Raw genomic sequence first — 247,519 nt, 5'->3', positions numbered from 1 at the left:
ACGAAGGGCCTGATTTAGTCTGTCACGCAAAAACATATGAAAAACAGATGTGAACGAGGCTTACAAGCTCTTCAATGAAAGCCAGTAAAGTATATTACATTATTCAACTTTATGCCATCAGGTAGCAATAAAACACACCATTATTGAAAGAGTCTGAATATAGCCTTATAAGTCGGGATTGGAAAAATAAAGGTTGTAATGGAAATGTGGCCTCTGCTGGGTAAAAAGACATTGACGAAGGCCCAGCCATATAGGCCCATCCAGTGGAGTTTTCCTCAAGATAGTAAAGGGGGGGGGGGTTGATTCTATGGACCTGGCCAATGTTTTTTGCTCCGATCTATGTTTGGTTTGATATATAGATTGAGTGGTTGTCAACGGCCATGAGAAGAATAAAGGTTACATTTTACATCAATCGGGCGCTGGATTTTTCTACGTTTTTCAACGGCCATGAGAAGTCTTATAAAAAAATTTACCACCTTGCTTTAAATGTTTGGAGGCAGCAGAACTTTATGTTTGTCTTTGTCTCTAGTTTCAATTGTGAGTCTTAAAAATCTTGTTACTTCTTAATAAATTGGATTAGTGAGGAAATCCACCTAAAGTCATCTCCATGCACGGCCTTTTCTTAAAGATGGATGGAATGTACAAGACGTCTTTGTCAAAAAGACAAGTAAAGGAATGATACATTTATTGGAAATCTAGAAACATTGTATTTGCAATCTAGGAAAATATTTGCAGGCTTTTTAAACACAGAGACCTCTTCGTCAGGCGAGTAGACATAAGAAACTCATTCTTCTGTAAACTTGCCAATGAAAGCTCCTCTGTTCTCCGAAAGCTTGAAAATATCATTTGTATAGCTTGTAGATAAGATGATCGCTCATAGGATATTTGCATTTTTTTTTTTTTTTTTTTTTTTTTTTTTTAAACAAGAAGTATTTTACAGAATACTATAATCCATTACATATTTACAACACATCAGTTGAGGGTGTGTGAGATTTGAGGAGGTGCTAGAACCGAGAACGCCATGTTGTACGGTTCCAGAGAATAATAGAGACTGGACGCTACAGAGTGTCAGAGTCCATTACTTGGTCCTGGGGATTGACGATGATTGAGTTAGGGATTCCAGCAAGGTCATGATCTTACGACTAGAGCAGCGTATACCCCCCCTGGTCACTCCACCCCTTGATCTCACAGTTAAAGGGGTTGTCCAGGAGATTTTTTTTTTTTTTTTTTTTTTTTATTTATTTGGCAGGGGGGAGAAAAAAACTAAAAGAACAAAGCAAAAACAGACCAAACATCAAACCCTCACCTGTCCCTGGTGCCTCCCAGTGTGGTTTGGTCCTGCTCCAATGTTTTCCCTGCCGCACTACCTGTGACGTCCCTGGGTCTCTTTCCATAGGCCATCACAGCTAGCAAGGACCTCAACTGCAAGAAACCATTGGAGCAGCAGGACCGGACCGCGCTGCAAGGCACTGGAGTATGCAGGGACAGGTGAGTAAAGGTTGTTTGGGTTTTTTTTTTTTAATTAAAAAACAAACAAAAAACACTGGGGTTGACATTAGTATAGTCTGCCAGCCCCAGTAACACATGTGGGTCTGCTGATACCGATTGCTCAGAAATGGTGTGTGTGGTGGTGGGGGCTAGAGAAAATATTGCAACAGCACCAGAATCAGTGGAGATCTATTGTCTGTTAAAAAATGCAAAAAGATGGAAATGGTGAAGGTGATGAAAGGTCTTCCTTAAGGGTGGTCCAGGAAATGAAAATTTTCATTACAATGCTGAAAATAGCAATGTGAAAAATAAAACAAGTCACTCTCACATCACTGAATACCCTTCTGCTCTCGTTCTGACTACCTGGGTGTCTACGGACAGGAAATACAAGGTAAACCCCTGTTGTAGCCAATGACATACTTTATGTTGAAATTTGCTTTTGCTACTACTGCTTTTACATACTACCTGATATAAGCACCTACTGTCAGTGACTCCATAAACTTCTCTGTCTATTAAGATGGAGCTTGGTCCACACTCCGCTCCATTATCCTCAGCTATAAGAATTGTACATGGCGTGTAGTACATGTGCCATGAGCAAGAACCATTGTTACGGTTCAAAATGCGTGGACAGCCTTTGTTAAAAGTTTTATGCTAATAAAAAATAATTGATAGCGTATCATTAACCACTTCAGGACAGACTATTTTCCCTGGTCGTCATGCGGACACGTTTTCGGGTTTTTTTAATACATGTGGCTAACACTTTTTCCCGTTGGGTTATACAAATAATTTTTGCGTATTTTTTCAGGGCTTTATTTTTATTGTGTGTATTGTATTGTTGTGTCTATTTTTCCATACATAGGCATGTTACAAAATTTTATATATATATACCAGCTCCCATTGACTTGAATGGGTGCCGACAAACGCGCGTATCACTTTGAAAGCAATAGGAAAAAAAGCCTCCCATTGCTTTCAATGGGGAGTGCTCGTATGCCGGCACCCATTCAAGTCAATGGGAGCTGGTTTTTAAGTGCTCATTCTGAACGAGTTTTGCATTCAGAATGAGCGGAGCGTATACTCCGTGTGAAGGCTCCCTTACAGCTGCACGATTTCTTTTTTTTTTTTAATGTAGATTGTGAGCCCATATAGGTAGAAAGAGAGGAAATCCATGCAAACACAGGGAGAACATACAAATTCCTTGCAGATGTTGTTCCTGGCAGGATTCGAACCCAGGACTCCAGCACTGCAAGGCTGCAGTGCTAACCACTGAGCCACAGTGTTGCCCCTGCTGCACGATTTCTGCACCCATGTCGTTTTAGGGTTAAAGGGGCTATCTTGATGGCCTGTCCTTCAGATAGGCCATCAATATTAACTCTGCGGTGGTCCAAAACCAAGGATCCCCACACCATGGTATCGAGACAGAGGCAAACTTTTGTAGGAGTGCTGCTTTAAGAATTGGTATAAAAAAAATAATAAAATAGATGGCTCACTAAGCAGCAATTATTAATATGAATTTTAATGCTCAGACTTGGTAGCGCATGATGAAATATTTCAGCTGCTGAAGGACTGATACGGTGACCTTTCTATCTTTACCCCTTGTGTCAATTATTCCTCACATGCGAGAAAAACAGACTAATTGGGGCAAGTTGTCAAAAACCAGACAATTAATGTGCCTTGCAAAATCTTTATAGACAAGTTATAATTCTAATAAGACGCTGAAATGACAAATCTGGTATGCCCACGAGATTTAGTTTTTGGGCTAATTACTGGGCTTTTAGACCTTTCACACATATATGCCCCATAGGAAAAAAAATACTGAATTTTCTGGAATATGACTGGTAGGTCTAATTGCTAGGTTGCACATAAAGCTTAAGAACGTGACCTGTATTAAGCAATCATAACCATAAAATGGGATTAAAAGTTGAATTTGGGGTCACCTGTCTATACTGTAAAAGCTGAATATAACTGGAGTAGAAATGAAGTGTATAAGCCGCTATTGTCTGGATACCGATTTTACCACCAACTCCTCACTTACATAGTGTCAGAAACATTTGTCTGGAAGAATAGATCAAAAACTGAGGTCCATACGCCTAAATATGATTGCCTAGATACTTTAAGAAGTAAAAATCTGCAAATCTGTACATACTCGAGTATAAGCACAGTTTTTGTGCTGAAAAAGCCCCCCTGATTATGTACATGGGAATACCCCTTTAAAGAGGACCTTTCACCACTTTTGGGCACAGGCAGTGTTATATACTGCTGGAAAGCTGACAGTGCGCTGAATTCAGCGCACTGTCGGCTTTCCCGATCTGTGCCCGCTGTAAAGAGCTTACGGTGCCGCTACCGTAGTGCTCTATGGTCAGAAGGGCGTTTCTGACAATTAGCCAGAGACGTCCTTCTGCCTCGCGGCGCCTATCGCGCTGTGCTGTGGAGCGGGGAGGAACTCCCCCCCCCCCCCGCTCCTGATAATACTCGTCTATGGACGAGCTGTGTGAGCAGAGGGAGGGGGCGTTCCTCCCGGCTCCACAGCACAGCGTGATTGGCGCCACGAGGCAGAAGGACGTCTCTGGCTAATGGTCAGAAATGCCCTTCTGACCATAGAGCACTACGGTACCGGGACCTTAAGCTCTTTACACCGGGCACAGATCGGGAAAGCCGACAATGCGCTGAATTCAGCGCACTGTCAGCTTTCCAGCAGTATATAACACTGCTTGTGCCCAAAAGTGGTGAAAGGTCCTCTTTAAGTGTAGAAAGAACAAAGACAAATGAAATACATCGTTATATCACATTGTTCCTACAAATCTATATATCAAACTGCTCATCTCCTCTGCGGCCTGCAGATTTACCACTTTTTCATGGTTTAAACATTACTAAGAATAAGGGCATTTCCAAGGACAGGTTCATTTACATTTTAGCGCCCTTGTGTAGAATTGCACACACTAAATTACACCTCCTTGCCAAGAAATGTGCTACTTGTCCTCTCACTTCTTTGAGCCCTCTTGAGTCAATAGTGGCCACTTAACCTCACACACAGTGATAAGTGCTAGGAATTACAGGTTTGCAGCCTTACAGGAAGGTTCAGCTTTGCAGCATCTACAGGCAGTTGGAACGGCCAGGAAAAGTTGTGTTTCCATAACGCCTTGAACACCACCTTCTCCAGGTACTGAAGCTGGTTGGTGAGACGCCCGGTTTTCTTGCGATTAATGTATTCTGGTGGAGGCGGATTCACAATAGGTAAGTGCAGTTGTCTGCTTGACATGGTGTATCAATCCGGATTGCTTCTTCGATATATATCCTTAAAAGAAAGAGACATCAAGTGTTAATGGAAATATAGGGCGCATTATGGTTCTGCAAGATCAAGTAGAAGTGTCTGGTATAAATGTACCGCATTTACAATCTAATGGGTCTTCCTTAAAGCTCTATGTAGTGAGCTGCAGCAAAAAAAAGACCACAGCAGTATTTCTTGTGATTCCCATGCCCACTTTGCAGTAAAAACCGCAGCGCAGACACGCTGCGATTTCCAAAACCGGCGCAGTTTTGGAAATTGCAGCATGTCAATTATACAGCAGACACCAGCGGCTTCCCCATAGATATAATTGTAACAAAGTCCGCAGAGGAAAACTGTCTAAAGCACTGTGGGAAGAACTTCGATGCGTTCCTGCTACGGTTTTCCTGCAGCGCTTTAGAGCTACAGATTGTCCCGTGGGAGGGGGCCACACGGTGGCTCAGTGGTTAGCACTGCAGCCTTGCAGCGCTGGAGTCCTGGTGTTCAAATCCCGCCAAGGGCAAAAAAAAAAAAAAAAAAAAACATCTGCAAGGAGTTTGTATGTTCTCCCCGTGTTTGCATGGATTTTCATCCCATATTCCAAAAAAGACATACTGATAGGGAAAAATGTACATTGTGAGCTCAATGTGGGGCTCACAATCTACATAAAAAAAAAAAAAAAAAAGATTGTCCCGTGGGGCCTTAGCTTAAGGTGGACATACACCTTAGCTGTCAGTCGAGCAAGTATTTGGCTGAAGTTATTTCTTACAACTTCCGCATATACATGCACACTCGGCTTGGTCAAGTATGCACATGTTCTCAGTGAGGAAGTAACTTGTCTCCCAGAATAGGGTAAGCTATTCTGCACTGCAAATTTTGAAAACTTTGGTCTCTGGCTGTGTGTGTGCATCTATCCATCATTTCAGACAAATATACAGCGGTTTCTGTGTGGCCCATAAACTATGCATGCAGTGACAGGGTGTATGTATAATTTATGCCCATAATATCCCTTTATAGATGACCTTTTGCCATCCCCACATCTGTAAATAGGTGACGCTGCACAGATTCCAGTACAGTTGTAATTTTTTCTCTAGCCCCTCCCTGTTCCTGAGAAGTCAATGCTGTTATTTTTTAGCTTGCGTACTGTCAGGTAGGCGGTGTCAGGCAGGAGCAGGAAAGGTGTGTGATTCTGAGCTCCAGAGTCAGCCATTGTCAGAGCTCAGACTCACAGCCCTTGCCTGCTCCTGCCTGAGGCCAGGTTCACACAGGGTTTTTTGGGCCAGATTTTGATGCAGAATCCGCGTCAGAATCTGGCTCAAAAAGCCACCTCCCATTGAAATTGAGCTGTTCATTTCTTTTTTCCGCGAGCGGTTTGTTCCCGCTCATGAAAAAAAAAAAAAAAAAAAAAAGTGATGTCCTTTTTTCAGGCGGATTCCACGGATTCGCCTCAAAATCCGCCTCCATACAATGTTGGTCTATGGAGACCACTAGCGGTCTTTTTCTTCAGGCGGATTCTGCAGCTCGCTGAGCTGCGGCTTCCACCTGGCGGCAGCAAACTCCAGAGTCGGCCCATTCATTTGAGCTGACTCGAGGGGGAAGCCGCGTCCGCGTAGTCGTGGCAGGCTGGTTTTGACCAGAGAGTGACGCGGCTCCCCGCGTCACTCTCTGTGCCAAAATCCGCCCCCGTGTGAATAAGCCCTTAGGAAGCGTTTTTTCCAGGACCAAAATAAGCGTGTGAACTAGCCCGAGTCACAGTGGCTGATGTTGTATGATAAATGTATCGCCTCTTTAGAGCCCTTGCACACAACCAGTCCCATCTGTGCAAAAACGGTCCACGTATGGGCTGTAGTATCTGGACTGATAACCTCATGTCAGTCCATTACTGTAACAATCAGGTCAGTCGGGAGTTCATTGCATCATAACCGACTGCCATGCAGTGACCTCTATGCACATGGTCAGGTTCAGTCCGGATAGTACGGCCTACACATATGGAAAGGACTCATATGCAAGAGCCTTTAGACTGTCTAGTTGAAGTTGTTACTATCTTTGAGTTGGCTCACTGAGCCAGAATTTTGGCATATCTTGGTGCATTTAAGCCACGCTCACATCTAGCGATTATCTTAAAATAAATTTTAGCTCAGACTGGTCAGATTTAGGCCACAATAGAGAGCCTGTGCGAGTCCACATATCGTCATACAATAAAAAAAACTAAAAAGCTAATAAACAAAGTTACAGAATAGACAGGATCTAAGGCCGGGTTCACATCTGCGTTCAGTATTCCGTTCGAGTGACCCCTGAATGGAATATCGATCGCATTAAAAAGCGGTGAGCAATAAAAGCAACTTTGCTGGTAAAAACCTGTGGCCATTACCCATCACTTTACAAGCCAACGCCACCATATTTGGATAAGTTTTTTAGCCACCGGAACATGCATCCCACCATATAAACACCAAAAAACCCGGGAGGATTTTATCCACTGCAGTCTGAGGCCAAATAACTCTCAATACCATGTTACACTGTGCCATAGCTGTCTATGAAGATTATTAAAAAAAATATTAAAATAAAACAACATATTATTAGGAAATGCATAAAACAATATCCATCTGTAACCCTGTCAGTCATATAAACTCCTGGCATAAGTTCACCCTATAGAAATGTTATCATATACAAGTCTAATACCCACGTACACAACTGAAAGCTGCATGTATGGGTTAGTGAAATGCACGGAGGACACAGGGATACAAGCGCTGTATACGCATCATGGCGGTGTGCACGAGGACCACGTTTCACAGAAGAAACTCATGTGCCCTTTGTGGAAATCCAAATGCAATGCAATCCAAATGCAATGGAAATTTTCTGCAAAATCCTTTGTGCATATCAATTCAATTTCTTTCACAGCATACGGATCAGATTTGGTAAAATCTCTTCCACTTTGCTGCTATTGGAGTAGCCACGTGTGGCCATACATAGACTTCTATGGTGATCTACGTGTGGTGCATCTATATAGCCACTTACCCTAAGGCAGCGCTTATATGGCAATATTGTACAGCGGTATTTGTAATTCAGAAACAGGAGTGGGGAAAAATAAATAAGTAAATAAATAAAATGCTATATGAGAACACCATGTGAATGCAGCCTTATAACTGCCTGCAGCCAGCCCTTTTCTGCAAGTCCCAGCTTAATTGTGCTAACCTGATGCAATTGGCCAGGTGATCCCTACACCCACCTGGGCTAGCAGAACAGCAAAATGGCCAGGCTGAATCTTGTGTCGTAGGATCAGCCCAGCAACAGGAAATTATACCTCAGTGTTACTTATAATGCTATGTGTACAGTCAATAGATGTGGGTATAACACTATATATACACTGAATTATTAATATCTAAATATATATATATAATCATTTATAGGTGTATATATTACCTATAAGGTATATTTAGCCACGGAGTGAGAGAGAGAGTTGTGAACGATCATTCAAAGGTGTATATACTACCTACACTATATATAATATACACTATGTGATCAAAAGTATCCAGACACCCCCCAAAACATAAGTTTTTCATGTTAGGTGCATTGTGCAGCCACCTACTGCCAGGTACTCCATATCAGCGACCTCAGTAGACATTAGACATCGTGAGAGAGAAGAATGGGGCGCTCCGCGGAACTCACAGACTTTGAACATCACACAGGTCAATGCCAAACGATGCTTCGCTTGGTGTAAGGAGCGTAAACATTGGACGATTGAACAGTGGAAAAACATTGTGTGGAGTGACGAATCACGGTACACAATGTGGCGATCCAATGGCAGGGTGTGGGTATGGCGAATGCCCGGTGAACGTCATCTGCCAGCATGTGTAGTGCTAACAGTAAAATTCGGAGGCGGTGGTGTTATGGTGTTTTTCATGGAGGGGGCTTGAACCCCTTGTTGTTTTGCGTGGCACTATCACAGCACAGGCCTACATTGATGTTTTAAACACCTTCTTTCTTCCCACTGTTGCAGAGCAATTCGGGGATGGCGATTGCATCTTACAACACGATGGAGCACCTGTTCATACTGCACAGCGTGTGGCGGAGTGGTTACACCACAATAACATCTCTGTAATGGACTGGCCTGCACACAGTACTGACTTGAATCCTATACAACACCTTTGGGATGTTTTGGAACGCCGACTTCATGCCAGGCCTCACCGACCTACATCGATACCTCTCCTCAGTGCAGCACTCCGGGAAGAATGGGCCGCCATTCCCCAAGAAACCTTCCAGCACCTGATTGAACGTCTGCCTGCGAGAGTGGAAGCTGTCATCAAGGCTAAGGGTGGGCCAACACCATATTGTATCCAGCATTACCGATGGAGGGCGCCACCAACTTGTAAGTCATTTTCAGCCAGGTGTCCGCATACTTTTGATCACATAGTATATATATATATATATATATATATATATATATATATATATATATGTAGTGCATTTATAGATACACATATGGATGACTGTATATATAGATGTGTATAATAAATAAATGACTGGCATAGTATTAGATATGAGGACAACCTCTTATTACTTGGTATTACATATGAGTTTAGCTGCTTATTTTGGGGTCACATAGTATTGTACCTATGAGGGGGCAGCCACTTATTACACAGGGGCACTGTCACATAGTATTACACCTATGAGGGCAGCCGGTTATTACATGGTATTTAATAAGGCTGCCCCCCTCATTGAGGCAATACTATGTGACAGTGACCCATGTAATACGTGGCTGCCCTCATATGTAACACCATGTAATAAGGGCCTGCCTTCATAGGTATAATACTAAGAGACCCCATGTAATAAACAGCTGCCCCCCTCATAATAAGTGGCTGCCCTCATATGTAACACCATGTAATAAGCGGCTGTCCTTATATGTAAACTATTACATATGAGTACAGCCGCTTATTACATGGTGTTACATATTATGAGGGGGGCAGCTGCTTATTACATGGGGTCTCTTAGTATTATACCTATGAAGGCAGCCATTTATTACATGGTGTTACATATGAAGGCAGCCATTTATTACATGGTGTTACATATGAAGGCAGCCATTTATTACATGGTGTTACATATGAGGGCAGCCATTTATTACATGGGGTCCCATGGCATTCTACCTATGCGGGGAGCAGCCGCTTATAACATGGTATTATGCCTATGAGGGGGCAGCCGCTTATCCCATAGTATTACACCTATGAGGGGGCAGCCGCTTATCACACGGTCTCTCCGGCGCCGCCGCTCACAGACTTCCTCCCTTCACTTTACCTGTCGCTCACAGTTGGGCGGTGCCGGGCGCTCGGTGCACGCTGCGCATCCATGGTGAGGACACGCCCACTTCGTACAGCGCTGCCTCACAGCGCAAGTATCCTAATCCTCCACAATTACCTCAGAAACTGCTGAGGGCGACCCCGATGACGTCATCGTTCATGTGGAAAGACTGATGAGGTGACATTTTGGCCAGTGATGGCTCCACAGCTATGGGCACGGGATTGTATTTATAACAGCACCAAGCATTGTATGCAGTGAGAGGAGACTTAGTGATAAACTTACCATAAGATCCCCTCTGCCCCGTCACCATAACTGACCCTCCCCATGTAAATAGACCCTCATGTTTTATCCAATATAATATGTTACAGTGACATCAGCGGTATCATGTACTACAGTCACATGACCTGGCCGCGCCATAGTCCACTGTGGTGTAATAATATTATATTCCTGGTCACGTGATCTCAGGACATTACACTTGATGGCATTGACATGGTCACATCCAATAAACTGCTTCCAATGGATGTGTGGGTGTGGATGTGTAGGAAAACCTCATTATTATAAATCGCATGTGATAAGTGGCGGACCCATTGCAAATTTTGCATTTGGCCTTAGAAGCTTCAGGTTACGCCTCTGGGTGGCCCATAAGGTGTCTTCGTAGTATCAGGAGCCCTGCCTAGTACATTCTAGTTGGACCCAGGAGCCCTGAGCAATAGTTCAACTCGCACAGAATGGGGGCTCAGGACCCTCATTATACTGTTTTTTTGGAGCTCCCAGTGGTAAGACCCTCAGTCATCACAATTCGTTCCTGTGAATAGGTGATAAATGTTTTGTGCATTGCTTGTTTCCTTCTCCTTTCATTCATGCATATAGCTCTTGTGGTTTCGACTGACCCAACCACAGGCGATGACCCTGGGCCCATGACGTGACAGAGGAGTTCCAGATATCGCCAGGAGAGTGTAAGACGCTGCTAGGAGGCCCAAAAGGAGTAAGAGGTAAATATGAATGTTTTTTTTAATTTTTTTTCACCTCTCCTGGGGTTCCATCTATTATACTCTGGGTCCCGAAACAAATCTCCATTTATTTGGTTTTGTAAAAAAAAAAAACATTTGGCATATTCGGGTTGAATCTGGTTTGTTACTCGCCCATCTCTACTTATAACCAATAAAGGACTAGATCCTAGAACTGATATCTAGTTTATTTTGGTTTTCTTTCAAGGGTGTTCTGGGACGTTAAAATTGATGACCTATCCTTACGATATATTATCAGCTGAAGATCTGTGGGGGCCTGACACCTGAGACCCCTTAAAAGAGCTGTTTGAAGTGACAGTGGTGCCACCGGAAATCCGCTACCAGTTCACAGCCCATGTGATGTCATGTTTATTAGTCACATGACCTGATTGCAGTTTAGCCCTGCAATCATGAGCTGCAATACTAGACACAGCCGCTGCACATATGCACAGTTCTGTGCTTGGTAACTACCAAAGAAACTGCAGCACTCACACATGTTCAACTGATCTGCCAGGTCCCGGTTGTTGGACCCCTGCTGATCTTTAGGATAGGTTTTCAATTAATAAATCCCGGTAAAACCCATTTAAGGCCATATAGTGGCTGTGCATTTTCTGTGCAGAATCTGCAAAATAAAAAAATGCAACAAAGTTTTCCTTTGTGAATAAAGTGGTAAGTTGCTGCTCCATTCATTCTCTATGGGTCTGCCATATGTTGCCTAGTATAAAACTTTACTATCTCTGGTACTTCCATATAGAATTAATGAAGAGACAGCACACATGCTTTCCAGAAACGTAACGTTACTACTACTCCCCACCCTCATCCACTCTATTATACTTACCTCTCTTCCTTCCAGGCTTCCTTCTGCGGAACAGCTCCTCCTTGTTTTCTGACTGGCGGTGCGTGCAATAGTCCCAGCGCTTCTCTGTGCTCTGCAGCCGACAATCCACCTCTACTGTGCAGCTCCCACGTCTGCGCAGTAGAGGTGGATCGTTGGCTACAGAGCAGCACTGGGACTATTGCGTGCGCTGGCAGAATCAGAAAAGAGGGAGGAGCTGTCCCGCCGGAGGAACACTGGAAGGAAGACATATAAGTATGATGGGTTCGGGGGTGGGCTGAGTTAGTTGGGAATGGCTAGTAGTGAGCACGATAGCTAGAGAGACGGGGAGGGGGTGTGAGAGGGAGGGGGAGGGAGTTAGTGTGAGTTAACCTACAAGTACCATGATGCATTAGCTAAGATAGCAGGAAGCTACACCAAGTAAACAAATGCAGAAGATGCCAGGAGCTCCCAGAGACACCCAGATATCACTCCAAACACTGCTAAAGGTATTTGGTTCGACTTATTAACTCATTAATAGCACTAACAGAGCCTTTTTTTGCATGTAAAACCCCTTTAAGCCGAGTTCAGATGTAGCAGAGACTTTCTGCCATGTGTATTATTCTATAAAGCTATTCAGTACTAGAATCCGCACGAAAATCTGCACCATTATACAATATGAACATGTCCTTCCATGAGTTCCATATGCTGAAAGGGTTGAGAACCAGTGTTATATAACTATATTTTAGGTCGGTTTATGACATGTACGGTATGTTTTGATCCAGATTAAGTGGCGCAGGATTTCCTTGAGTCTTGCAGATATACTGTATATGTTGATTTAGTCTCCTTTATTTTACAGCTCTGTTATTGAATTTGCAGACACCTTTGCAGCTGGAAAACGGGAAGAATTTGATGTCATCTGCAGACCTGGAGTGAAAGTTCTCAAGGTCCTGGTCACGTGCCAGTATGTGCTTAGAATAAGTGATACCTGGAACATGAATTAAAACCTATTCATTAACCTGCGTGTAAAAATAATAATTTATCTCGTTGCTATTGCTCAGAATGTGAAACTTAGCAGTGCAGGGTCTTATCTGTATCTCTCTATATACATATATTCCTATACATATACATATAAGAGATATGTTTCTTGCCGTCACCTTATTTGGCTTACCCTGACAATAGTTTTTCCATTCTTGTTCGGTGACCCCAGAGTCAGGCTCCATTACACGGTTCAGTTCTAGTGGCTGTTTTGACATCCTGCCACGTTTAACAAGTTTTATTAAAAGCAGATGTGTTTCCTTACTTTTGTGGAATATTCATTCCTAAATATTCAGAACAGACCTATAAGAAGGTCTTAATTATGAAGGTTAGACCCTTTATTTATACAGGGTGTTTTTTTTTTTGGTCATTCCTGCCCCTTTCTTTTCTTTATTATTAGTTTTTTTAATGCAGAATCCAGTTTGTACAGTTTTAGGGAATCAGAGTTTATGGCTTATAATATGTGCTACGTCCCCAGCCTTACAGAGGGCATTACACCACACCTGGCGTTTCTGTTTTATTTAATACTTGTATTCTCCAAAAAGTTATTATTCAGGATGTACATACACGTACACAATGATGAAGTAGGGGCTGTCTGCTCCACCTTTTACCTCCTTGTTTCTACTGGCTACTTGGATGCAGGGTGGTGTGACGTCATACCTCCCAACTTTTAAAGGACAGAAAGAGGGACAAAATGTGGGAGGGCTGCAGCAAATTTAGCTCCACCCACTTCTAAATTTACTCTGCCCATTCCCATCCATTTTTCATTGGGTACACCCTGCACTTCACATCTCTCCCCCCAAAGTACACCCAAGCACCCCGCATCTCTCCCCTCCACAGTACACCCTGCACCCCACACCTCCCACCACAATACACCCATGCACCCCACATTACACCCATGGACCCCACATTTCACACACCCATGTACCCCACACCTTTCCCCATGCAGTACACTCATGCACCCCACATATCTACCCCACACAGTCCACCCTGCATTCCTCTTCTCTCCCCCCTCCACAGTACCTTACACCCCTCATCTCTTCCCCTCAGTCCACCCTACACTCCACATTTCTTCCTCCACAGTCCACACTGCACCCTAGATTTCTCCCCCCACACAGTCCACCCTGCACCCCACATCTCTCCTCCCACACAGTCCACCCTGCACCCCACATCTACAACCCCCCAGTACCTTACACCCCACATCTCTCCATCTTCCTGCACAGGATACAACTTTTCATCTTGCACTCAAAGACATGCCCACCCAGTCACGTGACTGTCTGATATCAGACAGGTCTTTCTGAATACCGCATTCTGCCTTTTAACTGAGATAGGAGCGGGTGGTGATCGGAGAAAAGCTTGTTAACAAGCAAAACACTTCAGGGACATAGCGGGACATGAGGTAAGCCATCTGGGACTGTGGGACAGCAGTCTAAAATCAGGACTGTCCCGAGGGATCTGGGATGGTTGGAGGCTCTGGTGACCTTAGTGACATCATTGCACCTATTGCTCCAAGCTTCTACATCAAAAGGAGGGTGGAGATGTACTCTAATGTAACACCAAGGTTTGTATTATTATCATTTTACTGTGTGGGGGCACAAAGGGGGCATAATACTATGTGTGTGGGTCCACTAGGGGGTCATTATATTGTGTTTTTGGGGGCCACAAGGGGGAATTATACTAAGTGGGAGACACAAGGAGTGTTAACCCTGTGTATGGGAGGCACAAGGCAGCGTTATATTGTATGTAAAGGCGACAGGTAGGGCTTTATACTGTGTATTTAGTGCATTATATTATGCCACAAGCCTGTTACACTGTGGTTTGGGCCACAAGTGACTATACAGCGTGCTTTCATAAGGAACATTATACTGTGGGGTCAGTAAGGGGACATTATACTGTGTGGGCCCACTAATGGGGCTTTATACTGTGTGGAGGCTACTAAGAGGGTATTATACAGTGTGCTGGCTCAATTGTGCTGGATGCGGCCATACTGGACATGGACAGGGTTAGATGCTCATGAATATATTTGCCCAAGAATAAAATATTGAGGTAGCGCATCTTAGCCTGACATTTTAAAGGACACAATACAGCATGCTGCACAATGTTGTCCATATCTTTAATATCTGTAAGTTGGGGCGTTACATGCAAACGGAGCATACAAAAAATATTTTCTTGCTCTCAATGTACCACTGGACCATTTCTTCCTGGAAATATTTCCAAAAGTTGTCAGGAATGGTATACGGGCATGTTAGTGCCGCAGCCAAATAAGCAAAGCCCATTCTGGAAAAGCAAAATGCCGGCACAGGAAGCTTCTGCAATATCTATGCATCTCATTTTTCTAAATGTGTGCCCATAATATTTGGCATTTCCACCCATTTGTCAGGTTTACTCAATGATGAATTTTGCAGATCTCCCAGAGATAATTCTGGGCCTTTTTCTGCTGGGCAAGCGTCTTGTTTCCACAATACCAGGGATCGAATTTGGAGTTGCTACAATATTTCAGCGGCTCAGATTGAACGTTGTTAGAAGTTTGGCAGATGATAATATCTTTACTAGAGATACAAATTACAAATGTTCTGCTTCTTCACCAGGAGAAAAACCAGTATCACAGCTGCTTAGATATTTAACTTTTTTCATCTTTATAAAAATGGAGAAGTTTACCAAGAGAGGTGTTATATAGCTGCTGGTAAGCGGCCATAAAAATATAACGTCAAATGGGTCAACCATAACTATTCTTCTGGCTCAGGGACGTCCGCACCTGCAAAGGAGATTCTGAACACTGCAGTTTAACCTAAAGTAGAAAGTAGACGTTGTCAGTCTGTATGGAAGGAACTGAGATTAATAGAACGCCCTGACTAGCCAGCAAGCTCTCATAGTGTCAGATATGGAACATTTAGTCTGGAGGGGCTGTTACTGATCACATCATGTGGCGTGCGAGACAATGATCACATACAATTGCTACAAATCACAATAGCTACAAATTGATTTAGACATAAGGGAGCGCTTGAAGATAAGACGACAATGTGACCTTTTCCAAAATAAAAAATAATTCCGTTTGTGCGCATTGTGATATAATAGTCCTTCTGTTCATTATGTAAAATGTCAATTGAGATTAGCAGAAAGTGTGACTGTCTATTTCTTGTGGAACTAAAGATCACACCATATTTATCTCGTGTTAGGAAACAGTTCGAGGTAAGAAACTGCTCTCTACTTTAAGATTAAATATACACAGGGATAGAATACATAGTATATATAATGCACAGTGATTTCACAGTACTAGAATAATGCAGATAGTGATGTCACAGTACAGAGATAATACACACCGTGATGTAGCAGGAAAGAAATAATATACATCGTGATGTCACAGTACAGGGATAATACACACAGTGATGTCACAGTACAGGGATAATACACACAGTGATGGCACAGTACAGAGATAATACAGACAGTGATGTCATAGTACAGAGATAATGCGCATAATGATGTCACAGTACAGGGATAATACACACAGTGATGTCACAGTACAGGGATAATAAACACAGTGATGTCACAGTACAGGGATAATATTCATGGTGAAGTCACAGTACAGGGATAATTCACACAGTGATGTCACAGTACAGAGATAATACACACAGTGATGTCACAGTACAGGGATAATGCACACAGTGATGTCACAGTACAGGGATAATATACACAGTGATGTCACAGTACAGGGATAATAAACACTGTGATGTCACAGTACAGGGATAATACACACAGTGATGTCACAGTACAGGGATAATACACACAGTGATGTCACAGTACAGGGATAATACACACAGTGATGTCACAGTACAGGGATAATACAGTGATGTCACAGTACAGGATAATACACACAGTGATGTCACAGTACAGGGATAATACACACAGTGATGGCACAGTACAGGATAATACACACAGTGATGGCACAGTACAGAGATAATACAGACAGTGATGTCACAGTACAGGGATAATAAACACAGTGATGTCACAGTACAGGGATAATATTCATGGTGAAGTCACAGTACAGGGATAATACACACAGTGATGTCACAGTACAGAGATAATACACACAGTGATGTCACAGTACAGGGATAATACACACAGTGATGTCACAGTACAGGGATAATACACACAGTGATGTCACAGTACAGGGATAATATTCATGGTGATGTCACAGTACAGGGATAATACACACAGTGATGTCACAGTACAGGGATAATATACACTGTGATGTCACAGTACAGGGATAATACACACAGTGATGTCACAGTACAGGAATAATAAACACAGTGATGTCACAGTACAGGGATAATACAGACAGTAATGTCACAGTACAGAGATAATACACACAGTGATGTCACAGTACAGAGATAATGCGCATAATGATGTCACAGTACAGGGATAATACATACAGATGATATCAGTACAGGGATAATAAACACAGTGATGTCACAGTACAGGGATAATACACACAGTGATGTCACAGTACAGGGATAATATTCATGGTGATGTCACAGTACAGGGATAATACACACAGTGATGTCACAGTACAGGGATAATATACACTGTGATGTCACAGTACAGGGATAATACACACAGTGATGTCACAGTACAGGAATAATAAACACAGTGATGTCACAGTACAGGGATAATACAGACAGTAATGTCACAGTACAGAGATAATACACACAGTGATGTCACAGTACTGAGATAATGCGCATAATGATGTCACAGTACAGGGATAATACATACAGATGATATCAGTACAGGGATAATAAACACAGTAATATCACAGCAGAGAGATAATGTACACAATGATGTTACACAGAGTTCCAGGATAATGCATTCAGTGATGCTAGAGTATAATATACACAGTGGTGTCACAATACAGGGATATGCCGCTATATCATAGCATAGGGATAATGCACACACAAAGAGATCACTGTGTACACCAGAAATCATCTAGTAATATTCTTTTGGAACCAAAGATCTTAGGTTAGGTTCACATCTGCGATCGGGTTTCCATTCGGTTCCCCCGAATAGAAACTTAATCCTTTTAAAAAAATAAACAGTTATCTGCGGACCCTATAGACTATAATGGGGTCTCCTCCCCCCCAACGGGAGAAAATATACTCGTCTGTGTTGAACTGATTAATTTCCTTAAAATTCATGTTTGGCTATAGAGTGGAAGATTCTCATTATTTAGAAGTAAAGGAACTGTATTCCAAGGTGCTTCCTTATTAAGTGAAGTGTCATGAAGCATTACATCCTCTTTGTCACCTTTCGGGTTAGTTTTACACTTTCTTTTAATGTAATTATTATTATCCATTAAGTTTATGTGAACATTGATCCTTTATCCTTGAAAGTCTAATCCCAGTGGCTGTTTTTCACCAGGGTGAGTCATTATCCCCTCTCCTTACCTCACACTACCCCAGTTTTGGTGTTAAGTTGCAAATGTCAGGATATCTCTGGGCAAGGTTATCCTGCATTTTACTCCGAACTTTGATTTCCAGGAATAAGCCTTGTCCTTCACTGTCATGTATTAAAAGCTGCCAGTTGCTAGACAGGTAAGAGTATTTATTGATCTTCTAATAACAGATAATCTTAAAGGGGAACTACTGCAATATTATTATTACTATTACTAATAATACATTTTTATTTAGATAGCGCCAATATATTCTGCAGCACTTTACAAATCATAGGGTTCAAGTACAGACAATATAAGATATTGCAGAGTAATAGATCATTTCATACCATAGGAATAAGGGCCCTGCTCAAAAGAGCTTACAATCTGGGAGGTAGATGCGGTTGACGCAAGAGGTAGCCTTGCTTATACAGTGGACCGGCCATTTTTATGAAACAGGTTAATATGACGACAAAAATAAAGCTTTATGGGCTGTCACCAGCCAATGTCCTTTTATGTGCAGTTCCAAGTTGCTGGTTAGGACTTTTGCCTTGCAATGCTGTGGTCCTGGATTCAAAGGCAACATCTGCATGGAGTTTGTATGCTATCACTGAGTTTGCGTGGGTTTCCTCTGGATATTCCTGTTCCCTTCAAAATGTCAAAAATATACTGATAAGTAAGTTGGCGTCTCATAAAATAACTGGCCTTTGTCAGTGTATGGCAGCCCCAACATGAATAACATTATCTCTGTGACACCAGCATTCAGTATTGCCAGGCATACCCCATTCCCAGCAGCCCGAGCTGCATGGTTACCTCTGTGTGTGTCTCTTTATGAATTAGTGTTCTTACCGGTAAACTTTCTCCTGCCTATCCCTGTGTTTCTGAAAATATTTAAGTCTGTTTCCTTAGTCTCACTTGTTCACTTTCAGCAGAATGCTTATTGCATGTATGCATTCTGCTGGATTATACCAGAGCGTGTCTGTTATTCCTGTTTTACACCTGGCTTCTAATATCTGTATATGTGTAAGGGAGTTGCTAGAGGAGCAATTCCCCAGTAGCTGCTGGTGAACAACAATACAGTGAGCCCTATGCTGACCCCCCCCCCCCCCAACTGTCCCTTCCTGCTTGCCTGTCCTGTCCTAAGCGACAGGTGACAACTGGGTGGCAAAACCCTAACTAGATATAGGTGATGACACAGAACGCAGACAAGACAAACAACAAAAGGAAGGTCAGCTAACCAAGGATTCGGTAACAGTTGAGCAATGCAGTACAGAAATGAGATCCAAGAGAATAATCAAAAATAAGGCCAGAGGTCAATAATATGAGTACAGGTAGCAAATCAGAAAGAGTAACAGCCAGCAAGCACAAGGCAATAGCAAGCACCAATGTGGATGTGAGCCAGGAATAAATAGGAAGGAAGAACCAGCCCCTGACCTAATAGGAAGGTAGACTGTCAATTACACAGGCAAGTCTAAAATTAATTATTAGAGGGGCAGAGGGAAATAAAGGTGAGGGAATAGGACAGTGTTCTCACAAAGCAGCAAAAAACTCTAAGCAAAGAATCCAACTGAACACGCCTTCTGCGCCGGAGAGACCTGTACAGGCAGAGACATTGCAATATGGGCCTGAACAGGACCTGTGACCAATGGACATGATGTCACCTCCTGAGAAGAAGAAGTGGAGCTCAGTATTATAGTCCTGGACAATCCCAATAACACAGTGGCCGTAGGTCTGTGCAATCTGCGTCTCCATTCAGACAAGGGAAAAGAACCCCCATTCTCATGACTGGTGGACATCTCAGCAGTCAGAGCCCACCAATAAGATGGTTATTCCTTATTCTCTGTATAGAGGATAACGCTTAGATTTGGCACAACCAGTTTAATATCAGAATTCTGGCGATGAACAGCAATGAAATCTTAATAAATTTGATGGAGCTGAAATAAATATATGTCATGTTTCTTGTCTTGTGTTGTCTATTACCCTTTCAGAAAGTGATCCTAAGCATCAGACTTGTGCGAGCAATTTCACATAATGGCAGGGTATCGGTTTGTGCCTCATCTTTACTCATGTCTGAAAATAAACTATGTTCTATTGACCCTTTGAAAAACGGAATTTTTTCGACATTTCATTTTAAAATGCAATTTTTTTCTCGATTTCAGCAAAGTCCTTAATCATAGACTGGACAGTCATTGCCAATAGATTTTGTAATTCTTCTGAAAGCCAGTACATTGTATATTAGCCAAAGTTCAAGGTAACAACACAGGAATTATTAGACTTGTTATTCCAAAGAGACCATATTACAGCCGTACACATAAAATCCACTGCGGCCAATGAGCTTTCACCCATCCAGGTTTCTTAATTTATTGCATTTTTTTTTTATTCTCGAAGGACTTGTTTTGGAGTTATATATGATCGAAACCTCTGCATGTAAAAAATGTAAAATCAATAACATGTTGTTTCCAAGCCACGAGTTAGTCGTCACCTTTCTAGCTAGTTCTAGTTATATTTCGTACAGCGATGTACATGATTCAGATTATAGGTATAGTCTGAAAAACACGTGTATTCCTATCAGTAGTGTAACTAGGAATGGTCAAAAGTTTGCCTCAGAGCCCCCCCTTCCTGGCCGACACCCCTGCCTCTCTATTATGTCCCATAGTGGCCCCTGCACATGGTATTATGCCCCATAGTGGCCCCAGTACACAGTAGTAGGTCCCATTGTGGCCCCAGTACACAGTATTATCCCCCATAGTGGCCCCTGCACATGGTATTATGCCCCATAGTGGCCCCTGCACATGGTATTATGTCCCATCAGGGTCGGACTGGCCCGCCGGAGCACCGGGGAATCCCCCGGTGGGCCCCAGGCCCCGACTATATAGAAGCACTGGTCAGGGGCCCGATCGGGATGTCAGGGGCTGGTTCGGGCCCCTGTCCAGTGCATTTGCATTGATAAACTGAGCGATGCTGCTAGTGGCAGGGGCTGGAACAGTAAGTTCGGGGCCCCAGGCTGCAGGCAGCGCTGTAATGAATAAAGAAGCACGGCTGCTGCAGTTTCCCAGGGCCCCGACACTTACACTGAGGGGCCTCCTGCCAGTGCAATCTCTAGAAGCGATCTCTCTGCAAGCCGGGACTTTCCCCCCTCCCAGCAGTGAGTCATCGTTTACATCGGCCCGTGTGGGGACAGAGGAGTCTGCTGCTGCTTCACAAATGTGAGTATATGTTTTTCTTTTTTTTGGTAAAATGTAATATTTAATATGTATATGTGTACATTTGTTTAACCCTTAAGTCCTATCATGGTGTCTATCATACACCACTACCATACACATATCATTATGACAGACACCATGATAGTACTTAAGGGTTAAAGCATGTGTCTTGTATACTGTGTGAGGACTGTATGTTTGTATACAGGTATGTGTGTGTATATACAGCATTCTATAATAATGCGTGAGTGTATGTATATATGTTAGTATATATGGTATATATGGTATATGAATGTATATAAATGTGTATATGCTAGATATATATATCTATATATAGATAGATATCTATATATATTTATATATATATATATATGTGTGTGTGTGTGTGTGTGTGTGTGTGAGTATATATGAATGTATATGTATGAGTTTGTAGGTAACTGTTGCAGTTTTTGGAAATTGCAGCACTTATACCTACGGAAACACCTATAGTGTCCCTATAGGTATAATGGAAGCAGAAAGTCCTCAGAGCAAACCTCTGTGGAGTTTCTGCAAAAAGCGCTGCAGGAAAACTGACATGATGCCGCCGGGGGTTTTCCCACAGCGCTTTTTGGCTGTGGGACGCTGTGTTAGGTCTTATCCTTATAGTGTGATGTACAGTATATTGAGATGTTAAGGAGGAGCTCTTACCACCTGGGGCACACGCGGTTTTATATACCGCTAGAAAGCCGACAGTGCGCTGAATTCAGTGCAGCTTTCCCATTCTGTGCCCCCGGTGAAGAGCTATCGGTCCCGGTACCGTAGCTCTTCACTGTCAGAAGGGCGTGTCTTACAGTCAGTCAGGAACGTCCTTCTTCCCAGCAGCGCCTATTGTGCTGTACTGTGAGATCGGGGAGGAACGCCCCCTCCCCTCCTGATAATGCTCGTCCATAGACGTGTACTGGGGGGAGGTAGTGTTCCTCACCACTCAACGTCATCACTAGGCGGTAAGCAAAGCCCCCTCACACAGTACAGCGCAATAGACACTACTGTGAGGAAGGGCGTTACTGATTGACTGTTAGAAACGCCCTTCTGACAGTGAAGAGCTATGGTACCGGCACCGATAGCTCTTCACCCGGAGCACAGAACGTGAAAGCTGCACTGAATTCAGCACACTGTCGGCTTTCTAGCGGTGTATTAAACCGCATGTGCCCCAAATGGTGAAAGGTCCTCTTTATGAATTAGGCACAACAGTGAGACGCAGTGTTTTTCATTGAGCTTTTTGTCCCCAGCGCCCCGTTATCCTCCTGCCTGTGTCTGTTCAGTCTCATGGCCTTATTTCTGGAAATTCTGTATCTAATTGGTTTCAGTGGTCCCATGAGGTGCAGGACTCCCAGCAAGGAGGTGCCGGCACGAGACTAAATGGACACTGGCAGTGAACAATGGAGCAATGGGGACAGGTGAAGGCACTTTTTATTTTTTTATTTTACACCTCCCGCCAGGCAAATGGGTTGATCCAGTTCATGGACAAATCTTTAAAGGATTTATCCAACTTTATAATATTGATGGTCTGTCCTTAGGATAGGCCGTCAATATTACATCTGTGATAATACAACAGCCAGGACCTCTGCAGATCAGCTATTCCAGGACAGTGCGGCTATAGGTAATGATAACATTTCTAGGAGCCATGCTGATCACTTTCCATACAGAGTGTAGCAGTAGGTTTAGGTAGTGTGTTGTTGCACATTGTATGGCAGGTGAGCAGCATGGCTCCCGAGATGGTATTACCTTTAGCTGCCCTGTCTCGGCATCGCTGGTCTGCAGGGTCCTGGTGGTGGGCCCCTAGAAACAATTCCACTGGTGGGCCCTAGACACCCCAGTCCGACCCTGTGTCCCATTGTGGCCCCAGTACACAGTAGTATGTCCCATAGTGGCCCCTGCACACAGTATTATCCCCCATAGTGGCCCCTGCACATGGTATTATGCCCCATAGTGGCCCCAGTACACAGTAGTATGTCCCATTGTGGCCCCAGTACATAGTAGTATGTCCCATAGTGGCCCCTGCACACAGTATTATACCACATAGTGGCCCTTGCACATACTTATGTCCCATTGTGGCCCCTGTTCACTGTATTATGCCCCATAATGAACACCCATGAACAATTATAATAATTGTATAATAATCGTAACACTGTTACTTACCTATCTCCGGCTCCGCTGCAGTTTTAGGTGGTGTCGGCCCTCTTTAATGACGTACTGACCTCACATGACCGGGAACGCAGGCCCCGGTCATGTGACGTCAGTGACATCACACAAGTAGACCCTAAGCCTGCCAGGAGCGTGGAAAGGTAAGTAACGTTTATTATGTTCCTTTACCTTTCCGAGGCCTCCGATCATTATACTCGGGAGTCTGAAAAGACCCCCGAGTATAATACTAGTGTTTGTGGAGCCTGAAGGGTCACTTACTGATCCCGGCCCCTGCCAGGATTGGTAAGTAAATAGGGATCGTTACCAGCTGCAGTAACTCCAGACGCTAATGGCCTATTAAGAAAATAAAAAAATCTCAGCAGTAGTGGCTGTCACCGGGCCCCTAATGTCCCGGGCCCTGTGGCAGCCGCTACCCCGGTAGTTACGCCCCTGATTCCTATCAATCCATGTTTGATATGTACTAAGAGATCTATCAGATCGAAACGAAAATACACTCTTTGTCTGAACATGACCTAATATTTTACCCCTTTCTTCTTATTTACATCCTATGGGCTTTTTTTGTTGAGGTTTCAGACCTAGTTTTACACAATGTCGGAAAGATTAGCCAAAGTCCAAGGAAGCAACACAGGCATTATTAGACTTGCTATTCCAAAACGACTATATTACAACCTTACGCATAAAATCCACGTTGGCCAATAAGCTTCCACAATCCAGTTTTCTTAATTTATTATATATATTTTTTAAATTCTTGTTTTAAAGTAATATGTGATCTAAACCTCTGCATGTAAAAATGTAAAGCCAATAACATGTTGTTCCAAAGCCAAGAGTTAGGGGAGCTGTATACTAGACCCGCACTTCTATAATATGTCATAATTTGGTGGTCTTTAGACCTTAAAGGGATTTTTTAAAATCTTTTCTTTATATGTAGATTGTGAGCCCCATATAGGGATCACAATGTAATTTTTTTTTTTTTTGTCATTTAAGTATGTCTTTTGTAGAATGGGAGGAAATCCAAGCAAACCCAGGGAGAACATACAAACTCCTTGCAGATGTTGATCCTGGCGGGATTTGAACCCAGGACTCCAGTGCTGCAAGGCGGCAGTGCTAACCACTGAGCCACCATGTTGCCCCTACAAAAAAACCATTTATACTCACCTTCTATTACCTATTTTGGGCCTCCTCGCAGCCGCTGGCTATCTCCTGTTGACATCATGCGTCCAGGGCCACCTCTGAGGTCTGTGATTGGGCCACCAGCAGTCACATGACTTTCAGCTGTGTGTGTCCCTGGGGAGGCAGAGAAAGAGCAACGGATGTTGCGAGGAGGCCCAAAAGAAGTAGCGCAAAGTGAGTATGAATGGTTTTAACTTTTTACACCTCCCTTGGGCCTCCACCTATTATACTTTGGGGTCTGGGAAAAAATGGAGATGTTAAGAGCAATGGAGCCAAGTACAGCAAGTATTCCTGTTCTCAGGCCTCGTTCACATTTGCATCAGTAATCCGTTCATGGGAACCCCCCTTCCCCCCCCCCAAACGCACTACCGAACGCATTGGCAAGCGGTGTGCAGTGAAAGCACACAGACCACATAGACTATAATGGGGTCCATGTGCTTTCTGCACGAGTCATGTGGACACGAAAGTAGGTCGTGAACTAATTTCCTATCCGCATGTTCTGTGCGGAAAGCACACAAACGCCATTCCAGTCTATGAGGTCCATGGGCTTTCACTGTTTACCGCTTGTCAATGCATATGGTAGTCCGTTCGGGGAGGGTCTCCATGCGGACTCCCCCGAACGGATTACCGACGCAGATGTGAACGAGGCCTCAGTATCACGGGGATCCCAGCACTGAGACTATCACCAATTATGAAGTAATTCCCTGTCCTATTGAAAGCTCAAAACTTGGTATGATATGCGACACTATGGGTTTAGATGACAGACTTATATTTTGGTCATGCACTTTACTTATAAATTAGTGAATTCACTGTAGACCATGTCACTTTTCCAAGCTTCAAGTTATGGAAGAAAAAGAGGGAAGAGTTCAATACGCAACAGAGAACGGAAAAATAATTGTTTAGCTGCTGTCAAAACAAGTGGCAAAACTATTTACTGACATGGAACTCCAAAATGTGGATCACAGGAAATATTTATCATACGCAGGAATGCAAAAAATGGCAAACTGCAGTACCAGACGTGCAATGGAAAATCCATTATTTTTGATATCATTGAAACATCTGCCATAGTCTGTTTGCACGCTCCTTCAAGTCCATGTCATAGTTCTATATATTAGAAAATATTCTGACAGTTAAAAATTTTGTGGTATAAAAATAAAATATAAAAATATTTGGTATTAAACGGGATTTCTATGACTTACTAACGGATGACCTACAATACGTCAACAATTAAAGATCAACAGGGTTGGGACACCTGCGCTTCCCCTTCCGTGAATGCAGCTGCGAGCAGGAGCGGGGATCGATAAGTGAGGCTGTGGGCCCATGAACCCCACAAACAATGCTATCATTATGCACCGGGGTCTGAAAAATATAATGATCGTTGGGCCAGGGGTGGTGAAACAACATAAAAAACACAGTTACTTACCTCTCCTGCATCCCGGCAGGCTTTGGGCCTCTTTTGTGACGTCACAGATGTCATGTGGCTCAGACAAGGTTCATTATGAACCAACATTGAGGAGATCTGCCGGAGCCCGGGAGAAGTAAGTAACATCGTTTTTTATGTTTGTGTCCTCTCCTGGGTCTCCAATCATTATACTCTGGGGTGCAGGGGCCACTATTGCCTCAAAAAACCTCAGCAAAATCTGCAACAAAAAGCAGCTTTTTGCAAAGTGTGGCCTCAGCCTAAATGGGTTTTCCAGGCTAAAAATATTAATGACTTCTCCTAATGATTAATCATTAATATTGGATCACTGTTGATCCAAAACTCAGTACCCCACCAATCTGCTGATACACAGAGAATGGAGCAGACAGCTCTCTACTCTGTGTAGTGGCTGAACCATGTCACTGCACCTTAGGACCATTCAAGTAATTCCAGCCGACCGCAGGCATCTTCCAAGCGTAAACAATAGACACAAAAGGATACCTTAGAAAATAGTCTGCAGGTTTTTCCATTACAAATAGTTAACTATTCAAAGTGCAAAGGTACTTGAGTAGAGGATTCTTGAAAATACAGACAAAAAAGAGTGAAATAGCAAAGGTTGCAGCTTGGAGCTTCTGTATCAGGCTGCCACTTACACTGTGCCATCTTGGATAATCCAGTAGATGCAATGTCACATATAGCTAGGAGTTTTAGAGAGTAGGGAGATGGCAGGGATGGGAGTTCTGGTGGGTTTCCTTTTATAATGTGAACTAGTCACTGATTATTTTTTTTATTACAAACTGGAAACTCTACCACCTTAAATGTGGTTAACTTATGGTATTTCCTAACTTCCATTTCTTTGTTACTTCTGGGCCATTCTTAGTTATGTCAGCACCTCTTGCATGCTATATCAGTTCCATATACTCATATGACCTGTTACACCCTCAGATATTGCAGTGTGATGAGCGAAGCACTCGCCCACCTTTTACGTACATTATCGCCAGATGTTATGTGGTTGAACTTCTGAAATAATTCACCTTGGTGCTTTGCCTTTATAAATATTGCTTGTCATAATACACCTCTCCCTGCCTTGTCATAAGAAAGTATAACCAACCCCGGCTCAATGAGCTAATCTCTTCTGAGAAATGACCGCATAGGATGAATAACAATTTATGCTACAATGTTACAGATACAATAAGAACTATTACATACGAAGGCTGAAAACAGACAGAACTCTGTCTAATAAACCTATTAGTGAGCCTTCTATTCCTAAAGTAAATACGGAATGTTTGGATTGGATTGGGATTAGGGATTTGCAGATGCGTAAGAAAATATAAGACATCTTGATCTTGGTGACCTGCTTCGGTGTGGTCCGGTCTTGGAGAAGATGCTAACCATTGACGTTCTAGCTTCAGCAAACAAGATGCCGACTGGGGTATTACCTGTAACCTATTATGTTAACCTACAGGACATTACAGTGCTTTTAGGGTGACAGGTGCATGCTCAATGTGCATACGCTATGTTTTGTAAAGATAAGAAGTTCATATATACCTTTAAGGAGCATAGGGGTTCTTATAATTTTTGCTTGCTATGTTCTCCCACCTAATATTTTATCTTCTCCGGTTTCCATTTGCACAAACTAATCCGATCCTTACTGCAACCTAATCCAAATATTAAAAGGTTAATCCGGGGGAATTCTTATATGACATATCTGTAGGATCGTTGGGTGTTCCCCCTAAACTCGCCTTCTTCAGAAATTAGACTTGTGATGCTGTCAAGTATCACACGGTCTTTGTAGTCCTCCAAACCCTGTGCATGCTGCAAGTTCTGGACACTCCTGGAACATGGCCAATCGAGACACGTCCATCTGAATTATTCTTTGACGCTGGTGGGCCGGGGCATGTTCTCCTTCCAGTTAGTGCTTCTTAGGCTACACTCATATGACAATGTAAAAAATGTCCATGAAAAACGCATGTATGATCCATTTATTCATGGACATCTTGTATCTGTAAGGTATCTGGTTTGAGTCTAAGAGGGCTCTGTGAAAAATTACCATATAGAATGTCTTATTTTTTTTTTTAAATGTACTGTCATCAAAACATACAGGTGACTAGATACAATTAATTTTTTTGCAACACTTTGTTCTATTTAAAAACATTAACAATGTGAAAACCAGACACAATTATGTTACTCTATTGTCTAGAGAGTCTCATATCTTAAAAAAAGGAAAGACATGCAAAAATAAATCCCTATGGAATAATGCACAAAAGAAAAAAATATTTTAACAGCAGTAAAAAAATTTTTTGATCTATCCATCAAAAACAGCATAAATATTAAAATCCGAACCAGGGACAAGGGCCTGGTCCTGAAAGGGTTAAGTATGATAGTCGATTGTTTCCATAGATATAATTGACATGCTGCGATTTCCAAAGCCGCGGCATGTCCGCTCCACGGTTTTTACTGCAAAGTGAGCACGGGATTCACTTGAATCCCATCCACTTTGCCTGTACTGTAAAATACCGTGATTTTTCCCACCGTGTTTACACTAAGGTCAAATTCCGGCATTTCCGGCCCGTGTTCCCTGACGTAAGAGGTGGTTTTTTACATGATGCGTTTTTTTCTGCTCCAGCAAAGTGTATGGACCTGAAACTTCTCTTTAAAAAAACACAAGCAGTTTTTGCATTTTTGCGTCGCGTTTCTTCTGCCTCCCATTGATTTCAATGGCTCCTTCCAGGCGGAATTTGACTGAAGAGAGGTCATGTGGCTTTTCCGCTAGCTGAAAGAAATTGCTAGTGACTGCCATTGAAATAAATGGGAGGCGTTTTTTTTCCAGGCGGATTCCGAGTCAAAATATGCCTGCAAAAAACTCAGTGTGAACAGACCCTTAAATCCACTAAGTTGTAGGTAAAGAAATAAAAGTGGAGCCTATTTCTGGTAAATATCATACAATATGATTGTTGCAGTGGGTTCAGCCAACCTGTCCTATATTATTGTAATATTATATGTCATGTATATATATATATATATATATATATATATATATATATATATATATATGATAATAATAATTATTGTCCATGAACCTAACAAGTAATCGCACATAAGATCGCAGCTCCTGCCCATCTGTAGTGCATACAGTGCACGTTGCTTACTGGCCACCAGATGGCGCTAGTAGCCCTGCAGCCATCACTATGACAGGCTCCACACAAACAGCAGCTGCAGCAGTACAGGACAGTGCTAGTGCCAGGCCACGCCCCGGGGAGTACAGGAGCTCCGCCCCCTTCTTTTCCTCTCCGCAGCTTGGAGTGTCCCAGAGCCGGAGATGCCTGAAACTTCAGCCCAGTGGGAAGTGACAGCGGGCAGAAGAAGCTGGACAGCCTGTGCCTGAGAGCTGAGGGTGAGTGTGCCCCTGGCAATGCCACTGCTGTCATATTAGTGATCCCTGCCTGCCTGTCAGGGCTGGCTGCTGCAGCTCACTCATCTGCTGCATGGATCTTATTCATGGCTTCTGATGTTTTGCAATCTGTTGCATCCTCTGCACACTCCCCAATCTGCAAACTGTATGTAATTCAGGGCTCATGCCATGGGTGTCTAGTGTGTGCTCCTGTAAACTCTGCTATTGCGCTGTGTCCTGTAGGAGCTGGGGGTGGGAGATGTCAGCAGGATGTTCTCATCAACTACAGATTCAAGTTTTCTTCTCTTTCCTTCCCAGGCTGCAGAAGGCTCTGGCGTAGAAAAATAAGATAACAAACTGGGGGAACTTATCAGTGGACTGCGGCGGATTGTATAGAATATTCCTCCAAGACAAGATGAGGACTCTGGGCTTCCTAAGTGTATGTCTTCTCTGCTGGAGCTGGTCGTCTGCAGGTATAGCAATGAATAATATAATAATAATAATACATTTTATTTATATAGCGCCAACAGATTCCGCAGCGCTGTACAATTTGTAGGGTTCAAATACAGACAGAAAGATGCATGACAAAGAAAGTCATTTCACACAATGGGACTATATAAATGTAAACCATATATTGTCTATGGGACGGTGGAGAACTACAAGTCCCTGCATGACGGCCGGAGATGTCACACACAGGCCTTGTTCCGTCCTCAGTGATTTTAGAGCTTGTACCCTGTCATGTGATGACATAACCATATCTGACATATACATAAATAAATTCATGCGAATACTTCCATTCGCTGCCGTGTTTTACTGTGGTGTGAATAAGTCCCGATTGTTTACGTACACATATCCCACGCGAAAGAGAGCCATATGGTAACCATTATGTATTATTGCGTCCAAATCTGTGTGCGATAAGTGAGAATCGCAACTTTCCTGCTGTCGCTGCTACTGAGATTCGTGCTTAATATGTTATTTTTGGTGCATTATTCTATACATCTTGTTTGCGAAAGACTGCAATGTCTAATGTTGCATTGTTAGAGTATATTCACACTTGATTTGGTTGCAGAAATTTCTACTAGTGTCCCATTTATCGGTATGGGGCTTGCAGCCAAAACAATCCCATTCAGATAAATGCAACTTGAGTCACAGAAATTTGTACAACAAATCTTCTGCATGTGAATAAGTCCGTGTTCTCACCTGGTGCAGCAGAAGTGATACCCAGCCAGGTAACATTATGCTTGTCTTATGCGCCACAGACTGGTCATCTCCGGTACTGCTACATTATTGGACGGCTTGTATGCTACATAATTGACTTGTGCACTGGCAGTTCTCATGACAGGGCATGCTGAAACTAGTGGTGCTGTGACTAGTGGTGCTGTGACTAGTGGTGCTGTGACTAGTGGTTCTGCAACGTTTGTGGTGTAAGACAAGTTTAGTGATACCTAACTATCACTGTGCGCAGTATAGAAATAGTTAATCTGCCCATATGGTGTGATGTAACGCAGGCGGCTTAGTTTATGTTAATTACTGTACACCGCAATCCATATAAACTGCACAATAACATCCCGATGGGAGTGCTTGTGTGTTTGTGTTGCCTCGCAGTCTAACACTTGGGACAGTCCTCTCCTGTACAGCTTTATCCCAAAAAATTGTGACATTGGATAGGAATCTATATATGGTGTCTCTAAATCATTTCCAATTGAATAAATCCTTCTCCGTGTTTCACCTGTTTCGTATAAAACGTCTGTGTGTTCCTGCTCAGTGTAACAGGCGCCCGCACCATCACAGCTGTTCTTCATAGCATCTCCCAGAGCATCACTTCTGCCCTGTATCTCATTGAATTACAATGCATGGATTTCCTTTCTGTGATGGGTTCCCTAGAGATGTTCTGAACACTGATCTGCAAATTATTCTAAATTTTCTTGTGGTATGTTAAGCATTGATGCAATTGGTGGGCTACATGTGATCCGCTAGTAACCCTGCACACCTAAACCTGGTAAAGAGAATCAGGACACGGTTATTCCAGAGATAACATTGTTTTCGTCTCATATATATATTCTGACTATTCTGACTATAGGATTGGTAACACTTGTATCAATGTAACAAAGTGTATATTTGTATTATTACTGTTACACTTGTATCAATGTTACAATGTATATATTTGTATTACTACTATTGATGTGCTGCAAAGACTGAACCCGCACCAGTACTTGCAACATTTTGGAGTTCTGAGTGATACCTGCGAGATCCCAATAGATAATCCATCAGTCTTTATTGGCAAGATTTATATTATTACAATGTGGATCAGTTTTTACTGTTTTAGTTTATTATTTAGTTTAGTAATGTCTTTGATGACTTTATACAATGATCTTGCCGTCTCTTGTTATAAATGCAGATGCTCAGCTACTAAATGCAGATTTTGCTGCGTTTATCTGAATTATCCATATAAAAGGTCACTTTATAGCAATGTAATAGGACGTCTGTCAGACTCTGCACAGTGCAGCATGTCTCTGTACACAGCGGAGTTGCAATGTTTTTAAGCTGGTATAAAAAGCCCCTGACTTTTACTGCATGCTAGCAAAGACAAGTGGCATGTGGAAGTCACAGGACTAGGCGTAGATCCTTTTCTGCTCATTAGGGTAGCTGTTTATTGGGTTGGTGACCTCTGGTCCTAATGGGTGTCATTAATCTTATTGGGATGTCACGCACATTAGTGCAGCTATAATATGTTTTCGTTTTGTTTCAGCATTTATTTGTTAAGTCATTAGCAATGTCTTAAGGTGATCTGTCATCGGTGTTAGTGAAAGTGACCTCTATGCAGCAATTGATCTTTAAAGGGGTTATACTATAAAGAATATGTGAGATAATTGCCAGATTGTAGGGGGTCGGACTGTTGAGACCCCCAGCACAACCAAGAATGGGTTCTGATTTCCCTCTGTTGTGCATTCAGTCTGACCACAACCAGTTCGAATGTAGGTGTGCCAGCGCTCCCATTCATTTGGCTGGCTATCTGCAATGGTCCCATTGAAAGGAATGGGGGCTCAAGTTTGCCTGCCCACCAGCTTGCCCACCTGTTTTCAGGAATGGTAGGGGGTCTCAGCAGTCATTCCCCCCCCCACACTGATCAGGTGTTTATCCTCTCTCCGATGGATGATGGCAAAATACGTTTTCTGGCATAATCCCTGTAAGGGTTAATTCACACATAGCATTTTTGTAGTAGAAACCTCTTGAACATTCAAATGACTGGAACTGATTTTCAGGCTCAGAAATTTCTGCAGCAAATCTGTAGCATGTGAATTGACTCTTGGAATACCGTACTATTCCCAATAGACAAACATAGTTCAGTGTAAGTCATATGATATTGTATTACATGGTTTTGCATTACCGTATATACTCGAGTATAAGCCGACCCGAATATAAGCTGAGGCCCCTAATTTTACCACAAAAAACTGGGAAAACTTATTGACTCGAGTATAAGCCGAGGGGGGAAATACAGCAGCTACTGGAAAATTTCAAAAATTAAAATGGTCGGAGTTTTTGGGTGCAGTAGGTGCTGGGGAAGGGGAGGGGGTGTTTTGGTTGTCTGTCTGCCCCTTCCCTGAGCTTGAGGACTGTTTTTTTTCCCCCACTTGGAATTCAGCCTGGCTGACTATAGGGTATCTGCAGTGCTCCTATTAACCCCTTCCCGACGGAACAGGAGGACTGCAGATCCCCTATATTCAGTAGACCGGGCACTGCCAGACACAGGGATACCTAATGTGTTTGTGTTTCACGGTCATTTTCTACTTTTATATGTATTCTAGGGAAAGCAGTGATATAAATATTTTTAATTTTTTTTTGCTTGACTCGAGTATAAGCCGAGGGGGGCTTTTCCAGCACAAAAACTGTGCTGAAAAACTCGGCTTATACTCGAGTATATACGGTATATTTAATAGGTTACATTGTGCTCTAATTTGTCTTTTGGGGCTAGAATATGTCCGTGAATTATTATGGCTGCTCACTTATAAACTAATATTTAAGCCGCATGCACATGACCGTGTTCTTTCTACTGTCCGGTAAAAAGTAGATCTGCGTCCTGAAAAAAATGTGGCAAATTGCATCCGTATGTCACCAGTAATCATAGATCTGTATGAATAGGATCTGCTCTACATTTAGCAGATAGTTCCTATGGCCTGGACATTGATCTAAAAAACTGTTTTTGTGTATGGAGCTATAGAAATGAATGGATCTGTATACCTAATTACATATGATATATAGGTATTATATATGGAGTAATACCTACTGTATTGCATATGAATGGCAGAGATATCAGATGTGATGTCATGGCGCTTCCTGCCGTGTGCTCAGTTCGCCTGTGTGCAGACTGGACTGCAGCCACTTATCTTGTTGACTTCTCGGTCTTGTGACAGTGACATAGTATGTGTGTAAAATCTGATTACATTGTAATAGACAAAGTCATTGAAAAACACATCTTCATGAATGCAATGACATTTTCCGTCATGGGTAAAATGAATCTTTTTCATTGCACAAATTCCATGGTTTTGCACCTTTGGCAGAATGTTCTATGTAACGTTACGTATCCACAGTATAGTTGTAAAGTTTTGCTTTCATGTAAAAAGTTGGCTTGACAGATGCCTCCAGAGCAGTCGTGTCAGTCCCCTGAAGGAAGATAGAGTGATTTTATCAGATGTTTGTCCTTTCAACGCAGCAGTTGCTCCAGGCCGTAGAAAATCTCACTGATTCATATAGAGTAGTGTTGTAAATGTATTGGGAAAGGACCAATTCAATATGGAAGAGGAAAGATGGCAGCTGGTCTTTGCTCTATCCTGGGACATAGAGAGAAGATGATCTGCTGCATAGACACAGACAGAACTGGCCGATTCCCAGAGGTCAGGTACCAGTGTGGCTAACAATTTATACTGGTGGCTACATTTCCAAGTTATATTCATATATCTATTTATCTATCTATCTATCTATCTATCTATCTATCTATCTATCTATCACAGGTAGAGTGCTGGAGTCCCACTATAGCAGCCCTAGGTTTCTGACTTATGTGTGGTCCAGGGCGAGTCTGTAGTAAGCTTCAGCCCAGGTGCGGGTCCTAGGCCTGTTTCTGTCCTATAAAAGGCACTTCAGGGCAGATCCATGGAGTGAGAGGAGACGTCTGGGTCTGTCCTGTTACTCTGAGTCCTGTGAGACTGTATCGTGCTTATTGGTTTGTCCATGTGGCTGGTAGTAAGCCACATGTATAGTTAGGTTAACATTTCTGTTTAGTTAGTTGCTCAGACGAGCAGGATTTTGTTTCTTATTGTTTTGCCTGAAATTAAGGCTGTATTTTATTTTGCTCATTTTTGGCCTGAAGTCAAGGTTTATTTATTTCTAAATAAATCAGTTTGCTGCACACTTTGTGTCCCTGTTTCTGACAGCACTGTATCTATCTATCTATCTATCTATCTATCTATCCTTATTTTTCCCAATAAATCATAGTATGTAAACAGAGACATAAGGCTTATGCACGTCTTATCCCATCCTCCTGGATTATGATACAGTATATATATAGGAACGCTGCTGTACGATTATATACTGTCAATTTCATATAGAACGTAACAAGAAATAAGAGTGGCAAGCTTCATCAGATATTGTATTATGATGGTATCCTCTCATAGAAGTCAAGCAGAATACCTCCATATTATGAGGACCCAAGGAGGTAGAATACAGTGTCACACATTTGTAGCCCCATATAGATTTCCACCTCTTCCTCTAATTTGCAGGGTATGGAGAGCTTCGGATAATTTTATGATCCCCAACCCAACATACCATTTCCAAACATTTGGCCGCACAGCTATTGAAGCTTTATGGCCACCACTGGAAGTTAGTCCGTCATGTCTGGCTGGGCATGGTAATCCTGATATAAAGGGATCAGGAAATGTTGTTCCATGACTGTTTACAGACTGTATTACATGTGGCACACCATTGGGCAGCTGATGTCTGATCATATCCTCAGACGGCGGGAACATCTTTGTAAATTTCATGCCTGGTTCTCAATCCATCAGTGGACTACTGTATTCTGCAAGGTGGCAGACAGTGTGTATGTGTGTAAATAGACTTTTTAAGAGTTTCCCTCTTCTCTACTGTGCCTGCCAATGCTTACGCTCTATTTCAGGCAGCTGGCATCGCTACCCTGTCGAAGTAAAGCATTTCCAGGCAGGACTTATTTGTGTCTGTAATTTATCTTTTCGGTAAAAAAGGATTCTTTATATCTAGACGTAATCTCCGTACAGCACAACAAAGATATTGTTTTGGTTACTTTGCTTGCGAGTGGATATACTAGCTGTCACGTATAGATCTAGCACCTGTGGTTCTTACGGATGACAGGTTGAAGTGAGACAGAAATTACGCAATAGACAACATGCATTCCGGGCATCATGTACTGGAGTGAGTCACACCGGAGCATGGGCCAAAGGTGCAGGAACCGAGGCTGCCAGACAAAAGGTCTGACGGCAGATAATAACCAAATGCCCATTTATTAAGCTACTTCTGAAAGAAAGACGCAGACGTAGACGCAATGTTTTATGTGACATGTCACCTGCGCCTCTCCACAGCTTCTACCCTTCTGTTCTAAACTATTGCACAATACTTGGCTGTTTTATAAAACGTGAAGTGCTTGGCACCATGCGCTTACTAAAACATTACGCTTCCCAAACAAGTCACATTTAGTACCTATTATAATGGCCATGCTGTTTTATTCACTTAAGGATATGACTTTATGTTTTGCACTGTGCTAAGTAGACATGGTCTTGGTGCATGCGTGTCCTTATAGAGATTGTGACAAGGAGACAGGCAGAGTGCTGGGGTCCCGCTATATCAGCCCCAGGTTTCTGACATACGTGTGGTCCAGGGTGGGTCTGGATCAGGCCTCAGCTCCAGCTGTGAGTACTGGGCTCATTACTGGGGTCATAAAAGGCTGCAGATCCTGCACGTCAGGGCAGATCCATGGGGTGAGAGGAGGCGTTCGGGTCTGTCCTGATACTCTGAGTCTGGTGAATGCATTGTGCTAATTTGTTTGTTCATGTGGCTGTTAGTAAGCTACCTGTATAATTTAGATTATTGTTACTGTTTAGTTAAGGGCTCGTTCACATGGGGGTGGATTTTGACACAGAGAGTGACGCGGAAATCGCGTTACTCTCGGGTCAAAACCCGCCTGTCACAACCATCGCGGTCACGGCTTTCTCCTCTGTAGCTGGCTCAAATGAATGAGCCGATGGCGGAGCGTGCTGCCGCTAGGCGGAAGCCGCGGCTTAGCGTGCTGCGGCTTCCGCCTGAAGAAAAGTCATGTCGCTTCTTTTTTTCTGCTAGCAGAAAAAAAATGCAATCTACATAGACCACTATTGTAAAGGGGCAGATTTTGAAACGAAATCCGCTGTAAAAATCCGCCCCTTTGTTCACCTGTGAACTAGCCCTAAGAGCTCGGACGAGCAGGATTTTGTTTCACATTGTTTTTTTTGTTTTTTTTAATACTGTATTTATTTTGCTCATTTTGTGACTGAAGTCAAGATGTATTTATTTTCCTTTTTTTTCTAAATAGACCAGTTTCCTGCATATTTTATGTCCCTCTCTTTGACTGGTCTAGTGAGCTACCTCCCCCACAAGATGTTTAGTGTAACTTATTCATGCAATGTTACATGTACAGGAAAGTATACGGTGAACATATAGACCATCTATCCACCAGTATACTTAAACAGTCGTGTATATCTGTCATAGACTGCCAGTAATAACAAAATAATAATAATAGTAATAATGACATGTCAAAATCCTATTAAAAGAGCAGCTTAAGAAATCCTGCCCTCTGCTGCAAGATCCAGATAATATACATCCCTTGTGATTCCTCATTGCTCCCTGTGTACTGCAGCCTCCCTGTCCCAATAGAATTCCTATTATCCATGGAAATGTCTCCCTGGAGTTCATTGTGACATTGTCCCAAGTACAAGGACAGGGCAGGGGGTGTGTTTAAGAAAAGGTGGATTTTGCTATACTTTCCCAGCTGGATTTAGATATTTTTCCATTGCAAATGAAGTGCTCAGTTTTACATGTTGACCCTTTATTTCTTTAAATAGAAGCGCCAAATATATCTTAAGCATCAGAGTGACCCAGTCCTGCTTTTATGACCGTCATCCTGTGCTGAACATTGAGAGAACATCATAGATGACTTTGCAGGATAATAGGTTGACTTTTATAACATTGATGCAAGATTTGGAAGAAGTTTGTAAAAGCTGCAGGTGCCTATATACAGTGTGTGTGTGTGTGTGTGTGTGTGTGTGTGTGTGTGTGTGTGTGTATGTGTATATGTATATATATATATATATATATATATATATATATATATATATATATATATAGTAAAACTTGCCTGAACCTGACAACTACCACGAGATTGATTTCTGATCCAATGTGTAAGGTGGTGTCAGGACTGTCTCCCACCTGCACGTAGGGAAAAGCGATGTTCATTGTTTCTGTTAAGCATGCACTTATGGCCAAGCATGCACATTTATGGTAGATACTGGAGGAATAGCTGGTGTAAGAATTTAAGGGTTAATGTTTGACATGCTTGTCTTGATGGTGATATTGCAGGGTTTATTGCAACTTATTGGCTCATCACTTGAGGATTGATGCTCTTATAGGGGGTGGAGGATGTGTGTCTACCTTAAAGGGGTATTCCCATGATCCTTGTTCACTAACCTGCAGGCTGTTGTGCTCTCTTCACTTCCTGCTTTTCTCGGCACATTGGTGGGCGGGGTTTCACTTGCACGGGATTGGTTGTAAATGAATTACCACAGTGTGAAGCTGATGTAGCAGAGCTGGATTTGAGTCAGCTTGCATTACATACAGAGGTAATGGACTCCCTATCTCTGCCCATATCAGCCAAATTCAATTAAACCGACTGATAAGAGCTCAGAAATCCCAGAGCTCTCACCTCCCCTATCTGAGAAGCTCGCTACTTATCAGACACAAACAGCTCAGAGCTGCTCCCAGCCCCTCCCTCCCCCCTGAGAGCAGGCAGCTACATCACTTGACAAATAATCCCATGCGCCATAGAAACGGAGTGTAAACAATGAAGTGAATAAATTAAGATAGCGGCCAAACAAAGCAGTTTTGATAAAGCAATGCATTTAGGAAAAGTCTTAAATCCACATAAACAAGCAGTAGAGATGGGATCCTTGTGATGGGACAACCCCTTTAAACAGAGTCTGTCACTAGACCTTGTGAATGGGTGCCTTCTTTGCCCAGATATCATCTTTTCGATCTTTTGATCTCACAGGAGATGTCACTACCAAAGGTGATTGGCAGGGGCTTACTCTACTCTCAGCATTGAAAACGCATGCACACTTAGATGAACCGAGTATGCATGTGTATGGGGAAGTGCCCATTTTTTGGGCACTCAAACGTTTGCCATATACCACAGATGCTCATACATTATCATACAGGGACTTGGTGGTAATTTTTACCAAACACATGGAGAACTAAGGTGCCGCCACATTGTTTCTCCAGAGTTAATGATTGACCAATGTCTGGTATAACACACAGTGAGCTGCCTGCAGAATTCACTTTGTTTAACCAACCAATTCACCCTCCTAAACTATCAGCCTCCAGATCTATGAGAACCTATGAGAACCTATGAGAACCCAGCATCAAAGGGCGTTATCAAAGCTAAGTGTTAACCATTAGAGTGTGAAAGCTATGTTTACTTGTCAGAGGAGAAGGTTAGACATGGTGATGAATGGGCAGCTCCATCAATGGCCAGTTTTGTGGCTTGAAGTCTCAAACATCTGGGCAGTGGTGAGATTGTTTGAAGAATCTGGAGCAGCTAGCACCCGTGAAGAGGGAAACAGTCAGCATTTGTATTGCTTGTACACTGCAGGCTCCTTATTTATTACTGTAGAGCCTTATATGTTACATCCACCCTATAGTGGTAAACGCATGAATCCACAGCAGAGACCATGCAAAGCTAAAAAATAGAAGTGTCTTGCTCTGACTCATGTCCTTGGGCCATAGATTTGGAGGTGTCTTCTGAAGATCTGTGTTTCTAATCTTCTGCAGTCGGATCTGTTGTGAGCACTTAGTGCTAAGTGAATACACATGGATGTGAGGAAAGGGAAGCAGCTGGATATCTTCAGGTGGTATAACAGAGGTGGGTGGTGGGAGGAAGTCTTCTCTGCCAGTTGCCATGTGTGAGTTTCGGTGAAAACACGACATAAACAAACATTGTAGGAGATACATGATACTTAAGGGTAATCTTTGTTGAGTTTGGTCAATGGGCCGAGTCATTGATACGATTGATTGTAGGGTATAAAATCCCTCTTGTTGCACCAATTACCCTCTTCTCTTAAAGGGAGCCTGTAAGGTCCAAAATGACTTCCAAATCAATAATCATGGCATTTAGGGACCTGTAATAGGAGCATAAACACACCTTTATGGCCACCATACAAAGAAGTAATGCAGAGATATATTTTTATGGATATGCAAATTAGCCTGCAAGTGCAATGGGGGCGGGGCCTGATTTACCAGATTTGCCTTCAGACAAATATTGTGCAGACCAAGACTGAAAATGGCATTCACATCTGTAAGGGGGAGACATTGGGCACAGATTCTAGCGGAGGCAGAGCCTGTGCAACTGTCTGTAGGCAACTCTGATGCACTTGCAGATTTGGAATCTTCCCCATAAAACCATCTCTAATCTGCGTCCTAATGTTTTCAATGTATCTTTTGATGGATATGCAAATCAGCCTGCAAGTGCATTGGGGGTGGGGCCCTATTAACCAGACTTGCCTTCAGACAACTATAATGCAGACCAAGATTGAATATAGCAGTGATGGATGCTTCTTTTTTCCTGGTGCAGATAAAAAACGGGTCCTGCATGATCTTACTGTGGCTTCTGCAACATAATGCCCACAGGACCTGTGGTGCATGGTCTTACACCCCCCTGTGTTATGAGGATAATCACACATGCAACCCCTTGCCAGAAACCCGAGTCTCAGCTTTGGGTTTCTGCCACAGATTCCAGGGGGTTTTCTTGGACTAGATTATTAATGCTGAAGACCACATCAAAATCCTCTCCAAATTTGCAGATGTGCAATTCAGTAATCTTTGAAAGTTGGGTGAAAACCACTGAAAAATATATATAGTAAACCTGTAAATAGAATGTAATAATATGTGATAAATGGTTATTTAGTTGCTCTTTTTTCTAGGTCAGTACTACGGTGAGTTTGTTCTTTGCTTTTGCTGACTTTGCTCGCCCCCAGCCTCTTACAGGCCTTTAGGAATATATGGCATTTATCCACGGGAGGAAAAAATAAACCCAGTTGCCAAAATAATTCCGTACATAGGAAGCTGCAAGGTTTGGTACTAAAATGCAGAATACAGGAAATCCTGAGACAACACAGGGATTTCAGCCGGAAATGTGTGCCTCTCTGAAGGGTAAACTCAAGTGTAAGTGTGATCAGCGGTAAACAGATCGCTCTGCTTTCCTAAAGTCCCATCATATCGCTGAATCTTTACTCTCAGTAAGTGAGTACGGTATTATTCTGAAAACTACAGCGCAAAAGGAAACAACACCGTATAGCAAAAGGTCACTCGCCATCAAAAGTGACCGCGATCTGTGGTGTATTTTCTAACCACAACAGTCAAATGTTACACAGCAGGGAATGGAAATTCTGCACTATGGTGTTGTCCCTCAATGATAAAAACCCCACCCACCACCATTTTTTTCCTATCATGCCAGTTTCAGTAACTACTTATATCCACTATGAAATATCAATTCTGAACTTTGTTTTGAGCTATCCCTCTGTTATACTTCCTGGAAATGTAGGTGTAAATATCAGCACTGGCTGGGCAAGGTCAACGCTTGTATGAACTTGTCCTTTGCACAGAGGAATGGTAATGCCCAGTTGTCAATTCATTCAATCATCTATTTCCAGGAGGAATAACAGAGGGATGTAGACAAATTTGGTAACATTGATGTTTTTTTGGGGAATGCAAGTATTTACTACTACAGACATGTCAGGAGAGGTGACAGGTTCTCTTTAAGATTATAATACAGAAAAATAAATTTGGAAAAAGATGTTAAAAGCCACCAAACTATCGATAAACACGGTGTCCCTTTTAATGTGGTGACCTTACATTATTTTTAAAGAAGTTGGCTGCAAGGTAGTATCCTATGGATGACCTATCCTTAGTATATGCCATCAGTGTCTGATCGGCGGGGTCCAATCCCCAGTACTTGCGCTGATCAGCTATAGGTTTCTGAAAACTTAAAAGGGGTCTGAATCGCCAATGCTGTGGTTTTCTGTTTTTTGTTTTTTTTCACTTCCTTTTCCAGTAACTATTAATAGAGAAGGCAAAAACTAAATTGAATCCTTTGCCCCCACAAATACTCACCGTGCGGCATTTCTGACATTTTGTGGCAGATCATTGTCTCTGTAGGAACAAATGACGTTGTCTGATTTCGTCAGGAAGTGGCGCCACCTAGTGTTTCTGGCGACGTATTGTGTGCGTTTTGCGTGCTTTTGAAGTTGTGCCACAAAACTAGTTTCTGAAGAATATCCAAAAACATTACATAAATTATCAAATTTGGAAACCTTTGCTCTCATTATACCTATAGGGAACCTGTCAGAGTTTTTGTAGGTACAGCTGACTTGCTGCGATTTACAAATCCGTAACGGTTTACCACGTGAGGGCCTACAGAGTCTTTATAGATGTTATATGGTTAAATAGTTATTGTACAATTTTGCCTTATTAATTGGTTTTCCAGGACTTTTTAATACTTAGGATAGGTCACCAATTGAAGATCTGTAGTGGTCTGACACTTAGGACCCCCACAGATCAGCTGTCTGATGTAGCAGCAGTGCTCCAAGTCATGTGACATTACATTCATTGATCACATGGCCATATCGTAGCTCAGTCCCACTCGAGAGAATGGCTTTACGTCCGATACCAAGCACTGATGCTGTATAAATGTATGTGCTTGTGCCTGAAATTTCCCCATTGTGGGACTATTAAAGGATTATCTTATCTTATCTTAATGCATACTGAAGAGATTGCAGTGCTTACCCAACTCTGCAAACAACTGATCAGCTGGGATTGCGGACATTGGAGTAGGGTATGTAATAGGGACAGAAAGTCCGCAGAGGAAACTATACTGAAAAAATTGCGGTTCCGCCTTGATCTTTTCCGTAGTTAAAGGGGTTATCCAGGATTAGATAACACACAGCACTACATCTTCCTATAAAATAACATATAATTAAAGGGTTTATCCAGGATTACAAAACATGTGTCGTCCTATAAATGACATATAATTAAAGGGGTTATCCAGGATTAGAAAACATGGCTGCTTTCTTTCGCAAACAATTGCACTTTTTCTTCTTAGGCCATGAGATCACGGCCCTTCTGCAGGTCAGTTCCACTTATTTGGATGGGACTGAGCCGTGACATGAGCATGTGACCATATAGAGTTTATTCCCTACCTTAAAATCATAAATGTCATGATAATAAATTACAAAGCCCCACTATGCCTCCCTCTATACTCAGCCAATAGGAAAGTGTCAGTATATTCTGAGAGTTGTGGTTAAGCAACAGCTGCCGTGTGGGCGGACGCCCTCCCCAGTCTGCAGACTCTGCCTTACGTGATCTGGACTGGAGGAATTGTCCCAAGAAAGGATTTAGCGGCCATTAAATTCATGTATCTTCTGAAATCAGGCAGATCGTAATTAGTTTTTGACAGGAAAAAATGTTTAATGATGTTTTCTTCATGCGCTCTGCGCGGCGGTATTTATCAGCTTGTAAAGTAAAAATAATCATGGATGATCTCATTATGGACGGCACTTTCTCTGTAGTAAACCTTTCCACTGATGGATAGGATGTTCAGCCAGCGCCGTTGTCTGTGTAAAACTCATCTGCAAAGTACATTAATAATGATCACTTTTATAGGGCGCACAGAAAATCATATTGCCTCATGTCTGCGACTTAGAGATTGTATCACTCTCCATAGTAAGGAAGGTACTGATTGTCCTTATGGAGATCCAACTGATTAGTTTTAGGGCAATGCTCTTGGGGAAAAGATTTTCAGATGAACCAACCCTGTTTAAAGGAAGAATAGGGGAGAGTCTCTTATCTTGTGTATTTTCATTATTTAGTACTCCCTTAAAGAGGACCTTTCGCTACCTCCAATCAATTAATAGGCGCTGCTTCGCAGATTCTGGCACAGTTGGAATTTTTTTTCTAGTCCCCACCATCCCTGAGCAATCAATGTTGCTAGTTTTGGTGCCTGATATGCTAATTAGTCTCTGTACTGTCAGATGGGCGGTGTCAGGCAGGAGCAGACAAGGGGTGTGATTCTGAGCTCTGACACTGGCTGCCTCTTTGGAGCTCTGAATCACACACCGTTCCTGACACCACCCTCTGACATTACAGAGCTTCAGGCACTGCTCTACTGATTCTAATACTGTTAGTTTTGGTGCCTAGTATGCTATGTAGTCTCTGTACTGTCAGGAGGGCGGTGTCAGGCAAGAGCAGACAAGGGGTGTGATTCTGATCTCTGACCCTGGCTGTCTCTGATTGGAGCTCTGAATCACACCCCCTGCCTGACTCCACCCTTCTGACATTACAGAGCTTCAGGCACTGCTCTACTGATTCTAATGCTGTTAGTTTTGGTGCCTAGTATGCTATGTAGTCTCTGTACTATCAGGAGGTCGGTGTCAGGCAGAAGCAGACAAGGGGTGTGATTCTGAGCTCTGACACTGCCTGTCTCTGATTGGAGCTCTGAATCACACACCCCGCCTGACACCACCCTTCTGACATTACTGAGGTTAAATAGCACATCAGGTACCAAAACTACCTGCACTTGTTGCTCGGAAACTGTGGGGTGTAGAGAGAAATTTCCAAGTGCACTGGAATCAGTGGAGCGGTGCCTATTAACATATACTGAGAACTTAAATTGGTGGAGGCGGAGAATGTTCATAAACCCCTAACAGGACTTGTACCTTTGGAATGGCTGAATACATTTGGATAAACAAAATAAACCTGGTGACAAGTCCTCTTTAAAGGAATGATTGTCCATCTTACAGGTATCAGGGTGACCTTTAGAGACTAATGGTTGATAGGCAAATTCAGAAACCCTTGCCTTGGCCACTAGGTCTGGCCTCTAGCTAGCTATTATGTAATAAGATGTGCACCAGTTACCCAGTCTACGTTGCGTTGTGAGGAGGATCAACAACAGCTGCACAGAGCTCTGTAATGGAGCTCAATACAGCCAGTTCTCCCTGTCAATCCTGATTTACCGTGATTGTAAAAAGTACAAAATTTCTCTGTCCTATTATATGCCCGATGTTCTAGAGCCAGCCAGATTCCTTATACAGAGAGAAGGAACAAAGCACCAGATTGGAGAAAGTGTAAGGGAATAAACCTGGGAACGGGAGACTCTCCAAAGCAATTTTTGGACAGCGCTCCAGGTACTGCTGTTCAGTTACTTACTAGTTATTACACGCTACGCTTCCAATTCTTCTGTAAAAGCCTGAAATTAACATTTTTTTCCATTTCACCTCTGTTCACCTCTTAATGTACATTGCTGGTGTGGTAAGCGTTTCGTTATATCCATTTTCTATTATTTATTTGCTTACTTGTATAGCGCCATCATATGCCGCAGCGCAACACTGTCGGTCACTGTCCCATATAGGGCTCACTATCTAAATTCCCTATCAAGATGTCTTTGAAGAGTGGGAGGAAACCCACGCAAACACAGGAAGAACATACATACTCCTTGTAGATGTTGTCCTTGGCTGGATTTGAACCCAGGGCTCCAGTGCTGCTTCACATCTGTGTCAGTAATCCGTTCGGGGGAGTCCACATGGGGACCCCTGAATGGAATAGCAAACGCACTGGAAAGTGGTGTGCCAGTAAAAGCACACGGACCCCTAGACTATAATGGGGACCGTGTGCTTGCCACGAGATCTCTACAGGGAACATAGGGACAGGAAAGTAGTTCACAATATACTTTTCTGTCCGCATGTTCCGTGCGGAAATCTTGCACCAAGCATACGGACTTCATTATAGTCTATGGGGTCCGTGTGCTTTCACTGCACACAACTCACAAATACATTCAGGGTCCCCATGCGGACTCCCCAAATGGATTACCAAATGCAGATATGAACCAAGGGTCATATCTTATAATAATTGTCCCATCAGTAATATCAAGGGTTAATTGCTTCTGAAGAACTTTCACTTCCCAACTCATTTCATATGCAACAAGTACCATCACATTCTTCTACCATCAATGGGGGGGGGGGGGGGGAGATCTAGAAGTAATAGAAATGTAGTATCCCCTATAACCCTGTTCTGCAATTTGGGAATGGTATTTTTCATGATACAACAGGGGTCAGCAACCTTTGGCGCTCCGTCTGTTAGGATACTACACCTCCTAGCATGCTCCAGGCACTGCTATAGGAGTTCCAAGAACAGACAAGTGAGTGTGCATGCTGGGAGTTGTAGTTCTGTAACACCTGGAGTGCCGAAGATTTCTTATCCTTGCAATACAACTTACTAATATCCACGTACATCCTAAAGCTGGTACGTGTGGATCAGACCTAGTCGTTCTCCCAGTTTTATAAGCACACGGTACATCCCCAGGCACAAGATATTTGACCACATATTGTACCTAGGATCTCGCGCCTTGCCTACAGGTATTACTCTCCAGTGAATATACTATAAGGCATGAGACAGATCAGTGTGAGTGCATTTGCTGCCTTAGGGGCTGACTTGCAGTTAGACAGCTTTTTATATCCCGAAGGCCTGCAAAGCATTTCATGGCTTCTGCCCTTGCTGGCACTTAGGATTTAAGTATATCCCTGCAACAACCTTTAGTGTCAAAGTGAGTTATTTCCTGTTCCCCTCTTGGTCTTGCTATTGACAGCTTGGTTTTCGTAGGCATTACCACTGTACATCCCCCTTCCGCAAGGTGAGCTGTCATTCATAGCATTCTATTTAAGGCAGCGGATAATGTTAGATGGGGGTAGTTGTGTTGATTTTCGCTCTCACTTGAAACTCTAAGAGCCCTTACACGGTTAATTACTTTTCCATCCTGTAGTTTTTATCTTGTTTTAGATCTTTCAACTCAAAAAAAAAAAAATAATGTCCTGTTGCCATCTTCCACCAGCCAGCATTGTGGGTGGTTTAACAGCTGCAACCCAGCTTTCCCATGCTCTTGAACAGCAACATTCCTTATTAGGCAAGGATGCAACCCTACTGATACATAGCGTTGCATAATAAATCTGCACGTGTTGTTTGAGTATAACAATGGGTATTGGTGCACGTCAGTCAAACACTGCCCTAAAGGTAATGTACTGGTTCTTGCTATCCACTCATTTTAAGTAGGTGGTTACTCTGCCGGGGGGGTGTTCTGCCAACTCTATAGCTGTTGGATCTTCCATTGCACAGGATGTATCAAGACGGGTGCACCCCAGTGCTTGCAAGGACCTACCACATGTTTTGTTACTGTATCAACATCTCTTACTTATGAAATTTGCACCACGAAAATTAGAAAGACTAGAGATCCCTAGTGGCTTGCACTTTTAAAAACAGGGATATCTCATCAACGGAGGCACCAATTCTCAAGGGAAAACCATTGCGTGATTGGGGTGACCCTAACTTATCTATGTGCAGGGCTGGGTTGATAGGTAGAGAAAAAAATATTGAAATCATTGAGGTCAATTTATCAAGTCTTGTACAAAAGACATGGCAAAGGACATAACCATATTTGTGGCCAAAATTTCAACCTTTTTCCCACAATTGCCACTTGAAAGTGGGTGTAAATAGTGGGTACACTGGCCCCAAGTTGACATATGTTAAAGTTATTGTCACACAGGCGGTTAATATTATAGGAGCCTCTCATCCCAGTAAAGTCTAAACATACCATACGCCATGGTTTATAAACTGGCCCAATTTTTGGAAGTCTACTGATGATTCGCCCCTGCCTTTCCGTGGGTTCCCCCCACCATGAGTTGATGGCTGCTGGTGTATATATCCCTATACATATGGACATACACCTATACATGGACATATACCTATACATATGGACATCCTCCTATCATTGGTGGGGGAATGAGAAGAACACCAGGCTCACGAATGCAGAACTCTTCTGTCTTCTTCCTTTTGGGATGTAATAAGAATATAGCAGAACATTTTCAAAAATCTAAAAACTCTTCATCCCCTTTAAGCACATCCATTGCGTAGCTGAATTTACGCAGAAGATCACTAGCATCGGTTTCATTTGTTGTTTATTTTAAGGGGTTAATTAAGTTGTAACCAGAGTCAACAATTAAATCCCGTCCTGCCAAAAGCGCCGTGCCAGGAGGAGAAATTAAATTGAGCCTTAAATCGCTTGAGTGTAAAGCTGAACAGCTGAAGTATTGTGTTTTTGAGTGAATTGTCAGGAGGTCTGCACAGTGACTTGGAGGGGAGCCAGTAAGAGCCTTGTTTTCTATCTGTGCCTATGGCCATATTGTGCAAACCTCCTTCCATAACTTCAGGCTCTGCTGTTTGATCTGTAGGATACACAGCATCTCTTCTTGTTTCCACCAGCTACAATATGTTCTCCTTAAATTATTTCGTTTGCCTTGACTATTTATAATCTTCTACTACTTTAAAATAAAAAGTACCAGAAACAGAATGAAACCTGGAGTGCCCAGTTATGATAATCAAAAAGTTCTGTCATAGTCCATGTGACCGATAATATTTCTGCGCAGCATGCTGAAGATATATGTGCATGTAGCTATTTGGTTTTTAGAATTCAACTCTGTGGTCACCACTGCGGTTTGACATAGTTGGAACTTCTTATATTTCTCTTTGCCATACGATTAAGTTAAATGGAATCTACGTTTTTAGATGAATATTGTATTATTGTTAAAAAATGTTTCCTTGCAGAAATATCCCATTTATCTGCTTGTAATAGCACCCTACTAGTGCTCAAAATGTCTAAATCTGTGCATATCATTGTAGAAATGTTCTTGTTAGTTGCACATGGCCAGTAGAATACAGTACAGCTTCTGCTGTATCCTTGCAGAAATATCCCAATTATCTGCTTGTAATAGCACCCTCCTAGTGTTCAAAATGTCTATATTTGTGTATATCACTGTAGAGACGCTCTGTTAGTTGTGTGTGTCCAGTAGAATACAGTACAGCTTCTGCTGTATCCTCAGTGAAGGAATATATGCTTTTCCCTTATTTCTTGGAGTCTATATTAGGGTGTATTCTTTTTATTGTTATAAATGCTGCTTTTCTTGCTGGGCTTCTTTCTCAGAAGCATAAATAAAGCCTATATACAAGTAAATCATATCCCTTCTTCATTCATTGAGCCTACAGCAGAAGCTGTACTGGACATGCATGACTAACAGAACCTCACTAGTATGCCATGCACAGACCTAAACATTTTGGAATAGACTTATGCTGGTTGATTCTTTCTTTATCTTACATGTGTTGCTTAGACCAGGAGTCTCCAACCTGTGGGTATCCCACTGTTACAGAACTACAAATCCAAGTATGGGCCTGGTGGGGGAATGCTGGAAGTTGTAGTATTACAATAGCTCAAGATTGAATCAGGTATGGAGACTTAAAAAACCTACTAGTACGAAAGATGTCTTATATCCAGGGTTTTTATATTGACTGCCAGATTGGAGGCGGGAAGGATTTTTTTCCCCCCTGAAATGGGGCAATTGGCATGAGCCTCATGTTTTTTTTTTTGCCTTCCTCTGAATCAACACTGTAGGGGATTGTAGGGTTATAGGTTGGACTTGGACTGATGTCTTCTTCCAACCTCATCTACTATGTAACTATATATTGAAGATTGTATATGTATTTTAATATGCCAATGTTGGGAGAACATGGACCTGGCAGTTTTGTTTCCAGTGTGACCCTTTCTTTCTCCTAGAGATACTTGGCTACTTTATACCTTATCATGTCACCTTAATAAAGAATGGTCATATCTTTGATAAAGCCTTTAAAGGGGAACCCTTGTGTTATATCAGACAGCAGAGCAATCATTCACTTCAGCTATGTGTAATATCATTTTTGAGGATCTATAGACTACAAATCATCATGCAAGGCTCAGTCTAATTTGATTGCCAAATGTCTAGTCTGTGTACCAACCAATGTCTGTCTGGTCAGTCTTGACACAGATCCAGTTGTTTGACAATCAAGGTCTGGGGCTGAGTTGATGTCCATAAAAAGAAAAACATTACCAGTAGTTTTCCACCTGCCAAATTTTAGGATTGCAAAATCAAGACAAATTCAAACCCTCCAACACGTGCGTGATTCCTTTCAACTTTCCCCTGAATTGTGCCTAAACATCACTTATTTTACTCTACATGGATTTCTAAACTTTTTTTTTTGTTTTACATCAGGGTTCTTTTATGGTAGATAGACTTCGGGTCGGGTTCACATTTACACTAATCATTTGCACTTTTCTGTTCTGTCATAGGAACAGAAATGCAAATATATGGCAGCTTGGTGGCTCAGTGTTTTGCCTTGCAGTGCTGGAGTCCTTGCAAGGGCAACATTTGCAAGGAGTTTGTATGTTCTCCCTGTGTTTGTGTGGGTTTCCTCCCATACTCCAAAAACATACTGATAGGGAAAAACAAAAATATGACCCGAGTACTGCCCATATCCTGCAGTTTTTGCTCTGGCCTCTAAGACTTGATGCACATGACCAAGTGTGCTGCACAATTGTGTTCTGTTGCTCCGTTCCATTATGTATAAAACAGGTCCTGTAAAATATCGAAACGAGGCAGCGGAAGACTCTTGGGCTGCACACTTGGTCGCGTATCTGAAGCCTTAGTGTGACAACTAACAATTCCGTACGGGGATTTATTTGTGGTGGTCACCTTACTTACATCACAGAATCTTCAAAAGACAGGGTTACAATGTAAGATAACAACTCAATATATATTACCACTTACCTTTCATTGCATCCACAAGCGACAATAGATGACATCACAGCTTGTCTACTCCTCCTCCCTGCCGTGCCTAAAAAAGTCTCCGATAGACCTCCATGAGTCTGCTCCAAACTATTGCTGCCTATTGCCTTGACTGTGCTGTAAAGTATATCACCAATTGCTGTTAACATAGCAGAGGGAAACTCAGGCAAGATGGCCGCCCTATAATCTTATACAGAAAATAAAATAAAAAAAAATGTACTATAAGAAAATAAAATACAGGTTCGAGAAAAGTGATCAATTTTTACCGGTCCATTCACAGCATGTCGCGGTCCACTAATGTAGGTGGGAATAGTCCCAACTACTTGTCTGTAGCCTTATGGTCCCAAAGGAACTGTTTTCCCATAATGGTAGCACATTGTGTAATTGTTATATAAGCGATTGTTTGATATATTCCCATCGCTTCACTCTTCGTCTTACTTGCATGCCTACGGTTGTTTACATATCTGTTCTCAAGGAAGTCCTTATGTGTGAGGAGACCAGAATGAGAACAAAGACACGGACACATAGTAAATGAATTTTGTCCGTGAGTACAATAAAGTTGCCTGCGCTGAGCGGTCACTTCAATGGTTGTTGCGTGTCTACAGTACAGTATCAGACGGACATGTCAACAGTTGTATGAATGGGACCGTTCCATCTCGGTTCCAGCTTTACTACACGTTGCTTTTTATATGTTTGATAGAGATGAGCGAACAGTGTTCTATCGAACACATGTTCGATCGGATATCAGGGTGTTCGCCATGTTCGAATCGAATCGAACACCACGTGGTAAAGTGCGCCAAAATTCGATTCCCCTCCCACCTTCCCTGGCGCCTTTTTTGCACCAATAACAGCGCAGGGGAGGTGGGACAGGAACTACGACACTGGGGGCATTGAAAAAAATTGGAAAAAGTCATTGGCTGCCGAAATCAGGTGACCTCCATTTTAGACGAATAGTGGATTTCAAATCCGGGTCATATGAGAATGTGAACTTTGTGACTATGAGACAGGGATAGCTGTACAGGCAGGGATAGCTAGGGATAACCTTTATTTAGGGGGGAATGTTATTAAAAATAACTTTTTGGGGCTCTATCGGGTGTGTAATTGTGATTTTTGTGAGATAAACTTTTTCCCATAGGGATGCATTGGCCAGCGCTGATTGGCCGAATTCCGTACTCTGGCCAATCAGTGCTGGCCAATGCATTCTATTAGCTTGATGAAGCAGAGTGTGCACAAGGGTTCAAGCGCACCCTCGGCTCTGATGTAGCAGAGCCGAGGCTGCACAAGGGTTCAAGCGCACCCTCGGCTCTGATGTAGGAGAGCCGAGGGTGCACTTGAACCCTTGTGCACCCTCAGCTCTGCTACATCAGAGCCGAGGGTGCGCTTGAACCCTTGTGCACACTCTGCTTCATCAAGCTAATAGAATGCATTGGCCAGCGCTGATTGGCCAATGTATTCTATTAGCCTGATGAAGTAGAGCTGAATGTGTGTGCTAAGCACACACATTCAGCTCTACTTCATCGGGCTAATAGAATGCATTGGCCAGCGCTGATTGGCCAGAGTACGGAACTCGACCAATCAGCGCTGGCTCTGCTGGAGGAGGCGGAGTCTAAGGTCGGACCTGAATGGAGACTGGTGTGGAGCGATCTTAGACTCCGCCTCCTCCAGCAGAGCCAGCGCTGATTGGTCGAGTTCCGTACTCTGGCCAATCAGCGCTGGCCAATGCATTCTATTAGCCCGATGAAGTAGAGCTGAATGTGTGTGCTTAGCACACACATTCAGCTCTACTTCATCAGGCTAATAGAATACATTGGCCAATCAGCGCTGGCCAATGCATTCTATTAGCTTGATGAAGCAGAGTGTGCACAAGGGTTCAAGCGCACCCTCGGCTCTGATGTAGCAGAGCCGAGGCTGCACAAGGGTTCAAGTGCACCCTCGGCTCTCCTACATCAGAGCCGAGGGTGCGCTTGAACCCTTGTGCAGCCTCGGCTCTGCTACATCAGAGCCGAGGGTGCGCTTGAACCCTTGTGCACACTCTGCTTCATCAAGCTAATAGAATGCATTGGCCAGCACTGATTGGCCAGAGTACGGAATTCGGCCAATCAGCGCTGGCCAATGCATTCTATTAGCCCGATGAAGTAGAGCTGAATGTGTGTGCTAAGCACACACATTCAGCACTGCTTCATCACGCCAATACAATGCATTAGCCAGTGCTGATTGGCCAGAGTACGGAATTCGGCCAATCAGCGCTGGCTCTGCTGGAGGAGGCGGAGTCTAAGATCGCTCCACACCAGTCTCCATTCAGGTCCGACCTTAGACTCCGCCTCCTCCAGCAGAGCCAGCGCTGATTGGCCGAATTCCGTACTCTGGCCAATCAGCACTGGCTAATGCATTGTATTGGCTTGATGAAGCAGTGCTGAATGTGTGTGCTTAGCACACACATTCAGCTCTACTTCATCGGGCTAATAGAATGCATTGGCCAATCAGCGCTGGCCAATGCATTCTATTAGCGTGAACTGAGTTTGCACAGGGGTTCTAGTGCACCCTCGGCTCTGCTACATCAGATTGCTACATCTGATGTAGCAGTGCCGAGTGTGCATCAGATGTGTAGTTGAGCAAAACTGACTCAGCACTACTAAGTCTGCATTCGCATAGGAATGCATTGGCCAGCCTTCGGCCAATCAGCGCTGGCTCTGCCGGAGGAGGCGGAGTCTAAGGTCGGACCTGAATGGAGACTGGTGTGGAGCGATCTTAGACTCCGCCTCCTCCAGCAGAGCCAGCGCTGATTGGCCGAATTCCGTACTCTGGCCAATCAGCACTGGCTAATGCATTGTATTGGCTTGATGAAGCAGTGCTGAATGTGTGTGCTTAGCACACACATTCAGCTCTACTTCATCGGGCTAATAGAATGCATTGGCCAGCGCTGATTGGCCAGAGTACGGAATTCGGCCAATCAGCACTGGCTAATGCATTGTATTGGCTTGATGAAGCAGTGCTGAATGTGTGTGCTTAGCACACACATTCAGCTCTACTTCATCGGGCTAATAGAATGCATTGGCCAATCAGCGCTGGCCAATGCATTCTATTAGCGTGAACTGAGTTTGCACAGGGGTTCTAGTGCACCCTCGGCTCTGCTACATCAGATTGCTACATCTGATGTAGCAGTGCCGAGTGTGCATCAGATGTGTAGTTGAGCAAAACTGACTCAGCACTGCTAAGTCTGCATTCGCATAGGAATGCATTGGCCAGCCTTCGGCCAATCAGCGCTGGCTCTGCCAGAGGAGGCGGAGTCTAAGGTCGGACCTGAATGGAGACTGGTGTGGAGCTATCTTAGACTCCGCCTCCTCCAGCAGAGCCAGCGCTGATTGGTCGAGTTCCGTACTCTGGCCAATCAGCACTGGCCAATGCATTTCTATGGGGAAAAGTTAGCTTGCGAAAATCGCAAACTGACAGGGATTTCCATGAAATAAAGTGACTTTTATGCCCCCAGACATGCTTCCCCTGCTGTCCCAGTGTCATTCCAGGGTGTTGGTATCATTTCCTGGGGTGTCATAGTGGACTTGGTGACCCTCCAGACACGAATTTGGGTTTCCCCCTTAACGAGTTTATGTTCCCCATAGACTATAATGGGGTTCGAAACCCATTCGAACACTCGAACAGTGAGCGGCTGTTCGAATCGAATTTCGAACCTCGAACATTTTAGTGTTCGCTCATCTCTAATGTTTGATATTGTGTGTAGATCATTTTTGACATACTACGCATTTGCCTTGCATCTGTCTGGAGTGAGCCTGGAACTTGGATGTGTTGTGCGAGCGCGGCGTTGCGTAGGTGATTCAGAAGAAAGGAATTATAATGAAGCTGTTTTGAGTGTTGGCCTTCTCCTTGTTAAATATTTATGTGTATTGGAAGAACAGAACAGAATGAGTAAGAAATGAGTGCTTTTTTGTTTTTCTGTCAAAACGTGACCATTTTGGGGTCTTGGAAGGAGATTCATATCCTTTACAATTTCCACGTGCCTTGGCTTTTTGAATGAAGCATCGGTAACTCGGTCTGTTGTTATGACTTAACGGAAAAGATGAGTTTATAGGGGTTCTCTGGTTGAAGAATTAGTTATCTGAGTTTGTCGTTAATGGGAGCAGCTAGTAAGAATATCACCTATGCTAAAGGTACCAGAATCTCAGTGCATTACAAAGAGAGCCCATCGGTCTCAGTCCTATTTGTTTTCCTCGGTATGGGGCAACACAGAGAACTTGAATTACTGCAGAGTTCCCCCATGGAGTAAAACTTGAATATAAGAAACTTTGTGATGTAAATATGATTTCTTCTCAACTTATCAGGTCTTACGTTTTACATATTGGCCAATGGGGAGGGGAGGAGGAGGCTGCAGTAATTAAAGGGAATTTACCATTAAAATCATTTTTTTTTCTCGTTGACACGTAGGAATAGCCTTAAGAAAGGCTATTCTTCTCCTACCTTTAGATGTCTTCTCCGCGCCGCCGTTAGGTAGAAATCCCGGTTTTCGTCTGTATGCAAATGAGTTCTCTTGCAGCAATGAGGGCGAGCCCCATCGCTCAAACAGCACTGGGGGCATCCCCAATGTTGCGAGAGAATTCTCCAGCGCCGCCTCTATCTTCTTCAGGAATGGCCTCTTCACGCTTCTTCTTCCGGCGCGGGCGGTCAAACTTCTAGGCTTCGGGCCTAGGGTAGAGCCGACTGCGCATGCCCACAGGCCACAAGAAAAAGGCCGCTTACTTACTGTGTAAGCGGCCATTTTTCTCAGCCAATAAAAGATCATTACTCTACTTCTGTTACTGTGTTATGAGGTGTGCGCCACCGGGTTTTTTTCTCTCACTGGTCCGCAGTTTATATGCCATTTATCTATGTCGACTTCACGGCCGTGGTTGCCAGTCGGCCAACCAGAGTGTGTTGCGACCCTCACTATACTATTGTGTTGCCATGTGTTGTTCATCCCTGAAATTTGGGAGTGGGCAGACTGTTCCAGCTCAGATTGGACTATCCGGTTGACATACTGCTCAACATATCATAATTATAATTGTGCCTGAGAGGAGCGCATTAGCCTGTGTTTTTTCCTCCTTTCTGTTCTTAGTATGTTTTTTGGAGTATGGGATGACATCCACGCAAACATGGGGAGAATGTACAAACTCCTTGCAGATGTTGTCCTTGGCAGGATTCGAACCCAGGACTCCAGTGCTGCAAGGCTGCAGTGCTAACCACTGAGCCACCATGTTGCTCCCTGGTTTAGGATTTCTCCTAAGCAGTTTTCCTATTTTGAGGCAGTCCTTCCTAAGGTCCATTTGTGGTGTCTAAATTGTAATATACTATTCTTTCTGACCACCCCACACATATGTATGCTTGGAATGGCCAAGCTTAGAGTTTTGGATGGACAGACATGGGAGTAAGTTTCAGCCAGGTGCCTATGGCTTACATCAACTGGGCATGTTGGAAGACCACATCCATCTGCTTTGAGTTTTCTTAAAATCCACTGGTTCCACCATCATGAATAAACTTAATTGATATTTCGCATAGATTTTTTATTCCTAAAAAACACGTCTAACCATGTGTCTTTAAAAATTCTGAGCCAAGTTTCTTTATATTTTTTATTCTGGTAACCTCTATCCAGTTTTTCTTCCCACTTCATTATTTGTAGATAAAGATGTTGTGTTAGATCCTCAGGATGTTTCTCCATGTGGCATTGTCAGAACTTATCCGGTGACTAATTTCAAAATTCCTTCCTTAGTTGACGCCTATAGAAATCTGGCTGAAAGGCTTTTTATTTTTTTTTTCTCCCCTTCCAGTGAAAGTTCATACATGACAGCCTTACAATTGCAACACTTTTGTGGTGTCTGATGGTGGCACACTTCCATCTCTTATTTCGGGAAGAATAAATCCTCCTGAAGCTGGCTTGAAGTTTTCAACCCTTGGGGTGAGCGTTGTATGTCTGAGAATCTTGTTGCTTACAACAACAGACAGTACAAGGCAAACTTAGAAGTACGAAGCCAACTGGTGATGATGAATTTATTTTTTTATCACGTTGGGTGAAACAGGTTGAGAAAATTTGTCCCAGAGCTGAAGAAAGTTGGCCTTGAGACTGCATGTAATTAACTGTCTGCATATTAAAACCTAAAAATTGGCAAAAAGAGAAAAAGAGATCACACTGTGTACTCTGCTGTCACACCAGACATGAACCAATCTTGTCTATAGTTTCAAGTAAAAGTATAAAAAAGGCAATAGTGAGTAATACAAATGTGTGTCATGCCGAACATCTGCTAGCTCCACACCAGCGGTTATGTCTCTGTATTCGTAGTAACAATGTATCTAGGCGGGGGCCTAGAGAGAATTCTGATAGACAACTGATTATCCTTACCTTTTCTCAAAGGTAACGGACCTCGAAGGAGATGGCGAATTGTATTACGTGTGTATCAAGTATTGTTTTACAAATTCATTTGCACATTGGCCGGGAAAGTCCTGAAGGGTCACTGCCAAAAACTGTTTCCTATATTCAGTCCCATGTCCTGAACTAATGTCCTTAACTTCTTACCGACATGGAAATTCCACGGAAGAAGCGCTGCCAGTTGTAGATGATGTGGTCATACATTTATAGAAACGTCCAACCCATCGGTAGAGCCAAGCTATAAGACACAGGTCAATATAAGAGCTGGTTCTATAGTTTATGTATCTAGAGTTTTAGATGTTCCCACTGTTCTTAAGCACTTGTTTTACATTTATGTTTTAGGAAATTATTTTATGTGTTAAAATGGGGGGTCATGAGCCCACGGGGAAGGTAGACGACTGCCAAGGGCATCATCTTTTCACTTGTCAAGAGGGCTTCCATCACTATTGATTGCTTACTGGGGAGGGGAGCGAGCGGTGACTATGGTTCTTCTTAGTATTTACCGCTTTTAGGTTCTTGGTAATATAAATGAATGCACACTTAAGATGAAGTGGGTGAAGTGTGCATTCATTCATATTACCAAGAACCTAAAAGCGGTAAGTACTGAGAAGAACCATAGTAAGCATGCACTCCCCATAACCAATAAAAACCGAGTTCAGTGAGGAGATGCACAAGAGTCAGTTGAGTAAGAAGTTGGTTTTTATTTTCTTTAACTTTTGGCCACCAACAGCATTAGCATGGGGGTGTTTAGGACACTAAACCACCAATGCTTAAAGACCTTGGGGTGGTTTAGGGCACCAAATGGAAATGACAGGTTTCCTTTAATTGATTTGCTTTTGGTGCAAAATAGAAGAGTAGAATAGGAATGTATTTTTTGAATGGGGATTTTCTTAAAGTGTTGTAGTGGGGGTCCCAAAGATGAGTTGCACCCAAGAGCGGCTCCTGCCTTTAACAAGTCTTAGAACAAGTCTTAGAACCACTGATACTGGTAACCATTAGATAATGTTGCCCCCATTGTTGATCAGTCTCCATTGCTTTCTGCATGTTCCTGAAACAAACAACCTTGTACAAATCCTAAACCGTGAGCTCGATTTTTCTGTTTTCTTCCATCATATTCCTTTAAGAAGAGCCACAACCTTGCCTTAAAATATATGATGTTAGAATTACTGCTCCTCCAGATCTCATTCAGTACTTTAGAGACTGTAGACTTCCTTTAAGGAAAAATCAAATTGTCTGATATTATGACTAATACAGCGCCTCCTGTTCACTGATATCCATCCCCTTGATGGAACCTTGCCAACAATCCAGCAGTGGAGGAAACATCCTTCTAGATCAAGAGATAGAAGCTCCTGATTTACTTAGAAATATCATTTTTTGTTTAAGAATTTTAGAAACTTTTTGTGAGATTAAGCAGAGTTCTAGAAAAGGGGAAGGAATTGAATCACAAAGTATATCAAAAAGTTGTAGGACATTTCAGTTTTACACAGGTAAGTTTACAAATGATATGAGACGAAGAGCGAATTCTAGGTGAGAGGTTAGTAAATAACAGCTAGTAAGTGACGTCGTCATAAATACCAAAATCAAGTCAACTTAAATATAAAATGTCACTTTATAAAACGTTTGACATGTCATAGTAACGTATGAGAAGTTCTAATCAGTAGGAGCACAGGGACCATAACTGGTCACAATAACTAAGGGGAAGAACTGATCGCCTGAATAGTGTTGATGGTATGTTTGTGACCGAACCTTCTCAGAGAGCCAAATGTGTGGTGTATGGATCCATAGAAGGTCTTGGAGAGCTGAGTGTACAGTGTATGGATCTACAGAGGGTTTTGGAGAGCTGAGCGTGTGGTGTATGAATCTATAGAAGGTTTTGGGGAGATGAGTGTACAGCATATTGATTTACAGACGGTCTTGGAGAGCTGAGCATGTGGTGTATGGATCTATAGATGGTCTTGGAGAGCTGAATGTACGGTATATGGATCCACAGACGGTCTTGGAGAGCTGAGCATGGGATGTATGGATCTATAGATGGTCTTGGAGAGCTGAGTGTACGGTGTATGGATCTATAGATGGTCTTGGAGAGCTGAGTGTATGGTGTATGGATCTATAGATGGTCTTGGAGAGCTGAGCGTGTGGTGTATGGATCTATAGATGGTCTTGGAGAGCTGAATGTACGGTATATGGATCCACAGACGGTCTTGGAGAGCTGAGCGTGTGGTGTATGGATCTATAGATGGTCTTGGAGAGCTGAATGTACGGTATATGGATCCACAGACGGTCTTGGAGAGCTGAGCATGGGATGTATGGATCTATAGATGGTCTTGGAGAGCTGAGTGTACGGTGTATGGATCTATAGATGGTCTTGGAGAGCTGAGTGTATGGTGTATGGATCTATAGATGGTCTTGGAGAGATGAGCAAATGGTGTATGGCTCCATAAAAAGTCACGGTGAGCTGAGCGTATGGTGTATGGATCCATAGAAAGTTCTGGACAGTTGAGCGTACAGTGTATAGAGTCATTGCAAGTCTTGGTGAGCTGAGCATATTGTGTATGAATCCATAGAAAACCTTGGAGAGCCAAACATGCAGTGTATGGATCTAAAGAAAGTCTTGGAGATCTAAGCATGTGGTGTATGAATCCATAGAAAGCCTATGAGTCTATAGACCACTTGTTCAACTCTGCATGGAAAGACAATCAGAAATGGAGGGGGTGCAATGCTCAGCTAAGCTCTTCTGTCCTTTTACTGAAGGTCCCTGGTCACTTATTTATCAAAAATTCCAACAAGTCATCGTGAAATGATAAAGACCTTCTTAAAAGATAATTTCCTTTTAATCCAGGGATGCTTGTCTTCTATAAGTATGATATCGCTCTTTTTAACTGAGAACAATGAGCATCATATTGTTTTATGGGCAAACTGCTTTTAATACTGTGTATATTTTACAGGCCTCCGCCTTCGGAAATATAAAATATTATAGATTTTTATGAGTACAGTCACTCATTTCATGTCCATTTTTGGTATTGTCTTTTTATGATGTGTTGCTAGTATTTGCAATCTTGGCTTTAGCAGTGCAAAGAAGGAATTGTATAGACAAAAAGTCCATTATCAGACCCACTTTTACGGCCGCCGGTTATAGCAGTTTCATATGTTTGCATTACATCACTCACAATTGTCTATTGAGTCCATGCCGTTTCTGTGTCATTGGGCTTGACCTTTGTCTTCCATGCTTCGTTTGTGGCCATTGTCACTTTTTTTTTTGCATTTTCTGCCTTCCTTTATGCCTGAGATGATGCAAAAATTTCAATCCTAAGGCAATGTTCCAGCATCACACAAAGACATTTGCTGTTGTTCGGAGATGTATTTGCATTTGATGAATCCGTGAAAAGATCTTTTGTCTATAATATATTGTAGTGGAAAAGGAAATAATTGTTTTCTTGGGATTTACAAGCAGGTTCTTTCCATTTTGGCTTTGCTTGTTTCATACGGAAACCCTTCCAGTGAAGGTATTAAGCTTAGATATCATGACTATCATACCTGCTCAAGATATAAAATAACCTGGATATCTCAGTATATGGAGTGTAATCCATGGTTTTCAAGTGTTTGATGGGAAGGTCTTGTCTCTCCTCCTACCCCTCCTCATTTTAGGGGCAAAAATCCTGACGAAACACTCCCTACTGGCCGTTCTTGACCACAGAAGACGACCAAACTGATCTACATGAAAGTGTAGATACTTAGTGCGGTCATTGTGGTCACCTTGTTTGGAACCAACCCTACCCTCGCGGACGTTATTGGTCATGACCTATAGAGAATTTCTCAAGAAGTAGTAACAATAAGTGGCCAATTTTTCTAGCATTAAGCTGAAATTGATGGTTTTTGTGTTCCTCTTGCATATCTGGACAACAATGTGGATAACACTTATTGAGAACATTGGCAGGCTGTGATATAATCTCTGTGTTATGTCCATAGCTTACAATGTGTGTTGAATTATTTCATTGTGAACTGTGTAAATGTTCTACCCAATGTCATATCTAGTTTATATGATGACGCCCTCAGACATAGAATAAATGCCCCCCTATTTGTATTTGCTTTTGTAACTTGAGTCTGTATGCCAGACCCTGGAGAAAAGTAAATGCCACACAATGGAGTACAACATATTGTATTCATTAGACGCGAACTAAGCCGCACTTCTTACTGATGACAGAACGATACAGTCGCTCTATGGTTTCAGATGTCTTGGTGGGAATGTGCTTTCAATTATAGGTCTGTCATACACTTATTTGTGATATCACCTTGGACGAAAAAGGTGGTGGGGACAGGGTATTGAGGTCTACATGGTGGACATAGCCCCAGGTCCTTCAACATCATGGATGATGGTTTACCCTTCATACAGCTATGGGATAAAGGTGCAACGTCTTGTGTGCTCTATCAACATATGGTATGTATTTGTTCCAAAGGCTGCCGTGTAGACATTCTGTGAGGCTCAGACTATTGGTCATCGAATCCTAGTCTTAAGGTGGCCATATACTAGCAACAGCTGTTGGCTGAATGGGTTACGACTCCCGATCTCCCACGCACGTTATATAGGGTTGAATAAAGACGCAGGTCCATTACGTTCAATCTGTATTCCTACAGTGCTGACCCAGAGGAATGCAAAAACCCCTATGAGACACCAGTTACACCATATTAGAGAAAAATTTGGTTTGGTCAAATGTCTACGTGTTCTAAATGGGAATTAAAGAGTAATCCACGGCCAAACCTCTCTGGTGGTAGTTTATCTTCCTTGAGAACAAAGAAGGATCGAGCATGTTCAAATTCAGCATATCCCATCCTTTTCTCCTGACGTAGGCTGAACAAATGTTGGTTGAATAGCAAATACATATCAGATTATCCATTGGTTCCATTAAAATCAGTGGGTTCACCTGACCTTCGTCTACTCAGTAATGGCCACCTTATGTGACTATTTCAATGTGATTTTCTCCTTCGTGACCATGTTTTTCTTACACTTCTTAGCGGGGAAAAGTTTCCAAGTTCGTTCAATGAAATGTAATGTCTTTTCCAGCAGTTACTTTGCCCTCACCGGTCGGTGGAATGGCCGTGTCCTGACTTCGAGCTATATTATTAAAGTTGACATTTACTGCCATGTGATAATGACTTACCGGCTGGACATGTTTCCCTCTCGGCATTGGATAAAACGCTTTCCTTGACTTGTATTGGTCCTCAAACAATCCCGCTGTTTTTGTCTGCTGGAGTCTACGGTACTTTTACAGTTACCTATGGAATTTGGCTTTTATTTTTCTCGCAGGGCTCATAGTCTGTCTGACAAGCTTGTTCCCTCCGACCTATCATTCCTGATTACTGACCCTCTTCAGACACAAAATCTTGAACGTCTTCAACTATCTTCTGGGCCGAGAGATTCCTTTGCATAATCAGACATTTTTGTGATACGATAATTCATTCAATGAGCAGCGTGTCACTGTGTATTAGATAAAGCAAAGCCTAGATATCTCCTCAACATTAGTAAAACCTGAATATTCCTTTTTAGGTCTTAAAATACACAATTGAAGAACTATTTTGCAGTTTGTAGAGGAGGCCAAGATATGTTCTTCTTCAGCCAAATTTGTGCAACGAATGGGGAGAGAAGATATTTTGGACTAGATGATGTCAACCAAACCAGAAAAGAGACCCATCTTCTTTTGGGAGGAGTCTCTGGTTTGGCCGGCCTGAGCTAATTTGGATACTTTTTTCCCCATGGAGCATTGCCTGTAAATAAGTCTCCATCCACCCACTAAATGGGAACCAGTCCCCCCTCACTTGATGTAAGAATATTATTTTTGACAATGTCTTGAATTCACTCTTGGTTATTGAGCTTGACATTGCCCTGTTGGACGGAATAGAGTAGAAGTAGTCAAGCCCAAGATGCCATGGAACCAGCATTTATACATTTTTGTTACCAGTTCTTACATTTTTTAGACTAGTTACTTTTTTATTGCTGGACATCTATGGCTGGTTCCTGACATGATCTCGCCAGCTTCTAATGTCCACAGTATTCTGTCCATATAGCAGTGCGAAAGATTTTGGGCATGTGTGAAAAAAATACAGTTTTAAAGGAACTTGAGGAGAGGTTGTTCCAAACATCTCGGAGAACTAAGCACAGATCTTCTGTGGATGTAGTCTTGCCCAAATCTGTTTGTGTCCATGTCATCTCAGGCGGACTGTTGAGCTTCATGTCATCCCAGGCGGACTGTTGAGCTTCATGTCATCCCAGGCGGACTGTTGAGCTTCAGGTCATCCCAGGCAGATGATGTTGAAATCAGGGCTCTCTGGGGGCCATATCACTCCTCCGCGAAAGGGTGATCACACCAAATATTGATGGGATTTAAATTTCTCTCTTATTCATTCACGTTGCATTTTGTTAATTGATAAAAATAAACTACTAACAATTCTATTTTTGAAAGCATTCTTACATAAAGCATTTTTAACCCCACTCATGCCTAAGACTTTTGCAAGGTACTGTACATTCGGGTTTTACATTTGGTCAACACCATGATTTATGGTTCATGTAAAAGTGAAAGAACTCGATAATGCGACTGGATATTATCTTGTCTGACAATGTTGTATCTTAGTAGATATGGTAACAATCATGTATCAGACCATATTTTGAAGATATTTAGGTACGTGTGGAGAATTCAGATGACAACCAATTTATACATCTACTGTATGTTATTTAACAAGAATTGATGATGTTGGTGGAAGAAATCCCTTGTGTCCTTGGGGTGGAAAGATATATAATGTGCATTTCTTTGAGAGTCTTGGGTCTGCATGTGGTTAACATATGCACATAACCTACCACGTCAAGGTCATGGACATGGAGCTGAATAATTTATTTGCTCCAGACTAGAAATTATAAACAAATGTGAAAAGTCTTCGTTTTGCTTTAGAGACTTGATGAAAAGTCAAGAAACCTTGGTGCCTATCTTTCCATAGACAATGGGGGAATTGATTAATAGCTTGCGCCACTTTTCTGGTTTAAAGTTATCCTAATACACAGTGGCGTAACTAGGAATGGCGCTGCCCCGTTGCAAACTTTTGACTTGGTTCCCCCCCAACTGCCAAGGGTTTGAAAAGACCCCCGAGTATAATGATAGCGATATTTGTGGGGATCGCAGACCCACAGCGTTACTTACCGATCCCGGCTCAGGATCACAGCTGCATCTGCAGAAGGGGAAGTGCTGGCCGCCATGAGCAGAAGCCAGGATTGGTAAGTAAATAGGGTAACCCCAGCTGATAACAGTCTATTAAAAAAAAATCCGCAGTGGTAGTGGCTGCCACGTAATGTCCCAGGCCCTACCGCTACTACCCCGATAGTTACGCCAGAACCCTCCATATCACCCCAGCACTGCAGATAGACTACGGTCTTGTTCTTGTTCCTCCAAAGAGTACATTCGCATATTGACCAAAAAAGTGACATCTCTGCAACCGAGGAACTGATTCATAAGGAAAAAGATTATTTGATTCAGGTGACCCTAACCTATCTACTGCATATGGGGTTGGGGTGATCCGAAGGGTTCTTGAGTTTTTCTTTTTTAAGTTTGAGGTCGATAGGTAGGGGATCTCCTCGTCTGAGTGTTGTTTATAGGAGACCTCATAACATCTAGTCTCCATCCACTGTAAGCCCAACTATTAAAAAAAAAAAGGTCTGTAGAAGGGGAAAAATAGAGCTCATGTACCCGCCTATGACAAAATTCACCCAAAATTATGGCAAGATATAAAGCTTCAAGCTTTGCCTTACAAGTCCAGTATATATTGCATTTGTGGTCTAGGAAACTTACAAGAAATCCCTTTGTTAAATAGTTACTGTAAGTGAAGCTCTTGCTTGTCCATGCTAACATACTGGCAGATAGTATATAGAATACAGCTGGTGATCATTACGTTAAATATACAAAATTGTTTCAGTGCCCGCCGAATAGGTACTTGGAACATTTGGGTATTCTCCAAGAATTAAAAGTGCATTTAAAAAAAAAAAAAGTTCAAGATTTATCACTTGGGGATATGCGTATGCGCTGCCGAGTGCAGAATGTAGGATTTTCGACAACCCCCACCCTCAGCCATTCCAGTTTCTCTCCTGCGGAATCTTTTGTTTATTACATTTGAGAGGCCTCTTCTCTGACTGCGAGCTGGAAAAACAGAGGTTTGATTAATGGGAACCGCCTGCAAGTATAGGAGATGACAGACTGCAAGCGCTGATGTCACTCTACCCAAACAATTGTGTGCGCCGTCACCCACAACCAAATTGTTACATACCTGTTATTGTTTATTTGTTGTAATCATAAAATCATATGTGATTCTGAGATGTGAGCTACACTTCATGTCTTCAAGTGATCTTTCAAGTGTTTTATAGTCTTAAGGAGGAGGAGCCCCATGTGGCGGAAACACCCCGATCCACCGCGGGAAAAATTGTGGCGTTTTACAGCCAGGGCAAAGCGGATAGGATTCTAGCGAATAGGTACTCTAGCAAATTCCATGCCCACTTTGCAGTAAAAACCGCAGTGAGCATACGCCGCGATTTCCAACACCAGAAATCGCAACAGTCAATTATACCTACGGAAATGTCGGCGTTTTCCCCATAGGTATGATTGAAACAGAAAGTCCGCAGAGGACTCCTCTGTGAACCTGCTGTCTAATGAGGCTACATTGCCTCCACGGTTTTTCCGGCGGTGCTTTTTTGCTGTGGGATGCCTCGTGGGGTCTTAGCCTTAAAGGGATAATATCATCTCGCCATATTGCTTATGGGACCTATAAAGAATTTGTTGCTGCAAGAGAGGTGCTGTGTGTGGGAGAAACCGACCCCTTTAAAGACAATTGGGCTGATTTGTCAAGACCATCGTCCCCCCCCCCCCCCTCATATTCTTACCTGTCTGATATGAAGATGCTGTGTTGCAAATTTTTGTGAAATCCGCCCCAATGGGTATCATTAATTTGGCACTGATAGGGGCCTTTAAAATATGGTGCAGGACAGTGGCTGTTGCATTGGTAAGTCACCCCTCTCGTGTGACCCAAATTGAGCATATGGATTTTTTTGTTGAGTACCATATGTACTTTTTTTTCTTTCCCTATCAGTATGTCTTTGTAGAATGGGAGGAAATCCACGCAAACACGGGGAGAACATACAAACTCCTTGCAGATGTTGTTCCTGGCAGGATTCGAAACCAGGACTCCAGCGCTGCAGTGCTAACCACTGAGCCACCGTGTTGCCCTGAGCATATGGATTCTTATACCTGAACTATAAGATTTCCTAACCTAGAATTTACAAATCATTAACGGCGAAAAATCAAAAAGTGCAGAATAAGCAAAGTCAAATTATTAAAAGCTCATTGCCTTGGCTTGTAATTCAATTCTTCCTTGCTGTAAAGCAAACAAAACTCTTATTAGTTTGGCAGGGACGTTTGTGCTTGAAACCAGAGCTTTCTTTAGGGGCCGACGTACACATTATTCTGTAACTAGACGCTTTGCGTGTTTTCTTACTTAGAGTGTTTCTGGTGGTGACACTTGCAATAATATAGACACTCAGTTTTTGTTTTTAGATCCATGTGCGGAATTTGTGGTGCCGATGGGTTTAATCAGACCTCATGATGGAGTGACATGTACGTCTAAGACACCCTCTACTTTAGTGAAGTGTCTGTCAAGTATTCTTTAACGTAAATGACATCTGCACTTACACACATTGGCACTTACTCAGTGGTGTATCGATGGTCACGTTCCATGGGTGAGTGCCACCAGCTCACTTAGAAAATTAGTAAAAGTTTATAAATACCTCTTGAAGATAAATCCGTGAGAGTATTATACCGTGTCGGAGACTCTTGATCAGTAGTATGATGTTTATAGTGTACCAATACAGAGTATTATAATAAATCTTTCATCTATAGTATATCTGTCAAACATCTTCATTTCTCGGGACTAAGTGAAGTCATGAAGATCACCTCTCCAATGGATTGTCTCCTTTTTAAATACCACTTTATTGCTTACTTACCTTACCCTTCACTTATTAGTAAAGTTCAGAGTCTTATCCATTATGGATCCCAGCCTTGAAGAGATCCATGAACCTAGAAACTTTGCTCACCACTGCCCGGTCCTCCGTTTTCAATGGCGGCAGGTCTGGTTTTGCAGGAGTCATGGGACGTCACTTCCATGACCTGGTCACCGAGCACAACTGGGACGTCAGTTGGGGCCCGGGGAGGACCTGTAAAGGAGAAACCGTATCTACTTCTTCAGTAAAGTTTTTATGTCCATGTCCCCGTCAATAATACTGTTAAATTACCGTAAAAGATGCTTGCTGACCCCTTTAAAGGCAGAAATGTGATGCATTGTATAGAGTAGATATCCATTTGCCTGGTCTTCCACTATGGTGTGTACACCCTTGCCTATCACTGATGTGCAACACTGGGTTCCCATAATAGTCAGTGGAAATGGACACCATTATACTGCAGTGGCTGGGAGTTGCCATTGATAACCATAAGAAAATCATGTTGTTGGAAAAATCGAGCCAACTTTTACACTGTCAGTCTTCACACCATTCAATTATTTAGCTCAGTTTCCATAAAAAAAATGTGCCATAGTGTTGATACATAATGTTGCTTATTAAGTGCCTCCTCTTTCATCATAAGCCCCACCCACTTGTCTGATCGTTGTAAACTGTCTCACTTAAGTAATTTGAACAACTGAATTAGAGGGACAGAAGGGTGGCTCAGTGGTTAGCATTGTGGCGCTGGAGCCCTGGATTCAACTCCAACCAAGGACAACATCTGCAAGGAGTTTGTATGTTCTTCATGGGTTTACTCCCACACTCCAACAACCTACTCATGGGGAATATGATATTGGAGCAACTTTTCAAATAAAATTTTTTGACAACCTATGCTTAGAAAAGGTCCTTTATATCAGATTGGTGGAGGTCTACTAATCAGTGCACAGAGCTGGAAACAAACAGCGCCATCCACTGTATAGTGGCAAATAGTGCTTACTGCAGCTCAGGACCCATTCAAATCAATAGAAGATGAGCTGCAGTACTCACTAACTACCACTACACAGTGGATGGCGCTGTCTACTTACTGCTCTGTACACTGTGTTTTAACAGCACTCCAGCACCAAAGCTGTTGTGTCAGACCCAACAAATCTTATCATGATAACCTAGCCTGAGGACAGGTAATTAGAAATTAGTTAACTTTAGCATTGGAATTATCTGTAGATCTCTCTTGTTGAGTGCATTCACCACTCGCTTATTTCCGCCTGGACTATTTCATGTTGTACAGATTTTTGTTCGATAAATGGAAATAATGCTTCCAGAGAAATGTAGTTTGGTTCTACTCGGTTTCCTTCAGGACATATCGTAATAAAACCCTTGATGGACTAAAGTCAAACAACATGTCACCTAACACATTTGTTATTATAACTGATGAACCTGGACTCTGCTCTCCATATGGTACAAGCAAGCTGAGCTATTCCCTGTGATACCAATGCTGATTATAATGCCGCCCTAAGCTACATTACTCATACCGTAACTATACAGTTACTCAATATTCGCTTGGCGTATATTTAAGTAAGAATTTTGGCAAAGAAAAAAACTAAATTGAAAAGAATGAAATGTTGTTTCAGACACAAGTTTTTGGATGCACGATATAATTAATCACTTTATGGGGATATAACGGGGAAATCCATTCATTTGTGTTGTCAAGGGGTTGTCTGGCTTAGAGTTTAGGAGTTAATAGAGGGGTTGATATATGTCGGCAATTAAAATTGCCCCTGGAGGACCCAGCTTATGTAACGCTTTGTTTTGCCTGCGGGGGCGCTGCAGAAAAATTTAATATATGGATTACAACTGCTCACTACTGGCCCTGTTGTCAGTTTGTCATTATAAGGTATCTGTATGGTCTAGTGGAGTGACATTATCGTGTGCTTATCAATATCATTGAGGCCATCTTGTGCTTTGTTTTATCAGCGCGGTTACTCAAATAGTGTGTTCAATTTTCTGACATCTGGTGACAGGTTTTGTTAGAAAACAGGAGACAGACTTGTTTTTATACAAAATGTTTTGCAGTGAGCGCTGTCGACTCACAAAAATAAAACAAGCCTCGTACCAAGAACGGAGAGTTGTAGTTTACTTTGGGCTTGGTACAGGTACTCTATCAGTACAACAGATCGCTGCTTAATGTGAAATAGACTTTATAAATAGGCTTTTTGTTTGCTCTTTGATAAACTCGCACTTGCAGTTATTGGCTTCGTCACTGGCTTCAGATAACTGTCATTACACATGATGGCGACTCTCTTACACATAGGATATTCGTTGGGCATCGGATGAAATTTTGGCTAAATTCAAAGTTTGAAAGTTTCTATAGTTATATCTAACCAATGGCGTAGGGGGTCATGTGGCGGCCTAATAGGTGCCCCTTGGAGTCAGAGTAGTGATCAGGCACCTATAGTATGTGGGGATGGTGTGTGGCAGCTAGCAATATGTAATTGCTTATGTGCCAAATTATGTGGTGTACCCTGCTGGGCACCCTACATATTGCTAACCACCACATGCTATGACATTGCTATTACAACTCAGATATGACTCCGATTTTGGTTCAGTTGTTTTGGTGTTGAGTCCCAACTTCTTAAAGGAGTTGTCAGGGACTGTGATATTCATTACTGTGGCCTCTTCACTACTTACCAAGCACAGCGCCATACAATGTACAATGGCTGTACTTGGTATTACAGCTCAACCCCATTCATTTGAATTGGACTGAACTGCAGCATGGACGTGTGGCCAATAGACTGTGGGAAGGTGACAGGCAGAGTGCTGGAGTTCAGATATATCAGCCCCAGGTTTCTGACATATGTGTGGTCCAGGGTGGATCTGGAGTAGGCCTCAGCCCAGGTGTAGATCCTTGGCTCATTACTGGGCCAGAAAAGGCTGCAGTCCAGTGCAGTTCCATGGAGTGAAAGGAGGTGTATAGTTCTGTCCTGTAACCCTGAGTCCAGTCAGACTATATTACGCTTGTTTTTTTTTCACGTGGCTGAGAGTAAGCCGCATGTATAGTCAGGCTATCAGTTCTATTTACTTAGTTGCTCTAACGAGCAGGTTTTTTTTTTTTTTTTTTGGTTTTATTCATTTTGTTCCTGAAGTCCAGGTTTATTTATTTTCCTTTTTTTTTTTTAAATAAACCAGTTTGCTGCATTTTTTGTGTCCCTGTCTTGACTGTTCGGCTCCGCACCATTGCTTCTACAAGCTAACTTCCCCATAAGACGTAATGGCCTGAGAAGAGGAAATGGAACTTAGTATCATAGTCTTGGACTTCTACCCCTTTAATATACAGTGATGCACTAATGTGTTGTTGGGAATTTGGCTGAGATCAAAGAATATGATGGCTGTAAAGCGTTAACTTAAGATGCTTACAAGAAAGTGGGGACCATTTTGTGCTGTGTGTTCCACTTTTTTGAATTATACAGTACTTTTTTGTATTTTTTATACTGTTGTAGAATTTTCTACATTGGATCTTCTTGTATTTACATTCCACTACCCAAAAGTTGCCATGAAACATCTTTCAATTTGAACCAGACCTGAAGATAAAAGTGTATATATTATAATGTTAACTTGGATATTTTGTACATTATATTACGGTGCATTATATTGGGGTACATTGTATTACGGTACATTATATTACAGTGCATTATATTACGGTACATTATATTGGGGTACATTGTATTACGGTACATTATATTACGGTGCATTATATTACGGTACATTATATTACGGTGCATTATATTATGGTACATTATATTGGGGTACATTGTATTACGGTACATTATATTACGGTACATTATATTACGGTACATTATATTACGGTGCATTATATTACGGTACATTATATTGGGGTACATTATATTACAGTGCATTATATTACGGTACATTATATTACGGTGAATTATATTACGGTACATTATATTACGGTGCATTATATTATGGTACATTATATTGGGGTACATTGTATTACGGTACATTATATTACGGTGCATTATATTACGGTGCATTATATTACAGTGCATTATATTACGGTACATTATATTACAGTGCATTATATTACGGTACATTATATTACGGTGAATTATATTACGGTGCATTATATTACGGTACATTATATTACGGTGCATTATATTACGGTACATTATATTGGGATACATTGTATTACGGTACATTATATTACGGTACATTGTATTACGGTGCATTATATTACGGTACATTATATTACGGTGCATTATATTACGGTACATTATATTGGGGTACATTGTATTACGGTGCATTATATTACGGTGCATTATATTACGGTGCATTATATTGGGGTACATTATATTACGGTACATTATATTACGGTACATTATATTACAATACATTGGTTTGTCATATGGTGGGTTAGGTGGATTCAACCTTTTACCTACATATCTGCTAATATTTTTAAGGCTTATTTACATGAAGTATAAATTGTGAAATCCTCGATCATGTGGTTTTTCATTCCCTCGTACAGCTTGGTTTTACATTAGGACGCCACTGAACCTTGATTGACCATCGTTTACCATTGTGTCTAGAGCCTAAAAACTTTCCATTTCTTTTTGTTTCGCATAAATTTCATTTTCACATAAAATAAATTTTAAAAATTTGATTCATATTTTTTCTAAGACTGCAAAATATAGGACTTGTCAATACGAATCTAAAGAGTTTCAGAAAACTTTGTACGGTTTCTTTTTTTTTTTGCATACATTTCCTGTAATTTTCCCAGAATATGTCTGTAGGGTCTTGTGATTTATCCGTCAAGGAGCAGTGGTAGAAGGGAACTGAAATATCCCCTATAGATTTTCGCTTACACATACATCAGTCTTGTCCACATCTTTTCCTGTAATTTAGAGGCATTTGGAGTCACTGATGGATCTCGGCATGAGACCCATTTCTTCTCAAAACCATACGACATATTTTCCCAGATTACTGTTTAAAGAATACGAGACGACTAATAGTCTAAGAGATCTATGCTTAGCGAATACTATAGCTAGAAACATTACATATTCATGTGGATTTTTATTTTATTTTTTACCATATGTGCCTGCTGTATTATAGCATATATGTCGTGAAAATTGTCTCTGCTTCGATAATACAAACACAATGGATGTGACATCGGTAGCAAAACTTTTATTGAAGGCATCATGTGGCGGTCCGATTCTATGTATGTACACTGAGATACACTGTCTACCAATAAGTATTTGGACAACAGGTCTTCATCTCCAATAGTTGGTAGACCCCAGCAGATGCTTCCTTATGGATGGTATGGATGGACACAATACTCCCGGATGCCTGGTGTGACTCCTGGTGTATGTGAGCCATCGGTTGAGTGCGGTTTCTCTGGCCAGCACTCGTCGGTCTCTATCTCCCAGTTTCGGGGGTCTGCCAACTCGGGGCACATTCTGACAATCACCGTTCTCCTTCCACTTCGTAATCACATAGGCCACTGTCGATTTTGGGTAATTCGGTTCACTTGCTATGTCCCTTGACCATTTCTGTACCCCACAATTACCCCTTTCTCGAAATCGGACAACTCTGCACTTCATGGCATCTTGCATGCGACTAATGCCAATGCTGTTTCCTATTTAACGGCGGAAGGCGTGACGTACATCACGACCGCAGATATCTTCATTTGCATGGGAGTCCAAATACTTATTGGTAGACAGTGTATAATGCTAGGAGTCCAAGTATAGGCCAGTAAATATGGCTCACATATGGACTGAGTTTCATGGAACTCGTGAATTTGAGATCAGGCAGACCTAGTTAAAAGATCTGATTTTCCGCCATCAGGGTACAAGGTTTGGTTTTGGCACATTAGCAAATTTGGCTTATGATCGAGAACTTCACCAGTCCCAAGTCTTGTCTAGTTTTAGCATAAACTATTGCACCTATAAATCATAAAGCGATCTCTCGTATTGTACTATAGTACTCACATTGTGCTTAATGTTTCCTCTTTCTGTATAATAGGTCCTCTCCCTAAATCTACATGTCTGCTGTCACCTGTTACTGAAGATCACCCTGTCCAAGCGTTTCTGGAAAGCTACCATATTTTATCTGGCTGCGCAAGTAAAGGAACAATAAGTCAACCCCAAGAGGTTCATATCATAAATCTGAAATGTGTGGAGGAAGACCCCTGTCAAAGTGTACATGAGGTGTGTATGATTTACAGTATGGTGTCATCTGCCCGCCAGGGTTTCCTGGAATCACAGTATTATATGCTTGTCTATTGTGTTAGTATGCCATTACTATTACTGCTGCCGATCCTGCATGGTTTACAGAGCCAATCTCTATATAGAACAGCTTAGATGGAATAGGCATTTGCCATATTACTACATGGCATCAGTATTTTGTTTTTTCTGGATGGATGGATGGATAGATAGATAGATAGATAGATAGATAGATAGATAGATAGAGGCATGCTCTACACAGAACAGTCTAGATGAAGTAGAGTTGTATGCAAGGGCAGTTCAGGAAATGTAAGTGGCCCTGGAAAAATATCCAAAAGTTGAGGTTATGGTAAGTAGAGGGGTCATTCTGGATGGTTTAGGCTTTACCATTGACATTACACGTTAAATAGCCACCATTTTTGGAAGTTTTGCTGAAACTAGTTTCATAGGTTTCCGATTTGGTAGAAAAAATTTGGTCAAATCTCATTTGATCCAAACCAATCTAGACAATGACCCTTGGCCTTAAAATATAGAGTGGGTTCTCAGAACTATCAGGATTTTCCTAATCTGTATCTACTGTATACGTATTTAGAAAGACTGGTGATTGTGCATGATTCTTAGTAAGAAGCACGCTGGGGTGAAATGTCTAAATTTATTAAGAGGCCTGTTAAGAAATTTGACACATCTCTGGGCCAGTCTTACGCCAGAAACTAAATTTATATTCCTAGCTGGCATAGATTTCAGCCATAACTTTTTGACATCAATGGTCATAAATTTGGATGAACACAATGACACAGTCCCCTCCCTCCAATGCCATGCCCAGATTTTACAAATGATGATGAACCTTTAGGCTAAAGTCCCATGTAGAAAAAAAAAAAAAACTCTGCTGAAAAAAATGCAGCACTTTATTCCATAGTGTTTTTCATTGCGTTTTCAGAGATCTTTTCTGCCGACTTTCTGACCTTGTTATACTTATACGGAAAACGCCCTTGTTTCCGCAAGTATAATTGACATCCTGAGATTTACAAAAATGGCGGTGTTTTTGAAAATACTGATTTTTTTTTCTGCAATGAGTGGATAGGATTAGCCAAATCCCATTCACTTTGCAGTTAATGTAAACCACAGAATTTTTAAAATCCAAAATGCTTGACAACCAGTTATTAGTTTCCAGCACAGAACTGTGATAATATGGTAAATTTCACCAGACCAGAAGCCAGAGATTAAGTCTGATTAGGAAAAATTTTTAATTAAAAGGAACAACGTTCTAATTGCAGAATTACTGTATTTTGAGCTTTCTGTCTGAAGGTTCCCTGACAAGCGAATATACAGATGTGAAACCAATTCAACGCAAAATCACATCCTGCTAACAAAAGCCTTGAAAGGCTACAATACACCGAACCCCTTACCGGGTGGTCACATATACATTGACACAAATACTATCGTTATTACATCCTAATTTATCACTAAATAATTTTGTTTTTAGGAAAGTTGCTTAAAACGTTTTCCTTGTCCAATATTATTATCTGTGTTTGTTATTAACAGACTCCAAAAACTGAAAACTTTCTAATGTACTTGCAGTTTTGAGTCTGCACCAATTGCAGCACGATCACGTGACCGCACCAAGATAGCATTTCTGTACTTCCCGTGATATAACATCTATCGGAGTTCCACCACTCCCTACTCTGCAAGCGGACAGTCAAGTCATAGATGATATCGGGAAGCTGGGTGGGTGGATTAGACCAAAAGTGATAGTCAGTCCCTCCTTGCAGCTGGTCACATGACATCTGATGAGTATGGAGAGAGGTGGAGTGGAAGAGACCAGAAGTGATAGACCTTCCCTCCTTGTGAGCAGTCACATGACTTTGGGAAGCCGAATAGGGTGGACAGGATCAGAAGTGAGGGGACAGTGGGTGTAGCTAAGAGAAAACGCTTGGGGGTATTCAGAGAGGGGTCCTCAGCTTTTGGACTGAGAAGGTAATGATAGGAAACGTAGGCAAAGTAAAGGAAATGCTGCTGACTGGAAGGGCCCAGTGTAAACAATAAACGTTAAATGGGGGAGCCTTTACTAAAAACTGTTTTGATGCCAGAAAACCCTTTTAACTTGTGATGCACATACAGAAGTGTCCTTCCTTCTTTAAAGGTGTTGAATTGATTTAAAGGGGTTGTCCCATAACAAGGATCCTATCTATACGGGTAGTTTATGTGGATATAACACTTTTCGTAAATACATTGCTTTATCAAAACTGCTTTGTTTGGCTGCTATCTTAATTTATTCACTTCATTGTTGACACTGGCCCTTGGGATTATCTGCTCATTTGTCAAGTGAAGTAGCTGCCTGCTCTCACGGGGGGAGGGAGGGGCTGACAAGCAACGGAGCTCCTCATATAGGGGAGGGGGAGATGAGAGCTCCAGGATTACTGTGCTGTCTATCTTCAGCTTTTCCACTTATCAGCCGGTTTAATTGAATTTAGCTGATAAGGGCTGATATTAGGAGTCCGTTACCTCTGTTTGTAATGCAAGCTGACTCAAATCCAGCTCTGCTACATCAGTTTCCACATCAGCATCATACTGTGGATCATAGCAGATAGCAGAGCAAGTGAAACCCTGCCCACCAATGTGCGAGAAATCCAGGAAGTGAAGAGAGTACAGAGCCTTCAGGTTGCAGAACAAGAGTTATGGAAATACCCCTTTAATGAAGGATTGAAGTTATTAAGCAAATTGTAGTCCAGTTTAGTATGGACAAGTATGGCAAGTGTCCATTATTTTTTTAACGTTGAAGTCTATGGCAATGGACTTATAATGGAATTATATGTGTCCATTTTTTTATGCGCATGCTCAGAAAGCAGAAACAAAATAAACAAAAAACGGACACTAACTGACAGTAACTGACACTAATGATGTTAGTGTTTCTGTTTTTTTTTTTATTTTTAATTGATCCATTAAATGGATCAGTTAAAAAAACCAGACACATTAACATCATTAGTGTCCATTATTGTCTGTTATGATAGGTATCCGTTTTATGTTTTTTGTTTTTTTAACGGACACGGTCATAACAGAATTCAACGATAGTATGAACCCTGCCTAACGCTACGTTAAAAACCTTTTTTCTGCACTTCTTTATTTTGGGTGTCGGTCCCCTTTAAGAGGCCGTGCTCACGTTGGAGTAAATGTGTTGCAGATTATGGTTTAATGCTCCAGGCTACATGCCATGATTGCTATAAACAAATATTTAAGTTCAGATTCTTTCACCCTTGTGCAGCGCAGTTACTTCCATCTTCTGGAGATTGCATTTTTGTCTCTGGTTCTCTTGCTGACTGCAGCGTTTTGTATGTAGAGAATAATTGCTCATTTAAACAGGGTTCACGGAGGGAGGGCAGTAAAGAATTTTATTATGACGGCCGCAGACTGTTGACTTGTAATTCTCCTCTTTCCCCTTTTAATCTTAATTATCATTACAAATTGCAGGAAAAGTCTGAATAACACTGTAAATCAGTTTAATATGTGTGAAATACTGCACAGAAATGATCACTGTTGCTATAACCTTCATATAGGTGAGACCTCAATAGTATGCTGTGCTAGCATGTGGGATCCTTTTACTATATTATTCATCTAATTGTCCATATGTTCCCTTAAAGGGGCTGTCATAGGACACAAATTAATGGGATATCGGTCGTAAAGCACTGTGCCTCTTCTTCCCGTATTAGTTCTCGGGGCCACAAGGTTGACGCAAGCATTTCTCAAGATATCTTGCTTAGTTTCTAAGGAGATGGGCTACATTACTCATTAAGAAATTATATAATTTACTCCTTTATCACAAATGCAAGCAATGGGTATATAGGCATAGAAGTTGTGTAGGTTACATATGTGTAGAATAATAGTCAAAGCGGAGAGGATAGTAGAAGATCGAGATGTGTTCTTCAGTCTTTGCCTCTTGGCTGTGTGCCATGGGATGACCAGCTTTTCAAAAAAACACTATGTCTGTCCTATGTATCAGTATGTGTGGTTACCCTGTGGTTGTTTTGTCTGGCATGTTGTAGTATTGCATTAAATAAGTTACATAATAACTTGTAGTCTGTAACAAAAATCGAGCTAGGTTAAGGGTGGACTTCTGATCAGTAAGGTCCAACTTATAAGACTGAAAGGGTTTGATAGAGAACCTTCATTATCCAGCATATAAGACGTGTCCATAAGGACAAGAAGTCCCAGAACCCAAGTCAACAGGGTCCATCAGGAACCATTGGTGTACTCATGTTCTGGATTTTGTTCTCCATCATTTTGAGTTTGCGGCTCCTGTGACGGAGAAACGTTTGAGCGCCCAGAGAATCCACATTATAAGAAATAATCCACCTCACTAGGTCCAAATGGGTTTTAGTCTATAAATATAAGCAGTGAAGATTTCTAGTTGCTGACAGCATCTTAGAACTTGATACGCAATTGAAGTTGCAGAACTTTTCATCACGTATGACCGGACAATCGCTTTGAGTCAATCTATCAGCCAGCTGTTTCTTCTCTCTGCTTTTCAATATGTTAATAGATTCTTCCGGTTGTACATTTCTAGACTATCCTTAGGTGAGGCCATTAAAGGGGTTTACCAAAACTTTTGCATCATTGATCTATCCTTCATCAATTGAAGATCTGTGGGAGTCCAACAGTTGGAATCCTATTTGAAGTGGCAACAGCAATCCCTGAGCCCTGGTTCTGCTTTGCAGGACATATGCTTTTGCGTTCATTGGTTACTTGGCCTTGATTCCCTTTAAGTCCTGGGCCATCCTCCCTGCATACAATCGCTTTATTACTGGAAACCACTTTTGCAGGAGCCCCTTTAATTTTCAGCGGAGGAGTGTAGTTTATAAACCCGAGAAGGCTTTTGTTTTCCTATGCACTGCTTATATTGAACTCTCTCATCTGTCATTACACTCTCCCATTTCCTCTCCAACAATATACCTTTCCAGAAAGACCTTACAAGAATAGACTTTTGTTGTAAGACGCTCGTGTCCAGAATTACCTCTTCCTGCGTTCATCTCTTTCTGCTGTATAGAAGCATTCATTAAACACCATAAACCCCCAACCTCTTCCCTTTCCTTGTAATACAATACCCTGAAAAAGATTGCTAAATAGTCCAGGAAGCCCCAGAGATCTACTGGCGGCAGCAATGAAAAATAAGATGATAAACAACCAGAGCAGGACCACAACTGTACTTTGGGGATAAAGCATTTTAAAGCAGAGCTAATGTTATCTTTCTGATCCTTGCAAAAGTTAGTGACCTCCGTGACCTTTTGGCTTGGACAGATATCAATCCCACTTCATGTTGAAAACAGATAAGTGGTTTCCTGATGTCTGCTGGCTCTAGTAACCCTGGACGTGCATGTGTTTACAACAGAATACCTTGATCTGTTTGTAGACTGAAAATAGACTCGGTGTGTTCTGGTCACAGGATGTTTTGCTGGTTTGCAAGGTGCCCGTTGACATAAAATCTGATATTTTTTGAAACAAGATAAACAATTGTAATTCTTTGAAATGCTTTTTTGTATGCAGTTACTTTGTCTTATTCATCTTTGTAACAAATAGGTCATCGCAATCTACAAAGAAATAAAACACAGTAGGAAAAAAATTCCATCGAGCAGATACATTGGATTTGGCTTTGCTCGAAGTTGGTCTGTTATTGGGGGAAAAGTAGTGTTTGGATAAAATCAATTTGGTCTTAATCTGTATATATTTGAGCCCCTTAATGTGTATGCTGGGATATATGGAAGATCTACAGTACCTATAGGTATTTATACAAAAAAAAGGATAGTACAGGGGTCTGGAATTTAATAGTCCAGCACTGGTTGGATGAGACTGCCTAGACCAGTGATGGCGAACCTTTTAGAGACCGAGTGCCCAAACCGCCACCCAAAACCCAATAATTTATCACAAAGTGCCAACACGGCAATTTAACCTTAATACTGTGCAGATCCACAATTGTGGACAGTTACGGACGGTCTGTAATAATATCACTTGTCTGCTATGAAACAGATACAAAGTGATAAAAATAGTGAAGGACCCCCACACACAGTACAATCTGCTCCACAGTGGCCAATACACAGTACAATTTGCTCCACGGTGAGCCCCACACAGTGTAATCTGCTGCAAACTGGTCACACAGTATAATCTGTTCCACAGATGGATATCCACAGAGAGGGCTCTGAGTGCCACCTATTGCACGCATGCCATAGGTTCGCCATCATGGTCCTAGACATAGAATACCTGATGGTAAGTTTAGTTGCCTAATTTCTATAAAGAAAGGAATATGTACTAATAGTGATCAGTTATACCAATAGGCAGGAGTGGATTGGGCACTACTGGAAGAAATCACAGTAGGTCAGTTGGCTCCCGACATCATGAGGCTTAGGAGCAGTGGCCTAAATACCTCCATAGCAGCCATAGTATCTACTATCGGACCAGATATAGGACTACCTGGTCCTGTGGCCCTTTGTGAGCACCATTTTCAACTTTATCTACATCCTTAGGACAGAGATACAAGCAGGGCTGTGGAGTCAGTAACTCCTAACTCCTTTTCCTTGGATTCCACTTGGTGAAGCCATCCAGTATCACTCATATTTTCCTTTACCTTCCTTTCACTAAATGTTCTTTTGGCACATGACTATAACACTCCAGGGTTCCAGACACTTCCAAGAAGTTTTGGTTTAGATTATTGCTATTGTTTAAACTAGTACAATGCCATTATTATTCCAGCACAGCAGGACTCTATAAGTTGTTATTTTAGGTGTTATTGAAATTCTTAGATAATCGACGCGAGAAGAAAACATAGACTTTTAAAATACAAATAACATGTTTTTCGGGCTGTTTTTATCTGTTTTAACCATGGATATATTATAGTATTTTAATGTAGAAAGAGGTATATTCAGATATGGCTGAATTGTTCACGTGCATTGTATTATGATTTGTTCAAGATTTTTGCTGTAGAGAATAATAATAAAAAAAAATCTGCAGTAAATCCACTGCATTTAAACATAGCCTACAGAACATACCTTAAAGGTGATAGTGAACCCTGGGAGGAGGGGAGCGTCAAGACAGTGAGCCCTGAGCTGAACCCTCCCCTGTCCCTGTCTGTTTGCCTCAACTATCCTAGGAGACAGAGGACAACTGGGCGACAGCCCCTTCTTAGATATGTGATGACACAGAATGCAGACAAGACAACAACAAAAGGGAGGTCAGCAAGCCAAAGGGTCAATACCAGTTGAGCAGCTCAGTACAGAATCAAAATCCGAGAGAGTAGTCAAAAATAAAGCCAGAGATCAGGAGTATGTATAGTGATAACAAACAGCAAAGAGTAAATATCCAGCACACACAAGCGCCAAGGTGAATGTGAGCAAACAATAAATAGGAAGGACCCGCCCCAGACTTGATAGGCATATAGTCTGTCAATCACACTGGTAAGGCTAAGATTAACTTAGGGAAAACCACGGTGAAGGAGATCGGTGAGTTGGAAAATCAATTACAGAAGTGAGGGAATAGGACAGAGTCCAGACAATACAAGAAGAACCCAAATCTAGGAATCCCAGCCGGACACTCCTGCACGGCAGAATGTGATCGGAGGATGGCGCTGAAGCCCGGACGGACAGGGTTGTTACACAAACTTCCTATGAAAATGGTGTAAAATTACCCGAGCAGCAAGCTGCCTCCCAGCTAAACGTGAGGTACTTCCTTTAACAAAAAAGTCTTATTAACATTTTTGACCGCTGAATTCAGTAAAAGGATCGAAGAAAAAATATTTAAGGAAAATTATGTATAGTTTGGACGAGCAAAACATTTAATGCTGCCATTTTTTAAGATTTTTCATATCAAATTTTATTTCCAAATAAATCTACTTTTCTTCACTGATACGGAAAATATAAATGAATGAAATTTGGTAAATTTCGAGTTACCCAGTTGACCTCATGGTGGTCACACAACTTCATAGGTGTCTTTGACTTTAACTGGAGTTGCCAGAAACCTTATCATGGATGTCTTTATGATCTATCATTGCCTTCCAGAGTCTGTTATAAAGAATCTCTCTGTTCCTAGTTGACTTGCTCTCCTGAAGGACCTTCCCAGATGCTCTGGAATAAATTAATTGTCCCATTATCACTCGGTGTAGAAAATTGTTTTCGAACTGCATCATGAACTCAATCAACTACTTGTTCTGTTTTTAATTACGCCATAAAGCGTGCAATAGGCGGCCGCTTTGCATCTACGGAGAATTCCATCTGGTTTACATTGTCTTCATTTCAGATACTTAATACAAAGTACCATTCCATATGGAACCCCTTGGATCGCCAGATCATTGTTAGGGTAAGGACACACGCTCACGTTTTTTCTAGCAAAACCCAAGAGGGGATTGAAAAAAAAAATCATTTTAGGTTTTCACCTTTTAAGATTCACACCTGGTTTTGGCTCCATAAATTCCATCAACAATCCGGAATGTGTGTCCTTGCCCATGTAAAAGTATAGTTACACCGTTTCAATTTCCCTTCATTGCAATAGGTATTAGGTAATGGGTAAAAAGTATTTTTTTACTCTTCTTCACAGATAGGTATGTGGTTATAGAGAACAATACCGGCCCGATCACAAAAGCGTTATTGTAATCTTTGAAGTTGCGAAAGAGACGTTGGAGAAGTTCAGCCATATATAACTATGTGGAATGTTCAGACATCCCCGATACTTGCTACTGGGGACAGCTGATACAAGCTGTCTCCGAATAATGAAACTTTAGACCTGTACAGAGCAGCATGTTTGCAGTCAGAACTACTAGGTCTTGTCTTAAATCAAGTCAGAACAATTCCCTGATTATAGGGGACAGTTCTGGAATTTTTGTCCTGTCCGATCTTGAATAAATCCCTTTTCATTTGTTCACCCTTCAGCGTTTTTTTTGAACCTGTATCTACCAGGTATTGACTTAACAACTTGGTTCAAGTCAAGGTGCTTATCTTCAGAAACTAGACTCTGAATGAGATGACCAGATAGGATTTTCCTGGGAAAAAAATGTGTTTTTTTGGCGTCAGACTGTTAATGTCTATTGTCCATGTCCATGTCCTTTAAAGGGATTCCATCATTAGAATACCTTTTTAACAAATACCAAGTAGGAATAGCCTTAAGAAAGGTTATTCTTCCCCTACCTTTAGAATTCTTCTTCACGCCGCCGTTCCGTAGATATCCCGGTTTTTCTTGGTGTGCTAATAAGGGGGCATCCATTGTGCTGCTTGAAAACTCCAACACCGTCTCCATCTTCTACAGCCACACTTCTCCGCCACATCCTCTGCTTTGTCTTCTTCCGCGAAGCCTGTCTTCTGGATGTAAATCTGGCGCATGTGCAATTGGTTCTGCCATCGGGCTTTGGGCATGTCTGTTCAGCCATTTTACTGTAGCCAAGCGTACTGTTCCTGTAAGCGGTCAAAGTAAAATGGCTGAACAGACATGCACAGTTGGCTATGCCCGAAGCCCGATGGCAGAGCCAACTGCGCATGCGCCGGATTTACATCCCGAAGACAGGATCACCAGACGAGGACAATGCAGAGGGCGTGGTAGAGAGGCGCTAGAGAGTTTTCAAGCAGCACAGAGGACACCCCCAGTGCTGTTTGAAGACTCATCTGCATAATGAGAAAAACTTGGATATCTACAGAACGGCGGCGCGAGGAAGAATTCTAAATGTAGGGGAAGAACTGCCTTTCTTAAGGCTATTCCTACGTGGCATTAGTTTAAAAAAGGATTCTAATGATAGAACCCCTTTAAATTGTTACAAGAAACCATTGCTACCATTTCATTTAATGGTTTTCTAAAATGTTGGCCTTGACTTATGCTTAAGAAGGAGCGAGCCATGAGTCCTTTAAAAGAATAAGCCGTAATTACATAAAACTAAAATCGTTTGTCAAGTTCTGTCTAAGTAAAGTCACTTAACAAATGAAATGGATATGATGACATCAGACACTACATAAACATACTTTGTTCTCGCGTTAAAATTTTTATTTGCCTTTTTACATTGCTCACAGCTGCAAAGCGTCCCAAGTGTCAATAATGTTGGGGAAAGTTAATCACGGCACCAACTATGATTTAACGATGCGCTCCTTATTTGGAAACACGAGCGGGAAAGGTTTTCTATAGGGAATTGACTCTCAAAATGGTAGACCTTGAAAGCATTTGGAAAATGACGTCTTGCTTGGGGCCTCTGCACAACCCAGACTGCAAAGGTTGTGTTTCCTTGAAGCGGTGCAGCTGCTCGTGCAGTGCAGGGATAAAAGTCATTGTAGCAACGCTTCTCCTACTAAGGTTCTTGGATTTTGGTTGAAGTTACGGTTAATTGTGAAAGTCTGATCAAGTTCAGAAACTATGACATTTTCCTAAACGACGATGATGTCTTGACAAGGTCATTTGTCTCACTTTAATCTTTTCGCTCATACCATGAAGGATGAAACAAGGATCAATAAACATAATGACATATGAAGTGCAAAGTTTTTAAAGTACGTAATGCAATGCAGATCTATAGCATTAAAGGGGTTTCACATGAAGACGAACCTTATTTAAATTGAATCCCTGCTTTCTTGCACCCTCAGGGGATCCCTTTTACAAGACAACTGGTAGTAAATTAAAACATTCCTCCAGTTATAAACAGTACTGGTGTATAAATGAAAAATTGTAATATATCTTACTAAAGAAATACATTTACTTCTCCATTTTTCAGGCAGAGTTCCTTTCTACATATTAGTCTATGAAGACTGGAGGGGGATAGAAAAGACACCCAATATAATTGCTGTTCCTATGTGCACGTTTAACACTGCTATGTTTGTAGATGAGAGGCTGTAAGTGCACAGAGTGAGGCAGAAGTCTGAAGCTAACTTCACCCCTCCCTTCTCCATAGAGCTCTATGTGTGAAGCTGAAATATGGAGACTAATATAATGGAAATAAGCAGTCTGATTGAAGATAAGGATTAGGAGAAGAGCTTAATTAGTGGTGAAGGAAACAGATCTCCTTAATAAGATGTTCTACAAAATTTCTTATTTTCACCTGCACTGTTAATTTATGAAACAATTTTTATAACTGGAGGTTTATTTTTCAGAATGTAAATGAAAAATTATGGATGCGGTAATTGTTTTGTAGGCCTCTGTAGAATTAAATTAAACATATTTTAAAGACATTTTAGTGAATTTAAAAAAAAAAAAAAATATTATTTATATTTTCACCCCCCCCCACCACCAAAAAAACAAAAAACAAAAACAAACAAACAAAAAAAAAAATAATAAAGATCCTGCAGTTCTGACTCTGGCTACTAAGCCAAATAATATACTGACATTGCTGTAGGAAATTTACGACCTCACTTATTAGCACATTGATTATCACAGCTGTCATGTAGCTGTAGAAGAGATACAGAATTCACAAGGTGCAATAGGTAATTCCACGGTTTATCCACCAGTGTGTCCATAATCCATGGTTCAGGAAACAAGAAATGAATGACTATTTTAGGTTTAGTGGTAAGAGTGGGAATTGCAGGATTTTTTTTTTTTTTTATATATATATACAGTTAACCACCTATGTATAACATGTATAACGTATAAACATGATGGCACATTCCTTTTAAAGAAACTTGACCCAGATAATTCTAAACTGGTCCAAACCCAGGTCAAGGAGCGATCGCAGGTACTACATCCTCCGAATGAACCTTGGAAGCTGAACTCTAAAATCTGGAGTGTTATAGGGTTGTTGTGGGCTGTGAGCAGACAGTGTGTCTCAGCCAGTTGGAACGCAACTTCAACAGTTTTATATGTTCTTCCAGAAAATGAAAAATAATTATGTGCAGGCGGGGTCTCGTCCTGTCTGTGATACTCAGAAATGTTCTAATAAAAAAAAAAAAATGGAGATGGAATAAATTGCTTTCCAATTCTTCCTGCATAATTCACTTTACACACATTGCATTTTAGGAATTGTACTCTATTTTATATGTCAGCTCGGGACATGTAACAGCTCTGCGAGGGAACCCTTGTACGCCTGTGTGATGCCTGAAACAAACTCCAGACATGGGGCCCGGGATGTTTTTATTGATAACATATTACGGAAATTTTACACTTACCGCCAAGTATAGTAACGTTTCTGCTCCGTGACATCAATTTTATTTAGAATTGCATATAACATATTAGAGATGTCTCCAACTAACAGAGTCATGTTACGTGCAATGGGAACTTACGGTAATTTCTCCCCAGTATATCTCATTGTCCCCAGTTGCAATGTGCTAAATGGCTTTAGAAACGCTCTCCTCCTTATTAGGGAATTCAGCGTTAACAGAGATGGGACCCCCAATCATCTATTATCCTATGTAAAAAACAGTTACGTAGAGAGTCTCTAGCATACATTGTACATTCAGACAATTAAAGGGGTTTTATAGGCTAAAAATATTGATGACTTATCCTAAGAATTGGATATCAGTATGAGATCTGTGGGGTCCTGACCCCTGGCACCTTCATTAATCATCCGTTCGTAATAACTGATAAGCAAAGAATGGAGCAGGAAGCAGACAGCGCTGTTCTCTGAGTAGTGGCCAGAACAGGTACTGCAGATCAGTTTCCAGTCATTTGAATGGGGCCTAAGCAGCAATGACTCAGTAAGGCTAAGTTCAGATGGGGTTTTTTGGACCGGAACCTGAAGCAGAGACTGCCTCAGGTTCTGGTCTAAAAGACGGGTAGCTGCGACTGAAAGCCGGTGCACTGCACTGGCAACCAGTTGTGCACTTCGCTCCGGATTAAGCCTAATGAATGGGCCTAGTCCGGAGGATGATGTGTCTTCAGGCCGAATCGCGAAGAGAAACCGGTACCTCACTTCTTTTTCCGGGAGCCGGCTTGTTCCTGAGCGGCATCCATTGATTTCAATGGGAGCCATCTTTTTGGTCAGGATTTTGAGGCTATATGTTGGAATACCCAGACTTTGACCACAAAATATCCCCCATACATGCAAAGATCATAGAAGAGTAATGCTGTATGTTATATGACATGGAACAGATATCCCAACATCCGTGTATTTTTTTACAACAGCTGCATCATAAAGAACCAACCCATAACTTTTAGCAGACATTTGAGATCCCCGGTTCTCTGGAGTCTCCAGATCCTGTGTCACATCTATATTTTGTTAAGAGTGGCCTTCATGTCATGCATAGAGATGATTTCCATGGGTTATTAAAGACTTAGAAGTGCTCTGAGATTTGTGTAAGAGACAAGTCACTACATTGAGTTAAACACTTAGTGAAGTGCAACAATTTATCCCATTACTTGCATGTTCTTGCGCTCCATGTGTGCAGTGGATTACTATAGACATTTTATTCCCACGGACCCATACAATCTGGAAAGAGAACTGAAAACATTTAGAAATGCCTCATAATTCTGCCTTGTAGATTTAGGGAAATTTCCACTTGGTTTGCTGAGATGGGATGTAAAGTTACCTATACCCCAGAAGTTTGTCTTATACGATAATGCTGTATGGGCCAGACAGAAGGTGTGGTATGCAAAAAAACAATAAAAAAACATTGCCAAATATCTCATATCTGTTTCTCACACCCATAATGTTAGGTCTTGGGGAAGGAACTAAGAGGCTCTGGTGTTGGCTTAATGTCAATGGGAACAGAGGATTGGGCATGTTGAACTCTACCTGCCTGATCTTTCTTTTCTCTCTGCCATCTGGGAGAATCAGAAACTCCTGTACACATTAGATGTTTGTTAGTTCAACCTAAATCGGTGGATTTGGAAGATATTTATATAATGTATATGGTCACACTAAGGCCGGGGCCGCATGTGGTGTAAACTCTACGGAAACAATGCAGTTTTTTACAGTCATTGCAAGCGAATCCCATCCACACCTTGTGGAAGAATATGAGCAGCGGACACGCTGTGATTTCCAAAACTGTAGCATGTCAATTGTAGCTACGGAAATGCCAGGGGGTCTATACGTATAATGGAAGCAGAAAGTCCACACCGAAAGCTCTGTGGGGAAAAAACACAATATGCTACCGTTGAGGTTTTTGCGGCAGCCCTCTGCGTGGGACCCTTGCCTAAAGAAGTTCTCCAGGCTAAAAATAGTAATGCCATTTCCTAATCATAGGTCATCATTACTAGATTGGGAAGGGCGCAGCACCCGTCAGCCCCAACAATGATGCACAGAAAATGGAGCAGGATGCAGACAAGTAATTTTTATGTGCAGCGTCCAGACCAGATTACTGCAGATCGGCTTTTAATCACTTTAATGGGAACTAGGCTGCAGTTACTCAGTTCAGCCACCACACAGAGATTGGCGCTGTCTGCTTCCTGCTCCATTCTCTGCATATCAGCTGCTGAGCACAATACATTGGTAGGGAGGCTGATCAGGCCCCCACAGATCTGATATCACTAACCTATAGGCTGTCACTAATTCTAGCCCAGAAAACCTTTAAGGCTAAGGTCCCACGTTGCGGGAATGCAGCTTTTTTTGTTGCAGTTTTTTGAACCAAAGCCAGGAGTGGATTGTGCAGAAGGTAGAAGTATAAGAACTTCTGATATATTTCCGATTGCATTTGTAGCTGTTCTTGGCTTTGGCTCAAAAAACCGCAACAAAATCTGCAACAAAAGAAGTTGCGTTTCTGCAACGTGGGGCCTTGGTCTAAGAGTTAGGAGTTAACCTATCCCTGTTAGAGCCATCTTATTCTTTTATCGTTCGTTATTAATCGTCTCTTCACAAAGCTATGTAATACACTAGAATTGTAATCTAGTCTGTGTTACTACTCTGTCCTCGGGCGTTGATGTTGGATAGCACAGCTGCGTGGAAGCAATGGCGGTGGGATTGAGGGTGGTCATTGCTCGTCCGATGCTTGCTTTTCATTGAAACTATTATTCCATATGAAATAAATTACTGTCTTCTTTGTCGGATAATACACTCTGGCATAGGATCAAGTCCTATGGTCGTACTGGATGTCTTATGTCTCCCGTGGTGCTACATTATAACTTTGGCTTCGGTGGTTGGTATATAGTAAACTATAGGATTGAAATTCCTGGGGAAACTAACAAAAGGGTCACCTCTGTCCTGGAAACTTGGAAAGTTCATCTGATAAACCGGTATCCTGAAAAGCATGGAAACAAAAGGGATTCAGGATCAGTTCTCAGACCCTAAACAATTCTGAGTGAAGACCCTTTCCTGCGAAACCACAACACAAGCCGGAAGTCCTTTAATCAGCCCTCAAAGGGTGTCATAGGCGGAAAGCAACAAGCGGAGTCTGAACACATAAATGCACGGAATCTGCATGGGTTACATCTTCATAGTCTCTCATCTTGGAAGTTTTAAAGATGTCAAGCAAGTAATGGCTGTATTAATCTTAAAGGAGTAGCTATTAGATATGCAGAGAATGCAGAATATCAGCAGACTACCAGGCTGTAAACATATATATATATACAGGACTAGATAGTGGAAAGTCTAATGAAAAATATATGTACACTGTGTGTGATATATGAGACGTTTACTAAGGCATCCACCTTTGGGGTCACTTGTAAGATTATATTAAGGAATGGCAGTCCATTGATAAGCTGTAGACTGTAGTCTGCTGACAGGGCTTGTTTGCCGCGAGAGAATTTCACATATTTTGCATCCTTGCAAGTTATTGGAATATTTATGGACCTAAATAGATCATTCTGGACAGTAACATTCTGTTAGGGAATTGGAAATGGTGCACTTTTTTGATACAATTTTCGATGATGACTATTCACTTGGGGTAAAATCCCTATGGGGCTAGGGCCACATATTGTGGAGAAGCTGCACAGATTTTGCTGTGTGTTCTTTGAGCCAAAGACAGGAGTGAATTAGGTTAGGGTCACACCTGCTTTTGGGTTTCCATTCTTCCCAAAAAAACGGAAACCTAATCCTCTTAAAAAGCGATTACCCTGGAAAAATGCGGAAATAAAAATCCTACTTGCAGGACTTTTTGCTTTTTTTCCCCCCAAACGGATTCGGGGACAGAAATCCCATGCGGGATCCATGCACCTTGTCTTTTAAGTGGTCTGGGCTAGGCAGAAAAGTTTGTGTTTTCCACCCATAAAGGGGCATGGTTTAAAGGGGTTGTCCCATCACAAGGATCCTATCTATACTGCTTGTTAATGTGGATGTAAAACTTTTCCTAAATACGCTGCTTCAGCAAAACTGCTTTGTTTGTCGACTATCTTACTTTATTCAATTCATTGTTGACACAGCCCTTGACTTATCTGCTCAAAAGTCAAGTGATGTAGCTGCCTGCTGTCAGGGGGGAGGGAGGAGGGGCTAAGTGCACGGGAGCGAGCCTTTGTTTCTAGCTATTCCTATGTCTGCACCACGTGACCTAGGTCCTGCACTCAGATAGGGGAGAGGAGCTGCTTTCATTTCTGAACTCGTCTTCTGTTCTCCCAGTTATCAGGCTAGCTAATACAGTTGTGTTCATTATGGCAGAGACAGGCAGTCTCTGTATGTAACACAGAATGGAGTTGCTCCTGCCTGTACTTCATAGTCCAATATTGTGCATATAGTGTTGTTTGAGGACCTTTGATGACATCACAGGCCCTTCAGCCACCCCATAGGATTACGCTATGCGATGGGCGGAGCTACACACTATTTTTGGGGCGGAGCTAAACGGCAGATTGCATATGAAACCCCACCCACCAAATGATGCAAGAAACCAGGAAGAAAGAAGATTTTACAGCAGTGAAGACTGGTGAGTATGCGACGTGGGAATACCCCTTTAAGATATCACACCATGTCAAAAAAAATGCATCAAAATTTTGGCATATTTTTTGGTGGAAACTAATTTGGCTAATAGGTGGTGTAAAGTTAAACCAGACAGATTTATGATTCAGCTTTAACCACTGTGACAAAACGGGTTCATTTTAGAGCTGTCTAGTCTAAGTTTACACTGTCAAAGTAACAAGGCAATATCTTTATATTTTAATGTTTATTATGTTGTATAAATATATATTAGATTATTTTAATTTTGATTCTTTATTTTCTTTCATTTATATTTATTAAAGAAAGTCTGACAGTCCTGCCTGTTTGTAATTGATTTCCATTGAGACTTAAGTCTTTCCTTGAGGTCTCAGAGCCCTGACTGTTTGGATGTGGTAGACTTCGCTTCCTCACACTCGGCGATTCAGCAGATCCTTGGCCTTTAATGTACTGTAGCTCTTCCTGTATGGACACGTGTGTGCAATCACTGTCCTGTAGTGGAGGTCTTGGAGATTCTAACTAAGGGAAACGCTCACATGTTCACACTCTGGATTATCCAGTCTTATATATAAAGCTGCTTTATGTTCATGGCCCCCAGTTACTGTATAGACTGGGACGTATACGAGTGTGACAGAGCTGATCTGAATTTCTGCAGATAGTTAGACTGGTGCAGCGTGACATCTTAGGCTATGGTTACACCTGCGTTGGGTGACCATATGGGGATTCCGACTCCCATTCTGCATAAAAAATGCAGTTTTCAGGCGAAAATCTGGCGGACCCCATTATAGACTGTAGGTGTACGCAGGTAGCCACGTTTTAAACAGATTGGGTTTCTGTTTGTCAGATCCGGTGAAACCCCAATATGTGATAACTTATTACACTGCGCAGTTTAACCAGTATGTAGAATGGGAGGAAATCCACACAAACCTAGATTCAAACCTAGATTCAAACCCAGGACTCCAGCGCTTCAAGGCTGCAGTGCTAACCACTGAGCCACCGTGTTGCCCTGAAAAATCAGGTTAATTTTGTTGCTTCTGTATGTGAAACAGATTGGATAGATGTGAAATTCTTCAACCATTCCAGAAAGTCTTTGGGGCGTTCACACTTATGCCCCTATCTGTCCACCGTGTTTCCTTTCTAATCCCTGAAGAAACTGGACAGGGGACGGCTTGCCAGCGGTCAGTTTCAAACCCATTCATTTGAATGGGTTTTTAAAGCAAACCACCGATGTCCATAGGAAATCTCACCCCCTGGAAACTGTTTTTTTGGGGGGTTTTGGACAGACTCAAAATCCTGCATGTCCGACTTTGTGTTCAGTTTCACAGTATAGAGGCTTCACATGGATACCGGTGGTTTGCTTTAAAAATCCATTCAAATAAATGGGCTTTAAAACTGACCGCCGGCAAGTCGTCCCCTATGCAGTTTGTCCGGGGATTAGGACGGAAACACGGTAGATGGACAGGGGCGCAAGTGTGAACGCCCCCTTAGTCAGTGAATGTAAACCATTATTGTATAAATTGAGAGCTAGATAACCTGACTACTCACAGCTGAAGGTTTGTTACAATATTTGAGGTGTTGGTCATCTTTTGTAAGCTGAACACATGAGCTGTTCTGAGGGTTCGCTACTATGTATCAGTACATGTTAGAGCTGTAACTGTGTAATATAAAGTCTTTTTAGGATCTCATCCTTTTTTCTATTCTCCTTGACTCTCTATTCCAAATATATAGTCTGGGGTTTTATTTTTCTTGCATTTGCAGGTTTATATAGTGGTCCATGAAGAAAACAACATTTCTTTCAGTAACATTTCATGTCTGCTGTAAGTTTCTTCTATTCCCCACAGACAGATCTTTGGTTTTCCTAGAAGTGCTGTGAACAGCTGCCTCATTCTGTGCGGCGTTCTCCAGTGTCACATCTTGTTTTCTCGCTGCTCAGATGTAATACGTGGACATATCTGAACACCTCCACACAGCCAATGCCAATCCCACAGGGGAAAACTTTCTTTCCTCTATTTGCTTTGCCCCAATGAAATTACTGTAAATGACACAAAAACTCAGTTGTTGCATATTCATAATCTATCTGTATGATATTTCTCACATAGGAATTATATCTATCCATTCTTAATAGGAGTAGAAAACATGAACTTGTAAGAATTTGTTCATGCACAACATTTAAGAATATGAATCCTTGCAAAACTACACTATGTACTAGTATAGATATAAGGCACAGAGTCATCTTTGTTAGGATTGGCTCAGTATATGTTTGTTCCATTTGGTAAAGGGGACCTATCACTGGGTCTTAAAAGCCCAAAGATGTCCCTCATCAGCGCGGTCACCCGGAAAAATTTGGTACTTTGTTTATTGCAACCTGTTCAGTTATTCTAAAGATATAAGCCCTTTTAGTACTGATGCAAATTAGACTAGTGGTATATCTGTAGGTGGGGTCTCTGTATACTATATGTCATGTAGTGTTACCGCCCACTTGACTAGTAGACCCTGATTAGCATCAACACTAAAAGGGCTTATATCTTTAGAATAACCGAACAGATTTGGATAAACAAAACACCAAAATTCTCAGACGTATTTCCTGATGTAGACCTGCAATATATCAATATAACCCCATTTTTCCAGCATACCCAAAAAGTATGCTTCTGACATACTGTACTTTTGGATGGTAGACATAAGCTTGCCTTGTTACTATATAAAAAACCATAGGGGCTGATTTATCAATACTGAAGTTTTTCATGCCAGCCGGGGCCATTCACATGGAAGAGTTTGGCACTGATTCTGGCGAGGAATCCGCGTCAGAATCAGCGCTGAAAAAAAGACTCCCATTGATTTCAATGGGTTCTGCATGGAAAACGGAACCCATTGAAGTCAATGGGAGGCTTTTTTTCAACGCTGATTCTGACAATGACTCCCCTCCAGAATCAGTGCCAAATTCCTCTATGTGAATGGACCCTAATAGTCCAGGGCCACCAGAGCTTAAGAGTGAGCTTAATGTATGACAAAGGACACACATTATCATAATAAGTACATCCTCCGAGGATGAAAGCAAGCAAGGAGCTGGCATAATTTTGGGAAAACACAGTGTTTTTTCTGCAAATTTTGCTTTGTTTTTTTGAGCCAAAGTCAGAAGTGGATTTAACTGAAGGGAAACGTCTAAGCCTTCCTTCCACTTTACTCAAAAGTTGTGAGCAAGTCGGAAAATGGAAAAAAGTGCCACATTTTTGTTGCAGTCTTTGGCACAAACAGCTATGAGTCAAACATACGCCACTTTTGCATCAGAAACCTGGTCCATTTTAGTAAATTCCCTCCAATATATTGTGAAGTTCGGACGCTACGTGCGCTCTGCTACTTTAGTCATATTTCTTATTCCGCCAGTGGCAGGACTCGCGAGCATGCCAAATCCCTGCAGAAAATACTTTAGACAAGTAGGTCGGCTTTTTACGTCAGCTCTTTTTATTGCAGCCTATCCATTTCAGAGAAATGTCTGAAGATGTTTCCATCTCTTTCCTGCTGTTCTAAAGTAACCTTGAAGATATATGGCACTAGACTTCAACATTTCATAACAAAACCTCCAGTGTGTGTGTGTGTGACTGGAAGTCCACAAGTAAAACGCTACATAGGCAGCGATGTTTATTTGGATGATTTTTTTTTTTTTTCGATTTGTGCCCGGATTTTTTGCTCTGTCTACAAATTACTTTAGCAGAGTAATGGAGCGGGAGGCCATTGATTGTTTGCCTAAGTCTGGTTACTATGGAGTTATCCAGCCGTCCATGATCTCAGCTATCTCAAGGGATGGCACAAAAAAACGTTGCAGCTGTCTTAACCCTTATGACATTATAGGGTTGCCATTCCAATAAGTTCTCAAAAAGTGCAGCCTATCTGCTATTGTGTAGAGAAGACCAAAATATGATCACTCAAGGTCAGCGATGAAAAGAAAATGCGCCCTGACTGTTTACATACAGATGTGTCCTTCCTTAAGTTTCCTCTTGGCTTCATATACTGTATCCTGAGACATACCACAAGATAACCCACCTGGAAAAATACTTGATTTTGCAAATTTTTTTTTGCAAATTTTTATCCAGGACTTGTATGATATGTTTGTCTGTGTGTGGCCACACGCTGGTTGTGTTCATGTTACAAGCTTGTGAAGGGTTATGCTGGCGTATTGCAATATTATATTGAGTTGGTTTAGTGAGAAATTGGAGTCCTTAATAAAATTTGCGGAAAGTTAAGCGTGGAAAGATCTGTAGGTTTGGTGGTGTGACTAGTCAGGGCGCAGAGCCTGATAGGAGGCAGGTAACAAGAGATCAGGCTGTTCGTGTGTATGCTGAATAGGGAAATTAGAAAGTGAAGGCAGGGAACGTTCCTGGCCAGGACTCGGGATAAAGCAATAGTCACATGAGTGTAGACATCCGATTGATGGAAGGCTCTTGTGCAGTAACCTCCTGAGACATATCCATTACACACCGATGTGATGCTTTATTCTGGCACAAGTCATTCGTTTTGCTACAGAAAGTTCCAGATAGTACGTTGCAAAATATAAAGTTTGCTTTACTATTAAACAGACAAAAATGAAATTCCTTAATGGAATTTTATTTTTTTCAGAAAGTGACCTACCTTCTAAACCAAGTTTTTATATTAAATACATTTTTTTTATGTATTTACATTTTTTAAATAGATTTTTTAATTAGTGACTTCATTTAATTTCACTTTATCATTCACTTTAAAGGGGTATTCCCATGACGCTTGTTCACTAACCTGCAGGCTGTTGTGCTCTCTTCACTTCCTGCTTTTCTCGGCACATTGGTGGGCGGGGTTTCACTTGCACGGGATTGGTTGTAAATGAATTACCACAGTGTGAAGCTGATGTAGCAGAGCTGAATTTGAGTCAGTTTGCATTACATACAGAGGTATCGGACTCCCTATCGCAGCCCTTATCAGCCAAATTGAATTAAACCGACTGATAAGAGCTCAGAAATCCCGGAGCTCTCACCTCCCCTATCTGAGAAGCTCCGCTACTTATCAGACACAAACAGCTCAGAGCTGCTCCCAGCCCCTCCCTGCCCCCCCTGAGAGCAGGCAGCTACATCACTTGATAAATGAGCAAATAATCCCAAGGGCCATAGAAACGGAGTGTAAACAATGAAGTGAATAAATTAAGATAGCGGCCCAACAAAGCAGTTTTGATAAAGCAATGCATTTAGGAAAAGTCTTAAATCCACATAAACTATTAGTATAGATAGGATCCTTGTGATAGAACAACCTCTTTAATTTTCCACCTCACTGCTTATATTAAAAAGAATTATATCCTGCAATTTTCACTCTGAGTACTAAGCCTAATAATAGACTACCACTTGCCAATTCTGTATGGGTTTCCTTTGTAGCAGTTGCCTTCTTTACATCACAGACAAGACAAACAGCATTACAATAGAAGATAACGCCTCTATATATTACACCACTGGCCCATCATTGCATCCACAACTGACAATAGATGATGTCACAGCTTCTCTAGCTTAGGCGAGATGGCAGACTCCACGATCAAAAGAAATACCGGTAATTGGTATACTTCACGACCTGGTTAATAAAAACGTAAAACAAATGGTGATACGATACTATTAAGGGATGGACAATAAGGAACTTTGCAAACTTTGTTAACTTGGAAATAGTGATCTAATTGAGATTCTAGTCGCTGGTTCCTGATGACTTGATGGGCTGGATTTCTCCAAGGATATTGATGTAACCCATTAAACATGTGCTCGTACAGTATCCACATGAAGTCATTATTTTATGTTCTTGGAATGTGAGCCGTCCATTATCTACATGTAACAAATGTTCTGCAATACAATATGTGACAAGGGAGTTTAATAGCAAGGTAACTTGAGTGAACACAGCAGCTCCTGCCATCTATCTAGGAACAAATGTACAAAACTCCTATTCCTTGAAGGTATTTTAGGGCGTCCATAAAGGGCAATGTAAACTTATAATGTTAATTTTATATAAAAGATTAAAAAGTGAAAACTATCCTGTGTAAAGCCAGAAACATTTAATCCTTCTTAACTCGCGGATCTGTAAGACGTAATATAATGCCGTGAATATGAAAGCTGTCATTCTTGCTAGTGGTGGTGGGTAGTTTACTATGGACTTCTGATAGTCCTATTACTATAGCGTGTAAGTACTCAGCGTGTGTAGGGCAGAAGCTGGTGTGTCATGCTTGACACTCTCCAGCTCTGCACAATGGCCCCATTTACTGGTCCTAATATTGTAACCCTCAATTATCCAAGCATTAAGTTTTATTGAATGAAGGAATGTTGAAGACTTGAAAAAGATGCATTAACATCTTTACAATTTTGTGGTTTATGTGCTGGTGTGTTCAGAGGCATGACTGCACCCTGGTCAAAGAGGTCACTAGTGGGTGGTGGAACGAATTCTGCTGGCCATTGGAAATGTGCTGAGGATGGATTTTGTGGAGTCGCATTGTTGTCAAATTACAGGCTAGAACATCAGTTTCTTATATACAAGACTGTATGGCCTTGTTATGGGCCTTGTATCATGTTAAAAGTAGAAAGGACCGACTGTGATCCAAGGGGTGGAAGGTTTTCCAATGGGTGCTAGGGATTATGGGTTTTGTTCACTGTTGTTTCTTCAAGGGTTGGTTCATTTTGGATAATCTGCAAGGAAACAATTAATGGTGCCAATAAAAGTCAAAGGGCCATCAGATTAATGCATGAATGTGATGGCTCCCCGACTCTTTGTAGTCGGTGTACCCTCTGGCTAACTAATGGACATCCCAACAGGAAAAGCTCCATTCCTTGGACTACACGGACATGGACCATCCATTCAGAATAGAAAATTAATGTATATTAGCGAGTCAATTTATTTTACATTTGGAACTCAATAAATAACTTAATTTATTCACTTCATTGTTTACACTGCGTTTCTATGGCCCTTGGGATTATCTGCTCATTTGTCAAGTGATGTAGCTGCCTGCTCTCAGGGGGGGAGGGAGGGGCTGGGAGCAGCTCTGAGCTGTTTGTGTCTGATAAGTAGCGGAGCTTCTCAGATAGGGGAGGTGAGAGCTCCGGGATTTCTCAGCTCTTATCAGTCAGTTTAATTGAATTTGGCTGATAAGAGCTGAGATAGGGAGTCCGTTACCTCTGTATGTAATGCAAACTGACTCAAATCCAGCTCTGCTACATCAGCTTCACACTGTGGTACAACCAATCCCGTGCAAGTTAAACCCCGCCCACCTATGTGCCGAGAAAAGCAGGAAGTGAAGAGAGCACAACAGCCTGCAGGATGGTGAACAAGCGTCATGGGAATACCCCTTTAAGGTTTCAGAGAATCCCTTTAAACAGAAATCTGACATAACATTTCAGGCATCGAGTAAATCTTTGCTTAGATTGTTGCTTCAAACATCAACAGTAGACATCCTAGATGTTTCCATATCAGATTCCAGTTCTTGTATATGCCTTGACTCATTTACGCTTATAACATTGGTCTTTGGTGATAGAAAGGTTAACAGTGTTGATTTAAAGGAAGTGACTAATCTTTCACTGGTTTTTATACTCCTTGAAGGACATCCAAAGCATAAAAAGTTATTTTAAGCCATTGCCCTGTATATAGTGCCCTATAGTGAATCCTATATATGTGTCCATGCTAAGCGCACCATTTACTTATACGATTTTAAGAATTGTGTATAATGCTTTGTATGGATTAAGGGTAAAGGAATCAGTAATGCCCTCTGCCAGGATTAACAAGAAAGTGACTTGATTTATTGACAGTATATCTTTATGCGCACGTCTTATGTCACCTAAACTTAGTACACGACATCTCTTAAGACAACTGAAACATTACACCATTGAATGTCGGTGACCAGCACCACAATAGCACAGCTGTCTTTTTGATGCGTTCCATTTGCTGCCTTGGCCCACGCTTGGCATGTGCCGTGGAGCCGCAGTTACACACGGTCTACTGTTTGTCATGTTCCGCTAACATTTTTGAGAGTTGTGTCGTGACACTTCTCAGTCTTACTTAGCACCTCCGTCTAATGGTGTCGGCTCTTGCTCAAGGATTCTGTGAAACCTGATTTATTGTTGTATAATAGTTACTATTATTATTACTGAAATACAATCCTATACACAATCCCAGCCCTTGGTGCTCCGTACAAATCTCACTCAGCAAGTGTTAGTTGTTCTTGTTTTCTTTATGATTAGGTCATGAGTACCGGATCAGTGTGGATCTAACACTCGGCACCCCCACAGAAGCAGATGGATCTTTGCACATTGTATCAATCATACTACAGTATTGCAGCTCAATCTCCATTCAAGCAAATGAGAGCCGAGCTACAATAGTACGGCATGGCCACTACACAGTGTACAGAGCCATCTCCTTCCACCTTAGTACACTGTATAGAGAATAGCTGGTTGGAGTGATGCACGTGTGACCGCCACTAGTCATATAGTAATAACCTGTCCTAAGTATAGGTCATCAATATCAAATCTTGGGCCGGTTCACATCTGCCTTCGGTATTCCGTTCGGGGAATCTGTATGCCTTATAAATTCAGTGCACCATCCATCGTCTGTAGTGATATCTAAACTGGTGGAGATGGAGGACCCAACTATGTCACACTCCTCACTAAACCCCCTTTAAGGATAGTAGCAAGCTCTTTGTAAAACTTTTCCTATCCCTCTTGAGTGTTTGGTTTTGTTGCTCACACCAGCCATACCAGTTCCTTTATGTAGTACCGCTATACGCAGGTTGTCTTGGTGCATGTCCTGATCTGGTTTCCTTTGATTTACTTACAGATCACTTTGCATTTGAGACCAATCCTAACAGTCTCGGTTCATCGTAAACCTCTGGTGTTCATCTTAAACTCCCCACGGCCAGTGATGTGGAAGCTGAAGACGGAGAAGCTAGAAGCAGACATTCCAAGATATTTCTTTGTGAGTATATAAGCGGTTGCGAAATGATCAGAGGTGGAGCTGCATATGGAATAAATAAATTGGGATGTTTTGTCTTGTCATTGTCGAAGAATATACTCTTGGCTTAGAGACACCAGTCTTATTAAAAAATACTACAAGCTCTTAGAAAAGATCATGAAGATCATTTAGTTTTGGCAACAGTCTTCATATAATAGAAGAAGACTTGTTATTAAAAGACACACGTTTTTGGTTAAGATTGCAACTTCTTCCGTCACTGACGCCCAGCTGGATTAGTCATCTGTTTAGTCAGACAATAGAAAGGGCGAGGCTCTCCTATGTTTTTTTAGGAGATTATGCACTATATTTCGCTTAATACTGCAATATTGTATCCTTAACGCCAACTTTCGGGATCCCCTTTAGTAATTGTTGCGGGTTACCCACTCACCATTACATACAAGTGATTAAAGTTATAGCCACACATCGGGGCTTTGTGGCAGAGTTGTCATGATTTTGTAATGGCACAGCTTTTTTGCAACTTTTTTTAAGTGTTTTTTTTTTCCTTCAAAACAATGATAGAACCTCTATAGAAGGCTATTCTAGGCATACATTTCATTCATTGATCCTCGCAGCCATTATTAATTAACTCGGTTTCCTTGATATGCAAATTACTCTTCACAGAGCACTGGAAGCCTTATCCCTGTTCCCTGAGCACTGCTGCATCATCAGCCACCACGTTTTTCACCTCGCCCTTCTTTACATAGCATCCCTCCTTCTACACCTTCTTTCAGAGCAGTTAGTCGATTAAAATCTCGCATATGCGCTGTACATGACTAGCTGCTCTGAAGGAAGCAGTGAAGAGGTGTAGAAAGAGAGATCGTCTGTAAAGAAGGGGTGGTGAGAAACAAAGGCAGCTAATGACACAGCAGTGCTCAGGTGAACAGTGATAAGGCTTCTGGTGCTCCCTGAAGAATAATTTGCATATCAAGAAAACCGTGTTATTTAAAAAATGGCTGTGAGAGTCAATGAATGAAAGGAATGCCTGGAATAGCCTTTGTAAAACCTATGTAAAGATATACTTAGTTAAAAGTTTTTTTGTGAGACCAACTTTGAAGGGGCTCTATCATTGGGAAAAGTCATTTTTAGCTAAGCACATCCTTGCATAGGCTTTAGTAATGCTATTCCACACCTACCTTTAGTATGTAGATTGCCTCAGTGGTTTCTAAATAAAGCTGGTTTTATTCATATGCTAATGAGCTTCCAGTCAGCACAGGAAGTTCCCAACAGCACTTGTCCCTGCTATTATCTCCTATGTGTGTGTGCTAACAGGAAGCTGAGTCATCATCAGCAGCAGCCTCCCATAGGAAACAATAGCAAAGAGGTGCAAGATGTATCGTGCACCAGTCTAATTAGCATATGAATAAAAACGGACTGATTCAGAAACCACTGAGGCAATCTACATACTAAAGGTAGGTGTGGAATAGTCTTTCTAAAGGCTATGCAATGATGTGTTTAGTTAAAAATGACTTTTCCCAGTGATAGAGCCCCTTTAAAGAGGTTGTCCAGGATTTAGAGAAAACTCAGAGGTGAACTGGATGGGTATAAATTAAGGAAAAAAGACCTATGACCATTGGCCGGTCCCAGTTCCCTTTCCCTCCTGTGCCTGGACTGGCTATGATGGAAGCAGAATTGCTCACATGACCCCTGACACCAATCAGTGACCTCACAGGTCGCTGGAGAAGGACCAATGACTTTCACTAATTCCTTACACAGATCGGTCTCAGCAGTCATCCGAGCCTCTCTACTTCTGGTGTGGAGAATCTTGACATGGACAGGGAAGGGGACTGAGCTGCATTAGGGATAGATGAATATGTCTAGGTCCAGGTGAATCCTGGACAACCCCTTTAAGGCTCCCATACATTTATGACGAAAGCTATGTGTACCTCTGACTCTCCACCAAAAGATGATGTCAAGGGAAGAAAGATTTGGGCATATTTCTCTCCTCCCCCATGGATAAGGCTTGCATATTCAGATAACAATTATTCCCGGTTGCTATAATTGGTGCTCATGACAAAAGTAGCCCCAGTCATGTGACATCTAAATACGAGCGGAATTCCAGTGTTGTCAATGGCAGTAAATTAGATTCAATTTAATGTATTCGCTGTAATATTTATTGTAACACTTCCGACAATAATTGATATCACGTTCCCCGTCACCGGCAGATTGGTTCCCATTGTACAAGGTAACCTGAGTACTATGTCACCCTGCATTAGAGAACATAGGATTAGCAAAAGAGGTCTTGATCTTTCGGAAACGAAAGGCTTTTTAATTATAAGTTGGAGGCAAATGGGATTTCATTCTGTGGCCGCTGGCAGCTGAGTGAAGGTTTTAATTAAATACCCATCGTAAGTCCCCGGTGATGATAACTTGGAGTGCGTTGGTCGGAGTAATGCGCACTTCACTCATAAACCTGTCAATGCGTCTATAATATTTAAACAAGGTTATTTTATTAAAAAATGGTAAGGTTTCATTCCCGCAGCTCATAAACATGTCGCGTTTCAGCCATTTGACATTATCTTGCTTTCTAACCTTGACATATCTTTCAATCAACGTGTGTGTAATACAATCTGCCTTCAAGTATGTTCTATGCGGATTAATACATTATTACCTCTAGTCTTAGGGAAACATGAGGGGGTGCAGGGATTAGGGTTATCAGCTATCGACAGCCTTCTACGTTGGTAATCCAGATGTGCATTTTTTAAAAAAAATTTAAATTTTTAAATATAGGATGAATTGTTTAGTATTACAGAAAACATATAGCCAAATTCCCATTTTGGATACATTGAGATAATCCAATTTCTTTTTAAAGGTTTATATGAGATTAGATTGTTTTCTATACTAAAATAGCGCCCCTCATGTTTGTGGTCTATGACCAATATTACAGTCCATGGCTGTGACTTTGAAGGAGCGAAGTAGCTATGGTACTATTTCTATATAAAACCAATTGGCTGTGGTTTGTTTTTTTGTTTTTTTGTGTTTTTACTCATAAAGGATACCTGAATTTTCATCAAAAATTTTAGATTTCTCTGAGTCAGGGGTTGTATACAATACAGAATACATTCTGTCCCCACATCCATTATTACTACTATTGGTTTCTTCACATGTAATTCTGCAGTATTTGCATAAGCATGAATGAACATAATATAGGAGATTCATGGACACTAGACTCCAATTCCAGGTTATGATGCAGCTACAAAGACCCCTGACAGAAAAAGTAGAAATATGAGCACAAGCAGGAAAGCTTCTTACGGTCTATGACCATTAGCAGGTTATTAGAAGTAGATAGAAGTAGCTAGACTCTCCTTACATTCATTGTATGGCCCAGGTCACATCTGAGAAAGGAAACCTATATGAATTAAAACCTGGAAAGCCCATGGACCCCATAGACTATATTGGGGTCCATGTGGTTTCCGAACAAAACATGCAGAGAGAAAAGTCCTGCAAGCAGCACTTTTCTGTCTGCGTGTTTCGTGCAGAAACCGAGTGGAAACCACACGGACCCCATTATGGTCAATGGGGTCTGCAGGTTTCCTTAGGTAACCGTTTTTTAAGGCATATAGGTTTCTGTTTAGGGGTTCCCCAAGCGGACTTCCCAAACAGAAACCTGAATCGGGCCTATCCTGTGAGAAGCCGCAGACTCATCTATGTGCAGGCAGCAAATACTGTGTATAGACAAGTTGAGACTGTGAAGAGAGACCTTCCCCTCCCCCTCAACTCACTGTGCATCATCTTGAGCCTTCTGGTTTCTAAAGACAGAACTTTCCAGAACAATTCAGGACTAGTTTTTTACTTTGTTTTGGCAACACGGACAAACAGAAAAAACAAAAACATGTAATGGAAGCCAAAAGTATTAAGCTTAAAGCAGATTTTTTTTGCGTACCTCTATTTATATCTATCCTAAATTTCAGACCTGATGTTTTTCAGTAACTTTACTTGCAGATTCCTGTGGTATTGTAAAAGAATAGGATTCTTAAGTCGAGACATTGAGCTCCACCCTCGGTCCCAAATGAATTGGAATATAGTGTAGCATAGGGAACGTCGCCATCCCAAGCTGGTCTGTTCATTGTGGCTTGGGTTTCTAATATGAGTTAATAAGGTTCACTCTATGGTATGAATTATACTGTCTGCAGGCCACATGCAGATCCTGATCTACAAGGCATGCAGCGACTAGAAATAGGCCGTGAATCTTGTAGGCGCACGCCACAGCACAGCACAACATGGATCTTATATGGAAGCACTTCTGCTGCCTAAACCGTCCAAACTTAGCTTTGTTTTTGGAGATTTTTTTAGTTGTACATATACAGCATAGCAAGTATGAAATAAATAATATGCACATAATATGAAAAAAGGGTAAAAAAATTTAGAATTTTAACTTTTAGGCTAGACAATCATATATAATCACAGATCAACCAGTATTTTAAAGACTAGTCTAAATTAAAGGGATTTTTTGGGGGACCTAAATTTATTTGCAATATTCTTCATCATGGACCCGGGTTCCGGTCTGGTTCTGACCACCCAGTCACAAGATCAAAACCAACTCCTGATGCTCGAGTGGCTTCCTCTACTCCCTCATCTTCTGATCTCACTTGTAATGTATCTGTGCTATGGTTGTACCTGTGCTAGGGGCAGAGTGACACCGGGGTAGGGGGCTGGTTCTAAACATATGACCAAGAGGCTTAGAACACGGCTGGAACCACTGGATCCATTATGAAGAATGTGCCAAATAAATCAAGGCAAATTTAAGTCCTTGGACAACCCCTTTAAGAATAGTAAAGAGGGCCCTCCCAAATCCATGGTTCCCACCTCTTACTTGTGTTCTCCCTTTTATTACTCTCCAACCAGTCTTCATTCTGTAAGTATGTGTTGCCCATATATCTAATACATCTTTACTGTACTTAGATATTCATGCTCATCCATTAAAACAGGGGTCCCCACCCTCCGTTCCGCGGACTAGGACCGGGCCGTTGGGTTTTGTTTGCTGGTGCAAGGCAGCGGGCTAGCCTTAGTCTTAGATGGATACTTCACGCTAGGCCATGTTGCTGTGGTAATGTGTAAACTATCGGGTAGACCGGTGTCGTGTAGCAACCCGTTGCCCCACTACACTGTAGCTGCTAAGGACGACGCGCTACCCGATAGTTTACACGTTACCATAGCAAGATGGCCTAGCGTAAAATATCCAGCCTCAATGTCTAGCAATTTGCCATGTCTGCTCAGATACTCGTGTCACACATGCCTGCCCTGCAAAACATCCCAGCACAGAGCCTTCCCATCCACACGATGGAACCGGACTATAACCCTGCCTCATATGACCAAAGGCCTGCCCCAACCCCAACTTGCCCTGCCGAACCATGGAAAAAATGGTCTTGCTTAAATCCGGTCCCTGGATCAAAAAGGGTTGGGGACCACTGTCTTAGACTATATATTGAGCCGTAGCACCCATGTCTGACTGCTCTATGATCTGGATGGGGAACCCGGGATTCCATTGTTGTGATCAGTGGTACCAGTCTTGGGGTTCTCAAGTGTTTAGCTATTGATACTTATCCTGTCCATAGGTTATACGAGTGTCTCAGCCCGTGAAGTGAGCTCAGGAACAGAGTGAACACACTTTTAACAGACTCTTAATATAGTAAATCTATATACAACAACAATGACATTTTACCAGCAGTGCTTGACATCTTAGGTTTCCTTGACACACATTTTTTTTTCATTATTCAAGAATTGGGACAAAACAATCAACAAAACACTGCAAAAGTTTTTGGATTGTGATGTCCTCTTCATTCTCTATTGGTCGTGATATGGTTAATGCAGTGTGTATTTGTCTTTGGCGACTGTTGATCAGAATTCAGATTACGCTTTACTCCTAGGGAGATTTGTGATTAATTGGTACAGATAACCCCAAGACGTGGGAAAAAGTTCCGGCACTGGATCTAAACGAACCACCGATTTCTACTCTTTGTCAGTAAAATTAAAGCGATACAAAATGTTTATATCAAATAAAATAAAAGGTAAACTGACCCTTATGCTAAAAAAATATTTGCCCCTTCCAGATGATATTATATAATTGCCCCTCCAAATTTTTTATTTATTCTTTTTTTTTTTTTTTAAATTAAATCGAATACCTCGCTCCCATAGGAATGAATGGGAGCGGGCGAACTGCAAGGGGTTAAGTGCCGGCCTCCGCGTGGCCCCCCCATTCATTCCTATTAAGCGAGGTATTCGAAACTATAGTTTCTAATACCATTCGCTCATCTCTAGTACCAACCATGGACAAAACACCATCTCACACAGAATTTGTCGCCCGATACACATGATAGTCACTAGACTTTTAGTTTCTTGGCTCACAGAAATATTTTGCAACATCAGACTGGAAAGTTTATCTTTAGTATTTGTTATAAAACGTTACAAAAGTTAGACTCGTGAGTAAGACTAAGTCAGCCCATGTACTCTCATCTTTTTTTTCTCTTGGCCCATGATAAAACGATGACCGATGCTGTAAATAAATCTAAAATCATGTAAGAAAATAAATATCAGGCCTGCGCTTATTTATATCCGGCTGTATGCCTGCAGCAGTATCAGCGGGAGCCCTTACTTCTTCATCCAGCATCTGATTTTATGTTGTTTTATTTTATCTATTTTTTATTTTTTGCAATTTGTATTTAGGGTTTACTGGGGTTTACACATAAGGTGAGTTGCGAAAGAAGTATAGTTGTTATATGTAAAGTGCTATGCACAATTCTACAATACCAACCACAATTTTTTTTTTTTTGTTCTTGCAATTAAAGGGGTTGTCCAGGCAAAAATGGACAACCCTTTTAACTTATGAATCAACCGGGCATTGAAATTTTTTTAAAAAAATTCATATTCGCGTGTCCTTGACGTTTCGGTGTCCTCCCGGCTTTTTCCGGTCCCCCTGATGAACACGTCTCTTCCGGAGTTCCGCTGATGCTGCTTATTGGCCTCAGTTTATTGGAGCTTCTAGCTAAACTTCATGTAACAAGGGTCTTGTGTGTATATAGAAGGGCAATTTCTAAAAAACCCCAGCTTTGGGCACAAGCTTGTCCCTGTTGTGCCTACTTTCGTATGAATTCTATCATTGCCTTTTTCCATGAATTAGAGGATCTTTATTACTTCTATGAAGGCGTTGGGCTGTGAGTTGGAATCGATGCTTTGGCTTTTTGACTCCTAAGTCTTGGCTTTGAGACAAAATATAACTAAACCTTAAGAATGCCATACCTGTCAGCAAGGTGTTCATTATGACAAGTTTTCCAACCCCCTTAGATAAATGCATGTGTGCCTGTCTGTATATGGCCAGTTTTATACTTATATAATATACTACTGTCTGTCGCTATGCACTTGTTTACTACTATCTTTCCCTTGGCACATGCACCAACATGTAATGAGGTTAGAATAGCTCATTTCTTTAGAATCTTACGCTTCACTGGATGTTTGACTCATTTATAAAAAGGTCAGGATTAGGAAGCTAGGAAGACTTTTGGCAATGCCAAAATAGGGAAATTTTTAGCATTCATAATCAGAGGTGTCATATCTTCGGTGGAAATTCCATATCCTTGGCTATCCTGTAAAGCAATGCCTCGCAAACCAAGGCTTGTTGAAACATGGATCTGGCATTTAGTAAGCCAGGCTTCTCCTTTATGGACAGAACTGTGCCGATGAAGTGGCGCCCATTATAGTGCGATCACTATACGCGGTCATATAGTGCTCGTCTGCTGCCCGAGAATTATGGCTTAAAATCAGGCCAGGGCAATATCGGTGTAGAGTTTCTTTGTGCTCTTGTATTTTACGTGTTTATTCTTTGAGTGTTCTGATTTTCTCCCAAATTTCGTAAAGTTTGTTAGGTTATGTTGAGTTTTATGGAGATAAAGAAAATAAATAAAATAAATAGCGTGTTCTTATGGGATGAAGGACTGATGTGTATGAAGACAATATCTGTACAGCACTGAAGAGTGTATTGACAAACTTACGAAACGTCCTAGTCTAGAAAGAAGGTATGTACCATGGAGTGTGCTCGACACAAGAAAAATATTTGCTATGCACTCACTCTCCATATTAAGCAAACACTGTAGGCAGGTGGCCTGTTCTAATCTTAGCAAGAAGGATGGACATAAAAGCTGCATCAGGTCTTCAGAGTTATCGTAAAACATGTCTGCCTTCTCTTAAAGATGGGGACAGAATAGAACTGAACGCAACAATGACCAACTATCTGTGTATGAGGGCCTCCTGACAGCAGATATTGGGGATATAGGGATAGGGCTGTTGGATTTTAACATGCCCAATCCTTGTGTTGTGTAAAGAGATAAGTCACCATTAGAGGTGTCAGACAGAAACTTCTTCCTGTGCATATGAGTTCAATGTACATGTGTATGGAATGGTTGGGAGAGACAGTTGCAAACCAACTACCAGCCGTACAAACTGGATAGAAGGTGAGTGACATATGTTTAAAAAAAATTAGGTTTGGTCCTGTTGGACTTTAGTCTGCCTAGTCTTTTATACCCTCTATGGCTCAATACCCACATTGCGGAAACGCAGCTTCTTTCGTTGCTGAGTTTTTTTTAACCAAATCCAAGAATGTTTACAAAAGGAATGGGACCTATATAGGAAACTCGTATACTTCTCCCTTCAATCCACTCATGGCTTTGGCTCAAAAAGCTGCAACAAAATCTGTGTTTCCGCAACGTGGGGCCTTAGCCTAAAGGTAAATTCTCAGGTGTTTGGCAGTGACTTATCCCCCTCTCACAAATGATTAGGTGAAGATGATTTCTAGTTACTCATGTAACTTGCAGTACCACTCGTCACCACTGCCAGCAGCAAATATTTTCTATGGCTATCAATGCAACAGCACCTCCAGTTATAACCTGGCTGAGACTCCATTCAATCTGAACACAGATAATTGAGCCGTAGAAGTTGTCATTGTTTGTCCTGGCAAGAATAGCTCAACAACCTTTGTATTGTCTCTATGTATTATGTCTTAATCGAGCAACCTCTAAGCCTAAGTATGGCTGGCTACTCGACTCTCCTTCTGTTAATGGCAGAGATCCACCACAACCACACCGCTAAACTATTTGGATCCTATATCCGATCTCTTCTGTATTTTACCATCTGGAAATGGTTGCTATGTTTTGTTGTTTCTTTTCTGCACACATGGTGTGTAATTATTTCGCTCCCTTATACTATTGGAGACGGCACTTTTTGGCAGCGACTTCCCCGTTCTTCTGCTACGCATCTGCTGGAAAATGGTTAACCTGATCCCTTTACCAGCGACTTCGAGTCAGGCAAAGGCCTGGTCTGCTTTTGGACTGCTGTCAAAACTGTCTGAAAAACAAGTGCCATTTGTTTTCCTGTGCATAGCGTTTAACGGGAAGTCAGGAGGATATATTTCCAGAATCGTATTTTAAATAGATCCAGATGTGAGCCTCGAGCCCCGCTAGGAATGGAGTGAGGCATAAGAGGAAATACTCTGCCAGTCTTTAAACTCGGAGGAACTGCTCTTATTAATGTTTCCACACACGGAGAGGTGGGTCCGAAAAAGCGAATGTGCTGAAAGTGACTGGAAGACGTCGAGGTGCAAATTGCTTATAAAACAGGAACTAAGTCATTTAGAATCATTGCCTTGATTTGATACGACGCGCTAAAAATGATAGATGTCCCGGGGAACGGTAACGACAAATATCATTTTTAGAAGTAAGATGGATGTTTCTGAAAATATCATTTATGTTGAGAGTTTAGTTAGAAACCGCAGGGGATTACGGGGCTTAGAATTCTGCTGACTCCGGCAACCCGCTTACGTTTATTGTGGGTGGCTGGAGATATTACACAGTCAGCGTGTAAAGGCACGTGCACACCAACAGGATTAGGTGCGGATTTTCCTAGTGTTGGAAGATACACATTGTTGTCTATTAGCATTAAAATCAATGAGGAATTCTATTTGTCATGCACATGATGTGGATTTATTTCTGCACGGGATCTGACCTATGATGGTCATTTGAATGGGGGACATTGAGTAGTGGTCGCATAGCAGATACACCACTCCATTCATTTCAAGTGGAGGGGACAGAGATAGGTAAAGTACAGCGTTCGACTAGCCCTGGCGCTGATAGCACCAGGCAGGGACTTTATTAGGACTTGCACGAGAAATTTCAGACTTAATAAATTCCCCCATTGTATTTTGGTCTGTACCTGATCCATTGGTATCTACTTGTTGTCATAGGACATTTACTTAAAGGGGTTTCCCACGTAAAAAAATAATTTCTGTTAGTGCTATCAATGGGATAATAAGTGCACCCAGATACCTTTAGCAGTGTTTTGAGTGATTTCTGGCTTTCTTTGGTGTCTTCTGCATTTGTTTACACGGGTAGCTTCCTGCTGTCTTAGCCTACAACTACCATGATGTATTACAGTTCACTTAGATCCCTCCTGTACCTTTCTCCGACACAACCTCCCCCTCCCCCGTTTCCCTAGCTATCCCACAGACCATATCTACCTACCTAGCTACCTAATTCAGTCCCCCAACCCTCTCCTCACCCCATCATATTTACCTGTTTTTTGTCCTAGAGATGACTTTGGGGTGCCAATGTCCCCTCTTCTGCCTCTTCACCTTGCATCCAGAACTGGCGCCTGCACAGTAGAAGCCATGCATGCGCAATAGAACATTGCTTCTTTTTTGCTTCTGCCGGCGTTCTATTGTGCAGGCGTTTGTGAAGGAAGCGACGCCCGGCAGAAGAGGAAGTGAGCGTTGGTGAGTATGAGGGGGACAGGGGAGGGAGAGAGGAATACTAGTGGCCTCCCGTCTCCAAAAACGCCAAAACGGGACGTCACCAGGAAATCAGAAAATGTGGCTAAATATACATTCTTTTTAAATGGATTATATTAGAAGTTAAGAAGGGGGAGGGAGTCTAGCTTTGGGGTAAGGTCTTAATTTATTCTGGACAACCCCTTTAAGATCTGAAGTGTAAAGCATTTGAGAGTGACAAAGCAGTTTTCTGATGAGAGTTAGAATAGTACTGCGATAAACTAGATTATATTATATATATATATATATATATATATATATATATATATATGCTGTGCAAGCAGAGCCCTCACCATAGGGATGTTTAGAATAAGGGGTGAGCCCCTAATACTTATTCAGAACATAAGACTTCTTCCAATTCTGTAATTGAAGAATACGTTCTTCTTGGCACCAGTACACACTGCTATCAGAGATACCCTGGAGGGACATAAAATAAGGTGCAGTAGATAAAGGTAGTAAAACACATTCTACATACAATAATCCTGACCTAATATCATGGCAAAGCAAATATTAGCATTTTTCCATGATCTAGGATTACACTCCGTCCTACCTACTCCACAATGTCAACTTAACTCTATTCTTCAAAGGGATTGGATTGACTTTCTCCAGTATTTCCGTTCCCCTTCCTACTCCATAACCTTCTCCGCTGCCTCCTTGACTATGCCATGTAAGGACAAGCCGTGTTTGTATTGGCATCTGTTTAATTTAATACTGTTCATGTATATTTGGTTTAGGTTTTATGTCCAATGTTTACATGTCTTCTGGAATATAAGCATAGATTAACATGGCGTATACTACACTGTAAGGTTCACGTAGTGCAGATTATGTGCAGCAGGAGAGGAGATGAGTATATCAGATACATGGATCTGTATACTTATTCCTCATCCACGGACAGGCTGCCTTAAATAAATACAGTAAATTCTGCAGCCTTGTTACCAGAGTGAATTGTAACATAAACTATAGTTGTGAGTATTAGAATATCTTGTACAATATTACCATATACCAGTCCATACACATGTAATATGGGTATAGATCTGGCAGCCGTGGTCCCTGCTATAAGGCTCATCATTTTAGGGGGTGCAATAACTTTTTTAACGTCCGTTTTGCTGGAGTCTGCTTTAGAGAAATTTGCAGCGCCCCCTATAGTTACCCCCTGGTAGAAAGCACTATTTTGATATTCTTGAATGTAAAGAAATGTATAGAAAATAATAATTCTCTTTAGTATCAATATATTGGCAAATGAATGTGCACCTTGTCTTCAGCTATTAATGTGGCTTTGGGGGACCCCTTTAATCTCCATGTCTCTTATTTTCTAGCCTTGTCTCTCGGCCTCATCTTTTCTAGTTGCTCCATTAATGTGTTGATCCTTTCATCATCTGTCATATATTAGGGTGAAGCAGATTCAGCGTTGGCAGCTCATATCACAAGGTTATCTGTACAACAAGTAGCTAAAGCTCTGCAATGAAGAACACATGTGGAACATTGCTAAATGGCCATTTTTCCAACTAGTATCACTCACTCCAATGTCTTATAAAAGATTTCCAGGACATTGTAAGCGGTTACAGGTCGCAGAGACCTTCCAATGTTTTCTTATTTCACTTCTTGAACAACTCTTTCTGTTCTTACATCAAGCTGAACTCCATTAAAGCCATGATGGGTTCCATGCAGGAATGTGAGTGTCATCTGGAAAGAGGGAGCAGATGTTGTGTTTGAATGGGTGACATTCACCGCAATTCCCAATCCAAGTGCAGCCTATGACTCAATTGTCTTTATTTTATGCACTTTGCTGACTGCGATGTGAAGGATGCCATTATTATGTACAGGTTTTTGTCACGTTGGACAAAGTGTTTTTAATCATCACTTTGCAAAGACATCCCATAAAGTAAGAAAAGCAGGACAGGGTTAAATGGATTGCCTGGATTATATGTGTACTGAGCTGGTTTATATCATTACTTTGGTCTAAGAACCTGGGACACAAAATAATGTTTCCAACCTTAATACGGCATAGATACGTTACATACAGTGCTGGCATTTATGGTGGTTATAATAATAGGACAACCCCTATTTGTATTTGGAGTGATTTAGTAGCTGGCTGATCCTAAGAGCGCTGTTAAGTGCTTTGGGGAAAACTGGCAAGAAGACACCCCTAACCCCCACATTGTAGTAGGTGCATCGAGAAAAAGAAGAAACAACAGCGTCAAGCTCTTATAGTGTGCTACCGTAGCAGATAAGGACATAATAACAAATGACAGTAGAATGCTCACCGCAAGTGGTTGTGACATATGTTGGCTCACAACCACTATATAAACATGTAAATGAGGAGCCACCAAAAATTTGGAGGGAGCCTCTACAGGGGGGTGGACCTCAGTAACAGCAGCCAAGTCTGGTGCTGGTGTCTGGAGCATCCAAAGGGCAGGAAAAAGGAGGCAGGAGGCGCGCTGGTCCAATGAAGAACTCTATTTATCACACAACGCGTTTTGGGCAGAGTATCCTTTCTCAAGTGTGAGTTCTTCTTTGGACCGACATGCCTCTTGCCTCCTTTTTCCTGCCCTTTGGACATTGTGGTAGGTAGGATTGTAACAATGGAGTTGCTAGTTTCTCCATGGATTCCCTTCACAGGTAGAAGGAGAGAATCGGAATCCCTTGACAGGTAGAAGGGGAGAATCAGATTCCAATCACAGGTAGAAGGGGAGAATCAGATTCCCGTCACAGGTAGAAGGGGAGAATCAAAAGGCTCTAATGAAACAATTAGCTGTTTTCCCATTCATGTGAATAAAACCTTGGAACTTCTTTATTTTTGCTTAGAATTGTTGGACTATCCAGTAACAGTTTGGTAATCTGGCACCGAGCCTCTGCCGGATCAACAGGAATTCCAGGCACTCGGTTGCGTCATTGGTTAAGCACTACCAGGCATACAGTATGGGCACAGATTTTTTTGCACTTTACCGAAATATTGTAACCCACTTAACTCCTAGTAATACAACATAATTATTCCTCAATGGCAGGTGTGCAAACACAGTTCACTTTTTTATTTTTTTCATTTTGTTTTTGAGCCAGGTGGTTGACTCACATCCAGTAATAATATCAGGCTTTGGTATTCTGCCATCACCTTAAGCTGCTGCAATAAAGTTTATAGAATTGACAGATGAGGCAGAACGCCTTACTTTTTTATATTACTACTACCAAAGCCAAGATTTCAAGTAAGAAATGCAAGTCTGGTCAAAACTATAATGCAGTCCGTGAGCACATCGCAGCAACATTGCTTTGAGCATGGCAGGCGTACAGTTTGGCTTCGCCTCTGCTCACATCTGTTTTACTGGTTCCGCCGGGCTGTTAGAAAAAAACAAAAAAAAATCCCACCCTTTTATTGTATTTGGGATACGCTAGATAGGTTTCATAGACTTGTGGTCAAATCAGGTCACGTTCAGCAGAGGAGGGGAGGATTTAGAGACTCAAGTTATATGGCTAGATTGGAAACAAATTAATACGTTACATAAATCAGGGACATAAACGTATGAGATCAATTATACGGAACAGTTATGGAAAGCAGAAAAAGATAAAAAATAGAGATGAGCGAGTACTGTTCGGATCAGCCAATCCGAACAGCACGCTCCATAGAAATGAATGGAAGCACCTGGTACTTCCGCTTTGACGGCGGCCGGCCGCTTAACCCCCCGCGTGCCGGCTACGTCCATTCATTTCTATGCGAGCGTGCTGTTCGGATCGGCTGATCGCTCATCTCTAATAAAAAATCATAGTTTTTAGGGTTCTGCCGCATAAAGTCCTCATTTCCCAACGAAGAAGCTGAATATAAGGGGTGATATAATCTGGAGTAATAATAGGTTTTTATTTATATAGCGCCAACATATTCCATAGCACCTTACAGTTAAGATTGCTTACCATCTAGGTTCACCTACTTTTTTTTATTTCCCAAGGTAAGTAAAACAAAAAATTAAGGCGATGGGCTTTATCTTATTGCTTTACTGGCTTCTGCCCACGACTTTGTCTGCGGGTTGTTGTTGGCGATGAGCCGCTAACAATTAGCCAAATGTGGTTGGCGGTGATCTGTCTGCGTCTACGTGTCAGCTCTGCTACATCTGTCTATTTGCGCAGCATCCTCAGCTGTATATACATCCGTATGGAGAGCAGAGCAAGCTGTGGTACCGCGCTGCCTCAGCTGTCCACAGGTCTTGTTTGGTATTGCAGCTCTGACCTATTCACTTGAATGTAGAAGAGCTACAATACAAAGATAGGGGTAAAACAAAACAGATCCTTTGTTATCTTAGACAACCCCTTTAAGCCATTCTGTGAGTCTTATGTCTTATTTTCCGATGGCCTAGGATCTGGAACATTAAGGCCTATGTGCTATCATTGCGGAGTAATAAATAAAGCGCCTTGTACACGTCATCCTCATGTCTAGAACTGTCTTCAAGCAACCCCTACATGATCCGAGGGCTCACGCAGAGAGCAGCGCTTGGTTATCGGAATGGTTTAGATTTGTTGTTATGGTTTCAGACTGTTTATTGCCGCGCGTCCAGAGACATAACTCTTCTGCTGGATAAATCTATTTCTGTTGATACAAGTTGATTTTTATGAAGATGTTTAATGGATGCAGTTGGGATCAGATCACAGCTGCTTAGATGGTGTTTTGCATCACTAATGACCGTGTGATTGGGTTGGGAAGTCTACCAAGACGTCCGCGAACGTACAACGCTGTCATTTATATTACATTATTATAAGTAAACAAGTTATCCCAGACTTACAAAATATGTCTTAGGATACGTTCACATGGAGTTTTTTTGTCTTTAGAGTTTGACTCTTTTTGAAGAGGTTTTTCTGAAAGTTTTTGGATTTTTTTTTTTTACCTAGTGTTTCTTAAAACGTGTAGCATTTCCTTAAAAACTGTATACTCTACACATTATATTTTCTGCCCCCCCCCCCCCCCATTTATTTATATGGGAGTTTCAGGTAGAATCTGTCTTTGGTACAACCATATTGCCCTCCTTGCCATCATCGACCAGTTACCGTATATACTCGAGTATAAGCTGAATTTTTCAGCACAGTTTTTGTGCTGAAGAAGCCCCCCTCGGCTTATTCTCGAGTCAGCAAAAAAAAAAAAAAAAAAAAAAAAAATAATTATTATTATTATTATTATTATTTAATTTTTTTTAGGGGGGGGTCTATGACCAGCCGCAATATCAATGTATAGAATCTCCCATAAAATAGTAGAAAAACAAAGAAACTTTAAAAAAAAAAAAAAAAAAAAAAAAAACATTAAAGTTGTAAATCCCTCCTTTCCCTAGAATACATATAAAAGTAGAAAATTACTGTGAAACAAATACACATTAGGTATCCCTGTGTCTGACAGCGCCCGGTCTACTGAATATAGGGGATCTGCAGTGCTCCTGTTCCGTCGGGAAGGGGTTAATAGGAGCACTGCAGATACCCTATATTCAGCCAGACTGAATTCCAAGTGGGGGAAAAAAACCCAGTCCTCAAGCTCAGGGAAGGGGCAGACAGACAACCAAAATACCCCCTCCCCTTCCCCAGCAACTACTGCACCCAAAAACTCCGACCATTTTAATTTTTGAAATTTTCCAGTAGCTGCTGCATTCCCCCCCCCCCCCCCCTCGGCTTATACTCGAGTCAATACGTTTTCCCAGTTTTTTTGTGGTAAAATTAGAGGCCTCGGCTTATATTCGGGTCGGCTTATACTCGAGTATATACGGTAGTTAAAGGACACTGTATGATAAATAAGGGAACTTTACTTTTGCTCTGACTATACACATCTAGAAAAGTTGTAATATCGCACGGTCAATTTGGGTCTATTTAGGTAAAATTACGTAAAAAAATCTGGTTACAGATCAAATTGTCATGGGTCTTCTTGGTCTCCCACCGACTGGGAGGAATCCAGGACTGCCCCGCTGAATCCGTCTGGAAGTAAATTCATCTTGTAGCAGAATTCAAAGTCTGAGTTTACATTTTCCAGACATTAAGATTTAGGAGTGCAGTCGAGTTTTCATCTACTAAATATAGAATAATCTCTATATAGGGAGACCCTACGATTTAGACTCTGCGTGACATATACTGTATACTGTATATGTGTGCAGCTCCGAGCTACTGTACGTATTTATCTCCTTAGTGTCCTATGGATTCTATTAATCGATAACACCTCAAATCTAATAGCACTTGAGAGATGTCATTTGCTGTATTAGAAGCGGCTTTTTATAGTAACCTTTGTTTAATCAGAATGTGTCCGGAAATCTGCCAAGGTGTGTGCACCGGTCATTGTATATAGATGAAATCCAAACAAAAGGGTATCGCGCTGCCACAAAAGAAGCGTTCCTGCCTTGAATGTATTGAATGAATTGAATGTAACGCTTACACATCTCTGGTTAGATAGTTGTGTAGGTACATTTGCTACTTGTCCATTTCACCTCTTCTTGGACAGCAAACATGTAATCCTTCCCTTCGTGGTATTCATCCACATTATAATTCACTCTAGGATGAAACATACAATGATGTGTTTTCTGAGATATCTTAGCTGGCCGCATCTGTTGAGCAGAAGTTCAGAATCTTGCTATTCTTTGGAAAATGTGTTATGTACTTTGTACCAAGTGTAAAGACATTAAACCTGCCAGCATTATGTTACATACTGTTGGTGCCCCGGCCCCATAAGGTATCCAGATATACATACCATGACTAATAATAGTTCTTAAAGCACCAGCCAGGAGCGTATATAGTATTTGTGTATATGCTAGTGGTTTCCTTAGTTCTTCCTGTCTGTCTGCTTATTAGCTCAGATCCATTAGAATAGAGCTGTGATCTGTGACTACAGCCTATCTACAGAGCCTAAAGGTAGCTTGCGGTAGTCTGAAACATGCACCTCAGCCCGACTGCCTCAGGGAACGCAAGAGGTTCCCAGCACCAGAATAGAAATTTACACCATTCTAACTCATGCTGGGCGTGGATCGGGGATTGAGGAACACATTTGGCACAAAGGCATCCAAGGAATGATACATTCCCACCAATATTCTTAGTTTGGGTGGCAGATTTTAACCAGTGCTTTTGGTCCCATCTTAAGGCTTCCATAGCAAGCATCATAGATGGTGGCTGTGAGCCACATTGTGTCTCATTAGCCACTGGTGTAGGACCACTGATGCAGACTACAATAATGTAGCATCTCAATAAAAGTGTTTCTATTCATTGGTGATCCTTATGGTTATGCCTATCCATGGACATTTTCCTACTAGTGGAAATTTTCCCTTCTGCACAGGATAGGATGTAGGTGATTGATTCCTGGGTCTGTCCAATGTGTTCCCAGTGTTGTACATGGTCAATCCCCAGTGATCAACCACTCCTAATGCTGTGGACAATGGATGAGTGTTAATAATAGGAAAGCTCATTTAAGGATTGTCGGTACAGTTGTACTCATGCAATTCATGAAACTAACCATAGGCAGCCACATACAGTCACATCGGTTATCACCTTGAGAGTAGTATCCAAAAACAGTATTGTTTCGGAAAGCTGATTGTCTTGTTGAGAGACATGTGGACCTGACCAGTCAAAAGGGAGAAGTATGTGAGGACACATCTGTATAAAACCTCTTCATATTTTGTTATTGACGGGTGGAATAGATGTACAACTTTGTATTATATGATCAAGCAGAGATGGCTAATATGATTTATTGTCCCCTAGGTACCACAAGGCTCTACAGTACAATATGAAGTAGGAAGCCTCTCCTTGAACACTCAGACGGAAGTAAAGCCTCTTCCTACTGAAAATAACCTCCTGCTACAATGGACCACAAGGAACTACGGGGCAGTGACCTCTTTTACAGAGATGAAAATGACCAATTATATTGACATCAGAGTGGGTGAAGGTAGGATGCAGTATTATTATTATTGCAATATTATCATCATGAAAAGATCCCAGAGTATAATGATAGTGTTTGTGGGGTTCGCGGGCCCGCACCCTACTTACTGATCCCCTCTCCTGATCACAGCCGCCTCTGCAAAAGGGGAGGATCGGTAAGTAAATAGGGCTTGTTACCTGCTGGAAAAAAAAATCAGGGTCTCGCCGGGCCCCCTAATGTCCTGGACCCTGTGGCAGCAGCTACCACTGCTACCCCAGTAGTTACACCCCTGTATGCTCCCATTAAAATAAATGGGTCCACATGCAGTCCGTGATTTTCATTGACACAATGCGGGCATGTGAAAGGTTAGAAAAAGGTTAAAAAAAACAAACATATTTTCCCAGGATTATATATTAATATGTGCAACGGCTAATACATGCATTTACATATAACTACCTATGTAATATAGCAGCTAAAATGAAGAATATATCTCTTTTAGATAACACTTTTCCTGACACCTGCATCATTCAGAAGAACTTTATTTCTCTGAACTATCTTGGGCGCTATCTGGAACCTCAGCCGGCCATGAGCTGTGTACTAGGAACAGAGGAGGAGAGACTCATTCACATCATAGAGTTGGATTCTCCAAGGGCCACCCCATACAGGTAACGTGCCAAACCCTGGTATATATTGAGAAGACATTGTGGTGCCCCTAGGCCAACAAAGAAAAGTGCAAAACTCACAAACCATAACATCCACCCAAGATAACATTGTCTGCTGACAAGTTGCAGGGAATCTTAGCTACCAGTAACCCAATAAAATTATAATTATTTACTGGTATAAATTATAGTTCAGATCTATCCCATTAGCTGGCGTAGACTTGAGTTTATGGTGCACGCCCTTGTTCACCCAACAGAGGCCGAAAAAGTGTCCTTTATACCTTTACAGACTATAGTGCGCCTTTATCACTTCCATATGAGTTATGGGGTAAAACATCACTTATATTGGAATAAAATGCGTTAGCAGAGGCCACACGTTGCAGAAAAGCTGCGTTTTTTTGCGCCAAAGCTGTGAGTGGCTTGCAAAGGAATGGAAAATATACACTTTTCCCCCCTAAATCCACTGCAGCAAAATTGGCAATAAAAAACCACAACTTTGTACAATGTGTGGCCTCAATGTTAGGGAGCGTTTTATTGGCAAGTCATTTTTTCAATGTAGTTTTTTGAGCCAATGCCAGAATTAGATCCAAAAAGAAAAAAAATTGTCCGTCCTTCCTTTTATATTTTATGTTCCTTTTGAATCCACTTCTGGCTTTCGAGAAACTGCATGAAAAACTAATATACAAATTACATAAAAAATCACATAAAAAACTACAATGACGTTTTTCCAAATAAATTGTTGTGGGTGTCGTTCCAATTTTATTATGCTTAGTTTATTAATATAGATTGTCTTATCTTTATAGCCGATGGCTATCCATAGTACACAGAATTTATACAGTGTAGTTGCAGTCATGGATTGATGGCATCGAGATAGCCCCTGTAAAACATCTGTTTTGAGTTTCCCGACCATATTACATTGCCAAACTCTAATTGCCATTGAAAGTGAAATTGGAGGTACCAGGCAGCTGCTCGGCTTGATACATGAAACACCCAGAATATTTTTAGTCTCTAGTATTATAATCTTCTTGGTTTTTCTCTGCTTTGAATACGACTCCCGCAATATTTTTTCTAAGTTACCGTGGATTAAAACTTGGCTATCTCTGCGTTTAATGACAATTCTGGATGCCAAGTCTTCAAAGTTCCCCTCGAGCTGGAATGGATTTATGATCGCAATGTCAAATAAGAAACCCTTTGCCACCAAAACTTAGTAATTACCAATTATAATGTTGACCATGTGAACACAAGTGAATGGATGTTGTCCTATCTTCCAAATAATCCTCGTAAAATTGGAGGATAAAGTCCACTCCATCTGTAAGTTCTTAGAAGGACTACATTGAATTATATTCCTTGTGTTGGCTACTTATCTTCTTATTGTATCACAAAGACAACACCTCCTGGCTGTCTACATCTTTGAACTTCTAACCTTGTAACCGGTGGTAGAACCTTTCACTACATTCCGAGTCTTCACTGAGCGCTTCACACTTCGGCTCCCAGAATTTTTGACTATTTTTTTTAACCCAACTATATGTCACTGTGTTCTCAGTCAGTAGATGAAACGTCTTCGTGTTCTGTTACAGTGGTCTGGTCTGCACATGTTCGCTCTTTGGCGAAAATCTAAATATTTAATTGGTGGAACAGATGCTGGATCACAAGACATTCAGCTGAAAGGAGACGTTCCTTTTACTATCTGACTTTATTTTCCTTATGTAGTACGTTTCAGGTCGACATAATTATCGATATCAGTCCGCGACATCCAGACGTCACTCTTGTCAAGAACCTTGTCCTTATCCTCACGTGCAAAAAATCGGTCAACTGGGTTATCCGAACTAGCAATATGCAAGGCAAGCTGGAAATCTTGGTATGTTTCTTGCTTCATTATTTTTTTACTGATAGTAATGTAGATTTAACAACATTATAAATAGGTATACGTAATGCGTTATTTATGGTCTTCATTCATTTTTCATGCATTTTTTGCATGGTCCTGGAACAAACAGTTCTCTAGAAATTGAGCATAAAACAGCTGTTACTCTGCCAATCCTTCATCTTCAACTGGTGGAGAAAAACTTAGCAAAGGTGGTAGGGTTTAATATAATCTTTTGCCCTACTGCTTATAGGATACGTCTGAAAAGCTCCTGTTCTAGCCAGTTGTCTTACAGACAGACACAGGACAGCAGAGATAGCAGTCTACATAGACAATAATAAAGTAATGAAGAATGTTGATCCTGGGGTCTGGAAGCAATCTTTCCAAGATGGAATAAAATTGGACTATTCCTCTATGATCTCAGCCATATTTTATAGGGTACATCTAAAAGGCTCCTGTTTTAGCCAGTTGTCTTACAACCAGACACAGGACAAGGTAGGGGAGGAAGAGACATGAGCTTCTGAGACATAGAAAGAATAGTTCTTGATATATTTATCAGATTTAGTTGTAATATGGAACAGAATAGGACCAATGGAAAAAGGGGAGGGAGGGAGAATTTCTATGTTTACTGTTACTTTAAAGGGTTTCTTCAGGAAAAAGTCAAAACCTAGGGGTGGCCTTGGTGGGTACGGAATGAAAAAATGCATTTACACTCATATATCCCTGGCGCGCCGATGTACAGCTTTGATCCTTGATCTCCACTGGATTCTGGCCAGACCGGAGGTAGAGAGGCTCATGTGACTACTGCAGCCAATTATTGCTTCACTTCTGGTCTGGTTGTTACTGGCAGCAGAACGAATAGGGATCGGGACTATTAAACAGAGTGCTGAGAATTAGTAACCCAGCTGCCCTTGGGCTTTGACTTTTTTCAGGAAAATTCCTTTAAATGCAAAATATATTACATAGTTCCACACCAAGGGTCAAAGGGTTGGTCCTGTTTTTAAAAATGCCCTGCAATAGTTACAAGCTATCCGGCCATGGAATTCTAATGATCAGCCTTATCGGAATATGTAAGGGAATCTAGCATAATGTAACTCGCCATTACTGATCTCATAGTCATTCATCTTGCATTCTCCTTAAAACCTTCTCCTTAAAACCTACAGGAAAGTAAACCACGATTTTTAAGAAATAGCGCCCAGAAGAAATAAGCATTTGTATAGCCCATGATCTCCCCGCAGCTTCCTATACCTGTTGACAGATTGCTAACATTTCACTTACAATAACATACATTCTAGCACCTCTGAGGATTCATCTTATCTGAAGTGTGCTCCTATCTGTAGATGAACTTATTTATAGTTGGCTATATGTAGCCTATAAATCCCAGTTATTCATTGCTTATCGTCCCAGCTAATTGATTTGATCTTACAAAAGTGTGAAGTTTCCATATATTACGTAGATTGCTGGAGGGCTTGTAATCCTCCGGTAATGCACCATAGATATAAGTCTACTGGAGAGAACACAGCAGAGATAGCAGTCTACGTAGACAATAATACAGTCATGAAGGATGTTGATCCTGGGGTCTACATGTGATGGCCATGGGGAACCAGGAAGGAATCTTTCCAAGATGGACATAAATTGGATTATCTTATATGTGATAACCAGATATGATACGTGGAGAGAAGCTAAGCTCCGTGATATATAGGTTTTTATATAGATTTTAAAGCAGAGTAAATCACAAGACTCCTAGGAGACACAGTGAGAGTCCTGATAACCCCGCCCACGCATACTGATTGGCAGCTCTCCCTGTATCAGTGTGTAGGGAGAAGGCTGTCTATCACTGTGCGTGGGCGGGATCATCAGGACTCTCACTGTCCATCCTAGGAGTCCTGTGAGGATTTTCTCTGCTTTACACTCTGAAATCCTGTTACAAAACAAAAAAAAACCTCTATATCACAGAGCTTAGCTTCACTCTCTATCATATTTAGCTCTGAAATAGGGAAAGCTGAAATATCTTGACAGATTAACCTTTAACAACCTGGCAGAAAACAAATACTCAAAGTTTTTTATAGTTTTTTTTTCTTCTTTTTTAAAGTTATTGGGCCTTATTCGCCAGTCTAGTGAAAACATAGAGGGATCGGTTTATCTTTTTCCCCCAGTGGGCAGTCGTGTTTATTTTGCTATGTGGCTTCATGTTATTTTTGGTCAGTGTAAACCATGGAGTTCTGCTGCGTTGCTGTCCAGCTCTTGTGGGCTGTTTCAGCACAGCGTGAACTAGGGCTGACCTTAAATGTTTCCACTCCAGATTTCTTTCCCTTCCATATGGGTCTTCTCGACCTCGCAGCTTCTTCATTAGCTTTTACTCTAAATATTTAAGACTTCAATCATCTATAAGGTCTATAGCTTGCCGTGAATTGGATTTTTTTTGTCATCCCTTTTAGGAGTTTTGGTCTGGGTAATTTGACAGGTATCTTCGCACAGCAACTGAGAGGAAATCCCCATGTTGTGGGCCGCAGACAGCTGCCAAATATCTTTATTCGAAACATGTGCCGCTCTCTTTTTTTTTCAAGATAACTCAATTTAGATTTTTTGATTTTTTTTTTTTCTTTTACTACACTTTCACTAAATTTTCTCTTGGACACATTTGCACTCATTCATGTGGCTCTGAGCTTTTCTTCCAATGTGCAACATTATTCATATTGACTAATTCTTATACGGGAATCACAGGCCATCTGTGAATTGCAAGAACTACATGTTGCAACACTGCGAGAAGGGCTGTGACTGGTCTTCCATTACCAAGCCTGCTGTAAAGCACCGTAATCCAGTATTACATTACCAATGGTTTAGGAAATATCTAGATATTTCCATGTTTTTTGTTTTTTTTTTTACAAGCAATCCATTGAACTGTGTAAAATTGAAAACCTGTAAATCTGTTGTTCAGGTATTTCATCCATTGAGCTTAAAGGGATCCTATCATTAGAAGCCTATTTTTAAATAAGCCCACGTCGGAGTATCCTTAAGAAAGGCTATTCTTCCCCTACCTTTAGAATTCTTCTCCATGCCACCATTTGGTAGATATCCCGGTTTTCGTCGTTATGCTAATGAATTTCCAGGCAGAACAGGGCTCAAACAGCACTGGGGCATTTCTGTGCTGCTTGAAAATTATCCAGCATTGCCTCCATCTTCTTCTTCACCTTGTCTCCTGCGTCATCGTTACATCTTCATCCAAAAGCGCTGACTGTGCATGTCAGTCGGCCATTTTCCAGTGGCCAAACAGGAGAGGCCACAGGAATATGGCCGACGGATATGCGCAGTTGACACTTTTGGATGAAAACGTAACGGTGACGCGTGAGAAGTCCACGAGTGAGGGTCGGGCTGGATCCTCCGAGCAGTCTTCTCCGTGCAGCGTCCCCGTGGCATCTTCCGGCTCTGAATTCACTCTGCCAGGCATTGGGCCTGGGCAGAGCCGACTGCGCATGCCCGCACTACAAGCGGACATGCACAGTTGGCTCTGCCCAGGCCCGATGCCTGGCAGAGTGAATGAAGAGCCGGAAGATGCCGCGGGGAAGCTGCACGGAGAAGACTTCTAAAGGTAGGAGAAGAACCAGCTTTGATTGGCCGACTGTATAGCATTCGGCCAATCAATGCTGGTTCTGCATCGAACTTTTACATTCGAACTGTGAGTGGTACTCGATCTAGTACGAGTATTTTGAATACCGTAGTATTCGATCAAATACCTACTCGATCGAGTACTACTCGCTCATCTCTAATAGAATCCCTTTAATATATATTGGACCGTGCTAGGAAGCAAAAGTAACCAATTCCGTATCTCCATTTTAGCGTCTAGGAAATATCTAGAGATTTCCATATTGTTTTTGACATACAGACCACTGAACTTATTATTCAGGTACTTCATCCTTTGAGCTTAATGTACAGTACAATTTACTAGGCCTCAGTTATTTTATTAGAAAGCAAAAAATAGTGCAAATCACTAATATAATTCAAGTAACATAAAACTTTTCACTTATTTCATCCTCATCTTTTACAATATCTAGTAATAAGTTACAAAGTTCTGGCTGGTAAATGGTTAAGCCTCAGTCGCAGCATGTTTCGTGTTCTTTGCCTGGTGTCTAAATTTAGGCCTGGAATAGTAATATATACATTCATATTGGCAGAGCCCACCAGGCTTTTTTAGTTCCAAATCCAGCTGTGCGAAGAAATAGAGTTCCTGTGAACATGTTAGGAAATGTACAAACTCTGGTGCCTTGGTCAGAAATACTGAATCTGAAATCTATAGCGCTCTTGTTCTGCCCACTTGCTCTGTTTTACGCTGCTGTTTGCTTGGACTGAGTTGTTTTTATGTTTTAGGCTTTACATTCCCATGACATATTAGTACTCACTCCATACTAGAACCTACTGTAACTTTAGGGTCCCACAAATGTGACGGTACATTGACCTATAGGCAAGGAACTGGACGGGATATTCAACAGATATGGTGGCACTGACTTTCTTGTTTTTCTTAGGCCTAAGTGTTGTGAACAGGAAATAGGAACCCATTAGGTTTTAATTTAGGGCTTAGGGAGTGACGTCTAAAGGATTGACTTCAGTCCAAGTAATTTAAGGCATCCTGGTCCTTTAAGTGGCTATGGCTCATGCGTGCAAGTGATAAGCAGACTCCAGCGTGAATTAGGGCAAATGGCTTTGAAGCAAAGATGTTAGGCCTGGTTCAAATCTGCATTCAGTATTCCGTTTCGGGAGTCCGCATAGGGACCACCGAATGCACTAAAAAGCGGTGAGCAATGAAAGCACACAAACACCATAGACTATAATGGGGTCCGTGTATTTTCCGCGGGGTGTCCGCACGAATCAGGTGGAGAGAAAAGTACGGCAAGAACTACTTTCCTTTTCGTATTATTCATGCGGGACACCACACGGACTATAATGGGGTCCGTGTGCTTTCATTGCTCACCGCTTTTTAATCATTCAGTATGTTCCCAAGCAGGGACAGAATACCGAACGCAGATGTGAACCAGGCCTTAGACATACAGCTCTGTTTCTAGCCATCAAAATTTTTCCAAAATTTCAAGAAAATCGTGAAATGTTTTTATTTTACCATGCTTTTCTTTCATGCGCTGGGGTTATAGGAGAAAATGTGCAGGCTATTTGCTTTTCTTGGAAGAAAGGATACCAAGAAAACACATGAAAAAAAGACTGGCGGTCCTGGAGACCCTCTGATTGTACCAGCTGCATTGTACAGACTGGTGAGCGATCAAAGAACGTCTTTCATCATACTGTATTTTAGAAGAGGGCTACATCGAAAAGGACTCCTCGTGTCCTCCTTTGTAGACATAAGGCACACATGGAAATTCTTTCCATACCAGCATGAAAATGCTCAATTTGCCTGAAAAAAAAATGCCAGCCATGAAGCCCAAGCAGTTGTTGAGGAGGAGACGCGTTTTAGCAGAGTGGGCGCAGCAATTAAACTGGATATTTAGCGTACCCGATGATCCGCTGCCTACACAGGACAGCCGCGCTCCAGCAGATGTGAAATATATGACTTCCCGCACTCCGCTAATCCGAAACAGAAGAGTAAGGCCATAAATATTTGCACATATGTTAGGAATTGAGTTAAGCAATGCATATTTTATTTACGTGTAGAGCGGAGAGCCCGATGACATTATTTATATCTGATTTTTGAGAGGCAGGACCTAAGAACGTTGTCTCGTGAGGAGATTTCCAGCAAGTTCAAGGTCATTCACTGTGGGAATTGGGAAGTGAAAATCTCCATTAGTGATCAGTCCCAGCAATGGCATCGAAAATCCTATTCCTTAAGTAACGGGGCATCAAATGAAATTCACTATATCAACTTAGAATAGAACATTAATCGAAGAGTGTCAAGAGTCCAATATCCAAGGGGCCACATGGTGGCTCAGTGGTAAGCACTGCAGCCTTGCAGCGCTGGAGTCCTGGTGTTCAAATCCTGCCAAGGGCAAAAAAAACCATCTGCAAGGAGTTTGTATGTTCTCCCCGTGTTTGCATGGATTTCCATCCCATATTCCAAAAAAAAAGACATACTGATAGGGAAGGATTTACATTGTGAGCTCTATGTGGGGCGTACAATCTACATTTAAAAAAAAAAAAAAAAAAAAAGAGTCCAATATCCAGGACCGTCACGGATCAGCTGTTTGGCGAGACCTCAGCGTTCCCGTGAGTGCTGCAGCTCCTTCATAAAAATCAAAGCAGAATGCCATATATTGTAAAGCCACTTGAATGGGCCTTTTGACTGTAGTGTAGTGGAAATCACTGCCACCACCTCAAACAGCTGATCAGCGGGGGTTCCCGGTGTCGGATCCCTGTTGATCCTCAGTTTATGACCCACTCTAGGCATAGGTCATAAACTGATAAAGCCCAGAAAACCCCTTTAATCCCTGTGCTAATATGTGTTTGGCTTTGCGAACAGAAATTTTCGGATCATGAGTCGATGTATAATTTTATATTTGGTTTTGTCTTGACAGACACCAAACAGTGTTACCTTTAGCAAAGATCCGGAACACACTCTTTTCACAAGCAAACAGGTGATGCAAAACATTCCTTCAAGTCAGGAGCGTTTGGTAAAGTGGGCCTACGATAAGAATTATCCAGTGACGTCGTACACCTTTGTGCCAGTGGCCAACAAGTTTCACATCAAACTGGATACTATAGGTAAAGAAAAACTCAGTAGTTCTAGAATATTTCTATGGTTCTGTTTTTTTCTGATGTTTCTTTCCTTAGGTCCTAACAAATCTTTCTTCTTAGAAATGAACGATGAAGAAAACTTTACTCGTCCGCCTGAACTGGACTTTCTCTCCATTGACGATCAAGAACAGGCACCAGAAGACTTCTTACAGTTTTTAAACAGGAGCGATAGGCGAGACAAACCCAAGGAGCCTGAAGAAGTGCAGGGAAATATTAACGTGGCCTTGTCTGTGAAATGTGACCAGGACAAGATGGAAGCGACTATAGAAAAGGACAGTTTACAGGTATGTTATAAGTCGGGAAGGTTCTTTGGGAAGATGTACTTAATGTTGACATTGAAGGTGGAAGAAGAGAAGACTGGAGGTCATGTGTAATCTTAATGTAAGGACCGCAAGAACAAGTGAGGGTCCTTTTATAGTGTAGTAGAAGTATACTTTTAAAGGTGACATCTAGGTTCACAAAAATGATTTGTCTGGGACTTCACTTGTTTTTAAAGTTTTTCAGTAAATGTGTTTTTAACATACCGAGGCAAGTGCTGGCCAAATTTTCGTTTCCTGTATTGCACCTACAGCCAACATGCATTCATCTTCTACCTGAGATGGTCGTGTATATGTACTAGGTTTCCAAGTCTGTAATGTGTACAGGTTGTTCCTTGCCAGGCTCAGATTAAACCAAGTGTGTAGGGTCAGATATAGATCACCAAATATAGCCAAAATTATCCACATACGTTTTTTTGGCTTACGGCTACTGAAAGTCGCTGGGATGGTGACTTGTTTCCCTCTTCTCCTTGACATTTATGAGGAAGTCACAAGTGATATCTCCCAGGCCTGGTTCACATGGGCAGTCCGCTTGGAGACCCCCCAATACCAAACACATTGACAAGCGATGAGCAATGAGAGCACATGGACGCCATAGGCTATAATGGGGTCCGTGTGTTTTCCGAGCGGTGTCCGCACTAGTCATGCGGAGAGAAAAGTACTTCATGAACTACTTTCCTCTCTACATGACTAGTGCGGAGACCACGTGGAAAACACATGGACCCCATTATAGTCTATGGGGTCCATGTGCTTTCTTTGCTCACTGCTTGTCAATGCGTTCGGTATTCCATTCATGTGGATTTCCCGAACAGAATATCGAACACAGATGTGAACCAGGCATAAGATACTGGGGTGATTTTTATTAATAATGTATATTTGCTAATCCCTATTTTCAGGAACTGCAGAAATCTAAATGCATACAATAATATTGAAGACGACGATGCACAGCAATAGATTTGGAATTGCATTGTTTAATGCACTTGTACGTTTTGCATCCATTCACTTGTTCCATCCTTTTCAAGGCCTATGGATACATAGGGACAGGACTTTCTCTACTCGATCCAGTTTGCAAAGCAAGAGAAAATGCCACTCACTTTATCTTAGAGTCTTCCCTGACGGAATGTGGGACACAGCACATTATTGATGACTCAAACATTGTATACTGCAATACTGTAAGTAGTTATATGGGCTGTTAGCTCTATGCAGGGCCTTGAAGGGGATCCTAAGACTTTAGGATAACAGTAATGCTGTAACTGTGCTTTGCGCTGCCCTTAGACAGTAGATATTTGTTGCCAGACCCTGACGATTATCTCATTTCTATAGACTCGCCTCCAGTATCCGGGGGAAAATAGACCGGGCAGGTTGGATTTTTCCTGTCCAGTTCCATTGTATCCATTGCCCAGCCACATGTTGACCTATTTAGAACTTTGAGCATGTTTTTCTAATTTTCCATTGAGCTCAGGATGTCCATGTAGGATCAGTAATGACTTATACAGGCATAATAATATATAATTAGATATGCAGCTTGGAATTATTAAATGCATTGTTTCAAGAGGTCACATGGCAGAGGGGGCACCTTTGTTTCTTGCTGGAGTACCCAAGGCTATAGATTTTTTTATACAGTATATTTTTGGTGTATTTAGTCTTTTTGCATTCATCACTGTTATACTGTATATACATTGACTAGAGTGCATACAAGACCACCACTCCATTTAGACCCATCACCATGTTTGTGCGGCGAGGAGGAAAAGGACAGCCATTACCAGCCATGGGGTCCCCAACTATCCTTTAAATGAGTGCTAAATGTTTTTTACGGGAAAACCAGGGTTGAGGTCAGACATTGTAGGATAACAGTTTGAGTTGCAGATTTTGCAGTTTGTTTTTTTTTTTAAGCCAAAACCAAGAGTGGCTTCAAAAGGAAAGGGAAAGGAAGAACTGAGGCCTGGTTCACATCTGCGTTCCGGTTTCCGTTCAGGGAGTCTGCTTGGGGACCCCCAGGACTGAAACCTGTATACATCAGGAAACCCATGGACCCCATAGACTATAATGGGGTCCATGTGGTTTCCGCTCAGTTTCCACTGCTTGTAGGACTTTTCTCTACGCATGTTTCGTGCAGAAACTGAGCGGAAACCACACAAACCCCATTACAATCTATAGGGTACATGGGTAACCACCTTTTAATGCGTACAGGTTTCCATTTTAGGGGGTCCCCAAGCGGACTCCCTGAACGGAAACCCAAACGCAAATATGAATAGGGCCTAACAGTGGACCTTCACGCTACAGTCCTCTCAAGATACAATATTTTTCATATACAATGGTCCATTGGTACCATTATAACTTGTCACCAGACTCAACATACAGTGCTTGGATGGAGGTCCCAACAAATCAGTACGACCGTTACCCAGCTTTCCGTAGTTCTTTAGCAGGATTAACTATTTCTCAGTCCAAATGAAGACCGTGCTGGTTACTTCTATGGGTGCCAACCCCAGGGTACAAGCTATAGTCCCGATTAATATCCAATATATACTAGGCAGCACTCCAAAATAACGAAAAACCCCAAACGAATGCAATGCACTATTTTGGAGAGTTACCTATTTTATATTGGTTGTATTTGTATTAGTTACTTTAATATTAAATACTTTGCGGTCTTTGTAACCAATTACTGGTTTTCCATCTATAATCTCAAGTTACAATGATGGTCCTGGATCCAATTAATATTATAACTTGCAGGACCGATGGATACGTCTCCTTCCTGCTAAATACACTCCTGGCTTTGGCCCAAAAACATGCATCAAAATCTGCAACGAAAAACAGATGCAACGTGTAGCCCCAACGTAAAGCTTTCATTATGTTTGGCCAGAGCCCTCACTAGACTGTGCAGGAATGAAGTATTACCTTGGATTCAACTCCTCTTCTTTAATGTTTCTTTAAGTACAGATGATGGACTTCAGTAGATTAGAAGTTACAATTCAGCAGAATCTTTAACACTTAGTCTTTGCATTATGGAAGTGCCATAGATTAGCTTTGCACTTTTGGTTATTGCCCTTTTGCATATGGTGCTAATAATGTGACCTCGCCCAGACGTCTAAAACCCATCTCTATATCTGGGCCCCATTCACTTGTCTTTTTTGGACAAATTGAGCTAGAATACAGCACAGTGCTCTGTTTGCATCTCGAGTTCCCGTGCGTGCAAATTCTGAAAGGTTTTTTAATGATCTGAATATTTTCAGCAGCAAGTCTCGCCTAGACTTTATTATGTACAAGGTCCTAGACATTCTGTGCTCTTCTGTAGATGCTAACGTTGCTATACTTTTACAGAAATGATATCCTGTAATAACCTGAATTGCAAGCTCATCTATAAGCGCACAAGTATGTATACAGTAAACCAGGCTCTCTTCTGCTAACCCTTATGTGCACATTAGTTTTGACATCCGGGCTATTGTATAACTAAGACTGGTCTGGCTCTATAAAACACATCTCTTGTAATCTCTATATTTGAGACTGCAATATAAACCAAATCCTTCTTTCGACACAAGTATTGTGCACACAATAGGGAAACTTCCTCCCAAGGGCGCGATCTCTAGGTATAAAAAAGAAAAAAAAAAAAAGCACATGTTCCTTTTTCCTTACCGGTTTCATCTTTTCCATAGCTCACAGTCTGGCTGTCATGTGGCCCGGCTTAGTCTGTTAGGTCGATATGACATTTATAGATGTTTTGCAAAGTTTCCTATTTTTAAGCGCAAGTTTACAATTGGAGAACCCAAAATAATACTGTAGATAAGGGAATTGCACAAATAGCAGTTTCCTAGAACCTTCGTATTCATGGAATCGGAGTGTTCCCATATTACGGATACAAGGCTGCTGGTAATTCTTACTCTGCGATCCCCATTTGCCTAAGGGTAATATTCCATAGACAAAATATACATAAACAATCAACTAGAGATTAGATTCATTCCAATAATAATATTTTGGAATTGCCATCATGCATTTGCCTAATATAATAGCATAGTAACGTGACTCTACGTCACAGTCCGTCACAGTCGTTTAGTTAGAAAAAAAAATTTTTGGTTTGGTTTTCTTTTTGTAAAAAGCAGTCACACTGACAGCTTTCCCTGTGATGTTACAGATTGTTATACCGCTGTCACCACCCACTGAGGGAAGTGGCTGGCCTAGCGATTACGAGGATTTGGAATCTGGAGACAGCGGTTTTCCAGGAGACGCAGATGAAACAGAAATAGATCTTCTCTTCTTGAAGCGGCATGAAATTGTGGTGGTATGTGCCTTCAGGGAGAGACAAGGGGCTCGATTTTCTGAATCTTTTTGCAATCTGTCCCTTTGTCAGGACCACAGCCCTCTGGGGTTAGTGCTTGGGTTGTATGGGGTTAGAGGTGAATAAAATACAGCAGACTTTAGGAGCTTGTTAGACCATCACAGGACCCAGTTTGAGTCTGGCCACTTTTGTGGTTACTGTACTGACAGTATGACACCAGCCATTACATTACCTCGAGCATATATGTCATTGCTATATCAATATAAATGTAAGGTATGTAACATTGTACATCACACTACATAAATTACTTTAGGTAATATAAAGTAGTTATTTATTTTCTCTCTTTTAATTTAGTTTTTATAGAGTTTAGTTTTTTTTAGATAATTCCCTTAGTTCAAAATTCTGACTGTATACAACTACCACTAGGGGGCGCTTAGTAGCTTACTGCAGACAGGACTGCAGACAGACTTATATTTATACCGTAGTCCAGGGAGGAATCAGTAGTGTGATATCTGCCCCATAGTAAGTTGACAGTTGTGATGGATTTCTATATAGACTCTGCCTGATCCTTGCAATGCTCTATAAAAGCAAATGCTAAAAGTGCATGGATTTTAATGCAAAGCTACATTCTTGTTTTCTTTTGTTGTTCTTTTTTATTTTACTCCAAAAATTTGGATTTTATTTGTATTGCTATTTACATGACCGGAGATCTGCTAAGGGCATATTACACCAGCAAACCCTTAGGCTAAGGCCCAACGTTGCGGAAACGCAGCTTTTTTTGTTGCAGATTTTGCTGCAGTTTTTGAGCCAAGGACAGGAATGGATTGAGCAGAAGGGAGAAGTATAAGAACTTCCTATATATTTCCCATTCCTTTTGTAGCCATTCTTGGCTTTGGCTTAAAAAACCGCAACAAAATCTGCAACAAAAAAAGCTGCGTTTCCACAACGTGGCGCCTCAGCCCTTATGGTGATAAAATCACTATGACAGATACAGATTCCCAAGTGACCATAGTGTTATCTATATAGGAGATAATGTTCATTGCTACAGAGTGGGTGCAGCGTAGACCTTCGTATACTGATAGTATGCAGATATAGTAGATATTTTTCAGGGTTGTGCTGTGTCCTACATTCCGTTAAGTGGACATTAAAAAAGGTAATGTGACTAACAGTTTTATTTCCATGTCCCGTACAGCTTTCTTCATTTGTGGATATCATACTGAATAGACCTACTTACCGTAGTAAGGCCTGACATACTGTATTTCACTGCTATTTGTTGTAGATTATGTCCTTTACCCCTCTTTTTGTTGTTTCCCTTCTTAGTTTAACTGCACCCTTCCGAGAGACAGCATTGATCTCTTCGACCCCGTATTTCCTCAACCTGACTCCACCATAAATAATGTCACATTTAATATGGAGCTGTATAAGACTGACCTGTTTCTGACTCCTGCTCAGGACCCCTTCCCTGTGGCTGAAAATGGACAAGTCTTTGTAGAGGTAAGGATCATCTTGACTTCAGGAACCAAAGCTGATCCTGCTTCAACAGCAAAATGCTTGCAGGAAGATGAAGGTTTGCCTTATAGATCAAGGATTGCAGTCACCCCCCACAATAGAAACTGTTTGTCATGCTGTCAGAAAAACTTAGAATTGCAAGGTGCTCACCTAGAAGGAATAGTGTCCACGAGTGCCTACAGTTTGCTTTATTGAGGACCTTTCGCCACCTCTGCCAACTCTAAGTTTTTACTTCCTTCAGTAGGCATTGCTTCACTGATTCTGGAGTGGTTGAAATTTTTTTTTAGAGCCCCCACCATTCCTGGTGAAAGACAGCTAGGGACTGCCTACCTGACAGTAGAGAGACTACTTGTACAAGTAGATGTCCAGAACAGTTGCACAGGCCAGTCACCTACCGAAGACCATTGTATGAAACATGGTGGCTCCTACCACCTAACATAGTGACCTTCCCTTATAGGGTCTGTGGAAAATACAAAAAAAAACCCAGTTATGTCCCACGTGCCATGTTGAACGTTCTCTGTATTGGCTCCATTTATCAGTATAACGGGCCTTTCCTTATAACACTAAGAGATTTACTCCATAGGAAACTGTATAGGTGTTTTTGGATTTTACGAGAAGGGATCTAGCAACCCTCCTTGAAATGCTCCTGAGGATGACCTGTTTTGGTCACTTTATTTTCTAAGTCCGCCTCCCCTCCTTCTCCTGCAGGGCACATAAGACATCACAACCATTTGTAGCGTCACTAATGGTTGTAAGAAAACATGAGCGCCTTACAGATTCCTGACATACTTTACTGATAACCTTCCATTTTCTCGCTCTCCTACATGCAACGTGGGCCGGTATTGTCCATTCTTGAACTATTTCACAGTCCATTTACAGTTCCTACATGATATTTCCAAGACATTCTGCAAAGCGTATTAAGACGTACACATTACTGGCGATACATATTTTATCTAGTTTCTTAACGCCACAAAGATATTTATTCACTGTTAGATGGGTATATTGTCAGACTCATGTTCCTTGGGCTCACTAGACGAAACATTTCCTGGGGGTCTACCTTCCAAAATCCAACAGAAATAGACCATAGTGCCCTTCAAATTTGGGTTGCTTCTGTAGTGTGTGTTGGTGCCCGGACCAACGATAGGATCCTCTGGTTGTCTCGTTGGGCAATTCAACACTGTAAGGAGACTTGATATAAATTATAGTGAATCTGTATTTGCGAGTTATTGACCTCCTTCTAGTCCTCAGTTGTGTCATGTGACTCTCCTGACTAGAGAATAACATTAGAAAGTGCAATTTTTATCACTTACTCTTGTCCATTTTTGAATTTACAGGTCTCGGTGACCAAGGTTGAAAAAGAATTAAGTTTTGTCATCCACACCTGCTCGGTTTCTTCACCCTCCAATGTGGACACATCGCCGGTGCAAACAGTCATAGAAAACATATGTCCGACAGACGAGTCCGTGAAGTTTTACAAAGTAAAGAATATGAACTATCCGACCGCCCAGGAACAGACTGAGAAGAAGCGCTTCAGCTTCATGTTTAAGTCTGTCTTTAGCACGTCTTTGGTCTTCCTTCACTGCGAATTGACACTGTGCACAAATAGCGATGGAGCATTGGAGGGTCTGCCCAAGGTGAGCATTAGCCCCATTTGTCATCTTCTTTAAGGACTTGAAGTCACTGCTAAATGTGCAGCCTTTTCAGGTCAGCTACCAATTAACAAGAATAATGTGACAGTACGGCGAACTCCTACACCCACCGGTCAAGCGCGCAGATAACCTCATTTTCGAGAGCGTTACACTTACAGCTGCTGAGGCCTAGACAATGTTCTTCTAAATTCCTTTATCCAAGGCAAAGATTCACCAGATACATAAACCAGACTCCATAGTCACCAACACATTAAACACTCACATGTGCAAAAGTCAGTAGGACGCTGTGAGACTGGATTTCCCCATCAATCACATGTAGGCCTTTATTTTCTAAAGAGGCCTACAAAAATATTAGCTGAGATGTTACTCATAGAATTGGGGGAATTCGTGGGAAATGTGGACCTCATTGATCAAAACTGTTCATCTTTTCATTTCTTAAGTACATATTTGAGTATGAGATGTCAACTCCAGTTCAGACCACTATGGTACATGAGCGTTAGAGCAATTTTTTTTCCTACACAGTCTATGTATGGGCGAGTTCACACTTGTCTGTACATTTCAGAGTTTGCTAATATGTTGTAACCTCTCCAGAAGACCCCCCCCCCCCCCTGACGAGACAGATAGTTTCACCATACTAGAAATCTTCTTTGAAGACCAATTATTAATTTTTGGGTGGACATCGTAAAGCGCTTGTAGATGTAACAAAACTTGGTCTGCTGTATTCTCATTACAAACTGAAATTGCCGTATAGTACAACTCTTATTATTACAATTCTATGTAGTTTTAGGGTATGTTCACACATAGAAGATATGCCATAAACCTCTCACCATGGAATTTGGAATTTTCTGCAATGTAAATAATCTGCTATTATGGACATGTCCTTTTAGTTTAGATTAATGCAGGTCCCATTAACATTGTCAACTTCTATTTTTTCTACCAAAACGTCACTATTAGAGATAAGCGAACAGTAAAATGTTCGAGATTCGATATTCGTTTCGAGCAGTCCCTCAATATTCAACTACTCGAATCAAATATCGAAGTGAAGTGAATGGGAAACAGCAGTGCAAAGACCAAAAACCTGATCATTTTTAAAATGTCAGACCCTGGCTTGTTTACACAGATTTTTTTATGTTGATTTTTGGCGTATTCCACTTCAAAGTACACATGTAAAAACACTCCCACTTAAGGCCGGGGCCCCACGGGATGGAAACGCGGCAGTGTTTTCCAGTAAGGGCAAAGTGGATGGGATTCTGGTGAATCCAATGTCCACTTTGCAGTAAAAACCGCCATGCGGACACGCCGCGATTTCCAAAGCTGGCGCAGATTTGTAAATCGCAGCATGTCATTTATACCTATGGAAGCGCCGGTGGTTTCCCCATAGGTATAATTGTAACAGAATGTCCACGGAGGAAACACTCTGCAAACTTTCTGTCTAAACCGCTGTGGGAAGAATCACGATGCGTTGCCACCGCGGTTTTTCCTGCAACGCTTTTTTGCTGCAGGATGTCCCATGGGGCCTTAGCCTAAAAGGGGTTTTACAAGATTTTTTTTTAATCAACTTATGGCCCATCCTTAGGACTAAGGACTGGCCAGAAATGGAAAAAAAAATACTGGAGAACCCCATTAAGTTCCAGTATTTCAGTGAAGTCAGTGATAGAGTTTCCTTGCTGAAAACATCACTAAAACCCTTCAAGTAGCCACACAATGGTTTTGCTCCATATGGTTAAAAAGCCGTATGAAAACGCATCAAAATTCACATCAGGATTTTGCCAAATTTCCGATTTCAAAAACCTTCTGTCTGCTTTGTCCTTCTTAGTTACAGAAATCCATGCACACACACGGACATTTTGCTATCCCCTCCTAGTCCCAGCAGAAAATACCGCTGATAAGCTTTCTACATGACATGCTCGGGATGCCTTTGATGAGCGGCGGACACTTAGAAAGCTTGATGGGTCACTTCAGTGTGTGCATTATACAACTATTAATGTGCCTGTTTATTATTTCCATGTATTGTGCCATTATTGGAGTCAGTTGTATGAATCATACACAGGATACACAAGTATTAGTTACAATAAGCCACTATGTAGGTTATACCGCATATCCAGAAATGGGCCACAAACTATATAAATTATGGAGTCAGCCTTCCCTAGAATAGTTTTTTTTCCATATCAGTATGTCTTTGGAGTATGGAAGGAAAGCCACACAAACATGGAGAGAACATACAAACTCCTTGCAGATGTTGTCCTTGGCTAGATTCGAACCCAAGACTCCAGCACTGCAAGACTGCCTTCCCTTAGAAGAGATGTACCATGTCTGCACACAGTCCCTATGGCTCCTTAGTGTATAAGTACCAGGGACTCTGTATCCCACCTGACAGCTTTCTGCTCTATGCACAAGGCCTTGGGCCTGTTTTGTGTTCATGTTCACTCCTAGCCGGGTAACACACTATAGCCCAGCTCAGTATCACAGAATAAAGGACACATTGTTATTAGATTGCCCTTGATATGCCTGCTCTAGGTTTCTTTAATCCCTAAATAACTCCTTAGGACAGTTAATGGCACAGCATGTCCTCAGGTGGCGCTCTGCCTCACATGTGCTTTGAGTACAGTCCACAGCCAAGCTTTGGCTTTCACTTCCATTTACTAGACTATTGTGGAGAGCATTTCTTCAGTAACTGGCAAGAAAAGGAGTTTGTTGTGTGAGCGTGAAGGAAATCCAGAAAGGCCCAATAGGTCTGAATGGAGTTATCTTAAGTGGTTTTTCATGCTACTGAAGTCAAGTAGAGACAGTGACAGCTATTTGTGTCGGGTTACTTGTGTTCAGAAGTGTGTTTTGCCTCCTTGGAATAACAAGGAACACAAGAGGGGATTATATTTCACAGCAGGCCCGGACTCCGGGGACTTGGATTTAGAATGTAAGACATGACTGGCTATTATCAAGACATTTCTCTACCCTTCAACATGTTGAGTTGGCAAGTGCTTCTCAATACCTGACTGGTGTATTCAGGATCCAACAAGCAGAGTGACAACCAAATAAATCAATTTGATTTACACTATTCAGCTAGTTTTTGGTTACTGGATACTTGAGGCCTTCAGTGACATTGTTTATTCACCTGTTCCATGGACTCTGCGGGCCGTTTCTTCTAATATTTGGTTAGATTTTATATTCCCTCAAGCTTATAATCGTATAAGAACTTAAACTGAAACAAATATGCCTTTAGGGCTAAAGAAACATGTTAAGTTTTTGTTCCTTTTTTTAGTTTTTGAACCAAAGCCAGGAGTAGATTCAACAGGAATGGGAAATATATAGGAAAGACTTATACTTTTCCTTCCTGCAGAATCCTCTGTTTCAGTTATAGCTATATAGAAAACGCCAGAGTTTCTGCAGGTATAATTGACTGCAATTTACAAAAACGCAACGGTTTTTGAAATTGCAGCATGTCCTGTGTGGGTATTTTTCTGCAATGTGTGGATGGGATTAGCCAGAATCCCATCCCATCCACTATATAAGTGCTGTACATGGGGGCCTTGGCCTAATAGCTGACTTTCCCTTTCACAGATGTGGTAAAGGTGACCACTAATTTAGCAACGCCGCAACCACTTTGGTTGCCTTTTGTTCAGAAAGAGAATTCAATGTTCATTCCTATTTTTTTTCCCCTTGTTTAACGCTAGGTTCACAACTGTGCTCGAGTTTCCGTCCAGAGGGTTCGCCCCGAACGGAAACCTAATTCACTTAAAAAACCGGTTACCTTGGTAAACCCATAGACCCCATAGACTATAACGGGGTCTGCCAGGTTTTCCACGTGAAAAAGTTGGAAAATGCGCAGAGAAAAGCGCTACTTGCAGGAAATTTTAAGCAGAATGGGGAATGGAATTCCCAGACCCAGACCGGGCGCAGAAAGCTACAGAAAAATCTGCAACAAAAACCACTGCATTTCTGCCATGTGGGGTCTTCCAGGGAATACAATTTAACTTATGTACAGACATGGGGCGTAAAAATTATTCGTATGATAGTGGTCTTAGATTTGGTTAGTTCACGTCTGTGCTGTTTTTGTTCTTGTATGTAATTGTTCTATTCAGTAACTTGTAACTAAATATTCTCCATTGGTTCGGTTGTCTGGATAGCAATACAACCTGTTCCATCCGTGTTCCAGGTCAGTCTGACAGTGCTGAAGATATAGAACGGTACATTATAAATACCTCCCTGACCTTGCATATTTTCCTTCCAGTGCGTTCGTCCCGATGAAGCTTGCATTTCCCTTGATAGCAGTACGATCATGGTTATGATAGACAACAAGAAGACGCTCACAAAGCCCCTGGCCGTGGTCTCGACAGAGAAACCTTCAGGTAATCCGGTGCATCACTTCCCTTTCCTATATACCCTTGAATACAATTTTTCCTTGAGGACCATTTTGTCACCCAAGTGAAGTGCACAAGGCCAATGTATACCCCAGCAGTGTGTGCAGACGTTTTAGGATGGTATAACATGCCTAAAATATTTGGTCCATAGGATTTAGTTGGCTGTAAACATTTCAGTACCAAAGATATCCTTAAATGGGGATGTCAATGGGTTTTGTATAGGACGGTGCTCAAGGGCAGGGAGTTTATTCTCTGTGTAATGTAGTAATCCATGAAGTGCAGATTAATAACCATCATTCACTAATTCAGAATATTTATAGGCTTTGCTGCAGTATTAAGGATTGACCTAGGGCTAAGAAAACGTTCGGTATAGCCTGTGTCATATAGTTGTAATGTGCAGATGGCTTATAGTAACCGATGACTTAGCTCATTTATTTCTTCAATTTATAGAAAAATGATCAAAGCGAGGAACAGATGAGGAGCGGCTTTTTGTTTAACAAACTCTGGGTTACTAAGGAGCCATTTTCATTACTCAATACTGGGCAAGGAAGCGTTGTGCAAGTCAATGGGATGTAATCCAGATGAAATCACAGCAGTATATAGATCACAGATATTTACATGCTTCGTACATTTCTGCAGAGTATTTTCTGTTTTTGCACTGCTAGTAAATGGACATCTCATTCCTGGAATCAATCCTTCCAGACTACAATGTGGTATAAACAGTTCTCGGCGGCCGGTGGAGCAGATTAGTGGTGTTACTGATCGGAGTGACATTCAGTGATAACCCTGCTCAGGAAGGAATGTAGCAGTGTGAGATAGGGATATTAGGAAATACAGATTCCTGCACCTCTCATTGTTTATGAGATTTGAAAGTCGTATATACACTATATAACCCTATAGATTATTTGCTGTGCTCTTTAAGGGTGTCTTTCACCATTACAGTCCCTATAACCGCAGTCATATAGTCGGGGTTCACGTGAATGAAACATCTTTTTTCTGATTCCTCGGTGCCTTCGCTGCTCAGATATTAACTTATTTCCTGATATGCTAATGAGCTGTTTGGTGCAATAATATGGTGCATCGCTATGCTCTCCTCTATGCATTCCAGTATCCATTCACTCCATCCCTCCATGAACATTGTTTGGCACTGTCAATTATAGCAGAGAGATAACTCTATGGTGAGATAAGAGGAACGGTGACACCCGTATTGCACCAAACAGCTCATTACCATATCAGGGGAAAGCAAATTTCTCACTATATGGAATTTTTCTCTCTCTGCCAGTTTCAGTATAAAAAGCATGGACATCCGGCTGTTCCCCATTATAGTCTGTGGGGTTCACTGGTGTCTGCGAGTAACCACTGTTATGGCGGACCCAAACAACAGAGATCCCAGCACAGATGTGAACCTAGCCTTTAATTCTTACATGCAGTAACTTGAGTCTTTATTTTGATACAGGAACTTCAACCAGTAAAGTCCGTCCAAGTATTCCTGAACGTAAGTAATACCAATACAAAATATGTATGATCCTGTAAGGCACTGGTGACAAGGTTTTTTTTTTCTGTTGCTTTATAGAGACAGAAAAAAAAATGGAACGTCATCATATGGGGGACACTATTGGGCCTTGACAGGTCCCATTGTCTTCTAATGGGGTTTGTCAGGTTGAACATCATTTAGATCATAACAGTGTTGAATTCTGCAATATTCTTCCCATGAAAAATGGCAGAATTTATGATGGAGTCTCCTAACAGAGTAATCTGAGCCAAGGTGTTACGTTATGATAAGAAGATTGAGTCACATTATACAATATGTTGAAGGATTCTATCACTTCTCCAAGCACATTCAATTGTCACCACCATGATACAGAGAACATTACAATGAGATAAACAATATACCTTTTGTAAATTTGGAAAAAACAACATTGAAGTATTATGCAAATGAGGCAGTCGGTGCACTGGGGGCGGGACATCAGCACTGGGAGCACTGCTCTCGTTGCTGAAATAGGATTGGTGCTGTCACAGCATTGGGAGGATCAACTCTGGGTGGTAGACTTCCTTTAAGGGGTTCCATTATGTTTTGATAATTATAGGATTAGTTTTGTCACTGTGTAGGTACCAGGTCCATATTAGGCCTAGTGCCCACCAACCCAGGTCTCCTACGTTCAGGCCGTGACCTCAGCTATTGACCTTACTTCTCTGCTCGCCCTCTGATTTCGGTTCAGCTCCATTTACCCGCCCTTTATTATTAGAATAGGACGGATGTGCCATTGAAAAAAAAATGAATGCCTTAAGGACCTGAAAATAAATAGAAACACGCTTGGATATCAGTAGAGGGTGTCTCTGCGACTTTTCCAGCTCGAGGAAGTGTTGTATTTTTTGTCTGGAATTAATTTCAAACATTCTCAGCTTTGCCAAATTTTCAGAACAATAGATTCTATTTCTGTGATTTCGTGTCCTTTGCCTAACATCACCGGTTTCACGAGCGGTTCCTCTCTCCACCTACAAATGGGCACGAGGCCAAGAAGGTTTCATAGGTTACAAAGTAAAGTTGGCTGAAATGGCCGTACACATGTAGGAATAAGTGATATTTCCTTAAATCCTGGTAATATTGTCAGTGCTGCGTTTCGAGGCCACTGCAGTTAAGTGCTTCTGCGAAAATCCATTTTTCACAGTGCTGTATTTAGACATGTACCGAAGGGTCTGATTCCTCCAGCTACGTGGGAAGGACGCGTCTACTCCAGATTATGTTGATCTCATAAGAAAAAACCCAAGACACACGCTGGTATCGGAACTGATTTATTACCCTGTGTATGAAACGGCAATATATAGAACCACTAATTCACTGGGAACTTTTTAGACTTAGAGCCAAAAAATGAAATGTCCGTAATATAAAAATTCCTCCATTAATAATGTTTTCTTTCTCATTTATGTAGCAATTTTCTACGGGCTGGACACCCCGGTCGTGGTCGGAATCGCATTTGCAGCCTTTATAATTGGCGCACTATTAACGGGAGCTTTGTGGTACATCTATTCTCATACAGGTAGGCCGTACTTTAAGATTTTGTATTCTTATTTAAGTCTATATATAGCTGTTACTCCTCTTGCTCCCCTCATACACATGCACACTCGGTTTCTCCAAGTGTGCATGTGTTCTCAGTAAGGAGAAGATAGCAAACCAACGCCTGGCGCCTTTGGAGGTGGTTTATCTGGAATACTGTGTACAGTTCTGGGCGCCTCAATTCAAGAAAGACATCGATATATTGGAGCAAGTCCAGAGAAGAGCAACCAAAATGGTGGAAGGTCTGCAAACCATGTCCTATGAGGAGCTGCTAAAAGAACTGGGATTGTTTAGTTTGCAGACGAGAAGGCTGAGGGGAGATTTAATAGCAGTCTACAAATATCTGAAAGGTAGTCACAGTGCAGAGGGATCTCCCCTATTCTCATTAGCACAAGGAAGTACAAGAAGCAATGGGATGAAACTAAAGGGAAAGAGATACAGATTAGACATTAGGAAAAACTTTCTGACAGTGAGGGTAGTGAGAGAGTGGAATAGGCTGCCACGGGAGGTGGTGGGCGCTCCATCAATGGAAATCTTCAGGCGGAATCTGGATAAACATATGCTGGGATGATTTAGGAAAACCTGCACTCGCAGGGGGTTGGACCCGATGGCCCTTGAGGTCCCTTCCAACTCTACCATAAGTAAGTAAGTATCTCCATTGAGGACAGTAGGATCAGGCATTGAAATCCACCATATCCAATCCTTCTGCTGTCTTGGGAGTATTGGGACACCTCTACTAGATGCCTGGCCAATCTTCCACTGAAGTCAGCGGAAGACTGGCTAAGCATCTAGTAAAGCTGTCCCAATACTCCCATGACAGCAGAAGGATCGGGAATGGTGGATTTCAGCGGAAGACTGGCCAGGCATCTAGTAGAAGTGTCCCAATACTCCTATGACATGAGAAGGATTGGGAATGGGGGATTTCAGCTGAAGACTGGCCAGGCATCTAGTAGAGGTGTCCCAATACTCTCACGACAGCAGAAGGATCGGGCATGGTGGTTTCAATGCCTGATCCAACTGTGCATAGCCATGGCTACATGTGCTTGGCCATCTTTAGTCTTTTTCCTTGCCGATTTTCTACTGGGTGGCCCCAGTCCTTGGGAATTTTATGTAACTCCCATCTAAACACTAGTGTCTGTTGCTCACTTAAAGGGGTTGACCATGAATTGGGCCTACCCACGAGGAAGCCGAAGGCGTTGTAAAATAAGAATAAAACCATACTAAGCTGGATGCTCGAAGTCCTGCACTCCATGTGACCAATCAGTGGCCTCAGTGGTTCTGGGTGACATATGTGAGTGACATTACTGATCCTTCTTCAGTACTAACGTAAAGAAAAACAATATATCAGTATTCATTCTTCACCCACTTGGGAAGTAAGAGTTGGCCTTCTAGTGCAGGAGTGACTACTTCTTATACTGTGTTTGAAGATGAGACCAAGAACTACTTAAGCTTCACCTTTCCAGTGCTTTTACCAATTATAAAGTGACCCAAAAAATGGATGACTTGCGTATAAATCTGGACAAGTTTCAGCCTCTTAAGACATATTATAATTATACTTATTTCTAGAGGCACAGTGTTAAAATTTTATTAATTTTTCTAGATATCCTTGCATTTGTCTTTAGGTTCATAGAAATGACAGATTTTTGTATCCGTTCATAATGGAGACAAGAAATATAAAAAATATTTCTCATTAATCTTGTTCCTTAAAATGTTATTTTCCAGTGAATTCTTGAATCCAAAGTCATAATTTCACAGCTCATTTTATGATTAAACTCCAGCGTGACATCACTTTATGGCATGTTGTGAGCTAGAACCAGATCCGTGCAGAACACTAAGAAAAAGCATACAGAGCAAATTATGTGTATAGCGCTTTCCGAATGTCAAAAATAATGTATTTTCAGAGCCTTGAGACAGCACATTCCAAATTTCCAAACCTGCCCATGTCAACCATCTGTTTTGGCATAGTGTAGTAAAAGAACTAATAAATCCAGCAGCATCAGATGAAACCTAGGACAGCAGTAAAGTAAGATGTACTGACCTTGGCTTCATCTGCTGAATGTACGTGTGCCTCAGGGCTGTTATGATGAATCTTGGATTTATCTCAGGTAAGTTATTTTACTACTCGGTGCCGAAACTTACAGCACTAAGAACTTAACACTATATCTTATTTCCTCTTTATGTACTTTTATGTTTTAAGGCCCAAAATTCTCTGCTGATCATTTTCTTAAAGGGGATGTCCCATCTGAAGGATCCCATCTATACTGGTAGCTTATGTAAATTGAACACTTTTCCTAAATATACTGCTTTAGAAATGCTGCTTTGTTTGCCTGCTATGTGAACTTAGCCTCCCATTGTTTACACAGTGCTGCTATAACCTCAGAGCTGTAGGACAAGTGACATCACTTACTCAGTGCGCGCAGGACAATCAGTTCAGCTAATTGCAGTTTGCCGATATAGCCGAGGTATAAAATGCGTTATGGTTGGGGGCACCACTACTGGGACTAGGACTAACGTGAGGATGCCTTTGAATGGAGTGGTGGTCCGGCATGCACCCTCCTCTCTATTCACAGCCTAAGAGGCTGACAAGAACATGCAGCAATTGGATTGTATTTTTTGGCTGGTGCTGGGGACACTTATAGGCAAAACATAGAAAGACATTTAGAAACAATCAAGGGGCTCTATGAGCCTAGAAGCCCATCCCAGGTCACAAATCCACACCCGTCAGGGTCGGTGAAAGAAAAGGTTGCCCCTCTGGCGCTGACTCAGCCGTGTATACCTCTTTAAGATAATATATAGCTCTTTACCATTTGTTTAGTGAATGCAGAGTCTGACTGTTCCCCAGTAATCCCTCAGCCAAGAAAACTTGCACAGGCAGACCGCCTACCCGAGCAACAAATTAATGTAAAACACGTTCCCTTATACATTCCATATTTCAACAAATAAAGCCTTCTCCACCCCTGTGGTTTGGGGAATTCATTCCTCATAGCACAGCTGAATATTTTTGCACCACAAATAGTTTCTCTGCAATCTGAAAAAAAAGACTTTTCATAGAGATTTTATAGAGGAAATAGAGGAACCCATCATTATATGACTACATGTACAGTGATGGATTACCTGCAGGCGGATCACAAGCACTATAATAAGGGAGTGGCGCACAACGGCGTGGCGGGTTCTCAGATATTTGGTTAATAGTATCACGTCATTTCAGTGTTATGGTCGGGCCACAGGTATTTGGTCGTAAGAGTTATATCCTCCAATATTGTTATGTGTTATGGTTATTAGTAATACAAGTAATAGGTTTACATTTACTTTATACTGTATGCATTAAGCAGATACAAGTATCAAGAATACAAGGTTGTTGTTAAAGGGATTCTGTCTCCGCAACCCACAATATTCCCCCAAATCGAATGGTGTCTTCACTTTGTGAATGGTTATCTCCTTTGCCATCCATACCCTGAGATTGTCCCGTTTACAGGTGTCCTTTATTCATTGTGAAATACAGATTTCAATTGTTGTATCTTCTATTATTATTTATAGCTATTGGTCATATTTGTAGCTATAGATACACAAGGTTTGTTAGTAATATTGCTATTGTAAAATTCTTCTGTAGATGGGTCAGTGACATAAAACATTGGGCGGTATACAGTCCTGTTATGGGTAATGGAGAGACGTAATACTTGTGTTCTATCATAAATGTGTCTATTGAGCCCCCTAGCTAGTTGTTGGTGTACTACCATCCATCACTACCACAGCTGTCCCAGAATGGACACTCTTTAGCAGAGATACAATGTAACAATCCGCTCTTTTTGGATATACATTACAGCAGCAGTATATTGTAAAATCTACATATATATGAATTAAGGGACAGAAAGATATATGCAGACATTTATTCGTTTTTTTACAAGCACTGAATGATTGGTTTACACATTGAATCTGTGTAGCAGTTCTATTGCAGCCCCTAAAGGGTTAATGTATCACCAATTTGCTTTATAGAATCAGATCTATCACTTTTTTCCTTATGTTTTTACTTTCCAATGTAGATTTATTATATTTTTTTTTGTATATGTGGCTGCCATCTTGCCTGAGCTTCTCCTCTGCCTTGTTAACAGCATTTAGTGACATGCTTTACAGCCTAGTCATGGCCGTAGGTAGCAATCAACCGGAGCCAACTCATTGAGGTCTATGGGAGACTTCACAAGCATTCTCTGTGCAGGGAGGGAGAGCGCTGTGGTCTAGTGTCAGTACTGCGGGCACTGCTGGGTCAGTGGGATTATCTGTAGGGGCGTTAACTTCTATTGTAATCCTGTTTTAGATGTAAAGGAGGTGACTGCTGAAAAGAAAATCTTTAGATGTGTCAGTCCATTGTGTTATGCGTAGTGACCAGAAAAATCTAAAAAACATGATTAAAAAAATAGGTCATTTCCTGGTGATATATTCCTTTGAATCTCTGATTCCAGCAGTTACAACATGTGTAATGTAGTCCTACTCCTGTCCCCAGTCTTATGGTTGCAGTGACAGCTCTATAAGATCACCATGACAAAAATGTACATGTCGGAGCAGGAAGAGAGCGCTGCCTATGACATCACGGGCCGTTACAGGGTTATGTTTATCCTCAGCGTTACATGACACCTTTTAGTATCTGTTACAGTACATTAGTCCAAGTTAGGCTATGCATCGGAATTAAGGGTTATATAGTCTTCTATTTTTAGGCACATTTTAGATCCGCTTACCCTTGATACACTGCTCAGGATATATAGTTACTAGAGATGAGCGAGTAGTATTCGATTGAGTAGTTATTCGATCGAATACTACGGTATTCAAAATACTCGTACTCAATCGAGTACCACTCGCTATTCGAATGGAAAAGTTCGATGCAGAACCAGCGTTGATTGGCCGAATGCTATACAGTTGGCCAATCAACGCTGGTTCTTCTCCTACCTTTAGAAGTCTTCTCCGTGCAGCTTCCCCATGGCGTCTTCCGGCTCTGAATTCACTCTGCCAGGCATCGGGCCTGGGCAGAGCCGACTGCGCATGCCCGCTTGTAGTGCAGACATGCGCAGTCGGCTCTGCCCAGACCCAATGCCTGGCAGAGTGAATTCAGAGCCGGAAGACGCCGTGAGGACGCTGCACGGAGAAGACTTCTCGGAGGATCCAGCCCGACCCTCACTCGTGGACTTGGTAAGTGTAATTTGATCGAACGTTGCCTACCCCTGAAACAAGCATTTCCCCCCCTCATAGAGTATAATAGGATTCGATATTCGATTCGAGTAGTCAAATATTGAGGGGCTACTCGAAACGAATATCGAACCTCGAACATTTTACTGTTCGCTCATCTCTAATAGTTACCTCTCCATTATTACATACGGTTCTAGGACATGGCACTTTATAATGAAGTTGGACAAGTATTTGATGTAACAATGTAGCAAAAGTGACACAAGTAGGCCATGTCCAGATTACAATCCTAGCAGTCCTCTATAGCAATTTACTTGTGTTTCATGTCAGTCCATTCCAAGCCTCGTACAAACCACAACAGCAGGGCAGAAGACTTGTGGTCGGTGACGTCAGTGAAATCTTCTAGGTGGAGGAAATCAGTTTAGCTAAAAGCTAAAGTGGGACCGAATACGTGACCTGCCGTAACTTGTAATTTGGGTCATTTGAGAGGAATCGCATACAGTCCGTCGTTTTTGTCACATACACAAAAACGGTTCATCTATTACATAAGGGTTTATTCTTTTAGTTGCCGGTGTCACCATATTGAAATCCGAATGAATAAAGTTACTTTATAAGCCAGGCTTAGAGACGCACACAAATACACTCCGCTATGGCGTATATAGAATGGACTTGATCGACTAATGTCTTTATCCAACCTCATCAACTATGTAACTATGTATGTAACTATGTATATAGTGGGTTCTGCTTTAATGGAAGGAAAGAGGTAGGTATAATACATTGTATAGACAAAGAATACGTTGGACTAGTAGAATTAGCATAACATGATTGGTGGCAAAGTTATAAAATAGTTCTGGCACCTGGATATTGGATAAGAAACTGGAGAGAAGTCGCATGCCATTAAGTCTTAGTGGGGGATGTGAGGTCTCTAAACAAAGAGGAGAGTAAAATGGCAGCAGGTATGGGAGCACATGGCCCTGGGATCCAAAATGGAGGTTACACAAGCTGACATCCTCCACACCAGATTATTAGACTTTCTGGATTATCGGATGACAGATAAAAGGGGTAGTTATTTGTTACTGTATGGAGCCACTGTATAGGTGATACCCGCTAGATCATGAGGGATAGGACCAGTGGGAGCCTTATGGGATTTTTTGTCTTCCCCTGGATCAACACTGTAGGGATTGTAGGGTTATAGGTTGGACTTGATGGACTGATGTCTTCATCCAACCTCATCTACTATGTAACACAACAGGGGTCGCGTGACTCTCTTCAGTGGAGTGATGATCATATATACATACTGTCACTCGGTTTACAGTCCATAGGACTGACTCTTGTAATGCTTGGATATCTTTCTCAGTCCCATAGACTGGAGCAGTAGCACATACAGTATGCATGACCATGCTTCATACAAACAGTGGACATGAGACCAACATTTGGCAATCGTTGGAGTTAGACCATCACTGATGGAGCAGTTACCACTTATTCATGGGATAGTTGAGGCCGGAGTACCCCTTTAAGGGAATTTTTTTTTTTTTATGTAGATTGTGAGCCCCACATAGAGCTCACAATGTACATTTTTTCCCTATCAGTATGTCTTTTTTGGAATATGGGATGGAAATCCATGCAAACACGGGGAGAACATACAAACTCCTTGCAGATGGTTTTTTGTCCTTGGCGGGATTTGAACACCAGGACTCCAGCGCTGCAAGGCTGCAGTGCTAACCACTGAGCCACCGTGTGGCCCCTCCCTTTAAGGGAAATTTGTGTTAGATATCTTGTAAAAAGAAGTCTTGTCATGAGGGTGTTCAGGCTTGGGGGTCGTAACTTCAAACAAATGACCTGACAAAGACGTTCTAATTAGAGATGAGCAAATAGTATTCAAAAGTATAGTTTCGAATACTTCACTCCATAGGAATGAATGGGAGCGGCTGACGCTTAACCCCTTGCAGTTCGCCCGCTCCCATTAATTCTTATGGGAGCGAGGTATTCAAAACTATGTTGCGAATACTATTCGAATCAACTCTAGTTCTAATGTTTTAAAAACTACAATTGCACTAAAAGGGTTAATAGAAACCATCTGGCCCTTTAAATGATGTTCCTGTGTCATTCACATTAAAGTCTGATGAGTTTTACATCCATTGTCAGACTTTGACGTGATATACACAGCGTGTTACACCCGAGCTGATGGATATACAAGTGGTTTTTCATCGGACACTTTAGCGCCATGGTAGAGATTTCTAAGAAGTGAGGAGTACAAAATATATCAAAACAAGATCTGGAAATCGTCTTAACTTAAATGAACCTTTGCATCACCTCGGCCATCACGTAAAGCGGAATCCCATCTGTGCGAAGACACTTGAAACTGCGGCTAAAACTTTAGTAATAGGATTTGAGACAACCTGGGCAGCCCACTCTGGGCTCAGATTTCCGCCCATCATATGAAAACACTGGGATTAGATATGTGTAATGAGTGCAGGAGAGAGCGCCGGTGCCTAGCCGTATACTGCAGGCTAGAGTAGTATATATATCTATATAATACCATATGGACTAAGATATAATAGCACGTTGCCAGACAAACAGTACATTGCTGTACCAACCAGAAATAAAGGCTAATCCAGACAGATTATTTGTATCAACCAGATGTTCATAGCGTATGTGTTTGATAAAATGCAGCCATCTGTTTCTTAAAGGATTTTTCCCCTCGGCAAGCATTTGTTAACCTTTTAGTTCTCGGCTTAATGGATTTATCTCCAGTGCAGATGGTTATGACGTATTTAGTCCTTATCACAGTTATAGGTTGCCCATATAAACCTTTTTGCATCCCTCAGTCGCAGTATACTAGTGTTTTTGGGATGCCTCATTTGGAAACCCTACTATAATGAAGATTTAATAGGAATGTCCATTAAAGAGGTATTCTCAATATTACAATCGGACACCATGTGCCAGGAATAAAAAAAATAATTCATCAGGATTCTTTAGGATATCAATTTATTACATTTTCCATCCCAGATTTAAAAAAATATAAAAATGTCAAAATTTGCAGCAAAATCTGCATGCACATGTATGAAAAGAGTAGACAAAACTTGTTGGTGCAGATTTAACATACATATTCATGCTGGTTTTGATGCAGATTTTTGGGCATATTCATGTTGGTTTTCGTGCTGATTTTTGGGCATATTCATGTAAATTTCAGTGCAGATGTTTGGGCATATTCATGCAGATTTTATTGCAGATTTTTTGGCATATTCATGCAGATTTCAGTGCAGGTTTTTGGGCATATTCATGCAGATTTCCTTGCAGATATTTGGGCATATTTATGCAGATTTCAGTGCAGATTTTTGAGCATATTCATGCAGATTTCAGATTTATGCGGATTTTCACTGTGTAAATCCTGGTTGTGTGCATGTACCCTAAATAACCTTCCAAATAAAGTGAGGTGTAGATAGCACACTATCAAGTAGTGAAGTTAAAGTGCCACTCCAGCAGTATAGTCAAGGAAAAGACTTCACACTTCAGACTGCATGTCTGCATTTCCAGTGTTTCTATGTACACACATAACAAGGCATAGAGTAACGTTATGACCATCTTGTTATCTGGCCTTCATCAGACTCGAGAATAAATCCTATAAAAGTTTTCAGACTATCAGGTAGTTGAAAGAGACTGCAAAACTAGCAGGTATATAGATCGGTTAGTATAGGGTTAATAGCCCAGTTGGGGGGTATGCCATGCTGCCACAAGCTCTCTGATGCAGAGTAAGGGCGCATATAGGGAAGTGGTGATGAAGTCTTGTCCTTGACTAAATAACCTTCCAGGGATGTCTTCTTCAGGGTTACTGTGGCGTTTCAGTACTGCGCCTTGGTCGGAGAAGGCTCCCTATGTGGATTCAACATGGTGTCCTTCCCAGTGTTTGCAGTACTTTTCCATTTGGAGGGTTGAGAAATCAGATCTTTCCCCAAGGGCCTCCGCTTGCTTCCTCATATATAATCTCTAAGTAATAATACACGTGTGATCATCAGATGATGGAAGTAAACAAAATGGGATAGTTTTATTCTGCACCAGACCTGTAATGTTTTCCAGCATGAAATAATAGCCTGAGTTCATTGACAAGAGCCGGACTTGGAGAAAACAATGATGTCAGCGCTGATGTTTATAACATTGGGCCGATGACTTGAAACGCTGGGACATGGAGGACCTGTACGCTTAGTGCTTTAGTGCCACGGGATGTGACAACTTTTGGTTTTATGATTTTGGGAGTTTGGTAACCGCTCGGCTCTTAGTAGTATGATGCAATGCCCATGATTTATTGCTTAGTGTAGAATTACTAATTAGTATTTCTCAAAGAGTCCAAATTTTGCGCATTATAATTGGCTGTGAATGAGAGCCAGCACATTGCTAGACTAATGTGTTTATGTGGACATCTGGATATTTCTGTCTGCATAGGGCCTTGGCACTGGATACTTCCTAATTCAGCTGATTAGGATTTTGGGTGGGCATGCTAAATGCCATTCACTTCTAGCCAGAGTGCGGCTCACATTATTGGCAGAGGTTGCCACTTACAGTAAATTATGAAATATTTGGATTACACCGCGCTCAGTTATCACTTTCTATTTCTGTTTATCAGTTTTGTGTACCCGACACCATAAATTATGAAATAGCGTTCTTCCTTATCGTACATGTATTTCCTGTTGATTTTTATCCTTCGCTTTACCTGTCATTCTGCACAAGCTCTTTCACCTAGGTGCTTTCTTTATGTATACTAAAGAGGACTTTTAACCACCTCCACAAACTCCAAGCCTTTGCATCCTTCAATAGGCGTGGCTCTACTGATTCTGGTGCAGTTGGAATTTTTTCTTAGCACCAATTATTCAGGAATGGTGGGTGCTAGTTAGTTTCAGGACCCAATATACCCAATATATAAATTAGGTAGGCGGTTCTAGGCTGAAGCAGACAGACAGGGACCACCCCAACAGGGACTGGCCTTCTAGTCTCGGACCACCAACTTGACAGTGGAGTGCATATTGGATGCTGAAAGTAACAACCCTGATTGCTCAGGAACAGCAGGGGCTAACCACCCTGAATGCTCAGGAACAGCAGGGGCTAACAACCCTGATTGCTCAGGAATAGCAGGGGGCTAACAACCCTGATTGCTCAAGAACAGCAGGTGCTAACCACCCTGATTGCTCAGGAACAGCAGGGGCTAACCATCCTGATTGCTCAGGAACAGCAGGGGCTAACAACCCTGATTGCTCAGGAACAGCAGGGGCTAACAACCCTGATTGCTCAGGAACAGCGGGGGCTACATAAAATATTCCATCCATGGCAGAATTAGTGAAGCAGCACCTATAAAAGGACTTAAAGGAGTTAATAGAGGTGGTGAAAGGTCCACCTTAACAGTAAGTGAACCATATCCTGCCTCCTTAGTCAATCATTTGTTGCATTTGTTCTTCTGCTCTGGACATAGCTGCCATAGCAGTCGCCACAAGTCTCAAACTAACCACATTCACTTTAATTTGTTGCAATTTAGGCAACACAACACTGTTTTGTTTGATGTTGCATGCCTAAAGTCACTGTGGAGCCCTAGCCGAAAGATCTGATTTCAGGTTGCTTTCAGGAATCCCAAATATCATCCTATACAAAGATGTGGGGATCTGTTTGCTGGAGTTGGGCAGGCTTTTTGTTGCAAAATGGTGATCACAAATGACCGTAGGCACTCCAATGTAAACACCGGTCTAAGCAAATCCCCAGATCACAGCTTAATAGATACCAGGTAGTACGACATGTTGAATATAGATGGTATACTAGTGTAAAAGGGTATTGCAATTTAGTGAAATGATGGCATATTATAGGGTCCACCCTCTAGGACACCCACTGTTCCTGAGTGTTGGAGTCACAGCACTGATTCAGTGCTGCAGTTCTTCCACAGTCTGATCCAAGGGGAGTGCAGCACAGCTCCATTCAAATGAATAGAGTTCTCTGGAAAGCAGGTGGTCAAGTGACTCCCCGAATGGAAACCCGAACGTTTTGGTGATGTGCTTCAATTTTATAGTCTAGGAAAACCTATAGTAGGCTAAGCCCCCACGTTTGAGAAATAGCTAGAAGTATAAGAGCTTCCGATATATTTCCCATTCTTGACTTTGGCTCAAAAAAATACAACAAAAGAAGGTGCATTTCCGCAACGTGGGGCCTTAGCCTTAAGGCGTCTATCTCAGACATGTATGACATATTCAAAGGCTATGCCAAATGTGTAAAAGGTGCAAGTCTTGGATATATGTTGGGAATCAGGCGCTCCCCCCTGACTTGGGACCTCCACTGTGCTTAAGACATTAATGTCTGAGATGAGATGGAACGCATTCAATGGAGATAAGTTTTAAGATGAAGACGATTTATGTTCTGTAGCATTTCATTTGTTTTCCATCACTACATAAAGAAATACATATACACCACATACCAAAGCGGCAAACACTTAGGGTCATCCCGTGTACAGATGTATCAACATAATATCCAATGGCGGCACATTGCAGCGCTGTAGACGACATCTGTACCTCTGCATCTTCAAAGCTTAGCCAAGTGACTAGACTTCCAGCCAGCTCAATGAGAGCCGTTGTTGATGGACTCCCTGCAAATGTTAAAAGAGATAATGTCAGCTAGACTCCCAAAAGGAACAACGCACATTTCCATACTTTATTTCATCTTTGTTATCCAGACACTCGCTATGACCTGCAGTGTGAATGTGAAGTATTTCACAGTGTCTGAAGTGCAAATGAATTGGATGTTCTACCCTAAAAGAAACATCAACATATGGATTACATCCAAGAGGCTTAAAGTTTGGAAGATAACAAAACAAATTACCTAATATGCTTTGGTTTGCTTTGCCAATGGTTACTTTAATAGCAGCGAGCGGTACAGTATTTACGTAGTGAAAAGACTATGGTTTAAGTGTACAAGGAAAAAAAAACTTGGGGTATGATTTTCGTCAAGGCTCACAATGAAAAATAGTCAGATTGGATTAGAAAACCCATTTCCAAATACTCCGGTTTAGCATTCCGAATTAGTAAAGGACCTTAGTTTAGGTTGTCCATCTATTATCTGAAGAGGAGGTCGGTTATCTCGGCACCATGTAATACTTTATTTTACCTGTATTGGCATTACAAGGAAATTCATCACTTGTCGCCAAATTCTAAAACTTACCATTAGGAATAGCCATCATATTTTTGGGGGAACCCTTTTAGGCTGAGATAACAGAGCTTTTTGAACTGGATTTTGATGCGGAGGCCACAGTGCATCCAGTTGCGGCATTCCTTTCCCGCTGAAATGAATTGGCCTAGACGGGAATGTGTCTCACGCCGCGGATGCTGCGGCAGATTCAGCCCCGGAATCCACCTCAAGATAGGGCAGCTCGCTTCTTTTTTCGTAAGTGGGAAAAAACACTAGCGAAATAAAGAAGTGAACGGCTCAATGGGAGGCGTTTTTTGGAGGCAGATTCCGCGTCAAAATCCGGTCCAAAAAAACTCCATGTGAACTTGGCTTTAAAAAAACCCAATACTCGTTCTTAGCATCTTTTAGTAGGTACCACTCCACTGATTCCATCGAAGCTTGAATTTTTCTGAATGCCTTGTTGGTTGCTACTGGAAGACAACACTAAATTAAGAAATTGACGATCCTTCTCTTCCTTAGGCAGTTTACATGAAAGATTTACATTGGGAGTTTTTCGAGGTGCATACCTCCAACATGTTCATAGGCTCCCTGGTGCAAATGCCCAAAAAGTCTCCGTTTGGCCTATGCTGGGCCTGCACAGTAAATGTTATTTTTGCAAAGGGCGTCTCGATGTGATGTATCCCACTGTATACCTTTATGTGGGATACATGGCAGTCATCTGTTGGAGGTATATGTTGGTAGATCCTCCCGACATACAATAAACCTCCAACCCAGGCTCAAAACAAGATGTGAAGCCTAAGGCTGAGGCCCCACGTTGCGGAAACGCAGCCATTTTTGTTGCAGTTTTTTGAGCCAAAGCCAAGAATGGCTACAAATGGAATCGGAAATATATAGAAAGCTCTTATACTTCTGCCTTCTGCTCAATCTAGTCTTGGCTTTGGCTCAAAAAACCGCAACAAAAACAGCTGCGTTTCCGCAACATGGGGCTTCAGCCTAAAAATGACCATACACAATAGACTAAAGTTGATGAAAATGGACAATTTCAACAAGCTAATGATTTGTTGAGTGGAATTTAAGAATGAAGGATTGTTTTAGCCATAATCTGAAATTGTTGGCCCCTAGTACAATGGTAATGCTAATTTTACATTCTCAAAAAATTTTCATTTAAAAACAAAAAGTTCTCAGAAAAAATGTATAGTCCGTCTACCAGTGATATTGATCGTGTATGACGATAGCAGACTAAAGTATGTACGGCCATATCTTCGACTCAATCGGCCCACGTCTATCTAATGTCTATAGACGCCTTTATCCTGTTCAGAAGGGTCGTCCAAGAAAATATTTTCATGAAGGAGTAAAAAGTTCCGATGATTATTTCTGCTATTATGTCCTGACAAATAAGAAAAGTTGTGATGAATGTGGCCAAGAGAAAATCTGTTGTGAAAGGGAATGTTATCTACATTATAAGTAATGGCTGAAAGGTCAAAGCAGTGACCCCGACAGTTTACAGCCACCAGGTCATTGACCATTTTTAGGGAGTTTCTGAGCATGGCTTCCCAGGACACGTTGTGATTTTTCCAATTCTATGAACTGGTATAATCACAATAAGATCAGAAGAAACTTATTTCTGCAACACGGTCCCGGCACTGATGGCTCTTCAGCCGGGGCACAGAATGGGAAAGCCGATTTCTAGCGGTGTATTACACCACGTGCGCCCCAGGAGGTGAAAGGTCCTCTTTAAATTGAAGAAACTTTTTGAGGTTTTCATGTTCCTTGTAAGGTGTAGAACTGCAAAGTCTGTATGTTTAAATTATATAGATTTTGCAATATCTTAAGATCTGACTAGAGATGGAGGACTCTCTGAAGATTCATTTGGTTTTGGGTTTGGATGGTTTGACCTAAAGATTAATTTTGGGTTGAATAAGTTTGTCACAAATGAGAAGTGAAATTATTCTAGTCTGGGGTCTCTTTAGAACACAGAGTATATGCCCTGTTTCCCCGAAAATAAGACAGTGTCTTATATTAAATTCTCTTCCGAATATATGACCTGTCTTATTTTCGGGGGATGTCTTTATGCAGAGGCTGGAGCGGGGGACAGTCCGCAGTCATGCTGGCACTTCCTTAGCGGAGCGCCGGCATGACTGTAGGTGGTCCAGGAGGTGAAGGGGCGGATGTCTTATTTTCGGGGAAACAGGGTAATAGGTGGAGGACCAGAAGAGTTGTGGAACAATAACAAGCAGTAATTCTCTCCTCCTCTCACCTTTTTTGGGCTCCTCGAGGTGTCCAGTGCTCCCTCTGGTTTTTCCAGCCATCGTGGTGAGTTTGGTGTCATCCCTGAGGCCTATGATTGGATACGAGCAGTCACATGGGGCATACTGATGTCATGATGTCATACACAATGGTCATGATGTCAGCTCGCCTCATGTAACCAATGGGGCCTTTGTGATACATAACAATACCCAGGAGGCTGGAAGAGGAACCAGCGAGAGCACCAGTCACTTCAAGTTATTTTTTACACCTTCCCTGGGCCTCCAACTATTATATTCTGGCATCTAACAAGACTTCAGAGTATAATCACATATAATTTCACATCCACAAACCCCCAAAGTTTCAGGTTTGGGCTGAACCCAAAAACTTCTGTTTGGATCTGAACCGTTTTGCTAATCTCTAGATCTGACCGTATGATGGTTGAACATGGTCTATACAAGATATACAGATCATGACTGGACAGGCCGTAAGGAATAAGACTGAGTAGGGCAATGATGTAAAGGATAAACATGGCGGGGTCGTTGTACGTTTCAGATATGGCGCTGCTGAAAGTACCACTTAGGTTATGCCTGAGCCTCTCATCTGTTCTTTTAGCAGCATGGCGTGATTGTTTAATGCAAAGTCATGGCCATATGTGGCAGTAGTCTGCAGACGACTCATTAAAGTCTATGGGAGAATGTTCTAGAGATACTGTGACATGTGAGTGGATGCAATGATGGCTCTGAAATAATCCATAGTAATGTTATCTTCTATTTTAATCCTGACTGTGATGTAAGTGAATGCTACAAAGGAAAACCCCTTTAGAATTGGCAAGTATCAGACTATTATTAGGCATAGTGGTCAGAGTGAAAATTGCAGGATTTTTTTTTTTTTTTGCTTCAAATGTGTGGAAAATTTTAAATAAATTCATAAATATTTTTAAAACAAAACTTTAAATATCCGTATTTTGGTGACACGTTCCTTTTAAACACAAATGAAGCTTTTCTTTTTGCATCCATGTGGCGAGAACGCTTTGAGCGGAATATTATCTCCTTAGTATTATCATGTCCTAGAGCCGCTCTTGATACTTCACTGACATTTCCAGAGGTCTGACATTACCCAGAAACTTTTATTAAAGTCAATTAAAATAAAGAGGCATGGCAGCAAACTGAATTTGGCAAAAGGGTAGAAAAGTAAACTTCTGAGATTTCCTGTACAGGGAGGAACATCCAGTATGTGCCAAAGCGTGATTAATAAAGGACGTGGTGTTGCATCCAGCCTGTTTACGGCTATACAAGAGACAGGAGGAGGAGAGGAACAGTCTGTTAAACATTACTGCCTTGTAATATACTCTATAACCCTAATAAACTTATCAAAGTTATTGTTGCTTTATTACTATCCCGAGATTTTTATGAAAAAAAGTTGCACAGCTTGACTTAATCCAGGTTCCTCATTTGGCAAATGGGAGGAGAGAATTTGCAGACATTTGTATCATGTATATCCATATCCAAGTGGATATTCCCATTGTAACCAATTCGTCCTGAAAACGGTTGTGTGATGGCCCTTGCAGAAGGCGGTGTGAATGAGGCCTAATACAGACATTGTGTAGAATACAAAAATGATCCAGTCCGCACTCCAGAGATGACCTTTTTTCTAAAATTTAACTTTTAATTTTCCATACGTAAAAATGGGTAAATTTAGTACAAACAAAAAAACGTGATAGTGAAGACACAAAAGTGTTTTAAAATCCCATCATTCGAGAGCCAGGTCTCGAATGATGGGATTTTAAAACACTTTTGTGTCTTCACTATCACGTTTTTTTGTTTGTACTAAATTTACCCATTTTTACGTATGGAAAATTAAAAGTTAAATTTTAGAAAAAAGGTCATCTCTGGAGTGCGGACTGGATCATTTTTGTATTCTACACACTGTTGATTATCCCAGGAGTCCGGGATTTTTCTGGCCGTGCACCCGGAAGATCTGACCACCACATGAAAATTCGGTGAGCCACTACTTTACTTTTTTGTTTATTCTAATACAGACATACTGATGCTAGGGCCTTAACATGAATCCATGTTTTTTATTACGAGCTGACGAGATGCAATAACATCGAAACGGCCGTCCTCGGTTGAGAGACTATACCTGGTAATAATCCCAGCATCATTGCAAAACAAAGGCCTCTTGGAAGGTCGAGCATGATGTTAAAGGAAGCAGCCTCTATTGGGCTATTTTCACTGAGATTCTGTCTTCCTAATTACATCAGGGAAGACAGGCTTGCACATTCTGGTGAGCGCCCTCTATTGGTTTGCAACACTGAGGCACCTGACTTCCTAATTACATCATGGAAGACAGATTTGCATATTCTACCCATAGTTTTATTACTATGGCATAGTAATAGTACTAAATGATGTGTTGACTAATTTTGTCATCTGGCTTTATCGTAGTCAAATATTTTCCTTCTTATACAGAGCTTCAAACACCCTGCTCAGAGGATAGGGTATAAAGATAAAATGCTGACTACAATTTTCCACCACTAGAGGGAGCTTAGGTGCTAATACCGGCATGCAGTTAAGTCCTCGGCTCCCTCTAGTGGCGGTTGCAGGTAGTCAGAATTTTTGTAACTAAGGGTATTTTGAACTCTATATCTGGAAAAATGAGTAAATATTATTATTATTTTTTTATAACTTTACAACCTAAAAAGTTATTTGAGGAAATCTTGGAAATGCGATGCCGATCTGGCTTCCAGGTACTGTCACTGCCCTGTATTCATTGCATAAACTGACACTGTATAATATGGCCATTTAATACGACATTGCATTGCTCATTACTGCTCTTCTAGCCTGGTTTATACAATGGGTGACAGCGATCCAGTAATAAGACCTTCCTGCTAAGACTCAGCCAGTTTTACATTCTGCTGTCTTCTTGGCACAGATGTTTCAGGGGCCTCAAACAGGGGAACGAAACTCGTACAAGTTCCTGTATTTAGCTGGTAATAGTGCCGTAGTATGTAGTTTATCTTCCGAGCGCTCTGGCGGTCATTTCCCCACTGACAGGTCTGATGACAAAGGACTTGGTTTGTTGTAAACTATCCAGAATGAGTTCCAGTACTACAAGAGGATCCCATAAACTACGTCCTATAGCATTGTCACTCTGTGGGTCTAAAATCAGGTTCCGGATGAGAATTAAAGGCAAACTGTACAGTTCCTTACGCCGCTCTGCTCATGGAGTGTAAGCCATTTACAACATCATATGTTTTCCTTGGAACTGTAAAATGAGTACATAGAGTCCTTAATCCACAGCACATGTGGCCATCTGACACTGTATACTCCCTTAGAAAATGCGGTTTTTGAGGTTTGCTGTTACCAGCATTCACTTTGCCACTGTCCAGTTATCAGAATACTAACCACATCATCTAATTTTACTCAGCTGATCACATAATATGGAAACAATATTATCAGAGGCGCAATATAAAGCTTCTAGACCACAATGCAAAATCTATAGCAGCCCCTTGCCCACCACCTACCCTTTATAATACTTGGGGTAAAGGGGCTTTGGTTCCTTCAGGTACCGGGTCTAGATGTACTGCTACATCTGCACCCACTGTAGCTATTAGTATATGTATTACAAGTGTATGTATGTTATAAGGAATTTAGGGGTTTTTTAACATCTCTAGCTTATTCCAAATTATTTTGATGTCCTGTGAATGGCTTGGTAAACTAAGAAAAAAACAGAAACATGAAAAAAAATATATGATCGGTGTCACAGGAGTTCATCTCCTCATTGTCCTATGTCTGGCTGTAAGACAACTGGCTGGAGCATGAGTTTCCCGACCTTGTGCCTTGTCTGCAGTGGGATGGAATAATTTAAGTCATGCCGCCATTACTAAGTCTCTCCTCCTCCGTCAGTCTCAAGTCCAAAAAACAGGATATTAACCCCTTCTGTAATTACTTAAAGAAGACCTTTCACCACCTCCAATGCTTTACAACCGTCAACATGCACCTATTCACTGATTCCAGTGCAGTTGAATTATTTTTTTTTCTCTAGCCCCCACCATAATAACTTAGCAAGCATTTCTATCAGTTTCAGCACCTGATGTGCTACTTAGGTTCTTTACTGTCAGGTGGGCAGTGCCTGGCTAGCTGCTCCAGCCCAGGACCACCCACTTGACAGTACAAAGCCTAATTAGCATATTAAAATCAGGGATTGGTCAAGAACCATGGAGACCAGCGGAACAATTCCAGCTTTGCAGGAATCAGTGAGGCACCACCTATAGAAGGATGTAAAGCGGTCGAGTTGGCGGAGGGGACAAAGGTTCTCTTTAACGCATTAGATACACAGTTGTAGCATACTTTAACTTGACTTTTACCTTGCTACAGCCAGGCTGAATATAGGTCAGAGGGAAGAACCCTCTCTCCCATTCACTTCAATTGGAGCTCCGGAGATAGCCAAATTACATCACTTGGCTGTATCATGGGCTGCCATTGAAGTGAATGAGACTATTGTCCCCCAAGCGTCCGGCTGAATTCACAATGTAGGGATCGTTCCTCGGATCTTTGGGGCTTCTCAGCAGTCAGACCCCACTGATCAGGTATTTCCCCTCTATCCTATGTATAGAGGATAGATACGTTTCATAGTATAACCCTTTAAGTTGTACAGATGTTTCCTTCACCTAATGAACATGTGTTTTTACGATTTCCGCACTTCTTCCCATTTTAAGTGAATGGCCAAATAAATGTTCACTAACATGAGACGAGCGTTTTACATCTATAGATTAGTAAGTTATCGGATTCAGAGGTTGCGACATCTGTACGACTTGCAAGACGCCTTCCTCTCAGACCCTATAATACAAAGCAAAGACGTATAGGAAGACATCAAGTGATGCAGATGATCACTGTCGAGGAACCATTGTAGCCTTATAGTAATGAGTATTCAGGTTTCCTCTTACCGAGAAGAAAGGCGGAGGAGACCAGGTGTGAGTTTTAGCCGAGGGGAGAGAAAATCTAGCAAATCTTTGATAAATCCTTTCCCGGCCAAATATTTAACTACGCACACAATCGGGAATAAGGTAGCCGCTTGTTAGTTTTCCTTTGCACATATTTAATGGAAATGTTACAGGCTCAGTGGTTTGCCTTCCCCGTCTCCTTGTAAATGGGCTGTTGTTGAGTTGATGTTTGATTTATTCATCTCGAGAATCAGCGGGCGAAAACTAATCAGAAATCTGTTTTCTTGGACATTTCAGGTGATACAGCAGGAAGACAGCAGGTTCCCACATCCCCACCAGCCTCGGAAAACAGCAGCGCGGCTCATAGCATCGGCAGCACACAAAGCACCCCCTGTTCCAGCAACAGCACCGCCTAACCCGAGGAGCAGCACAGGAAGGCTGAAGATCGGCTCCAGGGGCAGACCTTCAAAGTCACTGCTTGTTGACATTAATTCTCCCAAGCTGAAAGAAATCATTTTGGGAAGGGATCTCGGTGTAAAATCTGCCTGTTTTTTTTTTTCTTTTCTGGATGAATGCAGTCTTTGGGCCCGTCCAAAGAGCATCATGCCAAAAAACAAAAAAGTGGTAATACTACTAATTATGCAGCGTGCCGACCTGCAACATGGGTTTCCTTGGCTGTCAATGTGAAATGTGTGCCAGTTCTTAATAATGCTGCTTACAGCTGTATTACGGCGCCATGGATCTGTACATAACAGAAGATAAATCTATATATACGTAGCGTGTATATATAAGGATTCGAGTACCGTGAGCGCTGCAGTGCAGTGTCAGATACTTCGCCACTATTAAGCAGCAGGTTGATGAATGTTGACTTTTTTCTATTCTCAGATGCTCCTTTGCAGCTGGAGTTTGTATTGTGCAATGTCGTGTTGTATATAATAATCTGTATGGGGAGGAACTCGGTGTGCAGCGGACCAATTATTGGCCCATCTCGCAACTGTTCGGTTTCAGCAGAAGTGACACATTGCGTCTTAATCCCAGTGTGCGGATCGATCCATCTATGTATAATGAGTCTGCCTGATGCACATGGAAAAACACTTCGCTCTCCAAGAGTCTTCTCTCTTATTGTCGTCATCCATCACCAACTTGTTTTTCCTTTCCCTATGTTGATTTTTGGGCACTTTGTGTTTTTTTTGTTTTCTTTGCTTTTATATTGCTTTTGAGTGACTGTGCTAAATTGCAGAGCAACGTACCGCAGTCCTTGGGTGCAATACGGTATTACACGTATGGGAAGGAGTCGTTTGAATGTATGTATATAAATGTCCTGGAATGTTTATATTTCTTTTGGGTTGGGGGGAGCTTTTAATGCCAGCCAATTCACTTCTGTATATTCTTATCGTGTTGTAGACTTTGTATAGCAGATCAGTGCTATGAGGATATATAAGGGTCTTGTATTATTAGGGCTTACCAACATGACATTAAAGGTGTCCTCTTATAGTGTACATAGATAGTGTTGTAAGTCCTTATATTTGATTTTGCTATAAAAAGGGAAACTTTGACTTCCCCACTGACTTTATGGAATGTCTGGATTACAGGCGGGAAATCCTTATTACTTTTTCGATGGATAAAGGAATTTCTGCCAGTGTCGGGATGGGCGTCTTGTAGTTTTGATACTTGGTGGTCATAGGGTTGCTGTCACTTGACTTGCCTGGAGCAAGTTCCTACAGGAGACCTGGAAGTAGTTGGCAGGTACGGATGTGTCCTTGCTTTATGTGTCATCAGATGACTAGCTTTTCAAAACAACATAACTATGTTGTTACAGGATCTCCTGGCCATCCGGTGGTTGTGTTGTGAATTACAACTTGCTAGCATCTCATATTGTTTAATTGGTTCCATTGGAAGCAAATTTGGGCTAAGATAAGAGCAGACACATCTGTACGCCTTGTGGCACTTTCTGGGATACATTTCTGTATATTTCTGGTTCTTTCTATTAAGTTGTCCTGCAATCTGCTGTGTCTCCATCTTATTACTTCTTCTTTATGGTGGAGGATTTGGAAGGTATGTGTTTGAGTTGTGGGTCGCTAGCACTTGCAGCGTATACATTTCATGGTTTACTTGGCGAGCTGACAAGGTGACATATGAAATAATTCTTCCTGGGGTTTGTCATATGAGTAGTTACTGCCTTGTAAATGACCCGGGGCGAGCTGTAAGCTCTGCAGTGATCTAACACAGCTGAGTCACACAACACCACTGAAGGATAAGAGCAGAATTTCTCTAAGTCTATATATTATACATTGGACAATTATAGTAAAGAGTATTTAACATATACAGATATCCTATATTATGGGGAAAAAAGGTTTAGTAAAGGCTAAGAGAACATGAATTTAAAGAGTGTAATAGCTTCATATTAAAGAGTTGTATGAGATTAGAAAAACATGACTGCTTTCTTCTAGAAACAGCGCCCTCATTGACCATTGGTCATGTCTGGTATTGCAACTTATTCTTATTCAAGTAAATATGAATGACTTGCAATACTAGACACAGCCAGTGAATGGGGGTGGTGGTTTTGGACAAGGGTTGCTTTGCTTTTTTAATTTCTTACAACCTTATATAGGTTATTACGCAATAATTTTAACCTTAAAGGTACGTTCACATGACGGAAATGGAAGAAGGATTTGAGGTGGACTCATATCCGGTCCTCCGGCTTTTTGCGCAGTTCTCGGAGTGGCTCATGCTTCAAAATCAGCATGAAATTCTGCCATGTGAACATACCCTTAACCGTCTGTCACTTTTAAGTTGGTAAGGAATTACATTTCTCAGTATGGGCTCCCAGCTCTTCTGGAAGATGTAATGAAGGGGAGTTTAAGACTTAAGCCACTTGGCTCTATTGCATTTGCATTTTCGGGATTTGTTTTTTTAAAAAAAAAAATTTAGGGTTTATACTTTCAGACATTTCTGATCTAGCTTAGGTATATATTTGTACCTTGACTAGCATAGTATGTTAGCTATATGCCCACGTTGCTTTCTATACAGGTACTAGAGAGACAAGTATCTGAAAGTATAGATCCGCATGATATTGGCAGCATCAAGATATTGCACTACTTGCTTCCATAATCCTTAGGCTGAAGCCCCACGTTGCAGAAACGCAGCTTTTTTTTGTTGCAGATTATGTTGGGTTTCTTTGAACAAAAGCCAAGAATGCTACAAAAGGAACAGGAGATATATAGGAAGTTGTTATACTTCTCCCTTCTGCACAATCCTCTCCTGGCTTTGGTTCAGAAACTGCAACAAAAAAAAGCTGCGTTTCTGCAACGTGAGGCCTCAGCCTTAAAAAGCAACAGGGCTCCTAAGTTAGCCCTATCTTGCTTTCCAACCATGATGCACTAGCATAGAGTTCAGGGGTTGTAGCTAACGTAATATAATAGATCTTCAAGAATCCTCAGTGTCCAGGAATTAAAGGGTCGTTCTAAATCCATCCATTGCGGTGACGTTACGTTAAATTTCATGTCCGTTCATTCATTCCTACTGTTAATAACCACTGCTGTAAAGTTTTCCTCTCCCAGCTTGTGCGATACCTTACTAAAAAAAACAAAAAGAGAAAAAAAATACCTATTGTTGCCACTAGGGGCAGCATTTATATAAGCTACCTGTGTTTTGGACAATCGAGCGCTTTGCCAAACCTAAAGCTGAATGTATTTTTAAGGCATAGTCTATATAAAAAAAAGGAAAAAAATAACAGAAATACTTTAAAATGTCTTCAAAGAAGACAAGAGACTCTACTATTCCTATAGCTATATTTTACTACATTATATAGAGAGTTTATATTTAAATGTTTTATGGCAAATTTACTCTATAAAATTTTTTGTTTTTGTTTTTTTTTGTTTTTTTTTGTATTATTCCAATTACTGTGAATTTTACCACCACCCTTTGTAAATCCCCTTACCCTAAAACACACTCCATCTCATATACTGGATCTTTGGTTAATATCGAGGGTCTAAGTTTGGGCTGGATACAATTTGTAAACACTTTAAATGTATATTTTTGAGAGAGAATGATTTGTACTATCGGTGAGTTACTATAAGATATATATATATATCTACAAATTTATATTTACAGATAAGAAGCCATACCGTATTTTATCCAAATATATATGAAGTCACTTTGTTTATTGGCATTGACTGTGCATTGGTCTAAGCGAGGGCATCCGTCTACACGAAAAACAAAGCCATGTATCCAGTGGTCCTGTACACATCTAAGGGGGAGTTCACACGGAGTAACGTGCCGGGCGATGTGGCACGTATATGGCCTGTGAGACTTTGCGGGCCGTATATGCTTCCATTGATTTCAATGGGAGCCTGGATCGTATACGCCGCGTAATTTTGCGGCCGTGATTTTGCAAAATCACGGCCGCAAAATAATGCGGAGCATAAGCCTCAATAAGGGATCTTTATAAAACAATCACAAATGAAAAGTGATCCAGCTGTCTACCTATCTTATCAACCGGCCATAGCAAAAATGGCCGCTGGGTCGGATGGGTTGCTGAGGACACCATTATATTTACCAAGACAATAAGCAGAGTAGTTAAGGGAACGGACTGTATACATTAAGGGAATAATATTTCTGTCTGTAATTCTTTGGAACATTTGTAATGTCCATTATCTTGCATTGGACCATTGTGTTGGAGTTTTCTATGTACGATTGTGAATGTAATGCTGGAACCACTTGTAATGTAATGGTGATTATTGGTCCTGTAAACAGTATTAGAAAGGTCCATTTTATTCTATGTCACAACTTCATGACAACAACCAATGCAAGTGCAACTTCCCCTCCTCTGAGAATACTATTGTATCAGGGGCAACACGGTGGCTCAGTGGTTAGCACTGCAGCCTCGCAGCGCTGGAGTCCTGGGTTCAAATCCTGCCAAGGACAACATCTGCAAGGAGTTTGTATGTTCTCCCCGTGTTTGTGTGGATTTCCTCCCATTCTACAAATACTGATAGGGAAAAAAATGTACATTGTGATCCCTATATGGGGCTCAAAATCTACATTTAAAAAAGAGAGAATACTATTGTATCAAACAGCATTTTCAATATCTATAGTCCTCCGATGAGATCAGGAGTTGCAGTCACTTGGTTCATTTGACAAATTTTCATGCGACAAGTCACATATCTATGGGTTACAGTATGCAGCGGTAGTTGTCATGTAGCTCTATAGTATAAGATGTATTATGCTCCTCTTCTGCATAAATATACCTTGTAGTCACGTAAATCCACGTAAATCACACCAAAAATAATGAAACAATCCCTATTAAAGGGAGGTTATCACCAGAACCCAATGTGTTGACCCAGGCCAGCAGATAGGTAGGCTAGAGTGACCCTTTGTGAATACGTAGGCTAGGGTGACCGAAATCAAATGGTGTTTGCCCCTGTGCCAGGATAACAATGTCTTGTCAATGGCGGCACCAATTCACTAGAGGAACACCATTTGATTCAGGAGGCCCCCATCTATCTGCAAGGTTGGGTTACATAGTTACATAGTAGATGAGGTTGGAGGAAGACATCAGTCCATCAAGTCCAACCCTTCAGCCCCTCCAGGGTTGATATGCTGGGATCTGTTGACAATATTGCTTTTGATATGGGCTCATTTCCCTGTTTATAAGGTTGTGAATGTAATTCGACTACTTTGCATCTGACTGTATTCAGTGAAGAACATGTGCAATAGACATCGGAAAAGTAGAGGACTTTACAAATTGTTATTAGGTAAAATAATAATCCGCATTCTGCAAAAAAAACAAACAGGTCCGCGTTGCATCAGTATGTCCTCTGCAGTCACGGATCTTGTATTACTCCCTAATGCAGCCACAAATAGGACATGCTTCATGATTTGTGGTCCTTGAATATGGCATAGACATAGACATGGCCGCCAAAGTGCAGTTGTGTGTCGCTCTGGGTAGATTGAAATGAACAGAACCGTTTCGGATAAAACCTCCAGTCATGTGCATGAGGCCTTAGGTTTCTTAGATTTGTTCCTTCCCAGTATATCTTACCCTCAGGAGGATGTTCTCATATACCATGCATTGGATATGGTTGGATGTCCGGCTACATTTACAATGTGTTACACGTGTTATACACTGTCAGTGCAAATATTCTCACTACAGCTACAATCCGTATTTTGTACAGATTTCTGTTTGACATAAAGGTTACCGTATGGAAGAAAATAAGGGCTTATGACATAATAACTTGTAATACTTAGAAAATTCCTCCTCTGATCCGTCCTAGCTACGTGTGCATAATTCTGTAGTTCTAATTGTCACCCTACTTAAAGGGTTTGTACAGGAAAACACAGATGGCATTTTCCATTAACAGTGCCACCCCGGTCCATGGGTAGAGTGTGGTATTGCAGCTCTGCGCTATTAAAACAAATGGGGCTGAGGTGTAATACCACACATTACCTGTGGACAGGAGTGGCGCTGTTTTTGGATAAATAAGCAGCCGTGTTTTTCTGATCCTGTAAACCTAAAAAATATTCACTTCATCTGTGAATAAAATTTCTTTATCAATTTTTAACACTGCCCTATCTGGATCGAAATCTTACCGTATTGTCTGTTACATGTATGTACTCTTCTGTAGTATGTAATCTACCTCATTTTACAAGATGTTTTATGGGTTGCCCTTACATGCCATGTTTATCAGAGGGAATTTTCATTTGCATTAAACCAGGAATCATGTTAATCTGGTCCTTCAATGTCAATCCATAATAACATATTACATTATACAGTCCTTGCCATTACAATATAATGCCACTGGCCTGAATAGAAAGGCCGCCATTCTCATTAATCCAGCACAATCGTCAATTGTTTCATTATTGTTTATATTTTGTACAAATTTGATATTTTGATGTGTCACCTTCTACTTGTGCATAATAAAGATATATATATAAATATATGTTGTGTGTTTTCAGTTTGTGTCATTACTTCGTTCTAGCTTACTGAAGGACAATTCACACTGTCCTGTTTCCCAAACTGAGGCAGAAGGAGGTGAGTGTTAATAGACAGCAATCTATGGGACTCCTAATACTCTATTAGGATGGGGCCCCACATAGCGAAAACGTGGCAAAAAACGCTACATTTTACATTGCCTGCAAAGAGGATGGGAATTTGGCTAATTCCATCCACACATTGCAGAAAAATATCCAGGGCAGAAATGTAGGGATTTCAAAAACTGTTGTTGAAATCCGCAACTTGTTGCTTCAGCCTTAGAAAATATGTGTTAGGGTGCATTCAGACTACGTAACGCCGGGCGTGTATGAGAGCCGTACACCCCGGCATTACGGCAGACTGCCGAACACTTCCCATTCACTTCAATGGGAGTGCTCGTAACAGCGGCGTTTACGAGCGCTCCCATTGAAGTGAATGGGAAGTGTTCGGCAGTCTGCCGTAATGCCGGCGTGTACGGCTCTCATACACGCCCGGCGTTACGTAGTCTGAATGCACCCTTAGGGAGGGGTGGAGGTAAAAGGAGCTGTCATCTCTATCCAAAGACTGGTCATCTCTAACCAAAGACCATCATCTTTATCCAAAGACCATCATCTCTATCCAAAGGCAGGTCATTTCTATCCAAAGACCGGTCATCTCTTTATCCAAAAACCAGTAATCTCTAGCCAAAGACCGGACATCTCTATCCAAAGACCAGTGATCCTTATCCAAAGACCAGTCATCTCTATCCATATACCAATCATCTCCAAAATATCCAAAGATTAGTCATTTCCATCCAAAGACCATCATCTCTATCCAAAGACTGGTCATCCCTATCCAAAGACCGGTCATCTCTTTATACATAAAACAGTAATCTCTAGCCAAAGACCAGTCATCTCTATCCAAAGACTATCATCTCTATCCAAAGACCGGTCATCTCTATCCAAAGACTATCATTTCTATCCAAAGACCGGTCATCTCTATCCAAAGACCGGTCATCTCTATCCAAAGACCGGTCATCTCTATCCAAAGACCATCATCTCTATCCAAAGACCGGTCATCTCTTTATCCAAAAACCAGTAATCTCTATCCAAAGACCGGTCATCTCTATCCAAAGACCGGACATCTCAATCCAAAGACCAGTCATCCCTATCCAAAGACCAGTCATCTCTATCCAAAGACCGGTCATCTCTATCCAAAGACCAGTCATCTCTATCCATAGACCAGTCATCTCTATCCATAGACCAGTCATCTCTAACCAAAGACCGGTCATCTCTATCCAAAGACCAATCATCTCTATCCAAAGACCGGACATCTCAATCCAAAGACCAGTCATCTCTATCCAAAGACCAGTCATCTCTATCCAAAGACCAGTGATCCCTATCCAAAGACCGGTCATCTCTATCCATAGACCAATCATCTCTATCCAAAGACCGGACATCTCTATCCATAGACCGGTCATCTCTATCCATAGACCAATCATCTCTATCCATAGACCAATCATCTCTATCCAAAGACCAGTCATCTCTATCCAAAGACCAGTCATCTCTATCCAAAGACCGGACATCTCAATCCAGAGACCGGTCATCTCTATCCAAAGACCATTATCTCTATCCAAAGACCGGTCATCTCTATCCAAATAATGGGACAAATAAGGATTATAGAGAATATAACACTGCTATATGTTCCTGTGCTTATACGCTGAAGCTCTTCATTCTCAGACTGGCTGCTCTGTATATGCAGAAGCCCTACACCAGTGGATGATTCAAGGGAACCTATCACATGAAAATGCAGTCCTGTCTGTTATCACAGTGGTATAGAGCTGGAGGAACTGATAGTATTTATAAATCATTTTTTGAAGAACGATTCAATATATCCTCTAGTTTGCTCCTTTATGTCCTTGCAAGGTTAGAAACAGTCATTTAGTAATGTAGGTAACCTAAGAATAGGTAATCAGATATCAGATCAGTCAGGGTTCCACCAATTGGCTGTGAAGAAACTGCAGTATTCAGGTGAGAGCTGTGACCCCTTGACTGATTGCCAAGCACAGCTCCGTACCTTTCTATGGGGCTGTGCTTAGTATTACATAACCCCATATGATCGCAAGTGTATAAATGGCCCAAAATTCAGTATTGATAATTTTTCAACATATTGCTCTCTGATACAGGGCTCCAAATATATGCAAATCTAAATGATACATTCTGGCTGCCGTCAGCCACCAATAGGGGGAGCCGTGAAGCTTACTGGATTCAGTGGGACTTTATATTGACTTATTAGGGGTATTTATATGCACTACACTATTGTAGTAAAAAACTAAGAAAAAAAATCAAAGCAATGAGAAGAGAGCGCTGTTTGCTTGGCTCTGCATGTAGCATAGTGTTTGTAGAAGTCTTAGTAATACGCATGTGTGTATATTGCTTGATTCTTGTGGTTTGTGCTGCTGGGTTTCTCCAGAAACCTAATCTGGGACTATCAGTCATTCTTAATGATATGTTTAACCACAGTTTCCCTTTACATTAGTTCATTCAGAAGGTACCATGCCTAGCCATAAACCAGAACTCATACTGAAGGAAACTTATGTTCTTGCCAAGTAAGCCTTTTATTCCTTATTAGAAATATAATTCTTCTATGGATTCTTAAGGTTAAGCCCCAAGTCTTTGCAAGGAACCTTGGCTTAGTTCTTCATAAGGAAACTAAATTATTCAGTACTGCATTGTAGAATATGTTCTATTACTCTGGCCACACACTGGCTGTTTGTTTATTCCATAACCCATAGCTCAGATACAATGTGTATGACCTTAAAATGCTTCAAGTGGAGGAATAAAAACAGAGTAGGAGTAGAAGACACAGTGATATGTATATGGCACTATAAAACAGAACACGTATGAAAACTAACTCTCCTCCAGAAGGAAGGAAACCATCTCAGATTAGTAAAGAAACTCCTCCAAAAGATTCTTGTTCCTCCTTAGTACAGAGCAGGGTACTGATCAGTGACGCTAACTTTGGCGCCTATATCTCCCCACTGTCAAAAGGGGAAGGCCCTCCCCCGACAGTACAAGTCTATAGAAGAGTATGGTCCAGGGGGCGTTCTCCCAGCCCAGCAATGACTCAATGCTGTAAGGTTTGCCTTTCTGACAGTGGAGAGATATCGGTGCCAAAAATAACAGCACCGATCTCTCCAGCACCGAGGCACATACTGGGAAAGCCAACAGTGCCATGAATTCAGCGCACTCTTGGCGTTCTATGGGTATATAATACTGCACATCTAGCAGGGCATAAAAGGTCCTCTTTAAGACAGTAAGAACAATAAGGAATGATAGGTAACCTATTCTACATTCAACTGCAACTCACCATCCAGTCTTCTACTTTATAATAGTAAAGTTGCGAGCTGTGCTGCCCCACTCCATTCACTTATATTGGCCATTTACATAAGATATACAAGCTGGTGTTGTATTATTATTCCTTCTACCCTTCATCCTCTGCCCCAATCCCACCCTTTGGCAGAGTAATGGTTCTAGATAGACAGTGACCGTGGTTGAACCATATCAACAGTGCAACTCCCACATGAAGGTTGGGGAAACCCATGTAAGGCCCGGTTCACATCTGCAAATGGGTTTCAGTTCAGGGAGTCCGCTTGGGGACACCTAGTCTGCATAAAAAAGCAGTTTCCGTAGGAAATCCACGGACCCCATAGACTATAATGGGGTCCGTGTGGTTTCTGCTAGAATAATACAGCAAGAAAAGTCGTGCTTGCACCGCTTTTCTTTCTGCAGAGAGAGGAACAGAATGACCCGAATGCAGATGTGAACTGGGCACAGATGACTTTCTGACCGCATGGAACATACAGATATATATTAATCAGGCATAATAAAGTCTATATCGTACATTACCATACATAGACTGTCAACTATTGTCCAACTTTTGCTCCCAGAATTCCCAGCCAGGAAATGGCCAGAGGATCCCTGACAGATAGTCATGGGATTTATTGCCTAACAACAGCTGGAAACCACAGGTTCCTGACTCTTGACCTCGCCACACTCAGAAGTACAACAATAAAACTCCACAACATATGCTGCTCTAGATTAGAGGGGTGCGGAAAAGGCGAAGATGATAAAAAGAAAATAAAAAGGAAAATAACTCCTAGCAAGATATTGTTCAGAGGAAAGAGAGGCTTCATTCATGGCAGTGGTGAGAGATTCTGACGCAGCTAAATAGCCTTATGGGTGATACATTATTAGTAGGTGGTCCATTCCCCCCGATAATAATATAATATGAAACATATGATATAATGGAAGGTAATTGCTGGAGATTTGTTTGTCTTGTGATCGGGTCCAGTAAAGGCAGGTCTTACTTTACAAGAACGACTTTTATTTCAGTGCTGGCAGCGATATACATGCTGCGAGGAGATCCAAACCCACCGAGTAACAGGAGCAAAAAGGAACAACTATTAGCCATAGGGTTCGTTCCTCCATAGCCGCCAGCTAAGTGAATTGCAGTGTTTTCAACTAAATAGGGCCAACAGTATGTGCTGAAGTATATACTGTATTTAGTAAGGATGAGCGCTGTTTCTCTCCAACGCCTTTGTAAAGACAAAAATTTGAAGAAAACATTTTAGTTATCACGTGGTATCTGAGAGCAGAAGCTGAGCTCTGTGATATATACAGTCAAGGAAATAAGTATGTGATCACTTGCTGATTTTGTAAGTTTGCCCACGGACAATGAACAGTCTATAATTTTAAGGGTTGGTTCATTTTAATAGTGAGAGATCAGAGAATATCAAAAATAAAATCCAGAAAATCACATTGTATAAATGTTATAAATGTATTTGCATTTTGCACAGAGAAATAAGTATTTGATCCCTCTGGCATACAAGACTTAAAGGGGTTGTACCATAACAATCATCCTATCTATACTGCTAGTTTATGTGGATTTAAGACTTTTCCTAAATACATTGCTTTAACAAAACTGCTTTGTTTGGCCGCTATCTTAATTTATTCACTTCATTGTTGACACTGCGTTTCTATGGCCACTGGGTTTATATGCTCATTTCCCAAGTAACATAGCTGCCTGCTCTCAGGGGGGAGGGAGGGGCTGACAAGCAACAGAGCTCCTCATATAGGGGAGGGGGGAGGTGAGAGCTCTGGGATTACTGTGCTGTCTATCTTCAGCTTTTCCACTTATCAGCCGGTTTAATTGAATTTGGCTGATAAGGGCTGAGATAAGGAGTCCATTACCTCTATATGTAATGCAAGCTGACTCAAATCCAGCTCTGCTACATCAGTTTCTACATCAGCTTCATACTGTGGTAATGCATAGCAGATACCAGAGCAAGTGAAATCCCGCCCACCAATGTGCCAAGAAATACATGAAGTGAAGAGAGCACAGAGCCTTCAGGCTGCAGAACAAGAGTTATGGGAATACCCCTTTAATACTTGGTGGTAAAACCCTTGTTGGCGCGCACAGGAGTCAGAGGTTTTTTTTGTAGTTGCTGATGAGGTTTGCGCACATGTCAGGAGGAATTTGATCCACTGCTCTTTGCAGATCATCTCTATATGATTAAGATTTTGAGGCTGTCGCTCGGCAACTCGGGGCTTCAACTCCCTCCATAAGTTTTCCATTGGATTAAGGTCTGGACACTGGCTAGGCCACTCCATGACCTTAATGTGTGTCTTTCTGAGCCACTCCTTTGTTGCCTTGGCTGTATGGTTCGGAGCATTGTCCTGCTGGAAGACCCAGCCACGACCCATTTTTAATGTCCTGGCAGAGGGAAGGAGGTTGTCACTCAGGATTTTATGGTACATGGCTTCATCCATTCTCCCATTGATGCGGTGAAGTCGTCCTGTGCCCTTAGCAGAGAAACAACCCCAAAACATAATGTTTCCCCCTCCATGCTTGGCAGTGGGGACGGTGTTCTTTGGGTCATAGGCAGCATTTATCTTCTCCCAAACAAGGCAAATTGAGTTAATACTAAAGAGAGCAATTTCCGTCTCATCTGAGCACAGCACCTTCTCCTGATCACTCTCAGAATCATCCAGGTGTTCATTGGCAAACTTCACACGGGCCTGTTCATGGGCCTTCTTGAGCAGGGAGACCTTGCGGGCACTGCAGGATTTTAATCCATTATGGCATAATGTGTTACCAATGGTTTTCTTGATGACTCTGGTCCCAGCTGCCATGAGATCAATAACAAGTTCCCCCTGTGTAGTTGGTAGGGGATCAAATACTTATTTCTCTATCCAAAATGCAAATAAGTTTATAAAATGTATACAATGTGATTTTCTGGATTATATTTTTGATCTTCTCTCACTGTTAAAATTAACCTACCCTTAAAATTATAGACGGTTCATGTCATTGTCAGTGGGCAAATTTACAAAATCAGCAAGAGATCAAATACTATTATTATTTCCTTCACTGTATGTTTATAGGATTTCTGAATAATAAACAGAGAAAATCCAGGACTCCTAGGAGAGCCGGTGAGAGTCCTGATGGCCCCGCCCACACAGTGATTGACAGCTCTCCCTGTATCAGTGTGTACACAGAAGTCTGCCAATCACTATGTGTGGGCGGGGTGATCAGGACTCTCACTGTCCATATTAGGAGTCCTATGAGGATTTACTGTATATACTCGAGTATAAGCCGACCCGAATATAAGCCGAGGCCCGTAATTTTACCACAAAAACTGAGTAAACTTATTGACTCGAGTATAAACCGAGGGGGGAAATGCAGCAGCTACTGGAAAATTTAAAGAATTAAAATAGTCTGAGTTTTTGGGTGCAGTAGTTGCTGGGGAAGGGGAGGGGGTGTTTGGGTTGTCTGTCTGCCCCTTCCCTGAGTTTGAGGACTGGGTTTTCTTCCCCCCACTTGGAATTCAGCCTATCTGAATATAGGGGATCTGCAGTGCTCCTATTAACCCCTTCCCAAAATATTCCGCATCACTGTACAATTTGTAGGGTTCAAATAAAGACAAAAAAAATACATTACAAAGAAATGAACTGCTTCCACCTGCCTTGGAGAATTGGGGAAGTTTTTCGTCCTCACCTGGGAAAGTTGAGTCCTTAGGCTAGGTTTACATCTGCGTCACTTGGTACAAGTGTGACCGGAGCCTTACAGAACTGGAACTTCTTCCTGACATTATTTCCTCCCTCCTTTTATTTCTTAGGAGTAACTTCTGCTAGTGAGATCCAATAAATCCATAAACCTTTCCTGTTCTGTGTTACTATAAGGAGGAGGCTGCGCCCACAGTCTGGTAATAAAACGATGGGGGGTCCTGTAATCACAGGAAGACAATAATACTTAGTCCTAAACACATCAGGGACATTACATATTTACATCCAGAAACCATGAGAAAACATACAAGTAATATTCTTTCATCACAATGTCTGCTTATTCTAGGGGAATAGACAAGTGAGAAAGAAGCGAGGGTTTCTTTATTCATTTATTTATTTGTTTTTTTAATCTTAAGAATGTATCCACATTCTATTATTTATTAAAGCCAGATTTTAATCAGTTTTTATGTAGCTTTTTTAATTCTGTGTTCGATACTTGAAGAGCTTTCCCTCTGTTCTGTTCACAGCATTTAGTAATATGCTTTACAGCAGAGTCACGGCCAAAGGCAACAACAGCCTGGAGCCAACTCAATGAGGCCTAGTGGAGAGTTTTTAGCATGCCCTGTGCAGGGAGAAGGAGTAGATATGTTGTGGCAATAGAAGATAATAGTGGTGGATGCAATGATGGGTGTTATATGGTATTATCTATAGAGTTGTTATTTTCTATTGTAATGATTATAGAGGTGTTATCTTCTATTGTAATAATAACTGCTTTGTCTGTGATGTAAATGAGATGACTACTGAAAAGAAAACAACCCCTACAGAATTGGGAAGGGTCAGTCTATTGTTAAAATCGATAAAATCAAGCGCCACCAGGTTGAAGTTTTCAATAAACTATAGCCTTTATTTTCATTTCCAATAAAACTAGTTACATAGTAACCACAGGGAATTGCAGCAACAGTCTATTGTTAGGCTTAGTGGTCAGGGTGAAGATTGGAGGATATAGGTTTTTTTTTTTTAATGTAGATTGTGAGCCCCACATAGAGCTCACAATGTACATTTTTCCCTATCAGTATGTCTTTGGAATATGGGATGGAAATCCATGCAAACACGGGGAGAACATACAAACTCCTTGCAGATGGTTTTTTGCCCTTGGCGGGATTTGAACACCAGGACTCCAGCGCTGCAAGGCTGCAGTGCTAACCACTGAGCCACCGTGCGGCCCCCGATATAGTATTTTTTTTATGCAGGTGGTGACATAGGACATTTAATATAAAATGAAAAGAAATCTTAAAAAAACATGTTAAAATAAGTTATTTTCTAGAAAAACTATTTTTTTTTAATGACTTTTGATCTGACATTATCAGCACACTAAGATAGCCTTACATCACCCAACACATTTTCCCTTTGGAAAACACAGCAGTACCCCCCGTCCCGGTGCAGGATTATATAACACATCTCACTATGTACCGTACAGGGTGTGACATGAGCAATAGCTCACTCCATAGACATCAATGCCTATCACTTGCTAGAGGCTCATTAAAATAGCATTGTTAACCAGATACAATGCAGGAACCCCAGCCCGCACTGCTCCTCACCCCTATAAATCTGAATATTTCATGTCTCTTTGGGTCTTAGCCATGATACTTTGTACAAGAACTTTGAAGTGCAGCCATGTACTATCAGCATGTTTCCAAACAGCTGGAGAATATACGGAGTCAGGAAAACAGGGAAACAGCAAATGTATACATGCAGATATGTTTACACATAAACCATAATAGATTTGTTTCACATCGTCTTATATTCTGTTTATATAGGAGCACAGTCCGGCGGTATACAGAGCTCTGCTTCATATTCTCTACCCATACCTTGAACTCTGCAAAAGTATTAGACTACCAGAAAAATCCAAGTTGTAGGATATTAAGCCCTATAAGCTACTGACTGCGCCACTTCTAGATCCATTGCATTGTATTATTATGCTGATCCTCATGGCGCTGGTTTAGATATTATAGCCTATGTGGTTAGTAGGAGGCACAGACACCATAGCTGCTCGAGGATAGAATTTCTAGAAAGCCCGTCCATCTTGTGATTTCATTCTTTGGCATTGGGAAACCTGTGTTTTAGGAGCCACAAGTAGAATTCCACAATGACTTCTTGTCCATTGAAAAGGGAATCCAAAGTGTGACCAATGTGAATGACCCTCTATGGTGTGTTACCTCTATTCTATGATGCCATTGGCTTACCCAGTAAATCACAACCAGGATTACGGTAAATCTGGTCAAACCTTTCACTGGAAAGCAAGAAGACCAATTCATTTTGCACCAGGGATTTCCCGGAAGCGTGTAAACCTTTTCAGGGCTTTCCCATGGTTGTGACTCACTTGTTTAGCCTATTATGATTTGGGACTTAGATCCATCAGATGGGTAAGGAGACCCTGAGAACATCTGTATAATACATGTGACCTGCTCATGCACGGTGAGTTGGAAGTGTTCACTGTGCACATTGGCTTATAATAGGACTGTGTTTGGCCGCCTTGACAAAATGTTGTTCTGTTGTAAAATAACAATTGCCTAAAATGAAAGGGGTTGTCTGGTTTGATTTAGAATAATTGGCCACTGGCAAGGGAGAGGTTAAAAATACAGAGTAGTAATTACCTCCTGGTTTCTCCCCATTGGTGTTGGTTGATGGAGCTTATTAGAGGGAGGATCGGAGCCTCTAAAGAAGGGGTAGGGAGCGTACGGCTCTCCAGCTGTTGCAAAACTACAACTCCCAGCATGCATACTTGCTCTGCTGTTCTTGGAACTCCCATGGAAGTGAATGGAGCATGCTGGGAGTTGTAGTTTCACAGCAGCTGGAGAGCCGAAGGTTCCCTATCCCTGCTCTACAGCAACTATGTGGAGGCTGCTGACCCCCTCCCCACTGCGCTCCTGAGTCCCCACTTCATTGTTTGGGGTTTGCCGTCTCCTCCTTAGCCAGATGGGGGACCTCCGGTTTCGTCCTAGTGGTGGGCCCATTCAAGGAGGGCTCTGGCTCCAGACCACCACTGGATATTCAGTTGATCTCCATAACCTGGTAGTAAGTGTTCCCTGATCTGATTACCTGTGTTTTGACCCTTTTTCCTTGACCTTTGACCTTGCCTCTGCCTCCTGATTCTGTATTCTACCTGTTCCTGTCAATGACCTCGGCTTGCCTCTAGACCTCTGCTCTCTGAACTTTGCTTTGTACTCCGCTACCATTCCTGTAACTGACTCGGCCTGCCTGACGCTCGACTTGGATTTCCTTCTGTACCCCGTTGCCCTCTTGTTGACGACCTGGATCGTACAACTACAATTTACTCTCTGCTACCACCTGTTGACCAACCGCCACAGCCATCTGGATCCCACGTACACCTCAACCCGAAACATCTGCTGGTAAGAGATCTCATTGTCTGGTTTGCCATGATTTGTAATGCGCTGTGTGTTTGGCGTTTCCTGACCCGTACCACTCTGCCCAGTGGTGCAGCCAAGTCCATCCCCACCATCTTGGGCTCTGGTGAACACCATTGTGGAGTTGGAGTTGGTGCGGCCTGGGGGGTGTTGAACACATAGTGCCGTGTTAACCATTTTAATTGGTATATCTAATACTGGTTCTTACATTGTCTCTGAAATGCATCTGTTATCCTAACAGGGCTCCAGCATTGACATTACTTTGAATAAATCTGGGTACTACAGCCAATAACTGGCCTCAATGGTGTCAGCTGAGACCAGCAATGGGCTGAAGCAGTCACGTGCCATTGATGCAACCCTGATGGCATGTCCCACCATTTCATTTTTTTGTTGCGCATAAGATTCTGGCAATGGAGCTGGCGGAGGATTTAGGAGTTAACTACAACTTCATTTGGTTTTTAAACTCTTTCTACCAGTGAGGAGGAGACCCCTTTACTAGTTAGAGCCCCCAAAGTCTTCACCCGTCCAGTCTTGTTTTTTTTTTTTTTTTAAATGTAGATTGTACGCCCCACATAGAGCTCACAATGTACATTTTTCCCTATCAGTATGTCTTTTTTTGGAACATGGGATGGAAATCCATGCAAACACGGGGAGAACATACAAACTCCTTGCACATGGTTTTTTGCCCATGGCGGGATTTGAACACCAGGACTCCAGCGCTGCAAGGCTGCAGTGCTAACCACTGAGCCACCGTGTGGCCCCCAGTCTTGTTATTAAATTGTAACAAAGTGATTATAATGGAAGCCTCATCCACTGCTATCAGTACAGACATGACCCATAGATACTATGGTGTATATATAAAAGCAGTTGTCCTGTTGACTTGGTTCACATATTACTTGGATATAACCCCAAGATAACTGCACATTATTTCCAGGGTTTGTATAAAGGCTGGAGAACCCTGATACAGATGTGGGGACGGCAGACAGGAAAACAAGACTTTAATTTGTATATATTTGTTTAGCGGCAGATATTCCAGACTTACCCTCCGCTAATATAAACCGAAGGGCTCAGACACTCTAAATGTTTAAGTTAAGTGAGCTTAAGGAGCGGATTGCTTGAGAAGATGGATTGGTGACTGTCAAATATTTATTACTTAAAGAGCCTAACATAAAACATGAGCAGTTCATAGATACATAATACTCTTCTAATATACACCTAAGGCCTGGTTCACATTTGCGTTCAGTAATCCATTCTGGGAGTCCGTATGGGCACCCCCTAAACAGATTACCAAATGCATTGGCAAGCGGTGTGCCAGTGAAAGCACATGGACCCCAGAGACTATAATGGGGTCCGTGTGCTTTCCGTGCGGTCTCCGCACAAAACATGCGGACAGGAAAATAGTTCACAATCTACTTTCCTGTCCGTATGACTCGTGCGGAGACCGCATAGAAAGCACATGGACCCTATTATAGTCTATGGGGTCCGTGTGCTTTCACTGCACACTGCCAATGTGTTCGGTAGTCTGTTCGGGGGTCCCGATAAAACTCCAACGAATCCCGTTATACTTTACATCAATGGGATGGTGTTAGTCACCCTTTGGATCTGCCGTACCACGGATTAAACATGGTTTCAGTTATAAATAGAAGCTGTGATACCAATGTGAATACTGCCAATCACAACAAACATGGAAGGAAATGGGTAAAAAAAAATGGTGACGTGTAAAATGTAGGATCTATAAATGTACAATACTGATAGAATAGCTGCAATGTTATAGTTCACCCCAAAACTTCAGTCTATGCCAAAAATATTTTAGGTTTTAATTTCTGAAAACACCTAAATACACATAAACATTTCTGCCAAATAAATCCGCACAAGTATGTAACAATAGGAATTCAGCTCATAAAAATGGTTCTTTTTTTCTTGAGGCAGAATCTAGAATTTTGCATGGTTTGTAGTTATATATTGCTTTTCCATACCTTTGGCTACATTCTGGCTGCCAAATGTGGTTGGAAAATTGTGGGGCGAGAAAACTGAATAGCAGAACAATAAAGTAGAGGCAAGAATATAAAATCAATACACAGAATGTTAGACTTCTGGGGAGCGCTCCAGCTTGGCGTGAGGGCAAGTGGGAAGAGTTGAGAGTGCAGAGCTGGAATTATGGAGTGCTATTTAGTACATATGGAAACTTGTTCATTTCTTCATACAGGATACCTGCCAATCCTATCACCATTTTCTGTTTACTCCGTCGTGTTAACCATTATATTCTTTTACCTCTTCTCAAATAATTGTTCATAAGCAAACATCAGGACAGAGTTCATTCCGAAGGCACACGCAAAATCCTGAAAAGTGAGACAGTGATAGAGAATATGATGGACAGTAGCTTAACTAGGAATGGTGAGGGTCCCCCCAGACCATCCCCTGCAGAAGACCCCGACCAACTGACCCCCCCCCCCCTCATTTCTACACGCACTATTTTGCCCCATAGTTGCCCCTGCACACGGTATTATGCCCCATAGTGGCCCTTGCACAAAGTATGATGCCCCACAGTGCCCCTTCACACAATATTATGCCCCATTGTGGACACCCATGAACGATGATTATACTCTTTTCACACCCCAGAGTATAATAATTGGAGACCCAGGGGAAGATACAAACATAAAAAACAATGTTATTTATCTCTCCTTGGCTCCGATGCAGTCCCTGCTGACAGTGGCGTAACTAGGAATGGCGGGGCCCCGTGGCGAACTTTTGACATGGCCCCCACCCTCCCAACCGACACTGCCGTCGAAGACGTCGACCGGCCCCCTCCTCCGCGCTCTATTATGTCCCATAGTGACCCCTGCACACAGTATTATGTCCCTTAGTGGCCCCTGCACACAGTATTATGTTCCTTACTGGCCCCTGCACACAGTATTATGTCCCTTAGTGGCCCCTGCACACAGTATTATCCCCCATAGTGGCCCCTGCACACAGTATTATGTCCCATAGTGGCCCCTGCACACAGTATTATGTTCCTTACTGGCCCCTGCACACAGTATTATGTCCCATAGTGGCCCCTGCACACAGTATTATGTCCCTTACTGGCCCCTGCACACAGTATTATCCCCCATAGTGGCCCCTGCACACAGTATTTTGTCCCTTACTGGCCCCTGCACACAGTATCATCCCCAATAGTGGCCCCTGCACACAGTATGATACCCCATAGTGGACACCCATAAACAATTATTATACTTTCAGACCCCAGAGTATAATAATCGGAGACCTGGGGGAATAAAAACATAAAAAATTACTGTTTCTTACCTGTCCCCGGCTCCTACGCTGTCTTCTCCGCTGCCGTCCTTCTGAAATGACATCAGACGTTACATGACCCGAACGCAGGCCGGGTTCATGCGACGTCAGAGACGTCAGAAAGGACGTCAGGAAGGAGGCCTGGCAGGATCGTGGAGAGGTAAGTAACAGTGTTTATTACGTTCCCTTACCTCTCCCGGTCCACTGATCATTATACTCGGGGATCAGCAAAGACCCCCGAGTATAATGATAGTATTTGTGGGGCCCGCAGTGTCACTTACCGATCCTGGCCCAGCCAGGATCAGCAAGTGAATAGGGCCCGTAATGGCCCGGGCCCTGTGGCAGCTGCCTCTGCTGCCTCTACGGTAGTTACGCCCCTGCCTGCTGATGTCGGCCATCTTCAATGACGTACGGTAAGTCATATTATAGTGTGTGGGGTGATTGTGTGGAGAATATATTATTGTGTGGGGCTACTGTGGGGAGTATATTATACCGTGCAGGACCAATGTTGAGCATTATGCTGAGGTGGCACTATGGGGAGCCTGTGTTGGGCCGCTGTGGAGCATTTTATACTGTTTGGGTCACTGTGGGGAGGATATTATACCATGTGGGGCCACTGTGGGGAGCATATTATACTCTGGAGGAGAGGGAAGTTGAGGTCTCTAAATTACGCTTGCTCTCAGAGCTTTTATCTTCTGCTAATTGCTTGCTGATAAAAACAGTGTCTGTTGTCTCTCTATATAAATACAAAAATACCATTGAGTTTACTGCAAGTTCGTTGTCAGTCGTAGTAGGATGTAATTTTTTTTCCTCTCCAAAACTGTAATGTAATGTAATATACATTTACTATTTATTATTATAGATTCCTAGCAATCATAATAAATAATCTTTCATGGTAAATGCAATGTCTGTATCTACTGAGGTATCTCATAGTGTCCTGTTCATCAAACAGTCAAAACCCACGTACCAGCTTGTGGAAAAATACAGGAAGTGAGAGAAGATACAGCAGGCAAACTGGTAAGAGAGGGAGATGGGCAAACCTCTTTAACTAGGCAAGGCCTCTAGCAGGACGGTATAGCTGTCCACAGATTGCTTACCCTCGAATGAGAAGACTCTGCTGGATCTGCCACAGACCACACAGCAAAGCTGAAAAGTCTGCTGCTAAAAACCGTTACTCGTTACTGAACTTCTAGTATCAATATAAATCTAGCATTGGGAAAACCATGATTTCAGTTTAGAAGTGATTTCTTATATGTGCAATGTCAATGAAAACAGGGAACTGGTTTATCAATATAAGTATTTTATAAATTATTACATTTCATGATTATATTTTCCCATTTTTGGGCCTATTTTAGATTTTACCTATATTGTATTGTATACCAGTATGCAGTATCCCACCTTTCGCTGGCTACCTGGGCAATATACGTCCTTATTATGAGTGCATGTATATGTCATTGGAGTTAACCATTGACCAAAGTAATGCTCGAAGCCCGGCCCATTTCATTTTTATGGCTCGCATAGTAAACCTGAACAATGCTTGTTTGTTACTTTTTTCTTCCATATGACATTGTAGGATCACACATTGGAGTTCCATGGTATAATCTGATAGGGATTTAACGTTCTCACGTCCTCAGCGGGAGGCTCGGCTTTCAGAAATAATTGTGGTTTGCCTTGTCACCTAATTCCATTATCAAGAAGACTTCCCTCTACTTTAATAAAGTTAGTATTAATAGGTCAGTTTATTTGTATAGAGGTCACATCCTTTGGTGGAGATGTCTCTTCCAGGAAAGTCAGGCGCTATCTGATTTAACTCCGTAAAGGGATTTACGTCGCTGCTATCTGAGACCTGAAACTTAGAGGATTGAGAAAAAGTCATGTATAAAGACAAAGTGAGTGATGGAAGCGGGACAAGTCCATGCAATGCCTACAAGCTGCTGTAACACAATCCTAAGTCTCCAGCCATCAGTAATGCCAAGTATTTCCTAATCCAGGCACAATTGGGCTTTGTTGCTATTTGTGACTGTCAGGGGGATATTTACTAAAGCCAGGATCGTCACCGCCATATTAAAAAAGAGCATAAAATTGAACCATCTCTCCACCCACTAATATAATGTTCTCATAAAAGCTCCTCGTAAAGGACCATATTGTATTTTATTCGTTATAATAGTAATAGCCGCTTATGCTGCAGCTCTTCTTCTAACTAGAGGCAGAACATGGTAACTACAGCCATGTCGAAGACTAGAAAGAACTGCTTTTGGTTATCTTGTCACCTACCTGCATAGAACGTGCTATGTGCTGGTGGTTGAGATCAAGTCTGATATACAGTGCTGTGCAAAAGTTTCAGGCATGTTTGGGGGAAAAAAAAGCAGCAAAGCTTTCAAATAAAGAGGTGTCATTAGTTTCTTTTTGTCAATTAAAGGGGTTGTCCCATCACAAGGATCCTATCTTATGGATTTAAGACTTTTCCTAAATGCATTGCTTTATCAAAACTGCTTTGTTTGGCCGCTATCTTAATTTATTTATATTAACAAAAAAACGCTCAAAACCCCAAAAAAATGTATGGAAAAGGAATGGAAAAACCACTTAAATCGGCTGCTCCGGATAGATCCCCGACTGAAGAGGATGAGATATATAACAATGATGAATAAAACCTCCAGCGCCAAAAAATTATAAATAAAACTTGACTTTTACTTCATTTGATTAAAATTGTAAATACAATGGATCCATATGAAATACAAAAAAGAAGAATAGCTTACGCGTTTCGGGGCTACGAAACATGCCCCTTACTCATAGCTATGTATTGTTATATCTTAATTTATTCACTTCATTGTTTACACTCCGTTTCTATGGCCCTCGGGATTATCTGCTCATTTGTCAAGTGATGTAGCTGCCTGCTCTCAGGGGGGGGGGAGGGGCTGGGAGCAGCTCTGAGCTGTTTGTGTCTGATAAGTAGCGAAGTTTCTCAGATAGGGGAGGTGAGAGCTCTGGGATTTCTGAGCTCTTATCAGTCGGTTTAATTGAATTTGGCTGCTAAGGGCTGAGATAGGGAGTCCGTTACCTCTGTATGTAATGCAAACTGACTCAAATCCAGCTCTGCTACATCAGCTTCACACTGTGGTAATTAATTTACAACCAATCCCGTGCAAGTGAAACCCCGCCAACCAATGTGCAGAGAAAAGCAGGAAGTGAAGAGAGCAGAACAGCCTGCAGGTTGGTCAATAAGCGTCATGGGAATACCCCTTTAACAAAATTAAGTGAATAAAGAAAAGAGAACTCTAAATCCCATGAAAATTTGGAGTGACCCTTTCCTTTTGGAGGAGGACAAAAAAGGGGGAGAACACCGAGCGTGCTTATAGTGTAGATGAGTTTGCAATGGATGTTGGAATTAATACAGAGAAATGAACCAGTTGGTCCCTCACCTTCAGACGTTGTCAATGAGTCACAACACCAATGGATGCATAGAGGTTGAGATGGCTGCAGAATCCACAGACTGGTCACCGAAGACCAGACTGTAATGGAAGGAAGGAGGCCAGCGGCTGGAGATGGACGTCTGCGCTCTCTGGCCCACAGATTGGAGTGTCAACCAGGTGAATAAAATATATGACCTTTATTAGACAAAAAGTGCAGTACATTTTTGTCCAATAAAGGTCATATATTCTATTCACCTTGTCGACACTCCAACCTGTGGACCAGAGAGAGCAGACGTCCATCTCCAGCCGCTGGCCTCCTTCTTTTTGAAAGAGGAGTCCTGGAAGTGATGATATGGCCCCACAGAGCCCTGATTTCAACATCAGTCTGTCTTGGGGACCCAAAAACAACATCCCAATCTGCTTAAAAAGCCGTTACTGTGGAAATCTGCAGACCCCATAGACTATTAGACTATAAATGGGGTCTGCCAGGTATCCGCCCGAAAAATTCAGAGAGAAGTGTCCTGCTTATGGGGGCATTCATACTTGCACCCGTGTCCACCTGTCGGGTCTTTGTCCTATTCCCCTGGATAGAGGACAGCTTCCCAGTGGTCAGTTTTAAAACCCATTCGGCGTTCGTATGCAGTCTCTTCGCAGGAACGTTTTCTTTGCATGGACACAAAGTCCTGCATGTCCAACTCTGTGTCCATGCAAAAACAGTATGTTTTTCCGTGGAGAGGCTGCATACAAACACCAGCGGTTTGCTTTAAAAATGAATGGGTTTAAAAACTGACCGCCGGGAAGCCATCCCCTATGCAGTTTCCCTGGGAAATAGAACGGAAACCCGGTGGGTGGACACGGGCACAAGTGTGAGTGTCCCCTTACAGCACTTTTCTCTCCGCATATTTCAAGCAGAATGGGGGACAGAATTTCCGAACAATGGGCAAGCACAGATGTGAACCCAACCTCACTTTCCTGCACTTTTTCCAAACCTGCCTGTAACTTTTGCACAGTATTACATTCATTGGATGCATCACTTACTCTTTCCTCATGTCACCACATGTGGTTGTATTCAATCCCAATATGCAACTGTGTTAATGCTTGATCCAATGTACTGACCTGGAATAGTGGAAATCACCGATAGAGATAGGAAAACCCACTTGACTATCTTCCCAAAGCCTGGATACCAAGAAATTCTACTCCCTTTTAGGGTTTCTATTCATTTTACTGGAAGAATCATTTTGGCAAAGAATAGCTAAAGTATAATATTGTGTTACGACATGGGCATGTGGCTAGGTGAGACTCCTAAGCATGGCCAAGGAGGACTAATATGTTGTCCTACCTTATTGTGCATTGCTTTAGGTGATGTTATTGGTTGCAGATGAGTTCATTCTCCTTCTAGACAACTTCTATTATAATGACAATGTATAGGGAAACATTTGGAAAGTACGTCTTGTGTTTGGGTTGTGAGTCAACAATTTCTATGCAGGAATTCTCGGCCTGGTATGTTGGTATGCCTGGACTTGTGGTCCAGCGAACAGTAGCACATGGTAATGAAAAGCATCTGATGGCAATGAATCAAAAATGTGGGAAATCTCCTTAGAGATATAAAGAGATATTGGTCTTACGGACACAAATGGGAGAGGTGAGACCTCCTGTGTAAAAATATCATTTCCAGATATAAGATATCCAGAACAATTTCACCCCCAGATATGAATGAGGATGTCCAGAACAGAGTCTCGCTCAATTCTCATTGACATTTTAATCATCTGAGTTGAATAACTAGTGATATCCATTAATGCATACCTCCCAACTTTTGAAGAACCGAAAGAGGGACAAAATGTGCGGTGTGCGTAGCGCGCCGCGGCAAATTTAGCCCCACCCACTTTTGTGTTGACTCCGCCCACTCGTTAATTTTTCATGTGCCCGCACACAGTATAATCCTCCTACAGTCACCCGTAAATTATATGTCCCCCCTCTATCTCTCCCCCAGTTTCATATACACCCTTCATCTGCCCCCAGTTTCATGTCCCTCTTCCATCTCTGCCCCCAGATTCATGTCCCCCATCTCTGCCCCAATGTCATGCCGTCCTCTCCTTCATCTGCCCCCAGATTCACGTTCCACCTCCACATTAAACTTACCTTCTCCTCCGCTCCCTCGCCGCCTCTCTCGCTGACACATGCGGCTGAAGGAAGGAGCTGACACAGGTCAGCTCCTCGCTTCGCCGCTGCCCGCCTCTCTCCCTGACACACGCGGCTGAAGCTGCTCGAGTGCTCGCTTCGCCGCTGCGTCTGTCTCTCTCGCTGACACATGCGGCTGAAGCGAGGAGCTTTGCAGACCCCCGAGTATAATGATCAGCGGACCGGGAGACGTAAGGAACATAACAAACAGTGTTACTTACCTCTCCACGATCCTGCCTCCGGCCTCCCTCATTCGTGTCTGACGTCTCTGACGTCACATGACCCGGGTCTGCTTCCCGGGTCATGTGACGTCCGACGTCATTAATGCAGGACAAGAGCGGCAGCCGGTAGCCGAGAGCCTAGGAGCCGGGCACAGGTAAGCAACTGTTTTTTTTTAAAAAAATGTTTTTATTCCTCCGGGTCTCCGATTATTATACTCTGGGGTCTGAAAAGACCCCAGAGTATAATAATTGTTTATGGATGTCCACAGTGGGACATAATACTGTGTGCAGGAGTCACTATTGGGGTTAATTATGTGTGCAGGGGCCACTATTGGGGTTAATACTGTGTGCAGGGGCCACTATTGGGGTTAATTCTGTGTGCAGGGGCCACTATTGGGGTTAATACTGTGTGCAGGGGACACTATTGGGGTTAATACTGTGTGCAGGGGACACTATTGGGGTTAATACTGTGTGCAGGGCTTACTAAGGGACATAATAGAGTTCTGAGGAGGGGGTCGGTTGAGGTCTTCGGCGTCGGTTTGGGGGGGCCCCATGTCAAAAGTTCGCCACGGGACCCCGCCATTCCTAGTTACGCCACTGGGGGTGTCCTAGCATTCTTCGACATCGGTTACAGGGTGCCCTGGAGTTGACAGCAGAGGTCGGCCTGGACGGGATTGTGCATGGGTGTCCAGTATGACTGCCATATTTTAATATATTTTATTTTGCCTGTATATAATCTGTACAAAATTGTATTAAAATTGTGATACGTTCCCTTTAAGAAATTAGCCATTTTATTGGGATTACCTAGTGGTAGTAATATTTTAGATTGTGAATGAAGTTGCTAGAAAGCGTGTCATATACAGTATATTATTTTTTCCTCTAGTGCTTGCCAATAGAAGGATTATTACGCTATAATGCAAGTACACTTACGGGAAGAAGGCTAGAAGAAAAGCTACTAAAAGGAATCACAGCTTGCCAGTGAATGCGGCCGTGATGCCAGGCCTGTATCAGTATTAATTGAGCCACATTCTCCTGGGTAGGTGTTGAAGCAAAATCATATATTAGTAAGTCATTTAGTCCAAGATATACAATGATTTTAGTGTTTCTGGCAGGAGGCGACTCTTAAATATTTATCAGGTTGTGGCGTTTCCAAGTTCACTCGAGAAATCAATTTGTGCTCTAATCAAAATCTGATGCCGAGTGTGAATTCACTTGTAACGCCCAAGTTCTAAGTTCCATAGCACTCAGTAACAGACCAGGACTCTTCTGGTTTACTTTAGTACTGGAACCCCATACACAGGGCTTTCTGTATAATGTCTGACTTGTGGTGTAAGTTATGTTGTGCTGCTCATACAAGTCCTATGATGCTAACATTTCTATAGATTTACACTTCGCTTCAGGCTCCTTCCAGGACTCAAAGCATATTATATGCACAAAATGTTGTCTTTTTGGATTTTATTTCATGATTAAAAAAAATCCCCTACTTAGTCCTCTGGAGAACCGGTCTCCAGATCTGAAAGCTCATCGGCATATATCATCATACGTACATCATAGGTTCTGTTGCCCTGGGCGTTTTGTTTATCCAAATCTGTTCATGGCCTGGGCGCATGCGCAGTAGCATTCTGCTTCTACTACGGCTGCTGCGCAGGCGCCCAGGCCATTTTTTTTTAGCAATGTCAGTTCGCGAGCGCCGGAGGATGACGGGACCCGAGGACATCGCAGGAAGAGGAGGCGTGGATGAAGAAGATGGCAGACCCTGAATGCCCGCCCACCGTTCACGATGGGTAAGTTGATCACATTCTTTTTTAGGGTATTGTTTTAAAACTGGGGGGTAGTTTAATATAACTTTAGCGGTGCCTGAATAGCTTTTTTAAAGGCTTTTCACGCATATGTGGGGCTCTAGCAGCATGATTTTGCTGATAGAGCCCCTTTAATGCATTGGGGGGCCTTGTGCAAATTTTTTGAAATTGGGCCCCCAATAACCTAATTTCCCTTGCCTCCTCAACCACCAATGTTACAATAAAAAAAAAAAAATACTCACCAAACCGTGTTCTCGCGGAACTGCAATCTCCGACTGTATTGTCTGTGGCTCGGCCGTCATTGCCCTGCCTGCTAATAGCCCCATGCTCCACTATAATGAAATCATTGTCTGCTGCACAGAACAGCGAGACATCACCCAAAATGTGGGACTGTCCCACTTGATCTGGGGTGGCTGAGGGGACCCCTGCAACCATAGGACTCAGTGCAGCTCCCAACTGAAACAGATGATATACAGTAAGCTAATATTAAGCGGAGCAGAGTAAGGCCATGTTGTGAAGTTTGCTTTACCATCAGATGCACTTTTATTACCGTCTCATAGCGGTTCCTCTGCACATGGGTGATACATTTACTGATCCTTATTTTCATGACTAGCTATGTGGCACACACGTGTTGATGTCATGTACAGTATTTCTGTAGATATTTCCAGGACTATTGTGCAATTTCGCTATTTTCTTGAAATAATTATCTGGCATACAGACCGGTGACCGACCACATTACATACAGCACTAAATATCCTCCTTGTTGCGTCATTGACATTATTGGGTTGTTGTTTCCAGCTGCTCTGAACAGATGCTACATGGGAAACAGCAATACAGTATTTTTTAGAAAGCATCAAAGTCACTAAAAAAGCTTAACTTCACTCCACTGGGGACTTTATTTTTTCAGAGTGTATATAGTTTTGTGGTGAATCTACTGTACGAGTGATATATGGTCAACGTATCAATGGACTGACAAAATATCAATGGACTGGTTTGTCATTGACAGAGCGTGAAGACGTGACATGCTGCACTGACATGCTGACAGGAGGGCCAGAGGAGAATCCAAAAAAGAAGAGGTTTGGCAGAGAGTATGGGTGCTAAGGGTCTGTGGACTAGCCGGAATCTGGTTATCTAGGAATGGAGCTTGTTCTTCTGTGGATGACCAAGGAGAAACTGATGGCTACTGGATTGCTGTGGTGCCTGGAGCTCGGGAGATCTGACGCAGACTTGGACAGGGCTGAAGAGACAAAACAAGGCTGTAGTGTAGCTAACAGAGTGAACGGTGAGCTAGTGAATGGGCATTGGTGATCTGGGACCTGATCGAGTGGTATCCTGTACTTGCCAAATCTCCCAGAATGTGCGAGAGGCTCCCATAAAAAAGGAGGACCTGCTTCTCGATGAGCTGCAAATTTCCCAGCCCCATCATTTCCTATGTGACTTGTGCACTTTATGTACTAAAAAAAGACAAGGCCAGCGCAATTTGTACCCAGATCACAAGAAAGGGCACATGGCCATGTCAACAGGGGTCCAGAAGGGGAGTATGACCTCCTGTGCTCTGTGGAAATAGCTAGCCATTCTCCCAAATAGGTTATCTGAAATGTTTGCAAGTGCACTTGTAGGAGATGGACCTTCTGGTGCTCTGCTTGTATCAAACTACATCAACTCATGAGATCAGCTCAAGAGAGTCTCCGGGCCTCTGGGGATAGTCAGCAAGTAGGAGAGCCAGTATTGGGGGTGGACGTGCTTAAACCTAAAGGAGGCTTTAGTAGGGTTCCGACTGGGACTAAGGGGAATTTATGTCCATGTGGGCCAAATAGATAACTACAGTGAAGTCTGTTTTCCCTGTAGACCTGAGATGCAACCTGGTAGGACAAATCTAAATCAGATTAGACTTAGTGGAGTAGAAGTAAAATGGTTGCTGTAGCAGGAGCCGTGAGGTTAGTTGGGGCCCTGGTGTGAATGCTGCCTTACTGTTGCAGTAAACAAGGGTGGATATGACCTGAAATATGGCCTGATTGTCCCGAAGCGAGATTGGGTATTGGATGTACATACAAATGCCTGACAGCGGGGCCTTCAAAGACGGAAAGAGGATATTACCAGGCGTAAAGAGCTTGTTGTGATGTGATATAGTCCGGCAGTGACCCTGTGAGGTGGACATGATATATATGCAATTGTTCACTCTTCCATTCACTTATTTATTCTGCAGTGTTAGTAATATATACTACTCTGTGTGATCTGAAACCCCCAAGATTATTGTCCCTTTTAAAGTGATACTAACCCCTATCATTTATGTGCCATTGTACATTGTTAATTTTTGTATTTTATTTGGTCTCCAATTGTCTTATTTTGTTTTAGGGGAACCTCAACTTCCACATTAGAAACAAGTTCTTGGGACCTTATTTACTATTCTCTGATGGAAAAGAGGGATCGGGCATGTTGGATTTAGACATGCCCAATCCTTTGTTTAGGCTGGATATAAACTAGTGCCAGGGAATACAATCTTATCCCTCTCTCCCTATTGACAGCTATCTAATGTGTATGGCCAATGCTAGTCTATATTTCTATATACCAGTATATTACTATAGTACAAGTAGTATGCTTGGTACTCATTCTAGCCTTCCAACTTCCGGGAATGAATCTAATTTAAGGGGCACTTGAACTTTGGTCCACTTCCTTAGGTTTTTTGTTCTGCATATTTTCGGCAACTCCGACCTTACCTAAGTATTGAGCTCCAGCTTATCTAGACTCAGCGTGTGGCCATTTGTTCTTCATTATTTTACAGTCTGACCATTGACCTCTGCTCTTCCTTGACCTTGCTTGTTCTCCATAAGACCAGCTCATACCTGCTTAGTTACTTGATCTCCATATGAGCTAGCCTTCTCTTTCCTCTACATATGTTTCCTGCAGCTCGGCAGCCTCCAAGTCTGTCCCCAGACGGCCATGACCTATGAATTCCCTGCAGTGTCATCCAAACCTCATTGTGGGATTCCTGCTGAACGCCGAAGGAAATATGTAACACCGCAGATTGGGGTCACCCACTATAATGTCCATACAATTCTCGGATAGCTTGATAACAATATAAGCAAATAATGGACTTTACTTGGGAGGTAAAATGAAATTAAGTATTAGTGTATTAACTATATTAAAAGTTGTATTCATGGATTGAAAGAAAATGGTAGAAAACTAGCAGAAATTAACAAAAGATTTTGTTAATTGTGTGAATATGTGGCAAAAATTTTAGAGAAAAGTAATCAGAAAAACAGACTTATAATAAAATAATACATTCAGTAAGGCCGTGTTGTTTTGCTGTAAGATAGAAGCAAAAACAAAAGAGGTCAAGGGGCTTGCATGGACCCCAAGGTCCTCCTGCCTCAAAATCTTAAATATTGTGAATGACACATAATAGTTGGGTGTCTTGTTTAAGAGTTTGCAATGGGGCCCAGGGTTTCAGATGATGACCCTTACTACAGTCCATGGTGCAAATATAAGAAAATTGTCTCAAAGGAAAAGTGTTTTTGTGACCCACAGCTACCAACGGCAGCAAAACTTTAATTTTCAAGGCCGCTATGAAAATGAAAGCTGCAATGATTATTTGCTAATGACAACAAATATAATTTTTCATGTTTAGTACAAAATTCATAAATCTGTCCTATTTGCCTGCCTAAATGTTCTAATTTGGCTTTAATCCCAGTAAGTATCACTAGGCTCTTAGAAAACTAGGCATTGATCTATAGAGAGTTACCTTCCGTGAGGTGGCGCTAGAGCAAGTTTTCCTTTTACCATTGGTATATTTGCATACGCCTTTCCCAAAATTCCTAGTAGAGTATATAGGGTGTCATGCAAGATTAAGAGGACCCTGAAAACTCATCTCTTCAGGAAGGCGTACAACCTTCAATAAAACTACTGCCACCATCCTAACAACTTCTGCCCCCGCCTACTGTCTCTATCCCCCTTTCTTAATAGATAAGTCCTTTGTGGCAGAGCTTTCTATCCCTCTGTACCAATTGGTCACTGTTAGTATTGTACTCGTTTTGTGTTGTGTATTGTATGCAAACCCTCAAATATACAGCACTATGGAATTAATATAATAATGTACAGCACTATGGGATAAATATGATAATGTACAGCACCATGGAATTAATATAATAATGTACAGCACCATGGAATTAATATAATAATGTACAGCACCATGGAATTAATATTATAATGTACAGCACCATGGAATTAATATAATAATGTACAACACCATGGAATTAATATAATAATGTGCAGCACCATGGAATATAATAATGTACAGCACCATGGAATTAATATTATAATGTACAGCACCATGGAATTAATATAATAATGTGCAGCACCATGGAATATAATAATGTACAGCACCATGGAATTAATATTATAATGTACAGCACCATGGAATTAATATTATAATGTACAGCACCATGGAATTAATATAATAATGTACAGCACCATGGAATTAATATAATAATATACAGCATCATGGGATTAATATAATGTACAGCACCATGGAATTAATATAGTAATGTACAGCACTATGGGATAAATAGAATAATGTACAGTACCATGGAATCAATACTGCTCTGTGACTGAATGGCACGACCAATACAAGGGTAGCACACAAATGACATCCATGTACCGCCATTCTTCCAAGGCTCTATTCGTTCGATGAATAGAGTTCATGGAACAATGGCTGAAAAACTGGACAAGAATAATACACGGTCATGTGTGTGGGCTGCCAGAAATGAATGGGCCAATGAATGGAAAGCCCAGATAATACACTGACCTAGCACAGTAGTAATAAAATCTATAGATCTTGTTTGCAACAAAAATTTTGTAGATCTTGGTTGCATTGTTGCTTTACCAGATAGATGCTAAAATGAAATTCAGATGTGCTCCCCACTTTACAGTATAGTCACACCCAAAATAAGTCCGTGTGCGCCAAGAACAACCATTTCTGTAACCTCTCTTTGTTTGGGGTCACATAAACACCTTATGTATGTATTAATTGGCTTTTGTACTTTTTTATTGCTTTTACTTGGATTATCTTAAAAAAGTCTTTGGTTAGTTCAGCCCAAGAAGGCCAGCGACGTGCTGCGTGCATGATGGAATTAACAGAAACAGGCAATTTATTCTGATTTCCCTCCAGTGGAATCTTGGATCTCTGGAACTTCTTGAAAATCTCGGCTTCAAAAGTATGATTGGATGAGATCCAGGTTGGGTGACAATTCTAATCCAAACGCGTTTTGTGCAAGCTTCATATGTTTTCCTTACAGGAACGTCTGATTTCTTAGCTACACCTTTCTCCGTTAGAGATAGAGTTAAGCTGGCTTTAAGGCTGCGAGATATTTGCTTTGGCCTTGTACTCAATATTGTGTTAGATGGGTTAGAAATTCAACCTCTCTGACAGCGGCCATGAGCGACTACCAACAAAAATAAATAATAGACGCATTTTGTAAGTCGATCTGTAAAACTAATATTGTGCAGTGGTTATGCTTTAGACATCAGTTTAATAAACTTTATATGAATAATCCAGGCTCCTATTAAACGATAGTTTAATACATCAATTGTATTCAGTCAGATGTTTAAGTAATAACTAGATTAATAGCCGAGAAAGTACAGCTAAAATTCATTCACGAGTCCTGATCTAAAAGCAAAATACACATTTCTTATGAAAAGATATCAATGTTAAAGTCTCATAGGTTATTTATAAATGAAACCCTGAGATACAGACCCTAGATGAATCTGTCTCCTGATGAACCATTATGGCCCTGTTAAATTACTGTGGCACAACCCAGGTCCACCATAGGACCTTCTGGGGGACAGGTCCAAACCTATACTGAAAAGCTTGGGGAAAAAAACTGAGATATCACCAGTTAAAAACAAAGTCAGAAATGGGTGCTGCATACACAATGTATATACAAATGAAAGCTGTGAATCTCATCTTTCACATGACACCAGAATCACTGTTCTAGGTGATGCTAGAGATACAACTATTTGAACCGACCTTCCATATGTGTCAATGCTATACAGGAGCTGCTCATAGTGATCAGAAAAAACTATCCATGTAGGGCTCATTAGGAAGAGCGTAAAAGTGGCTTTCAGTACAGGATTTCACAGAAAGGAGCCTAATTTCTTACTTAAGTATATTACAAGAACACTTTAAAGTCAGTGTATTGCTAAAACCCAACATGGCAGCCTAGAAAACTGCAGATAGATAGGTTAGGGTAACCTAAAGCCAATGGTGGTTTCATCCCTGTAAAAGTTCTTCTGTTGCTGATATATCACTGTTTTTGTCAATATACAAATGAAGCACTTTGGTGCAACAAGGCTCTGTCTGCTTACTCCCTTGGAGCAATGGTAACATCCTCGTTGCTCCACAAAGCTAATTTACATACATGATATCTCTGTAATGGAGGCAACAATTCACCTTTTGATTTGGTTGACCCTAACTTACCTATTTGTGGGACTGGATTGATATCCTGGGTTCTGTTGATAGACTCCCTTTAAGTGTATTCCCCATCCATAATATATTGCCTATTATAAAACATAGTCCTGAGAATCCTAAACCCCACAGCTACTGGGTAGTGATATATATGAATATAGGTTACCTGTGCAGAAAAATTACATCACTACCAAAAAATTACATGGATCACTAAAATGGAGACAAAACCTTCAATCTTCATTAAGGTTTCAGAACCTCCATGTTGAAGTTGGTAAGGCCTAGTTCACATCTGTGTTTGGTATTCCGTTTGGGGAGTCCATTTGGGGACACTCCGAAAGGAATACCATACGTATTAAAAAGTGGTCAGCACATGGACCCCATAGAGTATAATGGGATCCTTGTGTTTTTCACGTGGTGTCCGCACGAATCATGTAGAGAGGGTCTGGGTGCTTTCATTGCTCACCGCTTTTTAATGCGTTCGGTATTCCATTTGAGTGGTCCCCAAGTGGACTCCCCAATCAGAATACCGAACGCAGATATGAACCAGGCCTAACGCTCTGGTATAATAAGGTTGAGCAGCCATGTTCTATAGGGTATTCAATTTGGAGAAGATTTAGCTGGTTCTTATCTACTCTAACTTGTCTGTCTTTACAGGAGTCTATGGAGTTGACCTTGTAGATTTGTTGGGGAACAGCTCAGCAGTACCCTGTTTCCCCGAAAATAAGACGGTGTCTTATATTAATTTTTACTCCCAAAGATGCGCCATGTCTTATTTTCAGGGGGTGTCTTATTTTTTTCAAAGAATAATTCACATATATTGCTAAATATAAAAATTAACATTTATTAAATACTGTACAGTATAAAAATATTTTTATAGATTTGTAGAGCAGGCGATTTGGACACAGGGATACCTAACATGTACGGTATGTGTTTCATAGTACTTACATACTTTTATATGTGTTCTAGGGAAATGGGTTGATTTGAATTTTTAATACTTTATATATATATATATATATATATATATATATATATATATATATATATATTTTATTTTTTATTTTTTATTTTTTTGCATTTACTAACCCCCTGTAATACATTACAGACAGGCAACCTGCCTTCAAAAGAAATGACGATTTTTTGCAATACAATTGCAAAGGTCTGATCACTAATGCAATGCATTAGTGATCAGACCTTCGCAATTGCATTGCATTGCAAAAAAATCGTCATTTCTTTTGCAGGCTGCATAGAGCAGCCTGCAAAAGAAAAGCACTGCAGACAGGCCGGGGAGCCTTTACAAGGCTCCCGGCTGTCATGCCAACGTGACGTCGGCCCTGGAGCATGCTCCAGGTGCCGTCGATCACCGGCGCCAGAAGGCAGGATCCGGGTGTTTAACTATGCCGGCCACCCGGGAGTCGGGCGGCCACCACAGCCGCCTGGTGTCTGCTGGTGTCAGCAGACATCCAGCGCTAATGCCTCCGGTCGGTGCCCACACACGCTCCCATAGAAATGAATGGAAGCGCCTGGCACGCCGATTAACCCCCCGCTTGCCGGCTACTTCCATTCATTTCTATTCACTACGCCTTACTTTCGGGGGAGCGCCTTATATTAGGCAAGGCAGCAAAATGTCTGCCATGCCTTACTTTCGGGGTACGTCCTATTTTCGGGGAAACACGGTAAGTGACGCTGTCCAGTCTTTAGTGTGTAGAGAAAGTTGCTAAATTACGTCTTTAAAGAGAGATTTGGGAAGGAAACGGGTTGTGTAATAAACGTGACGACCGCCTGGAATACAATGTACAGTATTACAATAACTATTACATGGTACAAAATGAAATGAATACAAAATTCTAAACCGGCAATGACAAATGTTCTTTAGTTAAACTTTTCTTCTTATATTTTGGGATTTTATGTGTGCCTTGTGTCCCGTGTTTTCTTACCACTATATCATAATTAGGATATATGTAATAATGTCACATATTTCATTTCCTTAGCAGTTATAAAAGGTGTAAAATTAACCGGTTATTTAGCACTTAACATTTATCTGACAGACCAGTCATTGTCAGTTCACATATTCGGAGGAGACTAGACAGAACTCATAAAACGGAGACTTTCTAAAATAAAATGTGCAGTCAGCAGGGGACCTGCATACTCCTCTCTGTAGAGCCTAAGTATGCTCTATGTCAACACATTCAATGTGATTAATGGTGTCTGCATTTGAAAACAGATAGGCTATTACATCGCAGGTAGGATGGAACAGACGAGGGGAGAACACAGGGGCCAATATACACACAAACATCCTCTGGTTACATCTATGTAGCCCATTTACAGTCAAAATGCTCTTTTCTTGCCGTCAAAAATACCGGCGCCCCTGATGATAAGGGTAAAATGGTAGTACGAACAGAGCTTTAGGCTTTAGATGTATGTTTTAGAGAAGGTGGCCTTGTTTTCCCAAGACAGGAACCCATGAGAAGATCTTTGTTGCACCAATCCATCTCGTATCCGTCTCTGTATATGATAATATTTTTCCCATACAATTGAAGGGGAGTGGTGCTTTTCTTATGAAAGTTTCTTCCAAGAGCCTCAGGATGGGCGAGGGATGCAGAGAAAACAAGGGCAACTTCAGTGGACTTTTATAAGCTCCCTGCTGTTTGGCCAAGCTCTACGCTTCCTGTACAAATAGATTTATCCAAAGGCATTATTTATTCAGGGATTTTTTAGGTCTTGCATGTGGATTTGTGGTTAGAAATTTGTTATACCTCTCATTATATGATGTAAGCTGTTTATTCTCTTTTATGTACGTTCAGGAATAATGGAATATTCTGTGCAAAAAAAAAGACGTGAAATCTTAAAGGGGGTGAAAGGGTTTTGGACCTGAGTCCATTAGACATCCATTTTTAGTCTCATGCCCAGAAAAAAACACTTCTACAGTGTGAACACAGGGCAAGCAGGATGCAGAGGTTATTTCATTTAAAATGTCCCAAGAAAAAACACTGCAAGACCTATGCTAGGTCTTAATGCTGATCTGGAGATCAGAGTAGTCAACAACTTATATATTGAAGTATTGGTGTTTTTTCCAAGATGGCGCCACTTGAGTGGCAGCCTGTTACTACAGCTCCAAGCTAAGGACAATCTTAATCTTTCCTTTTTCTTAATGTAGATTGTGAGCCCCATATGGGAATCAGAATGTACATTTTCCCCCTATCAGTATGTCTTTGTAGAATGGGAGGAAATCCACGCAAACACGGGGAGAACATACAAACGCCTTGCAGATGTTGTTCCTGGTGGGATTTGAACCCAAGACTACAGCGGTGTAAGGCTGCAGTGGTAGCCAAAACCGTGTTGCCCCTAAATCTTTTCTCTTTCACCCTTTGTCTATCACTCCTATACTCCACTACAAGAATCATTGCACCATTTTTTACTAAATTTCCCCATGGTGGGACTATTAAAGGATTATCTTATTTATGCTATGAGCTTACTAATTGAACGCACCTAGTGGTGAACATTCTGTATTACAGGCTAGTCACAGGAGCAGAAACGTAGACCCCATGCAAACAGCCCATATTTCCTGGCCCAAACCCGGTCAGGAGACCAGGACTCCTGGTGTCTTGTCTATGGAATTCCTGTCTGCCTGTTGCTTTGCTGTCCCAACTTTATATAGCATGGACAATGTAGCCATAGGATGGAGGAACTCCTAACATCATGGATCAATATGATGCAAACAACAATTATCTGGAATTATGTTGGAGAACATCTCCCATCCCATGTATGAGACTGTGATAGCACTGGGCAGTACTGTCAGTGACCGACTGCTTCAACCCAAGTGTGAGAAGGAGCACTATCGGAGATCCTTCCTCCCAACCGTGGTCAGGCTGTATAATCAACATTAGGCTAAGTGAAGATCACTCCGCACAGAGAACTAAGTGATCCTGAGTCCTTCTTTTCTTAGTTGCTATGACTCCTAGTATCTTTTCTATGGGCTTGTATGTGTTCTTTTTTGCATTATATTACTGTATTATCTATGCTGCTGTAACACACTGAATTTCCCCATGGTGGGACTATTAAAGGATTATCTTATATTTATCCAAAGCATTCTTACTTTACAGCTTTTTTCCACACTTGCCTTTATCAGTCTATCTTGTGCTCTATTTTGGGTGACATTAGGAAGGTAGCATAAAAAGGGTTAACATATATTGCAAAGTTCTTTGGAATCCAAGGGAAATGACTCTTGGTGCTCGACTGAGATGCTCAATAAATAACCAAGTGCATAGTGACAAGAGTGCAAGCGAGGATACAATGGATATGATACCCAGAGAAAAACAATGCCTGGAAGCCGAATATGGTGGATGGTTAAGAAATAGGACAGAGGAAAAGTTATGTGAAACCGAAGGAAAACAAAGTGACAGGAAACAACATGTGATTAATAAGACGAGGCGCTGAGGAGAGAGGTTACCAGTCCTGTGCTGAGCCTGTGTCTCTAGAGCATGGGAATTGGCAAAATGAATGGGTAGAAGCTGTTCCTATAACCCGGCATTAAGGTGCGGCGCTGAACACATAAACCTTGCTGTTTTTATCCAGACAACCCCTGGTTATGTTTCCTGTTCGGGTGGGAATAAATCTGTGTTTATGTCACTTATCACCCATTGTCTCAGAAATGTAATTTGTAAAAGAAAATATAGAAACTTATTGTATTGTTTCCACATGTTCCTGAGGGGGCATAGGTATTACAAAACAGCATCCTATTGGCATACATGGACTGGTTCTAGATCCATATGGACCCTTGTAGTAGGCTTCTTCCTTTCTACCCCAGACACAGAATATTTCCATGTTATAGTGTGGTTGAACTGATTCCATGGAAGGAAGCAAAAAGAGAAAAAGAATTACCCAAGAAGCCCAAAAATACTAAAACAACAATGTAACACAGTCAACAAAATACAAGAGATACTCTGCTGGGAGGTTCTAACTATTCTGTAATGAGACAATTCCCGAAAGTCCTATTGCAAAGATGTCACAACAATGTTTGTCATTTTCCCTAGGCTTTGATCAATGTTGATGATGTCACAGTTGTCTGTGTTCTGCTGTCATGATGTAATATTATTTGGCATTATTACTAATCTATGTTTTATTGCAGTACGTTCACAACAGCATTTGTGTTCATTTATAAAGGGATCCTGTAATTAGAATTCCCTTTTTTTTAATTAAGTACACATAGGAATAGCCTTAAGAAAGCCTAGTCTTCTCTTACCTTTATTATTCTGATCCGCGCCGCCGTTCCTGAGAAAATTCTTCTGTCTTCCATATGTAAATGAGTTTTCAAAGAGCGTCCTCCGTGCTGTTCAAAAACTCTCCATCGATGCCTCCACAGTGGTGAACCTAGCCTCTCTGCTGCCTGAGGCGGACACTCAAAAGACGCCCCCCCACACAAATGAATACTGGGGGGGTACTAGTGGTAACATTACAGTGAATACGGTGCAGTTATATTTTGTTACTTACAGGAGACATCTACTCACATTTCCAGTCGCTTCCCTTTGGACCACCATGACCACTTCATCCAGCTGTGACTTGTCTCTGTAAAGTTTGCAACACAGACATCTTTGACGCCTCACTTCTCCATGATGTTAATAATAATATTAATAATAATGTTAATGTTAATAATATACAGTATATTAATAATGTCCCCTAATTAATGCTTTTACAAATGACCCTTGCACACAGAATTATGCTCCACAGCGGCCCCTGCAGCCTCTATTATGCCCCACAATGGCTCCTGAAACCTCTATTATTCCCCACAGTGGCACAATAGACTGTGGGGTATAATAAAAGTAGGGTGGGCAACTGTGGAGCATAATAGAGGCTGCAGGGGCCACTGTTCGGCATAATAGAGGTTGCAGGGGCCACTGTGGGGCATAATAGAGGTTGCAGGGGCCGCTGTGGGGCATAATAGAGGTTGCAGGGGCCACAGTGAAATTGTGGAATTAGAGCATGTAGGGGCTGTGTGCGCCCAGTCAAAAGTTTCCTATGGGGCCAAATCTTTCCTAGTTATACACTTTCTTATTTTTTTATCGGAATCCTTCTCTTCAGTAAGGTCATGTGACCCTGACCCAATTAAATCTACATAGAATAATGCACAGATCTACCCAATGTTAGTAACAGAAAAGAGTTCACATTGACATAAATGTACATATATGACTACATGTATACGTGTTCTTCACCTGTTTATCATATGTTTTCGCCAGACATTTTTTAGCATTATGAAATGTGGCAACAATAAAAGTTTTATTTCATGTTTTTTAATGTTAATTATGTTCCTAACATATTATTTCTGCACCAACATGAAAAATATTCGGAATCTTTTAAAATTGTAGGGAAAATATTACAGAGACATCCCACATAAAAGTGCAAATAGACTTCATAGGCAAAATTCTTTTCAAAGGGTCAAGCTCTGTCTTCTCTTCTGTCTTTTGTGGACCATCTGCTTCAAAGAATACAGCATTTAACTATGCTATAAAGTCCTGAAACAGATCTGTTGCGTGCTTGTAATTATTATGGATGGAAGTCATATTTATGGGTAACTGTTAAACTTATTCCACTGAAGACTCCTCTCAAGAAGATCCAAAGAACAGTCTCAGCATAAAAATATTGCAAACCTTTAGGGCATTTTTCACATGACAGCTTTTGAAGTAAAACAAAGGCCCTGTGCTGCCCCCGCTGCTTTCAGTGCTAGATGTTACCGTGGTCTTTGCAGCAGAATCATCGCTGAAACCGTGGCAAGTGTCCTCAAATGTGGTTAGCCCCATTGTATATGAGGTTAATCATGCACAGAAACCAATACTGGAAACCCAAGGCTCAGCTCGAGAGCAGTGTTTCTCAAACATTTTAAGTAACGCACCGCCCAGTAAAAAAATGTTCCAATTGAGTACCCCCAAAGTAGTGATCACATATAAATAATAATATTATAAGGCTTCATTTGGAGTCTCTATCAGTGGTTATGTAATAGCCCTCTCGATGTCCCACCTGTAATATAAGGGCCACCATAGTGCCCCCATATGTAGTATAATGGCCACTCAGTGCCCCCACATGTAGTATAATGGCCAATCAGTGCCCCCACATGTAGTATAATGGCCACTCAGTGCCCCCAACATGTAGTATAATGGACACTCCGTGCCCCCACATGTAGTACAATGGCCATTCAGAGCCCCCACATGTAATATAATGGCCACTCAGTGCACCCAGATGTAGTATACTGGCCACTCAGTGCTCCCACATGTAGTATAATGGTCACTCAGTGCCCCCACATATAGTATAATGGTCACTCTGTGCCCCCACATGTAGTACAATGGCCATTCAGTGCCCCCAAATGTAATATAATGGCCACTCAGTGCACCCAGAAGTAGTATAATGGCCACTCAGTGCCCCTATATGTAGTATAATGGCCACTCAGTGTCCCCATATGTAGTATAATGGCCACTCAGTAACTGTTGGTAAGCCCAACCGTTTACAGTGTTTCCAGATGAAGTGCTAAAAAATTCTGGTTGAGAACCAACAAAATCCATTAGCAGACCAGACTTCTGCTCTGTCCATCATGTCTGCAGCTCTGTATGTTCAGATTGGCTCCTGGTAATAAGCACAAGCCCATCACAAACTCATGGAGCTGTTAGTACATGCTAAGATTATTTGCCCTATATAATAACTCTAAGCTACTAGCACGGATTGTAATAGTGAATACAAATCCAGACATTCACTGAAATGGAGTGATGCCGATCTTCATTTCTAGTTCTTTAACTGAATAACAGACTTTGGGGACGAGTCACTTAAAGGGTAATGGAATCTGGAAAAATTTTTAGAAACATCAGAAAACCTATGATCTTTTCCTAGAATGTCTCATGGTTGTAGTCTTCAGGATTGATGAATAATCTCTCAGATTGCTCACACTCCATACATTATCCTCCCAAAGACTCTCTTCAACTTGGCTCTTGTCAATTCCAATAATACTTAATAAATGCACCGGAGCGCAGACGAAAAATGTTTGGTGTCGAATTTGCCAGCTGGAAAAAGTTTCAGAAAAAAGAGAGACAAAATATCAGTTTTGCAGTTATGAAACATTTTAATGGCTAATCGAAATAAAATAATAGAAATGAAGTTAAAAAGCAAACTTTAGAGACCTCGTAGATCTCTTCTTCAGGCGTAGTAAAATAATACATCTAAAATAACACATATACTGTATATGCAGTAAAGAACAGAGACGGTTTCGTAACAGCACGACTATTATTCTGTTTCTCTTACTGAGTCAGTAAGACCATTGCACAGACTACTGGGAATACAAAAGGCCAAGTTATTGCAGTATTTTGGGAATTATAAAAGAGATCTAATATAAGTATATGCTCCCCTGCACAGACAGTATTCACTCCTGGATGAATACCAGCCACAGTTAATATTGCACAATAGCAACGTATTTTATCCAAGGCTTGTATTCACATGCATATCTGAATGTCACATATCACAATGACCACTCACCGGAGACTCCTTAAAGGGATTCTATCATTAGAATCCCTTTTTTAACTAAGTACACATAGGAATAGCCTTAAGAACGGCTACTCTTCTCTTACCTTTATTATTAGAGATGAGCGAGTAGTACTCAATCGAGTAGGTATTCGATATACTCGTACTTGATCGAGTACCACTCGCTATTCGAATGGAAAAGTTTGATGCAGAACCAGCATTGATTGGCCGAATGCTATACAGTCAGCCAATCAACGCTGGTTCTTCTCCTACCTTTAGAAGTCTTCTCCGTGCAGCTTCCCCGCAGCGTCTTCCGGCTCTGAATTCACTCTGCCAGGCATCGGGCCTGGGCAGAGCCGACTGCGCATGCCTGCTTGTAGTGCGGACATGCACAGTCGACTCTGCCCAGGCCCGATGCCTGGTAGAGTGAATGAAGAGCCAGAAGATGCCGCGGGGACGCTGCACGGAGAAGACTTCTCGGAGGATCCAGCCCGACCCTCACTCGTGGACTTGGTAAGTATAATTTGATCGAACGTTGCCTACCCTGAAACGAGCATTTTCCCTTCCATAGACTATAATAGGGTTCGATATTCAATTTGAGTAGTCGAATATTGAGGGGCTACTCGAAACGAATATCGAATCTCGAACATTTTACTGTTCGGTCATCTCTATTTATTATTGTGATCCGTGCCCCCATTCCTGAGAAATTTCTTCTTCCTTCTATTTGTAAATTAGTTTTCAGAGATCACTGGGGGGTCCCCAGTACTGTCCGAAAACTCTCCAGAAATGCCTCCATCTTCTTCTCCGGACAACTTCTCCCGCGTCACCGTTGCATCTTCATCCAAAAGCACGTCTGTCGGCTATTTTACTTTGGCCTCTCCCATTCGGCCACAGGAAAATGCCCAACAGAAATGCGCAGTCGACGCTTTGGGATGAAGACATGACGATGACGCGAGAGAAGAGGCCATCCGGAGAAGAAGACAGAGGCGTCGCTGAAGTTTTTTTGGACAGTACAGGAGACACCCCCAGTGCTGTTTGAGCGCAGGGGAACATCCCCCCGTGCTGTCTGAAAATTAATTTACATAAGGAAGAAAGAAGATATTTCTCAGGAACGGCAGCGCGGATCAGAATAATAAAGGTAAGAGAAGAATAGCCTTTCTTAAAGGGGCTCTATAATTTAGAAAATGGATTTTAAGCTGAGCACATGCCTGAATAGACTTTAAAAAGGTTATTGAGGTGCTGCCTCCAGTTCTTCTAAAGACTCCCCCGTTTTTAGTAAAAATCGGTAAAAACGATATGCTAATGAGGCTCACCAAGCACCCTGGGCTTTCCCCAGGGCCAGCAAGCACCTCCCACGTTATACCTCAGTAACGCCCCTTTGTGGCTTGTGCTCCGTTATTCCCTGCTCAGTATGCCATTCTATAGTGAGCTACAAGAAATGGCGCTTGGGCATGCGCAGAAGCGCTCAGAACAGAGCGTTACTGCGCATGCATGGGATTTGAAGTGCCAAGAGTGAGACAACAGAGGATTTAGGCGGTACAGCAAGTGTGGAGGAGGAGGGAATAATGGAGTAAAAGCCACGGAGGGGCGTTACTGAGGTATGATACAGGGTGTGCTCGCTGGCCCTGGGGAACGCCCAGGGTGCTCGGAGAGTCTCTTTAGCATATGGTTTTTACTAAAAACGGTGGGTCTTTGGAAGAAGGGGAGGCAGCACCGGAATAGCCTTTTTAAAGGCTATTCAGGCATATGCTTAGCTCAAAATCCATTTTCTGAATGATATTGCCCCTTTAAGACTATTCCTATGTGTACTTAGTTAAAACAGGGATTCTAATGATAGAATCTCTTTTAGAGAAAGCTAGGTGGATTAAGCCTGGGAACACCCATGACCGTCCCGTTGCAGACAGTTTTTGATAAACCCAGCTGGGGAGACATTTGGAAGAAAAACAAATTTGTATTTCTGGAGTGATTCATTCTCGTGATAGTAAGCACTGTTACAGGATGAATCACTTGTAGTCACTATCTATCTGCGATTGTAATAATTGCTATGTCCCTTCCACATTGTAAAGCTGCGCATATTAATAGGCCATGATTGGGTGATTAAATAGTCAATGCCTTGACAGATGGAGAAATATGATCTCCGGTTGTCAGAACAATCATAGATTGGGGACCATGTGTTTCATGTTAACCTTTGTTTTAAAGAGCATTCCCTGCTCGGTTCACGTACTTATTGTTATAATACCCCTGTCGTGATGTATTCAATTAGACCTGCATAAAAGTCAGCCCTAAAGAGTAGCAAGCCCTTAACTGTATCCTTGCCAGAAAAGGACACGATTCAAAAAGGTGAAGCGAAGTCAATGGAGGTGATTAATCGTGATCTGTGTGCAAGAAAACTAGTGCACAAGCCATGAAAAAAAAGTCATGTTTTTTTGCCCAAGTTTGAATTTCTTGGTGCAAAAATTGTGAATTTTAAATTTGTGAAACCCATAAGTCACTTTCCTCAAGGGGACTGTGGCAAGGGCATGTTGGGGGATGGAGCCATTAGTCCCCTTAGATTTATCATCATTTAATCCAGTTTTCTGACATAAATGATGTCAGGAATCTGCGCCAGCTCCTACGCCATCATCTCTGTTTAGGCGCATGCAGCAAAGGACAAAGGCGGCCCCTGCACAGTTATTCCGCATTGTGACCCCTGCACACAGTATTATTCCCCATAGGGGCCCCTGCACAGAGTATTATGTCCCATAGTGGCCCCTGCACACAGTATTATTCCCCATAGGGGCCCCTGCACAGAGTATTATGTCCCATAGTGGCCCCCTGAACACAGTATTGTGCCCCATTGTGGACACCCATGAACAATTATTATACTCTGGGGTCTATCACAACTAAGGACCAAGTACTGTAGGTCTCATAAACCCAAGCTACAAGAGAAGATGTGAACCTCTCATAGTTTGCTCACCATTGCCCTATAACAAATCTGCTAGTGATCTATAAAAAGTAAAGGAATAAAACGGTGTTCACTTATAAAGAAACAGAAAATAATGAACTAACTAGTCAAAATAGCTCAAAATGACAAATAAAATAAAATCTAAAAAAATATGAGGATTCAGTATTGAGCCTGACATCTAGAATTGAGGCACTTATCCCTAATCAGATCTGATTTTTTTTTACCCAAATAAGTCTCATTTACATAACGCTCTGTTCGATGTCAGGCGCACCGGTCTTGCCAGGAGAGACGTTTATTTCTATAGTACAATTTTGGGATAATAATTCTGGGTATGTTATGACCAGTTCCAAACATAGCTAAAGCTGTCAGGCCGCACACAATTGAATTATAGTAGCAAAACAAAATCAGTGAAACATTTTAACATGTTAGATGTAAAAAGTGGTTTAAGTGAACCATCTCTTATGTGTAAATCAAAGAATGGCTATTTTTCTTTCATGAACCTTTCAGAAGGAATTTACACTATCACATTGTAAATGTTTTATCTGGCAACGCTCCTTATCCAGCCATCGCCAAGACTCACTTACATTACAAGCCATGGAGGGGCATATTGTGCAGCAGGAATATGATGGAGTAAAGTGATGTTTAACTGGTGTTATGTTTTATAATATACAAGTAATGGCCTTATTATGTATAGAGTTCCGTATAAAAGACGTCAGGAGAGTTGCTAAGCCCCTCGCTGGAGACACACTGTTCACTAAATCCTAGAAACTTACTTATATAGCACTTTAATAAAAGTCTTGTAGAAGCGGGGTTATTTCATAGCACTGGAAAAAGCCATTAATATTATAATTTTGCACAGACAAGGTCCAGTTATGTGCAGTGCTCAATGCCATTCAATTTCCAATGTGCTTGTGTATAGTGGCCCAAATGTTAACTAGTAAGACAGTGTAAACATAGAGAGCAATGTAATAAGTCATTTGTCCCATAATACTAGAGTTATTCGAGAAGTGTATCTGTAAGGGAATTGCTAGAAGAGCAATTCTGTCCCTGCCTACTTGCCTCACTGCCCTAGGCAGCAGAGGACAACTGGGCGGCAGTTCCTTCTTAGGATATAGGTGATGACACAAAACGAAGACAAGACAAAGAACAACAAATGGGAGGTCAGCTAGCCAAGCGGTCGGAACCAGTCGAGCAGCACAGTACAGAGTAAAAATCCAAGAGAGTGGTCACAAGAAAATCCAAAGGTCAGAAAAGTGAATATGAACAGTAACAGTATAAAGCTAACAACACAGAAAGGCAAATAGCAAGCACTAAGGTGAGAGTGGGAGAACAATGTATAAGAAGGAAGAACCTGCCCCAGACTTGATTGGAAGGAAAGATGTCACTCACACAAGTAAGGCTGAGATTAACTATTGAAGCAGCAGAGGGAAACAAAGGGGTAAGAGATGGGTGTGGTGGGGAATCAATTAAAGAGGTGAGGGAACAGAACAGTGTTCAGACAGTTCAACAAGAACCTATAGCAAAAAAATCATAGCTGGACATGCTTCCTGCGCCGTAGCATGTGGCCAGAGGATGACGCCGAAGTCAGAATGAGCAAGGATGCTACAGTCTCATTGGTAAGACATATTTATCATGCATTTGTTCCATTCTTTACCTGGTTTGCAACAAAACCAGCACTTTCCTTACTTTTCAGGCCTTCTGGGACTGACTTAGGTATCAGGACTGAGTTGGACACATTTATAACTTGTAATTTGTTCAAAAGTTTGCAAAAACATTGATGCCATTTTACATCAGTCCCAGGTGGAATAAATATTGATGTCTTGCGTTTTACAGAGAGTTCTCGCTCCCCTCCCTCTCCCACTCTCTTTCACACTCACACCCGCCATCCCCCGTTTCCCTAGCTAGCCCGCCCACTACTAACCCTCCCTAAGACAGGTAAGACAAACAAGTATGATGGGGGGGGGTTGTATTGGTGATGTTCCGTTTACTCATTTCCAGAAACGGAACATCACCGGAAAAATCGGAATATGTGCCTGGGGCAGTCACATGATTGCCCTGGTGAGCTAGGTAGAGTCCTGGTGGACTCTGTTGGACCTTTCTCCCCCCCCCCCCTCATTTTGCTACTTAACCGCCTTAATAATAGAGTTGTCTGATTGTCAGGGGCTGTCCATTACAGAGACAAGGGCTTAGTGTAAGGCAGCCATGAAATAAATCAAATCAATCAAATAAATAAATAAACAATTGAAAAAAATAATGTACCGAGCCAAGGAAAAAACACTAGCAGCTGTGGACTATCATTATGAGGGCTGAAAGGTTCATGGCTATTGGCTCTTCCCAGCTCGCAGCAGAAATGGACCATCAATTTGTATAATCCAGGTCTGATAGTGCCTGGCTATTCCCAACATTGCCGGTGCATTGAGTATTAGGGAAATAGTGAGGGGGGTTTAGTGTTATCCTTTTGATGGGATGACACTAAGCCCCGGCCTTAGTAATGGAAATCTGTCAGACAACTCCATTGTTAAGGCTGTCAATCCATTAATAGCAAACAATCTAAAGTCTGCTGAAATAAACATTCCCTTACACAACTCTCTTTGACCGTTCTATTAAAAAAATAAAATAAAAATTAAAAAAAAGCTCCAATACAGCCCACCAAATCCAATGGAGTACTGGAAATCTGAAACAAGAAAAAAAACAACACAGGCAAAAACATGTTTGTTAGGGGGCTGATAAAAGTAAAAAATCTATATCAATCTACTGTAGGTGGGGTTCCAATTTTTGTATTTCACGCCATCATATTTCACAGCACTGTACAGATATTGTCCTATATAGGGATCACAATCTAAATTCCCTATCGGTATGTCTTTGCTGTGTGGGAAGAAACCAAAGTACCTGGAGGAAATCCAAACCAACACAGGGAGAACATACAAACTCCTTGCAGATGTTGTGGGTTTGAACCTAGGACCCCCACGTTGCAAGGCAACATTGCTAACATCACTAACATCTGGGTCTCGTTGCATTTAAGTTCTTGTACCCATCCTGACACTTAAGGAAATGGTTGAAAAAGTCGGCTGATCAATAGCTGTAGCAATGACTGTTCTCAGGTATTGGGTAACTGAATGGGCATTACCATCCTTTTCCTACCATGTGAGGATGGGTTCAGGTACAGCAAAGTGAAGACACTTTTCCCCTAATTTGTAGCTCTTACACATTTTTATGAGATAAGATAAGATAATCCCTTAATAGTCCCACCATGGGGGAATTCAGTGTGTTACAGCATCATGGATAATACAACGCTAAAGCCCCTTTATCTGCAAACAAATGAAAAAAATAACATCTGTTTTTCCATTTCTTTTCCCTGCATTTGTTTAGCATATCCTGTATATAGAAAATGTGGAGTTTTTGTAAATACTATTTTAATGAGGACCCACAGCAGGATCCCCCGTGACGATCGCTGGTAACATTTAGTCCTTGTTCCCTGTGTCTCATAAGTAGAGATGATATCATGCTTTCTGGGAGCCATTATTCCATCATGTCATCCAAGTTGTTCTACGGCCAAGCACAAAACACGTGAAGAAGACGAAAACACATTGACATAAGCGTATTGTTTCACACCTTACGTACCAAGAGTTAAATGAATGCCCGTCATGTACAATTCCCACATTCACCCGGGGGGTACAGCATTTTGCTTAAGTAATTTTGTACGGTCTTTAAAGTTTCATTATTTCTGTATGATTTGGATAACCTTAATCTCCTAGGATATAAAAAAGTATCTTCTAGATGGGATTATGAGTAGAGATGAGCGAACAGTGTTCTATCGAACACATGTTCGATCGGATATCAGGGTGTTCGCCATGTTCGAATCGAATCGAACACCACGTGGTAAAGTGCGCCAAAATTCGATTCCCCTCCCACCTTCCCTGGCGCCTTTTTTGCACCAATAACAGCGCAGGGGAGGTGGGACAGGAACTACGACACTGGGGGCATTGAAAAAAATTGGAAAAAGTCATTGGCTGCCGAAATCAGGTGACCTCCATTTTAGACGAATAGTGGATTTCAAATCCGGGTCATATGAGAATGTGAACTTTGTGACTATGAGACAGGGATAGCTGTACAGGCAGGGATAGCTAGGGATAACCTTTATTTAGGGGGGAATGTTATTAAAAATAACTTTTTGGGGCTCTATCGGGTGTGTAATTGTGATTTTTGTGAGATAAACTTTTTCCCATAGGGATGCATTGGCCAGCGCTGATTGGCCGAATTCCGTACTCTGGCCAATCAGTGCTGGCCAATGCATTCTATTAGCTTGATGAAGCAGAGTGTGCACAAGGGTTCAAGCGCACCCTCGGCTCTGATGTAGCAGAGCCGAGGCTGCACAAGGGTTCAAGCGCACCCTCGGCTCTGATGTAGGAGAGCCGAGGGTGCACTTGAACCCTTGTGCACCCTCAGCTCTGCTACATCAGAGCCGAGGGTGCGCTTGAACCCTTGTGCACACTCTGCTTCATCAAGCTAATAGAATGCATTGGCCAGCGCTGATTGGCCAATGTATTCTATTAGCCTGATGAAGTAGAGCTGAATGTGTGTGCTAAGCACACACATTCAGCTCTACTTCATCGGGCTAATAGAATGCATTGGCCAGCGCTGATTGGCCAGAGTACGGAACTCGACCAATCAGCGCTGGCTCTGCTGGAGGAGGCGGAGTCTAAGATCGCTCCACACCAGTCTCCATTCAGGTCCGACCTTAGACTCCGCCTCCTCCGGCAGAGCCAGCGCTGATTGGCCGAAGGCTGGCCAATGCATTCCTATGCGAATGCAGAGACTTAGCAGTGCTGAGTCAGTTTTGCTCAACTACACATCTGATGCACACTCGGCACTGCTACATCAGATGTAGCAATCTGATGTAGCAGAGCCGAGGGTGCACTAGAACCCCTGTGCAAACTCAGTTCACGCTAATAGAATGCATTGGCCAGCGCTGATTGGCCAATGCATTCTATTAGCCCGATGAAGTAGAGCTGAATGTGTGTGCTAAGCACACACATTCAGCACTGCTTCATCACGCCAATACAATGCATTAGCCAGTGCTGATTGGCCAGAGTACGGAATTCGGCCAATCAGCGCTGGCTCTGCTGGAGGAGGCGGAGTCTAAGGTCGGACCTGAATGGAGACTGGTGTGGAGCGATCTTAGACTCCGCCTCCTCCAGCAGAGCCAGCGCTGATTGGTCGAGTTCCGTACTCTGGCCAATCAGCGCTGGCCAATGCATTCTATTAGCCCGATGAAGTAGAGCTGAATGTGTGTGCTTAGCACACACATTCAGCTCTACTTCATCAGGCTAATAGAATACATTGGCCAATCAGCGCTGGCCAATGCATTCTATTAGCTTGATGAAGCAGAGTGTGCACAAGGGTTCAAGCGCACCCTCGGCTCTGATGTAGCAGAGCCGAGGCTGCACAAGGGTTCAAGTGCACCCTCGGCTCTCCTACATCAGAGCCGAGGGTGCGCTTGAACCCTTGTGCAGCCTCGGCTCTGCTACATCAGAGCCGAGGGTGCGCTTGAACCCTTGTGCACACTCTGCTTCATCAAGCTAATAGAATGCATTGGCCAGCACTGATTGGCCAGAGTACGGAATTCGGCCAATCAGCGCTGGCCAATGCATTCTATTAGCCCGATGAAGTAGAGCTGAATGTGTGTGCTAAGCACACACATTCAGCACTGCTTCATCACGCCAATACAATGCATTAGCCAGTGCTGATTGGCCAGAGTACGGAATTCGGCCAATCAGCGCTGGCTCTGCTGGAGGAGGCGGAGTCTAAGATCGCTCCACACCAGTCTCCATTCAGGTCCGACCTTAGACTCCGCCTCCTCCAGCAGAGCCAGCGCTGATTGGCCGAATTCCGTACTCTGGCCAATCAGCACTGGCTAATGCATTGTATTGGCTTGATGAAGCAGTGCTGAATGTGTGTGCTTAGCACACACATTCAGCTCTACTTCATCGGGCTAATAGAATGCATTGGCCAGCGCTGATTGGCCGAATTCCGTACTCTGGCCAATCAGCACTGGCTAATGCATTGTATTGGCTTGATGAAGCAGTGCTGAATGTGTGTGCTTAGCACACACATTCAGCTCTACTTCATCGGGCTAATAGAATGCATTGGCCAATCAGCGCTGGCCAATGCATTCTATTAGCATGAACTGAGTTTGCACAGGGGTTCTAGTGCACCCTCGGCTCTGCTACATCAGATTGCTACATCTGATGTAGCAGTGCCGAGTGTGCATCAGATGTGTAGTTGAGCAAAACTGACTCAGCACTGCTAAGTCTGCATTCGCATAGGAATGCATTGGCCAGCCTTCGGCCAATCAGCGCTGGCTCTGCCGGAGGAGGCGGAGTCTAAGGTCGGACCTGAATGGAGACTGGTGTGGAGCGATCTTAGACTCCGCCTCCTCCAGCAGAGCCAGCGCTGATTGGCCGAATTCCGTACTCTGGCCAATCAGCACTGGCTAATGCATTGTATTGGCTTGATGAAGCAGTGCTGAATGTGTGTGCTTAGCACACACATTCAGCTCTACTTCATCGGGCTAATAGAATGCATTGGCCAGCGCTGATTGGCCGAATTCCGTACTCTGGCCAATCAGCACTGGCTAATGCATTGTATTGGCTTGATGAAGCAGTGCTGAATGTGTGTGCTTAGCACACACATTCAGCTCTACTTCATCGGGCTAATAGAATGCATTGGCCAATCAGCGCTGGCCAATGCATTCTATTAGCATGAACTGAGTTTGCACAGGGGTTCTAGTGCACCCTCGGCTCTGCTACATCAGATTGCTACATCTGATGTAGCAGTGCCGAGTGTGCATCAGATGTGTAGTTGAGCAAAACTGACTCAGCACTGCTAAGTCTGCATTCGCATAGGAATGCATTGGCCAGCCTTCGGCCAATCAGCGCTGGCTCTGCCGGAGGAGGCGGAGTCTAAGGTCGGACCTGAATGGAGACTGGTGTGGAGCTATCTTAGACTCCGCCTCCTCCAGCAGAGCCAGCGCTGATTGGTCGAGTTCCGTACTCTGGCCAATCAGCACTGGCCAATGCATTTCTATGGGGAAAAGTTAGCTTGCGAAAATCGCAAACTGACAGGGATTTCCATGAAATAAAGTGACTTTTATGCCCCCAGACATGCTTCCCCTGCTGTCCCAGTGTCATTCCAGGGTGTTGGTATCATTTCCTGGGGTGTCATAGTGGACTTGGTGACCCTCCAGACACGAATTTGGGTTTCCCCCTTAACGAGTTTATGTTCCCCATAGACTATAATGGGGTTCGAAACCCATTCGAACACTCGAACAGTGAGCGGCTGTTCGAATCGAATTTCGAACCTCGAACATTTTAGTGTTCGCTCATCTCTAATTATGAGCAGTTGGACGATGTGTTAACATTACATATTGCCTCTACGTGACACATTTATTTTATGTTGATGAAAGAAAAGTGAACTATTGGAGTCGCAGCATAAACATATTTCTCAGGGTTGTACTGGCAGATCACAGGGTCGGGGGATTCGCCTGTAGACCCAGGGCCTTGGACTACAAGCCCCAGCCATAATAAGGTCTATGGGGAGCAGCAGTTGACAGCCCCAATTTTAAGTTAGTTATAGGATAGGTATAGGATGGATAGTACTATAGAACCCATCCTTGACAATTAGATGTCTTGGCTATCTGCCAAAGTTTTCAAGTGGGTGGTTCTCCCAGTTGCCAGCTATGCAATATTAGCAGCCATAGTATATCCTGGTCGATACTATTTCCTCTAACCCAACACTGGTCTCTCATAAAGCAGACATGATAAGGCGAGTCTTTCTATGTAGATGTTCTCTCTAGAGATGAGCGAGTAGTATTCGATCGAGTAGGTATTCAATCGAATACTACGGTATTTGAAATACTCGTACTCGAGTACCACTCGCTATTCGAATGGAAAAGTTCGATGCAGAACCAGCATTGATTGGCCGAATGCTATACAGTCGGCCAATCAATGCTGGTTCTTCTCCTACCTTTAGAAGTCTTCTCCGTGCAGCTTCCCCGTGGCGTCTTCCGGCTCTGAATTCACTCTGCCAGGCATCGGGCCTGGGCAGAGCCGACTGCGTAGACCCTCACTCGTGGACTTGGTAAGTATAATTTGATCGAACGTTGCCTACCCCTGAAACGAGCATTTTCCCCCCATAGACTATAATAGGGTTCGATATTCGATTCGAGTAGTCGAATATTGAGGGGCTACTCGAAACGAATATCGAACCTCGAACATTTGACTGTTTGCTCATCTCTAGTTCTCTCACTTCCCATCTCTTGGAAAGCAATACTTCCTGGAGACTTTATGGACTTGCTGGGTCTCCTGACCGAATAGGACTGATATTAACTAGGACTTTCCATTGCAGGAGAGTCCTACGTCCTACAGCCCTAGGACAGTCCTATGGCCATGGCAGGTCTAAAAGTAGAGGATACAATTGGACATATCCATGAATTGCAGTCTTTGCCGTTGCCATAAAGCCTGCACCATACTCATCTATTTATTCACATAATATAGAACAGATGCATGTGCCTCCAATATGGCCTCCCCCAGAGAAACTTTTTAAAATTAAAAAAAATATGTGGCTACAGATAGCATAAACTTACACTAGACTTTTCTTTAAAGGAGAGGTGACAAAATATGGTGCAAGTTTCTACCTCCTGTTCCCTTCTATTCTAGCAAGCTACGCCCATTCTTCATAATCCACACTTCCATTTCGGACAAAGTAATGAAAAAGGGGTCTGAGGCCGCAGCAGTTTTTGGCTCCAACTTGCTATGTGGGACCTTAGCCTAAAACACATAATAAATATGGTGCAAATCATGTAGATAAGTTTTTTAAAAAATTTTTCCAGTACATTTAGCTTTGTAAATCTTCCCCATTATTATGTTCTACAAACTTACCGTATATCAAATTAATGAAAGTACAATTTACAATAACTTAAAATTTATAAGATCCATCACTGATCGAGACTGATTTTGGGGAGGTATAATCTAAATGGTAAAAAAAAAAGCATATACAATCTTCTCTCTGAGGTTATGAATAGGTAGCAGAATGAGCTGGATGGGTTGTTGATACTTATAGAATATTTCCCATGAGTATAAACCATATTTAAATTTGTAGACAAAGCTAAACATTTTTGCAAATAGAAATAATTACGATCAATACGACCGTGGAATTTCTCGCAGATCACCTGCTTTCTCTTAAAGATGTCACTTCTTATTTAAGACTCAAATCCCAGACCATTTGGTCATTCCAGTTTAACAATGCAACTTGAATTAATCTTCAGTAATGTCAGATTATTAGATTTTCCAAACCATTGTGTGTTATTATACAAGTATGGATAGAGAGATAGATTCATATGTTCATATTTATTTCATATATTGTGTACCTGGTCCCAGAATTCATATCTATAATAGTTAAACCCTGTCCAACTGGCTTTATCGTTCCCCATGAAGGTTATTACGGCTCCTTTGAGTATTAATGGTGTGAATTGTCTGGTTTTCGTCTGTGACTGTTCTGTGCTGCAGTGAAAGCCATTTCATTGAGTCATTGTCCTTGGAGAGCCCGGTAAGACCTGCATGTTACCAGATCCAACTCCCCAGCTAGGGAATAGCTAGAAATGCAAAGCATTAGGATGCAGCAATAGCCTCATAATTGTGTCCCTGACGTTGGACATTTATAGGTTTTTTTTTTATATATACAGCTTGCCTGGCACCGGTCCATGATGTTTCCCATTAACACCTGCTTTTCCTGTTAGCCATAGGGCGGTATTGTTACCCATCTGGGTATTTAACAATCCAGCAATGAGTTCTAAGTGTCTTATCCTCATTTTTGTTCTGCTTTGCAACTTTTATTTTAGTTTTCTTAAAGCACAGCTGTTGTTAGACAACCTCCTTGTGAAATATCCTCAGAAAAGACGACGTGCCAAACTGTCTCTAGTGCAGGTCTGCCAATAAATACTACCAATAAAATCCTCTGCAAGGAAAAATAATATTTGGGGTCTGAGAGTTCTCAATATCTTAATTGTCTGTATAAGTGCATATAAATATAAGCGAAATAAAGAAAGGGAAAAAAATCATATAATGCATCATATGACAGGCGGTCTGCTTTCCTACATGTATCAGGTTGTTGTGAATGTACCATGTATGTAACACTAGATTTTACCCGCGACTTCGTCCGCGGAACCCCGACTCCCTGCGGGACCCACCTGGAGCGATGCACAGGCTTGTTTCTTTGCCTTGTGTCCGCAGCGGGCCCTTCCTACACCTGTGGGTCCATGGACCCTCGGGGCCCACCCTGTGGCCCGCTGGAACTGTTTACCTCCTCTCCCTCCTGGCGCCCGCCACCCTCCTTTCTCCCCACCCGCTTCCCCATGTGGTAACTCCTTCCTCCTACCCCGTGCTCCTTTGCCCCCCAGGAACATGCCTCCTTCCCCCCCTAACCCCATGCCCCCTTCTCCCGTGTTACCTACTCCGTGCCCCCTTTTTCCCCATACCCCATGCCCCCTTCCACCATCTTACCTATCCCGTGCCCCCCCACCCTGCGGCTCGCTGGAACTCTGTACCTGGTCTCCCTCCTGGCGCCCGCCACCCCCCTTTGTGGTGACTCCTTCCTCCTACCCCATGCCCCCTTCCCCCGTCTTACCTACCCTGTGCCCCCTTTTCCCCCCACCAGACCCTGCCCACCGTGCGTCTCCTTTCCCCCTACCAACCTGTGGCCCCGTCCTCACCACACCCTGGGCTTCCCGTGCACTGATGTTCCAACTTGTAGTGTCCAGAGACTGCAGACGCTGCGGGACAGCTGGCCGAACCGGCATTCCAAAGCGCGGCACAGGCAACCCCCTGTCCGGCTGCGGCAGGGTACTGCGGTCCCGTGGTGAGACCACACAGGTGGGACAGCATATGGACTTGCCGCTGCCCCAGAGTAGAGGCCCTTGTGCAGGATGCTCCGGACCTCTCAGAGACGCCATGTTGGTGTGGACGGCGGCTGGATAACTCCACCCACATAGAGAAGCGGCACCCAATCAGGTGAGCTGCTGAAGGGGCTGGGAGGACGTCACCCCAGGTCCTACAGAGTGCCAGGTCCTGCAGCGAATTGAACCGTGAGAAATACCGGGCATGGGAGTGATTTGTGGTGGTGTATGGGAATTCCATGTAGCCTATCGTTCAATCCGGGACCCAAGGTATGTATGTGCGCATTTTCAGACAAATCCGTTCGCCCGTGTAGGTGTGATTGAGGAACAAACATCCAAACACACAAACACACATACTTTCACCTTTATAATATTAGTAGGATATACTATGCATGTAACAATAATAACAATGATAATAATAAAGTCTTCAAATTGCAAAAAAATAACCTCAGATTTGTAACTATAGAAGCGACAAAAGCTTCTCCACTAAAGGTAACTGCTCAGAAAACCTGTGTAATTTGGAATAATACATTGTGTTCCTGCTGTAATCTCTAGTCACCAAATTTAGCAGCATTGTACATGTTGTAAGGAATTCAACAGCTGTGAAACGGATTCATGGGAAAAATAATAACAGCCAAAATATGTTTTTTGTTATTTTCTCATGTGACTTGATGATAAATATGTGTATGGAGCTGTCAGCGTCTATAACAATATTGTTACAAAAACAAGTGACATTGATGCAGCTGGTTTAACTGAATGCAGAAATCCATAGCAGGATAAGATGTAGCAGAGCCGAGATTGTCACTTGGTATATGACTTCATTTACACATGACTTCAAAGAAGCTCAAATCAGCCTATGTTATATTCCACCTGTACTGCATATAATGTTCTGCTTACTGTCATGTACTGATCATGTAACGTGCTACTTTTTAATTCAACTGCATGTACTCTACTGTTCTCTACATGTAATACATGCAGTGGCGTAACTAGGAATGGCGGGCGTGGTGAACTTTTGACATGCCCCCCCCCCCCCCCACACCGAAAACCTCATCTGACCCCATCCTACACATTTCTGCGCGCTCTATTATGCCCCATAGCAGCCCCTTCACATGGTATTACCCCCCATAGTGGCCCCTGCACACAGTATTATCCTCCATAGTGGCCCCTGCACACAGTATTATCCCCCATAGTGGCCCCTGCACACAGTATTATCCCCCATAGTGGCCCCTGCACACAGTATTATCCCCCTTAGTGGCTCCTGCACACAGTATTATCCCCCATAGTGGCCCCTGCACACAGTATTATCCCCCGTAGTGGCCCCTGCACACAGTATTATCCTCCATAGTGGCTCCTGCACACAGTATTATCCCCCATAGTGGCCCCTGCACACAGTATTATCCCCCATAGTGTCCCCTGCACACAGTATTATGCCCCATAGTGGCCCCTGTACACAGTACTATGCCCCATAGTGGCCCCTGCACACAGTATTATCCCCCATAGTGGCCCCTCCACACAGTATTATCCCCCATAGTGGCCCCTGCACACAGTATTATCCCCCATAGTGGCCCCTCCACACAGTATTATACCCCATAGTGGTCCCTGCACACAGTATTATCCCCCATAGTGGCCCCTCCACACAGTATTATCCCCCATAGTGGCCCCTGCACACAGTATTATCCCCCATAGTGGCCCCTGCACACAGTATTGTACCCTATAGTGGCCCCTGTACACAGTATTATGTCCCACTGCTGCTATGGCGGTAGTTACGCCACTGAATACATGTACTGTGCATATACTACATGTGGAGCATATAATACTGTGTGGGAGCCACTGTGGAGCATATACTACTGTGTGGGGGCCACTCAGCAGCATATTGTATTGCGTGGGGGCTACTGTGGAGCACATTGTACTGCGTGGGGAGAGGGCATAATTTTAAGGGGTGCAGTCGCACCAGGGCCCAGGAGCACTCGCATCAGTATTGAGATTGTAGATTCCAACTGGCCCATAAACAAAGAAGACCCACCGATTACCCTAACCACACTAAGGTAGATTAAACTCCTTAGAAATCCGTCACTATTATGAATTCACTGTAGGAATGAGGTAGGGGGCCCCAGACAAATGATTGCACCGAACCCACAAGACTTTACTTATGCCACTGTGTGTGGGCCATTGTGGGGCAGATGGCACTGGCTGGGGGCCCTTCACTATTTATATGACACAGTATCTGTTTTATGGAAGACATGTGATATTACTACAGGTTGTAAAATAACATTGTACGGTCACTATAAATCAGATCCTGTGCCATATAAATAGTGAACAATAATTGTTCAAAAGTACCAAATGCAAACTATAAAACCCCATTCACACGACTGTATTTTGTGATCCATAACTATCCACAATTATGGATGCGCTGAGCATTAAGGTTAAGCTGCTGTGTTGGCACTTTGTGATAAATTAGTGGCTTTTGGACTGCAGTCTGGGCACTCTGTCTCTAAAAGGTTCTCCATCACTGGTTTGTGTATGTCTATGTGTACATGAGCTGGTCTGTGAGAAAAAGGCATGGATGGTACATGGACATTATATGTGTGCCGTCTGTGACTTACATGGACTTATACATTTTATTAAGGAGCCTGGTCCACAAAATGGACAGGAATAGAACTTATCCTCAGTTCTGTCTTCAGGCTCCTGGTCCACATGAAAAACATGGCCAGGAGACCGGCAAAGTGCAATGGTATGCATGGGGCTTAGTCAATAATGGCGCATTATTCTATTTTTAAGATATGTTTCTTATATAATGGTGATTTGCATGAATATTAATTCCTTACAATGGTTAGGTTAACAATAATTCATATTTTAGTTGCAGGTTCCATACAATACTATGGAAGAACATTGTCTGCAAGTGTACAGAGTTCTATAGACTGCCATATACGGTATGTGCAGTATATTCCCTGCATGTCGGACATTACACTATCATAAAGCAGTCAAGAGTCTGCAAACAAACCATGAGATTATACGGAATCTGAAATGAAGTATGACACTATGCAATATTGTTGAGTCAGTCCAGCAATCTACAGAAAGAACTGTATTAGTAAGACAATGATGTCATTCTGTAATAATGTACAAGTTACTTATGTGCTCAGGATACTTTCAGAATCTGTATCGGTATCGCTCTCGCCCTTAACAACGTTTTGCTCTTTTTTTCTTATTTTATTTTTTTTAACTTTCTTTTTTTTTTTTTTTAAATTAAAACAGTTACAAAAAATAAAACACTATAAAATAAAAAGGTATTTACATCATAAGGAGACACATTTATGGTGAGGCTAGTAATGTATTGTTATGGCAAAACCTTTATGATAATGTAATAGTTTATGCTCAGAGCTTTCTAGAAAAATAAAATTGTTAAAGGGAATGGATGGCTTAAAATAAAAAAAAAAAAGGAAGTGCTACTCGTCCCTTCTCCCTTCACTGAACCAGCAGCAGGACTCTGATTGTCTACATTTTTGATGCTCCAGCAATGTTGTCAAGAACCATCCACATGGCTGCTGCAGGCAACCACTTACCCCAGAGGTCACTTGTAGTAGTCAGGTAAAGGGGTTGTCCTAAATAAATTGATCTTTCTAAACTAAGCTACCCCCCCCATCCACCTTCTAAATTACTTAATGTACCAAAAAACTATATTTACCTAGACAGGGTGGTTATTTGACCACCGCAGGCACATTTACAGGTGAAGTTCTGTTTCTCCTTCTAAGTTAGTTAGGAAGGGCTAGTAGTGGGTGGGTGTGTTAGAGAGAAAGGGAGGTGGTGTGAGTGAGAAAGGGAGGAGGAGGGAGTAAGAGAGGGAGGGGAGTGAGTGAGAGAGACAGGGGGTGTGTGCAGGGTCGGACTGGCCCACCGGGGAACTGGTGAATCCCCCGGTGGTTCCCGACCCTCAACTGTTAATTCCTCATTTAGCCACAGCAGATGCATTGTTCAGGGCCCCAAACGGGATCCTGAGCAATACATTTGCCTCAACACACAGGGGCCCCATTAGCTGATGCAGAAGCTGCACATGGTGCCTCCCGATATATAGGGAAAGTATATATATAGGAGGACACCAGGAAAAGCGTCAGCATTAGCTAAGGGCCACTTGTAATCCCTCACTTATCTGCTGTAGCGATCGCTGCTTTCTTCCCTGTCCATGATGCCTGAACTTCTCCCCCCTCCCCCTCATAAACTATTGCCTCATCTCTCACATCGGAGGGTGTGGGGAAGACAGGGACAGTCTGCTCCGATGCTTCGCTTCTGACAAAGGTGAGTATATTCTTTTGGTAAAATATCTATGTTTAATATGTATATATGTGTGTACATTTGTTTAAAGTATGTGTCTTGTATACTGTGTGAGTATTGTGTGCTTGTATACAGGTATGTTTGAGTATATACAGTATCCTATAATAATGTGTATGGGTGAGTGTATGTATATATGTGAGTATATATAGTATTCATATACATTCATAGAAGTATATATGATATATATGGTATATGAATGTATATAAATGTATATGTGTGAGTATGTATGCTATATTGTATATGTGAAAGTAGTTTTAGCATATGTATAAGGCATGGTTCACATCTGTGGAGCAGTGAAGTGGCCATACAAGATTTGGCTCAGAAAACCCCTTAAAAGAGGTTGTCTATAAACAGGAGTTATCACTGTACTGCCCACTAGAGAGGTGTAAAAAAAAAAAAGTATACTGACCTGCCCCCAGCACCCCTTTGTCCCCCGCCTGTATCTGTTCAGTCTCATGGTGGCAACTCATTTCTGGAAATCCTGTACCTAACTGGTCTCAGCGATCACATGAGGTTCAGGACTCCAAGCAAGGAGGCGCCAGCACGAGACTGAACGGACACTGGCGGTGAACAACAGAGACAGGTGAGTATGCTTTATTATTTTTTTTTTTTACATCTCCCGCCTGGCACATGAGTTGCTCCAATTCCTGGACAACCACTTCAAAGGATTTATCCATGTTTCTAATATTGATGGCCTGGCCTGTCCTTAGGATAGACCATCAATATTACATCTGTGATGATACAACAGCCAGGACCTCTGCAGATCAGTTTCCAGGACAGAGCAGCTACAGGTAATGGTAACATTTCTAGGAGCCGCACTGTTCACTTGCCATACAAGGTGTAGCAGTAGGTTTAGGTAGTGCAGTGGTGCCCATGGTATAACGGGTGAGCAGCATGGCTCCCAACATGTTATTACCTTTAGCCGTCGTGTCTCGGTAATACTGATCTGCAGGGTCCTGGTGGTGGGCCCCTAGAAACAATTCCACTGGTGGGCCCTAGACACCCCAGTCTGACCCTGGGTGTGTGAGTGAGAGAGGGATGAGGAGGGAGGGAGAAAGGGGGGGTGTGAGTGAGAGAGAGAGAGAGAGAGAGAGAGAGAGAGAGAGAGAGAAAGGGAGGTGGTATGAGTCAGCTCTGAGTGAGGTCCAAGGCATCCTGGTAGTCGTAGGAAAACATAGAACAGGAAGACTCCTGTGTAAACAAATGCAAAAGATGCCAGGAGATCACAGAGAAAACCAGAAACTACTTAAAACACTGCTGCTGTTATTTGGATCACTTATTAACCTATTAATGACACTAACACATCTTTTTTGAAAAATTATTTGCCCAGAAAACCCCTTTAAATCATTGTTCCAGAGGGTCCGATCCTGCAGCAATGACATAACTGTCTGCACCTTATGTAACCATTGAGGTTCGGGGAATAGCTGCAGCAGCCACATAGATGATCCTTGACGTCATTGCCGGTTACACAAGGTACCGCCTACGGATAATGATTTCTACCACCATAGTTTTTCCTTAAAACCACTGGCATGTTTGACTACTATAGGCATCCCCACCTTTTACTCTTTGCCACTGTTACTATGGAATACAGCATGTAGTGAGGCTGAACTGTCAGAAATTTGGTAAAAGTTCTTGAGGACAAGGAAGACTCTTGCACACTCTTGCCAGCTTTTCCTAGTGTGCATGCTACGTTGTAAAAAATTATGTGAAAACCACAAATATATTTTTAGTTTTGGGTTGAATCTAACATGTGAAATCCAGCCTAATACCAAATACATCATTCATTCTTAATTGAATCAATATCCTTGTTCTGCACACCACGCCCTGACCTCAGGTCTTAATCTTATTCTTGAGGAAATGTCCCAACTGGGGATAGAAAAGTGTAAGATGCAATTAGGTTCTTTTTGTGGAATCAGTAATAGATCAGCCTTGTGGTGACATCAGCGAGGGCTTAGTCACTCCGCACATCAGGGTTTTATTAGGTTTTTAAAACTTTCCTTAAATACTGGAAATGGGGATCGGCTAGAGGCGACATATATGTTACTCTGCACTCAGGATTATGGGAGTCAAGGTTTTATTTTCTTTGTGTCTTTTACATGCTTGTACTTTTTCTTGTGAGTTGCTATAAATCTAAAGGTGGACGCTCGATGTGATTTATTTCGTTTTGCCACTGTTTCATTCATCTTTATGATTTACGATAGATTTTAAAGACTGTAAAAACTCCACCAAGGGCATTGTATGAAGGATACAGAAGCACAGAAGCAGGGCCGTACATCACTGCTGACATAGCCTTGGGTCAGATGTAGGAAGTGACAGCAAAGTTAACTGTTAATAATCTTGGAAGTTTATGTGTTATTAGTCCTTGGATTAAAATATTATAACACTGTGGATCAGAAAATAGCTTCAATGTAGCCCTTAGTGACCAAACATTATATGTGTCCATGCTATTGTAACTCCTGGTACATATATGTGTATGTATGACCATGTTGACTGTAGTTTTTTATTTGTTGTTGTTAAATATGGCGCCCTGAAAATTTTCAGGGTGGTTGTGTCGTCTTTTAAGTAAAGCTATGTTCCTTTTGGTGAAGTGGATGCACAATGAGCCAACCTGCCCTCCAGCCCAAACATTAATGTTCCCCTTATACATTATATATATGTCTCATAGTATTAATATTCTACCCCAATGCCCCCTTGATATTAATATTCCCTCCTATTAATATTCACAATATTAATATTCCCCCAATGTTTCCTGATGTCCCACCATTAATATACTCCCAATGTTTCCTGATGTCCCACCATTAATATTCCCCCAATGTTTCCTGTTGTCCCACCATTAACCCCCCCCCAATGTCCACTGCTCTTCCTTTATATTACCCCAATGTGAAAAGAAGATAATTATTCTCCCCTACCTCTAATCCTTTGACACGCGCAGCTTCTTCTTCCAGATAACAAACCTCTGTAGGCCTGCAGTCTACAAGGTGGGGGGGATCACTGTTAAGATGGCAGTGTCCCAGAACGGGAGTCAGTGGCATCATTACACACCAGGCGTCTGGACACAGACATCTTACCTGTGTTTTTGGCACCCTTGTAGGCCAGATGCTTTACCCAGGGTCAGGTCAGGGTACTTCTTTTTCCCAATTCTGTGAACCAACAGTGATTTTTACAAGGGGGTAAACAGAACCAGGTAACAAAATAAAGACATACTAATAGGGAATGTAGATTGGGAGCTCTATAGATAGCGGTTGACAATGTCTGTAAAGCATCGCAGTATATGATGGTGAAAGCATCATAAAGAAAATAAAATATACTAGCCCACCTCTGAATATAGATAGAGAGAAGGTTGGATGAGAAGAGAACTGTTAGATGGAAAAGCTATATACTCATGTGCATAACGCTTAAAATGCTTTAGGATTTTAACTTATTATTTTTGCAATAGAACAACAAGCCTGTATAAAACCCCTTTTTGTGGTTATAAACAGCATGTACATTGATTCCAGATGCAGAGATGGCCCAAATAAGAAGAATTGTAATGGTTGTCTATAATCATTAAACAAGTAGTAAATCCACAAGATTATTTTAGCCTCTAAACCACCATAATTTATCTTAATGCAAGGTAATAGGAAGGAGTTTAATGGTCAAATGGTTACAAGCAAAGTTGTTCCTATCATTTATGATTTCATTTCCATGTCTGTCTTCATCATGCAGATCATAGAGCATGCAATATGTATAATAGTTAAAGGGGTTGTCCCATCTCAAGGATCCCATCTATACTGGTAGATTATGTAAGTTGAAGACTTTTCCTAAATATATTGCTTTAGAAATTCTGCTTTGTTTGCCTGCTAGGTGACCTTATTCCTCCAATGTTTACACAGCATTGCTATAACCATGGACCTATATGACAAGTGACGTCACTCACTGCTCTGCTCGGCAGGACAATAAGTTCAGCTAACTGCAGTTTACTGATAAATCCCAGTCTCTTATTTCACTATGGAAACACACAGATAACACAGAGTCCATTCTGCAACAGTTTTTTGTAGTTTTTGCTGCGGTTTTTTGAGCCACAATCAGGAGTAGCTTGAAAAGCAATGGGAAATTTAAAGGAAGTTTTTAGATGTTTCCCTTCTGTTAAATCCACTTCTGACTTTGGCTCAGAAAAAAGCAACAAAATCTGCAACAAAAAACGGGTGCCTTATTTGCACATTATATCATGCTTTTCTTATTACTTATTTCTTCATATTTTTATCTTTGTGTGTGTGTATATGTATATATATATATATATATATATATATATAAAAATGTATAGTATTACGTCCCTATTTAAAGAGGATCAGCGATATTATATACGGCTACAAAGCTCACAATGAGCTGAATTCAGTGCACTGTCAACTTTATCGGTATGTACCTGGGTGATCGTAACTGTACTCTTCCATAGCCTTGTACTGTCAGGAGGGATGTTCCTCACAGCCCTCATGAACCACCCTTCTGACAATTGAAAGGATATCGGTGTCAGCACTGTCAACTTTACCAGTATGTACCCGGGTGATCTTGACTGTTCTCTTCCATAGACTTGTACTGTTAAGAAGGATATAAGGCCGGCCCTTCTGACAGTGGCCAGATAGTGTCAGCACTGTTAGCTTTTTATTAGCATATAATACCGCCAATCGCCGAAGACATGAAAGGTTTAATGATTTAAACAATAAAGGAAGGAGGCAAAAAAAAGGAATTGATCTTTTATACAATCACATGCCATAAGGTAATAAATTACTAAGTGTTGACTCACCATTCATTTCTTAGTGAAGTGTCCAGAATAACCTCAGCAGGCTCTCCACACCTTGAGTGACATCTCCTGGAAAGGACGTCAGATGATGCCAGAGTTGTCCATCAAGATCGGTAGGATATTTCAACAAACATCAAGTATAGCTTTTAGGCATTGAATTCCACTAGTTATATTCTACTGAGCCAAAATCATTCACACTTGATAGAACCCAGGCTATTACCATCAATATACTGACTGTAAGATAGTTACTAGGAAACTTACAACTAAATTATTTCTAAGTATTTCTAGTATGAAAACCACAAATAAGATATTACGTTAAAAAAAAAAAAGCCAAAAAGAAAAGCTGTTTTTATTAACAAAAATCTCTGGTGTACAGGAGATAAAATCTGTAATTCTGTTGGATTTAGTTTCTTGTATGTATTGAATATGTATGGCAGTGTAACACTATGATGTATGATACAGTACACACCCATAAAGTCTACAAACCAGCAAATAACTGCGTAAGACAACACTGGAGTGTGTAGTATTACATGGTAGGCATTCAGTACTTACTCATGAACGAAGGTCCCAGGAAGGCTGCGCTAATATGGCACATGGACGTGTCTAATGACTGTCATAAAATGACATTGTCTCAATTTGGACTTCAATAAAAACAATAACAATAAAACTGAGACACCATGTCTATGTCTCTGTCTTCGCAGCGTTTGCTTGTGGTCTGTGTCCTCATACAAACTCTTAACTGTTAACTTTCTCGTTTCTGGCATCATAATAAAGAAACATGGACTCTCTTGAAGTTTTATAGCATGCTTTAAAAGGTTATTTAACTTTTCCTATATTATTTGCTGCTTGTCTTATTTATGGAAACAATCTAGTAGAGAAGAATGAGTAGCGATAGCTGTCTCCAATTTGCAATGATTTGTAGTAAGTTCTTCTTTTCGAGATATTGAAAACCACTGCATCCTAAAAAAAGAAAAAAAAAAACAACATTTTGGGTAACAGTGGGTAGGGGGTGATATAGACGTAGTCAGCTATTCCATGGGGCATGTATATTGGCAACCAGATAACAATAATAAATCACTTCTATAGATACGTCCTGCTGGGTAACTAGAGTCCGGAGTTTTATTCCTGAGTACCGTCTCAATGCAATTTTTCCGGGTCTTAGGACGAGACCCCATGGGTGGACACGGGTGCAAGTGTGAACGCCGCATCACTCCTACTTACCACTTGATATGCCTTGGTTTGTGTCTAAGAAGTGAAAGGTTTTGAGGGAAAGGGGAATTACATCTAGGGAGATCCATAAAAATAGTTTGTGACAGTGTTCCGAAGTTGTAAATTCTTTAAGTGTTTTTATGAACAAATTGAATGTGATATGTTGTGTCTGCACAACGTCATTTGGTAGCATCAATATTCTCATAAACATGAAGAGTTTGGGGAACATTTGTATAGTTTGGGGTTATGTTTGACCCCATAGCAGTACCCATAGATTGTCCATAGATTAAACATAAAGAAGATAGTTGTAGTGTAATACCACGTCAAGTAGAGCAAACAAAAATCATTTTGTTCATCCCCCATCTGCTTTTTGTAAAATATACTGCCTGTACATCCTTGGAGAGTCCAATGCCGGTATAAGGACTAGAAAGAAGTTCAATAGTCCCCAGTTTATTCATAAATTCCCATGTGTCTCTTACATACTATTCAGCATGTACGTCAACAACTTTATCTGAAAAAGTAACTATTGGTGTGATGACACACCTTATTATCAGATTCCTCAGGTACTTGTAGTTTTTAGTAGTATATACAAGACAATTCTCAGATGCTAGTCTAGGAAAATGAGTGCAATTTAGAATGAATAATATCGGTTTTATATGCACCCCCAACAACCAATTTTATTCTATGCCTCACAGCAAAACTTACAGACAGATACAGAGTTGGTGGATTTGCAAATATAGTAAGAAAAAAGTTTTATATTATCTGACAATTACACTTTATTATATTACAATATTCAGAGCACTGTTGGCTTTCCCGGTACATACCCCAGGGCTGCAGATATCGGTGCCATTAATTTTAGCACCGATCTCTCTCCACTGTCAGAAGGGCATTCCTGACAGTCTAGTGTCATCACTGGGCTGTTAGAAACACCCCCTTGGCAGTACTTGTCCATAGACTAGTACTGGGGAGGGGAGCGTTCCTCAGCGTCATGGCTGGGCGGTAAACAATGCCCCCTCATAGTATAATGCTACACACAGTACTGTCAGGAGCTGTGTTCCCAGTTAGTCTGTCAGGAATACCATTCTGACAGTGAAAAGCCATCGGTAACAGCACCAATAGCTCTTCCTCCGGGGCACATAACGGGAATGACAACAGTGGACTGAATAAAACCGCACATGAGGACATGATTTTTTTTTTTCTGGGAATACACCTTCATGGGCTTAGGAAAGTGCATTGCCAGATGCCAGTGCATGGTTACAGTTCCAGAGAGTGTCATGGCGCCTTTATACACTGCTTACTGGTAAATTGCACAGGGGTAGAAATTCCACATTGATAACCTATTGAAAGCCATATTAAAACCCACAATATTTACCATATTTGTACAGATGGAGACAGCAGGATATGGCAGAGGTGTAGCTTCTGGTCCCTAACCATCTACATCTTTCTATGACATATGCCTGTCTAGTTCAGAAATGTTTTTCAGATCACATTTAACCTTCTGTCCCCATTCTGTTCCAGTTCCAATCAGTTGATCCCGCAGTTGACGTAAACAGTTGGAAATCAATGATAAAGATTGCACTCTGGCTCGGTCTAGAGCTCTGTCAAATCTGTTTTCAATCAACATGAATGTGAATGGTGTTACAATAAGTTGCAGTGACTTTAAGAGATAAATGGAAAAGCACTGCAGAAAGACAACTGGAGAATATTTACATTTCCAGTGGAAAATCATGAAAAAAATCATTACTTATATTGTCTGCTTTGAGTTTTAGAGAAAGAGCCATCGCTGCAGTCCAAGTTTGCGTCCACTTCATTTTTCTAGAAATTTTTACTGCTAAACCACATTATATAATGATATAAATTATAATAGTAACTTTTTATATCAGTGACATATTGTGAGGGGCTGAGAAGCAATCATTCAAAAGGGTCAAAAAGAAGGCAAGCGCTTAGGAAGGTTGTTTTTTATTTTATTTTATAGACTACAGTGATGTGCTGAGACTCAGTATATTAGAGTCTGGTCTTCTCCATGGAGATGGTCAGCTCCGCTTTCTCAGCCATACCTTAGAGCAGTGAACAGTCCTTAACTTTCTGCTGGAGTCCTATGTGTTGCAACCCCTTCTAGTATATTGGTGTCCATTGGCTTAGGATTGTTTTATTCTATTAGGTATTCTGTTCTGTTTGCCCACTGCTAGACCTGGACAAGTTTATCTCTCTATGGATTCCACCTCGTCTCCAGGTTCTAGTTCTACCTATATCTTGAATACCCCAAAACTTTTCGGGTCTGTGAATCCCAAACCTATAGGTGATCCTGAAACCTCTGCCTATTTCCTAAGTACCCTGAAACTTGCCTGTATCATGTGATGCCTGAGATCTGTCAAAATCTGATGTGAACTGTGAAACCTGTGACTGTATCTGGTATACCCTGAGACACGTGCCTGAATCATGTGTATATGGAGACCTACCTGTATCCTGAGAACCCTGAAACCTGATCCTATACCATGTTAGTATCTGGTGTACCCTGAAACCTCTGTCTGCTCCTATGCATCCTGACTCCTTTGCCTGTTTGCCGTGGTCTGCTATGTGCCTGCCTTGGTCCCAATGTGGCCCTTCCTGAACCCTGCTCCAGCCATGGTTCTATCTGTGGGTGCGCCTTGTTCCAGCTGAAGTCTGCCTGCGCCACATCCTGCCTATGCCATGTCCTGCCTATGCCACGTCCTACCTGTGCTACAGTCTGTTTGTGCCATGTGCTGCCTGTGCCACATCTTGCTTGTTCCACATCCTGCCTGTGCCACGTCCTGCTTGTGCCACGTCCTACCTGTGCTACAGTCTGTTTGTGCCATGTGCTGCCTGTGCCACATCTTGCTTGTTTCACATCCTGCCTGTGCCATGTCGTGCCTTGCCACCTCGGTGCTCTGGACAGTATACGGCCATCGCCACTTGATTTCCACTTTGCTTTCTAGGACTCTGACTATTGTTTTATAAAGCCATTTTCTTAATAAAGCTCCATTCCAGCCAGCATGTATTGCATCTCATGGGAACGAACATCTGGCACAGTAAATCTAGTCTAAATAAAGGGTTGGTCTTTTGGAGAGGTTTCTCTGTATTTGTATTTATAGCTGTTATTTTCTTCATTAAGTTTATTTAGCTGAAAACAATATCGGCCTCAGCAGAAGAAAAAAAATAACAAAACAACTTTCCAAAATATATCTTCTGCAATATGTTCTTGGTTACAGATATATAACCACAAATATATAAAAAGCTCACGCAGCGATACATAGACATTGTAAATCCATACATATACAACTTTTAGAGATGTGAAAGGTGCCACAGTACCCCCTTGATAGAGGAGATGATAGAGTAATTCTGTTCCTTATAGATGGGCAGAATATATAGGAGACCAGAGAACGGCTATCTGATCCTTATACAGGGGAAGGCAGTTGTAACAAGAGCAGATCAAGCCTGAAATCAGTCTCATACTTGCCCAGGATGCCAGGATAGGCCCGGGCTGGCCAGTATACTCCCTTCCCAGACCTTACCTTCTTGAAGTCATTGTATGGTTCCTACCACCAATCATCTTGCCATGTCTTCCTTCCGCAATGGGAGCATATATCCTTAGCACACATAATCTAAGGCAAGAGCCAATGAGCAAGACACTGACAGGGCGTCCAGGACAGAAACAGCCTAAGGAAAAGAATAGGAAACAGAATAATACAAAATATGTTAGTATCTCGCTAATTCAATTCATGGCGCTTAGTAAGGAAATCATACGGATTCTCTCATTATTCATTTTCACTTCCTTTTCTAAGTAATCCATCTTTTTGTAAGGCAAGATACGATAAATTTATAGTATTTTAAAGCAGCAGGGTTGTGATTTATTAGTAGATATTCTGGATCCTCAACGTAACATATCGTCATATGGTTCTGCTTGAGAGAAATTCCTGTATTCATAGGGCAACAATTCACTTATCTACATAGGAGACATTAGAGTCTTCAGATTCACTCATGTACCACAGACCTTTCCTTAGCACACAAGCTAGAATGCCTTTTATAAAGAATAAGTTACCTAGAAAAAAAAAATTACAAAAAATAAAATCCAAATATTATATAAATCATAAGTTGTATTGCATGCACGGAAAATACAATTAAAAACATAAAATTAAAATGAAGAGAAGGGTGAAGATCCACTCAAGTACTATATCATATGCCAATGTGAGTCCATATAAGTAACAAATCCATAGTAAGGGTGAATTCACACTGAGTAAACGCTAGCTTATTCTGAACGTAAAACACGTTCAGAATAAGCGGCGTCTAAGGCAGCTCCATTCATTTCTATGGGAGCGGGGATACGAGCGCTCCCCATAGAAATGAATGGGCTGCTTCTTTCACTCCGTGCAGTCCCATTGAAGTGAATGGGGAGTGCCGGCGTATACGGCAAGCTCTGCTCATGCCGGAGCGTACACGCCGGCACTCCCCATTCACTTCAATGGGACTGCACGGAGTGAAAGAAGCAGCCCATTCATTTCTATGGGGAGCGCTCGTATCCCCGCTCCCATAGAAATGAATGGAGCTGCTTTAGACGCCGCTTATTCTGAACGTGTTTTACGTTCAGAATAAGCTAGCGTTTACTCAGTGTGAATGCACCCTAAGACAGATACTTTCCTCTCCGGATGACTCGTGAGGACACCACGCGGTAAACACATGGACCCCATTATAGTATATGGGGTCCGTGTGCTTTCATAAGCTCACCGTTTGTCAGTGTGTTCAGTATGCTGTTCGGGGGGGTTCCCAAACGGACTCTCCGAATGGAATACCGAACACAGATGTGAACCAGGCCTTAGCTGCCCCCTGTAAATGGGCCTGATACAAAGCAGACATGATATAAAGGTCCAAAGGAAAGCCAACAATCTGCCTCATCCATAACCAGTAATGTAGCTAATATTAATAGTTCTTATTAAGGAACAGAACTTACTAAAACACTTCTGACACATCACTCACTTCATTTCGATGTCTGGGGAGCAAATGTCTGGAAAGTAATAACATAACTCAGGAGTGACAAAGCACACCCCACAGATGCTTTGGGGTGGAAATAGTTGACGCGTCACAATTTTGAAGTCGTAAAATAGATGTCACATAATAATAGATGTCACACATATGTTTTTGGCTTTGGTCTTCTGATAAGTGGTACTGTCTGTCCTATCTGATCATACAAAGATATAAGAGGAAAGTTGGTCCGCATTCCTTTAAATTTGTAAAACTTCTTTATTTCATTCTTTAAAATACATAATTACAGGTACAAAAAAATGCCAGTGAACAAACTCCCCAAAAAAGTGTCAAATAATCATGGCTGACATGATTATTTATTAGACACTTTTTTGGGGAGTTTGTTCACTGGCACTTTTTTGTACCTGTAATTATGTATTTTAAAGAATGAAATAAAGAAGAAGTTTTAGAAATTTAAAGGAGTGCGGACCAACTTTCCTTTTATATCTTTGTACAGAATTAAGCTTCAGGAGTCCGTAGCTATTTGGCCGTGCACCCAACGAAAATTGCAAAAGACCAACAGGAGTGGTGAGCTGCAATCTTTCCATACTATTTCTATTTCCTATCTGGACAGAATATGCAAATCTGTCTTCCATGATGTAATTAGGAAGTCAGCTGCTGCTGCCTCAGTGTTGCAAACCAATAGAGGGCGCTCACTGGAATGTGCAAGCCTGTCTTCCCTGATGTAGTTAGGAAGACAGAACTCCAGTGAAATAACCCAATAAAGGCTGCTCCCTTTCGCATCATGCTCGACCTTCAAAGAGGCCTTTGTTTTGCAATGACGCTGGGATTATTACCAGGTATAGTCTCTCAATCGAGGACGGCCGTTTCGATGTACTTGCATCTCATCAGCTCGATGTAGAGAGGACTATAACCTGGTAGAGGTGAGAGGCTATCTGATCATACTTAATGACAATGGAGCACATTCATCAAGCCCCTAATCCAGATAAGTGGCATTGAAAAATTTAAGATCAATACTTTTTTAACGTGAAATTGTGGCATTTTTAAGCCGTCCTTGCTTCCTTCCAAAACGAGGACATGATGAGTTTGCACTGTTGGTGGAGTTGTTGGCTCAGCCATATTTACCAGAGCATGATGCCTAAAATTAGCTACAAAATAGTGTAGATTTCACTGTAGGTGGATGGCCCACCAGAAGATGCCCCTAGCCTGTGATGAGGCCTCCAAAAATTCTGCTAGCTCAGGGATTATCAAGACCAAATTAAAATAAACACTGATCTTGACAACTCCTCCCCCAGTTCTTTTTAGTTGTTGATATATATTTTCCCCCCTATCAGGATGTCTTTGGAGTGTGAGAGGAAACCCACGAAAACACGGGGAGAACATACAAACTCCTTGCAAATGTTATCCTTGCCAGGATTCAAGCCCAGGACTCCAGCGCTACAGGGCTATAGTATTAACCCCTGAGACACCGTGCTGCACTAGATTTGACAAACACGGTAATATCTCTGCAAAGGAGGCACCAATTAACAAGGGGGAAAACACCGTTTGGTTCAGATAACCCTAATCTATATATGGGGATGGGTTGATACGTTGGGTTCTGGTGCCAAACTCCCTTTAACCTTTCAAATAGAAAAAAAAAGTCCGAAATTAGTCTTTTATAAGACTTCAAATCCTAGTCAGTAAATTATTCGTATTATACATGTAAATTGCTTTGTGTTAAGAAATATATAATTAATTTCAGTTGTAATTTCATGAAAAAGTTTCAAGTCTGCTGGGAAAAAGCAAAGTGAATAAAGCTGCAAAGTTTTTGGCTGGTTACGTCCGTTCATCAGTAGATTGACAAACCTGTCCCGTCGAAAACATTGTAGCTGCTTTTTTTCCAAGACATGTTTAGTTCTTATTGTAATATATTGCAGATTGTTTACTAAGTTCTCCAGGGATTTACAGTGCATTGAATTCTTCCAGCTATCCCATTCGAGATGCATATGGTAACATTTTGTATTGTGTCTCATATTTAGAAAGCAAGACGACTTTCCAAACTGGACTTAGTATAAAACTGTTCTGCACATCTGTAGTTTTCCATGGGATGACAAGTGGCTAGGAAATAAAATGAAAAAATACATGAAATAAAGGGAAATAAAAGAAATGACCACATCGACTAAATAGAGTAGAGAACCAAAGTTGGCATGCTTGATGGAAGTGAGGTGTACCGCGGTCCTTATCGGATATTGCATATTCCTCCAAGTCAAAGTCACTTTTAAAGGAAATCTGTCACCAGAACCCAACATAGCAGCCTGCAGATAGATGGGTTAGGGTCACCTTAACATCAAATGTTCTTTTCCGCTTCTGAATTGGTGTCTCCGTTGTAGAGATATTGCTGTTTTTGTCAACATGCAACGTGTTCTTTGGAGCAATAAGGGCCCTGTTGTTGCTCCAAAGAGGAAAGTAGCAAAACCCTCATTGCTCCAAAGATCGTAATGTGTGAAGTGATTAAACCCTCCCCATTCACTCGCTGGAAAGACATTTTGCTGTTTGATGGTATCTAAGGACAGACCTTCCTTAGCAACAGGGAGTGAACTACAAATTAGCTAGAAGGATGACACGTAGTGTCAAGAACTGGCTGCTTTTTGCCTGAAAAGACTTTCTAAATGTTTAATTACAGTGGATTACATTTTGGTCCAGAATCACACGCTCTATGAAATGAGACTAAGTTGTCTGAGAAGTTAGTGACCTTTTAACAAGTTAGTGTTTTATATCACACTGACTTTGTCATTTCCATAATAATTTTGACCTTTATTCTTTTGCTTTTTTATCTCCATCTTTATATTGTTACATCTGCTTTCTTTAATTTGTGCTTTGTAATAAAAAAACCCCAAAAATTAATTTGAAATAATGATCATTATGTAATAGTAATAAGAAAACTTATAATTTCTGCTATTTAGTCAAGTGGAAATCAGATAAGCGCAGCATAGTCTCCTCTGCTTTCTCACTAAAAAAATTCTTGATCTCGATTCTCGATCTGTCAAACCGGATATTTGTTTAATATTGTAATATTATACCTGATATATGGAAAGGAAATATGAGCTATTACTAAGTTTCTAGTAACAATTAGAATGTGGTCCAATAAAGAACAGTCATATTAGTGCAAATATCTGTATCATAATGACCAAAAATGCTCAGTATAAGCATTTTCATTTATTGACTTGGTAGACGTAAGCGATTTATAGCAAATAAACACCAAATAATCTTCGGTTGACCCAGAAATCTTACTTGGTGGCCGTCAGCTGCCATTGGAGTGTCCTCAACAGGGTTATATATACAAGAACCTCGGTGGTGGCCGCAAGCCACCAAATTTTTGTCTGAAATATCTTTTTTTCTTATGCCTGAAATATCTAGGGGAACAGACTTTGCAGGACAAATATTGGGGGGGAAAAAATCCATAAACTGCTCAAGAAAAATATAAAACAGTGGTTTGCTCTAAAGATTTCATTATTGATATAGTGAATGATTCACTACCTAAAGCTCAGTAAACCTTATAGCTTGACATGGTGATGAGGACGATGGCTGTTTTCTTATTTACGAACGTTAGTGTCTGGGGTTTCTCTCCCTACATTAGTCTGGAATGAAGCATATGATATTTATCGACGTATGGAAAAGTTATGCAATGGGTTGAGCTGTACAGAACAGCTTGGCCTAAGGTAACAGATAAGTTATGTCTGAACTAATGATGTGGTGATAATAGATAATAGACATTCTGCAAATCTGGATGTCCAAATGAGTAATGCACTGTTTGGGATAAGCAGAATAACACATTTGGGTCTGCACCATATTTTGTAGCTTATTTTTCCTAGCTTTTTATGCCAGTTTCCATTGAAAAAGACGAGAATGCAAAACTTTCCATAGGCTCAGATTGTCAAAAAGTGAGAGCACATCAGCCTAGTACAGCGCGCCTCCGATTTATAGCTCGCAGGTTTAAAGCAACATACAAAACGCCATAAAGACGATAAGCATTAAATGTATGAAAACTTTACATACTCATCAATATATTACATAGAGGTAACATTATTTTCTATATAACCATTACTGACCTATAAATACTCTATATACACTGTTCCAAACATTCAGCAGCACTGGGCACAAAATGTATTTGCTCGCAACAGTCAGTGGTTGTCAATATGGGGTTGAAAAAAAGGAGCTAAATGAATCTCTACATAAAGGTACCCAGACATATACTATGGCCCGTCTCATCGGAAGCCAATCAGCAGAATTTTGGAGTGTGGGAGGAAACCAAAGCCTCACAAGGAAATCCACATAGACAGTAGGAAAAATATTAGAATCTTGCCCTGGGTTGAATGCACATCCATAACCCAACAGGAGCAGTGATCTTAAAGTGACAGTAACCTTAATTTTATGCATAGAAACATGAACCACTGACCTCAGCAGCCTTGTGGCATATACACTCACCGGCCACTTTATTAGGTACACCATGCTAGTAAGGGGTTGGACCCCCTTTTGCCTTCAGAACTGCCTCAATTCTTCGTGGCATAGATTCAACAAGGTGCTGGAAGCATTCCTCAGAGATTTTGGTCCATATTGACATGATGGCATCACACAGTTGCCGCAGATTTGTCGGCTGCACAGCCATGATGCGAATCTCCCGTTCCACCACATCCCAAAGATGCTCTATTGGATTGAGATCTGGTGACTGTGGAGGCCATTGGAGTACAGTGAACTCATTATCATGTTCAAGAAACCAGTCTGAGATGATTCCAGCTTTATGACATGGCGCATTATCCTGTTGAAAGTAGCCATCAGATGTTGGGTACATTGTGGTCATAAAGGGATGGACATGGTCAGCAACAATACTCAGGTAGGCTTAGGCGTTGCAACGATGCTCAATTGGTACCAAGGGACCCAAAGACTGCCAAGAAAATATTCCCCACACCATGACACCACCACCACCAGCCTGAACCGTTGATACAAGGCAGGATGGATCCATGCTTTCATGTTGTTGACGCCAAATTCTGACCCTACCATCCGAATGTCGCAGCAGAAATCGAGACTCATCAGACCAGGCAAAGTTTTTCCAATCTTCAATTGTCCAATTTCGATGAGCTTGTGCAAATTGTAGCCTCAGTTTCCTGTTCTTAGCTGAAAGGAGTGGCACCCGGTGTGGTCTTCTGCTGCTGTAGCCCATCTGCCTCAAAGTTCGACGTACTGTGCGTTCAGAGATGCTCTTCTGGCTACCTTGGTTGTAACGGGTGGCTATTTGAGTCACTGTTGCCTTTCTATCAGCTCGAACCAGTCTGGCCATTCTCCTCTGACCTCTGGCATCAACAACGCATTTCCGCTCACAGAACTGCCGCTCACTGGATGTTTTATCTTTTTCGGACCATTCTCTATAAACCCTAGAGATGGTTGTGCGTGAAAATCCCAGTAGATCAGCAGTTTCTGAAATACTCAGACCAGCCCTTCTGGCACCAACAACCATGCCACATTCAAAGGCACTCAAATCACCTTTCTTCCCCATACTGATGCTCGGTTTGAACTGCAGGAGATTGTCTTGACCATGTCTACATGCCTAAATGCACTGAGTTGCCGCCATGTGATTGGCTGATTAGAAATTAAGTGTTAACGAGCAGTTGGACAGGTGTACCTAATAAAGTGGCCGGTGAGTGTATGGCATTGCAGTGGCCAGTGATTGGCTGTGGTGTATGTGGCACATCAGCATTTTTCCCACACATGAACGTTTGCACGTACAGTAAATTATTTTACAAAATTCCTTACATAATTTATAAAAAAAAAAAAAAAAAAGCTGGAAAAGTCTAATCCCCTTTAAAGGGATTCTACTAGTATCCATTTTTGAACAAAGACCATGTCAGAATAGCCTTTATAAAGGCTATTCCTCTCCTACTTTTATTATTCTGATCTTCGCTGCTGTTTAGGTGTAATTTCGTTTTTCCCTTTAATGCAAACAAGTCTTCAAAAAGCAGAGGGGGCGTCACCTGTGCTGCCTGAAGACTCTCCAGCGACACTTCTCCGCCGTGTCATCCTCAACGTCATCTCCCAGGATCGAAATCCCGCGTATGCTCAGTCAGCTCTGCCATCGGGCTTTGTGCATAGACAACTGCGCATGTTTGTTCGGACATTTTACTGTGACCGCTTACATGAGCGTACTGTGCCCCTTGCTTTTGCCCCTCCCAGCTCCCTTAGAAGACACAAATAGAGATGAGCAAACACTGTTCGAAACAGCAGTTTCAAATAACACGCTCCCATAGAAATTAATGAAAGCGGCCGATGCGCAGACTTTGCCGGAGGCCGGCCGTTTAACCCCTCGCGTGCCGGCTATGTCCATTCATTTCTATGGGAGCATGCTAGTCGAAACAGCTATTTCGAATAGTGTTCGCTCATCTCTAGACAAAGTCATTCTCTGGCCAATCTCTACTCTCTAGTGTTTGGACACCTTACAGTGCCCATTTCGCTGGCTTGGCTTCTCACCAAAGGAAGTACTCGCTACTATCCAGGACGTTGTTTTGCTGTGAAAATTCAGCAGAAGCAGGTAAAAAAGGTGTAAGATGTCCATGCAGCAAATCAGTGGTCAGTCTCTTTCCCCTTACTGTAGCTACAGAGCGACTTATGTCTGATAAGAATCACTTTATGCACCTGGTTTGCTTTTATATGACTTGTAATCTGTTGTGTCTGGAATGTTCTGCAGGGTAGGGAGGACATAGAAGTTGACTCCCCACTTAGAAGTTGACTCCATAGAGTTTCTAGGAATGTATATAACTTTCCTGCCTTATTTTCAAGGTGATGACCTTTACATACCTACCGGGACTTGCATTCCTTACTGGGCTACTTGTTTATTTTTCTTTGATATTATATTTTCCTGGATGACAGGGTGTGCATGGTGACGTCATGTACTCGAAAACACTTGCTGCAGGTCTTGGCTTTGGTGAAAGCAGGAGAGGTTCGGGGAAGGGGATCCCAAATAGGAGCATCAATTTAGTATTTTTTTCTAGGGTCATTCGCAGACTGTAGGCTACCAAAAATTAATAGGAAAGGTTTGCCCTCACATACTATATAACTGGAGAAGATCACTTTCTCTTTTCACCTCTATCCAGCCAAGATGGTCATCATGACTTCTGGCCACAACTTTTCTCTGCAGAGTTCGGCACTCATATTTTTTTTTTTTGCAACCGCCCGCAAATTGATATCCTGCTGCTACCCCAATGCAGTACACGTTCATTCGGGCCTAATCAGGAGCAGAATGCCGTGACTGAATGCTGGCGCACTGTATCGGCATTGCGTCGCAGCTAGCCACGTAGAGAGTTCACATGGCATGTGAACATACCCTAAAATAGGCATCAATCAAGAACTGGCAAAGGGTAACTCACAGATGTAGTTAGGTCTATGGGTTGATACTGGTGCAGCAACACAAACACACAGCAGCCTAGAGAAAGTGTGCCGAACAGCGCGACCCGGAGGCAGGGTCACAGACAGTTACAATATTCCTCTGCTTTCATTTTGACTATTCCCATACTCTCCCGATTTTATTGACCCTGGTTTGTGTATTACTCTCCTAAACGCATACCACCCAACTTTCGAAGACTAGAAAGAGGGATGGAATGTCTGGTGCACAGTGCCAAACTTATCCTGACCCACTTCTACTTTGATGCTGCCCATTCCCATCATTATCTCTTTGTGCCACACAGTATAATGTTGCTACAGTCACCTGAACATATGTCCCCATGTTATATTGGTCCCCCTCCAGCTGCCCCCACAATTTAAAGAGGACCTTTCATGGTTTGGGGCATAAGCAGTTCTATATACTGCTGGAAAGCTGACAGTGCACTGAATTAAGATAAAATAATCCTTTAATAGTCCCACAGTGAAATTTCAGTATGTTACAGCAGCATAGTAGTACAGATACAGGATAATACACAGTAATATATTACAGGACACACAAGCTGAGAAGATATACTAGTAGTCCATAGCAGCTAACGAACAGAAGAAGAAAGGAGGAAGACTTCATAATCATAAGTTTTCTGTGCGGAGTGTCTTCGCTTGGACTGATGTAGATTATACAGCCTGGTCGTGGTTGGAAGGAAGGACTTGCGATAGCTCCTTCTCACACTTGGGGTGAAGCAGACGGTCACCTACAGTGCTGCCAAGTGCCATCAAGGTCCCATACATGGGGTGGGATTTATTCTCCAGCATGGAGGTCACCACAGACAGTATCCTTCTGTCACCCACCACCAGAAGGATACTGTCACCCAGGGGGCTCCCCAGGACAGAGCTGGCCCTTCTGATCAGCCTGTCAAATCTATTTCTGTCCCTGGTTGATATACTGCTCCCCCAGCAGGCCACACCGAAAAAGATGGCAGAAGCAACCACAGAGTTGAAGAAGGCCCTAAGAAGTGTCCCCTGGACTCCAAAGGCCCTCAGCCTCCTGAGCAGGTAGAGTCTGCTGTGACCCTTTCTGTGCAGCGCCTCCAGGTGATCAGCCCAGTCTAGTTGATTATTGAGGAGCACACCCAGATACTTATAGGTCCTGACTATCAGCACACTGTCGGCTTTCCCGAACTGTGCCCCAGGTGAAGAGCTAGTGGTGCCGGTACCGTAGCTCTTCAAACTCTGTCAGGACCGTCCTTCTGTACAAGCAGCACCAATAGCGCTATGCTCTGAGAATGGGGAGGAACGCCCCCACCCCTGCTGATAATACTAGTCTATGACGCTGCTGTAGAGAAGGACGTTCCTGACAGACTGTCAGGAACGCCCTTCTGACTGTGAAGAGCTATGGTACTGGCACAGATAGCTCTTCACCTGGGGCATAGATCGTGAAAGCTGACAGTGCCCTGAATTCAGCGCACTATTGGCTTTCCAGCAGTATATAGAACTGCCTGTGTCCAAAACCATGAAAGGTCCTCTTTAAAGTCCTTATCCATCTGGCCCCTATAGTTCAACGTCTTCCTCCTGGTATCAAAGAAACATGAAAAAAAACCCACTCACCTCTCCTCACTCCCCTGCTGCTCTGTAGAAGTCTCTGTTCTCGGAGTCTTCAGGCGCGATGTGGGTGACATCATTACATCGCGCCTACAGCTCCAGAGCACACAGGAGCAGAATGGTGAAGCCAAGCTCCTTCTTCACCATTGTATTCAACTCATCTACGTCAACCCGGAATCCAGGACGGTTGGGAGAAATTTACACCCAATAGGACTTGTGGTCCTTAGCCTGTAAGTCCACCTGTATCCTAGCACCTTGTTCTGGGGGTACAACCAGGGTCCTGAGCTACTTAGTCTATCCTGCCTGCAAAACAGAGCAGAGTAGAATTATAGGTAGCTCATGTACTTGCTGTCTGCTGAACCTTTCAGTTACCTGCTGCATATTATGAAATTCCTTAAATAGTAATTCCATTGCATTTTGGAGATTGCTTAAGCAGCAACTCCATTCGTCCTTTTAGTGACCCTACAAATAATCTAACACCCCCCCCCACACACACACAATCCAGCACAGATGCTTTAGTTGCTGCCGAGTTGAAAGATGACACCTTGTACTGACAAGACCAAAGTAGCCAATCACTGACCTCAGTGGTCACAGGTCAGACTGCTTTAAGTATTATCATCATTATTATTAGTAGTAGTATTATTATCCTTTAAGTATTATGAAGTTTTTTTCTGTAGATTGTAAGCCCCATATAGGGATCACAATATACATTATTTTTCCTATCAGTACGTCTTTGTAGAATGAGAGGAAATCCACACAAACACGTGGAGAACATACAAACTCCTTGCAGATGTTGTGCCAGGCAGGATTTGAACCCAGGACTCCAGTACTGCACAGCTGCAGTGCTAACCACTGAGCCACCATGTTGCCCCTTATTATGAAAAGAAGTGCGTAGAATCAAGTTGAAGCTTAAAACAGCGAGATTGACAAATGAGTTGGCCGCTTTTACATTTCAATTAGATTCTCATGATTCTAACGAATTCTTGGAAGTAGAAGTTCTAGGGAAATGGTCTCACGTCCTGGTGCTATTACTAAAGACTTGTTTGATTAAGAGCATGTGAATAACACCAGAAACAATACATTCTCCCCATCACCCAAGGGGAAACATTTTGACAACAAACTTTTTTTTTTTTTTTTTAAATCCTCCAACTGCACAAGTTTCTCTCCAGCTGCAGACCAGATACTTCTATAAAGTCTAGACTTGTTTTTAAAGGAAGATATGTGTAGAGAAGAATGGGCTGAGCCAGTGTCAGCACCTGGCATACTCCAAGTGCCAGGGCCCCATGCTCCTGAAGGGGCCCACTCAACTACCAGGTGCTGACTGTTACATATACTTGCCTCTGACCACGCAGTTTTAACTGCAAGACGCCGGTATGCAATTAAAAGTGTCTACATGGGCTGCTGCCACAGTCCTTTGGTCCTCCTCATCTCACCAACTGTTCAGAGCTGCCCTGCTCACTTCCTTTGCTACTTGAGTGTGGGCTGTGAGGAGGGAGCGAGGCCCTGACTGGGTGCATCATAATTATATACAGCCAGTGCTATGTCTCCCCAGGGGAATGGTGGAAGCTGCAACAGAATGCTGATACCCCGCACCATGACACAGGGGAAGAAAATATATAAGAATCTGAGGCAGATGTCCGCCTCAGATTCCTCTTTACTTTCCAATGTCTGAACAGGTTATATCTACTTGTATGGAATGGACTGTATTACACTTCACTCCAGTAGGTCTTCCTTAGGAGAAGGACAACCCCCAATTTTGATTATTTTGCTGCAGTGCGCATAAGTTACTCTAAAAGGTGCCTACTGGAGCTGTCGCCCAAGAGCCCACACATACCTGGAGACAACCCTGACAGTAGTGCAGATTTACTAATCCAGGCTTCTAGTGCAACATTGAGAGACAGACCAGACAGGCTTAAACTGCACCAGATTTACCACAGTGACTGATGCAGAATACATCATCTAGTGCATCCATAGACTGGCTATATGCTACCTGTCATAGGCTTACTTTGCGCCTTAGTTCTGTGTTAATATATATATTTTTTTCATGTACTGGTCCAGTCCAGTCCCTACAAAGTGGATGGGATTCTAGCTAATCCTCTCCACACTGCAGGGAAGAAAAAAAAAAATAAAAAAATTCTGCAGTGGAAATGCTGCAATTTCAAAAACATTTGCCTTTTCTAATTCACAGCATGTCAATTATACCTACAGAAATACAAGCGTACAAGTATAATAGAGACAGAAAGTACAGAGGAAAACAGACTGAGCAGAAAAACTTTTATGCGTTTCCACCACAGACTTTCTGACAGAGTGTTTTTTTTTTGTGTAGCAATTCGCTGTGTGTGGCCTTAGCGTATAGCACATAAAATGAGGTGTAGCATGTAGACCAGTTTTTTGCCACACATTAATACAGACTTGAATACAAAATTAAAGGGGTTGTCAAGGACCCAGATGTTTTTCATTTAGTGCACCAATTAAAGTAGAACTAAACTTTTGGAGGGGTTTTTGGCAACTGTTGTATCAATAATACATTTTCTAATATACTTAGAACACATTTTATCTCCTTTGTGTGAAATCCTGCATGTCTTTATTCTTCTCCTTGCTACTGTATCGAGATCTGTTCCTGCCTCTCACTGAATGTTACTCTGCATGGAGTACCAGCTTTTAGTAAGGGCTGTGTAAAATACAGAGAAAATAAGGGGAGGGTCACTTCAAATAGCTGTACCTCCAGCGTTCTAAAATTTTCAAACTTGCTTTTGTTATATGAAAGCTGAGATTCTATTCTTGTATATGACAAGAATAGATTGTCTACATTACTACCAAGGAGATCACTGACTAAACACAGTTGGGATTAGGATATTATATAGCGTTGTGAACAGGTACTATTAAAAGTTTTTTTTATTTTTTTAAGTGATATCTCCTTTTTTTCTTCATACTTCGAGTTGCCACCCTCTTTGGCAAATGCTACAGCTCTACACACTACACGTGTACGGAACAAAATATCCCTGGCAATGCTTAGATCAGGGATCAGCGACCTCCGGCACTACTTAGATACCGTATCAACACTGATGCAAAAATATAAAACAGCTTTTAATCCACACCTCTGAACACATATCAGGAAATGCATAAAAGTACAGTTTGTAACAAATAAATGTCACATGGTGTATATAGAAATTATTTCATTCTTACCCCATAAGAGGTTTTCATGCGGTCTCTGGTTACCTATTAAGTCCCTAGTTTTCCCCTAGGAATCTTTCCCCGAGAACCCCAAAAGATTCCCACCCTTACAAGGGCAGTACTAAACTGTACCTCAACAGCAAAATTAACTCTTTCAATCCCTACGTGTTTCAAGGCACTTTTGCACCTATCAGGGGACCTAGTTCTAATCTAATTGTATATAGTAAACCAAACAACGCCTGGGAACAGGTACAGCAATACAAAGCAATAGCTTAACACAGTAGTGTATAACCTAAGCCTGTACCCATAATTCAAGATATAAAAGGGATACACATAGCGAGTCAATCCCTTCTCACAACTTCCAGCATCCTCACAACTGATTTCACAACATGGCAGTGTCACTCAAGCTGCTGTGCTACAACTCCCAGCATGCTCCATTCACTTCCATGGGAGTTCCAAGACCAGTAGAGCAAGTGTGCATGATGGGAGTTGTAGTTTTCTAAGAGCGGGAATGCCAACGGTTGCTTACGCCTGGCTTAGAGCATCACTAAAGGGAACTTTACAGCCCATTTTCTATCAAAGGTTAGACCTACTTTATTAGCCCATTACAAAAATTTACCAAACAGCCTCTAGCACAATAGCCAAAAAATAAACAAAAACCCAAACCAGATATTAGGGCTCATGCACATGACAGTGTGCGAGCTGCAGTCTGTCATTGAACAGTATGGGCAGTGCACAAATATCATCTGTGTGTCACCTGTTTCTGCAGCCACATTCATTGGGGCTAGCGCAGGGGTAGGGAACGTACGGCTCTCCAGCTGTTGCAAAACTACAACTCCCAGCATGCATACTGGCTCTGCTGTTCTGGGAACTCCCATGGAAGTGAATGGAGCATGTTGGGAGTTGTAGTTTCACAGCAGCTGGAGAGACAAAGGCTCCCTACCCCTGGGCTAGCGAGCAGAGCTGCAAAACCCGGACAGGAATAGGGATGGTCCTGAATTTTGCAGCACCAAATGCCGGCCCACACATGGATCCATCTAAATCCAAATCTGATAAAGTGAATGGGAGAGAGCTCTTCAGGAAAAACCTGGTTGTATACACAAGAACTTACAGTTTATATATACACTAAAAAAAATTAAGAATTCTTGAATTGACTATTCAATGGATTAGTGCAGATTGAACA

The 247,519-nt window shown here is 41.9% G+C and overlaps 2 protein-coding genes across 3 annotated transcripts in view; one reads left to right on the top strand and one right to left on the bottom strand.

Moving 5' to 3' along the window:
- Nucleotides 1-4,744, bottom strand: part of LOC142218098 (bromodomain testis-specific protein-like) — a 15,610-nt gene extending 10,866 nt beyond the window's left edge. Inside the window, exon 1 of the mRNA XM_075286563.1 lies at nt 4,556-4,744. Within this exon, the coding sequence (XP_075142664.1) occupies nt 4,556-4,744 (189 nt within the window). The remainder of the gene's footprint in view (nt 1-4,555) is intronic.
- A 24,812-nt stretch (nt 4,745-29,556) lies between these two features.
- Nucleotides 29,557-168,602, top strand: TGFBR3 (transforming growth factor beta receptor 3). Of its 2 annotated transcripts, XM_075286557.1 has the most exons (17): nt 29,557-29,691; nt 30,007-30,161; nt 73,163-73,347; nt 98,903-99,040; nt 117,582-117,765; nt 118,238-118,403; nt 120,108-120,255; nt 126,771-126,957; nt 127,051-127,274; nt 128,330-128,479; nt 131,434-131,580; nt 132,898-133,071; nt 134,421-134,720; nt 138,964-139,081; nt 140,550-140,588; nt 142,024-142,131; nt 161,959-168,602. In XM_075286557.1, exons 2-17 carry the CDS (start codon nt 30,104-30,106, stop codon nt 162,075-162,077), a joined length of 2,445 nt encoding a protein of 814 aa, XP_075142658.1. In that variant the 5' UTR covers nt 29,557-29,691; nt 30,007-30,103; the 3' UTR covers nt 162,078-168,602. The 2 variants fall into 2 exon arrangements, with proteins under 2 accessions (XP_075142658.1, XP_075142659.1); XM_075286558.1 differs by lacking the exons at nt 128,330-128,479; nt 131,434-131,580.
- The last annotated feature ends 78,917 nt before the right edge of the window (nt 168,603-247,519 follow it).

Source organism: Leptodactylus fuscus, chromosome 9, assembly GCF_031893055.1.
Source record: "Leptodactylus fuscus isolate aLepFus1 chromosome 9, aLepFus1.hap2, whole genome shotgun sequence".
NCBI lineage: Eukaryota > Metazoa > Chordata > Amphibia > Anura > Leptodactylidae > Leptodactylus > Leptodactylus fuscus.
Note: the sequence above shows the minus strand (reverse complement) of the source record. Positions and strands in the feature narration are given on the sequence as shown.

Excerpts from the sequence above, each read along its gene's own strand:
- TGFBR3 (XM_075286557.1), top strand. The coding sequence starts at position 30,104 with ATGAGGACTCTGGGCTTCCTAAGTGTATGTCTTCTCTGCTGGAGCTGG. Across the intron at positions 120,256-126,770 it reads AAGGCAAGCTGGAAATCTTG|ACACCAAACAGTGTTACCTT; the intron begins GTATGTTTCTTG and ends TTGTCTTGACAG. Across the intron at positions 134,721-138,963 it reads CATTGGAGGGTCTGCCCAAG|TGCGTTCGTCCCGATGAAGC; the intron begins GTGAGCATTAGC and ends TTTTCCTTCCAG.